At 40.5% G+C, this 209,483-nt stretch overlaps 6 protein-coding genes and 1 long non-coding RNA gene across 13 annotated transcripts; 4 read left to right on the top strand and 3 right to left on the bottom strand.

Moving 5' to 3' along the window:
• Window positions 1-967: 967 nt before the first annotated feature.
• On the top strand, window positions 968-28,104 carry cabp4 (calcium binding protein 4). 2 transcript variants are annotated; one of them, XM_040024222.1, is made up of 8 exons: window positions 968-2,814; window positions 3,178-3,279; window positions 3,634-3,763; window positions 12,551-12,581; window positions 14,979-15,122; window positions 21,818-21,927; window positions 24,343-24,490; window positions 26,734-28,104. In XM_040024222.1, the coding sequence occupies exons 1-8, from the start codon at window positions 2,759-2,761 to the stop codon at window positions 26,760-26,762; spliced, it is 750 nt and encodes a 249-aa protein (XP_039880156.1). In that variant the 5' UTR covers window positions 968-2,758; the 3' UTR covers window positions 26,763-28,104. The 2 variants fall into 2 exon arrangements, with proteins under 2 accessions (XP_039880156.1, XP_039880155.1); XM_040024221.1 differs by having other exon boundaries at window positions 24,343-28,104.
• Window positions 27,363-39,657, bottom strand: lonrf1l (LON peptidase N-terminal domain and ring finger 1, like). The gene is made up of 12 exons (XM_040024220.1): window positions 38,898-39,657; window positions 36,279-36,397; window positions 35,313-35,435; window positions 33,049-33,243; window positions 32,711-32,924; window positions 32,515-32,617; window positions 32,274-32,388; window positions 32,050-32,171; window positions 31,790-31,948; window positions 31,381-31,543; window positions 31,117-31,269; window positions 27,363-29,329 (listed from the first exon to the last, which is right to left on the bottom strand). Exons 1-12 carry the CDS (start codon window positions 39,505-39,507, stop codon window positions 29,171-29,173), a joined length of 2,235 nt encoding a protein of 744 aa, XP_039880154.1. The 5' UTR covers window positions 39,508-39,657; the 3' UTR covers window positions 27,363-29,170.
• Window positions 39,658-47,205: 7,548 nt separating this feature from the next.
• dlc1 (DLC1 Rho GTPase activating protein) lies at window positions 47,206-129,381 on the bottom strand. Of its 4 annotated transcripts, none has more exons than XM_040024215.1 (18): window positions 128,920-129,381; window positions 126,066-127,983; window positions 121,695-121,829; window positions 121,448-121,576; window positions 104,800-104,833; window positions 63,615-63,686; window positions 62,204-62,285; window positions 61,055-61,118; window positions 57,465-59,110; window positions 56,146-56,325; window positions 54,422-54,581; window positions 53,372-53,579; window positions 52,662-52,878; window positions 52,146-52,260; window positions 50,787-51,002; window positions 49,275-49,492; window positions 48,986-49,159; window positions 47,206-48,895 (listed from the first exon to the last, which is right to left on the bottom strand). In XM_040024215.1, exons 2-18 carry the CDS (start codon window positions 127,917-127,919, stop codon window positions 48,796-48,798), a joined length of 5,604 nt encoding a protein of 1,867 aa, XP_039880149.1. In that variant the 5' UTR covers window positions 127,920-127,983; window positions 128,920-129,381; the 3' UTR covers window positions 47,206-48,795. The 4 variants fall into 4 exon arrangements, with proteins under 4 accessions (XP_039880149.1, XP_039880150.1, XP_039880151.1 ...); XM_040024216.1 differs by having other exon boundaries at window positions 129,218-129,381; XM_040024217.1 differs by lacking the exons at window positions 104,800-104,833; window positions 121,448-121,576; window positions 121,695-121,829; window positions 126,066-127,983; window positions 128,920-129,381 and adding an exon at window positions 94,999-96,441.
• A 9,797-nt stretch (window positions 129,382-139,178) lies between these two features.
• On the top strand, window positions 139,179-149,453 carry LOC120728952 (choline transporter-like protein 1). Its single transcript, XM_040024219.1, has 16 exons — window positions 139,179-139,419; window positions 139,675-139,761; window positions 140,515-140,657; window positions 142,614-142,750; window positions 142,872-142,968; window positions 143,176-143,345; window positions 144,924-145,013; window positions 145,131-145,273; window positions 145,450-145,636; window positions 146,845-147,013; window positions 147,115-147,271; window positions 147,383-147,466; window positions 147,555-147,692; window positions 147,869-148,105; window positions 148,799-148,873; window positions 149,006-149,453. Exons 1-16 carry the CDS (start codon window positions 139,396-139,398, stop codon window positions 149,024-149,026), a joined length of 1,959 nt encoding a protein of 652 aa, XP_039880153.1. The 5' UTR covers window positions 139,179-139,395; the 3' UTR covers window positions 149,027-149,453.
• A 5,601-nt stretch (window positions 149,454-155,054) lies between these two features.
• spock3 (SPARC (osteonectin), cwcv and kazal like domains proteoglycan 3) lies at window positions 155,055-171,814 on the bottom strand. 2 transcript variants are annotated; one of them, XM_040024212.1, is made up of 12 exons: window positions 171,679-171,814; window positions 171,386-171,508; window positions 163,125-163,133; window positions 162,983-163,022; window positions 161,161-161,269; window positions 160,324-160,432; window positions 160,075-160,183; window positions 159,726-159,839; window positions 159,414-159,635; window positions 158,531-158,593; window positions 158,309-158,446; window positions 155,055-157,273 (listed from the first exon to the last, which is right to left on the bottom strand). In XM_040024212.1, exons 2-12 carry the CDS (start codon window positions 171,506-171,508, stop codon window positions 157,119-157,121), a joined length of 1,191 nt encoding a protein of 396 aa, XP_039880146.1. In that variant the 5' UTR covers window positions 171,679-171,814; the 3' UTR covers window positions 155,055-157,118. The 2 variants fall into 2 exon arrangements, with proteins under 2 accessions (XP_039880146.1, XP_039880147.1); XM_040024213.1 differs by lacking the exon at window positions 163,125-163,133.
• Window positions 171,815-180,624: 8,810 nt separating this feature from the next.
• LOC120728949 lies at window positions 180,625-181,926 on the top strand. The gene is made up of 2 exons (XR_005694828.1): window positions 180,625-180,672; window positions 181,277-181,926. It is a non-coding gene; the product is annotated as an uncharacterized LOC120728949 (long non-coding RNA).
• A 4,982-nt stretch (window positions 181,927-186,908) lies between these two features.
• Window positions 186,909-209,233, top strand: ugt8 (UDP glycosyltransferase 8). Of its 2 annotated transcripts, XM_040024211.1 has the most exons (6): window positions 186,909-187,047; window positions 191,538-192,370; window positions 196,463-196,605; window positions 202,648-202,724; window positions 203,783-204,002; window positions 205,112-205,490. In XM_040024211.1, the coding sequence occupies exons 2-6, from the start codon at window positions 191,540-191,542 to the stop codon at window positions 205,488-205,490; spliced, it is 1,650 nt and encodes a 549-aa protein (XP_039880145.1). In that variant the 5' UTR covers window positions 186,909-187,047; window positions 191,538-191,539. The 2 variants fall into 2 exon arrangements, with proteins under 2 accessions (XP_039880145.1, XP_039880144.1); XM_040024210.1 differs by lacking the exon at window positions 186,909-187,047 and having other exon boundaries at window positions 191,540-192,370; window positions 205,112-209,233.
• Window positions 209,234-209,483: the final 250 nt, after the last annotated feature.

The raw sequence follows: 209,483 nt of genomic DNA, 5'->3' as shown, positions 1-209,483 counted from the left end.
AAAAAAAAATGTGGTTAATGCCAGCTAGTTAATGTTGTAACAATGGCAATTGGATAGCTTTTCTCCCTGAATAAGTGAAATCATCATTTAAAAACTGCATTTTATATTTAATCGGTTATCTTTCTCAAATATCAGAACTTGTTTGATGATCTGAATCATCTTGGGCTATGTTCACACTGCAGGTCTTAATGCTCAATTCCGATTTTTTGATCAAATCCAATTTTTTTGACTGCTTGTTCACACTACAAATAAAATGCGACAGCAAACGCACTCTAGTGTGAACGCTCAAAGCGGCCCGCATGCGCAAAAGAAGACGTCACACACAGCGCGCTCTGTTTAGACCCAGAGCAAACAGTATTGTTTGACTGATGGCCCTTAATATAAAGACTTCAGACTTTACGTTTCCCAATTTTTGCTTTAAGTTATTTTGTTATTTACATAATAATGTAGATAACCTAATAATGATCCTTATTGCTGTTTTAGAGGAGCGGTGCTTCAAAGGATAGTTGCAGATTTCTGTCAGAATCTGCAGATTATACAGTACAAATAACATGCTCACGTTTCTCCAACGTTGTCTTCCCAACAGTTTCACTGACATCTACACTGGATGGCCAGGAAGCGTTCGCGATGTCTTCTCGGGCACTTCTCCAGCGCTGATAATTGCCGTCTGTCTTGTGTCAGTGACGTAAAAGACGGATTTAATGCGACGTGACCGTTCAAACAGCAGTCGCTTTCTAAAACATCGGATATGTATCGGATTCAGTACCACATACGAAAGTGACCCAGATTGGATTTGAAAATATCGAATTTGTGCCGTTCACACTGTCATAGCATGATCAGATATGGGTCGCATAGGGTCAAAAAAATCGGATTTGATGCACTTTTGCCTGCAGTGTGAACGTAGCCTAAGTGGCATTAATAAGCAAAAAAACTAAGAAATCAGGAAGGGGGCAAATACTTTGTCCTAGCACTGTGTGTAGGTTTCACAGGAGCGCCTAGAGTTCTCTGAAAACCTTCCTTTTCAGTATGTATGCACTCAATGTGGGTCACGTTTGCATGACATATACAATGTGTCTCAGCGTCCTTCACTCCAGTGGCTCTTGTGGAGTATATTTAGAATCCCTATTTAGTGTTTAACTCCCAACACCCCAGGCTGGCCCATTCGTCGTCTTCCACATCATTGCAGAACTCAAGTGCAGCTTGCTTTCCATCGTCAGCTGTGTTTGTTGTGTTGGTTTCGTCTAGTCCACCTGGCCCTCCATTTCATTACTTCAATTAGAATGATTAGGATCTAAAATTGCTTGTGTCGGCTCAGTGATTGACAGCAATTGGCCACTTAGGGAGGAGTGCTGCAGACACAAAGCGCTGCTCAACGGCTTGTGTAGTGAAACGGGTACAGGGTGTGCATGCGAGTGTGGCTGTGTTTGTTTACTCTGATGGGAGTTGTGCTCAAGACGAGAGCAATTCTTTAGGCAAACAATGCGAGGCCATTACTATAGAAAGTCCAGATATCCTGCTTTCCCCACAAGTGCAGCGTGAATGTTTGGGAAAGCGGCAGAGACGCTGTGTATATGTGTGTGCTTGCATTATTGCAAGGTTTTGCAAACACTGCAAACTTTTTTCAGTATGCATGTAAATAAATAAATAAATAAATCAGTGTATAGATAAAATAACTTCTGACCACTTCAATTCCAAAACTGTAATTGTGGGTGGACATTAAAAATTCCTCCCCTCTCCATTCGTACAGTTTAATATGCTTCAAGCGTGTTGCAATCAGGACGTATCATAAGCACACTGATTGTGCGAAAGCATGACAGACAGGCAATCACTACTCAGTCATGGCACGTTTTGTTCCACCCAGCTGGAGCTGGGAATGTGGCTTGTTTTTTGCCGAGGTGCATTAAACGGTCCAACATAATTTAGACGACTGGCTGGTCTTCGTGTCTCTTCTCATTACAGCCCTCGTGGTCCGGGACCGCCTTAAGTAGTGACTGTTGGAGCAGATCTTGAGGGTCTGTCTTTGCAGCAGCTTCGTGGCGTGCGTGCTGGTGGTGTGAGGCGTTGGGTTTACGGCGCATCAGTGTCAAGTACGGCCGTTCATCATCAGGCGCTGATACTCAGAACTGCCGAGGCTCGTGACAGAACATTAATCTGTCTCTCAAATTGAAAGCCATAAGTTTCTCCTCCTCCTCCCTCATGAGTTCTGCACACGCGACTGTCATACACTCCCTTTCCCTTCATTTTTCTGTTCGCCATCTTCTTCTGTTGCTGTACTGACATTTCCATCCACACTGTCCTGTGGTCCATGTTTTTTGTTCTGCTGTTTGGGTATATACGCTGTGATTGCATTCAAACTCAAACCCCTGCAAGTTTTGCTATTACTAACGTTTAAAACTGGGTTTGAGTGACTCCTCTTCCCTCTGGCTCAATAGTTGAATTAAATAGATTTCTATAAATGTGATTAATGCTGTGATGCGGTGTGTAATATCCAGCCCTGTGCTCGTTTTTGTTACAGCAACTTTAGCAGCTAAGACAACCCTTTTGGCTTGTCTCTACCTTGCATTTGAAAAAGCCAGTTCATGAAGACTTTAGTGTTTAATATCAGGTTTTGTTTGGTTGTTTGTTGCTTTGTGTGAGCCCAACAAGCCTTTTCTTCATTATTTTAGAAAGCTCTTTTGGAGCCTTTGCCTTTACATTATGATATTTGTGTCTTTTCCCTCTCTTCCCTTTTGACATTTTCTTTTATCTTCTGGCCAGGATGTCCGTGAAAGGTGCGAAGGGAGGACCGGAAAGTAGACCATCCTCTGCCGCCAGGTCAGTGAAGAAAAAAGTCAAAATTAACAATTCAAGCTCAGTGTGAACCCTAAACCTTTCATTTGGAGCATTCCCATTGTTTTTGTCTCTTATGTAACAGTACATAAGCAAATTCAGTAGGAAAAGTAATTCTTGAGAGATTGTCTAGCTGATTTTAAACGTTTTAATAGCTTTTCAAGACATTTTTTGGGGGGGGGCTTTTAGAAATCCAAAGAGCTGTCATCAGTATCCTCCCAACGTAGCCAGCTTTTTTAATGGGAGAAAGAACTGGCTGTTAGACTCTATCAAAGTCAGTATTTATGTTTCTTTTTCTTTAAATAAATAATGGGACTCTAAGTTGATTAAGGCCTCTCTCTTTCCTAGCACATCTCCACGAGTGGGGAGGGCTGCAGCAGCTGGAAGATCACCCGTTGCAGGCAGATTTAAAAACAAGGCCCTTCAGCTCAGCCTCTCCAAGAAATTCTGGTTATTATCGTTCTCTGTTTCTAATCAACATTGATTAGGACAAGGGGAGTGGGACGTGTAGAGTTGTGCACCCAATTATGTGATACATCACCTGAAAAATAAACTTGTAGAGTTTCCAGGTTTCCAAGTTGCCCTCCTGGGAAACACTGCCTTTCTTCCTTTTTTCTGGTGATTGATGTTACCACTGATGTCACCTGACTAGGCCCAAGCAGCTGATGCTGCACGAACAAGGGATGGAAAATATTACCTCAAAGGCACTTAAGTGTATTTGGTAAACTGCTGGAGGGGAAATTATAGACTTGGCTTTTATGATGATAGCTCTCAACAATTGGCGTGCAAATGCACTCTTCACAGCTCAAAGTCCCCCACACCCCAGGGGAAGGGCCCTGAGGAGCAGGGTAGTCGGCGTGGTAAAAGGAGCCTCAGCAACAGCTCAACAGTGGCCGCTGCCTACGTCGCCTACCTTAATAAACTTTTTGGACAGGTCAGTTCATGCATATACACATTAATTTAAACAGACCCTGACACTCAATAGTGATAAATAACAAGGTTTCATTCTGGAGTATGTTTACATTCAGGGGTAACAGCACATTTATATAAAGGGCAAATATAAAATAAACTGAGCAGGTGGTGTGGATTATTAAAAAAATAATGTACACAGTCCATATCAGCATGTCCTGGTGATGCTTTTATAGTAAAAATGCCTCTTAATTTAACAGTAACTGCACCTGAATACTGTATGTTTGTGTTTGAAGGGGAATCTCGTGGTGCAGACAGGAATCAAAGAGCAGGCACAGAGATGGAGACACAAAAGATCAAAATGGTTAGGACCCCATCACTGAGTGCTTGGCGAGTGATTACTGGAAGTTGCTGCCAGTCACTCGTGAAATTAGTTGCAAAAGAGGGTGCTGCACCAAAGACCTTATGATTGTTTTGATCACCAACTTTTCAAGTAGAGAAACTTGAAAACGTGTGACTCAAACTGGAACTGTTCTCCTTCACTGTAGTGAGGTTGTGTCCGGCCACTGAAATCATGGTCAGACACAACATGTTTCAAAAGATGCAACTTTTACTTTGAAAGTGATTCGTTTGAGTTGCGTGGCACTCTTCACATTTTCACAACTACGTAGGGCACAGTTGGTGAGTGTCTGCATGTTGGTGTCTTCCATGCAAATTACAGGTGGCTCAGCAACTAAACCAATCTCAAAGAGCTTGTAGGTCCAGCATGGTAAACCTCACTGTAACTGCTTACACCTGGCAACAGCCCACAACTATTTGCCAACTGGTGTTGCCCATGGGATCACTCACCAGTCTCTAGATGTAGTGGTCTGTTGTTCAGCAATACATTTCTCACTGGCTATTAGCAACCGGTGTTAGGGTGTTTTATCCAGTTTTTCTGTGCTGTGGATTTTACACAGTACAAAGTGAAGAGCACCAGAACCCAGCTGCATGACTATCAAGTTAGCCTTTATCTCTACATGGGACAGACAGGACAGGTGGACAAATCATAAGTTGTTCAAGTCACGGTTGAATCAAAGCCTAACTTTATTTATGAATTTACTTTATATATACTGAATTATTTACACTTCATTGATTAAAAATAGATACATTTTCTGAAAAGGTGTGAAGTGGTTGTAAGTAATCCAGAAAGGTTGGAACACCTGCAGGAATTAGTAGCAACAGCTTTCAAGGCTTGATCAACCTCCACTGATGCAGAACAGCTTTAAATTGTTAAGCCATTTTGTCCTCACTTAAAAGGACCTTTTTGTATAATTCTGAAATGTACATTATTTTTTCAGTTTTTGGTAACTTTACCTTTATATCAATTCAAGCTATTCATTGGACTTGAACAACTTGAACTGCAATAAATAACTGGAAAAACTGGGGTGTTCTAAAACTTTTAACTGGTAGTATCTGTTGAAAACATGCAGTCATACTGTATGTGCATGTGTATCTCATTTATTCCATGTTTGCTGTCATCATACTTGTCTTTATCTTACTTTAGCAAGGCTAAATCTATTTTGGCATACGCTTAAATGACCTCTGACTGAATTTGTCATTTGTGGTGCTGATCAAACGCTGTAATTGATTAATGTTATATTCTGCAACCTGAAATACATCGAAAGCAAAACTGAGTTTGATTTTAGACACAAATGATGATAACCAGCCAGTAAGAGTTAATATTTTCTTCCACAATCTCCTCCTTTGTCACAGTAACTGCTCAACGTGTACAAGGTGCACCTGCTCCTTTCACTTCAATTGATATGTCCTTGCCTCATCTCCATCAGCCCAGCAGGTCTCAACTTCACAGTTTGAAAACCCCTGGAAACATCCAAAATCTTAAATAGTGGTTGTTTTCTAGCCCTCTAAAAGAGAAAAAATAGCCTTACTAGCATTTATTTATTTTAATAACAATTATGCAATACAAGCATGTGCAGCAAAAATGCAAATGAGTCTCCTTTATGCTACACAAAACACAAACACAGAACCGTGATAAAGTGGAGGTTTGCACAGTGAGTCACAGCTGAATAAAAAAACATTAAATTTAAAGTTATGCAGCCGAGCAGGAAAATTGCCCTATTTATTTAGCTGATTGTGAGCACTAACAATCAGCTGTATGTATAAACACTGCTTGTGGCTGTTTGCAGTGATCCATAGCGATCCAAAAGCAAATGCTCTGTTTGTAAACCGGTAATTGTTAATGTGGAATAGGTCACATAACCATGGAAAATCAGTATCATTACCAACTGCTATTAATTCAAATATGAAATTGGGACTGTGGGCTGTAATCCATGTCCTTTATGCCTTGGAAAAGAAAAAGGGGGGGGAAGCACTCCAATAATTTCACAAATGATTTAATGCCTGGACTCTGTGTCATCTTCCAGTAATGCTCTGCTTGGCTCGGGTTAAGAATTGGCTCTTTTCACGGCTGATACCATGATCCCAGGTCCCTGCAGGATGTTACAGAATATTTCAAAAAATTATAAATGGACATGAGCCAAGAAACGATGCACAAGCATCCTGATTTTTGTTGGAAATATTAGCTGATTTACACATGAAGCACTTAAAATCATAACATACAATGATTTGTTTTGACGTATGCCATGTTCAACCCTCCTGAACAAATAGTAAAGTTCTTCTCATGTATTATATGAGGGAAAAGGCAGGATTTATTTTATATAACTGAATCACTAAAACCTGATAAGCAGAGAGTCTATTATAATGTTGTTTTTACACAAGATTAGAACTGATCAGATGTAACAATACTCAGCTATAGTCATTTTGGAGACACATGGTGGAATTAAAGACCACAATGTACAGCCAATTCAACCCTTTGAAGATTCGATTTGAGTACAATTCTCAGTCATTTCAGGTATGTACAGAGTAATGATGGGAAGAGTCGGTTCATAATGTTCATGAATATAACAGTGGACATTACTAGTCAGTCTTCCTAATGAGCCAATATCCATGATGCATGAATAGATGACATTAGTGATTTGCCCAGGAGAGGATATCTAATTGTTCTGAGTAAAGTAAACGTTCCCTCGGCAGGATTATAGGCTGCATTAAATTTGTCGTGCAGCTGGTAGATCAGATGGGGAATGCTGGTGTTGCACATGTTTTTAAGTGTGAGAACAAAGTTGTCCTTTTCATTAAAAACTGTAACAGAGATGATCCTCCCACAACTGAAACCATAGTCACAGTGAAAATTTGCCACGTCTTGATTTGTTGTATTTTTTGCATATTTGTCACACTTACATGTTTCAGATCATCAAAAACTTTTAATATTAGATAAAGATAAACCAACTAAATACAAAATGCAGTTTTTGTATGATGACACATCATTATATAATACAAGAAACTCAAAAGTCATTGAGATCTGTCAGTGAAGGAAAAGGTTACAAAGTTATTTCTAGTGTATCCCGGTGAGAGCAACAAAAGGAGAAAATTTAAAACAGCTTACCAAAATTACTCCAGGAACACATCCACGACTCATCCAAGAAATCACAGAAGAACCCAGAACAACATCTGAAGAACTGCAGACCACACGTCCAAGAAGACCACTGTTGACCAAAAACAACACAGAGACTCACCTCTGCCCTAAAACAGCTTTATGATCTCCAAGACTTCTGGGAAAATATTTTGTGGACCCACAAAACACAAGTAGATCTTTTTCAAAGGTTTGCATCCCATTACACGTGCATAAAACTAACACAGCATTTGATAAGAAGAAAATCACACCAACGGTCAATCATGGTGGCAGTAGTGTGATGGTCTGGGGCCGCGTTGCTGCTTCAGGACCTGGACGTCTTGTTGTAACTGATGGAACCATGAATTCTGCCCTCTACCAGAAAGTCCTGAAGGAGACCTATCAGTTCCTGCTCTGAAGATTATGCAACAGGACAATGATCGAAAGCAAGTCCACATCTGAGAAAACAAAAGTAGCCTAGTCAAAGTCTGGACTTAGATCATATTGAGATGCTTTAGCATGACCTGAAACAAGCTGTACAATACTGCAGTGTGACTGAAAGAAAACAATTCTGTAAAGAAAAGTGACCCAAGCAGTGATGTTAAAGACTCATGGTTGCATTTCATAAATGTCTGATTGCAGTTCTTGATGCCAAGGGTGGCAAAGCCAGTTATTATGTGTAGGAGGCAAATACATATTCACACAGGATAGTTGCCTTTTTCTAGTAGATGAAATCATCATTTAAAAACTTGTATTTACTCTGGTTATCTTTGTCTAATATTACAATTTCTTGGGTGATCTGAAACATTTAATTGTGACAAATTATGTGACAAATGTGTTTCAGTAAGTGCCCCAAAATTGCACCATAGACGGCTGGGTACTGGGTTTAAAGGTTGGAGTAAATTGCTCTCTGCTGGAGTCTAAACCAAAAAAACAAAGTCATAGGTTTTCCTCTGTGTTATTTTCCCCCCATCTCCCCAACTGTGTGTCATCACCTCTCCCATAAAAAGCAAATCTCACTTTTCTACACTGCTAGAAAGCTAGTTTTCTTTTTTTTTAAGTTGGAAGAATAAAAAACAAAACAAAACCTTGTTTGCAGCTCAGTCCCGACTGTCTGCTGTTTTACAGACTTCCATTTTATAGTCATGGTCAATGGAAAAACTGCTTTCTGTGCCACAGGAGACTCATTTGTGGCAATGCTGAGAGTGGCCACTGAGAAAAATGTTGTGCTAGAGCCGAGCACCAGTTTTTCTCTTTCGCAGTCATAATATTCACTGACTCTGCAGAGGAAAGAGGGCAGAAAGTAAATGCTACAAAATGTACTTTTACTTTACTTATTTTTTGTGAAGCTGGCTTCTGTCACAAGTAATCATATTAAGTTAAAAGGTCATTTAACTGCAAACCACATTGTTTCTCTAACTGCTAGATTAATCTTTAAACACACACATGAGAAGGATTTCCTGAAATTTCCTGAAATGAAACCCGTCCCAAGAGGAGCTGTGCGCCTATGAACATTTACAGATGTTGCATAACTCGATCTCCTAATAACTACCCGGACTGTTTCAGAGTTGCAGCCCATTTATTGGAAAAGGAAGAACATCTCACCATGACCTTGGGCTACCGCGGACAATTTTACACTCCTCTCCGACTCACTACGTCACCTGCCATGACTGATCTAGCTTGTTTTACCGTGGCGGTCTAATGTTTGAATTTACAAGTGATGCTTGGACACTGAGGTAGAGAGACCATATCCTGCAGCCTTCCTAATCTCAACACAAGTAGCAAGATTCCCTGTCAGCCTTCATCAGATCTAATCGAACAAGCGGCTGGCAGAGAGAAGAAGAAAGACAACTGATACATGTGCACATCAGACAGAAGCACAGTTGAATGCAAAGCAAATCGCACTGTACTCTGTACTGTACACTGTAATGTCACTGCTTTGTGGTTTTTTGAGAGCCTTTTCACTTCAATGCTGATTCATGCTAATGTGAAGCTTCTTCTCACATGTGTACACGCGTCATGCTTACAAAGCAGTGTGCTGCTCAGTGGGCCACATGAAGGCAGACAAAATGAAATGAACCATTAATGGGCTTGTTCTGACGGATGAATTCAGAGCCTGAGTTGCATGCGAACTAATCATTTCTGGATGAAAAAAAATCTAATTAATATGTTGACCTTGCTATGTGAACATGCCTTTTTGTGGTTGCAGGATCCTGTGCATGGTAAACAGTGGTGCAGCTCTGCTGGCGCTATTGAGTTTTTGTTTTTTATGCAATGACTATTTTACAACTTAAAAGCGTTGTATAAATCACTAGTGCCTTAATGTTTTAAGTAGCGCCCACATTTAGTAATATAACTGGTGCAATTGCATCTTGACGTTGCATTTATGTTACAAATCTTGCTGGCAGTTTTACACAGTGAATAATCATTTGAACGCCCGCCATACGGCGCAGCTTCCAAATAAACGACAGGCGCCTTTTCCTGATGCTATTGTGCACTTGAACGGGATGACCTTGTGTGATTTATGAATTAGACAGGCTGAGTGCCAACATGCATTAGGAAGAAAAATATTGCACTTCTCTTTGCATTTCATTACCCGTGCTGCTCAGATTTCCCTTTTTATCTCTCACTTTTCGAGCATTTAAAAAAATGAACAACTCGAGGTTGAAGAACGGTTTGCCTTCATAAAAGTAGCAGTAGAGTAATGAAAACAGACACTTGATTAAAAGCAAGGGTGAAACTTTAAACTGTAATAGCTCACAAGCAAGGGTGGCATGGGTTCTGGGGTGAAGTATTTTTTATACTTGTAGGTAGGGCTGTTCGATCGGATGACGATATAAAAACGTCTATGGTTTCATTTTACGCTATCATTTGTTTCGTGGTGTCGCAAAATAAACTGTTTATGGCAATATTTTTTCATCGTTTTGATGGTCACTGTAGTGGCTATATTAATTTCTTAAAGTTCTCTCTTTCTCTTATATTTTATATAACCACACTACACCTGTTTTTATGCGCTGTGGTTAGCAACAATGACGGTAACAGCATCGCGTGTCCGCTTGTTATGTTCCACGTAAACCTTTCACAATAAAGCTCAATATCCTGTTGAGACTTTTCAAAATAAACTGAATCACGTGAAAGAGCAGATTATTTACGGATGAGAATTAAAAAAGAGCCGCCAGGTGCTAAAAAATAAACCTTAGTTTATTTTTAGAACAGGCTTTTCCCCGCAGCAGGCCGTGTAATAAATACTCACAAAGAAAACAGCGGCCTTTACAACTTATGTCTAAAAATGTATAGTTTCATGCATCTGTTAAAACACTCGACTCCAGCTACATGACGCGCAGCTGGAAACACTTCCCGCAAGACGAGCTGCCCGAGATTCACAGAATTTACAGAAAATGTTACATTTTTGTGATTTATATCGTTATCGGGATGATAGAATTCTTGTATCGGGATATGAGATTTTGGTCATATCGCACAGCCCTACTTGTAGAATATGGAACTAATTAGAAGCAACTGAAATTCAACAGTGTCTCTCTTCTGTATGATACGCAGTATTTCTTCTCTACCCCTTAAAAGCTGATGAGGAGTAATGCTTGAAGCTCTTTTTTTCTGAACGGAGCGGTTTCTGTTATAATTCAGGCCTGCTTATAGAACAAAATGACTGTGTGTGCAGCAGAAATTAGTGAGGGTGGTCTGTGCCTGTGTAGCTACGCCTGGAAAGTCTTGAAAAGATAGTGTGTTGTACAGCTCACTCCATGCCCTTTCATTTAATGATGGTTTCTTGAATTTTTTTGTGTCTACTTTGACCTTGAGTACTAACAAGGAAAGCAAGGGTCAAATGCTAAGACATCCAGCCCCTTATGCCCCCCAAGCCCCAGTATATTATTGTTTGAAGTGAAGTTTGAAGATGATCCATAAAAAATTGTGGGAGGCAAGAAATATTCAAGTGAATAGTTATTTCATCATTTTTGTACTGAGCCTTACCAATCCCAAGTCCAAGTATTGAAACACAAGCCCGCAGCAAATCAGCCAACATTTGTTCTGTACGTAATCAAAGTTTTTAGAAGCTGTCATCTCAGTCTTGTTTCTTTGAACTTAGAGATATCCTTGGGCTTCTGGTGTCTTTTTGCTAAGCAGCATTTCCATATGCCAGTCTCCATTGCTCTGTAAGATGACTGACTTAGCATGTTTCTTGCTTCCCCCCCCCCCGTGGACAATGCTTTTGCAGTAGAGTTGCACACTGTTTGCAAGCCCTCGAGTCAAAACACTGTGCCGCAACCATCTCGCTAAGGACACATCATCTCAGTGCATCTACAGGATGATTAATGACATTTCAGTGTGATCTTTTAATATCTAAGCTCTTTTTTATGCAAATTCAAATCAGCACATGTTTGCAAATGTGCTAATTAGAACACTCTCTCAAGGGCTAAAGCATGTGATATGTGACTATTAAGTTGTTTTGTTTTTTTCAAGGGCTTACATATTGTAGTGTGTGATGGATTCTTGCAAAACTGCCAAACCACAAAGCCCATCCTTTTAAGTCTGCATTTCTTGCCTACGGATATGTATTCCAAGTGATTTCCAAGTTATAATGTCTTTTCATTAAAACTGCCTGTTTGTAGCCAAACATATAACATCATATTACTATTTTAAGCCATCACCTAAATTTCACTGTCATCTATTATTCTTAATGACTAGGTGGAGATTTTGTTCCTAGCTTCTAGCTTTGCCTCACTCTGAAAATATGGAAATGTTAGAGGGGAAAAAAGGGAGAAAAAGAGATCACCCTGAGCAATTGTCAAAACAAGGCAGCGAATACTGAATGTTTCACACGCGGCTATATGCAAATTATATATCTTGTGTCAAGTGTGTGTGTGTGTGTGTGTGTGTGTGTGCACATGTGTGTTTTTGCTTAACCGTACCTGTGTTTCTTTGTGACAGTGCAAAGTTTCTGCAGCTCACTGTTATGTTATGGCTGTGCATGGGTGTATATTCACACAATGCTGGGTCTCCCTCAAGATGCTGTGTTTGTGTATGCACGCGCGCGTACACTAGCGTGTCATTTTGCAAATTAGCAAGACATGTCGCTGGGTTAAATCCCATTAGAGTTTACAGTCTGCATGCAGCAACAGTGCTGACATGATATGCATGTTATTCTAATTTAGTAGTCAAAAACAGATGATCACTGGGATGATTCTCAGGAGAATTCACAGTTTTAAAGCCAGCCTGATCTCACATCCCCCATTCTGATACTGTTGTAATCATTTCTACTGTTGTTTTCTTTCCTCTGCTGTGCAGGAGAGGCAGCTGATGCCACTGGAGATAGATGGTAAGATGTTGTTGAAGGTGTAATTGCAACGCAAGCACATGATGAAGTAAAAGATAAATTACTAGTCAATACACACACACCACTCAATATTTAACTCTAGGCAAGATGGCAATACTTCTACGAGAGGCACCACCTTACTATACAAAATTCCGTGAATCTTCAAAGTGTTCACATCCCACGATGTCAAATATTCCCTTTCTAACTGTAGATAATTTATCGGAATTTCAGGGGTGGGACTACATCTCTACCCATGCCCCTTCCGGTTCTCTATCTATATGTGACACCCAAAAATCCCCCAAATATTTTTCTATTAAGGATTTAGACTTAACCTAGCCCACTATTATTCAACTTGTGCATATCTAAACGTCAAAAATTTCTGGCACAAGGATGCCAGTTTCGCTGTTTTCTATCTCTTTTTTGCAAAGTGCAGAAGCAAAATTTTGGCCCCCAGGATGTCAGGTTCTTTCTTCTCTATCCCGCCTTCCCAAAATGCAGCAGGAAGCTTTTCCCCCACTGGGATGCCAGTTTTCTTCTCAAATACTGGTCATTTGCAAACGCAGCAGTAAACATTCCTTACACCAGGATGCCAGTTTCTCGGTTACTGTTTCCTTCTTTGCAGACCTTTATGGCACCAGGTGCTGTTTTCTCTGCCATCTTTCCATCATTCGCAAAATGCAGAAACAATGAACATTACTGGCACCGGGTTGCCAGTTTCTTGCTCCACTATCTCTCCTTTCCAAAAGACAGTGCAAATAGTGCTGAGATTTCTACTCATTTCTACTTCTACATTGTTTCCTCCTTTGCAAAATGGAGCTGCAAACCTCTTGGCACTGGGATGCCAGTTTGTTTCTACACTACCCCTTTTCTGCAAAGTTCAACACCTAACCTTCATAGCATGAGGGTGCCAGGGCAGCTTCCATTAACACGTGACCAGGTTTTACACCTCAAGGCCCTTCTTTACAACCAAATGATGTTCATTCCTCCCTGGACACAGCAATTTTTCCTCCCAATCTACTGGTTCCAAGCATTCCTACCAGTTGTATTTGTGCAACAGTGTTTGACCTTTGAACAGTCATTTTTGCTTCCGGGGGATGCCTTCTTTGGGGATCTGCCCACCGTGGGAAGCACCACCAGTCCCCTCTGAGGCCTTCCCCAAACCGCAGCCTCAATTTACATTCAAGCCATCTGCCATTAAATACTAGACATGCTGTCAAACCTAAAATGAGAATGTTATCCCAGCTAGTAAAAAGATACAGTGTCCGTGTTATGGTGCTGGGGCTGCTGCAGCTTCAGGCACCGAGTCGACCTCTAAAAAATGCACATTTTCGAGATTGAACTGGTGTTGAAGTGTATCACAATTTTGTCAGGTTTAGCAAAAGATCGTGGTTTGGGTTTAAATATTATTTTTCACAAGATTCATGCTGAAAAATGATGGTTTCTCTGTGCTATAAATCTGATGTCATGTGCTTCCTTTTTAAACATCCATATGTGACAACCTGGGAGTGAGAGATGTGTTTCAATATTGCTTAAATTCTGTGTCACCACGCTGACACCAAAGGGGAAGACTATTATTTAACATGTATTCCAAGTTTGGGCTACACCTCAGAATACATTTATTTATTTATGTTTTAGAATTTTTTACTTCAGATGTGCTGCCCTTTGTTCAGTAATCCTGGTGGAAACAGGCAACAAATGATCAGTTCTTTGTACCAAAGTCATACACATTTAACCTACATTAAGAGCTAGTTTCCCAGACAGCGATCTATTCAGCAGGCTCTACATTAAACAGTGCGAAACTAGACCTACCTGCATGTTGGAAAAATTAAGCCAGTGTACAAGTGCCTTAAACCTGCATTCTATCTGAAGGCCAGCAGATGCCGATAGCAAGTGGCAAAAAATCCTATAGAAGCCTACAGGAAAATGACTCTCTGTCCTGACCTCTGTAAACACTTTACAGAATAGTTTCAGTCAATAGACTCAGTCACTCATTCTGGGTCGTACTGTCTATTTTGGCTGGAGGATTCTGTGCCATGAAAGCACACACTCCACAGACTCTCTTTGCTTGATGGAAGATCTGTCTGTGGGATTGAGGAGATCCTCAAAATATCCTTTTCACCATTAGTTCATCAGTGTTACATTCCCACCATATTGCCAGAATCTCCTTGAAAGTGCAATAACTTTGCATTTTGTACAATAACTTATTGTACAAAATGCAACATTTGTCTCCAGAATCATAGACACGTACCTTTAAACACACACCTATCACACACTAAAGCTCAGACTTCTGCTTGTATCTGCACACTGTGTGTGTGGGTGTGTGCATGCACGCTTGACTCTTGGGAAAACCCAACTTTACGGTTTGCTGCAATCGATGGAATTTGTTTATGTGTCTGTCAGAGCTTCAGGAGGCCTTTAAGGAATTTGACTACGATGCGGATGGCTTCATCCATTACAAAGACATCGCAGACTGCATGAGGACCATGGGCTACATGCCTACAGAGATGGAGCTCATTGAGATCATCCAGCAAATCAAGATGAAATGTAAGTATTTATCTGGCAGTGTGCATCTATAAGGACCCATTTCTCCCTAAGAGGCTAAAGCACGCGTGTATAATTGATGGATCTTTCAGTAGAGTGCAGGTGTGAATGTGTGAGTCGTGTGTCTGCACAAACCCACCTGCTTGTGTTCTTTCCTGTGAGTCCTTGAGGACCTCATGTTTGCCTTTGGAGTTGGGGACATTCAAGACGTTTTAGCAAGCTGATTAATGGTCCTCACGCTGCAGGTGCTGGGGGTGTACGAGTGTTAGTCTACATGTAGAAGTGTGTGTTTACACTTAATCTTTCTCCCGCTGCCCTTAATGTTGTTTGCCTCTGCCTTCTTTTCTGAATGATCGAGAAGCAGATATGTGTGTGGTAAGTGTTGAAAGTTTAAGGTGAATCATCTTTGCAGCTAGAATTTTGCCATAGCCTGGAGTGAAGCGAACTGTATCACCTACCCGATGTCAAAACAACTTTGTTCAGAAAATCTAAAGGGTTCTATTAAGACTATACGCAAAATTCAGTGGACGGCCAGGATTTTTCATACAGATCATGCTACTATCTGCAATTATTAGGATTATCATAATATTTACTATTGTATGCTCTGAAGCCCAATATCAGCACACCTGCACATCATGAGAACTCTTGTTTTCATGTTCGTGTATGGCATTATTTGAGCAGATTATATTTCTCCATAAATAAGAAGCATCATAATTATTCTCCTATAAATAGAACATCATATTTATATGCAATAACACAACATAATATGTATAACAATTCAGTTAATTGCATTCACTTTGATGATGTGTGTTTTTCTTGAGTTTTAATTGGCTCCCACTGAATGCATGTGAAAGGCAAGAAAAAAGATGCAGTGAGGAAGGAAACGTTAATCCTCTAAACCATGATCTGAGGTAACATTCATTTCTGATGACAGCAATATAGCAAGTTTAAGTTAGTTTTTAGAGCTGTGGGGGTGACTCCTGGTAGAGTATGCTTCATGTTTTATGCACTGTACAATAATGCCAAGCAGCAAACTGATAAAATGCACAAGAACCACTTACTCTGAACAATAACAACCCACATGAAAGTATCCGTCTTATCTTACCTTCACCTTTGCCTGCACAAGTGACCAAACAAACAGTTCAATCTTTACTAGGAAAAGTGAAGCGCTAATGTCAGATCAGCTACAGATCATTAAAGGACACACATTTACCAGCAAATGTCATTTCGGTCCATTAAAATACCACCATGCTCCTTGCTCTTTCTTTCTTTTTCCCCTGTTGATGTTCACAACTGAAGCTCAGCCTTCCAGCAGCCAAAACAATGAGAAAAAAATGCATTACATATTTCCACGGAGACACAGTTTTCTTGCTTTTATTGTTTAAAAAAAAAACCCATATTATGTAAGTGTTTTTGTTGCAAAATTGGATGACTCAATATCATTACGGCAGAAAACTTTGATATTTCCTTTCATTATTTGTATGTAGCTGCTTTTCAAAATAGTCTTGCCTCTGGAATTATTTTAAAATACTAGTGTGACTCAGCGCAGAGCAACCAGAAAAATATGAATGAAAGAATGAATGAATGAAAGAAAAGATGCACCATATGGACAAATGTATTAGGCCACACCTCTTAATCTTTGAATTCAGGTGTTTCCAGTCCACGCAGTCTGTCTTTACAAACATTTGTGAAAGAATGAGTTTCTTTTACTGAGCAGTAAAGTAACCGGATGTCATCTCTGTAAGCAGGCATTTAGTGAATTTCCTAAATACCCCACAATCAACTGGAAGTGGAAGCTATTTCAAGACCATGTGGCAGTAGCAGACCATGTAAAGTTACACAGCCAGGTCCTTGGATAGTGTGTAAAAGTCAGCAACGCTCTGCTGACTCAATTACTACAGAGCTCCAAACCTCCTCTGTCATTAAGATCAGCACAAAGACTGTGTGCCATGAGCTTCATGACATGGTTTCCATGGCCTAGCAGCTCCTGTAGATGTAATATGTGGGTGGGCCATTACTTTTGTCCTAATAGATAATAAGAATAATACTGGACTGTGAGTCAGTAGCAACTTCACCACACCTGCTCCAATAAAGCTGTGGTTTTTTTTTCAGCTGTGATCTTCGGGGACCAGAGTACAGCTGGCTTCCTCTCCTATACCAGATAGTAAATTAGGTTCAGCCAGTGTCCCCAGTGTAAATAATATCCTGATTAGATTCTTAGAATGACACCAACAAGGATATTGTTGTGGCAACGTTAACCTCGCTCTCATGAATATCTCCATCTAATGTGCACCCCTGCAAAAAGTGAACTAAAACTCATGCAGCAAATACAGCTAAACATGTAAAGGGGAAAAAATGCCTCGCGCTTTAATCACTACTGTCACAAGGTGTAAAACTGCAGCCATGAAAAGGGTGACTCACATGTGAAGCTTTGCACATCCGTATATAACAAGAACCAGAAAATAGATAAAGTGATGCCTCACACAATGTAGAGAAACATTTTCCATCTGTAGCTAAAAGGAAAACCTTAAGAGAAATATTGAGCACACCAGGCCTGTAGAGGTTGCAGCTGTGTATTATATTTTATGCCGTGTCTCATACTCTGTGTTGAGTGTGGCTTTGGTGTGATCACTAAGGTGCTGTCAGCTTTTAGATATTCTAAGCTCATCCTCTGTAGTGTAATCCCTCTAGATTGATTATGAAATTCATCCACTTTTTTTTTTCGAGAACAACTATTACGCTATCAATTAAAAATAATCATAATCTCCTAAGGCTTTTGGTGGAGTTTCCTCAACCCTGTGATCTCACACTGACCCACTTAAGGCTCAGAAATTCTTCAAGGCTGTGTCAGGAATCCCCCAGACAGCTGCTTCACAAGGGTAAAGCCAGTCAGCCAAAAAATATACTTTACCTTGAGGCAAGCATGAAAATCCTTTACCAACCCGAAAATCAGAGAATTAATTGCTAAAAGTAGGTTTTATGTAAAAATCCAGCCCCTGCTATTGTGGTAGGCAGCGGTTTTATCCATTAGCCTCATGATTCAGCATCATTTAGAGCGTTTTCCATCCGGTCAGTTTGTTGTGATTCTCTCTCTCAGCAGACTCAGAGTACTGATTAAATTTTTGAACCACAAAATGACCACGTGGCTTTATTGAAAGAGCCTTTTCCGTCCAACAAGATCCAGATAATGAAAGAAGGCAAAGCCTACTGGTCCACACTATCAAATAAGCCTGTCTTTTGTCGAACTCATAACACGAGCTATCCCACTGTATCAGTCTGTTTTGATAATTACCATGGAGAGCAATCAAACTGGCTGAGGAAGTCAACAGAGTGAGCACACGAGGCTGAACGCACAGCAGCATCCATGCACTGAGGATGTTCGTAAAAATTTTCATAACTTAAATTACGTTAGGCCAGCTATACACTTATGTAAATATTGTGGTGTCTGGGAAAAATACATTGGACAGCTACAGCTTTGTATCCAGGTCTCTTAAAACAGCCATGCTATCAAGTAAAAATGTCTGCGGTTTTGGATTGGTTGATAGTGTGGGTCTCATTTCTCTAAGCTCAACCAGTCTTGCTTCTTTTATCTAAGAAATACTGAAAAAGGTCAAACTAATACTATTGGCTAATAACTTGGAACTCTTGGTAAATTCTATTAGAAAATTTCCTCCTGTCTCTTTTAATGTAATTCAGTCTTTACCTGCATTGCCAAGTCCTTCTTTGTCTGTCTTCAACTGGTCCAAAATGCAGGAGCAAAGCCCCAAACAAAAACTAGCCAGCACTGATCCCTTTCAGTTCAGTATTTTCAACCCAGAATCCTCGCATACAAGGTCTTGATTAATCAGGCACCATCTTATCTTAAAGATCTCGTTATAGTGAGCGCTTTGCTTGTGGTTCCTTGGATATTTAAAAGTAGAATGGGAGGCAGACCCCTCAGGCCCGTTTTCTGTGGAACCAGCTCCCAGTTTGGATATGGGAGACAGAAATGCTTCCTATGTTTAAGATTCGATTTAAAACTTTACTTTTTAATAAAGCATATAGTTAGGGGTGGATCAGGTGACCCTGAACCCTTGTTCTTGTGCCCTGTCTTCCTCCCCTCTTGGCTCTGTTGGAGGTTTCTTTCTGTTAAAAGGGAGTTTTTCCTTCCTACTGTTGCCAAAGCGCTTACTCATAGGGGGTTGTTGGTTATTGTTTGTCTCCAATATTGTCGGGTCTTTACTTAACAGTGCAACAGCTTGAGAAGACTGTTGTTGTGATGTGGCACTTTATGAATAAAACTAAATTGAATTGTGTTCATTTTTAATTTTTATGACATAATTTTCCATATGAAGGGCTCCATGCGCAGGCTCCTGTGTACAAAGCAGACCTGTTCCTGATCGTCTGATCATCTGACTCAGTTCAGCGTTCTTATTTTAAATCCAGAGGCGTCCACGCTTTTGAGGTTGCACCGCCTAAACTGTAACACATGCTCCCTCAGCCTGTCAGGTCAGTTAAATGTTTAATAAAATAAATCTTTTTTCTTTTTCAGACATTTGTGGGAAAACGTTTTTTATAGAACTTATAGCTCTTTTATAGGTTATTTCTCCTCCCATTATTTCTGGCTATAGTTCTTATCTAATGGAAGTGTGGTTGTACAAATGAAGGGAAGACTGAGACAATATATACATGCACAGAGGATATTGAGGTAACAGGCAACAGATGTGGAGATGGCTGAAAATTAACCACAGACTAATGAGAAACGGGGAGCAAAACTGAACATAACGCACACGAGACACAGGCTACCAAAACAAAACAGGACGTAACAGAATATGGGCTGGACTCTGACACAGACACGTAAACAAATACAGAGAGAACAGCATCAGGGACAGGAGACAGGACTGGCACTGAGACCTGGACAAAGACACGCGAGCTTTTTGCAGACAGAAGACAAAAACCCAGACCTCAGACAGATGGCAAAACTGAGACGAGACTGGAACAGACTGAACAAAAAAGGGAACAAACCAGGAAGCGTGACTAGATAGACCAGGGGTGTCGAACTCCAGGCCTCAAGGGCCGGTGTCCTGCAGGTTTTAGATAACATCCTGGGTCAACACACCTGAATCAAATGATAAGTTCATTGACAGGCCTCTGGAGAACTTCATCACACGTTGAGGGCGTAATTTAGCCTTTAAATTAGCTGTGTTGGATCAAGGACACATCTAAAACCTGCAGGACACCGGCCCTCGAGGCCTGGAGTTCGACACCTGTGAGATAGACTATATAGTGCCAAATCACAACAACTGCCAACTTAAGGTAAGGGCACTACAATAATGCAGAGAAAAAAAACCCAAATTAGATAAACCCCTATGAGCAGGAACTTGGTGATAGTCAGAAGACAGGACACTGAAGCATGCTACTGCTGGTAAAGAAGATTAAAATGAGTTTGGCTGAAATGTATGTCTGTAATTGGCTTACAGTGCTAAAGCCAAGTTTCCAGTCTCTGTCTGTGTGGATTTTTTATTCTTTTAAACTGCCATACATGGAGAAGTATCCTGTTGGAGCTTTAGCTTTGTTTGAACAAGTTATTTCCCTTTCACTCAACATCAGACTCCAGTCCATAGACCAGCCATAAGTGAAAATTACAGCAAATGTCCACTTTTCACTAGAAAGTGGGGGTGAACCTAGCACCACGTGGTCATCTAATCAGAGCAGGTGATGAGGACTAATGCTGGTTTTAAATGGGACATGCTTTCCAAATGTGCACCATCTTTGGCAGGCTGGTCAGTCAGGTCAGCCTAAAACAGAGCTAAATGAAGACTGATTTTAAGTTAAAGCCACCGAGTCTCTAGCAGCGGGCCTTAAAGCCAAACACATTGCCCAAAAAATCGACTAAGTATGATATCTAGAAAAAAGTCACCAAAATTCTCACAAGATGTTGATCGATAAATATTTCATGTGCCCGTAACACCTACACTGTTAAAAAAATGAAATGTGCCAAATGGGAGAGGGTCTGGAGAAGCCGGGGAGAACATTATAGTCCCTGTAATGTTGTTCAGCATGACCAGTTTGGTGGTGGGTCAGTGATGGTCTGGTGACACATATGCATCGAGGGACACACAGACCTCTACATGAACCAGCACCCTGACTACCATTAGGTATCAGAATGACATCCTTAGACCAATTTTAGACTGGTGGAGTGGGTCCCATCGTTCCTCCTCCGACAATGCCTGACTTTGTGGCGAGAGTATCCAGACAGTTCCTGGAGCATGAACGAGTTGATACCATTAACTGGTACCCATATTTGGCTAACCTAAATCCATTTGAATACCTCTGGGACTGCTTCAGTCTGTTTTAGTCCATCCAACAATGAAATTTGGTCAAAATGGACTAGCTTGCCACGTCATATTCCTACTTTGATTCTTGGGCTGTCTGGATGTGAGTTGATCATTTTCATTTCCAGAAAACGATGTGGCATCCTTTCATTCCTAACACATCACCCAGTCTGTGTCAGTATAGATATCCAGCATGATTTTCTTCCCCATTGATCTGATGTATTTTCAAAATGTTCCTTCCTCGTTCCCAGCTTTTTTGAACAGTGTATGTGCACCATAGCCTCACAAGGAAAGCACACAAAGTAACTCTTGACAGTCTTTCTGTGCATATCTCCGAATGTGTGTGTCCACGTGAATGTGTGTGTGTCCTCTGTCTTTCTACAGGGGGTGGTCATGTAGACTTTGATGATTTCTGTGAGCTAATGGGGCCGAGGATGGTGGCTGAGACAGCTCATATGGTCGGGCTGAAAGAGCTCCGCTGTGCCTTCAAACAGGTAAAAAGGTCTCCAGCCAGAAAGTGTAAAAAAATGTTCCTTTAAGCAAGTAAATTAGACCCAGTACTGACAGTTTTTTTTGAAGTGTGCGACCTTTCTTTAAAGATTGCCAAGAACTGTGTGGCTCTTACCTGTAATAAAGGCTGAGGGAAGAGGGCTTTCTATGTAAGAATACAGAAGAAAAGGGAGAAAGAAAAGTATTTCTATCGATGAGGTTTTCAGGCAGTCTGGTTTGCGCTGTCCAGAGACCCACAGCTTATACTCTAAATACACTTCTTCATGCCACCTGTAATTGTTCTCAGCAGAGTTGCCTTGAAATGCTGCGGTGCCTCGTTGACATGGGAAATATTTATTGAGTCGTTTCCTTTGACACGAACACAGAAGCAGGTACAACAGCGGCTCAGGGCCCTCGTGTGACGTCGGTTGTGGCCGAGCAAAACAAACGCGATGATGTTGATGATGTTATTTGTAAGCACAGCTTTGCACACCTGGGTTCATCCCATTACCACATTACAGAATGATAGGTTTTTAATGGGTACCACAAAACAGACAGCACTGATAATGTGCTCTTAATGATTTCAACTGAGAACACATCAGAGTGTACATCAGGCCACTGAGATTCATTTATCTGTGTTGTAAATTTAGCCTCCTGGTTTTTTTTTTTTTTCTCGCTCTTTTTTTCTCTGTTATGAAAAGCAAGAGAGAAATTGGATATGAGCTGCCATTTGGAAATTATTTTTGAAGCTTTTTAATAAATACAGTATGCGGATACATTCAAATGCCAAATAACATATAGTTTGCAGCCAAGCCCATAACATTTTGGACAACGATATAATTCTTGTAGTTTTGCCTCCCAAATCTCTTGAATTTACCAAAAGTATTGTATTAATTCTTTATGAGTTAAAGACATTTTTAGTGATAGTTCCCCCATTTTCAGAGGCTTAAAATTTATCGGTCATTTCATGTCATGACAAATTAAGCAGATTAAAGATCTGGAGTTGATTCCAAATGATTCAATTATGCTGAAAAATACAAATGTTCTGCAGCACTATATACATATGGACAGTATTAACAGAAATAAATGTAAAATGTACAAATATACAATCTGGTGTAAAAAAACTAAATATGTAAATAAATAGTGTTGTGTATATACAGTTCGGGTTATTGCACAGTGGTGGTTTTTAGAGGGAAATGGGAAAATGAAGGGGTGGGACTGTGTTATCGGTGCGTGTATGAGTTAAGGTTGGTTATGGCCTTTGGGAAGAAACTGTTCTTGAGTCTACGGAAACTGTTCTTGAGAAACTGTGAGAGAGATGAATGAATGTACTGGGCAGCCCAGTTACAACAAAGACCACAGAAAACAATCAAAGTGGATGATCACAGAATTATTTCAATTATTACAAAAAGCCTTCATGACATTCAACCAAGTCAAAAACCCTCTGGAGAAGGTGGATGTGAATGTAAATACACAAAGGTAAAACCCACTGACTCAAGAAAAGAAGGCAAGACTGACATTAAATAACCATCGCTTCAATTTATTTTTGTGCTGTAGGACTTTTATGCATCAAACTGTCATTAAAATCCACAAAACTGCACTGTTAGGGTTAAAAACTGGTTTAAATTTTGAAGTCTGCACTTTGGACACAGGAGACTCAGGGAGGCTGCGAAGTCAACTTAAACTGGTGATTTGGATGGGCCGGTGGGTCTGTTGTCTCCAGAGGGATGATTTCTAAACGGTTATTGTTATGATTTTGTTAAACTCCCGTGGTTAAACCTCAGACAGATTTTGATGTTTGAATTCAAATTCACTGTCGGTGTATGCAGGGAAAACTGCAAAAATACATATCGTTATCCACTCGTGGGCCCTGGTGTATGTTATGAATGACTCCTCTGTTTCGCCTTTGACTCATTACCATTGCTGCCAGAAACCAGAAATTCCAGCTCTGGTGTTTGAATCAATTTGTGGAGAATAGGACATTAGCTCTCACCTTTTCTGAATAGAGAGCTTCAAAACTCAGGCTGAACAAATGAGAAATCATTTCAGCTCATTCTAACTTAGTCTCTTCAAAAGCCTTTCTCAACTACTAACTTTTCATGAGTCAGCGCTGAACCATCTGCACATTCAAGCTGTTTTCAAACTCCCAGGGAGCTCACGCAGCCAATCTGCATCCACATACTTGATGCAAAACTCAATTTCGACTTTTATTGTTTCTCTTCTGCTTATTATTCCTTGTATTGTTGTTCTGTATCCAGTGCTTGATTTCATCATTATCTAACAAATTTGTAATTTAATTTTTTCTTTTTGTTCTTTGCGTGGCTTTCAGTTCTCTTCACCTATGGTCTAATTATTCGTCTTTCTTCGCTCACTGCATGTTTGTGCCCCGACCCTCTTGTTCTTAACCCTACCTGCTACAGTTTGACTGTGATGGCGATGGAAAGATCACACTTGATGAGTTGAGGGAGGGCATGAAAACCCTCCTCGGGGAGAAGCTGAAGAAAGGCGAGCTGGAGGAGATCCTCAGTGACATTGACCTCAACAAAGATGGCAACATTGACTTTGATGGTGAGCGGTTGGGGACTTGTGTGGGAGAGGACAGACTTCAGGCAAAAATATGAAAGGGAATCATTATTTTAAAACAGAAAAAGTGAGTGCAGGGGATGGGTGCGCAGTATCATTATTAGCCAGGGGTACTTGTATGACTTCCGTAGTCAGTGGATTTTCAGGCAGGCTAATCACTTTGTCAACTTATATCAGCTGATACTCCTCTACGTATCCTGCTGGCAAATCATATGCATTTACATTATTTACATTACCTTATTCTGCTCATAATTGCTGCTTCTGCTGCAACCTCCTTTGCAACCCACCTTCATGTCAGTTTTTAAGATGTGCCAAACTTAATTAATGCCAAATTCGGCTTCCCATCAGGGTCTCATCTACACAGTTTTCACAATAAAGTAACATCTACTCCTTAAGGCTCCCAAAAACCTGCTCGAATTGGTGCATCAGCATGTAAAACATCCTTTCCCTGTTGCCACTAGGTTGGCTATTTCTAAACATTTCCTCCATAGTGTAGTCATTTACATGTTTGCTTGGCGAATGAAAGGTCAGCTGTTTAATTCCAGTTGGAGACACAAATCCCCCTTTGCGGTTGTGTCAGGAAGGGCTTCTGTATGAAACTCTGCCAAACATGTCAAGCAGCCAAATTATTTAAGCCATATTCAACAACGTGCGTGTTAATTACAGCAAATTAGAGTGGCATGGCAAAGTTGATTGAAATTCACCATGGCAGCACAGAGTCACTGTTTAAGAAAAACTGGAAAGCTTTGCAATTTAGCGTGGCCAAGGACTCAAAAATATGAGGTTAATCCAATTAAATCCCTGGAAGGAGTTTGTTGAAGTATAGCGTGTATAACTGTAATGTAATTCTGGGTTCGGGTCGTAGCGTATAGCTACAAGTTACTGAATACCCCAAGAACATTTTGTAAAGGGATGTTACACATGTGTCCCAGATTTTATCCATGAAGTTCAAACTATGTGACTATGTGAGAGGAAGAACTTCATTTAAAATTTATAGGTGGTGCCATGAAGCCATTTTTGCACCACCCAAGACTTATGAAATATGTAAAGTTTTTACCAGACCTGATGTAATGATGTAATTGATATATGGAGGGAATGCTGTCAAACCTGTGGTAAGGAAGGACATGGTGAACCTAGTTGGAATGGGTCAAATTTGAAAGGGACAGAAGAAGAAAAAAATTGTGAGAAATGGGGTACAAAAGGATGAGACAGGACAGGAGGGCTGGTTAAGTCAAGGTGAGCTGGCTGGAGCGATCCAATGTAATCAGAGCTGCATTAAGCCGATCAATATACATGCCTGGACACCTGTCACATGCCACATGCAAAGAGTAGACACTGCTGGGCAGCTCAAGGACTCAGCAGAAATCACATTATGCTGCACTCAGATAAACAATTAACTAACACACACATATAAACACGTCCACGTGTGAGCACGTGCAGCACTATCAATACGACGTTTGTGTGAGTGAAATTAGTATGCGGCACACCACAGGCTTAAAGCAAGCTGTGATCCTGTTCGCCTCGTCTCAGGACTCCAATCAATTATGATTGGGGACATATGAACAGGTGTGTCACTCCGTGGATCAATAAGCAGGTGCTCCTCATTATCATCAATTAGCCCCAAGGGCAGCATATTGAGTGTATCTATCCAGTCCTGACACATGTGCAGTATTACTACCAGGCACATGGCCCACAGAGATCTACGGCGCCCATGAGGACAGTGAAAATGATCGTGTTTAGGCTCAAACTGGAGATCTGATTGACTACAACAGAGCTGCTGTTACTAGTAAAAAAAAAAACAGTGTTACTAGGTTAATTTGGAATTATGCTTTCCTACCCAGTGATCAATAGTTTCACGCCAATAATAATTGTTTGAAAGCACTTCGGAGGGGCAATGGAAACATGGAAGATGTGATCGATCAGCAATCTGCAGCTGGGTTTCATTAACAGGAAACGTCAATAGCTGTCTTCATTGACAAGCTAATTCAGATGAATCAATAAGGTCAGCTAAAGAAGTAGTCATAACTCTAAAGTGGGTTTAAAGCAGTTAAAATTCAAAGTACCAAAGCGTACTATCCTGTAAACACTTCAGTGTTTCATAAACCTGGCGAGCACATAAACGTTTTGTGATTACAGTGTCATACGGGCTGAGAACGGCGTGACTTTTTGTGATATTAGTGTCATTAGTCCTTATCAGTGGATCTGCTGCTGTCTGTCTCCCCCTGCAGAGTTTGTTATGATGCTTTCTGCACGATGACCTCTGATGGAAGAACACGGAGCATTCAGCACCCGGATTCATCAGCTGCGTGCCATTATATCTGTCTACTTACTCCTATTGTCCTTTTTCTTATTTTGTGGAATATTGAATTTCACATGGCTGGCTGTGAAAGTGTGATCCACTTAGAGATCTCTTTATATTTTCATATTAAAAGTTGAGGTTGAATAAGTGCAGTGGGCAGAGGGTGAGTTATGAAACCCTTATTGTATTTGTTAATGCTGCACTGCTGCCCTCTGGTGGCAGAGAAAGAGCTGGTATGATTTCTCATTAAACTGGTTTTACTGTATTTCCTATGGAACTGATACATGAATGGATCATACTCGAGTAGCTGTTTCTGACTGAGTGAAGAAGCAGGTGTAGCTGTGTTGGAAACAGGCAATGCTGCATATGATCTTGTACAATTTAGCAATATTTGCTAAATTAGTTACACAAATCTAAATAAATATTCCTGTAAGAGCAGCTTTTATTTAACAATTTGCATTTTTAGTTATGATGTCAATGTTGCAGAAAAATAATGCTCAGCTGTTCTGTGTGGGAAATTCCCCCCCCCAAAAAAAACACCACCACAGCCAATGTTGGAAAAAAAAGTGCATTTATTATTGAAAATTGATAACTTAAAACATCTGAGCAAAAAAAAGCGAGGTCTGTCCAAAAAGCCTTTGTACAAACGGTTTACATACAACTCTACTCGTCCACCCCCTTGGCCTTTCTTAGATATTGTGAACGCCCGGTAGCTCAAATTAATTCTGAAAAAAAAAAAAGATATACAATTAAAAGTAGTATTCATGCTGTGACCAAAAAATAGGGAATGGTAACCAATGCCAAAACCACAATGCAAAATGGTGTAAGGCATACGCAGTCCTCTGACTGAAGCACTGCAGGTACCATCCTTCCTCTTCCACGCAGACAGAGAGCAGCTTTTAATAAAGAATAATGCTAACCCAATAGCTGTAGGCATGCTGATTTTACTGGTTTCAATTTGCCATAATATCGCAAGACCCCCTTAGGATTTCAAACACAACTTATGGACACAATGTACACATATTACTTTACTCATAAATTAATTCAGTTTTAACTTAACTCAATGGGAAGCTGGATTGTTTTTTTGTTTTAAAGAAGACACTAAAAGCACTTCAAGAACTGAACCACTGGATCCTGCAGACGCACGCTCTAGAGGAATCTTGTGGTCCATGACAAGTATGTGGAAGAAGGAGATTAGGAATTCAAGTTCACTGTGAGCCAACCAGAAAAGAGAAGCCAGGGCCAAACCTGAGGCTGCCAAAGGAAGAAAACATTAGGAACAAAAAAAAAAAACTTTTCAAGGTCACGTGCTCCTCTTAAACTCAGGTTAGGAGCAACAAAATGCACGAGAAGCTGGAAGAAACATGTATTCTTTCAACAGGTCCTTTGCCGCTCCCTAGAGGCAGAAATGGAAGTGTAATGTAAGAAAAGTGTAATACTTGTATCTGTGTTTGGTACACGTGCACCAGCTTTTAGTTGCACTTGGTCCGTGCATACATCACTTCACAGTTATTCCTTTAAGTAATCTTGTTTTTACTTTTTTTGGACTTTCAGCATTTAGGATTTTGTTTCACAGATTCACACCGCCTTTCCTCCAGATAAAAATTTTACAGCTCAGAAACAAATCCAGAGGGGTAAAAAAAAGCCTTTCACTGGTCTTATCAGTGTGGAAGCATTTTTGTTGTTGTTTGTTTTTTGTTTTTTTTGGGGGGGGGGGGTTTGCAATCTACGAGTCAAAATTGGGGGTCATTATCTCAAAATCTACTTAATAATCACAAGTTTTAGTCCGTAATTCAAATTTATGAGATACCAGCTCTGCCTGGTATTTTTTTTTCTTTTGTTTTTCCAGTGGCATAATTAAGCTTCTATACATCAAAGACAAAACAAACAAACAAAAAACACTTTTCCCCTCAGTTCACTTGCATTAATCACAAAAAAAGTGATTATGGGATATCCTACTCTGTCACTCAAGAGCAACAACAAGGAAATATTAACCACGTGCTGCAGTAACTTCTCTTGTTCTTGTTTTTCTGCAATTATTCAGGAAATATTTCTGGAAATTGACAATAAAGCAGATGAGAATAGTTTGTCTTATTTTTTTTTCTAGATCATTTTTCATAATCACAAACATCAAATGTTTCACTCAAAGTATCCCTGAGGTGGTTTGGCCGTATATGTTAGAGTGAATGACAGCTTTGCACTGATCGAGCCATATACTAGTGGTGGTGGTGGTGGTGGTGATGGGGGGGGTCTCTTAGCTGTAACTGATGGGGTGAACTGGCAGTAGGAACGAAAGCAGGTGTTGCTGAAGGGTTCTTCTTAAATGTCACTTCAAAGTCCAAAAGCTGTTTGTTTGTAGGGAAGCTCTAGTTGTTGGGGATGCTCTGCAGATATGTGAGGATGTGCTGGATCTTAACCAAACGTTCTTTGAGGGTGGTCATGGACAGGACAGACAGCTGGTATCGAGGGTCGATAGGCAGAACAGCCAGCAGCCACCAGCAGCAGGCTGGACCATTTGGAGTCGCCTGGAAGAAAGGAGGAGGAGTGTAAGCAGCTTTCAAGAAAGCACAAACCTTTGCCGTGAGACAAACTGAGCCCAACTCAGTTGAGGGTCCTGGTACTATGTTTAACATCAATGAACAAGGCAAATGTGATACTCTCGTCTGGAGCATGTTGAGAAAATCTCTGAAAACTAGTACTGATAAACAGACAAAACCCAAATTATTACACTCTGAATCTCAAGGATCTGAGCAGAACTGGATGTTGTAGTTTAAATTATAGAAATATTCAGTATTTTTTTAAATTATTCTGGCTTTGAGAAAAAGCCTTTCCCTTTCTTCCAACCCCAACAGTGCATGCATATTAAATTAAATCCTAATATTTCATAGAAAGTCTCATAACACAAATGCAGACTATGAGTATTTTGGACTTTTAATGTATTAAGTCAATTATGAGCATGCCAACCCCCCCCCAGTAATCAATAACTCCAAAATCTCCTGATCATCTGCCACTTTTATTTATCTATTCATTTTTTGTTGCTGCAGACATCTCAGAAGTCTAATTAGAAGTGTAATTAAATCCATTCACCCATGAAACTGATTCAAATCAATCTGCTCATAGAGATTTTTAAACTCTGTACCAAGTCAGTGTTTAACTTATTTCTAACTTGGTGCTACATTTATTACTAAACTTCATAGTTTTTCCTTATGTGCCGCTAAATGCAGTACTTAACGTATGACTGTGCCAGAGTCAGGAAGCCTGAGCCAGTTAAAACATTTGCACTTGACACAGTATTAGAAGTGAATGGTCTTTACTATTGTGTGTGCTACAGTTAACTTCAAAGCAAATAATCAGTTTATTTCTCTATAATAATGGAATAAAAGGTCAGTGTCGTGTCTTTGCTAGCATGTGGTAAAGTCTTTTCATGACACTGTTCTGATGCAACAGGGCAGCCAGGATTAGCTATGAAGCACCCTTTAAGCTCTTTAGCCTATATTGTCAATAGACTCCACCCAGTGGGTGTCCAAGAAGTGAGCTGTAATCCCCTTTAACGCTGCAGGCTGCAAGTAAAAGCTACATCTGAGCGCACACAGCACCTACGTTAAGGTATTAAGATCCCTGACGCAAGCGAGTACATGGCAATGCGGGTCTCCCAAAAAGGCAAGTGTGTCGAGTTTCAAATGGTCCAGTTTCATATAATAATTTAAAGTCCAAGTAATGCAAGATTTACTGGCCGTGCGCTGTTTCCAAGAAGACGACCGCTGTTGGCAAATTCAGGAGATACAAGTTCTGATAATAATAAATCAACTCTACTGCCAACTCCCTGCCGTGCAGTATTTTTACAAACTGTTCTGCTGTATAAACAATATAAAGTGACTCACACCATTAATACTTTTTCCCCATATTAACTCCCACTGCAGGGAGGCACACCTCAGCAGAAGTTTAATTATGCAGAAGGTTTCATTTTCCAGCTCACTTATTCTAAATTGACCATGAATTACAAGTCATCCTCTTGTTCATCAAATGCAGTTTTAATTTAAAACACACACACGTGCTTGTGTAATCATTGCTGCACTTCAAGACATCAGTGAAGTGCAATATTTTCTGTGTAATATAACAGTAAACACAAAGGACCCACAGAAAGCTTTGCAGTTAAATGCAAACAGCTTACATCCATCTCAATAAGCTCAAGCATTCGATTACCATTTGTTGGTTTATGTGAGATATTTGTAAGTGTGTCAGATACTATTTAATCTGCACAGAGATATTCAGATCTTCACAGATGGAAGTTTGGATATGCTGTGAGACGTACCTGGATGTCAGCTTCTCGTTCTGGCATTGGTCCAAAGTGCTGCAGGATTTGGTTGTGGAAGTGGATCTTGAGGTTCTGGAACCAAACTCGGGCCTGCTCATACACTGCATCATGCAGCTCTTGTAGTCTTGCTAGTTCTTCACTGTCTTCCACCTGGCAAGCAAAGAATCGTTTGGCCTGGTTAAACTTAAGATACTTGATTTTTCTCCAAGAACAAAAAAACAGGATTCCTTCCACCTAAATGACATTCGCTGTGGTTCTTACTCTGCTATCCTCCAAGTGCTCAATATCTGCAGTACTGTAACCGTCTTTCATTCCTCGGGACAGGACCCGGAAGCGTTTTCCTCCAATAGTGTCCACTACCGAACGCCCATCGGGGAGGAAATGGACACTCCTGATGATCAGCATGCAGCCGTAGTCTGCAAACCTGCAGGAAGGCATATGACTGTTTATTTAGAAAATGTAGCTGAGGTAAATTGTTCTAATGACCCCTGAAGGGCCTTAGGTAATTAATTACATGCAATAACATGTCTACTGACATCTACCAGTCATGAGCAGAAAAATCAATGAAGACTTTGAACAAGTGCTTTCATAACTATCTTCATGTTGCATAAAGACTTTTGTTTAGTGACTTATGCAAACCACAACACAGTGCCTGTGCTTGCATACTTACCCTTTTTCGGGGTCACTGATGCACATCCCAAACTGCCGGGTGCCTGTGTCCATGCAGCGGCGAATCATGAGGCGGTAACGTGGCTCAAACACATGTAGGGGACAAGGCACAGTAGGGTACGCCATGGTACACACAAAGATAGGCACATTCTTTGTCAGGCTGGGGAGAAGGAATTAAAGGGAAACGAGTTTAGGACTTTTCTATGATGTGCATAAAACACTTACTGATAAACATGATGCATGAATGAAAAGGCTGCTCACTCAGAAAGCTCTCTGGTCTCCTCCTGGTGAGTTTTAGTCCTCTCTGCATACTCCCGGCTCAAGTACTGTTTGATCAGCATGTCCAGGAGTATGGTCTCCTTAAATTTCCTAGATGCCAGATACTGAAGAGAGCGGGAGAATGGGTTAATAAAAACAGGAAGCACAGAGCACCTTAAAAAATTAGCAGAACACCAGCACAATTTTGGTAAATTTGTGTCTCTCACCTCTTTGAGACTCTCTTTACAGAGTGGGCACTGGGGCATGTGATCCAAGCAGCGTTCCAGGCAGTTTTTACAGAAGGTGTGGCCACATGGCGTGGTTACAGGCTCATAAAACAATCTACATTGGTCACAAAAATCCAACAATCAGCTTGTTGTTCTAGATGTAAGCAGCCAGACTGTTGAGTCATATCCATGAGCGCTGATGTAAGCCAGCAGTAAATGTGGCACACAAGGCAGTGCTTACCTCATGCATAGAGAACACTCCAGGTCATTGGAGTCCAGCAGATCCTTGGGAATAATTCTCATTTTAGGTTTGGTGGGGGGGGTTTTGGAGCCTTTTGCCACACCTTAAGACAAGAAGAGGTATTTTAATAAAATTTAATTGAATTAAATTTGGGTTAGAAATTAAAAACAAAACAGCAGAAAGCTGTTCAATGCACCTTGCTTTTTATGCTTGCTACTTCCGCTGTCCACTACACAGGGCTCTATGTCTGACACTGACAACTTCCTCTTCAGGAGGCTTCCTTTGTCCTGGTCCCCCAGTTGAGGAGCAGAGCAAACTCTCTTTAGACCCTCCTCACTACAATTAGAGCTATGCGATCGTAGCGAATGAGCTCGGCTCAAACCAGGTCGCTCCACGCTTTCCCAGCGTTTCTACACAATGACACAGGACAGAGGTTAGGAAGATGATGGTGGTTCTTTCACTGGTGTGGCTACAACTGCCATTATTAACAAATTCATTATTAAACTCTGCGATTGAGCTCCATTGTGTTAGTACCTCCTGGTTTTCCAGATGGTGCGCAGAGGCAGCACGGACTTGGTGGAGGTGTTGCCTTTGAACTGGTCTCTGTGGTTGGGCTTGGGTATCTGCCACAAGGGTTTTACTGCGTAAGTGAGTCAGTGCGTTCTGTGTTGTTTCCCTCAGGCCAACCTTCACATTCTCATCACCGGGGGAGAGCAGATCACACAAGATCTGTAAAAGAAATCAGCGTGTTATTGGAATGTCACCTAAAATCATCAATGCCATCCTGGGAAGCTTAAAAAACCTGAAGAAGAAACACTTCTGGGTACTAGAGGACTCAGATAGTGTTAGAGCCGGTGTCCCATATTTGTAAGATTTGCTCATTCAAATTCAAATGAATCATCAAACACTGGCTTTAAACTACATATCGTGCCACACAGGTTGAAGGAATACAGTTAGGTCCATACATTTTTGGATACCGACACACATAACACGGGCCTAAAGAGCAGACTCTAAGCTTTATTTCAAAGGGTTCAACAAAATACTGTCGTCACCACCAAAGAATTACAGCCACTTTTATACACTGTGAATTTTCTTCTCAGGTTCATGTAATACTCTTTTTTTCATACAGTAATAATATAACAGTTTAATTTTCAGGCCTCAAACATACAGTGTGCAGCGAGGGAAACATAGACTTATTTGTCCTCTCTGCACAATGGGCTTACTGAGAAAAGAATAAACTACACACTACCATTTGTTCCTTCATTGAAGTGATTTATGTTATGTTCAAAATAAATAATTAATTCCCAGATGTCAGTAAAACAACACTCACAGTTTTAGATTAATCCCAGACTATAAAAACAAAACATATCAATGAACATCTAAAATTTAAAAGTAGTAGTAGCTTATTGTCTACTACTGACAGAGCCTGAATTATAGATCATTTCACACATGCTTCACTCACTCGTTTTCCTCTACATCGTTTTCTCCAACACTGCATATTTTAAAAAATATTTCATCAGAATATTTCCACAGGAAACTACGTGCAGCAAATAAGGCTTGTGATAAAGCTGGTGAAAGTGATGACCCTGCCAGAAATGTGTATGTATCACAACTTCTGTTCTTCATCTTTACCCTTTTACTCTTATTTTAACAGATGTGTAACCATATGCTGAGCGTCATTTCAGTGTTGTGTGAGCTTAGTCATGAAAACGAGGACAGTGGGTGTCATTTTCATATTCGTTAATTAGTTGATTGGTACATTTTGGTACTGAGGAGGCTGGTACAACTCGTACAACCTTGGTTTATTGGCTCATGCTGCCGAGCTTCCACGCTGTAGCAGAAAGATGCCTAGTTCACTTCTAATTTCCAAATCAGAAGCATGAGAAATTTAGTTAAGATGCCAGCACACCCAGTAACCCAAAATGACCAAACGAATCAATTTTTGAAACGCGATTACAGAAAACGCTTGTGTCGGCAGCTGAACACAGACCAGGTTAGGCACATAATGGCGAACTGTCACGCTATGCAGAGAACGAATGTAGTCCTGCATACATTAGTCAGCTGCATGTCACTTATGTAACTACAATACTGTGCTCTGTCTGATCTTTAAATGGTACTAACGTCATTAGAGGCACAGTCATAAGATCTGACCCACTAACAACTTTTGCAATTCTAAGACAGATGATCCCAGGGAGATCGAAGGAACCAGCAACGTTCATGGTCATGGAAGTACAAACCAAAAGCAATGTCATTTGTGTGCATCCAATGTCCCTCATACAGTCCACAATCATCACCTTGAGTAAAGCACCAACAGTAAATGCTTCATATTTCCATATTTCCAATAGCTTTAATGTCCCATGGCCTATGTAATTAATTTCTTACTTTCTCTTTTCAATTTAAATATATCAACATCAATGACCAGAGTAATAAAACTGTAAAGGACATTTGGCAATATAAATCCTATTAAAAACACAGCAACGCAACAGCTCCTTCCTTTCAGGATGCTTATAAAACCTAATGTCTCTAACATGCTCCCAGTTAAATGAGTAATTCAGTAGTTAAGATTAAGATGTCATGACAAAAGGCGATTACATTAGGGTTGTAATATAATAGCAGATGCTAAATAAACAGACAAATGGCTCTAAAGTAAATAATAAATGAATAAGGAGAAGGAGAGCTTTGTGTTCCCAGCTTAGACACTCGTGCCCTGGACCTAAACTACTTAAAATAGTTAAAACGGTATGAATTCCACTTCATCCCTGGCAGCAGACTCACAGCAGACACCGTAATCCTCTCACCTTTTCCACTTGTCTTTTAGCACAGGGAAAGTCCTCATCAACAGCCAGGCAGCGGAGGAAGACTTGGAGAGACTCGTCCACTTGGCCCATCTCATGCAGCACCAAAGCTTTCCTAAATAAAGCCTGAAAGAAGACGTGCAAATGTGACTCTCAGATAAGCTTCAAAAACACAAGCTAAAGGTGTAGCTTATATATATATGTACACACACAATGCTTTCAATGCCTGTCAATATGACTATGCATGACATAGATAAAAATCACAAAACATGTCGTAGGCATTCGACACAGACGTTTGGTGTCGTGCTTGTGATGTAATAGTCATTAATGTCTGTGACCTTAATCGCTGCATTCTCAGTTGCCATCGAGAAAACCTTGACTGGTCATGACACTCTTTTGTAACATATTTACCCAAAGAGAAGCTCCTTTATGTAACAGTAAAAATAGCAGCCCTGCTGTTAAAAGTACGCCCTATTAGCAAACAGTGAGATCGGCAAAAAGTATAATTCACTGGTCACTAATCCAACATAAACCTTGAAAGGTGTTCTATATCAATGTGGATGAATGAATAAACCTTGCTGCTGTAAACTGGTCTGCAATTTACAGGTCATTAGCATATAACGACACTGATGACACAGTTAATGAGGCCGCTCTCTCTCCATCTGTGGGGCTGTGACGGCAGCAGTCTTAAAATACACCTTTTCTAAGTAAAGGCTGGCTGACCGATATATCACAACAGGTGAATGCACACTAGACTCGACTATGCAAAAGGTAGTTGTGTGAGTTCGTCCACTATCCTTAGGGAGTTCTATGCTAACTTACCCAACACCAGTCATTCAACCACATAAATCCCTCAGACTTTTACAAATTTTACAAAGTCATTCTGTTTCTTTATTATTTATTAGTCATGCTTCATTTCTATTTTTAAAGCAGACTACCATATTGCTGCAGTATCACTGAGTGACCTACTTCAGCAGAACAGCTGGATTGGGGACAAACGTTAGTGTCCTCCAAAGCCTGGCGGTACTGTTTCAGACCCATGTACGCCTCCGCTCGAGACAGTCGCGCCACCACCGTCGTGTCTGGATCTGCAGAGGACAGGATGAAAAGGAGAGGGGAAAGAAAAACTTTTAATGGCCAGAGGAAATTGCTTAAACCTCAACACTTGCACAAATACAAACCATTCAGTTGCTGCATGATTTGACATGCATGTGACATGCAACGCAGGTTAAACCTCAAGTAATAGCACACACATTATGCAATTAATCAGGACCCTGCATTACATATTAACTGTGTCAATGAATTCTGGGCAAACAGTGTAAAAGGAAAACAAGCTGCAGGAGCCTGCAAGACCAGAGAGATTGGTTGACTTTATGGTTCTGTCCACTGTGGTAGTTTAAATTAAAAAGAAAAAGCACTACAAAACATGACATATGCTTTAAACACAATGACAGGCTTTTTTGAAAGGCAGACTGCTTTGTTGTTGGTAGAACAGCTGCCATTAAGGAGGGCCTAAAACAGCTCTAAATATTTCCACCTGTGACAAAGACTAAACATTAAGATGAAGATATATTCCACTGGCTATGTAATCAGCCTGCCTCAGCCTTTTAAAGCAATCTGTCTGCGTGGCAGATGAAGTTTGTTATTTAACTACTGTGTCATCATAAACCACATTGCATACTGTCAGTGCTAATAATGTATTACGTTTCCCTGAGAGAGATTATCTCATTTCTATGGAGCATTTGAGATACTAATTGGAAGGGTAAGGGTAGTTTGTCTTGTCATCGTTACATCAGCGAAGCACCCACTCTGTGTCTGGAACTTTCTATCCTCCCCTCAGGTTGGATGCAGAACTGTGGGTCTGCACTGTCGTAAGCAGGTGCTACGACTGCAATAGCGCCTCAGCGGCATCGGTGTAAAGTCCTCTACCCACTGTTGAGTGACAGAAGGGTATGTGTGAATGTGTGTGTGAATGTGTGGATGACTGGATATGTAAAGCACTTTGGGGTCCTTAGGGACTAGTAAAGCGCTATATAAATACAGGCCATTTACCATTTAATGCTGCTATTATCTTTATGTAACCTTTAATGTGTACAAATCACTGCTTTTGGGACGACCTGAGAGACAATCCAGGAAGAGGGCAGGCTGTAATTTCATATTTTGTCATCCGGCACACAGCCCTTCCTTTTAAAATAATCGAAGCAGCAAACGAGAAACAAAAAAAGGAACACACAAATATATGATGTTAATTTGAAAGCAGGTAACTCCAAGCATCTAATGTAGGGGAAGAAGTGCATTTGGGTTGTATTGATTATATCTTAATTTATCCTCAGCAAGCTCCATGTTACATCCAGAAAAAACAAACCATTTACCATTTTAGGGGGGAAAGGGGGGGGGGGGGGGGGGGGATAAAGTTTTGCTTTAAGTTACTCAAACTATCAAATGCAATTCATTTTTACTGATTAACTAAGACGTACCTTCAAGTCTGAGTCCCTGGGGGTTCCTGGAACAGGGTTAACCCTTTCGCTAAACATCCTGATATTGTGCTGCTAATGTCTGAGTAACAGAGGTCAAAAAGGATGCAGCATGTTACATGAGATATTAAATCACATGAAGGTCCAAAGCAGTTTTCCAGACCTACTGTCAAGCTGCCAGGCTATAGAACTACTATCCTAATTACTATAACAGCACAAGTTTAATGAATAGACTAGATTTCCTTCATTGTGTGATTGAAAGTAATCAGAAATTTAGTAATCCGGAAATAAAAAAAGAAGGAAAAGAAAGCCTGTTCTTCTTGTAAGACAGCAGCATACCCACAATACATCACACTGCTTTACTTTCTATTTTTGTTTTCACGAAGGCAGGGTATGCCATCCTCTGGCCTGTCCTCTTTAACCTGGGAACTCAGTGTACATGCGGGCAGTTTACAGTATGACTAGTTTGTTTTTACCGGACAGAGGAGCATTACTCACTTCAATACACCCACATAGGGGTTTCCTATCGATACTTGCATCTGTACCTGCGAAACTCAATGCCAACAAACCTCCCACATCACTAGCAGGCTAACTACAAATAAATAAACCAGCCTGGTTTAGTTTCTTTCATTGCATAACTTGCTGCCTTTGCTGGGTGTGTACACGGACCCCCGGCACCTTCTAAGACATTTATGAAACCGTGGTTCGCCCAGACATAACAATTACAAAATACAACCGCCCTCCCCCCATAAGAAGTTACAAAACCTGCTCCAATATGTGTCACGACCTGCCTTACGCAACGTGCACAAAGCGCGCATGCCCATCTTGTGCCATTTCGTAAGCTGGGCCCAGCAGATAGGCAGAGCAAGAGGAGACTGGCGTCAGTATAACACATGAAATTAAGTAATTACTACTTAAAAAAAATGTTGGTCACCATGTTGTCGCCTCTGAACCCATTGAGGGCAGGGGCCATACACGTATCCCGCTCCCGTCACTACTACACAAAGCTGCTTAAGTAATAACACATCCGCACTCCAGTCATGCCTGCTCGGTGAGAGTGCGCAGTAGACACACCTCTCCCGAGTGCACGGCTGGCACTGTTAACAACACTGACCTGACTGAATCACGTCGGTTGCTAGGTCCACGGCTTCTTGGTAGCGTTTTCTTCTACAGAGTGCGTCGACTTCCATTACTTTTTTCGATTTTTCCATCTCCTCCGGGAACCATTTACTTAGTAGTCCGCACAAAATCACGTTCACTTTCTCCTCGCCCCTCACGTGTTCACTACACAGTTTACATTTGTCAAGCAGCCGTCGCTGTAAGCATCGTTTACAGTATGAATGTCCACAGGCTAAAGTCACGGGTTCACCTAGAAAGCAGTGACAGTTAGGACACTCCAGCACGTCCTCCTCCGCGGAGCTCTCCGCCGCTTCCCGGCTACTACGGCCCGACAGCGGCTCTGGCCCGGCCGCTTTCCTCTTAAAGTTGCGGAGGATACAGTCCACGAAAGTGCTGAGCTGCTCGGGCTGCACAGGACTGTACCGCATAGCAGCTGAAAACCAGTCAATGGCTTCTCTAAGGCAGTTTTCGGACGCTAGAGCGTTAGCTTTCTGAAGTATAAGTTCATGGTGGTCCTCCTCTTCCGAGACGTTGCCCGAGTCAGCACCGATGAAGAAGGCGCTTCTCTCCTCCAGGGCGTCCGCCGCTTGCGGCTGGAGCGACATATTAGCGTCTAAAAAGATGAGCAATAATACGTTATAGAGACTTAGGCTTTCTTCTGCTGACGTGTTTATACATTTTACGGCTGCCGTGGTCTTCAGCGGTATATTGAACGCACTTTCCCATAGATACCCGATTGTTACATAAAAAAATAATTGTCACGTGAGCAGCAGACTCGTGCCGTGATTGGTCGGGACCTCTCGGTTACAAAACCTGTGCTTGAAAGTTTCATAACTACGGAAGAGACGTAGTAAAGTTGCCAGTGTGCTAAATGTCAACGCTCTAACTGGAACTTCTTAACCCCCCAAGTCCTTTACAGTCAAATGAAACCAAACAGAAGCCACATTACTGCGAAAGTTTGAGCGGGAGGTTTTGAAACCAGGGGAAATAGGAAACCTACTAAAAGGCATTCATAACTGCTTGTGTAATACGATTTTGTAACACTTTCCCAAGTGTCAGTTTTATGTAATTAATTTCATGCACCTTATGTTTTCCTTGTTCTTTCGACTTTCTCGGTGTAGTTTCATACTTTCATTTGCTGCCGGAAATATTTACTGTTTGTTTTTTTAGAAAGTTTTGCACAGAAAAGCAAAGATCACAACACCCGGTCACTGCTAGGATTACGTCACAGCCATATTATTTATGTAAGGGGAAATTACCTTTCTCCAAAGGTAACAGGGCTTGAGGTCCGGTGTCTGGGGAGGTGTGTTTTTCTACCCAGGTATGCTTTTACTGCAGTGGCAGTGTGTTTGGGATCATTGTCATACTGATATATGAAGCTGTTGCCAATCAGATGGTTTCCAGATGGTATTGCACAGTGAATCAAAATCTAGCTGAAATACTATTGGTGTTGTTCCAAACCATGACAGCCTTTTCCCCTGTTTCTCTTCCATACGAATGTCTTCTTGACTATCTATCTATCTATCTATCTATTAGGGGTGCAACGATACACAAAATTCACGGTTCGGTTCGGTTCGATACTTTGGTGTCACGGTTCGATATTTTTTCGATACAAAAAAAATGTTCATGCATTTTTAATTTGTCATTTATTAAAATTATAAATATATATTTTAACTCAAAAGTACAGTTTTTAAATTTAACCCTAACCCTTGTGCGTGTTTTTTATTTTGACAGCGAATGCGCACCTGCGGACCACTTATGTGCAGCCCTGGTTATTTAGCTCGTCATATTGCAGCCACAGAAATTCTTTTGTCCATGAAACCATAAAGCTGCACTTTCTTTTTGCCTTATAGTCTGATTTGTCATAACTTCTCCGTTTTGTGGTAAGCTTTTCTTTGGCTGTCACTTCTTCACCCTGACCTGTCTTATTTGGCTCAGCAGAACTGAAATGCTTTTACACGCTCACTCACATAAGCTCAGCGATTCTCTGCGCGATCAACCTCTCACATGTTTAAGCTGCGGGAGATTTCACTTGTCATGTTTGCATAGTAAGCTAACGATTAATAAGACGATGTCAGAGGAATTGGTGCACAAATTATCATCACTCACAGATCAGTGCTGTCGCTCTCTATACACAGTTCGCACGATTGCAAAGTGAAAGCAAAAAAACAAGCGCAAATTCAAACGCGACTTCAATATGTCACATATTGACAGTGGCTCACCGATGCCAATGACATAATTACCCAGCTACATTTCTGAAAGAATGCAAAAGCATTGACATATATTTTTCCTACAATAGCCCGACGGGCAGGGAAGAGATAGATTTTGGTAGCCCGACTGAAAAAATCGCTAGCTCCGGGACGTCGGGCTAGCGATATTGCAAGCCCTGTATCTGATTGAGGAATCACTCATCTTTGGAAAAGAGAGTTTATTACAGAGAAATGGCTCTTTCCAAAATAAAAGCTATACTATCCGCTTCTTCTGGGCTATATTCTCAGCAGCATAAGGAGAATCATGTGCTAACAGCTGTCTAAATGACTCGGCTAAAGTTAGTAGCATGCTTGCTTTTTTTTTGTCTGCTTCCACTTGTCTTTGCACTAGGATGATGTCGGCGTAAATGTGCAGTCATATTCGTTGTGTTCCCACTAGTGCTTTCAGGTTAATCTCGTTGAAATGACCTTAACGCCACAACACGGCAAATCTCCGTTAACGAGCTACCGCCGATCGCTCCGTGCATGGGGCTAGACGGCAAACACGTTAACGAGCTAACTGCGCTAACACACTAGTTCACACCAATGTAATTGAGCATTGCATGGCACATCCAACATACTGTTTTACTTTAGTCCATGACTCGCTTACCTTCAGGGTCATACGTCACATGAAAACCAAAATAATTCCAAACGCCAGATCTGAATGTTGCAAGTAGAGCTTAACTTCTGTCTCGCTAGCTTGCCCTGCGCTCTTCCTTCTGACTATGCTGTCTGTGTTGAGCGCTCAGTGGATCTGCGCTCGACAGTGCAGCCTAGGCGGAGTAGTCGAACACAGATTCACTAAGCGCTCAACACAGACAGCATCGTCAGAAGGAAAATTGATAAAATAAATTACAAATGTTGTATTGTTCGATACATATGCGTACCGAACCGAAAGCACTGTATCGAACGGTTCAATATCGATACGAATATCGTTGCACCCCTACTATCTATCTATCTATCTATCTATCTATCTATCTATCTATCTATCTATGTCCGAACATAATTTGAAGGAAAAAGACGAAGGGCCACTATATATTTATTTCCTCTGTTTCTTCTCCTCTCCCTCATCCACAAGAAGTAATCAAAATATTCCAAAGCAAAAATAAATCTTTTTTTTCAATTAAACAAATTGTCTACATCTACACAAAATGAGGTTTTGTTTGACATTTTACATTGTTCACACCAAACAGTTACTCTGATTGATCATCTGCCAGTTCCGAATCTGCTTCTTCAAACTGACTGTTGAGTCATTTCACCTCTCGGGATCTGTCAAAATATGTTCTCCTGGCTGTAAGTTTCTGTGGCAATTGTGGTGATACTATGGTTACATTATTATAGCTATCGAACAGGATATCCACTCACGTCCCCTCATGCTTAACCAGTCTTGGCTTTAATGACACACAGATGTTCAGAGCTCATCAGCTCGTGAAAAGTAAAAGAGTGATTTATGAAATTCTGCAATCTTTGGGGAAACGCTGTAAAAACGTTTCACAGTGTAGCTGAGATTTTATGAGGCGGTATGAACCTGATTGAGTTTTGTATAACGTGGAGGACACCTCCCTCTAGTGGTTAAAGAATATTATTGCTTTAATGGACTTGTTTAAAAAAAGTTTTATTTGTAAAAAGTTATTTATTTACAAAATGTCTGCATTGAATAAATACAATAAAATATGTATCTATTTTTAATCGAATGAATTTTAAAGCATGTCAAAGAAATGTTTTATACTGAAAAATAGAAATGTACATAGCATTAATGATCACTTGTCAACGTGCAGTTCATTATATGTAATATTTCGCACGGATCGCATTATTTGGTTCTTAGCACATTCTGATGGTACGCAATACACAGAGAGTGCGATGAAGCAGTTTGCACTGTCATGTGATAGGCTTGTTATAAACACCCACTAGAGGGCAGTGTTGCACTGTGTAAACTGTGAGTCACAGCCTGCTCACTGGAATGATCAGATGCATAAACCAGCATACAGCTCCATGACTAACCTCAGGAGGTTAAACTTTCAGTTGAACTTTTTTTGTGTGTGATTTGTGTGTCCACTACAGAGGATGTGAATGAACAGGCTGGGTCTCACGAGGTTAAAACTGTGCAGACGCACAACTTGAATTTTGCTCATTTGCTACATTAAACACGTTACAGTGCCACTGATGATAACAGAGTCAGCACGCCCTCCTTTCATGAATCTTCCTTTCTCTTTCCTTGTCGCTCTCATATAATTTTAAATCCAATGTCACAAAAGCTAGAAAGGAAGCTATACTTGACTGAGCCTTTTTATTTTTCTTTATTTAAGATCATCCCTCTTTATTTCTAGATCCTTGCAAATGTGCATCCGTATGGTTAGTCTGAAGAGTTACAGACTAACCATAGTTTGCGGATTTGAAGCACAGAAGGAAATAATCGGTCCATATACTGATTTCAAAACCGATCACAAAATTTTACTATAGCAGATGTTACTTTGTATAACGATTATCTGACAGTTGCCCATTTTATGCAAACTATAAGTCTTCCTCACACGTGAATGATAGTTAGAGAGCAAACATGCTGGCCAAGATATGTTCTTTAACTGCCACATTAAACAAATCTCTACAACTGCCTTCTTTCACCTGTGCAACATTGTACAGATTAGGAACATCTGGTGTAACAGTGATTCTGGAAAACTAGTTCTGCGTTTGCCAGTTCAAGCCTGAATTATTGTAATTCTTTATTTTCCTTATTCCTTATTGTCCATCATCTCCTGTGGGGTGTAGTAAAGATGGCAGCCACTCTCTGTGATGATGCAATGCATAGGGCTGGTTCCGGTGCTGCTTTAGGCCCAGGCTGCTGGAGGACTCATAGCGGTGCTTGGCTCTATTCTCCTCTTGCTCACTTATCATCCATTTATATGCCGCTATTGCATGTCAGTAACTTTGTGTGTTCTGTGTCAAATCGCTCCTTGTCTGTCTCTATATGCCCCTGAGTCTGAAGCTGCTCAGTAGTTACTGATTTAAAACAACAACAAAAACTGCTGTTTGTTTGGTTTGCCAGCCAGTGAAGGCAGATGGCTGTTTTTCCTGAGAAAATTCTTTTGGAACTTTCTTCCTGTTAAAGGAAGTTTTTTCTTCCTACTCCCCACAGAGTGTTTGCACAAAGGCAATTTTTTTTAATAACATAACAAAGCCTTCATATGGCATATTTTTAAAAAAAAAAAAAAAGCAAGAAAGATTATTACCACACAAAAATACAGCTATAACAATTTGATCAATGCAAGATGCCCAATGTAACTAACCCCAGTTACAGATCCTAAGATTCAATTATCTCTTTACTTCCACTTACCTAGTTCGAGTGGTTGGGGGTCCTTTTTCACGCCATAAATAAAAAACAAGATAAAATGTATGGTATTTATCCACAAAACTGTGAAATGATTGTGCTACAGCATGCAAAACATTAAGCATACACAAATTAAGTAGATATTAAGTAAATATGACAAAATAACTCAAGAAAGATATAGTAAAGAGACAAAAGCAGAAGTACAATTACATAAAAATGAATTTAAAAAAGTGAAATCAGATAAAAGAGATTGGTGAATTTAGCAAGGAGCTTCTAGAGATCAGTAGAGCGATGGCTGAACAGTACCAAATTTGACAAGTTTCATCAACTCATTAGCATAAAGTCTGTAGCTCAGGCAGTAGAACGGGTCAGCTACTAACTGGGAGGTTGGTGGTTCGATCCCTGGTTCCCGGTTGCTCCAGTCTGCATGTTAAATATCTCTGGGTAAGATATTAACCCCAAGTTGCCCCATATAAATAAGAGCACTTATGTAGAAGAAAGTGCTTCTATGAATGAAGTGCTTCGAGTGCTTGGGTAGAGTAGGAAAGGCCCATTTAAACGAACTGGGAACAAACTTCTTCCTTCTTCCCCTCTTAATTAATAACTTTGTGTGATTCTCAGGATCAAAAGCTTTATAAGCATAAAACACATAAAGAGTGATGAGTTTCCAACTTTATAATTATTTACAGTCTCCCTTAAAGAATAATTACACAAACCAGAGTCACATTTACAGACACACTGGTTCTCAGTAGTTCATAAAACTATTTAATCTATCCAGGGGAATTCTTACAGTTACCAAGACTGCTGACTTTAACATGAAGCGTCCTGAGATATTGGGAACTGGCATTTAGAAAAACATTGTATAAAATGAACGCAGGTCTGCAGACTCAGGCCTGCTTACCCGTGTGTTTATTGTACGTTGCATCATGTTCGTACACTGATGTACACGCTGTACTCGAGTGCTTCGCAGGCTTTGAATTTCTGAAATATAAAGATAATCAAAGGAACTACAGAAACACTGTGTGACTAAACCCTCGCTCTTTTCCCTGTTGACTCTTCAAATACAGTCTTATCACGATGACATACCATTTCTATTGACAAAACAGTGCTACAGTTGATTTGTCAGAACATTCCAGTCCACGCGGAGATATGTGACACACACTTCCTCTCAGTTTGATATGTCTGTGGGACTGATAACGCTGGGAGAAAAAATAAAAAAGTCCGGTGTGTAACATGTGCATCATAATGTGATGCTTAAACTGTAATAAGCAGGCAGCTTGCATGGTGTCGATCGTTTGACTTGTAAAGTAAAATGGAGAAAAGGTGATAACTTCTATGGTCACATAACGAGCCTCGACGTATTTCTATCATTCAATCTGAAGCACAAAGGTTGTCTGTGCTGGTGTTATCTGTTTCAGAGTGGAATAAAATTGCATTATTCACTTAAGGAATAAAAAGAAAAAGACTGTGCAGAGCAACAAAATGCACACTGTTCTGAGCGTAGACGTCTTGAGAAATCTGGAGGAAGAATGCACACGTTCGTATTCATTTATCAATGTGGGAAACCTTCTGTGCCTGATTCTCAAACAGCTGTGCAGGAATGCAGCCCTGGTGGTGACTCTTGGTCAGCCTTATCTGGCCCTGCGTAATCTCCCAGAGGTGTTTGGGTTCTCAGGAGAAACACGTACTCAAGAACATGCAAAAAACACAGCAGCATTTTGAGTGTGCAAGCAAATGCACGTACACACACACACACACACACACACACTAGAACTAGAGGGAGGACGAGGTCACCTGGAGGTTTATGTTATTTGAAAGATTCTGTTAAACATTATGCGACAAATTCAAAGCCAAGCACGTGTGCGCACGTCTCCGGCTACGTGTATGATCTTGTTGGAGTCTCTGGTTTATCTCCAGTTCTGTGTTGCACTCGAGTGTAAGAAGAAGTGTTCTTGATCCAACAGGGGAAAATGTGTGAGTGAGGATGCCAGCGTGAAATGTAAATGCCCCGTCTTAACTGTGGGCTTTTGCAGTCAAGTTAACACTTGTTTATGCTGTCGCTCTGTACGTATATGGAAAGTACTGAGACTTGAGCTATGAGAATACACGGTTCAGGGTTAAGGATCATAACAATTCTTCTGTTTGGTTTACACCAGATCCTGAACAAAACATGTACAGCACGTGCGAAGGATGTTTTCCTGCCGCACATGGACACTTCTCACTTGGCCAAGTGGATAAAAACATAGATGGGTATGTTAGCTCCCCCCTGCTCTCGGCTCTAAACCCTGGAGCCCACCCCACCCTCCCTGCTTTGCCGCATGACTGCTCTCCTCATTGTAGGGTCTGCTGTGTCCAAGCCAGGACAGCTGTGGTACAACAGGCCCCATTGTCTTCTGCTATATGACACTATTATGTAACAAACAGGACAGCGGGTGAGATCACCAAGATCTACCAAGCCTCTCTGGTCCCATCATGCGTTCACTGGTGTGGAGTAAACACAGAGAGCGGGCGATGAGGGGAAGCAAAAATGGAAGTCCAGTATCAGTCTGGAGCTGAGAAGGTGTAATTACTTGGAACAAACTGTTGTGCAAACAGGCGACCGAGCAGATTATGGGGGATCTGAAGAGCAAAGCCAGAACAAAGCCACAATACTTTGGCGTGAAAGTTGGCCGTGCTGTGGCCCTCCCTGTTTCTTTACAACTACATAACTCACAGGACACACACACACACGGTTATTATTTTAATACATTTAATAGTGCACTTTGATTAACCTGTACAGAAATAATATTATTAAAAAAGATAAAACATTTTCATTTACGTAACACAAAGCTTAACATGTACAATAAAATAAAACAGTATGATACAAAACAAACATATATCTGAGGTATAAATATATTGGCTTTAAATTAACTGTCATTGTCATGCATTATTATTTGGCAGAGACACAGTTAAAACACTTGCGATGCGAACAATGGCTTAGTGGATTAATCGGACACGTCAGCGCGAACAACGCACAACCTCAGATTTAAGCACGAGTGTTACGAGTGAAGGTCAGCTGATACAATGTCTTTATTTTTTGAACACAGACGAGACAGCACAGCGAAAGAAGCTCACGCGAAGATATTTTCCTTCCTTCAAATTCACACATTCAGTCTTCCCTCCTCTTTACAGTAAAACCTGTAAAATCACCACCTTTATAAAAGGACCCCTCTTTTTTTTCCCCTCTACTTTTCCTGTCGGACTACCTTTCTGTTCTCGTCTACATCAAAGCGACTGCGAAAGCATTATATGTTTTTAAAAACTTTGATAGCATACAAGCCTAAAATCTCAAAAACTGTGCTGTGCTTTAAACAAATCTAACACTTGTGACGGTGAGGAAAAGCTCACTGTGGGGAATCTACTGTTTTCATCTTGGGTTTTTAAAAAAAATTGGTCCATTAAATCAGTTTGGTCTTGCGTTTCGGTTCCTGACATCCATAAAGTGTGCCTATGCATCTCCGAGAACGCAAACAATGGGCATCACACGCTCGAGAGACATTTGCCGCTTACTCGATTTGAATTCTTCATGATGGAATTTAAGACATCTATCTGTATGTTAGTAAATGAGGCCCTTCCTTTGATCGTTCCTCTCAGTTTGGTGAGCCAGCCACCAGTACTCGTCTGTCTCTACCCTAAAACACTAAAACCCTTTGTGCTACCGGCTACCTGTCATCTCACAACATCCTATCTATTGTCTCCGCTCAGTCTGCGCATTACCGTCTTTCTTCGCCCGTGGATTTATCAATCGGCTGACCATAATAATGTCTGCTGTGCTTTGCTGTAACAGAAAAAAAGGGGACAGAGGTAACGCAGGACATACGCCGACCTTTACTCTGAACAGACTACTTTATGTACACATTTTTCTGCTACTGGAAACCAGTATGACGAATCTGTGTTAACTGCCGTTTTCGCATACACGCTCTCACGCATACATTAAATCCCTCTTTTGCTTCTCAGAAGCAATAGCACCCTTTGGACAAACCATACATCCTGTATCAACATCGCCTCCTCTGGCCCAGATAAATGTTTGTCTGACACAAGTCCTCTTGGCAGCACGCTGGGAGGCCCCAAAAGAACAGTTTAAAAACATAACATCAATCTTGTTTGGACATAGGGGGGGGAAAAAAATCACAAAAAAATTCCTTCAATCCAGGATCCAGAGTTTGTCCTGATGTGAGGATGGAGGCTTGGACTTTGACCTCCCTGGTGGGATGGAGGTCAAAGTCCCACCCCCCAAAAAAAATTCCCCAAAACTGCCACCGTCCAAATTGCACAGCGCTTTCTCATTTGTCCATGGGTGCAGTGAATGAGTCTCGTATCCGTGCCACCTCGGCAGCGCACAAGTGTCCATACAGTTTATTGTACCACTCTGGGAAACGACCCCTGATTAGACAAAGAAAGAGAGGAGGCTGTTAGCCTACTGCGTTGCTCTAAAACTTGATTTGTTTGTGGCTCTGGAAGTAATCCACTCACCTGCAGTCGGTTCGGGAAATGTGCGTGAGTCGGGATTTGCTCGCTCCACAGGGCTCTATGAAGTAGCGTGAAGTAAGAACATTGGCTCGGACGCCCACCGCAGACGCCCCTTCGTGGTCTACAGAGGTACACACCAGTGCGCATGCTCCCTTTGGCAGGTCCGTTACCCACGTTCTGTTAGAAACCAATAAAGACACTTTAGATTAAAAACAGCATTAAATTAGATGTAAGATGAAAGATAAAGACAAAAGCAAAATAAACACAAGAAGAGAAAAAGACAGCGATCTACCTGAGCACGACATGGTCTCTGGTAGGATGAGGCGCCATGGAGTTCCTGACATACTGGTAGACCTCTGTCCTGTCATCGAGGGTCTCCACTACACGGCTCTCGAGCAGGTCCTCATCCCAGTGTCCCTGCTCTCGCAGCACCCGGGTCAAAACCTCTTCGGGAGTTGCGGGAACCTCCACCGTTACTTTCCACAGCCGCAGTGGATACCCGTCATGGACCTAGAGAAACAGACGGCGAGACCCAGTTACTTTACTTGCAGTCCATTGATTTAAAGCACTTTATGTCATTAAAATCACAGAACAAAGACAGGAAATTACAGCAGACAGGAAATGTCATGCACACAGGTTCCTGCAGTTAGTTTTAAGGTCTTGAAAAGAAGGCGACTGGACTTGTTTAAGTATTTTCAAGACATTTCACCTCTCACCCAAGAGGCTTCTTCAGTTCAGTTTCACTCACAACCTCTGGTGGTAATGTCTGACACCTTTTTCACAGTCGTGTAATAATGCACACGATTAATAATCAGTCAACGAGTGAGATGTCCTCAGCAAACTTAAAGAACACCAGTTGCCTGCCCTTCAAGCTCTGATTAAGCATTCCCCCGTCTTTACCTCAGTTCCTACATTTCATGCTGTATCTAACTTAACATCTTGTTCTGTGCTGGGGTCTTGCTGTTGCTGTCTCTGGATCTCCACATGTGTGCTTGGAAGGCCCCCAGAACAGCCCTTCACTGCCAAATATAAATTGCTGCAGATGGAAATAATCTTCTTTCACTGTAGTGCTCCTGACTGAAATGTGGTAAATATAAACTTTCAGTGTCTTATGCAAGTGTTTGGAGGCTTCCTGTAAGATATCTAATTGTACCAGTTACATTAGGGGAAAAATCGGATGTAGTAATTTAACGGTAATCTTATGCACAACAGCTAGGCTGTGTTTCAACATATTTCACTGCGCTCTGGCCAGGTCAGCTGCTTCTTTCTGCCATCATGTGATAAAAAGCACACACTCTGCGCCTTGTGACTTTAAACTGGAGAAAAAGATAACCTCATCCAGGGCCTCGCAAACTGGACACAGGAAATGTAAGCCTGGGATAATGCAGAGGCTCTGTACGGGTTTGTGTTTGTGTGTGTGTGTCTCTATGTCAAGCTGATGTCATTCTGGGATGGAGTCCAGTACTGGGATGGGAATGAGACGCCAAGGGGCCAGGCCACTTTCGCACGGATTTGTTTTTACACAGGAAACCCTAACTGCAGGTTTTCCACTCGATATTTAGAGTTAAAAGAGAGGCAGGGCAAGGACTGAGAGGAAAAGAGAGGAGAGGAAACAGAGATGGTGTGCATGTTTCAGGAGTGACAGCTTGTTTACACTCTATAGAAAGATAATAAATCTTTCCTGTGAGCTGTCTGACAATTTTATCAATGTTTCCAGGCTGAAAGTAGCCGCACAGGCTGAACAGATGACATTTAAGAGGACCTAGAGATAGATTTTTAAAAAAAAGAAAAAAAGAGGACCTACCTTCCTATATGCCAGGTCAGCATGCTCTGGCGTGGAGCAGCTGTCATATCCTTTGAACTTGTCTTTAGCCTCTTTGAGGAGAGTGTCCAGGCTATCTTGTAGGTACGCCCTGTAGCCTCCATGCGCAGCCTCTTCACCTGCAAGCTCCTCCAAGCGCTGCGGCAGCAAAGCCTGCTCCATATACGAGTTTCTGCAGCGATTCATTTCTTCTGGGATCTGTGAGAGAAGAGGAGATGGATGGTTAGAACAATTATTCATCTGCTTAGTCTGTTAGAGTTTAGGATAAAGAAATATCTTTTGGTTTGACAGACTTCTACAATTCCTACTGATGTTAGAGAAAACAAAGCACAGAAAACTTCAGAGAAAAAACTAAAAATTGAATTAAGACCCCCTTCACTAAAAATAGGCAGTGTGAGCTTACTGTGGGAAAAAACTATTATGTAAAACAGGTCTGATTTTAAAGATCTCAAAGCATTTCTGAATACGTGATTAACACTGAAATCATGGTTTTTCTGGCTTTGTCATTATTACATTAATCCCATTAAACAAACTGGAAACACATCCTGTGTTTGCCTAGTGTATCCTCAATATAGTCTCCTTCATATCTTCCATTGTTAATTGCATCCTGACAGTGTTATCGTCCATCTTCCCTTTAAAAAACCTCCATAAGCAAATGCAAATGTAATTAAAGAAATCATTTAAGGAGGTTAATTCGGTTTACTTGTGCAATGTGACCATGACAGGAAAGCAGGAAGCCTTTCCACAGTCTAATAGAATTTTAAACGACCTTAATGACCCACAGTGTGCAGCCTTTTAACATTTACTCTACCATGTCCAGAGAAGATGGCACAAGGCAAAGCACATTTCTGGCTTAATGTCAGTTTTAATTGGATCTGTAATGCTGTAGTTTTGCTGATTATTTCCTGTTGTGCTATCCATGTGGAGATGCCAAATCTCACTGACATGAATTTATGGATTTCTGACCCCTGTGATACTATGCTAGAGTTTGGGGGGCGTTTACTTGAACAGAGCTCTGGACAACATAGGTATTCAGCCCCCCGTAGCATGTTCACTTTCCATAAACCAACCTACTCTTGAACGAATAACTGCATGAATTGGATCAATGCCTTACATAACTGGGACTCTGTTTGTTGACAGGACAAACGCAGGGACACGAGGTATGCGGCAGGAAACCGGAGGTGACATTTATTCTGTCAGCAAACATACCCTCGTTACCTTAAATGGCAGTTTACTGTGAAGGTAGTAGCCAGTAACTCATTCTGCTTTTATTTTTTAAGCTAACTTTAAAAGTGAAGAGTTTGCTGCACAGGTTCTGCTACACGATTTTTAATCACTGACCCTAAAGAGTTTCCTGCACTCCTGGATCATGTGCGCCAGGCCATGAGTGGCAGCAAGGTTTTCATTCAGGTCCCTCTGGTCTGGCTTTCCGAGTGTCTGCTTCCGGTTCATCACCCTTTGGGAAAGAAGGAAAAAGAAGAAGACATAATGAGGCTAATCAGAGCAATCACCACAAAAGAAAAGTAAAAAAAAAAACTGGAGGAAACGGTTTAGCTGTATAAAGCTGATAAACCCTCACCTAGAAGTGCCAAATGTGGAACAATGCATGTGTTTTTTTATTTAGGTCTGGACGTTTATGTAACCTTTCTATTTCCTCTGTCTCTCTCCCTTCCTCTTCTCACCAGCTTTGCTCTCTTCCACACTATTCTGCCCTCGTGCTAGTTTGGAGTGACCCTTTCCTGTTTTCCAAAACTGCACTGGCATATTGCGCCCTTATGCAAGATGCTGCAACAAAAACTATGTTGATTAAAGGCATGAAACTGAACCGATTACAACGGCGCGCGCTCAGACACACACCTCGGCGAGGAGCTCTCCTTCCGTCGAAGCGTGTTGAGGTGGAAAACGGATGGGGCCAGACAAACTGCTAGGTTGGTGGGAGTCATCTGATTCTCAGCCACGCTGGCCGTCACATCGCTGAGCAGACACAGCAGCGTCCGGAGCGCCTCTCGGTTCTCATCCGGCAGGAGCAGCACAGCAGCGCGAGCTGCCTGAAGGCGGAGCTCTTTAGGCATGTCTGGAGAAGAACATGGACTCATCATCATTCCTTTTCAGTTCAATTTAGCACAAATTTATTTAGCTCCACAATAACATTATCATATATAAAATTAAAAGCTCAAGGAGTCAGTCAGTACTAATATCTGTTGTCATACTACATCCTGTCATCGTTCTTTCCAGCTGTTGTTTAATTCAGGAAGTAGACCATATCGGGCCTCCAATTACCTGCCAAAAACGAGTTATGATGGGATCTGTGTTGACCTGTTACATAAGCTATGTTACATAAGCTTGTATGTATGGGTCCACTATATGCTTGACCTCTCATACATCACCTTACGCAAACGGTGTAGCGTCCACAGATGTGTGCTCATCTGTCTCATGTGTTTTTACAGCTCTATGGCTACAACATCTAAAACAAAGTATGTCAGCTGTGCAGTTGCATACGTCAAGCTGCGCGAGGAATGACGTAGACGAGCCTGGAAGAACATTTTCTGTGTTTTGTGTCTTCTTACACTGATAGATCTGCAGGAAGGTCTCTGAAAGTTTGCTGGTAAGCAAGGGCTCTGGTAAATCTCTGAAGTACTGCTTCAGCATGTCGGCAACGTCATAAGCTGACTGGCCCTCGTAGTTGACTCCTCCCCCGTCGGCGCCGCTCGCTTCATTCATCTGACGGAGGGCTTGGATACGAGATTTTACGCCCGATTTCCTGAAAAGACCCACCTGGGCGGGGAAACAAAGAAGAAAAGGGTTACGTCTCACATACCATGCAGAAACCTTTGAACTATAAAGTACCTGATCAAAGAGTATCAAAAATGACTCTCACAAACACACACACACACACACACGTCTTTTATTGCGTTAGGCTGTCGCATTAGGAAAATAACATTCTTGACTTATCCACAAATCCGCAGCTTACAGTCAATATGGTTACATCACAACAGATCCTGTTGACTGTATTTACAAGGAGCTCCAACAACAGCCAGTAGGCATTCTTGTAGTGAATGCTGTGTAGGACCTCATCAATGGCCTTTTAAGGCTGTGTGAAATGGCAATGTTGGGGAGGAGAAAAGAAGAAGACTGCTGGCTTGTTCACTGAATATTTTCCATGAGCTTTCACACTTCCAAACAGAGGCACTTTGTCTGTCCTTGAAAAGAGAGCCATCATTCTCTTTTGCATGATGCCATATTAAAAGCCATTTTTCAATTTGACTGCACCTTTCCTTCCTTTATAAATGCACAGACTGTGACAGACTGGGTATAGATTAAAGCGACACAGGTGACTGAGCACACTGACTCTCCCCTGGCACACAGAAAGTGTTTACACACTGAGTGAGTGGGCATCAGACTTTTCCAATTCCCTGCCTCATGTTATGTAACACCAAGAGAAATATGCACATGTATTTAAATTGATATTTTATGCCGTTTGAGTAGCTTAAAGAAAACAAGTTAGCTAAAATAGTACTTAAAGCTAAAGCTGAGGTGGCCATTACATGTAAACTTGCAATTCCAGTGTATAAAAAGGTTTTGCACACATCTGTGCATATTTCTGTACTATATATTACCTGGTCGAGGCACTGATTTCGTAAGTAGCGCATGGCCTGCTGAATTCCTTGAGGCAGGGGCTGTCCCGTCCGCTGGACGATGACTTGTAGTGGCACACCAAACACATTCCTGTCTTTGTAGTCGCGCACCTTGATGCGCTTCATAAACTTCGGCACAGCCCTGCAGCATACACACAAATTTGGATCTTTAAAATGGGTCAACATTATAATGACATACCTTCAGTCTCTCTTTACTAACTGAGAGCCTAGACTGTAATCAACAAAAACACATCACAGTAATCAGGGCTAACACAGACATTCCACAAACACCTATTCATACACAGAAAATTGAATCACCGCCGCGTCAGAAATGCGTCAAATGGTTTATTTTTAGTTCAGATGCAATGTAAAACTCAAACAAATCAAATTAGGCCTTTTATCACAGAGCGCTTGAGCCTTTTATGTGTGTGCAAGGAGAGTGTGAAAGTGAGCCAGTGCAGAGGTCCATCTGCAGGGTTACGGGGGGCGTGGGTAAAAAGGTAAGGGAAAAATGGGGATCGTGGAAAGGAGATGTACAAACCCGCTTCTTTGTACATCTCCAGTCGACGCCCGTCTCTAGATTTGTCACTCTGGGCGAGCTTGTGTGCAAGCATTTGGTTCCTAGTGAACAGCAAGTCTCCATCCACAAACCCAGAGTTGAAACATGCAACCCTGACCGTTTCACAAGAATGTGCCCGCAGATTTATGGCTGCGTATCTGTCTGCATGGGTGTGAGTGTGTTTTGCACAGAGATGTTATGCGTGACTCAGGACAAGTGCGTCTTTGTAAGTGCTGGGGTTCACAAGACTCGGAGTGCTTCTTAGAAGCACGGTTTAGAAAAAAAAAACAAGAAGAAGAAAAAAAAAAGAGCATGTTATGATCCCGGGCAGAATTCTGACTATGTTGTGGGCCTCCAGTGGCCAACAATTGGACACTGTCTTTCAGTGAGCCTCGACCTGTCATAAGACTGTCATAATGCCTTCTATTCCCGTTTAAAAGAAAGCCTCGAGCAGAAAAATAACACAGAATTAATGTGATTTTTCCACTTCTAGTCATCTTTTTCCTTAACTTTAGCTTCTTCAAAACAGCCAATTCTAGGTAGCACTTTGGCTTATAGCAATTTAGCACAATGACACTTCAGTCTACTGTAATGTGAAGAATGTTCAGTGACATTCAGCTGCTTTCATTTCAGGGAATTTCATGAAATTGTCCATTTCTCAGACCCCCCCCCCCCCCCCCGTGTTCAATTTAACATAAAAAAGCAAGAATGAAGAAATAAACGAGCGCAGACCTTAAGCTTAGAAGTGGTACAGAAGATAGTTTGAAGGACAGTTATTGCGTGCAGCTCTTTTCAGCCTCGAGCTCAACACCTCGCGTGTGAACTGCCATGATTGCCCCGTTGAGAAAAAGACTATGTACGCCCCTTCCCAGCAATTATGGGCCTGGGAAAAGAATGTGAAACCCAACCTCTGTGGACAGCCATCCCCACACTATACAACAACCTGCAGATGGAGAGGATTTGGAGATGGGTAGGATTGAGAGGGTTAATAGCTGGCTGAATGGGTATATTAAAGGGCATTACTTAGAGGAACAATATGGCAGTGGCAGAAGCCATTTCACATGAAGCTTTAAAAAGAAAGAAAAACACTTCTTAATGCTTTCACCCTCCATTTCCCGTCCACAAGCCTTCCCTACAGTCCACTCACCAACTGAAGCCATGTTTGTTTGTAGGAGTGTGTTTCTCCAGTAGAGCAGTGAGCTGCAGAAGGGAGAGTTTCTGCAGCAGATTCATCTGTAGCACAGACTGGCAGCTAATCTGAAGCTGGGCGGAGGCCAAGCTGGGCCGATGGGAGTTCTGGAAGCTGGGCCAGCGGAGTTTCTGTGGTCTGGAGTACATCAGAGAAGAGCAGAGCACAAATTGAGATGTGAGAAGAATACTGGCGATTGAGAAAGAACAAGTTTAACCCTCGGGATCTGCCTCATGCTTTTGTTCATGCATAAACGTTGACAATAAAACCCACGGCCACACACAGTATTTGTAGTTGTTATGTGCCAAGTGATCAGTTTGGGGATTACAAGGACTTATGTACACATCAATCAAGAGATTGTCTTTGAGACTAAAAGCCCGCCGAACGTAAGTCTGCCTGTGAATTCCTGAAAGCACAGGAACGGTCCCCATAGAAACCAAGCAGCATTCCAGAGCACTCGGTAGCATTACATAAGGAGAGAAGTCTCAGCGTGTCCCCCTGTTTATCCTATGCTGTCACTTTTTATGTAAAACTCTTTTTGTTGGTACCTCAGTGCTGCATTCAGGTTTGCTTTGTCCTTTTACAGAAGAAAGACTGGCAGCATGAGACTTTCCGCTTAGTATTAAAACTAAAAGTAGCACATAAAATTTTTCTTATATAAAAATATGCATGAAATTGTATTTTTGAGAATGGCTAACAGTGTGGTCTGGGAATTATTTAGAGTCAAAGTTGCTGTTTAATCTAGGGCAGGAGTACGAAATGGACCTGAGGGCCAGAACTGGCCTGGCAAAGACTTCAATCTGGCTCACACGATATCTTAAGAAAATATGTGGAGGAGAGCATAAATTTTAGACTTTTAACTGTAGTTTTGGCTCCAAATAAAGATTCCCCCCACAGTTATTTATACAGCATTTCTTTATCATGTAGAAAAAGAGACATTGTGTTGAAACTGCACTTCTTTTTCTTACATCTCAGGTATTAAAAGTGTAGTTAAACTTCTTTACATTGATAAAAAAAAAAGAGGGGTTTTACTGCTCGACCCACTTAAAATCAAAGTGGGCTGTATGTGCCCCATAATGTAAAATGAATTAGACATCCCTGATTTAGGGACTATAGATATAAATGACCACATGTACTCTAATCTGGCATGTTTGCACCTTACTATAAAATGTAAGGATTTCAAACCTCTGATTTTTTTAAATTAAAATCTGGATGAACCGACCCTTCATTGATGATCTGCGTTTGTAAAAAGATGGTTTTGAATTTTCTTCCCTCACCTGCTGGTTCGGGTTAGAGATGCTCCGACACCAGAGTCTCTTCTCTCCCTCATTCCTTCCTCCCCCTCGCCCAAGGGGTTTCCTGTGCTGTCTTGGTCGCTTCCGTTCTCGGCCTCCTCCAGGCGGTTCTGCAGAGGAGAGGATGGGCACGGGGAGGCCGAGTCCAGTGCTGAATCCGAGTCGCCTTCTTCCTCCTCATCTTCCTCCTCCTCCTCTTCACCGGCCGCATCCTCAGACCAGGCATTAACGAAACGCTGCAGGCCGCTGACGTGTTGAAGCACTTCCTCTAATTTGTGCTCATCCCCCTCTTCCTCCTCTCCCTCCACTCTCTCCGTGTAAGGGACGTTGTCATAAAAACTCAGACGGCTGTCGACCGAGCCCGATGAGCCACGGCGTTGACGTCTGCTGTGCCGTCCCCTGAGGATCACAGAGTTTCCATTATCATTAGTGCGTGAACTCCCATCCTGGAGGGCCTTGGGAAAGGTTCCAGGCTTATGGCCTTCTGGTAAATAGAAAAAGATCATGCCCTCCTCTTCCTCTTCTTCTTCCACTTGTCTGCTGTTGTCTTGCACGCTGTAGTTGTTCTTGTGGTTCTGCTCATCAACTGTCATCCCATTACTAGCGTGGCAGGGGACGGGTGGGGCAGATTTGGGAGCTTGCTGCTGACCTGAAGCTTGCTGGAGGAGGCTGAAAGGATCAAAACCTTCCAAATACATGCCCCCTCGCTTACTGGAGGTCGCTGCCGCACTGTGGCTGCGAGCTCGAGTCACTGGGCTCGGCGTGCTCACCGCACTCCCGCTGCTAGCTTCCGACTGGCTGCTCCCAGTACTTCCAGTACTTCCGTTGCTGGTCTGAGTGGAGTAGGATACAGAGCGATTGCGGTTAAGTGTCATAGTCTGGGTATTATTGCGATGGTGATTAAGATTCTGGTTGAGGTTGAGACTGGAGATGTCCACGCAGTTGAGCCTCCGCAGTTTGTCATCATCGAGACCCTCTTTGACGACAGGGCCGCTGATTTCTATTTTGCCTCCGCCGGTGCCCCCCTTCTTCTTTCTCTTAGAGGAGCTGCCACTGCGGAGCCGCAGACTCTCCATCCTCTTGAGAAAGCTCTTAGCTCTCGAACGTGTGCTTTTGCTGCTGCCGGATCCTCGGTCCAGACTTCCCCCTCGTCCGGCGACCCCCGTCTTTACATCAAAGGTAAACTGCCTGAGGGTCTCTAGGGGCGATGGAGGCAACCCGTCAGACAGAGAGTCCTCATTAGCACATCCTGACCCACCCGTGCCTGACGATGAACACATGCTAGCTACTGAGCTGGCACGGGTGGCATTAGGGGGCACAGCTTCGTTTACCAGAGCAGCACCGTGGGTCTTCTCTTCTCCTCTCCCTCCACTCCCACTGCTGTGGATGGAGCCGACTTCGGGCTGTTCACTGAGGTCGGTCAGCACACTCTCCGAGCTGTTGCCTTCACGGAGGGTGAGCTTGCCCTTCTGGGATGCTTGGTCCTTGGGAAAAGGGGGTTGGCAGGCATCTGTGGGCAGCGCGGAGAAAACCTCCAGCTCCTCCATCCGAGACCAGCGCTTGCTGTCCCTCTGGAAGGTCCAGCGTCCACTGATGGCACAAGGCTCATCCTCATCTGAGTCCTCACTCTGAATGAATAAGGGGGCCAAGGAAGGGAGAGGGGAGAGAAAGGAATAGCAAGAAGAGAAGGGGAAAAAAGAGAGGGAGGGAGAGAAACAGTTGGTGACATTATTCACTGCCACATTTTCCACTTCTTTTCCAGTATTCCTCACCTTGATCCAGGAAACTTTCTGTAGTTATGGAACTTATTTTAGAATGGATCTAATTTTAACCTACATGAAATATAATTATATACAATGGCTGTCAAAAGCTTCCATAACACAAGGCCTTTTATAAGAAGACATGTATAAATTTTAGCATGAAGCATGAGGTAATTATATTCATGGTCAGCCAGAAAACCTCAGAAAAATAAGTAGAATAAATTGGCCATTGCTGAGTCACATTTAATGTATATGAAACATTACAAAAATGCACACACCTCCCCCAGTTTGGTTAATCTGTCTCAGACCCTGAAGGGCGTTGAGGAAATTCCATTTTGACCCCATAGCTCTCAATGTAGCCGGCCAGACTGGGGTCACCCCCCGCCTACACCCACCTACACAGTCGTTATCTGATTGTGCACAGGCACTCATGGTTGGAGAGTAAAACAAGCGCCGTCACTGATATATTTTAAAATTTCTTATACAACCCACCTACAAAACTGGCGTCTATAGTATACAATCAAAGTCAAACACAGGCCTCAAATCTAAAATCTGAACTCATTAGAACACCAAAAACTTATAAATGAAGTTCCTATATAAAGGATCCTGGAGATAAGCACTTTGATTGAAAAAGGAAAAAAAAAATCATCATTTTCAGAGTTCACAAAGGGCTTTATTATAGGCTTCGTTTCAAATAAAAGTGAATAAAGATTGTGATCTATCCTGGTACAAAGAGGATTCACCTAAAAAGAACAATTTAGTAATTTTGGCGACACTGCTCTATACGACCGTAGCCTGTTTCTCCAGTTATTCTGGTTGTAATGAGAGGTAACCAGCACTCACTAGTGATCATAGCTGGAACCATTTTTTACCGTCCACCCAGCAAATCATACTGATTGGATACGCTGATGGCCGCATCAATGAAGTCGCAGAATGAAAGCTATTCTTATAATCATCAGACAGTACGAGCAAACCACGAAGAACGGGAGACGAGGAGATTTAAGAGAGGGAATGTAAAGACGTGACGAGATCAATGCATTCCTAAGCTGTCTGGGCGTGGGGGTGGGAGGCTGTTGTCCCGCAAGAGCGGAGGAGTCGAGGAGGCAAATAACCTCTTGACTCCTCTGCTCTTCTCTGTTGACTCCTGAAATTAAAGGTGACACAGAAAGGGTCATCCTAATGAATACCACCACGCATAGAACAAGGATCTTCCTATGTAGCCCTTAAGGGCATTAGATTTGGTTGATTTGTAGAAAACAGAGAAATTCTTGTCACAAAGTGACAGTGTCTGTCAGTCTAGACTTTCTGCTTTAATTGAAACATGAGTGGTCTAAAAGTGGGATTTTTACATAATTATCCTAAGGAGGAAAAACACTTTCCACTAGGACGGCTTCCTTAAAAGAGACATTTAAGAGCTGGTGTTGGTGGGGGTTTAATTGGTGCGAAAAACTGCTTGAAAACATGCCTTTATAATACCTCTGAAATCATTGAAAGATGTATAAATATGAGGAAGTATTTTAGAAGAGAGAAGGTGAGCATACTTTAAATGAATGGGGGAGTTTTGGTCAAAGAAACCCCTTCATTTAGACATTAAAGCTCTCCTCCCTTCCCCTACTATCCCACAACCCATTTGGTATAGAAATGAACTCAACAGGTGCCTTCTCATTAAACGAGATGAGAGAAAATGCAGCTTTGCCCTGTGGCCAAGTGCGAACTGTGGGTTGAGGTGAGGCGGTGCAACTGTGGATAAGGAGATGTGCAAAGTGGCTTTTCACAAAGGAGGGTAGTTCAAGTGCTTGCATGTAGACTTACTCTTTTTCTTTGTGGCGAAATCTCCAGTCTCATTAAAGCGCACTTATTGAGGGTGTTCAGTCTCCTGCAAACACAAACACACGCACAGCTGGTTAGATTTGAATTGCGTGGGCTTTAAATATTAAACCTCACCAACTTTCACTAGAACACAAGGAGAGAATGTGTAAATGAAGGAAAGATGAAACAAGGCAAAAAGGAGCTGCGGTGCATCCAGTCTGGCTAATGAGATGCGGAGGGATAATCCCTACGTGGACAGGAAGGAGAAGGAGAGAGGGCAAAGAGAATGAAATCTGCCGGAGTGCCGATGCAACCTCGGGGAGGGGACAGAAAGATTATCCCTTTAGCCACCTGGAGAAGGGGGTCCAACCTCTGAAGAGCTCTTAGAGCAGATCATGTAACAATGGAGAGATGAAGTGATGGGAACTCAAGGATAGCTGCGGATGTGGGGAAGGAATGAATGCTGCCAAAAGAGGAGACACTGAGATGATAGCTTCCAGATGTATGGAGGAACACCTGCTGTGGTTTATTACTTAAGGATCGAGTTCTGATGAAGAGGCTGAGTCCATTAAAGAACCATTAGTTCCCTCCTCATATGTTAAAAAGGACGGCAGGGGGACAAATTGAATGCAAACCCAGTCGTCTTCAATGATAATTGCAACCATTTGGATCACTTCACATATAAAATGAAGGCTCACAAAGCTCAGAGCCTTTTAAATGTTTATGTTTTAGGGAACAATTGCAGTCTAATTTTTTTTGTCCCCTACAACATAAAAAGAAAGATGCAGTGATGTAAGGAGAAAGATATGTGCCTGGGAGGATGGTACAAAAGACTCTAACGGCTAAGATATACCCTATCAGTCCCAGATAAAGAAGAAAATAAAGGAAGAAGAAGGTAAGAACATAGTGAAACCAAACAGGGAGGGGAAGTGCACGGTTGCTTATCGTGCGATTCTTTTATCTCATCGGCAACTTTCCAAAGCATGGCTCTTTTTGAAGTCATGCCCTCATGGTTTCATCAGAGGGAAAAGTAGTGATAGTACAAAAAAGAGAGAGAGAGAGAAGATGATGAGGAACAAGAAGAAAGGAACATACCATCAAAAGAAAGATAAAAGGCGTATGAAGGGTTTTAAGCATGACTTGTAATCTCACCTGCAGAGAGCCTCAATAGCATCCCGATCGAGGAAGTCGTGGTCCTTGGTGACTGAAGAAATGTCAATGGGAAACTGGGCGTCTAAAGAGAGAGAAGTGAGTCAGGTTACGTGAGGGCATCTCCCTGCCACTGATTGGATCAGTATGTTCAGATAAAACTAAAAGATACCACCCTCAGCTCCAAAGACACCCACCTACTCAAACACCCACCTTCCCCCTCTCACTCCCACCCACCCATACAGCCCTGATTAAAAGCTAAAAGAGGAAGTAGCGTCTTAGTCGACCAAACAAACACAGCTGCAGCTTTCAGACCCAGCAGGCAGGGGGGATATGCAGCACAGGGGGAGAGAACAGGGGACTGATTGAAGAATGACAATAGGTACTCCAATGTGGCTCAGAGGTCCCGCTTCCTTTTCTGCTTCTCGCTCTTTCTCTCTGGTCTACCTGAATAACAAGGTCACTTGTTCGCCCAGTTGCTGGGCTGGTAAAAGCAGAGTGAGTATGCCTTGAAATTCTGTCTTGAATGCCAAGAATGACCAACTGGATATTACAAGGTTTTCTGGAATGTCGGACCAACCCAAAATGGGACTGTTGCATCCAAACCCTCAGGGGTCACGTTGATAAGAAAATGCTATCATGGGGCCAGCACCTTTAACCTGTACTGTACTGGAGCAGGCCTATCAGTCTGCCTATCTTTAGTGGGGCAATAGTCTCGACGGCACAGACAATAAAGAATCTCTTATGGAAATAAGGAAGGGAAGTGTGTGTCACGTATCAACAGAGCAATTCCTACTACTACTACAAGTGAGTCAAGCGCAGTTTTCAGCACTTTTGTATTGCTTTTTTTTTTTTTGTCTGAAAGGTCTCAACACCTGTACAGAAACTCAAATAGGAAAGCTTTCACGGTTAAGTGGAAATAAGCAGTGACCTGCTGACAATGGCAGCTCGGTACTGCTGTCATCATTCTGTAATTACATAAAGGGAACTGGTATGCCCCTGGCATGCAGTAGTATAGAAGACCTACAAGGAGTGAAGAATGTTGTATGTACTTTGGTGCTTATTTATATTTCAAGGGTCATGCAAAGTACTCTTTGTCAAGCAGTTGTCATTGCAGGTGTAGCTTTAGATGGAGCAGAAAGCTATAATTATATAGGTTACACTGTATTCAAAGCATAGGCAATGTTTGCAATACAGTACAGCTTGCTGGGGCTTACATGGATTTCTTTACGGATGTAGAGCAAAAAAAAAAAAACCCACACACATCTCATTTGCTCTTCCGTAATGTTAGGCTGTGTGTTTAAATTTTTAAAACTAAATATAAAAATTATTCTTATTGCAAAGTGATAAAACCCAAACCCATCAGTCATGTACCAGTTTTGAGTGGGCTGCAGTGTCTGCTAGTGTTCCTTACCTTCATAAAGTTGTGCGTATTGCGGGAACCCTGCAGCTCGGAGCCACGTGCAGGCCTCTTTGGCTTCGATCTCTATGGAGGAGAACAAGTGAAACACACGTTAAGGGTTACAGAAGAACAGCATCATGTCAAAAAGCATGTAGTAACATGAAAAGACATGAGCGTGGCTTTTGTAATAACATCACGAGTGTAAATGAAACATCATTTAATAAAGTTATCAAGTTTAAACACCAATCCAAGAAAACACTCTGGAACCCTCCAGCATGTTAGCAGCTTATCCAATGTGAACTGGTTGACCTTATTAGCTATCTAACACTCCGTCACGCACGCCTCTCACATGTTTCTAGAGCTAAGAGCAACATACGTGCAAACTTCACACCATCACACTCTCAAGTGTCTTCCACTTAAGCTTCTTAGCTAGGTAATGCAGTGGAGTCACATATCTCTGACAGTAAACGTTGCCTAACCTTTTCCTCACGTGACACGAACAATGGTTGCCGTGGATCTGCATCCATGGAAAACATTTATTCTTTAAAGTATTAACATGTTACATTTTCTTTGCTTGTTGTCTAAGAGCATCTGTTTCCTCCTGTTACCATCACAAGTAAACTCTGAAGATTAGCGTGAGTATAGGAAAGGGAGTTTAACATTCAGATGTGTCATTCTGAGAGCTCGTACAGATTCTCCATAAAAGCCATTATTCCATACTTCTTAAAGGCTGACAAACAAATTGTCCCATAACTCCCTTAGAACACAAGCTGAGGTCTATAGTGTGTCACCGGTGCCACGAGGATGTCTCCCAGCTATCTGTGAAAGCTTTTTAGATGACATGTGCCAAATGGCTGCTCCAATCGCCATAAATGCTTCATTATCCCTGCAGCTACCTGTTTGTAGACAGGAGACCAAAAGAAGAGTTTTACAGTGTCCTAGTTCCTAGAATGATAGCAAGTACACACGCAGATCAACCTTGAGAGAAACAAAGCCTGAGTGACAAAAATGGTAAATGGCCTGTATTTGTATAGCGCTTTACATAGTCCCTAAGGACCCCAAAGCGCTTTACACTACATTCAGTCATTCACACACTGGTGATGGCAAGCTACATTGTAGCCACAGCTGCCCCTATGCGCACTGACAGAGGCGAGGCTGCCAGACACTGGCGCCACCGGGCCCTCTGACCACCAGTAGTGAAGTGTCTTGCCCAAGGACACAACGACTGAGACTGTCGGAGCCGGGGCTCAAACCGGCAACCTTCCGATTACAAGACAAACTGCCAACGTTTGAGCCACGATCGCCCCCAAGGCACAAAGCAAGTAAAAGACTTGGAGGACAGTCAAAAGTTCTTGCTTTTACAAACTGCTACACTGGCAAGTTTAATTGGGTTACTGTGTCTGGCTGAGTGTAATTAGCTAATCATAACCACCCGTAAAGAAACTGGATTTAGTGCATTATATCTTTGGTTCACGCGTTAAGCAGTTACACCCCATTTCAAAGCTAAATCGCTCCACACATTATATATATCTTCCCACAAGAACACAAAAAGAGAACAACCTGAAAGGCAAGAAAAGTAACGAGAAACAGAGAGGTCAAGGAAGACTACAGCTGCAAAGGGTCTGGACTAAGCGATATGCCGACATTTACATACCAACAACAAGCCTAGACGGCAGACAAACCCACTAACAACAAGGTGTGACACGACCAAGACAAGAGTCTCCCCACTGCCACTGCACCGCAGTGTCAAATGGCACATTAACAACTACACTTCGGCGTTATTTGTCAAACGTGCGCTATTTTTCCTTGTGGATGTGAAGCTGTATGCCTGAGAAAAAGTGTGTGTGTGTGTGTGTGTGTGTGTGTGTGTGTGTGTGTGTGTGTGTGTGTGTGTGTGTGTGTGTGTGTGTGTGTGTGTGTGTTTCAGCTGAGTATTTTTGGAGCGTAGTGAACCCAGAGGAAAGTACAAACCAAGCAATAATTATACCAGCATTCTTGAAAGCAAGCAGTGCACAGGGCCAGAGATTCCTGTGCTCGCTCGTGTTTAAATGTGTGTGCACAAGTAAGTCTGTCTGTGTGTGTTTGCATTGACTAACCTCATGTTTAAAGACAAACCACTCAAAAGACAGTAAAGCTATTGAAATGCAAATTAGACATGCAAACACATGGTTGGCCTTCCAACCCCACGCCCCCCTCCAGTCCCCAGAAAAGGAGCTACGCGAGCCAATAAGTGCCTTTTGCTGGGATGCTATCCAGTGACACACCCTACTGGGCTAGAATGTGTGTCAAATCTATTTTACAGTGACATAATGTGAACTTAGTGTGCCGAGGAAATAAAATAAAAACAGCAGCATTCACCCCGCAGATGGATCCGACTGAATAATATTTGTCACTGAGCTACATTGTGTCCATTCATTCACAGAGTAAAAGCAAGAATATTTTTGTCTTTTGTTTGGCCACAGGAAGTGGACAGGGGCATGGGGCATCTGGCACAAACATTCTTAACAATAGAGCAGCACCCACTTGCACTAACATGCATCTGGAAGAATCAAAAGCCGGATCAACAAAGCAACAAAAGGAATTTACAAGAATATCCCAGGAACTCAGGCCATAAAAACATCATCTTTAACCAGACCTCCTAGCCTTTAACATTTATGTTAGCTTCGATAGAAAAAGATTTGAGGGTGTATTTCAAATTTTTTCTTCACTCGCTGTCCACCCTGGTTCCCTAGCCCTGATCAGGGAACTACCTCACTTCCTCTTCCTGCTTCCCTCACAGGAAGAAAGCTTAGCAGCGCGCAATGGCCACCGACCACTTGGCTGTGCAGCCCTGCCTTCATTTGTTCCAGACCAGATAATAGACGGGGAGGCAGCCAAGACAAACACGGGCCCCGGCGATTGTGTGTACTTACCAAACGTCCTCGTGGTTAAAGATGGCTACAAAGCCACTCTAAACAAATATCTTGCGGCACCCACTTAGAGCCTCAACATTGCAGTGAGAAAGCAGAAAAGAGAGTTTTATCACCCTGATAATGACGGCGTTATTCTGCACGTGTGTGCCAAGTCGGCTCAAGAAGGGATAACACATACGGAGTGAGTCAAAGGTTCAAAGCCAGTGGCACTACTCAAAATGCTACATGTCCTGGCAAGCTATTTACATCCAGCTCACTTCACATCCCATCATGTTCAGTCTAATTCCTGGAGGATTCATCTTCTTGCTTTTGAAGGAAACTTATTGTACACCACTCTATGAGAACTTTGTCACTTCGTGCCTTTAACTCGGGGTGTGAATAATGATGCAATTCTCAACTGGAAAAGATAATTATGCCAAACATCTCCCATGTTTGGCTGCTTCTTTTTTTTTAAGCCAGTTGCCACATGGTAGGTTTGGCACACTGTGGCCACTACAAGTGGGACCACTGATGATTAGTGGGAAAAAATAGGCCTGAAGCCAAGTATGATTTTTGTTTGAAAACTAAACAGGACTTTGCTGCTATAATACTTTGCTCCATTTTGAATTGTGGTATTTCAGTGTAGGGTGTGTTGTTTTTTCAGCTTCTAAGAACAAGTTTGAGAACCACTGGCGAGGTGACGGGCGCAGAACTTGGATAATCACAAGTTCAGAACAGACAAGAACGTCTGAAAGGAATGAGGCTTTAAGGTGGCTTCGTCTAGACTTTCCAACAAATAATAAATATTCTGACATAATTAGCCACACTGATTTCTGAATGTGCCATCTTATGACCAAAAAATGAAGACAAGTCAGCTCCACACTAGTCCTGACTGATATGAACAAGCAAAGACAACTCAGTGGGACACACTCCCTCTTGCTTGGAAAGATGAAGATGATTACAGAAGAACAGCAGATAACACAACTAATAAGATCCAAGCTGATGCTAATAGAGATTTCATATGGATCACGAGAATCTTTTCTCCTGTACATTGCCCAAAGTTAATCTGGTGAGCACCCAGTCAAGCTTTACCCACTTTCCCGAAGTATCAACTTCTAAAATTATCCACCACATCTTTTCTTTGCTTTCCTTTTCCCTGCTCTCACCTTCATCTCCTGCGCTGTCTCTACTTATTTCAACTCTGCTCGCCACTTCTCTTCTCTCCCTTCCGGTAACAGGAAATTCTCACAATTGCCGACCACAGTCCCACCCCACCTCCCACCCCCAGTGCAGGAGGCAACGGGGTCTGGCTGGCTGAGTCTGAATGCTCAGCTCCAGCGGGAGTTTGTCAGCAGCAAGCAAACAAAGGATGCTGCTCCCCCACCTATAGCAAACTGGAGGTCAAGAGTCTATACAGTTAACAGTGATGCTGGGGCTTTGAAGCTGGCAGACTGAGAATAATGCTTGACTAACCACTGTTGTGAATTGAGGTGGCTTATCTTGAGTCATCTGATCACTGCTGAGTTTCCAAGTGCCCACTGCATAACAACCCAAAAAGCAGTCGTCAGATCCTAATGAAGTTCATTTCAGAGTGGGTCGTTCCAAAGGGGCCGCAAAGTTGGTTTATATAGGTGATGTGATAAACCAGGCCAGACTGTGTGGCTGGCTCAGACGTAATAAGCAGAGCACCAGAGCCTGAATGCTGCCTTGCTTTTGTCCTTCACATAAGCACTGACAAGGATAAGCCTGTAAAAGACTAAAATTGAAATCACAACACACACATGTGAGAAAACCCAAGAACAACTGGACGTTGCAGATTTTTTAGCGTGACCAATGTAAAATCCCTCCTGTGCTCCACTAGTGGAATGTAAGGATGGACATTTTTTTTTCTTTCTTGATGGGTATCATGTTTTGTGATTCCACTGTGGAGACAGCTGGTGCTCACAGAGAAGGCCTGGCTGTTGGCTAAGTGATACGGTGCCAGGAATATTACCATCTGGCTGTTCTCAAACTATATCCCACTGACACAAACAAAAAAATAATCAAGTTACTAACATGCTCCATTCCAGTTATCAACCACCAGCTGGCGCAGGCACGGATCCACGAACACATCCACACGCAAACACACGGCTGTCCCAGATGGATCATCGCAGTGCTAACCCCAAAGACCCCCTGACGACAGATTTATGCTCACATGGAGGGCCCTAGCCCTGGATCAGGTGACCAGGCATATTCAAAGCTTCTGAGAAGCTTTCAGCAACCAGATGACAGTCTACCTGCCAGCACCCCTCCCCTCCCTCCCTCCCCTGATAGCAATCCATTAACATACAGATCCCAGGACAGTCCAGTACCTTCAGCCAAAGGAAGGTGAGAGCAACAGCGAACATATGACTTTTCTCACAGGACATGAAGAAAACAGCTGGATGTAAATCTTCCAGATAAGGTCACAGCTTCTTCCTGTTTCACAAAGAATCCAGATGAAGCATGTTTCCTTCATTTAGAACAACCCCAGTCTAAGGTGGTTTACCTCATCCCACATAGGCTTGAAAAAAGACAGTTAAAAAGAAAAGAAAATGTGGTCTCTATTACACTTTTGACTGGATAGTCCTTCTATTCCTAGTTTGCATAGTAGAATGATATTAGCAATATACTATTCCTGGATTAGTGGTTACTGTAGATAAAGTTCATTCACCTTGCATCATAATGGCTGGAAATGAGTATATACTGTGTGTGCGTGCGCGCCTTTGAGCACGTTCTTAATGCCTTTATGGCTCAACTGAACCTCAGCGCGCTCATATCTGTTCCAAACCTCAGGCAGCTGATAAGAAGCCATGTGTTGGAACAAACGTTGAAAACGGCTGGGACAAAGGAGAAGCAAACAAATCAAGCTAAGCCTGACAAAACTAAACTGAAAACAGAACTTAAACAGCCACAAAGCACCCCCTCAATATCCCCCCTCCCCAGCTTTTCGCAAAAGGTCGGCCGTCAGGCAAAAGGCAGTTAAGCAAACTGGAGGCGATAGGATGGCACTACTGTCGCGGGCTGGTACTATATCCAGGATAATCTCAAAACCAATTCAATATCAATAAGGCTACTTGAATTAGGCACATTTTGGGGAAGGTTTCATCACCACTATCGATTCTAACAGTGAAGTGTGCGCTGCTCTGCTAGAAACTTCTCTTGGCTGAGCGCGTAAAAGGGTCAGTCTTACAGTAGGTTTTTGGTTATGTGAGAAAACAGTCCCCATTTAGTATTGTGGAGGTCACCGATAAACAAACATACGAACAAAAACAAACAAACAATCAAAGAAACAACAACAAAAAACGGACATATTCAGAGAATTGTGAACAGAGGTCGGGACTCCGTACGCGTCAGGCTGTGAGAATTTCTGACAGTCCGCAGCGCTGCGCCCCAAAGATGGTTTATCCAAAACCTCCACTCAAAGCTAAACCTGCAGTAAAAGTTTTAGATCTTAAATTCCGAAAATAACCTTTAAAAAGTGCACTTTTGGGAACTCTTCACTCCCCGACGAACAGGAAACCGCTTCACTGGACGGACACGTTATTCATACAAACTGAAAACCATCACTTATCTAAACGCAGTTCGGTGGATAAGAATGAAATGAACTTACGTGTCAGTATCATTTTTAAGGTCTCAGTTCCACCATAAAACCAAACTCCCGGCTGCACTCTGGCAGGGTAGACAGTTCAGTCAGATCTACTCCACCGTTAGGACGAAGTCCGCATGATAAATCCACTGTAGATAAAACGCAAACTAGAGAATCGGGTGCAAATGTTCTCCGACCGTTGGGCAAAGCGGTAACTCCATAGTCCTAACTAATCTTGCTGCGGCAAACAGAATTCCACAATCTTCAAATCGTCCCAACACCACACCGGACCTTGAATGAAGCGGTTCCCAGCAGGAATGTGAATGGAGAGAGTAAAGTGTGATTCAAGCTTTAGGAATGGGCAGCTCTGCCGTGGCTCCACCCCGCCCCCCCTCACTCTGCTGCTCCACACCTGATAAGGAGCTGGAGACATGCAGATGCACTCAGAACAACCTCTGCAGTTCATAATGTGCAGAGACTGGAGTTTGTTTGACGATCAGAGACACAACTTTGTGTCCAAACGCACTAACAGTCACAAACTGAGTTCCCCGCTACAAATGGCGACTTCATTCGATGATATCCGTTTCTAATTCATTTGCAAATGTATTTGCTCAGAACCGTAAAATATATTTTACAAATGTTACATGTAGATAAACTAAAGTTATTAACCGAGTTATATATTTTTAAAGACTTGCGTGCTCTTTTCAGCTGCAGGATCTCTCCCGCTTCTACCACTCCCATAAGAAGTATTTGACTTGTAGGTTGGCACCCAGTTTGCATATCATTAGAAACTAATGGAGACAACTGTGATACTCTCTTTTGTGATGCGGAATTTAGTCTGAAAAGCGCAAGTGGTGCCTTGAAAAGAAGTGTTGCAGGTATGGTAATGGCTGTGTCCATGACGCGCCGGGCGCACGTACACCATGCTCAGGCTGACTGCAGTGACAACACATTTAAATTCCTGACCGCAGGGCACATAGGACGAGATACTGAGATAATAAGACTTACAGTTCACTCGTTTATGTTTGGTATACTTAGAAACAGCCAGTTGAGTGTTGCAGATTCTGCCACATGCTCTCATGTGTGGACTTCTCATCTTTTCCTAGATCTCGTCAACTCTGTTATTGCCATGGTAACTCACAGCGCTGAAGTGGTGCAAATAAAAAAAAGGGAGGCGAGTCAGTGGCACGGAAATATGTCTAATCCAGAGTTCGGACTGCCAGAAGGGGGAAAGGATGATGCAGAAAATCCTGGCTCTGTGCGCAGTCTGTCGCTGGCATTTATACCAGAACCAGCTGACGATGGAGTCACAAGTGATTCAGTCAGAACAGAGCCAGCCAACCACTGAAGTGAGCATGTTAGAGGCATATTGTTTTCATTTCTGATGGGTGATGAGAATAATTTGGAATTTTTGCCTTGAGTTTTCAGTTTTAACAAGATGCAGTTTTTTTGTTTGTTTTTATAGCCCACAGAAGATTTCTAAACATTTAGTGTATGACTGGCAAAGACTGTCTATCATACATTTAGCACTGGTAATATGTCTAAAAGTCTCCAACACAAACATATTATTTCATTATATCTGGTCTTTGCAACCCTACCTCTAAAACTATAAAAAAGCGTGTATTTCTTGTGTTCTGCACTACTACTATTTGCTAAGTACTTTAAAGGCCTATCTTGTACTTACACAAATAATCAATAAAACAAGAGCAGTCCTTTATACATCCAACAAGACCTCCTATGTATAAATTGAGTCACTAGCTCCTGAATTATGTATGGATTCAGATCCATTTGTGACATTTTCCTTGAAAACATAAAGACCACATCTCACACTTTTTCCTTTTTAAATTTAGTATGTGTTTGGGAGGCTATATGATATGAAAATATTAGGTAATATGTCCAAAAAATTTCCTGGATCCAGATCCGAATCAGTTTATGCAATCAAACTCCACCTTTGGCAAAATGTTCATGCCAAACTGTCAACAAGTTTTTGCGTAACCCTGTAATAAATACACACACCACACATAACCACCTTGGCAGGTATTAAGCAGAAACAATGGATTTTCTCATATGCCACATGTGTGTGATTGATGCTGCCCATAATGTTTATACAGTACTATCCCTCCAAAAACTCCTGTAAGTACTTGTTCACAAGCTCTACAAGAGAGAGTTACACCTTTTTGGTGAGTGATGGAATCCAGACATTAGTACCTTCAGAATGACTATAGCATACACTCACCTTATCAGGTACACCCATTCAACCGCTCATTAGTGCAAATATCTATAACTGTCAAGATGACCTGCTAAAGTCCAGACTGAGCATTAGACTGGGAAAGAAAGGCGATTTCAAGTGATTTTGAATGTGGCATGGTTGTTGGTGCAAGATGGGCTGGTCTGAGTATTTCAGAAACTGCTGACGTACAGGAATCTTTCTCTCTAGGGTTTAAAGAGAATGGTTGAAAAAGACAAAATATTCAGTGAGCAGAATGAAAGGAGCCAAAGTGCTTTGAGCCAACAGAAAGGCAACGGTATATAACACAATATGAGAAATCTTGAAATCTAGGTAAGAGGTAGAGCACTGCTGAATGCAAAACACGCCTTGAAGAGGATAGGGTATAACAGCAAAAGACCACACCAGGTGCCACTCCAGAAGACTGGAAAAATGTTGCCTGCTCTTTATTGATTCCCAATTTGTGTTTCAACATACATATAAACAACAAGAGAACATTCTACATTGTATCAACAGTTCAGGCTGCTGGTTATAGTTTCATGGAGTGGGGAATATTTTCTTGGCACACTTTGCAGCCGTCAAATCTGCAGTAACTGTGTGATGCTATCATGTCATTATGAACCAAAATCTCAGAGGAATGTTTTCAGCACCTTGTTGGATCTATGCCACAAAGAATTAGGGCAGTCCTGAAGAGAAAAGAGGATTTATCTCTGCTGACTTTTGGGGAGATGAAAATATCACATTTTCCATGTCCATTCACCATAACTATAAAATCTATGGTGATTCACGGTAGGGCAGTTTCGAGTGTTTGGAAAGAGCACAACAAGAAGCTCTTGGCTTCGAATCTGGCCGAGGCCTTTCTGTGTGTCCTCCCCAGGTACTCCGACTTCCTTCCACAGTCCAAGGATGGCAGTTAGTAGGTTAACTGGTAATTCTAAAGTGAATGTGATTGTATATGGTTGTAAGTCTCTCTCTGTTAGTCTTGTGACAGATGTGAAACTTGTCCATGGCAACTGAGATAGATAAGCACCCCTGGTGACCTTGAATTGAATAAGTGGAAGAAAATGGATGGATGAATGGATAAAATTCATGGTGGTGGTGATCTATGTAGTTTTTTTTCTTTAAAAGAAATGTTTTAGCAATTTCTATTTTTAAACATTCCACATCAGATTTGTACAAACCCAAAACAACCCAAAGTAAAGCCAATCTAAGCAAAACATACGGGACGGTACAAGCAGTCATACAAAAACATAACACACTCATATAAAAGTTCCTGATCCTATCTGATTAAAAACTGAAGCTGTTTTCACACATGATATCCGGACAATGTCGGGACAGTCAGGTCAGAACACGGTTTACAGTTGTCAAATCTAGCACAAGGCTGGAGAGACTTAGCATAAGATGCACTCTCACTGCAGGAAACAGTCCAGGTTAGGCGATAAAGCATAAGCATGCAAATTATGCAAAAAAGATCAGCGTGATCACTGATGCATGAACATCAAAATATGCAATTTTATGAGCTCATAATCTGAAGGAACATCTCTTGTGATGACTATCCTAAACCTGTTACCTAAAGGGAGGAAGAAAGCTAATTGGGATTATTAGTCTGTGTGCGAGATAGAGGAAAAAGAGAGAAAGAGAGGGGAAAATGATAGAAGAATAGAGAGAGAAAGCAAAGAAAGGGACAAAAAGATGAAGACAGATTGCCAAACAAGGCCAAATCCCTGAGCCACATAACCCGACCACCCAGAGGCTGCAACCAAAACCCCTAACCCAAAGCTACACTTGCCTGAGATGGGGCAACAACCCTGCAAAAAAAACGAGGGGGTGGGGGTTAACACTCTCAAGTTGGTTTGCGGCGATAAATGCACAATAATGCAAGTTGTTGTTGATGTATGTGTGTGGTAAATTGTCAAGAGATCAGACAAGCAGACTGCCGCTGCTGCCAGTTGCTCAGGGGAAAATGAGTGTGTCTCTCTCAAGTGTCTACAATTTTCATTCATCAAAGCTCGTCAGAGTCAGGCGCTTGTTTGGCTTATGATTCAGATACAGATCAAATACACATAAGTATAATGAGGGCTTTGGACAAAAGAAAGGAAATGGGGAGATGCATCAGTGTTGCACCAGACAGACACAGCGGATTAGAGCCGGCATTATGTGTAACTACCCTTTAGCAAAGGAATTAGAAAATACAAACACTGCATTTAAGGCGGGGCAGTTTTAGTGGATTATCTTGTATAACGTAGTAAATTTTACACATGTCCCCTAGTGGTTCATAGTGATAACTTCCATAAGAAAAATAAGACCATTTTTAAAAACAAAACAGACATCATCCAGCGTTTGTAGCTGGTTGTCTTAGGTGATGCTACTGTTGTAGGTTGTAAACTTTACAGTGTCACCTCTGACCCCGAGACACAGAGGGAGGGCCTGGAAGAAGGAAACGGGGAAAAGGAGGGTTAAAAAAAAATCATAAAAAATGAGTTGAGAAGAAGAAGAACGACTCAAAGCCAAATACATCAAACAGCAAAAAGCTTGAGAAAAATGAATGAAACTATTTCCCCTGCTGTAGAGACATGGGATAGCCTCGGGGTTTACACTCACTCTTTTGCCATTCCTAACCCCGAACAGAAAGGCCAAGTGAGGGTCAGTGCAGGGAGGTGTCAGTCCAACTCACACATACACAAACACCCAAGGCCATGTCAACAAAGACTCGCATAACAGATAACCAAACTGTGGGTTTGCAAAGGTCACTGAGGTCCACTGGAATCGGCAAAAAACTGAAGTTCTGTATTTATGACGACACCACTTTGTCAAATTATTGTGTGCATGTCATCTATTCATAAGCAAGGTAGAGGTAATGCATTTGCTTCTAAATTGGATCTACACAACTGTGAAGTTGAATCCTCTGATGGCAAGCGTTTGTCCTCTGCATTTCACTGATACAAAATGAGTTAAAGACTTTGAGACACAGAGAGATATAGTGCCATGAAAAAGTATTTGGCTTCTTCCTGATTTCTTTCTTTTTCTTTTCTTTTTGCATATTTATCACACCTGTATGTTTCAGATCATGAAACAAATTTTAATATTAGCTCTACCTACCTGGCCCTGTGTGAAGGAGTAATTGCCTCCTAAACTTAATAACAGGTTGTGCCGCCCTTGGCAGCAAGAACTGCAATCAAGCATTTGCAATAACTGGCAATGAGTCTTTCACATGTGCTGGAATTTGGTCGTATTCATTGCAGAATTTTTATAATTCAGCTGCACTGGAGGACTTTGGAGCATGAACAGCCTGTTTAACGTCATATCAAAGCATCTCAATCTGATTGAAGTCCAGACTTTGACTAGGCCATTCCCAAACCATCATTTGGGGATTGTGGGATTTTTTCTTTGTGATTCAGAGGTGGATTTTATGGTGTGTCTCAGATCATTGTCCTGCTGAAAAAAACCCAAGTGTGCTTGAGCATAAGGACATGTACAGATGGCTGAACATTCTCGTGCAGGATTTTCTGGTAGAGCGCAGAATGAATGGTTCCATCAATTATGGTAAGTCATCTGGATCCTGAAGCAGCAAAGCGTCCCCAGATCTTTGCACTATCACCACCAGGTTGGACTGTTGTTATGATGTTCATTTTACAAGATGCTGTGTTAGTTTTAGGCTAAATGTAACAAGATTCATACTTTCAGAAAAGTTACATTTTTGCAGTTCATTGGATGTCGTTTTGGGTTCTTTTGTGACCTCCTGTGATTTTGGTAGGCTGACCACTCCTGGGAATGTTCACCACTGTATCATGTTCCATTTATGGCTCACATCATGGTTCAATAGAGTCCCAAAGCCTTTTGCAACCCTTTCCAGACTGATTGATGTCAGTGACTAAATTATTTCTCTAGATCATGCTTTTTGACATCTTTTAGCCTACTTCACTTTGTCATACAGGTTATATTTCAGTGATTTCTTGTTAGTGAAACTGAACTAAGCTTCCCAAAAAATGTGGTTAATCGTTTGAAAATGACATTCTGTATTTACTTGCATTATCTTTGTCTAATATTAAAATCAGTTTGATGATCTGAAACACGTAAGTGTGTCAAATACACCAAAAACTTAGAAATCGGGAAGGAAGAAAATACTTTTTCATAGCAATGTATACAGAAGAGTTATGGCGCTTAGGTGGGGTGGATGATCTTTTCATAACAGGAATCTCCAGAAATAGCTCATCCAGAGTCTTGGGGATCAACCCAATGAGACACTGATTAGAGAAAGAGAAAGAATGAGAGAGAGAAAGGGAGAGCGAGCATATGCTTCCATACACACAATGGCCGGGAGGAAGTGTGAGGAGACAGAGGCTTGGACCAGCACTCACACAAACACACACACAAACAAAGGAAGTGTGAAGCAGACAGTGGACCAAATGCCTTGCCAATACCTTCTCCGGGCTTTGATGGACTGACCATGATCACAATAGAGGCAGGAGCTAGTCATACACACACACTGACACAAACAATGGATCTCTGCACAGGCGACTAATACTTTGTATTTTCATCCATAGGGTGTGTTTAAAAAAAATATACATACTATGGTGGATCCAGTTATCCCTTTGGTTTTACTTGTACATCACAGCAGAAGGAGTGTATTTAGATTATGGAGGTACAAAAACCTAAAGCAGGAAGAATGAACTATTGAAGGAGGGCTGCTTAAGATCTGTATTGTGCAGAGATAATGGGCTTTTAAGCTCCACAGTCTTGCATGCGGTTTGTTTTGCACGTCCACTTGAGACCATGTACTTACACACATATCGAAGCAGAGAAGGTTTTCAGAACATCTCACATTTGAGATAACAGTTTCAAGACTTTCATTTATACATCACACATTTGCACATTAAGTCACAAAGCTACAGAAGATCCAGTCTTGGCTAGCATCGATGGGTTAACTTGGGATCTGGAAAACAAGTTCAGGCCCAAATTAGAGATGTACCGATCTAAAATCTGCCAGGTTTGCGACTGGTGAAGGATTGGTCAGCCTCACGTATGTCTGATTACGAGCAGCCCTTTTTATTCATGTCCAACATGCATACAACATTGCAGGTAAATTATCACATACATACAGTAACACGCTAACATGTCCTTAGCAAGGAAGCTCTTCACTGTGATCCAGAATGATCTAGTGACGTAACGTAGTAACGATACGTACAGTTAATTTATGAAATTACTGTAAAATTATGCAAATACTTGACATTTGTTTCATTACATAAATCTGTTGCACATGCTTAGGTAAAATATGTCCGGTAAAGGTTGATGTAGAGCAACTCATTTTTTAGTTGCTTTTTTGTTCCTCTTTCCAGTAGCAGAACATTTTGTTTTTGTTATTTAAGTGAGAGGTGATCTTGTAACTTAGATCAGTTTGGTGGAAACTGTAAAGTGTAATAGTTTCATTTATATTTATATTATATTTTATAGATAATATTTTGCATTGGAGAAAAGCTATTTTTGTTGCATAAACTGCTGTAGTCATAGCTCTGAGAAAGAGAACTTCAGCATCGGCAGGGCAGACTTTGGAATTGGGCAAAGAAAATTGCAATAATTGCAACTCTAGTCCAAATTATTTCCAGCCTGATTCGATTTTAATTTGGGGATTTGTCATATTGAGCCCAAGATTCAGGTGCTTGTGTTAAAATACAGATCAAATAACAAAGAGGCTGACTGATGATGATGAATAAGTAGAAATTTAAAACTATACAAAATTTATTGTTAACTTCAATCGTAGCCCAGATCTGTTCAGATTAGCCTGACTTTTTATAAAGCTTAAAAGTGTGTGTATGTGTGTGTGTGCGTGTGTGTGTGTGACTAGAACTATCCGAACCCTTTGAGCAGGTTTTCAGTCTATTTTTAACGTCAGAAATTAAGAGAATCTTGTTCTTCGGTCATCACTGATGTCTTAAAGGAGTTAAATCACTGTTTTCTTGTTAAACGCTACCATATGTGGTTTCTACTCAACCTTGGCTTTCGGACAGTTGCAGAGGGTATTACTGGCAAACACTGATGTGTAAATGCAAATGCAAACTCTGTGTAATGTAGCAAATACACACGTGTACACCAAACGCACACATAAGAACTGGATATTTGCATAGATGTTCATGTAGATATTTTATTCTGCACATTGCTGCACTCTCTTGTGTGTAACGCTTCATTAAGTGTTTGCCTACAAAAAACAAAAAAACCAGTCACTTTGTACAGAGAGTTAAAGACTCTAGACGCTACACCGAAACAGGCACGTACAACAACGCAGACATTTAACAATTTCAGTGATTAGCAAACCACTTTAATGTTCCGATTAACATGAAAAAGGAACACACACATGCACAGAGCTCCAGATTATCTTCCATATTTTTCATATTAGTCATGCTTGAAGAAAGCAGATTAGTGACAGTTTGCTTTTGGGTGAGAGATGGGTGCCAGAGGAAGAGCAGATCCAAAGGTACATTTAAAGATGTTTCCAAAAACACAGATCTCTCATGGAAACAAAAAGCTGGGCGTTGAATTTGAAGGACATGTGAAAACAGTAAAAAGGTTGGAAGTCAGTGTTATAAATGTGCAATGATCATGGAAAAAAAAGAGGAAAAGATTGAGAGAATCTAAAACAAATAATAAAATCTGTTATCACTAAGTGTTATTCCACAATACATGACATTTTAAATAAGAAGAAGCCTTTATTCCAACTTCCAAATTTGGTAAAAAAAATAACTGTGGTGGGCTTTCTGCAAACACTGGTTGATTAATGCCATTAATTTCACTTCAAAAGACTGAAAAACAATGTTTTATTACAAAGTGCAGTTGTTACTGGCCTAAAATGAATGAAGCAATCTGGCTTGATTTATTTCTACAGGCTGTGGGACTGGTAAAATGGCACTTAATCACATAAAGAGTTACTGTGTGCGCAACCACAGTTTCTAAGAATTACAAGAGGTGGAGGTCTGCCTGGGAAACTGAGATGAATTCTTAGGGAGTGGTTAATGATGCCAACCATATGGCTCTGAAATGAACACATATCTGCAGCTCTTCCGTGATGCCTGGAAATCTCCAGAATTCCTATTTCAACTAAGTGACGTACAATAATTACTCTATGGATTAAGGTGTACTCTTACAGGCCAGGCTTTCCAAACTAGAAACACAGAGAGAGCAAAACAATCCAAGTGAGCTCAAGTCTTTCATCCCATATCGCTTCAAGTTTAACAAACTAAAAAAACGACATCTCCAGCTCCACATTACTTATACAGATCACAATATCATCAATGTTTTAGAACAGCGACTTGGATTTGTCATAAAAGCAAAGAAAGACTTACAATAATCCTCCGAGTGCACTACAGAAGCGTAGTGACACACGTCCGTAAGAATGTACGGCCTGCTGATAGCTTCTGACATCATGATGAATTGCCCTGAATGAAGGTGGGGTTGGTATATATGCAGCACTTGGAAGAGTTGCATGCCAACTACCTTTCAGCAACAATGAATTGCAAGGCCTTGGGTGCAAAGTTTAAGTTGCAGTGAGATTGAAATAAGCCCAGCAGCTATTGTGGAAGTTTGAGTGTGACAGAGTGAAGGACAAGGTGAGAACAGATGGACGTTTGATATGCCAGGAAGATGAAGAAATATGACATCTGGGAGAAAAAATGGCTGCATGCCTGTATATGTTTGTGTGCCTGTTTTGTTTTTTTTTGTTTGTGTGAGTGGCATGCTTTTTTTTTTTAAACATATCACCGCATCCTGCACGTGCATGTTCTTGCTGAGGCATCCAAAAGAAGCTCTAACAACTCCCCTCGTCCCCTTTCTATTTTCTTTCCTGTTTTTGACTTTTGTCTTGGAGTTCTAATTGTGTCGTGCAAAGACCGAATTCCAAAGTACCATACATCCATCTCTGTTTCTCTGTGTATAACCTGCCTGTGAGTAACACAGGAAGTTCATGCTTTGGTTCTTCCCTGCCCTGACCTGTGACCTCCTTTGAACCCTGACCTACAGCGAGCCACGTGACAAAGCATGCAGACTCGAAGGCTGTCATGATAAACACAAACCAGGTTCAGCTGGGAGATTATCACTGATCCTGGAGCTTCTTCGGCCAAGCACCAAGCAGGTTTCAATTTCAGAGTGATTTCTGCCAGCTCCCGGCATCCTACTACTCCTGTTTCATGTGACATTTTTCAGAAAATGAGTGAAAGTGCTCCTGCAGATCAAAGACAGCTGGGATAAATGACAAACATACCATGACAAATAATATACCAGAAAAAATGGAATGAAGTGCATGAAATCAATTTTTTCACCTTTCCGTCGTAAAAAACAAAACAAAACATTGTTTTGAACTGAAAGAATTTTAAACTAGAAATTTTGGTCTCACTGGAAATCTACTTGTGAATCTGCATGAAACATAATTTCTTTTTGTAATATTTTATTATACTTCAATCAAGATCACATTGATCAAAAGATGATTATTATTTGCATCTATAGTAACATGCTCCCCCCATCCCGAGAACAGAGGAGGCATCGACGGCAGTGACCTAGTCGGACACAAGGAGGAGCTATAGTGGAGGTGGGTTGCAAAGCAGCTTGCACAGAAAGCAGAAACTACAGGGTTGATACTGTAAATCAAACAGAGCCCTCTATAAAATCTGTCAGTTGGATGTATAGACGGGTATCAGCTACCCGTACCTTCCAGCAGGTTTCTCTTTTTACTAGAGACCCTGCAAACAATCTTAAGTAAGGAAAAGATAAAAAACTTGCGATGCAACTGACCATTGCATTTACTTGATAAAAATGCTGCATTTACTACATCATCTGCACAGTAGTGCAATAAGTGTTAGTGTTTACTATATTCTAGAAGCTAGAAGACTTTGTCTTTTTAAATGTCTCTTTGAGTTGAAGAACTTTGCTGATGAAAATAATAACCTTCTTCCTCTGGGTAAAACCCTGTGATTATTATTATTATTATTATTTTATTTTATTTTTTTATCTCTCATTGCTCACTACTCCATTTCTGTGTGAGTAATTTTCTTCCCTTTGGCTCTGGTCTGTCAAATCACAGCAGGAAGGTCAGCCTGTGGATATTAACTCATTCCTCATGTGACAGCCTGACCTACTAAACTAGCGATGGACATGAGATTCACAAGACAAATGCCTGGCGCACACAGGAACCTAAGGAGATTCAAGTAGAAACAATTTCACGTGTGTGCCTGTGCAAACCTACACGTACATTTATTTGCATGCTTGGCATTTTTTTACGTAGTCTTGTGTAAGCGCTGACCAAAAAAAGAAGCTTTTTGATATGTTTATGAAGGGCTGTAGTTCAATTGGGGAGTCTAAATGCTTGTCTTTATGCATAGCTGACCTGATTCTAGAGCATAGGAATCTAAGGAATCTGGTAAGCTAAATACAAATAAACTGAAAGAAGTAAGTGTATGTGTATAAGGAGAAGAAAGCAGCTCTGCACTTAGGCAGTGAATGGAAACATCTTGTAAATGGACTGCGACCCAGATGCAAATAGGATAAACGGGAATCAGGGTCAAGCACTTAATCAGCCAAATAAAAATGATCACTAATCAATGTGGTCCACTATTCTTACCAATTCTATTAATGAATTCTGTTTGAAATATAGCAGACTGGAGTTACATTAGATATAAAATATAAAAGTCTAATGTAGAAGGCTCTTATTTCTCGAGAGATTCTAAAACACGTTATGTGATTAACACTAATGCCCACATTCACCTAGACTGTCTTTTTGGCCTTCAGAAAGCTGGTTTATTTACTTTGGGAGCTAATGGAAAGCACTGAAACGCTTTAGGGTGGGAAAACTATGTGATGAACAGGAGCCAGAGTTTAGACCTATGACTCCCCCCTCATCCCTCTGCTCCTCATTGGTCCCTGGAGGATGATAGCTCAAGTCTTGAGTACGGAGGGGGACTAATACCATCCAGCTGGAGGCTGGCAGCAGCGACAGAGCCCTCCATATGTCCAGCAGATTGGGTTATGGCTCTCATCACTGACTTTCCCCCATTCCTCCAGTTCTTCACATGTGAAGGAAGAAACGTGAGTGGATGGAAAAATTAAAACAGAGATGCTCTGAGAAAGAACTGTTTGAATGTGAATGAACACATTTCTGGCAACTTTTTGCTGCTGGTTTTGAATCTATCAGTGAGAGAATAACAATCATATAACAATCATACCATCAATATAAGGACCCACAAATATCAGCAGATACCTGGAGGTAGATCGCTGAAACTATAAAAAAAATTGAATGTAGTGGAAACAAATATGGGGAAAAATGTTTAACTTCAAAAAGAAAAAAAAATACCTGTAAAGATGAGTGGTGACCCAGGAGGGAAAAATGTCCCAGCATTTGGCACCACATATGAAACAACAGCTCATGACCTTGCTGTAATTAACACGTAATGCACCAGCATAAACATCAATAGGCAACAGCGTCGGTCACTGCAGAACTCTTAATGAGGCATTAAAAGGTAGTATTTACGTGTAAATGCTGACATCATAAAATTAGTAAATAGGGATATACCGATTGTGAAATCAATAATTTTCAAAATAACAATTTAATTCTTGCTTATTAACCTATATAGGCCAAAAAGTGCGATTTTGGATGAAAAAAACTAGCAATATACTCACAATCATAATGCATAAAGCATATAAGGCATCAGTCATGCATGCATACTTGCCACCTCCAGTTGCTAGGGAACAATGTGTCCTCCATGCATACTATAGACATCCCAGAAATCTGGTAGTGACCACAAGGGTTTTTGTGCAACAGCCTCTTTGCAATCAATTTCATCCACTAACTACAAGGAACGTCCACCAACCACCCATCAAATAAGTTGGGAAATATAATTTTTTAAATCTTGAGTGGTGGTTATATCACATCTGATGTGGCGGACAACACTGAAGCAATGTCTGAATGATGTCACACAATGCGAGAGACCCCTGAAAGAGAAATCTGGCTTTCTTGCATTAAAACTGCAAATACAAGAGTTTATTCAAAGAAAAACACATGATGCTGGCACAAGACACAAACACCTGCCATTTTCTTTTTTCACAAACAATAATGTCCTTGTGACCAGGCAACAACCACACAACAAGAAACAACAAACAAATTCCTCTTTGCGTCTTCAGGTGTTGTGTTAACAGCTTCATTGTGCAGTATTGAGGCATGTGAAGAGAAAAGGTTTCAGGGTTACTGTGCTCTTGGTTTATTCACACATAGTTTTAAATTTGATCTTCAAAAATGACATGCTCGGGAGGCACGAGTCATGTTTCAGTGAGCGCACATTGTTAGAGCCACTCAAGTGGTTCACATGACAGCTACACTGACCCTGAGGAAAGACAGGAGAAGACAATAAAAGACCTAGCATGTTTACCATTCATTAAGTTTCAAGTGAAAGGCATTTCAGAAAGAGACAGATGGTTGCGTTAGAAAGGAATTAAATAAATACTGCAGGTCCAAAATAACCTCCAGAAGACTCAAACAAACCCTTCCTTTCATTATATCCTCAGAGAGATTTGTTCAGAACATTATAAACCTGCTGCTTTTATAACCTCGGGATAAAAAATGACTGTGTTCTTGGAAGCACGGGGCTATTGTGTAATCTGTCAGGGCAGTTAGCCCAAGGAACACTAAGTACACAATGCTCACTGACCCTGACCTCTACCACACAAGAACCAAAGACATTAAGGTGTCAAAATGTCACTTAGCTAACACGCTAACGCTAAGCGCCCCAGTGCTTCTTTTATTAGCAGCTATAAAGAGTTAAATGAAGTTTGGCTTGGATGTGGGGAGTGACAACACTTTGCGAGTAGCCTTGTGTTCACCTATTCAGGGTGGTAAAGAGGGTTAGGATCCCTGTGAAACCGCAAGGTAAAAGGTTGCAGGCAACACTTCCTGATGAAAAGGAGGAAGAAACATTCAAAGAGATTATTTTCAGGCTCCATGGAGGTCTCCATTGAGGCGTCTAGGCAACACAACAGAAATGTACGTTCAGCTGGGGAGACCATCTGAAGATGAGATATTTTAAACAGAACAAAAAGCAAGCACTTGCTTAAAAAACAAGAAAACACTGTAGTAACCTTTTAGCATCCAACGCAACTTGTGATCGATCACACTGTTGCCCTGATAAACCTTTTCCTTTGAGATTCTCAGAAAGCAGTCTTTAAAAGACCAGAAGGAGCCTGAAGGCATCCTGTCTCAGCAGCTTATCAGAGCAGCTGATGCATTTTTATTGGCGCTGTTCATGGGTACAGACTTCTAACCAGTTCCCTGACTGATGACCAGATTGTTCTCAGATTGATCAAAATGGCATTTAGGTAATAGTTTTGTCCAAGCAAATTTAACGAAAACTAATTAGGACATGGAAAATGAAGAACATCCTTGCTCGAGGACCCAGAGTGTCTGCAAGCCATCTCACAGACAGAAAATAGGAGTCACTTTCCAGCTTTATGAAAATGAGTCAGAAACCAGATCTGGCATAAGTCACAGGTGGTTTTTAAGCAGAGCGTCCTTGATTCTATTTCTAGATTTTGGAAATCCATCTGTAATTGACTTCTCTCGCTCCTCATATATCAATGATCTTCTCCCCATTTTCTATTTGGTTAAAAGCAGTATTTTAGCAAGATACCGGAAAGAAATTCAAACCACAACACTGGTACAGTACTTGAAACAAAATATGGGCCGTTCTGTGTTAGCATGGTTTCCCCGTGTCTCGGGGTACTCCGGTTTCCTCCCTTAGTCCAAAGACACGGGCATGGGCTGTACCTTTCTCTTGCACTGTAACTTGATTTAAATTGCACCTTTCCTATTCCCAACAACAAAACTAGATTTAGAGAGAAAGTTTCCAATTAATGGTATTCAAAGGGTCAAAAATACAAACAAGAACAACAAGATTAGCCAAAAAGCTCCCGTCGACGGCTCAGTAAATTAAAGATAGCTAACCCCCTGAGAACTGTTAGAGGGCTGAAATCAGCAGACACACAGGAAATGAAGGCCCACTGGAGAGTAAACAAGCAACATACCATAAGATCAGGCACCCCAAGAGGTAGTTAACTCACGAGAGATGAGACTGTTTTAATGGGGCACTAAAACTTGTTTTAAGTACACATCTGGAGTAGATTCTTCCAGAATGTGGCTGTTTTACAGCTAATGACCGGTGACGAATCGTCACGCCATCATCCTCTTCACATCTCACAAGTCATTTCCAACTATGAACAGTTAAAAAGGCAGGCACTAAAACTTGGAGCTTGTGAGACACAAAGTATTGGACATAAAGTATTAAAAAGATTCTGACAGATGTGTAGATACACCTGTCTTGTGCAATTGCAGTGCAGTTCATAGTGGGATTAATGTGCATTCACTGTGCAAGTAAAAGATGCTCAAATCTTTTTAAATGCACAATCACTCATTCTTACAGCTTCTATCCAGAGTGAATGTATCCTCATGATATTATTGTTTTCTAATTTTCACTAAAGATTATTATCTTATATAAAAGATACGAAGGCCAGATAAGAAAAATCTACGGCAGCAAAAACCTTAATAAAATATGGAGAAAACAATAGTTTGCTCAATCAAAATTAAAATATAAATATGATGCAAAAAGGAGCTCAAATCTACGATGAGGTGTTGTGGTTTGAGTTTTTAGCGATTTTTAGTATCTGTTCTTGAGGCAGCGGTGATGAAAGACATGTTAGTGAAAGTGTTCAGCTGCATGTCCAGTAAGTGCTGGAGAGAATAGTTTGGATCCATTAATTATCCACATCCATTCGCCACAGATGCAGCCATTTGGATGAACTCTGCACCAGCTGATGGAGCGTGTGGATTCAAACAGCACCAGCAACGGTGATTAATATGAATTTGCATTCCAATTGCATGAAGTTCAAAATTCATCCCACAGAAATGTTCCTTTGCATTAGCGTGTCCGCGATTATGCTGCTTTTCAATTACGTGCAACCCCTCTGTATTTCTTCGTTCTACTCAGTTTAACGTTCCTGTACAGCTGAAAAGTCCTTAAGCCAGCTACGGTCACACTGCATTCCAGGAAATGTGAGTGTGGCAATGTCTTGCTGCAACGCTCCATGACATCAAACTACACTCGCTGTGTTCCCTCTGGTCTTAATCATCTCACGAGGCATTCCATATTATTGATATAGCCATTATATAAACACCTCCTTTTATTAGAGCACAAAATCACATGACTGGCTCACTTTGTCCTCCAGTGTATATTACATTTTTATATTGCAAACACAAGCATTCTATTCTCAAGTATTTATCAAGCCATAAATTCTAGCTTCCCTTTCTAGCCATAAAATTTATGGATTAAAGAAATAACTGTGATTATTTATTTATCATTTTCTTCTGCAAAAAAGTCTCACAGTCTGTCTGCAGACGTGAAATACGTGTTTTACTCTGATTTACTCTCTCTCCCTGGTTCAGTAATTGACAGTGCATGACTCCTCTCAGCACGACACAACCTGCTGTATTGATTAAAGCTGGGGAGGCACATATTACACAGTGACTCAAGCTAATGTGAAAAGGTCCATGTCTGCTGACAAAGCAGCACTGCCCCAAAGAGAAATCACACATTTCTGTGACTGCAGGGAGTAAAGACGTAGGAGTGGACGGGCCACAAAAGACTGTGGTATGAAATCAGCAAGTACAATTACCAAGTAAGCAGGAGTGAACCCCACAATGTGTGCAAATATTTGTGCACATTGCTTTAGAATTCCCAAATTTTTGCCAGATCAGGAGTTCTGTGAGTGTCGACTCTGCAAGCATCTATTCAGCGAACAATTTCAGAGGATACTTGAAATGGCAAAGCTTGTTGTTCCAGCTCAGTCGTGCCCAGCCATTTGAGTCTGTGAGGAAGACAAGTGTGGGAGACTCTAGGAGCAGAGCACTGGCAGTGAATGGGACAATGAGAAGTCAAGAGCACGCATAGAGTGGGCCACTTGTGATCCTGCTGAAAAGTGCTAGACATCCCACTTGAGTCATGGCTAGGTCTAGAGAAACAGAAATCAAAGAAAAAGGGTGATTAGGATTCTGCTCACAAAACAGCAGACTGAAGGTGCAGCTCCTCATAACTCTGAAGGCTCTGATATAGTTTAGGGCCAACTCTGCTCAATACTCCCCACTTTAGCTGTAATAAATCTACCAAAAATAATTATTAAGAAAAAAAAGGACCTAATGTTTTTTTGGGCAATACTATATGTCTTTAAGATAAAAGGCATGGTTGACCTAACTTTTATTTCACAAGCTCAAGAGATGCTCCCATGATCAAACATTTTCTCTTTAGAACTGAAGACAGAACTGATTCAATATAGCTGGATCAATGAAACATAATGGGAGAGTCAAAAGAGCTACTGAGTAATTTCATGGCTTTAAAAAAGAAAATGAGAAAAGCCTGAAGGAAGGAGAGGGAGCACGGGAGAACAAGCAAAGTAAACAAGCTTGGCTTGAGCCTACTGGAGTTACTGGGTTTAGCAAAACATTCCAAAGTCTTCGAAACAGGCGGCCTTGTGAGGGAGAAACAAGTGGGCTTTAAATCACTGAACAGGAACAGTGTTCATGGCCTCTAATTCGATCATAATACTAAGAGTGTTCACTCTCACACACCAGCAGTGACACTGAAGTGGCTACCTGTACACTAACGTATAGAACGATGGGACACAATCAGTGACAACAACTGAGCCAAGCCTAATAAACTGGGAGAGGACAAAGTGATTTACTGACATGAAGGCACAGGGGATTTTACATTAAAACATATACATGTAAATATGAAGTCATAATACGAGGGGGAGGTTAATGGATGTAGTGAGGGAGTGAATGAGGGATGGTGCAACAGAAGAGGATACAGAGGAGGCAAATGATCCACTTTGGCGACTCCAAAACTGAGTAGCTGACATAAAAGGAAGAAAGACACTTGCAGCCTCAGAAACCATCCATCCATCCATCCAGCCAGCCAGCAGCCATCCAGCAGCCATCCATCCATCCAGCCAACCAGCCATCCATCCAGCAGCAGCCATCCATCCATCCAGCAGCCATCCATCCATCCAGCCAGCCAGCCAGCCATCCATCCAGCAGCCATCCATCCAGCCAGCCAGCCATCCATCCAGCAGCCATCCATCCCAGCAGCCATCCATCCAGCCAGCCAGCCATCCATCCATCCATCCATCCATCCAGCCAGCCATCCATCCATCCATCCAGCAGCCATCCATCCAGCCAGCCAGCCATCCATCCAGCAGCCATCCATCCAGCAGCCATCCATCCCCAGCAGCCATCATCAGCATGCCATCCATCCATCCATCCATCCAGCCAGCCATCCATCCATCCTTCCATTAAAAAAGGCAAAATATTTGGAATGCATAGACCTAGCATAAGGCTTTAGACACACATAACGCATTAAAGGTGTTACATTTTATAATCCACAGAAAGCTTGTAACAGATTTTTTGAAAACTTGGTAGTACCAAGGTGGAAACTTAAACTTTTACAGCCCACTGCCCACAGAAGCTGGAGAAAAACAGACTTTTCGGCAAATTTAATTCATTTCACTTTTCTCCTTTAATGAGGGAAACACACTGAACTGAAAGTGTGGGGTTTACTACACAAAACAAAAATCATGCAACAATGGGAAAAGGTTGATCACGAGGCTGAAGGAAAATACAGTGTGTCCCTGGCATGTGTCCCATAGTCATGTCTAGTCAGGAATGACTGTAATCTTATATAGCAAACATACTTACGCTAACGCGGTAAAAGGGTCCGTGCATGCTTTTGCGTATTCCCTCAATTACTCACACACTTACACACCCACAAAAACAAACTGTTTTTATGGCTCTTTCAGGAGGTTCAAACATAGCACATATCCCTCAAGAGACACACGTGGGCTTTAATAGAACCTCTTCCACTGAGATCACAGGAAAGGAAAGTAGTGTTGGCCTACTTTTCTTCATCTTCATGAAGGATGCAAAACACGCAGAGAAGTAGACAGCGGAGTGCACTTGATAAAATAATAAAGCCGTGCTATTTATAGTCACAAATGAGCAGCTTGACCTAAATGTCACAGCGAATGCTCAAATGTGACGTCTGAAACTGGTGGGTGCCCAGAAGGAACATCACAAGCCATTCTGCAGAATGCGCGAATGGACGACCACAAGACAAATCACCAGAGGAGCATCTGCTGCGGCAAATTAACGATACAAAGAAAACCTTAGTGGAGAGTTTTGTCCTGAAGCCACTTTGACATCAAGATGGGAGTAGAAAAGGTCAGCTTTAGAAACAAAGACATCTATTAGAGTTGTAGCCAGGCTCGAAACCCTAAAAGATGCACGCAGCTGTGACGTCAGCCATTGGTCTGTTGACTTCTATTTTAAAGCCTTAAGATTAGGCTCAGCATTTGCCTTTCTTTTGGAATCAAAGTGATCATATTCACAAACAGGGTCAAGTGATCCAGTTCAGTGGTGTCAACCACGTGAAGTGAAGCCTAGAAGCTGAGACTGGTTGGAAAACACCTCAAAGAGGCCACACCCCTCAAGCAAAGTAATAAGCCTTAATACAAGCTGAACACACCTACACAGGTATACTTGTAAACATAGCTTTTCTGGGTGTTTTGTCTTTGTCCTAATGCTTGCTTATCCGAGGTCGGGTCGCGGGGGTAGCAGCCTAAGCAAAGAGGTCCAGACCTCCCTCTCCCCAGCCACCTCCTCCAGCTTGTCCGGGGGAATACCAAGGCGTTCCCAGGCCAGCCGAGAGATATAATCTCTCCAGCGTGTCCTGGGTCTGCCCCGGGGCCTCCTCCCGGTGGGACATGCCTGGAACACCTCGCCCAGGAGGCGCCCAGGGGGCATCCTTGCCAGATGCCCGAACCACCTCAGCTGGCTCCTTTCGATGTGGAGCAGCAGCTGCTCTACTCTGAGCCCCTCCCGGATGGCCGAACTTCTCACCCTATCTCTAAGGGAGAGGCCAGCCACCCTTCGGAGGAAGCTCATTTCCGCCGCTTGTATCCGCGATCTCGTTCTTTTCGGTCACTACCCACAGCTCGTGGCCATAGGTGAGGGTAGGGACGTAGATCGACCGGTAAATTGAGAGCTTCGCTTTTACACTCAGCTCCCTCTTCACCACGACTGACCGGTGCAGTGCTTATCACTGAAAATGGAGCTTCTGAAAAATTCCTTGACAATTTTAAGAAACTGTCAAAGCTGTGCAACTTAACCTCCTTTGTTGATGTCAGACTGTGAACTCCTTGATTGTCTGTAGGCTTCTGATTGGCCAAGATGAGATGTGACAACCTGCACAAAACCGTCTGGTACATTTTCATTGCAAATTTGAGTAACAGAAAATGAGTATACTTATACTTAGTATAAAAACCATAACTATGCAACACATCATATGTAGATCCCATATCAAATTAACAACTTTAAAATGAGATGGGACATTAATCATAAGCTTTTCTTTTCCAGTTTATAAAATCTGTGCATTAAACATACTTTTCTTTCTCCGGGAAATACAGAAAACTTACATTTAGCTCACATGTACATATTGTGACAAACTGCAGAGAAACAATTAGTGTGACTGGTTGGTTTGTTGAGCTGTTAGAAAAGTTGCACTTGAAATGACCTGCCACTTAACAAAAAACCTTACTCCATTCATGCTTGCTCATCTTCAGTAGAGCTAGCTAGATGCTGAAAACGCGACTATTTACACGCACAATGAACGCATCACTGACGTGAGAAGACAACGGAGATGTGCTAAAGGTGTAAACAGCCGTGGGATGTCATTATTTTCTCATGACTGATCAAATAACTGGCTATCAGTGCCAGGTTACAGCACATGGCTAAATAAACCAGTGGACAACAGTCTGCCAATCACACTTGATTACTCATTAGTTGAAGGTGCAGGAACGCTGCTCTTGATCGGCTACCATTAGCCATTTGAAACGTGCTATAGACAAGTGTTGCGAAGACAAAAAAGTATAAGCTGCAACCCAACAAATAGTTCAGAATAACAACATGAAAGAAACAGCAAGGTGAACATGGTGAACAAAGTACTGTGTGATACAAGCTTTTTCAGCCCCAGCAGTTAAAATGGACTTTGTCGAGAAAACACACAGAGTGATTTTGTCTTGTTTATCTGCAGCTAAAACAGCCGCTAAATTTTCCATTCTTGCTGTGAATGTATGTTGTTGAAGCTAATTTGTTACACAGTTGCCTTGTCTGTTTTCATTCAAAGAGGTCTATGCTGATGTCACAGTGGTGCACCCATTCTGACTTCCTCTTTGGGCGTCCTTCAGGCGTGAAATGACTCTGTTGGGTCCCTGTAGAGCCACAATAGGTCCAGAACATCTGTGTGGTTTAACAGTAGACAGAGTCTGAGCAGACCGGAACATGTCTATGGGCACCCCACTGACCCACCCTTCAGACCCATACAAAAGCCTGGCTGCCACTTAACAATCACACATGGACAAGCAGGGGCACAAAGACGCTCTCATATTGAAACACTAGCACTTAAATGCACTAATTCCTAACAGATAATTTTCAAAGTAACATGTCATGACCTTGATGTCTCTGTTTTGGCAGTGGTGAAAATTTTTAAAGTCACATTATTCTTAGCAAGTGCTGCAGAGTTATTGGTTTCCCCAGTCTTTCATCACGCCCACACCACTTTGGTCCAGATGGTTATGTGTCAGCACCTCGTCAGCTTCACGTGGCACAAAGCAGGTTTTTGTCTCTGTGTGCTTCTGGTACAAGATGGACCCACTTATATAGTTCAAAATGGATGGAGCGGTAATGCAGATTTGGAAGTGCAATTATTTTTGGTTTGTTCATTTTGGCGTTGAATTATGGCTCCACAAAGACTCGGCACAAGCAAACACAGTCTGTGCTTTTTTATAATTAATAAAGCTGGTGAAGCTGCACACACATAACGGCTGCTGTACTGTCACACACACCACTTCGAGCTGCACGTTCATTTAAAATTTCACTAGTTCGCAAGATCTTAACAAGAGACACTGTAGTCACGCCAAATAACTTATTTACTATGCAAAACCCCCAAACATATATGTAATATTCATGGAAAAATGTGGCTTTTTTGGATAGACTCAAATATGAAATAAAAAGTTAGGAATAGGTTACACTATATTATACGGTTACTGGGACCTTAAAAGTCAAGGCTGGGACAAGAAGTTGAATTCTTTCATGAAGATATAGATAAAAGTTAAGTTAATTTTAACACGGCAACCGATTTAAGAGGTTGCTGTGAATAACAGTGCCTTAGTCTTGTAGTAATATTAAAGAAATTGCTGAAATGCTCTAAAATAACCAACTTAATACGCCTGTTGCCTCCCTTCATAAATAGATTTATTGATCAAGATCTGGTTCTTATGCAACAGTATTACCCTATGAGCATTACAGTAGAGATAAAGTAGTTAGACCTCTATGGTAGCTGTCCAAACATGGTGCAAATGTAGAGCAGAAATAAGCTACACCCTGATGCAATCCATGATTACATCTCAGAAATGGCACAATGTTAAAAATGAGGTTCAACACAAAATGTGAATTTTGTCTAAATACAGCCTTCAGAGAAACTTCAGGTCACATGCATTGTTTTAGTGCACAGTTAGCATAATATGTGTCATCTATACATATTATGTATAGATGACACCTTTGTTAGGCTGATAAGAATTAAATTCAGCAAGATTTGATTTAAAAAGAAAAAAAAGGAATGTCAGACTGGCGACATGTGGGTGTACTGCGCCTCTCGCCTTTGACTGAGAAAACATTCGAATGGCTTTTGTCTGCAGCCTCATTGGTTTACTATCTGCTGACTTTCATGGTTAAATTTCATACCTGTGGCCTAAATGTTGCATTCATTGCTTCTTAAAGAAACACTGTACTGAAAAAGTAGGCAGATTTAAGTTGGTCTTGAGAATAAATAGCTTGAGGAAGCGGTGATCTTTTTGCTTACGTCTCCAGTAGACAGTGTGCACAAAGGCTGGACTAGAAGCTGGGCTTTGTCAGTGGATAAACTCTGCAGTTGAGTACATCTTTCCCCTTTCAGCTGTAAACACACTTAAATATGTGATGTAAGTGTAAGGATGACGAGGGTGGGAAATGTCAACAAGGCTATTGAGTTTCAGGACATGTGATACTGTGCAGAAGTGAGATCCTTGAGGATCATACTGTCGGTGTTTGTTAGAAAATGCACATGCGTCATCAAGGTTTACAGACCAAAATCAAGTCATTGTCATGAGTTAAAGTAAATAAATATCATCTTACCCATCTTTTGCCCTCTAGAGGTCAATTTAGATGAGAAATCATTTTACAAGGGACTAAAAAGAGTCTTGTTGAAATGCTGTCATCTCCCACAGCAAGAGAAAATGTTGGACTCACACATAAAGATTATAGAAAACTTTCATTAAAGCTTCATTAAGGGGCTGAAGACGTGTTAAGCCTGTTTGGTTCCAAACACACTAAGGCACAACTATGAATGTTTTGGTTCAGAACAACATGTTCCTGCACACTAATGTCATGAATGACATCACGCACAGTCAAAAGTTAATTACATACACATTTGCTGTTGAAAGCCTTAAAACTGAGCTTAAATCTTGAGGAAGTGACATGTATTGAAAAAACAAAAGGGAGAAATTAGTGTCACAACAGGAGAGCTGTAATTAGATCCTGTCATAATTCTTTAGCCTACTTCTCTAGTCTTCCCTCTTTCATGTAAGACAGTGATCTATGCTGCAGTGTGAGACATATCTGGAAGTGTTTGTCGATGGATATTTATTACCTGGTGCTCTTTACTTCTACTGAGGTTAGGTCCACAGGGCACTCACCTCTGGATTGATGGGGATTTTGTGTGACCCCCTTTGAAAAGGCACATCCAACAACCGAGCTGAGTTGCAAAGAACACAGATTTTAAACATGACGCAAGGACATAATGTGACCTTAAATAAATATACCTTTTTCTTAAAAGCACTTTGAAAAGACCTGAACTTGTAGTGGATGTCAGCCATCTGGGGCCAGCATTCCTAAAGAGCATCTCTGTAAATGCACTCTCTGTGCTGCTGCTTTTATATGATCAGGGACTATTTGTATTATTTAAAAGTAAGCTTACCAGAGACCTGGAAGTCTATTCTAATGGACTCAGTCCTATGTGTGCATAACCAACTCATTAGTTATACATGGGCCAAACCTGGTCACTAGAGAGACAGAGTAGGTATGAGGAATGACAGCAACACTGCTCTCTTTAAAAAGAAAGCGTCAGCCATGTTCACGAACATCTACCAAAAACGAGAAAGCTCTAAACATGACACAAACCCGTCAAAAGAATCCGAACTGCTTGTTTCCTTCTCTGAGCTTCAGTACCCCACCCATCCATTAAATCCCAGTCAGCTGTTGTTCTATTGATCTGTTTGTCAGAAATACAGCTGACTTTACAGAAGCCTGGCCATAAATCCTGCCTCCTCTCTGAGACAATGACAATGCATTTTTGTCATAATGTCGCGCATCATCTTAGAGATGATAAACTACACGTGTATGTTTTGTATCTAAACATTCATATATGCAAACCGTTAAGAGGAAAGTAACGAGAAGAAAGGATGTGCACACTGAACCAGCAACAACACGAACATGCTTTTGCCACTCACCTGCCAGACGAGCCTCTCGAGCGGGCTTGCTGAGCATATCTAGGGCTTTGGAGGTAGAGGACCTGATGTGGTCACTGAAGGACCTCTGCAGTAGCAGCAGCCTCATGGAGCGAGACATGGTGATCCACCTAAACTTACCAATGTCAGACTCCCACTCTATCTGCACACTTATTCCTGACTAAGTTGGCTTTTGTGCATTTCCCTCTCGTCAGTTAATTGGATAATATCTATCTGGAATAGCTTAAACATCACTATCATCAGTGCTCAAATATCCAAGCGTAATCTGACTAGTTTCTGCATCTACCTGGTTTTGAGCCATCTTCTGCATTGGGCTGCTTCTCCTTCTCCTTCTGTTCTGTTCGAGTCTGGACTGTACACTCCCGTCTGCTGCAGCAGGCATCAGTGCGGTAACTGCTGGGACACATCCAGCCAGTGCTGCAATGCTCTCATATTCTATTCTGCCAGAGTGTGTGTATGTGTGTGTGTGTAGTGCTGTGTGTTAAGGTGAGTAAGTGCTTTCTGACAGAAGCTTCATCCCTCTCTGTGAATAAATGAGTGGGTCACAGTCACGACTTGCATTTTATCCTGTATGTCTCTCTATTTTTGCCTCTTAACTGTTCCACCTTCCTTCACATCCAGTCTATTTACACCTGCCCTTCCCTGTCTAGACACAAGGAGCATCAATGCCTGTTATATAATGTATTTCCAAGCCAGCATGCTTGTTCTGAAGTTCCACCTGCCCTCATCTTAAAGAAATAATACGAAATGGAAGTGACGGCAATGAAGGGGTGCAGGATAACATCTAGATCCACTCAGAGATGACAAAATGTTAGAAGCAATTAAAGAGTGAAAAAAGGTGAGTTTAACTTGCTTTGACCACAAAAACTTCTGTCATCCCCAACAGTCAATAATCACTTTCCTAAGCCAATCCTGTGTTAAACCGTCCGACTCATAGCGTGACTTACTGTAAATATATTATGGACAGACGAGAACATACAGTGAACACATATAAACACACACGTCCATAAACACAAGCTCAAGTAAATTCTATTAGCTATTGAGAAACACACATGCACTGCTGATTCTTACATAACCAAACTTAAGCTTCTGAAATGGCCAAAAACAGCATAATACAATCCGTTACTACTTGTACCGCCGCGGTGTTGATCGGATAATCATGATTTGGCTTCTATTTAGCAAGTACAACTCTCTGAGATCAGCGAGGAAGCTTAAGCATTGGCTGAATTTAAAAAAAGAAGCTGTAGTAACATTTCGAAAACTTTAAACTGATTTTTGTACTCTTTTATTTTTTGGTGTTGATTTGGTGTCACATTGCAAAGGTGGGGCTACACAAGCTATTTTAAGCCTTTGAAAGATAAAATCTAAATAGGAATGTGCCTTTCAGTCAAATAAAAGTTTGTTATTACATTTTAAATGGTTTTAATATTTCATGCAAATTTAATAAAATGCTGTAAAGACAAAGAAAGCACTTGCATGAGAGCTACGCTGTGTTTTTAATGTTAATGTTTAGTACTCTATTTTTACATTAAAAAAGGCTCATATTGTTACCTGTATGTGAAATGGTAACTTCTTTTTAATTGAATGCTTTTAGATTCACCAATTTGCATAAACTGCAATTGTAAATTCACCAATCAATAAACTAAGGGCTGTGGTTCAAAAGGTGGAGGGTCATTCACTAATTAGAAGGTTAGTAGTTTGGTACCTGGCTCCTCTACTCTCTATTTGCCCTTGGGCAAAATACTAAATCCCAAATGACCTCCTATGCATCCATCAGCATGCTTGCTAGGAAACTGGGAAATACTTGCAGTATTTGTTATGACCACCTTTATTCTTCAACCTATATTTCTTGTAATCTTTTCAGGAACAGTTCTCCAGATTTCTTTCTTTCTGAGATCATTGTCATGCTGACAAATCGAGCTGTTGCCAATCAGATGTTTTCCAGACGGTACTGTGTTATAGATCAAAATCATAATGTGGTTTTCTGTGTTCATAATCCCATAACTTTTAAAAAGACTTGCAATAACATTGGCTAAAATGCAGCTCCAAACTACGACAGGCTTCGCCATGTTTTACAGATGGCTGCAGAGGCTCTGTTGTACCTCTCTCCTGACCTCACCTGTTGTTGTGATAAAGATTTGTTTCAAAGACTTGGATGTATCACTACATAAAAACTGTTGCCACTGGTTTTCAGTCCAGTTCTTGTGTCATGTGTCATACCTGAGTCAAAGTTGTGCTTGAATGACTCATAAGTCAGTATTTAGTGAGATAACTGTGTTTTCCAGCTACAACAGGACATTATTTTCAGTACAAAGGCAAGCAACAAGCTAGTGATTGCAATGGAGAATTTAGCAGCTAAAGCGCAACATATTTTCTTCAGAAGATAATGAAAAGACAAGACAAACAGTGATTGTTTGACCAGAAAGAAGACTGCAGAAAAATATATTATAAGGTGATAATAATTTCATTTGCATTCAGTTTGTTATGCTGCCCCCAAGTAATCACCCACCCAGAAAAAAAAGTTAATATCTCACAGTTTACTGAACTTAAAAACACTCTATCGTCTTTTAGGCCCAACAGTCTCATACTCGTGTGTGTGTGTGTGTGTGTGTGACTATTTGTGTTCTGCTAAACTGCATTTTGTTACATTTCACACTAAGCTCACACTTGAGAAAGATCAGCCAGTCATGCTGATTGCTCCAGCAAGTGAAGGTAATGCTTAGGCTAATTGCAGTTTCAAGATAGCATTGTGCTCATCACGGCCAGTTGACTTTATGGTCTCCCGGGGTTTGCTGAGACTCATAACGATGGATTGTTGCATCTTAACCTTTTCACAACCTTTTAGTTCATGCTCCCACAACTGTGGACTGACGTCCTGGACAACCTAATAAATAAGGATTAGGGCGTGATAAAGAAAAAGAAACTATGGAAGTATCAGAGTTTCCGTTCCTCCTTCACACACTGGTTTGACTCACATGACATGAGTTGTTGTTTTCAGGCGAGTGCGCTTGTGTACGTACACCAGGACACAAACAGAAACCATCTGGGTCAGTGTGTGTGTATCACAACATATCGGTGTACTTTCCCTCTCTGTCTCCAGTATACCTGTGGTAGGGGGCAATACGCAGACTGTAACCTGGATATGAGGGTAAATATGCTGAAGCAGAAAACAATGCAAGTCTCACACCTCAGGAAGGAAAGCACTGCCAAATGCCTCCTTTGTCAAACAAGTGTACAGCCTGCCAGGAGTGTGCACGAATACCAGAATCCACAGAATACAGTCTGGAGAGGGTTACATGCCAACATACTGAGACAGGGGTGTTGTGCTTTGGGAAGACTTCAAACAGTGCATAGGAACAGTATGCCAGGGTCTTCCATCAAAATGTCTATGAAAAACAATGCACCCATTGCAGAAAAGCCAAAGATGTGTTATGTGTGTGTGTGTGTGTGTGTGGCACAGTGTGACTGTAATTGTGTGCAAGTTCCTTTGATGTGACCACCCACTTGATTTCTTAAGCTTGATTTAGACTTCTGTGATAAACCTACATCCTAACTTACATAGTAACCGGAAACTTCTTTTGTCCCCACATTGGAAACTTCCACGGCATTCTAGTCATTGTGCTACGCGTTGACCTGACGTGTAGATACAATTTTCAGGAGGTGCTCGTCAGGTTACGCAGAACTTTGCTGCGTAGGGTTAAAATGGAGTTCCAGTTATGGCGTAGGTTATGATGTAGATGCAGAACTATACACTCCCTCACATGCTAGCTACCAGTTAATTCAAGGTATAAAAATGAAGTTTCCGAAATCACGAAAAAAAAACCACCCAGACATCTTAAGATATATAAAGGAAAAAAAATCCACCAACTGAGTGAGAATCTGAGTGAACCTCAGTCTCTCTCCCTGACAACCAAACAAGGGGAATAAACCAGCCAGGGAGTGACAGAGCCTGCTGAGCCAGGACTGATTCATTAGCCTCGGGACAGCATTGGCATGCTACACCATCATCACTGGGGAGATTTACAACCTCCTGGCTATGGATGAAAATTCCTCCAGGATTATTTAAGATAAAGAATATATTTAAGAGGATATACACCTCTTTGAAAATGATAATAAAGAGAATAGGGAGTGACATATCCAGAATGGCATCAATTGGTTACTTAGTTACCTCCCAACTTATCCATGTTTCTTATTTGAAGCAAAAACCAAAAAATATCTATTTCATGTGATGAAAGCCTTTGCAAAAAATATTCTCACATCCGATGTCTAAAACTAACTTTTTGGTTTCCTGACCAAGAGACAGACAAGCCAATCCACTGGCTAAGCATCGCAGAGATCAAATTTACATACATACATACATTTACATAGATATTTAGGTAATAATTATGTATGCAACCTTAAAGACATGGTCATTATTTGAAACAAATTATGAACAAACAGAAGGACCTGTATAATTTATATAAATCTACTTTGCTATTAAATGTATTCAAGAATGAAACCAACTTGATGGTTTTGTTAAACATGTGATGTTTATCGACCTTCTATACACTCTCTGCAGTTACCCTGTTCCATTTACTCACCTTTGTGGTGGACAACCTCAGAGAATTACCCGCCAAATGGAAATTTTTACCCACATTACACCTGTTACCGGCCCTTCACACAGGGAGGTAGAAGGTAAGTGCCAGAAAGGTCAGAGAGTGTTTTTTTAAACCACAACAGAACTTATTACCTCAACCTTAAACTAATGTCATGAGATTGTTTAGTGTAGCTTATTAGCCAAGACTGCATCATACCATAGATGCTATGTGCAAATAGTTTCTATAAATGGTGACATTAAAAATAAAATACAACCAATATCAAAAAGGTTTCTTTATGCAAAAAGACTAAAAAAAGACAATTTTCTTTTACGTCACAACAGCAGGTAGCTCCAAATGTTTGATTTTGCTGATGTTTTTTTCCTGATGCAACCCCAAAGGGATTTGTGTCTCTGACTGGGATCAAGCCTAAACCCATTACCAAAACACTAAAATAAAAAAATCAGTGACAAATAAAAATTTCTCACCATCCATGTAGAACATTTACTCGGCAGCTTCCATGATAGTCTTCTTCTTCTACATACGTTGCATGTACTGCGGGTACTGAATCAATAGCTGTTGAACAGCTATAATAAGACTGATGACGCAAGGCCTCTTTCACCTCTTCTGGCTTATTTCTATAGAACAGGGGAGACTTTTGTTGTTGTAGGTTCGGGAGTTTCAGGAGGAGTTCCTGTTGTAAATTCCCCTTCATGTGTGGTTTCCTTTTCACAGTACAGGAGATGGATGCCCAAAGAAAGAGCTCTCAAAATTCACAGGAGGAACACTTACTGTAATACAATATGATTCAACCAGAAATCTGAAGTAGCAGAACAGTGAAACATCAAATGCTTCCAAACTTTTTTAAAATTCCAAACTATCCCATATATCCTTTGACATCAAGCATGAGGAAACTGGATTATGTACATTCAAAGGGAACAGTTGTGATTTGCATTTGTAAATCTTTCCACCTCAAAAGTTTGAAATATAAACCAACTCAGCTGCAGTATGTTACACTACCAGTCTCCAGACAGGAAGCAAAGGAGAGGGTGTCAAATGGGAGGGGAGAGGAGGGGCTGGTTGGGGGGGGGGGGGGGGGGGGGGTAGGCCATCAGAGACGGATGGGGGAGGCCAGGAATGTGACCTTGCACAAACACATTGACTCCTGTACTTGGTATGAAGTGGGGAGGGCAAAAAGTGGGATAAGGCAGACTCAATTATAGAAGAGGAACAAGCAGCAGAAAACAAACATCAGTCATGAGCTGCTGTTGACTTGGCTCCAAATACGAAGAGCTTGTTTACATCTGTCAGAGCGCTTTCTCAGATGACAGCGCTGCCGTTAAGAGGGCACGCAGCTGCAGGAAAGAGGCAATAGTCGCAAATGAGAAAAGCAAGTTGTTCAACTCTGCTAACTGTGATGTTCTCTGAATTAAGTGGGACGCTGTGTGGGAACGTGGTCTGTTGGAGCCAAAATGATCAGTCACAAGATCTGCAGAGAAAACGTGATCCTTAAGACACCATCTGTGCTCAGAGGACTGATTTACTTGTTTACTCAGATGACTAAGTATGTCACATATTCCTCACAGATACACCATATTTCTAAGACCTTTTACTAAAGGAAAAAAAATAGAGAAATATACTTAAATTTCTTTTTTTTTCCCTGTTTTATTGGATGAGTGGATCAGTTCTGTCTCTTTTACACAATAAGCCTTCTGTCTATTTATTGAGCCTTGTTCTGCTGAAGGTGTATTCCTCTTAAAAGGGAATTTTTCCTTCCCACTGTCACCAAGTGCTTGTTCACAGGGGTCACCTGATTGGTGTGGTGTTTTTCGCTTATTGTAAAGTGTATTCCTTATAATATAATAGACCACTTTGAGGCAACTGCTGTTGTGATTTGGTGTCGTATAAGTCAAACTGATATAACAAATATTAAATATAGTTAAAACATCTTTTTAGCTGCTTCTTTCAGATTCAAATCTTCACATGAATCAAATTGACATTACAGATCAGAAACTATTGACTTTATCCACACGCTGATATCTTTTCACTTGACCAGACGGCTGTGCCTTCAAAAGGGAGTTTTTTTGATGTGAGATTGTCTAATGATTCATTCTGGGTTCCCCACAGTTTAACGCTCAGGTCACTTCTAATAAACAATTATCTTACCATCAGCCGTAAATACCAGTAACATCACTGTAACTGGAAAGAATAGTGACTAACAGGGAAACAGGAAAAAAAAAAACAGCTCCAGACAGACATGATGAGGCAAGTTATTCACAGTCGGAGCATGAAGAATCCCACTGAGGGTATCTAACCCTCCAGTTTCCTTATTCTTCTTATCGCCAACTGCTAGCCAAGACACGTAGGTCCAGGTAAAAAGCCAGGATTTGACCCTGCTATTGGTTGGATGCCCATCATTGTGTTTTATATTTGCACTGGTTTATATTTAGATCAGTTAGGCAGATCATGGTGCGTCTAAACTCAACTACAGCCAAGAAAAAAACACAGAAGACAGACCGACTTTGCTATCAGTAATCTGCAACGTGGATTTCTGACATGTTTACAACATTGCAAGTTTTCACATCAGTGAACATTCAGTTTAAGCTTGTGTGTTATTACCCTCAACAGTGTCTATTATTATCAAACTTAGTTTGGATATCAAGTTCCATTGTGGTTCTGGATCCCATTCAGCAAAGAACCTGGATTCGTTTCATTTTGTAGGCAGCACATATTATCTTGTTTTGGCAAGACCACTGTCACTGGTTCAAATAACAGAAGCTGTTGTTTGAATCATAAACAATAAAAATGCCAACATTTAGCCTTTTTTGTTACTTTGTGCTCTATCTGCTACACTCTGTCTTCTCTGTCTTCAAAAATTAAAACACCATCATTTAGCTGTTAGCTATTTTCTCTTTAGCTTGCAAATTATGAAATATAGGTAATCAAATAATTTAGGATATTGGTAAAAAAGATTTGTTTTCAGTAAGATAATTATCATTACTGTACTGGATATGGATTTAACCAAGTGCTATAATAAACAATTATGTTTTTCTGCTTTCACATTTCAGTTTCTGGTTATGACATGGAGGGCGATGTCTACGACATTTCTAAGTCATAAATTGGCAATAAAGGTTACTCCCAGATGATGCAATAGTACTGTAAGAAAAGCTTCACAGTAGCTAACCCTAGTTGTTAAACCTCACCCAGCCATACCAATTATGTGCTACCTTAACCTGCTCAAATAAAGAGCAGATAAAGGAGTGCTTGTAGTGTTCAGGCCTACAGCAGAAAGCATTAAAAATATTAAATCCTCCAATATAGGCTGTCTTCGCTGTTTTCCTTGTTGTGTTTTTACTCCACGAGGCAAGTCTGTCAGCTTCCTATCTTTTATCCAAGAAAAAGTTGCCTCTGAAGATAAACAGAGGCTTTTTTTGTTTAACAAAAATTGCCTCTTTGTTATAATAATAATACATTTGTGGTAATGAATAAATAAATGAATAAATCTGAGTGTATTCTTAGTTTCAGCAGCATAACATACACATCGCATCTCTCACCTCATCATGACTGTCCTTATCCTCCAATGGTATGCGGTATGTCTTGTGTCTTTTCTTGCTATTACAGTTAACTGGTGCTTTGCAGGCCCTGTAAAATCAGGCAATAACCAGCAGGACAGGAGCTGTAACTCTGCAGAGCAACAGACACATGGTCTTTGTGCGCAGCCAAGCCATAACACTGGCTAAGGTACATCCAGTGCCACAGGCAGGTCATCAGCCGTGCCATTAGGGAGCATGGACTGTGGAAACGTCTTGTTGATCACTAGTGAGCTTCTGTTGTTGCACACATAGTAAAATTAACCATGAATGAGCTGTCTTTCATAGCAGTGCAGCAGGAGCCTTCAGGGCATGGCGTGTGATGTAACACTGTCAGAAATGTGTCATTCCAAGAGGCCTTAAATGCTGGCGATACAGAGAGGGCTTTGAAGTGCCACAATGAACACTGGGCTTTGTGCCCCCCCCCCCAAACTCCCATTGCAACCCCATCCTCCCCCTCCATCCACAGTCCTGGGCCCTATCACACAGACGCAAAGATTGAAGTTACATAACTTGCTTACAGGGAGTCAGAGTGATTTAATTTAAGAAAAAATGAAGAACAGACTTTGACCCCATTGAAGCTGCCAAAGTGCTTTTTTTCCAAGCTTTAACTTAGAATGCAGGTAGCACTCACATATGCACAGCATGCACACACACAGACACACACAAGGACATGTTTGGGACATTTTCCATTCAATAGTGGTATTAATTAGAGAGAGAAAGGGACAGACAGAGCAAGCCTGAGTGAGGACTCTCATCAGGCTTTGAGACAGCAGGGGGCAATATGAAAGCCTCATCTCCTACGTCGAACCACCTCTCCGGTATTGTTTACCAGCATACTGACGACATGGGGGGGTGTTTAATGAACACTGCTCCCCTGCCGTCTGTCTGCAAGTAGGTCTGTACATCCATAGTTTCCTGATGACCCACTCTGTGCACTATGTGATAGAGAGTGGAGGGAGCATTCACTACAGATTTGAGTTTTTTCTTTAGATCGATTCATAATAAAGTGGCCCACTGGGAGAACTGCAATGTAATGATATAACATGTCAATAGAAATAAGTCTTTTCATCAGATTCACTCATTCAGAACAGATTATTTGTATTGCTAAATTATTCGATAAATATTGCTTAGAGAAACTTGTGTGCTGCTGTATGTATTTGATATAAGATCATTATTTCTATTTGCTTTTTTCCCCCATTTTTCTTTTTTATACAGAGTCTGGAAAGTGAGGGCAAAAGGTAAACGAGGGAAAGGTTCAAAGTTTTGGGCACAGACTCGACATCCAGTCTGGCTCTTATCTCGGAAAGGCGACAGGCTTGATGGTTTCGTAGATGAGTCTAGGATCTTATCTACACTCATATCCAGAGCCTCATAGGACCACAGTCTGTCCTTGTTCAGTCAAACACTCCACCTTCTCTCTCAGTACTTTGCAACGGATCCATCGCAAATTGTCAAGAATCTCCTCACATAAACCACTTTAGGCACAGACCAGACACACTGAAGACAACTTTCACAACTTCTACGTGACCAAAAAATGAACAAGGTAAAAAAAAAATTATAATAAGATTCTCATCTAGGCAGGCACAAATGATAATGAAAAAACAGCAAGCACTTACCAGCTTTTTCTTTCTCAGGAACAACGGGGGTGCTCTGGGAAAAAGAGGAGAAAAAAAGATTATAGTCACGATAGCTTGGCTATGATGCATTTCCATGATACTTGATGCCACGGAGTGATTCATACAGGAAACTCGCTTGATTTTTCTTAGCACTTGTAAGCATTCCTAAATAAACCTTGACCTAGAGAGTGTAATTAAAATAAGCATTCATCCTGTGTTATTCCAGTGTTTCAGCAGCTACTTATTTCATTCCTTTACATGTTATCCCTCTTATTTGAGGAGCATCTGCAGTTTTATAAACCAGTGTTTTAACACGAGCTCAGCAAATTGTATGTATTTGCTGAACTGCTTGTTCGTGTCGGTCATCTGGCTAAAGAGAAAAGCATGCCAGTCACTGCATAAAAATAAGTGTTGATCTTCGGTATTAACCATATATTCTTCTAAGAATCTTGCCTAAATGGAGCGTATAATTACACCACATTGTTTCATGACATACCGGGTTTGAGATACCAGGAGTGTGGTTGCCAAAACCCAATATGCATAGTTTTATGATGTGTAAACATTTTAATAAATGGTTACGGTAGATAACAAACCTACCAAAAAAATTCTGAAAAAAACACATCATTAAAAGTGTTCACACAGCACACTTTCCTGTGAGTTAATGTTGATTCAGCTCTCACGTAGGTCGTCTGGGGAGACGTTACTGATAAAATCACAACACATTTTGTAGCTGTAGTAGATTCTTATTATTCTAGTTGCTTAATATGACCTTTTTTGGATTTGTTGCAGGTTTTAGGAAATAATGCTGCATCAACAACCTTTCTGGGTAAAAATAGAACAGTCTGTGTGTCGTTTCAGTGGTAAAGTGCATGTGTGTCTGCACGTGCGTAGAGTGGAGCATTCAGCTGGAATGTAAAGGTCTTTCTTGGTGCTGACTTTTGACCTCAGGGTCTTTTGCTGATCTCCACACCCTGACCTGTTTAATCCAAACTCCCCTGGAAGAGATCAGACAGAGTAAGCGGGATCATTCTTACAATGCTCTCACACTGCCCAGAGAAGAATTCTGTTTTCATAAAGTCTAAACATTGTGATAATATATGCGATATGATATTTGTATTAGGATGAGTTTACAACTCAATGTTTATTTTCCCCTCAGAAATAGCTAAACAGCTTTAATGATGTTTAATTATGCTGTTACAACTTTGACCTCTTTCATTCCATCCTTCTTTTAGGGCGATAATGCCTCAAATGGCACCAAAATTCAAATTAATCACATTGAGTGGAAGCAAAAGAAATGAATCATTCTTGTTTCACCTTCAGGTGATTAAAAAACAGCAGAAGTTAGAAAACGTCAGCCAAGAGACCAAAGGTTGTGTCCTGTCTGAGAGCTTGGTTTCACTTATCACTCACTGATTTGTTTCATTTTCACTTGCTTATTAGTTTAGGTTTAGACACCAAAATCTACTTGGACAGGTTTAGGAAACGCATGTTGAAAAATAACACTTTCCTATTGCATTTAAATGTGATGCCAAGGGTGCACCCATATGCAATGAGTTTGGAGTGAAAGACCCATCCTACTAATGCCTAAACCCACATTGTGGCACAAATACCACAGGACAGCTGGCTGGAAACATGTAGTTTGGGTTAACAGTTGAGGTAATTGCCCACACACTCACTTTGGCTGAAGAACGATCACACTCTGTTCTTCCGAGAGTCCTTACTCAGTGATACTGGCATCAGAGATTGGCATGAGTCCTTTGGTGATGTGCCATAATGGACTCAAAAAAAATGAAGATCCTTTAAAGAGTGACTATTTCCTTAAGGAAAAAACTCCTTTCAAGAAAGAAGATATTTAGTGTTTCCCTAAAAGACCAACTTGTAATTTGTGTTTTATCCTTTCTGTACCATCCGTAAGGTTGGGAAACACGTTACCTTGTAAACATATTTCATTTCAAACATTCTGGACTAACGCTGCATTTCATTTACCTCAGAGATCGGGTTTCAGAGCTGTGAGTGATTTCACTCATGAATTGAGCAAGTTTTAGTAGCAAAGTCAGTTGTTTTACTTCCTAGCAAGGTAGAGCTATTCATGCATCACAAGAAATACAGCGCAATGATGCTTTTTTGCACTTAAAAGATCTCCAGCGTGATCATGGAAAGAGCCTAGTCAGTGCTCTGCGTATGGCTTATTTATCGAGTTAGAAATACACAATAGTGGCTGTACAGTTTTAAATCTTTACTGTTTTACTACTGCATATGTTCACGACTGCCATCATGTCTTGTTAAGTCAGTGTTGGTGGGGCTGCTCTAACTATTCGAGTTGGAAATTTGATTTGATGGGGTGTTCCAGTTGGAAATTCTGACTAGGAATTTTGAAATTGAGCTGGAATGCACTACAATGCAATACAATGCCTCTATCATCATTTATCACATGTAATTTTTGGATGGCGAGATACCGCAATAAGCTTACAGAGAACCGGCGTTACGCTAGTAACCAAACAATTTCCACTGTTTCCTGAAATTTGATGTCAACACTAAACTTTACAAATCTGATTAATACAAACTCCCGGCCTTGTAAATGTTTCTTTTTTCTCTGTTAGTATGAGCACAATATATTTTGCCATAAAGGGAGCATTACTTTGATTATTAATCACTTTTAATTTCATTGGCATCAGGCTGCAGTACGGTCACATTCAAGAAAGAAACATGACTAATCATTACAGAGCAAAAAATATGGCTACAGGCGATTTGCTCCTCCAGTCTCAGAGGCAGCCCCTGTATTTTATGACTGAATAACCACAGGTATGACATGGTCTGGCGAGTATGAACACAATGGCTGCTCTTATGCACGAGTTTGTTTTTGCTAACGTGTTTGCTGATTCACGCTGGATAAATGAATTATCTTGGTCCTAAATCCAGTTTTTAAGAATCCAGCGAGTGAATTATCTGCTCACACATAGTTTAAACTAAAATCCACACAAAATCGTAACTAGATTTTTATCTGGCGATGCATGCGTTTATGATTGTTGAGTATGCATGTGTACGTGTTTATGTCTGCACATGTGTAACATAGCATATGTGTGCTGAAACAGCAGTAAATCATTTGTCGGTCACTTTCAGACGTAACACGGGTGAAGTTTCCTCTGTGGACAAACAGCTTCACAATTTATTGCTAATTAACGGCCTAAAAAAGACACCAGGGAGAAGCTGAAGGCTCCTGTCATTAAATTATCCGGCACAAACAGAACATCAGCAGTGAGGTGATGCCAGACATACATTTATACTCAGTGCTGTTTCAGCTGTTGCACACGGGTAATATTAGCTCTGCTTTTTCAGCCACAATGTTTTGTTACAGGAAAACATTATGAATGGTATGAGACTCAGCTAAGATAACACAAGCCACCTGCTCCATTTTTGCCTTTTCATCAGCTGGATATAGGTTAGAAACAGTATTTATTATTCTTGTTTCGCCACAATATACAATTTTATTTGAAATACTACCAAAATGCCAAAATATATCCTCACACAGCGTTTTATATTTAAACAGCACCACATTAACTCAGATTTTGTACATGTACAAGACATGTTATTCCTTTATATTGTAGCAAAAAGGTTCTTTTTTAAAAAATCTGAATGGCTAATGTTTTGTATTTTCATCTACAACTCTGAAGGATGGAAATATGGGAGGTCTGTGTGGCTTCTCTGTTTAGGTCTAACAAGACATTTCAGTTCACCAGTGCACCCATCTTATTGTGTAAACACGACACCACGGGTTCCTTTCAGTGACCCATGAGATCACTTACACACAGTGTAAACCTCAGCTTTCACGTACTGTTGCGTTTCACTTTATGATAGCAATTACAGATAATGAATACATTTAGAAATATGTTCATATATTTATGAGAACAAGAATGTTAATGAATACACGTAAGTACCAGTGATTTCACTGCACCACACTCACATATTTTCTTAATGCTTTTCTGTTCTCCCCCACTCTGCATGCCACAGTGCAGGTTCTCCCAGTGTGGGGTCGCCCAGGCCGTGTCAAGTGTCCACTGGGGAGCTGCAGGCTGCACAGCACACAGGCATCAGCTGCCTCATTTACTGCCACTAATTTACTGGAAGTGGTTTGTGTTGGGGCACAAGGGGTACGGTATGCGTCTGCCTCACATGAGTATGTAGTGGCCTGCAAGCATGCGTGCCTGCATGATTACACACTGTAGGGTTGTTAATTAGGGTCATTACTCTAAGCAGCAGGCCGGTGAAATTGTTTTTGTCTTGGTTTGGTTTTTTTTTTCTCCAACAAATCACTTTTAGTGAATACATTTCAAAAATCCAGGTATGAAACTTTCTTTGTATTTATCTATGTATTTACTTTACTAAACATTTTGCATATTTTGATTGGAATAGTATGGAGAACTTTGACACTTAATATTACTGCCTTACTCTAAAAGCTGTTCAGTTATTCTAATGTTTGATGGTTTGTTAAGTGCTCCTGGCAAGCAGGAATCAGGTATATATTTTTAAAATATTTATCTAACTATTTGTAGTATATGTCCCCAGAACAGATGCTTGTGACACCCTTTGATATCAAAATTCTGGAAACATGATGAAAACACAACAGAATTTGTTCTTGTAGTAGGAGGAAGCAATAGTGGAGTTCACTGGGAACAGGAGAACTGAGTAAAAAACTCCAAAGATTAAACAAATATAGCATGAGAGCAGAGAAAGATGCAGTGGACACTTTTCATCGCTTTTAACACTTGTTTTCACCTCAGCTTTTTGTAATGTTAGAACTTCACCCTTCATTCTTTCTTCCTGTCCTTTGTGCTGGTGTAACAAGTGAAGTTCCCCAGTGTGGAGTTGTTGGTCAGTCATTTCTGCAACTGACTGACCAACAACAGCACAAGCAAGCATGGCCCAAGGCCGGTTGTAGCACTTACTTTGTACACTCTCTCCATCTGACAACAGAGCTTTGCGAGCTGGAGCAGAGTTACATGCATGTTACCTCTGCTGGACCATCCTTGTATAATGGAAATATGGGAGGTCCTATTCACCAGGGGTTGCTACAACGGATGAATCCCGCAGGTTTGATTTGGCAGATTTTTAACACCAGACGCCATTCCCGAGGCGACCCTCTCTCACTTGAAACGGGGCACTGCACAGCTACAAGCATTTTACCTCATGTCATACTTTGCATGGTTGTGTGTGTGACAAATAAAATTTGAATTTGAACATTCACATGTTATGTGAATATGTTAATTACAAACCTTCAATGTTAAATAAATGTTAAATAAATGGTCTGCTACAAAAATGTTGGTGATAAAAAATTACTTTTTAATACAGGAGTTTACGTATACATGGGTTTGGTGCTGTTACCAACTACTACATTTCTGGTATTGTGACATCAGCCCTGCTTCTGACATTCATCTGGTTTGGGACGTCGGTCCGTACTTGCCCAGATTTTCTGGTAATGAGAGGGGATTACAAAACCACTCTTAACCCTCCTGGAATGCTCGCAGACTCATTGGAGCGTTCTCAATAATATATAGCTTGTCTGATATTTAAGAGTTAGAATTTAGATGATAACAACTGCAGTTGCACTGGGACATCCACAACAGCCAATGTGAGAAAATTTACAACTAGACAAGTGAATGGGAAGAGGTATGAAAGGTAAGATGCCAAGGACATATGAACGAACAACCAGTAATAGGTGTGTTAATCAGCATCAGACACCAACCTGTCAACCTATTTTCAAGGAAAAAAAATGGCTAGATGAGTCAAATAATGTGTTACTTGTGTAACAGACTGACCACTTGAGAAAAATGAATGCTATCTTTAAAGAGGCTTTGAAGCATGGCTGGTGCTTCCTCACAGATGGTCTGCTGCCTGCTGAAGAGACGTTCAAAGCCTGGGTTCAGTAACTGAAAGGTTAATTTATCTTGTACTATGGAAACATGACAGCTTATAGACAAATAAGTAAAGACTTTCAATACCCAGTCCTAGTAACAAATATTATTTTGTCTCTTAGTAATGGCCCCTCATTGTGTGTGGCATGCCTTTCTGTGTGAGTGAGGTAGTCAGAGTTGTTAAGCAAGCCACTGGCATGTGGCTCTTGCACAACAAACCCAAGCAGTCCACCAGGCCTGTTCCAACCCCACCGCCAACCTCTCATCCCCACCCCCCTCCAGCACTGCAGCTGCAGTGTGTGTATGAGTGTTTGTGTGGATGTGCGAGTGTGTGTGACCACCCATGGTTTGTGCTGGCCAAGGATTAGGGGGCTCAGGCAAACCCAAACTTTTTTCTCAGCCACTTAACACGAATGGCTAAATCGGTGCAGATGGCTTATGCCCAGGTAAGCTTGCGTCTCCAGCACTAGATGCTTAAGGTGTGTGTCTGACAGAGGAAAGAGAAATGCATCTGACTGTGTGTGCGTGCTTTCCTAGGAACATTGGAGATGTTATCTGGAACTCACTGTATTTTGACTGGCATTCATGTGCTCTTTTTGCCCTGCATTTACAAAGGAATTTATTCAGAGCCCAAGAGTCCATGTGTGCAGGGAAACGTGGGAAACAATTTCATTTAACCATCTCCTTTCCAGAAAAGCCCCCCTCCCACACACACAGTTATCCACCCCACACATTTTCTCCTTTCTCCCCTGCATCCCCTTCCCTCATTTTAATAGTCTCCATATGTCACACTTAGAATGTGTCAACAGGAAGTGATGCGATGACTTGGTTTAATGATCCACTGGAACATTTCTTGTAGAAAAAGTATAGTAGCGTCCAGATGTTGGATTTAACAGTGACCTCGCAAAACGAGGTGATGCTTGAAAATGTCTCTGTGACGTTTATTGTGATCTTTTAATGCAGTAAAAAGCTCAAGTAAAACCTACAGCACGAATGGGTGCACTTTCAGTCTTTAGCTGTGTGACGAGGTTAATGATTTCACCGTACAACCTGTGCACTTGCTCACATTCACACACATGCACGAGACTGCCAGCTGAGACCTTGTTCCCTCGCCCAACCTTGAGTCACGAGTTATGTTCTGTACGTGCTGATGTCCACTGAAAGGGAGTAAGAGAGGGTGAGATGTGCACAAACGCAGACAGCCCCATACATCTGACTCTGTTTACACACGTAAGCCAAAGCAACGGACTTCTGGTTTCAGGCGCTGTTGTGGAAGGGTTTAGTGGTGGAGCGTAAACTGTGAACTGTTCAGTGGCCCTTGGATTCCATCACCAGACAAGACAATAACTCTTCACTTGTCCGACCAGGACCGTTTTTCTCCCAAAAGGAAAATGTTTTATTTTTCTCTCTTTGAATAATGCCATTGCTTTACCTCATATGAGTAAAGCATTAAGGAAACCACTTTATGCATCTTAAGGGACAATAATCCTTTTCATGCTTGTTGTATGACCAAGTCTAATGAGAGCAGCAGAACCAGAGCAAGCAGGTGCCAAAAAGAATCTGAGCTGAAAATGTGCAAAGTGAGAAATATGATTTTAAGTTTTAATTTTTACGAATAAAGAAACCGATAAGGTGCTACGAAAGCAGGCAGTCTAATGTATATGTTTTGACAAGTAGAACAAATAACCACACCTTAGGCATATGTTTGAACATGCAGAGCATATACTGATGCAGCTCTTTTCCCTCCATTTTTTGGTTCTTTCAAAACAGAATGGTTGGCACCAGATCGAGGCATACGCACAATCATATCTAAAACTAATTAATCACTCTGTAAGCCTAGTTATTGCTTTTTGGATTGTACTCTAAAGTAGCTCCACAAAGGGCAATGTGAAAAAAGTGGGATAAAAAGTTCGGAAACCACTGATTAAGCCACACAAAGTAGTTTTATAATTTTAGTTTTACATCTCTCCAGTTTCACTACGCTCATTAAGGCACTAAATGTGTCACCTGCTTCTTCTCACCAGGTCACATTTGTGGGTTATGGACCAGAGTTAATAGGGATAAGCTAAAATCCCAACTGCAACAACAATGCTGCCCACAGGATTAGGTGCTGACATTTTTAAGGACAGAGCTGAGAGTAGGTTAACAAGGGGGATTAGAATGTCCTCTGCACAAGATTATGGTGGCCCTGTTCTGTGGCAAAAACAGCTACTCGCTCGCGGGGGTCACGGTTTTGTAACATCTACTTTAGGTTTAACCATTCGCTTTTCAGGGCACTACATCCAGTCAAAGAAGGTCACTCAAGTCTCTTCTCTTGCATGACCTAACTGTAAAGCCCTCACCTGTACAACTTCAAATGCCACAAGCACATCTAGCTATAAACACAAAACACCAGTGGGCTGCATTCCTTCCTTAAGATATTAAGGAAAGCTGAAGAATTGAGCAAGAGGCTCAAGTATCTCTTGACTGAGGTAATCTAACTTCAAGGCAAATACGGATGGAAAACAAAAAAATGCAAACACACGCTTGACTTAAACATCCCAATTAAAACCTCAAACCGCACGCCCCAGTGAGTGTATCTTAAATTGCACCTGGTTTTACAGTGGGTTCATGTGTGCGTCTGTGTTCCTGAGACGCTGTTTATTTGTTCTGTGATTTACTGCACTTCATTATCTGCGTATCTGTAGGGGTATTTCCAGATGCCTGCATTTTACAGTCATCCTCATGATTTAGTGTCAACAAGTACCATCATCTTGCAAATATTTGCTACACGTTCTGCAGTGTCCTCTATGAAATCGATTCACGCTTCAATTCACTGACTCAGTGCGTTCCACGATACCAATAGTGAAGCGATTTTTTTAAATGTAATTATGGATGAAAAAGTATGATTCATTTAAGTAAAAAAAAAAAAAAGCAGCGATATCCATATGGAGGCAGTAAATCGCATTGATGATTGGGCTGGTGTGATTTGGGGGCGGTGCCACGACATGTTATTATAAAAACAGAGAGCTGAGGGTGTAAACACTAAGAATCATGTGATATTTGACATTCATGACACTGCTGAAACAGAGCACTCCTTCTGTTAAAGAGTTAAACACATCAAATGCGTCAGGCTCATGCATGTGGACAATACCAATATCTCTAAAATACACCATGTGTTGTGCTTTCTATTAGAGTTTCACTTGTGATTATATTAATATGATATTATGGGGTGGCTGCAGCTCAGGAGATAGAGCAGGTCATCTACTAATTATAAGGTTGGTGGTTTGATGCCTGGCTACTCCAGTCTGCATGCTAAATGTCCTTGGGTAAGATCCTAACCCCAAGTTGCTTTGTGATGGATAGTGAACATTGGATAGAAAGCACTTACGTTTCTGTAAGAATTAATCCTTTAGCTTGTATAATCTCTTTAATCAAAATTATATTTTTAATGCAAAAATATCAATTATTGTTGTTGAATTGGGGGGCGGGGCTGGAGCCTATCCCAGCTACCATAGGGCAAGAGGCAGGGTCCACCCTGGACAGGAGGCCAGTCTCTTTCAGGACTAACACATAGAGACAGACAACCATTCACACTCACATTCACACCTATGGGTAATTTAGAATTACCAATTAACCTAACCCCCGTAATTCCATGTCTTTGGACTGTAGGAGGAAGCCAGAGTGTTTACCCAGAGAGAACCCACGCAAACACGGGGAGAACATGCAGACTCCTCACTGAAAGGCATCTTGCCAGGACCTTCTTGCTGTGAGGCAACAGTGCTAATCGCCGTGCCACCATGCTGCCCCGTTTTACAAAAGAGCAGAAAAAAATAGTTACGCACAGTTAATATATTTTGATTACAATGCCAAATTACAGTTGTTTACTTAAAAATAGAATTTTAGTGGTTGAATGTTATGCACGATTCATTTCTTACTGAGTCCAAGGTGCTGGCTCAAATTTGGATATAAACGAGTTCAGATTGATAAATGATAAATAATGATACATTTTTATGAGTTTTAAATGTTTTCGACAGTTGCTTTCTTGTTTTTGTGACAGGTAGTCTAATACATTTATTGGGAACTGAATCAATTCCCTTGGAGTACTTTATGCACTGCCTTTAGCCTTGATTCAACAGGAATTTCCTTATGGGGCATGAGGAGAAATTCATTTTCCACATCCTGTTCCAAACATAAGCCTTTTCTTTTTTCTTACCCTCTTTTTGGAAACCACAGCAGGTCCCTGTTTGTCTCCTTGTTACAGCTGTGCTCAGCAGAGAAGTGACCTTGAGGACAATGACACTACACAAAGCTGCTAGCATGGCCATGACCAGAGCCACTGCTGGCAGCCCTTGACAGACTGAATGGTGACTGGTTTCATAGCTCCCTGACTCATTATGGCCTACTACAGCCTTTAAGCCAATACGTGGGTGGAATGTAGGCAAACATAATTACGCCTGTTGCCCATTGTGTCGACTATTGACCACAGACAGGAGTGGGAGAGAGTGGGAGTAAATGTAAAGATAAATAAAAGGCAGTGAAAGTAGCAAAATACTCAGACTTTTATCTGCCTGGGACGCGGAGAAGGTGTGGTCTGGATGTAGGATGTTTGGGGACTGCGAGGCTGCCAAACCGGAACATGGAGGAAGGACAGAGCAGAGATCTGCCAGTGACCTTAGCACGCAAACCACAGCACTTCTATTGTCCACCAGACAGATAAAGAGCCATGTTCATACATAACCTACTGACAGGGAGTAGAGTCTTTCCGTCATTCTGAAATAGAAATATCTCTCAATCAATCATCCCTCCCAGAAAAAAACAAAACAATCCCATGAACCCAGATATGGAAACTTTTACTTTCTAAATTCACTGGCAGTGAAACCAGAGGTAAAATTGAATACTGTTGCTATGGAGACAGAATACAGATCCAAACATACGGTCAAAGGTCACCGCTCCATGGAATGTTCACCGAAGACGGATGAGAGGTGGTGCCCGCCAGCACCTTCCCTGTCATCGTGTGCATGACATGTGAAACACCCCTGTGCTAAATTTAATGGGCAGTTATGCGATTTGTTCAGCAGCTTCTGTGTTACATGCCTTGCTCATGGGAACTGTCTCTGCCCAAGGTGACTGATATGTTGTTTCCGACTGTAACATTTAAAGGAAGGTGGATAAGGGTCAACAGGCTCCGCCCGCCTCTGTGACTTGGCACATCCTTTGCAGCGGCAGAGCCCTAAAAATAGTCGCATAACAAATACTTCTTGCACTGCGGATGGTGCAGTAATGTCACTACAGAGTGCTTATCTACTCTAATTTTGGACAAATAAATACTCATTTTTATACTAGGATTGTATTAGTTGAAAATTATTACACCTGTTTACTGGTTTAAGATGGTCAAGCATGAATAATTTTATACTTTTTACTGTTCTAGTCCTTTATAATGTAAAATGAATGCTCTTGTGACTTTTAGAAAACAGTTGATGAAACCAACTTGTAATGTAATCAGTGCATAATCATCAAACCAAAAAACAAAAATAATCATTATTTACAGCCATGACTACAATATACATTTGAATCAGTGTACCCACTAGTCTATAAACCAAATAAAACCCACCTGTTGCAACACAATAATGCAAGCTAACCAACAGTTCAAGACACCTGCCACATTAAGCAAGTAATATAAACCTGCCAACAAAAACACTCAGAGTAAAGAATAGCAGTTCCAGCATAAGAACAAACACCTGCTGCAGCACAACATCCGCTAAGTGTTCGGCTCACATTCTATGCAAGAATAACAGCCACCTGCTGGAGGCTAACAATACCCACCGGCTAAACTTGCAAGGAGCCAAGAATGCATTCACATGAACCCAATACCTTATCCAGAGCAGCAAAGGAATGATACTGCGCGTGCCAAGTGAATGTCCACTCATCACAAACAGATACAACCCCATATCACCTTTAGCGTGGTTACGTAAAGGTCGGGACAGCATGAGACAGTGCTTCAGTAGATGCGGTGTGTTTACACCCGAGTGTTGCACTGTGTTTATGGAGGTGTCATGGGGATAGTGTCAGCACAAACACCAGACACATCTTGCATAATCCAGCTGAAGAAATGGAAGGAATGTTAATGCAAAAATGATAAACACTTTACTTTTAGCACATCCTGCACAAACATACACACGCAGAAACGCATGCATGTCAGCGATGAGAGTGTCACTCTTTTTCACCACAGCTTTCCTGATGCTTTGATGTACATGTGGGAATCACAGAGAATTCAGAAAGAATTAGAACTGCAGTTAAACAGTTATTTCAAATCATACTATGCCCATATTTTACTTTCTCAGACAGTCCAGACTGTGCTCTAATTGCTTCAGCTTGGCTCCTCTCTCTCGTAAATTGCAAAAGCGTGCATGGTAGCGTTTTACCTTCAGTCAGGCTGCGCTCACCCCCCGGTTTGCTAAAGAGATATGTTGTTTGCTCTGTCCTGTGTAAACTTGCAAATACCTTCCTGACTGATGTCAAGAGATGCTCACGGCAACATGTACAAATGTTGGTGAAAAAGCGATGCAGAAAAGGGCGAGAGATTTCCTAATAGGGTTATTTTTTCCCTTTTAATTTTACAGCAGGCCTATCTGAGATTTTGGTTGTTTCAACATTTTTGTAGTGAGACAATACAAGGCTTGTTTTATGGGTATGACCTGATTGTTTGGATATGTCAATTTACTGTGTATGGGGCAACTAAAGTACAGGTACCTCCTAATTGTATATAATTCAGAGGCTTTTCAATAAATCCTATTATTCTATTGTAATGCTTAGATATTGGCGACAGTGTGTCAGAGGGGTGGTAATTAAACCTGATTACGATTTAGATGCCTTTTGTGATGATGCATTTGTACTTCTGGCAATTCAGTCAACACATGTACAATCTATAAAAGCTGTCATTAGTACAGAATAAAAGTTAATACTAGGAATTAGGATTAAGCTATTTCCTATTATAACCTGAGATTACACCCACACAAAAGAAAAATAAATCTTAGACAGTTGCCTCGTACTGCCTTTCCTGTAATCTCTATTTAGAGTTGCATGTGTGTTCATGTCTACAGGTAAGTGACAAGACTGTTGATAGTAGAAGGTTGTTTTGCAGTCTGAATTTATATTAGAGCAAACACTGGTTGCATGTCCTGGTAAAGAGTGGAAAAGTAACATCTCAAGTGCAATCTCAAAACTACCAGTTAACCAAAGTTATTATACGTAACTAAAGATAAAATAACAATTAAAACTATCCATCCATCCATCCATCCATCCATTTTCTTCCACTTATCCTTATTAGGGGCATCGAGAGGCTGGAGCACTATGCTAGCTACAATGGGCCCACCCTGGACGGGTCGCCAGAATATCGCAAGTCTAACACAGAGAGACAGGCAACCATTCGCGCTCACATTCACATCTATGGGCAATTTAGAATCATAAATTTACCTACCCATATTAACTTCATGTCTTTGGACTGTGGGAGGAAGCCAAAGTACTCAGAGAGAACCCACGAAAACATGAGGAGAACATGCAAACTCCACACAGAGAGGCCCCGGCCAGGTGGTGGATTCAAACTTGCAGTGAGGTGACATTGCTAACTACCGTGCCTCCGTGCTGCCCCACAGTTAAAACCAGTTTTTACTAAATAAAATAAAAATAAAATGTTAGCCAAAGTTGTTAGCCAAAGAGTAAGCACTTATAATCCTTCGTTTTAAAAAATATCGTAACCAAGATTTACAAAACAGGCTTTATTTTTTATCTACTATGACTCAAAATGTGTCTAAGGCCATAAACCCAACAGGAAAGTGTTCCCAAAGGTCAAATCAGAAATCTGTTTATCTATACACTTCTTTAATACTTGAAGTCTTTTTGCAGCCACAGCCATCACCATCTGGTGGCCCTGAGATAGAATGCAGGTTTAACCCTTCTTCACTGGCTTCATTTTTCCACCCAGAAGCTTTGTTCATCTTTGATAAAGTCTACAGACCTGACAAATACCAACAACCTGTCAGTGTTAAAAAAAAAAAGAGTCTAAGCTGAACTGAAGCATTTAAAATAAATAAAAATAATCAAACAGTCTTGGCACAGATATCTGCTGGCTATATCAGAACCCCTGTCCTCTCCAGAGGCTGAACCCACCAGAAATAGCCAATAGGTTGCCAGATTGCCTTTCCTGTTTTCTTTTAGGAAAGGCCAGTGGATTTGTATTGTGTAGGTAAAAAGATTAAGTGGGTGTCACAACATTTTATGTCTGAAAGGACCCCTGCAACTATGAACTACTGAGATCCCCTTCACCAAGTCTTCATCTCTTTGGCCTCAATCAATCACTCCACAGGGCCACCACTGTAAAAGGCCTTCTATTAGGCACAGTGAAAGCTGTGTTTACCCAAGCCTAGTGAGTTACCTTGGGTTACTGTAGGAATGGAGGTTGTGGAAACTGCTGGCTACAGACATAATAAATCACACATCACTGAGGATGTTGATATGTACCCTTTAAATGAACCAAGAACTGTTCTTATGTTTTTTGACGGCAGGGAAGATAAACAGCACACAGCAATGTCAACTGTGGCATTGCAACAGATAAATCGTGAAATTAATATATATATATTTTTTTAAAGTAACTCAGACACTTCTGTAAGGTTACAAAGTTATACTCTATGTCATTTTAACCAGTTTTGACATAGAAAGGCTTGCTTGAATGTAGGCAATGGCTATGCAAGGCTGACAAAATCATTAAGTGAGCATGCAAGGGTTTTAGACACACGTCTCACTCGAAGCGTGTCCCCCACTGCTCCCTCTTGCCCTGGCTTTTCACCTCCCAGACCCCCCCTTCTGACCCTTTTGATGGGGTGAAGGGATCTAGATCTTTGGAACCAGCTAATTAGAGAGTTTTAACGTCTGCTTTGCTAAGCCCTGAGAGCTGAGGGACATTCCTACAATTGGAAGATTGAGTATGTGTGTCTGTGTGGTCCAGATATTACTAGTGTTGTGGGGACCTAAATCTGTTTACTCAGTAAGATTATGGACCAATTTGGAGTGGAGGTCATAGTTACATCATTCTGGTGGCAGTAAAGTAAAGGAAAACCAGTGAAAGCCCCAGAATAGGAAAACATGTCTCTTTTTTTGCTGCTGTTCATCAAAAAATATTGAATGTATTTTTCTAGTATAATATGATAGAAGTGGACCTCTGAATGGAGACAGATTGTGACACAGGTCTAGTTTCTGTGCAAGTCTTACCCAGACTAATGCAAACTAAGGTTTTGTTGCACGGCCTATAAATATTAAATGGCATGTATAGAGTCAGAGGAAGAAGTTGTACACTTGGTGTGCGTGTGTGAACTGGGAGCCTAACTGAGTGTCCAACTCAGTGATTCTCAAAGATCAGGTTGCAACACTGTTATGTGTGTGAATGTGTGTGTGAATGGGTGGATGACTGGTTGTGTAAAGCGCTTTGGGGTCCTTAGGGACTAGTAAAGCACTATACAAATACAGGCCATTTACCATGTTTTATCTATAGAGTTGCAACCAATCTCCAGCCACTTGATTGGAAAGACAGTAAGTGCACTCAGTTTGGCAACCTTTACTTTTTTTTTGCTAAATGTTAAAACCTCGAGCCTTCACGGGTGTTCACCGGATGAAGCAGGTGACCAATATACTGTTAGGCTATTCCAGAGGTCCAGGTTCAAATATGCCCAGGGGACATTTACTGTGTGTCCTCCCCTCCTCTCTTTCCAAAGCTTCCTGCCCACTATCAGACCATTATCTCATCATACATCTCAATGGAAGCAAAAAAAAGTCTTCACACCCAAGCAAGAAGATAACCCAAGACCCTTCCTCTTTGCCAAATACTTGCATTGGGTATTTCTCCACCATGCCATTCTGTTTCACACCTGCAGAGGATGTTAACTGCATCAGGTCTTTATGTCTTGAATTACATGCCTGAGATTGGGATTCTTAGTAGTTGTCTCATCTATTCTAGCACCACAGAGTAACTTAACCACTATACCACTTTAGTCATGTGATAGGCATATTTGTGTCCTTGACATTTTACAATGAAACACCCGTGTCAGCTCATGTCTTGCGAAATAGGCCTCAGGACTAAAATCTGGCATCAGGGGCCCAGTTTAACCAGTGTTTCGGAAGTTAAGAGTAGTGCCTGATTTGTAGTGTGCTGTTGTGGCTATAGAGGCACAAGCAGGTTATCGACTTATTGCCCAAGTATCATCGAGCAGATCACCAGACTGTAAGCTGATCGAGATCAGGCGGGCGCCTTCTGTGGCAGCTCCATTACAACTGGCATGTGAACGGGTGACTCACATTGTAAAGTGATTAGTTCGAACACTTAAGCTAAACGCGAAGACTATTTCCTGTTACAGTTTTTTTTTTTTGGGCATACTGTGAAAGAAAAAAACTATTTTATGTTAGAAATGTACCTTTTTATATGCAGGATATTCTTTATATTTCATTAACATTTATTTGATCTTTCACCTTGAAAAATTAGGTGTTTTATTGTCACTGCTTTTTAAGTTTAAATGTTAATGTCAGTTTATTTTTTGCTATTTTTGTCTATTCTATTTTCTGGCTTTTTAGTCCTTTTTTAAAAATATTTTCATATTTTAACTGCCCACGTGTTTTAGTCATGTCAGTGACATTTTGCCAGAAAATGTGATCAGTTAGTTGGAATCTGGAACCTTGTTTTGATTTCTATATACATTCGGGTGCTGACTTACCCCACTCTTAGGCTTTGCTCCAAGGGCTTGTGGAGATCCTGAAGACAAAGCAGCAGCAGCAGCAACAACAGCAGCATGTGGATGCGTGGGTGGTTGTGACGTTGCTGAAGAGGATCCTAAATCAAACTCCTGCACAAGTAAAAAAAACAAACAATATAGTTCACTGAGAACACCGAACTGCTGCACAGTTTCAAATATAGAAAAAACTGCTGTCACATCCAGCTAGATAACTCAGTTGTGCGGGTACCGGGTGATGCCGTCGATGGAAGGTGGCTGTGCTGTCCATGGAGGAAGTAGCACTGAGGGCATTCTCAATTTCCTGATCTAGCTGGTCCAACTTCATCAGCAGCAGCACCATCGAGTCCAAGCGAGCATGCCCACGCTGAGACAGATCAGTGGAGAACAGTCAAACTCACAAAACTATTAAGACCAGCATTAAATGTGCCAAAATCAATTTGTTCCACTTCTCTAAGGAAACTTTTTTCTCCAGTGTCATCTGTGATCTCTGACCAGATGATCAGGAAGAGAACAGAAACGTGAAATATATATGTGAAACGTAATTAGAAATGTGACCGGAAAAGCCAAAAGTCAGTACTATACAGTAAGATCAGAACTATTCACAGAATCAGTGACTTTGTTTTAAAAGGCTTATACCTTATAAGCATGATTTAAAGTACAAAATACATCTAATTGTTCCTTTGTTCTTTGTCCCTCTGTGTTCCCCAGCAACCTTCCACTTCAGCCAATTAAAATAGCTGATTTACACATTGTGGCCATTTAATGGCTATCTCTTTTGTTTCGCCTCTGTCATTACTTTAACACTCCACTTATTTGCCCTTTAATATGCTGTGCTAATTTATCCATCTTAGGGCTGTGATAACAAGTCTCATACTGACCTCAGGTGGTTTGACTTGTGCAAGACAAGCAGACCGACATGCTACAATCCAGCATTGCATCACACTCCACCTACCACTCTGTCCTCTGCTAACCTTAAGCTCTATGTTGCTTTCATGCAATTTGAGCAGGAGTAAAACGTGTAATATCCTTTTCTTCGCTGCTTAAAGCAGTATGTTTTCATTTCCCTCTGCCTGTCTTATCTTGGCACCGGGTGTGGCTCCCTGTCTGAGCTTTACCCTTGAGAAGAACCCGAGGAAATTTCATGGCTGGCCCATTACTCGCAAACAAACCTTGTTACAATCCCCGCTAACAGATGCTGTTAAACTCTTAATGAGAGTGAGCTCATGGCACACACACAGCCACTGTGACTGTATGCTTACGCAAAGCTACAAAAACTAGTGGATGTGAGGCTGGCTTTCATGCCTGGTTAGTCTCTACATGCAGTACCTTGAAGAGGAATCTTTGGGTTATGCACTTTTTACAGATCATAAATGTGTCTGCTGAAATGGTCAGCATGGCTTAATCATAAATGTGCTAATAGAGTCAGGATACTAAAGGTAGCCTCATCCCTGCGTCTGGCTTCCAGCTCCAACCCTAATAATGTCTTATGACTGCTTCTACATTTATTTTCCAGTTAGTGCCCAATTTGGCTGTCAAAGTCAGATCCTATTGGTTTGCTGAGAGCGCAAATAGACATGCCGTGTGTGTCGGGGAAATGCGCTTCACACTGATGCATTCACTGACATTTCTAGCTCGTGGCAGCGCGCAGCTCGTGGCAGAGCGCAGAGCGCAGCGCTACGGTCCCATCTTCTTGGCAAAGTATCACAATGAAACATTGTACCGTTGTAAAACAATGACATCTTTACGAGGCCTCGCTGAATGAACAAAAGCATCTGGCTCGGGATGGCAAAAACAACCACAAAACGGCAGAGTGAAAAACAAGTGCAAGCGTAAACTTCAGTTGCCTCGGAGGCAACGTTTTTAGGGGCATTCTGGTGGTTTGGGTGTTCTCAGAAGGTTTCTTTGCTGTCTTTCCCATTTTTGAGGTTTCTGTCACATTCCACTTAACTTCCTGTTTTTTTGAGATGGGAGATGTTTCCCACACTGTTTGAACTCTTAGATCCCTCCTTCCCCTTAACTTGTTCTTTTTTCAAGACCCCTCAGTCGCCTGTCTTACAGCCAGTCTGCATCCCATTTCTCAGACCTCTGCATTGAGTGGGCTCTCTTAATTAATACAGACAAAGAGGCCAAAAAGGAAAAGAGAGAGCACTGAGGGTGATGCTGCCAAGTTGTCTGCTGACTGTTGAGCCAGTTTGGCCTTGGGGTCAGGATAAGGCCTTGTTGCTAAAACAAATAAACACAGTAACAAAGCCCAATATCAGCTTAATCTCAAGCCGTTATGCAAACCAGATGGGTTCGTTTTACAAGCTGAATCTGTAACAAAAACTTGGTCTACTGGGGGATGCAATCATTAGTCAGTACAATATCTTGTCAGAGATCATTCCAGGCTGCTTCTGTCATTATCCACAAAAGAAACTAACATAAGCTCAGTAATTCTCTTCGTGATATTGAAAACACTCTTCTCCCATTTTTTATGTCCCGTGGGATAAAGCTATATATTTTTAATTTATATTTTATCAGCATGGTCTTCTATACGGCACAATTCCTGCGCTAAACTGGACACACAAATCACGTTGCTGTCAAAGATGAGGCAAGCCATTACCATATGGTAGATGAATTGTTGGCTTCTTCCACTGGCTTAACTGCTCTTTTCAAGTTCCAAAATCCTGCTTTTTTGGTGGGGTATTTAAAGTCATCCTAAGTTTGAAATTAGAGCCAGGGGAAAATGTGGCACTGGTTTTCCATGTCTCCCTGTTGGAGTATGACCTATTGTTTTTGGCAGTTGGTGGACTGACTTCAACATTAGTCATGGCTAAAAGTGGCTCCAAAGTTTCTAAAAAATTTATGTGGAAATAATGCTATGATAATCTTTAGGATTACACAACCCATAGGCTTTTCAGGAACACAGCAATAACCAGAGTGTCAATATATGACACATAAACCACTCAGCACCAGCTGATTTTAGGGTTTCTATTCTAGACTACAAGCCAAATATTTTTTTTATTGTATGCCTGCATTTTATTCTACTATTAGGAAGGGGTTGTGGTATATTATTAGGGTCATGGCAGCACACATCAATAGATTTATATACAAAACAACTGAATATGACCAAACAATAGCACAATAATCAGCACTATTTTCACATTATGTAAACTATAGCCAACAAGCTATAGTTAACCACACACTACACAGTTGCACATGGACTCCTTTTGTTTCAACAAATAATGAATGAGTTGTAATAACATAACTTATGTCATCACATGAGAAATTATAATTGCTAACAATACGGTATATTCAAAAATAGAACCCAACCGATATATCAGCCATGCCAATACCAGCTGATATTGGCTATTTGCCGATACATCCATTTCAACATTTATAACAGGCGATACATGTAAAAAGTAAAGAAGATTCAGGAGAAATACTCTTCAACCATGTTATGGGTAATAATGCAGCAAACTTTGCCCACCACTCTTAACTTCACTTATGGCAACATGTATCTGGGGACATCACAAACACAACAGCCAGTGGATTAGAGCAGAGTCAAGAGTGAACGAATAATCCGCAACTTGTGACGGAAAAAATGTCATATTATCTTAGTAGGGACCCATCAATAACTACACACAACAAGTGTTAGGGAAATCTATTTATGCTTTGTATCTCTCAACGAATAAATATCAGTTGGCATATCAGATATTTAAATCACCAAACACTGGTATGAGCCTTAAAAATCCTATATCAGTGAGTCTCTATCAGGAAATATCTGTGTGGCTCTTTGCAGTTACCTTGGCATTCTTATAAATGGTGTTACTATAAATATCTATACTTCTGATTAATGCAAAATAGGTGAATTAATATGAATATGAAACGTTCCACGAGTTTTTATAATAAAACAAACTCAGACGTGTCACTGTTTACAAGAGTGTGATCAATTTGATCTTGAATGTCACACAAGAATTTAACTTCTCACAATACGTTTCTTGTCCAAACAACATGCCTTCTTAGTGGGCCCTGAGTTGAAATTAATGGGCTTCTTACTGTTATTTTAAAAGGACTGAAACTACAGCAACTTATTAGCAAATACAGTTTCGATTGTCTGATTGTTGCTTTGCTTCACTGATCCCAAATCCACGAACTGCTTCTAAGATTTTTGGTATATTTTTGTACCACATAAGCATGCTGCTAACAGTGTGAAAACAGCACAAGATACAGTATTTGCTAGAGAAAACAGTTTAAGCATTTCACCCTAGAGATTACTTTGAGCTTCCAACCCCTCTGCGTTCATGGTCTCCATGCCCTTATAGGACCTTGTTTTGCAATGAGCGGTTGAGAAAAAGTACAACATTTCACAGACCCCCCCCCCCTCCACACAGCCCCCTCACAGATCTGTAAGCATGTGAGAGTGAAGTCAGTGTTTTCCGAGACACTTGCCAGAGTGTGGGACCAAAATTATGTGTGCCCAGTAAGTGTCTGTTCATTAGAAGCATTCAGGTCGCAGAATTACAAAGACAGAACTTGCAAAACTGATCTAAACTAGTATACATGTAGTACATGTAGTAATTGTACATCCATTACACTTCTGTATCATATTTATTCTTACCTTTCTCAGCCGCACTTTGAACACGTTGTCTTCTTTCTGATCTGCATGCTCATATGTTCCATCTAAAGCCGAACTGCCGTCTTGTGTATCGTTGTATATAACTGAACGTACGTCTTCCCTTGACGCCTCCATTGTGGCTCCTGGCTGGTGGTGTTCTCTGTGACCATCTGCCACCTCAGAGGCAGGTGACTCACTGAAGTGAGGACCTGAGGCTCGGTTACCATGGAGTCCCTCGTTGACCTCTGTAGAGCATGGTGGCAGGTTTTGCGTGTGCTGTTCAACAACCTCGTGTTTATCATCCAAACAGCAGCGCTCAGCAGCTGGATTTGGGGTACTGTTAACATCATTATTCTTTTGAGCATGAAGTAGAGAACTGTCTTTTGCCTCCACAGGGCTGATCTCTGGTATAGTGTCCAGTTTTGAACAACTATATTCTGTCTGATGAGGAATGGCGAGATCCTCACTAACAGGCACTAAACTTTGGTCAGTATTTCCCAGTGACTGACTTACAGAACCTTTCACATCCTTATCTGCACACTGTGTCGTGTTTGTCCCAATGGCATCTCCTGCATGTCCAGAATTCATTTGTTTAGATGACACGTTGCTGTCTGCCATTAAAGAGCAGCGCTGATTTATGACACTAACATCAGATGATTCAATAGGTCTGACGTGTCCTTTTTTCTCGCTGCTTTCTGCTTGTGCACTTTTCTCTCCCTGGGGCCTGCTCTCCGCTAACATTTCAACATTGTGCTGCTCCAACAATGTCTGGTTGGATATTTCCCAACCATGATCCTTATCCAACGGTCCAGCACAGTCTTCATGGTCCCGCTCTTCTCCTATAGTGACTCTTGAGAGACAGCTCAGTCCTGTGTTTTCATTTAGAGTTCCTAGGTCACTCAATCCATCTTGCTTGTCAGCAGAACATGCACTCCGGCTCTCAGATATTCCTTTGTCACATTCTCCATCTGCTACTAATGATTCCACAGTTTTGTTGATTAGCGCCAGTGCTTCACCACCCTCCATATTTGCTGAGCTTAGCAGAGCATTCATACCAGGCTGGTCAGAGATGACAGTCTTGCTTTCCTCAACATCTGGGAGGTCGGTTTGAGGTTCCTGTTCGCCAGCAGAGCAACAGTTTACTGTGGCCCCAGTGATTTCAGGAGGTCTGCTGTAACCCTCTCTATGGCTCCCCTTTGTATCCTGATGGTTTGGAACTTTGCCAGGTTGCTCACCAGCACATTCAGACAATGGAGGCACATTGTTGGAAGAGATAGAGACGTATTGTTGGTGAGAGATATGTGCACTTTTAAAGACACTGTCATCGCACATGCTGTGATTCTGGCAACTTTCTGTGCCCAAATCACTTTTATTATCGATAGTCTTATCACTGCTATCAGTTGCACAAGAAATATTTGCACTAGACATACCACTGTTTGAATTACAAAACTCTCCAAAATTCCCAGGGCTTGCGGTTTGGAGATCCTCTGAGTCAGAGTCAGTCTTTGGGAGTATGCCAGCACCCACCAACTCATAAGACTGATCCACTGACTCCTGCAAATCCTTTCCATTGTTTTCCATTAGTTTTAAGTGTTCCGGTTCAGTATCATCGTTCATCACAGAAGCTCCCCCTTCACAAGTCTGAGCAGGGTCATCTATAGGCAGCTGGTGGCATCCCTCTGGCATAGAGGAACACCTTGCCCGTCTACCTTGTTTTGAACCCGCAGAAGCCATCCATAGCCCATCACCTTCGACCCCATGACAGCAGACGAGATCCAGATCATCATAGCTGTACTGTAATCCTGACGGGTGAGTCACATGCTCCTCCCAGCTTCTTTTACGTATGGCAACTGGCATGATGGGCAGCCAATGCTATCCCATAAAGCTGCTTTTGATGCCAGGTTAAATAGAAGGACCAGATCTGGTGCAACAAGAGGAGAAAAGGAGGTAAGAAATAGCCAGTGTTGCAAAGTTTTCACTTTGCAGGAGCTGAACGTACAAATAATGCTTCAACTTTCAAGTAAGCAATCCAAGTGTATTAATTTAACCCAGGAAACCGATTTCTTTTGAAGCAGAGTTTTTCCATATTTCAGCTTGGCAACTACAAGTAAACTACTCTGATCTCTAACAATTGTTTAATTTTTTAAGACGGAGAAAGCTTAAATCGTTGAGATTAATGTAGACATCCCTCCGATTGTTTATCTTATCACAAACAGGAAACTGTAAACAAAGCAGTTTGTCAGATTTGCACCATTTTAACAGTGAAAAAAAAAACAGTCTGAAAAAGTGCTGGGTGTTGGTTAACAGTCTTTCTGCACCCATTCACCTACAAAAATAAGAGACTGAAGTAGATTGAAGTAAAACTGGAACAGAATCCAACACTATCACAGAACCAAGTGCAAGTCTTATCACAGAATTCAAAGTAAGATATACTGCATTACACTGCTCTGTGTTTTTTCTTCCTTTTGTGGTTGATTTCAATTTATAGATGTGAAGAAACATAGTGTAAGTCATGGAAGATTTACACTACTCCGTAAATCTGCTATGTGTCGAGACAGACAAATAAAATATTTTGATTAAAGAGAACCATTCTGTACTATGTAAATAACACAATTCAAAACAACATAGCATAGCCACCTTAAGTAGTCTGTGACAAAGAATCAGATTTTTTTTAAGTGTATTGAAAGTATTTTAAAAAATGGAAGACCTGCTTGAAGAGTTTCTTTTCCCAAATATTCATTTTAAGTCATAAGGATGATGGTTCTAACTGCCATTTGCACCCTTTGGTACAAACATGTAGCTGATTTGGTTATATGTAAAATAAGGGAAAGATCCAAAAAGCAGTCGCTCCTCTTACTTGCACTCCAACGAACAGCTGACAGCCGAACTCCACATTCTACAGTGGAGGAACACTGATGTTTACTTCTCATAAATACTCCAGTGATGACACATTGTTTAGCAACATAATCTGAAAGCTTTTGTGGAAATCCAGAAGTGGAATATATAATCCAAACCAAAGATTGCAGATCAATTAGTTCCTGAAATGCAGTTTGCCAAGAGATGTTTCTCAAGCTGACTTTTCATTCATCCATCAAAAGAAATCTGTCCACGTTTGGGAAATTTTACTTCACTCTTTCCAAGCAAGAAGTCCTTACTTTAAGCTTCTACGAGCCTTTTTCTAGACTCGAGTCAGTATCTTCGCAGTAAAACTGTTGGACAGGCAGTGAAGCCCCCAGAGGAAGGCAGAAAGCCGGGAAGCAGTGAAAAGTCCATGGACAACTTCCATCTTGATCACATTATGGTTTTTGCTGACGCTGAACGCTCAAGAGTCGGGGTGGTGTAAGAGGGGCTGGGTTTTCTTTTCTCCCGGCCCTCCCTTCTCTCCTCCGCTCTATCCTTTTTTCTCATCAGGTCCCCTCCCCGCTGGTTTTGACAGTGAGTCTGAGTCACATCTCAGGAGCCCCATCCCCCGTCTCACAGCTCTCGAAGCACACCATACACTCCACCCTCCTCTACTGTACACTCACTACTCGCTATTTCAGAAATATTGCTTCTCTTTTCAGGAGACATTTTCTTCATTCTTCTTTAGCTCCCTATTTCACCGAGCTGGGCAGGAGGAGTTGGCTTTGATTAGTAACAGACAGGCTGCTTCGTAAGACTTCGGGCTGCGAGCCAACTGAGATTGCTCTAATGTTTTGGCAGTCATATCTGCAGCAAATTTGTCATCTTGTAACTACAAGTATTCTTAGATAAAAAATACTGGCACTCGTGAAAAAAATACAAGGCAAGATATCTTTATAGTTAATCTGGTTGGGGAGAGGTATTTAAAAATACACTAAAATGGTAAATCATATTTCAGCATTAAAACATACTTTATAATAATGGAGACGGCTTTAAAAGTGCTACGAACCTGACAATTTTCTTTTCAAGGAGATTAAGTGGGAAGAAAAAAAAATATTTAGGACCAAAATACCAGCAATTCATTTCCTAATATAGTAATTTCTCTGTGAAGCACTTTGCAGAAAGAAAGGGCAAAGCTGGCAATGACTGCTCTTCATATCACAAAGACCAACTGACATAATTTGTTTTTAAACCCATAGTGAAATTAGGATCATAGCACAAGCTGAATATTTCATTTGGAAAGCCCGGACCAGTTGAAAACCTCAAAATGTAAGTAATCTCCTAATTTCACTAAAAGTTCAGCTATGATCAGATTTATAATGAGTGTTTTTTGTGTTGGGTTTTTTTTTTTTGTTTCAGTTGGATCAGCTGCATACCAACAGGGACAGTCCAAGCACAAGAGAAAACTGGAATGAAGCCCCCTCCAACTATCTCTCTAACCCCAGCCTCTAACCTCTGGGTCATCCAGATGTGAGTTGAAGCTTTGGATGAGTCTTTTCTTAGGGGCTGCACTGGGAAACTGTGTACTACCATAAATGTTGCCTCTCCGGGGACACAGATGGTCGAACTCAAGGGCAAGCCATCCAAGTACAACAAGACTCTGCATGTCACATGATGCACTCTGCACTCTTACACCAAGTGCCATGTAATGAAATGCAGATTTTTTTTCGGTTACAGAAGCTTCCATGTGGATACGGTTGGTGTTTGAAGTGCGGAGCCCGACACAGAGCATGACTCAGGCTATCCACTCATTATCTCCTGTGGACGTCCAATGCTGCTCTATAATTTAAAAGGCTATGCCTTCCCCTGCCAATCACACCATCTTGCCCGTCCTCAGGGCAACTGGTGTACGTCACAATCTGATACACCAGTGATACTGTGAAAACACATATTTAGGCAACAACATGTGCAAGAGAAGATGCCCATCAGCAATGTTTCTGTGTGTGCAGTTGTGTGTGAACTGGAAGAGCAGCGAAGCACTAAATGTGGGAGGTTAAAGCAAAATGTAGCTTTGATGTGAGTACAGATCTACAACTACTGTGGAAGTTCAGGGAGGGACTAAATACAAGAATGTGAACATACCAACCATGACGTAACAATATGTATGCTGACCTTCAGCTAGGAAACTGTTAGGAATGTTCTCCATTCATGTAGACAAAGCTTGCCAGCATGCCACCAATTAATATTTAACACTGAACACAAAATACAAGTAGGCAGATTTAAATGATGTACTTTGCAAAACATGCATGAAAATACAGTATATAAAAACATTTCTACATTTCTAACACGCTTGAAAGCCAATATTTGGTATGACGACCTTTATTCTTCAAACACAGTTTTTTTAGGCAGGCTTTCTTCTAATTTCTTTGAGAAGTCTTCAGGAGTAATTCTACAGGCTTCTATGAAAGACATTCAAAGCTCTTCTTTGGCTTTTGGCTGCTGTTTGTTCTCTTCCCTATCAAGATGATCCCGTACTTCTTCAATAAATTCTGGGCTCTAGTCAGGCCTGATAATGTCCTTCTATCCAGATATGCTTTTACTGCATTGGCAGTGTGTTTGGGATCATTATTGTGCTGAAAAAATGAAGCCATTGCCAATCAGAAGCTTTCTAGATAATATTGCAGGTGGATCAAAATCTGACAGTGCTTTACTGCATTCACAATTCCATCAAGAACTGTAGCTTCATTTGCTGAAATACAGCCCCAGTATACATGACAGAGCCTCCACTGTGTTTTACACCCAGGCACCCACAGCTGACAGTCTCTCCTGACAGTCTCTCCTGACCAGCTACATATATATTGACGAGAATTTGAAAAAACAAAAATTGATTAATCACTCCATAAGACCCACTGATTTTCAGTCCAGTTCTTATGTGATTTAGCATACCCCAGTCTTTTCTCCCTGTTTGTCTTCCTTAAGAATGGCTTCCTGACATCCAACCTTCCACTGAGACCATTTCTGATGAAGTTTTGGCAAACAGTAGATGAATCAGCTGAAGGGCCAGATGTATCTCTCATGTCCCATGTCTGGTCTTTGCTGGAGTTTTTCCAGTGACTTTTAGATGCTGTTCATCTGCTGCAGACATTTTTGTTTCTTTTTAGGTCTCCCTCTCCCTCCAAGCACTCTGAAATTGGATGATTCTTTTTTGTATCATTGTGTAGATATTTGGTCATAAATCACAAAGCCAGTTTAGCATTCAACTACATAAATAGAGACAAGATTATGACACAAATTTATGGCAATACCAGGACAGATCATTTGTTTTTAACTGATCTTTAGCAGGAAGCACAAAAAGGATATGAGATATTTCAGGGTTTTTTAATTGGACTTTCTTCATTAATATGGGCACAGCGGATTTATCCAAAGGATTCTGCAATATTTCAGTCTGGCTTTACCAACAGATCTGCCATCCATTGAGTCATGCCACAAGTCGTGTTTTTTATGGGAACATGTATTTGCATTAGGAGTCACTGTTGCAAGTCCCACACAAGAAAGGATGAGCATGACCATTTTTATAGGCATGCAATAGTGCGGGTCACAAGTCTGGATCAGTCACATACATGGATAAGAAAGGACCATTCATGATTCACCCTATAATCCCCCACTGTTCAACCCGTCAGATTCTTAAGTGGAGCAGTGAGGGCCCAGAGGAAACAACCCCACATTCCTCACTGATATAGTTTATTATTGGAAAAATAAGTCAGTCTAAATCATGTGCATTGAAGAACACAGTGTTTGCCCATTTAGGAAAATCTAGGTGACGTTTGCAGAGAAGAAAAATACTGTCCCGCCCATAACTGAGTCATTTTCAGTGCTTTCATATACAAAGACGGCTTTGAGTAGATCTTGTTGCTCTTTTTGAGGGTTTCTTTAAATAACTTTTTTTTTTTTAAAAACACTGTACTTGCCTGGTAGTTATGAGAAGTTGTGAAAATTGATCTTAGGTTTATTAACACTAAAAATACAACAAAACAAAGTTTCTCATCAGATGATCTAAATATAACATCTGCAAACCACACCGAGCTCTTTGCAAATCTTTCCTGTCACTTGCTATGCCCTGTGGTTAACAACTCTTTTTGTCTACAGTCATGCTAGTCTAAATAACCGTGTTTGAGGGCTGGGTGGGAACTTGAGCAGTCACAGTATTCTTGAATGAAATATCTCAATGAATATGATGCAACTTAAGAGGTTTGCCTTGATGTTTTGATTTTAAAAACTGCTTTTGTTCATTTGTTGATTTTGACTTGCTTTGTTTATGTGGGTCTAACCTCAAAGACAATGTTGTGGGAGAAACCCAGGGGCCCACTGATCACGGGTCATAGTGTGACTCCAACCGTGGGAACAGGAAGTACAAGTTATTAAGAATACAGACCATAATAGGCTAAAATAATCTAATCTTCCTAGGGAAGGGGCTCTGTGTCTGTGTGTGTAAATGATGCAACTGAAGGACATTATAACTGTGCATGATGGCAGTTATATACGGTGTGGATGTATGCAACTGTAATAGGCTACTTTTGTTTTTCAAATCAAATGATGGGCTTTACATTTGTATGACAACAGTGGAAACAAAATCCTCACACACTCATAAAAGTCCCACCAGTGTTCACAGTGGACCATCCGGCCTTTCTTTTTTTGGTCTCTTGCATGGTTAAAGAGCTTGGACAGCCAGCATTGTATTACCATTTCAGAAGTCTCATTAAGAAGGCACCCCCCCCCCCCCCCACCTTAAAGAGGTCCCAGCAGATGGCTGCCCCTTCCTGAATCTGGTCTTCCTGGATGTTTCTTCCTGTTAAAAGGGAGTTTTTCCCTTCCCACTGTCACCAAGTGCTTGCTCATAGGAGGTCTGATTGTTGAAGTTTTCTCTGTATTGTTGTAGGGGTGGTGAAGAGAAAGCTGAGCGTAAAAGCGTAGCTCTCAATTTACTGTTTAGTCTACTTTCCTACCCTCACCTATGGTCACGATCTTTGGTTAGTGACCAAAAGAACGAGATCACGGATACAAGCAGTGGAAATGAGCTTTCGCCGAAGGGTGGCTAGCCTCTCCCTTAGAGACAGGGTGAAGAGTTCGGCCATCTAGGAGGGGCTCGGAGAAGAGCCGCTGCTCCTCCACATAGAAAGGAACCAGTTGAGATGGTTCAGTCATCTTACCAGGATGCCTCCTGGGCGTCTCCTGGATGAGGTGTTCCGGGTATGTCCCGCTGGGAGGAGGCCCCGGGGCAGACCCAAGACACTCTGGAGAGATTATATCTCGCAGCTGGCCTGGGAACACCTTGGTGTTCCCCGGAAAGGCTGAAGGAGGTGGCTTGGGAAAGGGAGGTCTGCGCTTCTCTGCTTAGGCTGCTGCCCCAAACCTGGCACTGGATAACCAGAAGAAAATGGATGGATGGATGGATGGATGGATGGTATTGTAGGACCTTTACCTTATGATATAAAGCATCTTGATGACTGTTGTTGTGATTTGCTGCTATATGAATAAAATTCAATTGAATTTATCTGAATTTTTCTGAGCTGAATTGAAGTGAATTGCACAGTCACTCACTCAGTCACTCAGTCACTCACTCACTCAGTCACTCATCCAGTCATGCTGGTTATGGTGTGTTGGCTTTGTCTCACTGTGCAAAACCAGGCTGATGGAGAGCAGACACACACTCCTGTGTAAATACATAAATAAATAAATTTGACTCTGACTGTCATTCACTGCATCATTCAAAAGCAGGAACCTGCAATGTGTGTTACTGTACCATAGTGGAATATTTATTTAGCCCCAATTCTTTTAAACAACACATATTTTCAAAATATTAAATATATAATAATATATAAATACTGGAGTTATGGCACATCTGGCCAAATAGGACTACCTGGAAGGGGGATTTGAGTCTTGCATGTATTGCTATGTTTGATTGTATTCTTAAAAAGCTACAGTTATATTTAAGTTCCATCCATCCATTTGCTTCCGCTTCTCCTTTTCAGGGTCGCGGGGGGCGCTGGAGCCAATCCCAGCTGTCATAGGGCGAGAGGCAGGGTACACCCTGGACAGGTCGCCAGTTTGTCACAGGGCCAACACACAGGGACAGACAACCATTCGCACTCTCATTCACTCGCACATTCACACCTAGTGGCAATTTGGATTAATCCAATTAACCTATCCCCACAAGCTGCATGTCTTTGGACGGTGGGAGGAAGCCGGAGTACCCGGAGGGAACCCACGCAAACACGGGGAGAACATGCAAACTCCACACAGAAAGACCCCGGCCTGATGGTGGAATTGAACTCAGGACCTTCTTGCTGTGCGGCAACAGTGCTAACCACCGTGCCACCGTGCTATATTTAAGTTCCTAATTATAATTGTTTACAATTATTCTATAAACCTTACATTGGCAGAAACAATAAATGCTCTATCTAGCTTCAGAGTATATGTAACCACAGCGAATGCTGAATTTCTTTTTTTCTTTACTTTCACAACTCGCAGTCTTTATATGATAAAGCCACTTTCAGCTGCTCCCTGACTCCAAATGACTACAAATGCAAACAACTTATTCAAGACAAAATAGTGACAGCATCACAAACTGGCATCTTCCATTTCCCAGAAAGTCCCCTCCTAAAAAAACAGCAAACTTTTATTGGTGACCTCATTCTGGAGAAGCAGGCATACTGTAAACAAAAACTGCAGCCAAGAAAGCCATTTCAGTTTTTTTATTTTATGAGGGGAAGTCCTAAACTATCCAGATAAAGGACTTAAAGAAGGAATTGTAATCTCCACAGAGACCTTTATGAAACTGTTACTTCTGATTGTGTCCGTATGGGAGTTACTTGACACTCCTTCTAAAAAACAGCCTTTCTCTACTAAAGCTGATGTTGTTTACAGTTAGGAATGTGAATTTCAAACATCCTGTTTAGGCAGTAACTTTTTCATCTAAGGAAGGACAAAAAATAAGATACAACTTTTTATCTTGATGCTTGATGGCCCAGGTAAAGATATCACAGAAAGTTGATTCTGTTCACTTGTGCTCTGCGTTTTCAGTGGGAGAAACGTTTCATCACTCATCCAAGTGAGCTCTTCAGTCACTAAAGAAGACTGAAGAAGAGGCTGTAGAAGTGAATGACTGACAAAATGTTTCTCCCACTGAAAAAACAATGTCCAGATGAAAAGAACCAACTTTCTGGGATACAACTTTTTAAGTAAAGGCAGACTATTCCAGTGGTTCTAAAATTACCCAGAGGTTCCTGAACCACAGCTAGTGGGTCTGCATAGCATCTATTCATCGATCGATTTTCTTGCACTTGTCCATCACTAGGGCGCCATTCATTCCACCTAACACAAGGCACAAAGCAGGGTATACCCTGGACAGGTCGACAACCGTTCATGCTCACAATCATACCTAAGTACAATTTAGAATTGACAATTAATACTGTAAAAGGATCCCAAAACAACTAACGAGAGAAGCCATACAAGCATGGGGTAAACATGCAAAAATCCCCACAGAAAGGTTTCAGCCAGGTAGTGAATCCAAACCCAAGACGTTCTTTCAGTGAGGCGATACAGTTAGGTTCCCCCCTGTCAGGGAGGAATGGATCAGGCCCCGCGCTGCACAGCTCTGTTTTGAAGTCGGAACTTTCAGCCAGATTACCTGTCAAATTGGTGTTAGTATTATGAGGCAGCAGAGAGGTCTTGTAAATTTCTCTCCCCTTAAAAAAGTCACTGGCCCCCAAAATTTTGGATCTCAACTTTATGGATCAAAGCCTGGTAAGGTGGTGATGACAGCTGGATTTGATCTGTACACTCTGGCTCAAACACATGCCTCAGAAGCGTATAAGCGTCTGCACCTCAGCATATTGTAACACCTCTGTAGCCTTAAAGTAGCACAAAGAAAGATGAATTCTTACATATACACAAGCTTATACGGTTTTGCAAACACACGGTCATGAGGACTTGCTAAAGTTTACCAGATTTATAAAATAAAAGTAAATCTGTCTGTTCTTGAATCATATTTATTTAAACAAGATACAGACAAGTGATAGAATTACTTTACTCGTCTTGGAAGACATTTTGAAATGTAAGCAATTTATCAACGCTTAGTAAAATGCACCAACCTTGCAGGATTCCTTACACAATCCCAAACTGGACAGTGTCTGCGAAGTGAGAAACTGAATATTTATCCTGAAGTCTTGTTGTTCATGAGGAATTACTCTGCATGCTGGACCAGACCCCGTGCAGTCCAAGTTAGTGAGGTACTACACCCTCCCACCCAGAATTCTGCTGAACATATGCAGCACTGGCATTAATTCATCCAGCTGAGAACCAGAAAAAACATGTTGTCCTTGGACACTGTTGCCACAGCAGCATCAGCAGGAAATACTTCAGACCAAGAGTCAGAAAATGAGGGGCCAGGAGTCGTTTCATCATATGATGAGCGAGGCCTCTGAGCAGCTATGTTTCCGCTCCGTGTTCGTTTGTGTTTCAGTTCCAAGCGAAACCTCCCTGCATCTGCACCAGTGCTCTTACATGCACTTGAAACTGCTATTCGGGTGTTCTGCAGGATCTGAATTAGCTTGCTTTTATTATATGCTGATTTTTACTGAGAATGAAGATTTGCCCCTGTGTTCATATGGACTTCAGAGTTACTAAAATATCTTTATGTGTGAAATTTTACTTTGCAGGAATGTTGAATTTGTCATTTAAGAAAGACTACTCCTACTCACAGTTACTTTTCCTTACAGTCTCCCACCTAGTGTGTTTATTGCAAAATCAGAAGCAAAGCATTTCTTCATCATGATATTGTGTGCGTTCAGTCCACTTGGAAGTCGTGTCTTCAAACCTTCACATTAAGACAGGAAACCTTTTGGGTAATACATTAAACTATGTTATTGTGAAGTTGGGCATATTGTAAGCTGTTTGGTTATCAGCTTACAAATATGCAAAAAAGTTCAAAGAAAACAAAAATATGACTCACAAAGGGGCAGATTTTCAGGACTACGAAAGTAGTGAAACAAAACACCTCAGACTCTACTGAACTACACCTTGCCCTTACTTGGACTAAATTAGCGTGCCTCTGGGATGCTAATTTAGTCCAAGGGTTAGGGTAAGGGTTTGGCTAACCCAGTACAGTGTACAGTGATTCAATCTGAGTAGTCATGAGCTAGAAGGTCTACAAACACCCTATCCTCACATTTAAGCTGAGGCCAAAATTCAAGCGCTGGAGTACTCAAACAGAAGGACTGCAGGTGTTTGCCTGTAATTAATCAGGTAAATACAAGTTGATGGTCTTAATGGGCTGACCTTTGCATTTTCTCAATATGTTACATACACATGCTACTTGATTCAGATCACAAAAGTGAGCGAAATTACCGAGCCGAGCGAGATTGTGAGGTCCATTCGCCAGCTGCACAGACACTCCCTCCCTTCCCCGTCAGAGTGAGACTGCGCTCACGACGTGCAGTGGGATAAGTAAACGTTTTAAGTGCTATACAAGCTCACTCATTTTTGTACAGTCAAAGAACAGCTTTATCAGTAAATCACTTATTTTTATCACCTGAACATTAACTACCTTTGGAGGCTAAATACCAACCACAGAGGTGGCACACTTACCAGACCGGAAACACACCCGCGTAAGCTTAATTTTATTCTTCATTAAGCCTCAGCACTCATTTCAAAGATATATTTTTGTACCACTAGGAAGCACGCGTTATTTGCTGCTATTAAGCTACTTTCATCCACTATTAATCACGACCACAAACAGTAGTTACGTCTTTACTCCAGCAAACGGCGCCAAATTCCACACAAGCCGCTGGCGTGCAAGCCGATGTGCTGCGTTCAGGCACAATGCGACAAATATAGATATTTTTAAGGATTTTTTGTTAATAAAATACCTATTTAGCATTCGTTAGTTTTACTAGATCAATGTCTTGTGGCTAATATTTTATAAGGTCCGGGTGTTCCCAGCTTAAAGTGTTCCTGGATAAGTAGTCAGTGGTCTTTCAGGAAAGTGTGCTTGGTGGTGATTCATGTTTCATGGCTGTGAATGTTTGGTCAACGGGGCAAAAAAAAGAATAGAAATTGAAAATTCAGGCTTGGACAAGTTCAAGTGTAGTGACTCGTCTACAAAAATGTCGTGCAAAAGCTCAAAAGCGTCAAGGACACCTTTCATTGTTGCTGCATTGCTAGCTCAGTATTTGGAGTATTTACAGTAGCCCCTAAACGTCGCATACAAAAAGTTGTCTTCTTCCGTGTTTACCTGTAAGTGGAAGGGCGTAAGTGGGTGTTAGCCAAAGGAAGGGAAATCGTGCAAACAAATTCGTGAATTTGCTTCATTGAGGTGGTTAGAGTGAATTAGTGTTTAAAGAGAACTGAACATGAGCCGAAGGAGTTAAGAAATTTAATAAAGTTTAGGCACTTAAAAGTTTTTTTGTTGAAGTTGTGTACTCGTAGTTCGACGATGGGGTGTTGCGGGAGCACAGAGGTAAGTTAAGCTAAACCTAAGGGCGCTATGGCCGCTTTTAGTTTGAAAAGCCGAACAGCAAAGCTCGTTTACAGCTCGTGCGCAGCGTTAACGTCACTCTTTGAGCAGCAGAAGCAGCTCTTTGTTTTTGTTACTTCGTCTGGTACCAACGAAGTCGCTAGTTTGCAGATTTTTGGGAGGGCAGTGAGGCAGGTACTTCTGGGCGCTCTCCACAGAAACGGAGTTTAAGGATAACTGTTATTTATGCCTTGGCAGAGTAAACGTGAATGGAAACCGCTGGAGGAGCACAGCTGCACGGATATCCCATGGCTCATCATATTTACACTCTTTTGCATTGGCATGGTAAGTCTTTAGGTGAATGAGAGCATAGGCGTGTGGCTGATTCTGCTGATATTTTAGCCACACGCCAATGCTACCTTTGAGAAAGTTGTGATATCTCCTTGTTTTTTTTTTTATCTAAAACTATTTTATGAGGTGTTGATCACACTTCGCGGTCCTTTATGGAGCCTGCTGTGTAGCTGTGTAATTGTACTTCTCCAATACTTAACAGGTCAGCAGCAACTCATCTAAAAGCAACATCAGTAAGAAACTTAATGAGTGCAGGGTTCATTGCAGGTCTTCTGCATTAACTCATGTCCCTTCTTTGTTGTGCTGGCCAGTTAGTGAGTTAGACAGCAGTGAAGTTGCTGCCTTTCATCAAATAGCTGCTAACCTTTGCAGTAACAGCATTGCTGTACATCCAGTTTGGCAAAAACAGTTTCAGTTTCAGATTCAGTGATACGATGATGGCTTTTGAGGCTGAGGTTTGTGGTGTTGTTGAACTGTGCCGTAAGAGGGATTTTTAACATTTAATAAACACTCACTGGTATAAATTTTGTGGCTATGTTGGTCAGATCTGAATATGTAAAAAAAAACTCTGTTGTAAATTTAGAACATTTTCAAAAAGTTGAATCAGCATTCTTCAATAAAAAACAAAGTTTTGCCATCATTAACATTTATTACAGATTAGATTAGTTTTATTTAATGTGGGCGTACCATTAATAAATTCTATACTAATCTTATGATGATATCATCTTTGATCCGTGTCACCTGCAGGCATGTATTTGTGGCTATCCTATTGCCACCGGAGGTGCCGCCAGACTTGTTTTCGGATATGACAGCTATGGCAATACCTGTGGTAAGAATAACACCAAAATTGAGGGAGTTCCTCTTAGTGGCCGGGACATGACGGAAAACAAGTGAGTCTGATTGGTTACATATGACTTTGCATGCGGCATAGGTTTAGAGTGTTTTTACACTGTACTCATCATTTTCAGCTATGCAGACCCTTTGTTGCAACAGTCTAATTCTTAAGCTCTTTGCATTCCTTGATGAATAGTGTAGTTTATTAGCATACCTTCTTTCTGTATAATTTGCCCAAAGAAAGTCTTAGTTAATGAGATTTTTTTTAAAATCACGATTTGTCTTTGAAGTCTTTGATTATATTTCGCGTTTTGGGGTGTAGTTTTCCATCAGCATGCAGCCTGTGGGCCACATTTTACTGAAACAATGGGTCATGCTTTATTGATGGGCTGATTGCCCATGGAGGCTTTGAATAAAAGGCGTTTCTGCTACAAAGAAGGATCTGTCTGACAGAGTAGCAAATGTCACCATCTTTCATTTTCTCACCAGACAGAGAACTCCCAACTGGCATAGTAATAACCAAACATGATATACAGATGAGGACAAAATTACTAGCCTGCCTCAAGATTTTCCAAGTCGCTGTTTTTTAAACAGACCAAGGGATTTTCAACATAGCGTTTCTAAACATACTAGTTTTATCTAGAATGCATTAATGATCTGTATTTGCACAAAATAACAGAGTTGTGCCAGGAAAAAAAACAAAATGACCATGGTCAATATTTAGTCCTCCATCTATTTATTGACGTATAGCACAAACTATTGCTGTGCAATGATGTGCTTTAACTTTATAAAGCGCAAATTTGTAAAATCAAGTTCTAAGAGAAAATCATGATTTATGCACAGTACACAACCTAACCAAGGATTTGAGCTGGCACTTGAGAAAATATGCTAAAAACAAATAAAATCAATTTAGACTGTAGAAGAAGAATTGATACTAAAGGAGCAGGAGATGGATATACAAAGTTATCACAGTTTTTCCAAGTGTAAAGAACTGGAGTGAAAAGGATCATCAAGAAATTGAGAGAGAGCCACACAGTACTGAAGAAACCTGGCAAAGGTAAGAAAACAAAAGCTTTCAAAGACTCTGGAAAGAAAACCATTGAAAGCTGTGTCTAAAGACCCCAGAACAACTGCCAAGACACTGAATGACTTGGCCAAGTTGGGAATCGTAGCCTCAAAGAAGACAATCTCCAGAACTCTGGCCTGCAAGGCTGCAGACCAAGAAAAATGTCTGCAGAAGAGACGCCTTTAAGCCAGATTGAAGCACATTAAAGACAACCCGGTGAAAGATTAAGCATACTAGAAGTGGGTCCTTTGGTCAGATGAGATGAAACTAGAGCTCTTTGGTTATAAAAACTCTCCTTATGTTTGGAGAAAGGAGGAAGAGGCATTAAACCCAAATGCTGTGGAATGCTTTCAGCACAACAACAACCCAAAACATACGTTGCTCCTGATGAAGAATTACCTCCAGACGAAAGTGAAAGTTATGGACTAGCTGTACAAAGCTCTGACTTTAATCCCATTCCAAATCAGTGGAATGAACTGAAGTCCTACCTCCATCAAATCTGGAGGGATTGAGAGATTTGCCAAAGAAGAATGGGCTGGGATTGCTCAGGAGACGTGTGAGAGTGTCGAAAACTATGACTATGATCTGCAGGAAAGGACACACAACCGACTATTAGCATCTATTAGCATTTTGAATCTTAGTTAGTTACTTTCTTAGTTAGTTAGTTTCATTTTTGTGAAATAATTGTGTTCCTATGTGTAAAGCAAAATCATTTAAACATCTAAAATGAAAGTAGGATGTTCAAAAAAGTAGTTTAAAAATTCCTTGCTCCGTTCAACAGCTCATGGGAAATGTTTTAAAAAGGAAAATTTCATAGTGGGGCTAATATTTCTGTCCTCATCTTAACAGATAGATAGGGTGATATTTTTTTTGTCGTTTTGAAGTAAAGGGCAGGAAGTATTTGGTATCAGATGGGCAATAAATCAAATTGTTCTTCCTTTTTTAGGTTTGTTTTCTTTCTCGATCCTTGCAACATTGACTTAATAAACAGGAAGATCAAGTCCATTGCTTTGTGTGTTTCCAAGTGTCCATCTACTGAGCTGACAACATACTCTGATTTAAAGCAGTTTGCGTTGAATAATGGTGAGAAAATTCAGAAGTGCAAGTATTTTACAGAAAAGATTGCTCACCAACATCCTTATAATTGTATGTTGAAGCATTTTGCCAAGTTGAACATGTGATATATTTTTTTTCTTTCTGTTAGGCTCGAATCTCTGCTCCTATGATCTTACTCCTACAAGATACACAAGCTATTCATCAGAAAAATCAACCAAGTGTCCAAAGCTGCCTGTTCCACCAAGGTTATCTATCTATCTATCTATCTATATAGAGATATAGTTCTTTCATTAGTTTTAAATTAATTCATTAATTCTCCTGTACTCTTATTAGCTTAAATACATTCCAGGACCAACAGAAAAATGGTTTTCCACAATCTATCATTTATTTCTTGGAGACCTAGTCATTAGAAATGAATAAAAATCTGTGTTCTGTCTTTTTGCTCTTTGCAGTAAATCTGTCCTGCTTTTCCGGCGTTGTATTCCTACGGATATCAGCTGCTACACTCAGTTCGCCAAAGCTTTTATGACATTTGTCAGTGACAACACTGTGTTGCAGCGTGTCATCTCTGGGGTGATGGCCAGCAAAGAGATCATCATAGGACTTTGCATTCTGGCTTTAGGTATAACTCCAGCTTGCAGTATGAGATTTGCTTTTATGATTTCTGCTGCCCCTCTTGCACAGCTCGAATTTCTCACGAGGATTCAGTAGGAAGGAAACCATTGGAAGGGATGCTATTTTTGTCCTGAAAAAACAGGAAATGTTTGAGCGGTTACAGTCGTCGTATCCACTCAAGTTCTGCCCGCAAGCTTTAATTTAAGGTCTGCTTTAACTCATCCCCATGAGACAGAGCTGATCTCATGTCAGCTTCAGACGTCTTTCATCTCAGTTATTTGATCTGCCTCGTTCTGGGGTTTTGGTTTTCAGTGCTACAGGACAGACTTTTTCATGTGATTCAGATTCAGAGCGACTTTCTCTACAATAATAATGATAATAATAATAATAATAATAATAATAATAATGATTCCTGACAAATAGCCCTCAAATAGTTTTGTAACAGTTGGACAAATATTTGAAACTTACAGATTTAAAAAAAACAACAGATACAGAAGGAAAAACAGTGATTTGCAATAATATGTAGAGTGGATGTAGCCACATTGCTAAGGCTGTGATTAACATTTGAGTCTTAAGCCTAATTTCTTTATATTTTGCTTCCAGACCTCCTTGTATTTTTTTAAGTGATCTTGAGCAGTGGTTCTCCAGGCTTTCTGGAGGGTTTTTTTTTCAAAGCTTTTCTTTGGACATTGGCTGCTTTTTCCCACATTTTCACTCCAGCTCTTGTACCTGACCATTTTCAGTAATATTTTCTTTTTGGTGAGCTGCTTAAAACTGACCTACAAATCATTCCAGTGCAAAAACAGCACCTAACTCAAGGGCTTTCCATTGTTGTGTCTACACATACAAAACCAATTTTCTAACTGTAGCTTTAAAACCACTGACCTTCTGACTTGTGGATGACCCTGTCTGTCCCATGAGCCACAGGTGCACCGATCAGCTTGTTGCAGAAATACGCAATTTGTTCCTGTTTCTTTAGTTGAATCAAAGAAAAATGCCACATATAACAAAGTCTGACAGATATAAAATAGTATAGAAAGAAAAGGGAGCAAAAAGCAGCCAACATTCAAAGGAACAGCTTTGAATATCCTCTAAGAACCCTGGAGAACTATTCACTTTGGCCTGTGATGCTCCTGATAAACGTGCCTCTGCTGTCTATCACAGTGCTCCTTATTCCTCTATAGCCAATAGCTATGTTTATGTTGTTTTACATTTAGTTTAACTTTCAGTTTGGTTTGTGTTTTAAAATTATAAGTTTTCATTAGTTAGGTTAAATAGCTTTTTTTAAATTATGTCGTGTGTTTTTTCAGAAGAGATAAAATACAAAATGTTTGTTTTTGTTCAACCTAATTTTCTCATGCTTGGTTTATGGTTTATAACATGCAGGGAAAAAATGTTTTTGATATGCCATGTGTCTGAACCGTGACCAGCAATATCCCAAACAACTAAAAAAAAAAGTTTTTTGTATTATAAAACTATACATGCTGCATTTCTGTATTAGTTAGGCTGCAGATATTTAGGCATTTCTCTTGTTAACATTGTTTTCTGTACTCACGTGACGTCGTCTGTTATTTCTCTGATGCAGTTCTCTCTTTGATCATGATGGTCGTCATTCGTTACATCTCCCAATTGCTGGTGTGGATTCTCACAGTTCTGGTGATCATCGGCTCCACAGGTAACATCTTTTAATCCGACGCTCTGAGTCACAGCAACAGAACATTATAGTTTATCTGCTTTTAAAAAAAAAAAAAAAAAAAAGAAGCAACATTTATGTGGGTATGATCTTTTACAGGCGGGACGGGCGTTCTGTGGTGGTTCTACGTAGACCACAGAAAGGCTCTCAACAGTAACACCACATCAGTGTTTGGAAAAGAAGTGGCATCGGATAATGTTAAGGCTTTGCTTTTCTATGCCATTGGTGCTACTATTTTCACGGTATGTACACATACGTGGATGCTTTGCTATATACTTACAGTTTAAGAAATGCAGTGATTCAGAAGAATGAAATATATACATGTAACATTGTAACATGTTTCTGCTGGTATTAGAGAGAAAAAAATCAGAATTATCATCAAACTGAACACCTCCACTGAACTTGTGAAACGCTTCAGGTTGTTCTCCTGCTGGTGATGTTCTTCATGAGGAAGCGTGTGGCTCTCACCATCTCCCTGTTCCATGTGGCGGGTAAGGTGTTCATCCATCTTCCCCTGCTGGTCCTGCAGCCTTTCTGGACTTTCCTTTGCCTCATACTCTTCTGGATCTACTGGATTGGTGTGCTTCTCTTCCTCGGGACAACAGGTTAGAAGAAAGGCCTATCGGAGACCACAGTTTTAGTTTCTTTTTTATGTGTCTGTTTGTCATTATTGAGAATTCTTTGAGTTGCTGTTTGCTTCAGTTTGTGTATTGACATTGCAATGCACCAGTTTTTTTCTAGCGTCAGATGAGTTCAAGCAAGCGGAATATTAATTGTCGCATTGTGACATTTTGTCTTTGTTTTGTGGCATGACTGCACTCCCACATTCGGAGTCTTGTGCAAGTCTCGTGATGTGGGAGAATGGACAAAGAAAGAACCACTTCTTCCTTCTCCTCATTCTCTTTTTCACAGCGGATTTTAAATAGTATTTAAATGAAAGGTCAGCACAAGAGCAGCAATTCAGTTGATTTCAGTTTGCACAATTTAAAAGTACACACACACAAGACAAATAACATACTGTGAAGGAGTAATAAAATAATCCAGTGGATTTATCTGAAAGTCTTTTGTACTCCTAGTAATGTCAAGCTAGGAGTACAAAAGTTTTGTGAATGATCCTCAGTAAGTGTACATTAATAAAGGAGCATTAGTTGGTACACATGGGCTCATAGCTGTCCAGCAGAAATGAGACACATCTCTATGAATGATGTTTTAAAAGTGGTTACAAAGTATTTTAAATACTGCTTGTAACTTTTAAGTGGAATGTGTTTTTAATAAATCAGAGGGAAACAGTTTATAATTTAGGACTCTTAAATCTTCTAGAAAAAAAATCTAGAAAATAGATCTCTGGAAGTAAGGAATTTAGGGAAAGAATGATGTGACACTTGACAAGCAAGTAAGAACGTAGCTGTGCGGTAAAATGGTGAAGTCTTGAATTGTTTATTTGTTTTATTTGGCAATTACCAAAATCATTGCCTATGTTTCCGTTGGGGATAATCCACCAATAGTCTCAAGCTCTTTAATCAAAATGAAATTCTTAATGCTAAAATCTAATTCCTGTGGTTGTAATTGCAGCTGCTCAGTGGCTTTGTGTCTTTTACAGTAAAGTAGGCTGTTACATTCATGACATCACTGTGTGGCTTTCATTTCTGTTGTCGTTACTAGCATTTCATATGCATATCATTGAATCAAACCTGCATCTTATCAGATAAACTCCAGTGATTGGCTGGCAGCAAAATGAATGAAAAAACTGCAACATTCATATTAAAGCAACTGAAAGTCATGCTGGGTTTTTGTTTTTGTTTTCCCCTCATAGGAACACCAGTAAAAAACAACTCTACAGGTCTGGTTGGGTATGAAATGCAAGGGCCTCTCCAGTTCCTGGTGTGGTATCACGTCGTGGGTCTCATCTGGATCAGTGAGTTCATCCTTGCCTTCCAGCAGATGACTATTGCTGGAGCTGTGGTCACCTACTATTTCACAAGGTACAAAAGAAGTAACAGACAGCACTTTGGGTTTAATCTCACTAGATGCTTAATGCTGCATTAGCTGATTGTAAGGTTCTTCTGTATTTGTTTAACTTAAGGAACAAGTCCCAGATGCCAGCAACTCCTATCATTTCCTCTATGGCACGTACTATCCGCTACCACCTGGGTACTTTGGCCAAAGGCTCCTTCATCATCACACTTGTTAAGATCCCTCGTCTAATCCTGACATACATCCACAGTCAGCTCAAAGGAAAGGTGAGCTTTAAAAGTCATGTTTAAAGCTCTTAAATTATATTATAATACATATTCTAAAACTTTTCATCTTTGTACATGGATTGCATTTTGTTTTTGTCTGTTTTTTAATAGGAAAATGCCTGTGCCCGTTGCATGGTAAAAGCCTGTGTCTGCTGTCTGTGGTGCCTTGAGAAGTGTTTAGCATACTTGAATCAAGTAAGAACTCACATTTTAATGAACTGTATGTTGCGTGTAGATTATCCCAAGTATTTACCGTCTGCATTTCAATGTCAAATGATTTCAGAACGCTTACACAGCCACAGCCATCAACAGCACAAGTTTTTGCACCTCAGCTCGTGAAGCTTTCCTTATCCTGGTGGAGAACGCACTCAGAGTAGCCGCCATTAACACTGTCGGCGACTTTGTCCTCTTCTTGGGAAAGGTACCAAATGTATCAAATAACTAAGTTTGAAAGCTGACGTTATCAACACATGTCAACATGTCTGTGTTTTCATAACTTGTTTGCTCTGCCCCCACGTTGCCTAGACGTACATTTTTGGCCCACTTTAATACTTGTTGAGGTGTGTTTTCTAACCAGCTGTGTGTCTTCATTCTCAGATTCTTATCGTCTCCTGCACAGCTTTTGCCGGCGTTCTGGCTCTGAACTACCAGAGGGACTACACGGTGTGGGTGCTGCCTCTTCTCATTGTCTGTGTCTTTGCCTTCCTGGTGGCCCATTGCTTCCTTTCTGTGTTTGAAAATGTGGTCGATGTCCTATTTCTGTGCTTCGCTGTGGACACAAAGTATAATGACGGCAGCCCTGGGCGAGAGTACTACATGGACAAGGCGTTAATGGTGAGATGAGGGATTGTCCTTTATCTGAGGTCCTTTTTTATTTTATTTAAGAATATGAAGTAACAGAAGACTGGAGACATTCTGTGCTCATGTCAAAATAGGCAGGAGGTTAAGGTGTATAGCAAACCTTTGCAATTGTTCTGTCTCTCTAAAATAGACAGGTAGCCAATCATGCTTATATTCACACCTACGACCAATTTAGACCCACCAGTTAAACCAACATGTTTGTCTTTGGACTGTGGGAGGAAGCTGGAGCGTCCAGAGAGAACCAAGGCATGGGGAGAACATGTAATCCACAAAATAACTTTTCTAAAAAAGAAAAAAAGTCTCCTTGTTTGATATTGGCAGTTCAGATACTGTTTACCCAAAACACTTAACAACCCCCCAAACAAAACTGGCCTTCTACTCCTGGACTCCATGGAAAGACATTTCTCCTGCCAGTTAATCCCTCTAACCCTACATGGCGTTTTGTAAAAATTACTATATTGTTTTACTTGAATATGTGAATAAGATTAAAAACTTCTAATTACTAATATTGATTTCTTAGACATTTTCTTTCAAATTTATAACTTTTTGGCTTTGAGTCACAGTGTTTGCTCAAATGTTTTCTCATTTGCTTTTTAACCTTGCAAGAAGATTATTTTGAACTAAGAGTTAGATCATTTTTGTATAACTCTTTGTTCCCCTTTTCAGGAATTTGTTGAAAACAGTAAAAAAATGGGTTGGAAAAAGCCAGATGATGGAGATGGTCGTGAGATGAAGCCCATGGTGAGCTGAAAATTTGTTTACAATCCTGGAACGAAAGATCCAATAAGTAAATAAGCTAACCACTGCTGTAGGTTTGGGTTTTGCATGCCAGATGATGTAAAAGTGGAGTGTTTTTGTTTGCTTTTCTTGCAGGCACGTGGGACTTCAGCTTGATACTGTGTCAAACATCTAAAACCACATCTCCAATTTTTAACTCAGAGGTTGCCAGCGTCACACTGCAGGGACATCCACCAGATAGATAATAACTGACTTTGTACAGAAGTTTTACATAGTTTTGCAGAAGATGTTTCTTAATGTTTATTTTTCAAAAAGATTGTATGAGAATGTAAAGTTTGCCTCTAATGTAACATGTTTATTTGGGTTTATGTTTTTGTTATTAATAATAGGATGGCTTTTTTCCCTCACATATGTGGGTTTCCCTTGTGGAATTTTAAGTAATATGATGGTTTAACGTGTTTGATAAAAAACAGCTACCATTTGGATGTTTGAGTGTACCTTTTTAAACTGGTGTTGCTAACTATGTTACAATGCATAAACTGTTCATGATGTTTGTGACTTATTAAATTTTATACCAAAATAACACAACAGAGTTTTATTTATCTATTTTATGTGTGTATTTATTTAGTTGTTTTTTTGTTGCCCAAATCTGTACAACCACAGGACTAAATCAAATGTTGATCAGCTCTTCAGCCACAATCACTTGCAGGCAACCTTTGTGATTGTCAGCTTAATCAGTCAGTTCAAGTGAAGAGAAGTAACAAATGAAGATGATCAATTTTAAACTTGTCCTTAAGAGTAGAGCTCTTTTGTTGTGGTTGTAAATGAGTGTTATCAATAGATGGAATCATGGGAAACATTTAGGAAATAGCACTTAATAATGCTCATAGATATCGGGAGCTGTCACAGTAAGTCCAAATTCTGTACTGTGGAATAGTTAGCGTCGATCCATGTTTAAAAATTGTGTCAGACCATCACATTCATTTTCCCAAATCTTGAACACTCCTGGTGTTGGCTGTTCATGTACAAGAATGTTCCAGACGGACAAAAAAAAGGTGAAAAGTTCCTTCAAGTGTTAAATAAAAGATTTCTTATTTGTATTAATTTTATATTTGGGCTTTAAAAGAAAACACAATTTATACAGTTTTACTCATTTACCTTCTGTTGTCAACATTTGCAGTTCCAACAATTAAAGAGTATTCTATAGAACAGTAACGAACCGCTAACAAAGGGCCAAACAATCAGCTGTAGTTTCTAACTTTCATCACCAGAGGGCAGCAAATTTCTTAAAATGATTGCATCTCAGTTGTAAATACAGTGTAAGATGCTACCATAACCCTCCTAATATAGGAAAATTACACTACTGAGAAAAAATTCTTGAACTACCCCTTATTTTTTCATATTTTACAAGGAAAATGTAAAGTAGGTGCAGCAGTCTATTGAAGCAATTATACAAATATACACAGAAATACAGTATATGAGGGGAAAATGGTTTGTACAGTTCTAAAAAAATTGAACGTCAGTATTTGTATGACTATTCTGTAACATAGCCTTTAACTCTCAGGCAAGCTTCTTGTCATTTCATCTCATGTCTTCAGGAATAGTTCAATGGATTTTGACAAAATCCCCAACACCCCTGGCTGAAATCCAAACCATGACAGAGCCTCCACCAGGTTTTACAGATAGTACACACTCACTGTTTCACCTCTGTCCTGACTTTGTCTCTGCAGACGGAATCAAATCAGTCATCAATCAAATCAAGTTTGGATTGATCACTCCATAAGACTTGTGTAATTTGGCACACCTGAGTCTTTTCTCCTTGTTTCACTTCGTAAGATCAGCTTCTTGACAGCCATGCTTCCACTGAGACCAACCAAGCAGATGGATCAACTAAAGGGTCAGATACATCTGACCTGATACATCGGGTCCTGTGTCAGGTCTTTGCTGTCAGCCCCCACTTTCTTAAGGACATGACTTTCAGGCACTCTTCGTCTGCTCTATGTATTTGTTTTCAGGCCTGCTGCTTCTTTGGCCTCCACTTGTCCAGTTTCCTCATTTTTTTGACGACACTGCGTACCATACAGAGATATGACACGTTTTCATCACTGGTTGATGCCTTGTGTTAGGGGACCTTGTTTGCTTGAATGATTTATTGGTCAGTGTTAGGTGTCCTCAGATCCACTTAGAGAAAAAAAGATTAATATTTTGATTTCTCATAACCTGATAAAATATTTAGTAACTTTAAATTAAACATATTTAATTTGTTACTAATCTGTAACTAATCATGTGTCACTATTTATTGTATTTTGTATTATAAGTTATGTATTTCTACATGTTCATGTATCAAAATGTAGTTTAAAATGAGTAGCCAATTAGATTTTTTTTTACCTCAGATTTTTAACTTTGCAGGTAAATTATGACACTTTGTTGATTAGAAATATTTGTGATCACCATGGAAGCAGACTATCCTGCCATAAATCTGCTTATTAGTCCTCCTCCTATTGATGTATAGATTACATCTCCTCCAATTGAGTGCTGAACAGCCAAGAATCAAACCACTAAGCAGTTAGAAGTTATTGATGAGAAAGCTCTTTCTGCGCATTGCTGTCCACCTCTATAAAATGCAGGAATCCAGAGGAAAACAGCTCGATGCATGGTGGTGAGTCACACTGAAGTGATTTCTGTATAGAGCCATTCCCAGAAGCTTTTTGTTGCAGGGTAGAAAAAAGCCTGGATAGATTTTCTTCTTATTATTGGTGTTTCTGGTTTGGAATTATCGAATAATTGTCATTCTGTGCATTGATCCAAATCAGTCGCTTTTCACTTGATCTAAGAAGATAGGTTTTACTGATACGATGATATGATGACTGATATGATTTACACACATTATTTTTTGTGTTTTTCACTTTTACTCACCATGAATAAAAAGGTGCTTACTGTAAAGAAACTGCAGTGCTCCCAGTATTGACTGCAGTATTGAGTGCAAGAAATAATTACTTGCCTCTTGATCTTGATTCAAAACCTAAAGTGAATGGTTTATAATCATTAAACTTGTATTGCTCCTCTCTGATGTGGACACTGACTCAGGCACAGTATATATATGTGTGTGTGTGTGTCTTCCAGAGTATGTGATGAACAACAGTGATTTAACCATTAAGCTGAGCTATACTGCCTCCTCAGCAGCTTGCCCTGAAAGCTCAACTCAGGTATTTCCAGTTGATCCCATTTCGTATGCAAACAAAGAAGAGTACCCTACAATACCACTGTAGAAATGAACACAGAGTAGGACTATTAAAAAACATACAGAGAGCAAAAGATCATAACCATCATTGACATATCACACTTAACTACCTTATTATTTATTTGAATTTATTCAGATATGTAGTTTTATGCAGGAGCTTTAAATAATTGCTATGAACCAAAAGCCCTGCTTTCAGACTGCTCTCTCAGTTTCAGAGCATTTTTTCCACTCTTGGCTATGTGTGATGTCAGTGAGAGGCAATGCCTTATATGGTTGCCTAAAATAAACACTTCAAAAATAAACCTTACAAGGTAAGGCTGCGAATCATGCAATATGGAGATGAGCACAATGTCCCCTTCAAAATTAATCCCATTTGAGTTTCCAACTTGGAAAAAGATGTAACTTTAGATCCTGGAGGTGTGATTTCATTCAAGCCACTGAAAGACTGTAAAATAAAGCAAACCCTGCAAATCATTCATTTACAGTAATAAAGAGAAGTCATTCCTTAGTCTAAGAAATTTACAGAATTTTGCAACTTGCTCAACTGATGGGTTAAAAGACCTCCACATAACCTAAAATGGTTATAAAATTGAGATATAACCAATATAACCCTGGTGGGTGATTATAATTTGCACAATAACAATAGCTCATCACAAAAAAAAAATGTTACAGAGTATTACTTATCCAAGAAACCTGATTTCCGAACATCAGAAGTGCTTCCTGCAATTTGAGGCTTTTCCCGTCAGCTCTCAGTCATCCTGTCTCCCCACACACAGGCAGTCCACTTTTTATTGTTGGACCTTCTCCAACCGCAGACTCTAGTGTAAGGAAGTGGACCACAGAGATGGTATCTCGCCGCATTTCTATGGTCAGCACATAAAAGCACGGAGAGTGTGTGAAAATGAACATTTGATATTTACCCAGTGACTTTCCTGTCTGGAGCTGCTGACAGGCCCTGTGCCAACACACACACACACACACGCACACTATTACCCATCGTAAGTTACTCCGGCCTGTGTACACTGAGCTGCATTGAATAAAACATGGACAATTATTCTCAGAGCACAACCAGTGAAACTAACTTTTACAGATCAATAGTTTCAAATTTCAGTTCCATTTATTCTACACACTCCTCTCTACATGTTTATTTGTTTTATGTCCTGCATGTATGCATGTGTGCATAATGTGGGTGTGATGTGACTCATGAAACATTCACCTGTTTCTCTCCTACATAATGCAGTACTGCATTGTGTGTGTCACTCTTGACAGCTGTTGGCTCTCTCTCATGTCCTGGATAAACACTTTATGGCACATGTTGTGTCCTTTTATCGTTTATGACATCATCCAAAAGTAGCTGTGCTGCTTAAAATGTGGAGAAATAATGAACTGGTGAATGAATGAATGCGGTGTGTTTTTTACCACACATACGAGGGAGGATTAAAGCTACTGGGGGGGACAAAAAACAATTTGGTTCAGGCTTTTCTTTTTTTTTATAACTCTGAGAAAAGTCCTAGCTCGCCGTGGTCGTAGCTTACCGAGAAAAAATAATTCTGCGGCACAATTCTGAATTGAATGTCAGAATTCTGAGAAAAAAAACAAATTCTCAAAAAATCCTTGAGCATAATCTCCCCTTTAAAAACATGAACCCTCTCGATCGATCGATCGATAGATAACCATTTCCATGAAAGGGTGAACATAGTCTGCATCAATACTTAGGTAGGCGGTACGTGTCAAAGTAAAGGACCCAAGGTTCCCTTGCAGACCATTGCCCAAGGCATCACACTGCCTCTGCTGACTAGCCTTCTTCCCATAGTGCATCCTGGTACCAAGTGTTCCCCAGGTAAATTATGTTATGATGAACGTCATTCATCAGACCAGGTCACCTTCCATTGATCCGTGGTCCAGTTTTGATACTGACAAGCCCATTGTTGGTGCTTTTAGTGGTAGACACGAGTCAGCATGGGCACCCTGATCAATGTACATATATGTGTGTGTGTGTGTGTGTGTGTGTGAAGCGCAGCCAGTATTTTGTATTAAATGGGTAATGAATCTCTTTTTTTTTTGCTTTTTAATTTTGTTTTCTTTCTAGATCCTTACAACCTTGACTAAATTAACAGGAAGACCAACTCCAGTGTGTTGCGTGTTCCCTAGTGTCCATGTACTGAGCTGAAGTCATACAGTAATTTAAAAGGAGTTTTGCTCTGAATAATGATGAGGAAAAATGCAGAACAGGACATATTTTGCAGAAAAGATTGCTCAACAACTGGGTGTTTCACTTGACTTGCGCTAACGTCACACAATCTTCAGCAACACATTTCTTTTCCTAAATTTAAGAACAGAAATGGGGAAGATATGGTATGTTCTTTCAGTTTGAAAATGCCCTTGTCCAGTTTTTTCAGAATTTTTTAAAACTTTTTTTTGGTTTTGTGTTTTTTTAATCTAAGGAAAAGGTCAAAAAACCTGATGCATGATGGGGAGTCACACCAAAGTAATTTCGGTATAGAGCCATTTCTTTGTCACAGGACAGAAAATATATTCAGACTTTTATTTCATATATTTGAGGTTGATTCAATATATTCCAGGTTTATTCAATATATTCGGGCTTTTCCCGAACCTTATCCTATGGTCTGTTTTCCAGAATTCTGTGAGTGTGCTAGAAAAGCTAAGATGATGTCAGAACTGTAAAAACAAATAAGCAAACAAACAAAACAAAACCCCACCACAACTTCTTTATTCCTGACAATGTTTCTGTTCTCTGTTTCAGTTCTTATGCTACCCTTTTGTTTTTAGTGGCCCCAATCCTCCTGCACACATACAAGCCTCAGCAGTATCGTTCTTTTCCCAAATATGAGAACAGAAATAGAGAACAGAAACGCTCTCACAAAGAAACAAGAGCTTTTCTGCGCAGATTCTTGTCCTGCAACACGTGTGATGATGACAAAATTGGTCAATATAGTTTTTATTTCAGCAAATCATACATAGACTGTAAAAAAATGCATCTGTATCATAACCTTTAAACACTATCAGAGCTGTGATGACAGTGTGTGATTGGTTGAGAGAGTCTACAGTGTCTGAGGTCATCAAAATGATTTGCACGTTGTTACACTCATGAAACGGCACACTTTAAGACCGAAATGCTTTCCAGGTTCATAAAGTGAATTGAAATTCCATGTTAGAGCGAAAGAGGAGAGCAAAAAACAAAAGTTAGAGATGGAGAAAAAAACAAAACAGTTACATGGCACTTTTAATGTGTTAACATGGAATTCCAACAGATATTTGATCCAAAATGAAGCCAAATGGCAGACTAATCAATAAAAATTAACATAGGAGCTTAGGTGATCCCGGGTCTGCATAGACAGTCACGTGACTTATCGACAATACACATCTGGGATCAGATTCAGTTTTCAACCCTGACACACAATAAGTAGTTTAGAGCAGATCAGATACAAATTAAGCTTTTGAAACAAAGTAAAAGCAAACACTGTAAGATGAACATTGTCTTCTCATATAAAGCTGTCTAAACCAAAGCTTCCTCTAGCCAGTGTATAATATATAAAACATTTTCAAATCCAGCAGAATCTAAGTGTTTTTACGCCTTAACTGCTAAGCATCTCTGTGCTTATCTACATTCTAGCTATCCTATGTAACAAATCAGAAAATCTGAAGTATGGCCTAAGTAACACCATCATAAGAGAGACCCAAAACACATGCCAGACCAAAGTCCAAGTAGTATACAGGCTTAACAGTGAAGCCGCTCTTATGCAGTGTAACGGTGCGTTTAAGTCAGTCCAGAAAGCATGCTTCCCCGACTTCGACCACCACTACAAGGCACACCTTTCCCCTTTAACCTTCGCCCAACATATCATGTCATCAGACCTGCATGGATCTATGTTGTTACTGCTGTGCAGGAGACTTGTTCTGTTACTCTGTGTGCTAACACGTTAAGTCAGAGACTCGTATCTGAAAATGCAAAAACATCCACTGCACGCTATCTTTTAAACAATTTTTCAGCGGTTTTCTTTGTGCTCATCAACCCATTAAAGGTCAATAAACATGTTTTAAATCATGGATTTGTGGCTGAACCACTTTACAACTTTTTTTGAATTCCTCAAAGGTTTGGCCTCGGGTTCAATAAAAACAACATCACGCAGTATTGGACATGCTAAGACAAATCTGTTTCATCTTCTGTATTCATCCTAAAGTGGATCAGAAACCAGATAACAGTAATACCCCACCAACACCACCACCGGCCATATAGTAATTTGTCTTTCCTTGTTGCTGAGCATTTGATTTGTGTCTCATCGAAAACAGCTAGCACGTCGCTTCTGATTGTTATCCAACTGGCATTTTTTGTTGGTTTTATTTTTTGCCTTAATTCTCCTAATGAAGCATGTCTAACTCTTATCTTGTTTTTCCACACAGTTACAGTCACAGTTACAAATCAAGATCAAAAGAAACCTAAAGAGTGCAATATTCTCTTATCTACATCATCAACATCCCACCTATACAACAGGAACATTTGATAAGGATTAAAGAGGTGGGTGCGGGGGAGAAGATGGAGGAATGAAGAAGGGGGGGGAAATCTCTTTAACATTGTGCCTTTGGCATCAACACACTCGGGCATCGGAGTGGTGCACAAAGACAGGACACAGACTGGAGGACACGGACTGTCCAATGAAGGGAAAGGTCTTTGCACATGTGACCAAATCCAACGCAGTGGATTGGTTATCGATTAGTCCTTATAATATTCTCTGGTTGGCTGACACACAAGTGAACAAGTGCCATGAACCACTCATATTTTATACTTAAACAGGAACAGAAATCATAAACTTTTTTCCAGGAATACTGATTTTTTTTTCTAACTTATGAACAAACAATACACAGAGAATAGTCCATAGGCTGTTATTACGATTAAGTATCTGCCCGGGGAGTCACCTAGAAACGTGCAGTTTGACCAAACAAACAGTTTTCTCTTTTTTTTTTTCTTTTTTTTCTTGTTTTTTAAATTTATGACAGGTATTCGTCGTCGTCATCATCATCCTCATCTTCAATGTCCTCATCATCCATACCGGTCTGGTCATTGAGGACAAACGAGTCTTCATCGTCATCAGTGAACAGCGAGTCTCCACTGCCAAGGTCTCCGGAAGATTCCAAAATCACACCTGGAAACAGGAAGGAAACCCAGTTTTGTATCTAATAAAGTCTGATACTTTTATAGGAAAAATGTAATCTATACAGTCATGAAAATGAAAGCTTTCCTAGGACTCTACGCACCCCTGAGAAAAACAAAGTACATCCAGTGATTCAGCAGCTTGTAGAACTACCTGTAGCAACAGTAACTTAAAGTAAATGCTTTCTGTATGACTTTGTCTCTCACATCTTTGTTGAAGAATTTTATACCACTATTCTTTGCAATGCTGCATCAGTTCTTAGGCATTTTTTGAGTGAACATCTGCCTATGTTTACTTCCAAGAAACTACGCCTCTTTAAGATCCTCTTTTTATACCCAATTGTGTGACTGACATGTTCACAATTAATCTGATTAGCTGCAGACAGAGCTGCCCTGTGCTCGAGTTGTCTGGCTTCAAAAAGCTATTACTGTGAGAGCAAAAACACTCATTAACCAATGTGTGACCTCACTATGGCTACTTCTGTCTGTTATTTACAGTCACATAGTGAATGTATTCCACTGACTCTGATAGAAATTTGGTTCAATGGACTATCTTTGCCTGCACAATAATGATATGGACCAGAACCTCTCTCCCTGCGTGATGCAGCCACACCTTTGGAGTCAAAGCCAAAGATATCACCATGACTGCCCAAAACAGATTTCATTTGGCCTTACACTTAAAGCAATAGTGTGGAGATAAGCTTAGGTGAGAAAAATCGAGCTTCGGGACAAACAGCATGAGGATTTTGTTGCCTTTGAAAGAGCTGCACTCGCTAGGTTTCCCCTCTTTTCAGTTGCTGTGCTAAGCTAAACTACCTAGCTGGTGGATGTAGCTAAATACTATGGCAGTGGCAACGATCTTCTTATCCAGCCTCCAGCAAATTGATGAACAGAAACAGATGACAGGCTTCATGAGCTTACATTGATATCTGTGATTTATTTCCTCTCCCTTAATTTTTCCCATCATGCTGTGTGTCTCTCATTTTCTTAAACACACACACTTGACACGCTTGGATGTCTTGCCTACCGCAGTCTGCAGGGCCATGAGTGCGTGAGCCAGCCACCTCGTTGCCATAGCGATCCACACACCAGCACTGGCCGCTGCTGCTGTGACACTGGTGGGTCCGATAGTAACCTTCCTCATCACAAGATGGCAAATACTGACCTACAGGAGCGAGCCAAAACACACACCATGAGTTCAGGCCGCACAGCGTTTGTGCGCATATTTGTGATTCTGCGTGCGTCTCACCGAGTAACTTCTTGCCTGCTTGCTTTTTGTTGATAATGGACAGCTCTGCTTTGCATGGGGAATCTGAAAGAGACCGACAAGGGACACACTGTTGACAGACTGCAGAAGTCTGCTTTTCTGGGAATGCATCTGTATGCGTAAATCTTCCTTCCTTTGTCTGCTTTTGTGCTTTCATATCGATGCTTGTTTGTGTACCTCCTGTGACTCGTGGGTAAATAGTCTCCCTTTATTACCCCAAAACAAGTTTTCATCCCTGGTTTCATACAAATGTGTTTTTCATGCATTTTTTTTGTATGACACTGTTTTGCATTTTATTGTGCTGTACAGACTACAATAATATCCAGTGCTGAGAAAAAAAAGGCTGCTGCGACTGAATACAAGGTCTCTCTTATTATTATATCTGTAGAAGTTTGAGATTGAAAACTTAGATCTTGTTTTCAAACCTTTGCACAATTTCAGTTGATTATGCCTTCCTAAAGTGACAGAAGAGACTGAATAGCAAAGTAAAACTGCTACATTAAAGCGATAAAGATGCAGCAGGACAGACATCACAAATCAGTCCATCAGGCTGGTTCATAAGCAAACGGCTAGGTTAAATAATATAAACCACTTTATTTAGGTGGTAAAATTTAAAATGCATTTCAAAGGTTGCTAATAATTTGTCTCTGTAAAGAAAAAGTGAGCATGAGCACCAAATTGAATCTTTACCATGTTTGCAATAGCGGACAGCTGAGGTCATCATTTTACTAATTTAATGTAAATGTCTTTTCCAAATGAAGCTCGGCAAACTAATATGACTGGGTCCTTGTGTTTCTTCCACTAACATCTCAGCACACTATTCAGTGCAAACAGTGTTACCGTAAAAAAACAGTTGTGTCCTTACCTGTGTACCTCTGGAAGCCTGTGCACCACTCAGAGCTGGTTATAAATTTGTCTGCGTTTATATCGCAGGATTTGAAGAAAGCATCTGAGCAGGGCTCATTCCTGTCCAGATAGAGGCTCCTGATCTCTGATTGGTCCAGCTGTAGGTCAAAGTTAGTGTCCAGCCGGGAGAACATCCAACCCAGAGGGTCCTTACAAATAGGTGATGTCCCAACTTCAAACTCTGTGGGTGGGGGGAGATCAAAGAGAGTGGGTGGCTATATTAAGAGTTTTTGTTTATGACTGAGTGTGTCACTAAAGCCACCCTACTCACTGTTCTTCTCTGGCTTCTGGATCTTGACCCTCTTGTGGTTGCCGTTCTCATGCAGCACTCTGAACCAGTCTCTCAGGCGGCTCACCACCTCCTTCAGCTCCGACTCGCTGCACACTGCAGAATAGTGACACTAAAGATTAATGACAGGAAAGTGACACTTTAATGTCCTTCTGCCTCCTCACGGACACCAGGAGTTAAGAGTCAGCTATGGCACAGAAACTTTAAGCAATTTGCTATCACAACGACTCTTCACCAGGGCAGGAGTTTTATAATAAAGATGGGGCTGAACACCGTGGCAAACCCCACCCAGGCTTGCAGCGTGTGCATTCAAGTGTGCAAAACTGTGTACCTTTCTTCTCTGCGGAGCTCTGTTCAAGCTGAGAGGGACAAGGACACATGCCAGGGCACTTCACAGTAATCTTCTTTCCCGTGATGCATGCCTGGTAGTCTAACTTACACTGATTGAGAGCGACAGAGACAGAAGGGACGAGGCAGAAGAGGAAGCAGAATCAGGATGCATGTCTCATCAGGGGGAAATGAAAAAAGTGCGACTTATGGGTGAGAGGTGATTAGATTATGTGTTTGTGTGTGCAGGCACCTTGGTGGAGTAGGTGTGGCCATCACTTCCACATACGGGCGAGGGGTGAACCACGGGGCACGGTGTGCACTTTGACCCTGGACTCTGGTACAGATTGGCATCTTTAAAGCTGGAGAGAAGATTGAAAAGACTTGTTGTTTTTCACAATCACTGAATATCTGAGTGTTAAAACATGTCAAATGAAGTCCCATTTGACAATGATGCCTTCATCACAATGCCTCGTCGGGCCCGCCCTCCCAGTTTCCTTTAAATCTAAATCTTTTCTAAGCATTTTGGATCTGTGCTGGATTGTCTTGTTCAAAAAAATGAGACGAGGATTTAGGATTTGTGTGTGATTATTTTCTGATTTGCTTGCACACTGTAGTGGGAATTGTGTTGTTGCTAAGAATTGGAAATGGGGTCAGTATGGTGTTACTGTCCTCTGCCCAGTCTGCGGTGTCCTAGACAGAAAAACACACACACGTACAAAGCCCATTCATATCACTTGGCAGGACTTTGGGTCCATTGTAAGAAAGCGCCAGTGCTGCGGGTAATTGGACCAAACTGTAATGTCACACAACAGTCACAAGAGAGACTGGAAAACCAGTAAACCAGCTGGAAGAGAAGGAGAACAGCAGCCCCTCTGGTGCTGCTACTTATTATGCCCCATACATTTAAAAAAAAACAAAAAAAAAAAAAAACCCCGCAAAACACAAAACTCTGATTTTATTTTTTTCCAAAATTCTCTCTCATTCATGTTCCACTTCATCACAGAAACATCTGAAAAGAAAAATAAGGGGCAGCTGGACACACAGGCTTGTTAAAATATCAAGCGTGTGTGTGTGTGTGCACTCTTACCTAACTCGCCTCTGGCTGACACAAGTGGCAGTCTTATAATCCTCAGCCACACACACCTTGTGGCGACTGCATTTGATTTTCAGACAAGGGTCTTTGGCTGAATCAAGGCCTAAAAATACAGAAGAGACATACACAAACGTGCTTTTTAACATGTGTATGCAACATTTATAGCCTCTCTATTTACAGTTTCCAATAATTCGTAATACTACGAGCAACGGTTAGCTTTTCCTTTTTGTTGTTTCAAAATCTAGATCAATGGTTCATAGTTAAACGAAGTGCTTCTTTTCACTTTCACATCTCAGTGACGTGAAAAGTTGTTTAAAGCTCAAGTGCATTTGCGTGTGTTTATTTGAGTCGGTATTTATTCACAGAGTACACTGGCCACGTGTCTCCCACACTAAACTCAGAGCCATAATGCCGTTAAGTATCCTTGCAGCTAAAAACAGATGGAAATGGTTTTAGAAGCTACTTCTGATCTTACATCAGCATCCGTTGAGTGTCATTTATATGTGTGCTCTTGTGGAGATCCTCAAACTGATTTACTGTCAGATCACACAGGCAGAGAGGCATATGGCACTAAAGGTGGGGGCTGATTTTGGATCTGAATCTGAAGCAGACGGTATGATCCCTGCCAGTAAAGACAAGCTAGCTGCTTCTGACCCTGTGTCAGCTTTCAGTGAGTCACCTATGAGCAAAACCTAAGGCCCTTAGCTGTTCCCAGAACAGTCTGTGAATGACCTTTGCTCTAAAGAACCTTACTGTAATCCCTGAGCAGCTTTGGAAGATTATCCTGCCTCCACCCACCAACACACTATCTAATGCTATTGTTTGCCTGACATGTCTGTGTGTGTGGATGCGTTTGAGGATACAGCGATAAGTGAGAGTTCATGTCCTGACGTGCCTCGATGTGTGTAAGAGCTTAGCACTGTCAGTAATACAATGGGACATTAGAAGATAAAAGAACAGGAAATCATCCTGTTTTTTTCAGCTGGGTGCTGAGGTTAAAATAATTGGGGATGGCTTACAAGTAAAACCTTCAAAATCTCGTTTTATAAGAAAGAGCCACCATGATGATATTTATACACTGGATATGAGCATGGCTTGTATCAACCTGCACAAATAGCTGGTGGATGCCAAACAGAGTGACAACTTCTATAAGAAGAGGAAACTGTTGAAAGTGTATTAATCTTTTTTTTCCTGCTTTGACCAGTTCATATTACACTACGTCTGCAGATCGATGCATACACCAAGGGTCCGACTTACTAATGCACTTTAAAAAGAAGGTGCAGTGACACGATCGTGTGTGTTAGACGTGCGAACTTTTTGCGACTGTCTGTGTTGCATATGTATTTCTAGAAGTTCTTTTCTCAAGGTGCAAAAATATAGGAAGATATTTTAAATCAAGTACAAAAACTGATTTACTAACTTTTGTGACACACAATTTACTGCTAATTGCATCAACATTTAATGTGGAATGTTTTTATTCTTATGTTATTTTTTGCACTTCATATCGAAGTGAACTGAATGTGCCTGTGTTTAGGAAACAGCACAACTTCTGTATTTGGGATTGCACTCACGTGTTATTTTGATCACATTTAGCAAATCTGACCATATGTCTGCAGACTGATGAAGATGCTAAATGTTCATCAAATGAGTCTCTGCAAGCTTAACCTGCCTGACATTACCTCCTATATTTCCTAATCACAAAGAACACATGGGCCAAGTTGTAAATATATAGCTATGACTATTCCGTGCTTTTATTTTGATTATTTTAGGACTAACACAGCCACTTCAGTTCTGACTCTTTCTCAATCACACCCACCTTGATCAAAGGGCTTGGGTGGAGTCCATGTTCCAGGCTCCTGAAACATATCATGAAAATACTGCTCAGATCACATATTAAGCAAATATTTCACTACACATGATCACCGTACACAGACTACAGATTAAAGAGTCATACAAACCTCAACTTCCTTTATGAGAAAGCATTACAGAAACAGAGAGGCAGGAATTAATTCTGATTAGGTTTAGCACTTGGAGACACACACACACAAGCATACAGTGTCATCCGGTATCATTGAGCATGCTTTGATTTTGTCAAGATAATATCGATGGTATGAAAGTAGCTCTCCGTGGATAAAAGATGTCCTTGTCTCACTGTGTGTCAGTGCATGTGCTTTATACTTCTTCATATCACTGAAAAGAGAAATTTGTTTCATGCAACACATGCTTCTACACGACAGTGCAATAGTGGTGCAGCTGGTGAAGCTTTGCACCATTTAAGGTGTGTAAAATTGCTGTTACTAACTGGATATGATTGAAATAAAAAGGATGATTAACAGATAAGCTAAATTGTGGTATCATAAGAGCACCTCTATAAAAATTTGCAAACTAAGAGATCTTTTTTATGTTCTCTGCATAAGGAGAAGCCTTACAGAGATAAAAATATATAACCCGAAAATAGAAGTTTTTTGTGATTCATTTTTATATTTAACATCCTACAAAATGCTCTGCTCTATTAAAATCTTCCTCGGTGTAGTTGAATGAGTCGGTTCATTGCCTGTGAAAATGTTCCCACAGTCTAAAAAAGGAATCCGCAGAGGTGAGCAATTTGCCAGCTTTTAATAGAAGGCCAAGATGGAGACACACCCAGCGGGCGCTGGCTTATGATGCAAATGTAAAAGGAGCTTAAGAACTTGTGAGCTCTGTGTTGTTTTGCTGAGGTCAAAGATCTCACTGTCTGGTCTCTCCCTCTGTCTCTGGGCATCCATTCAAACCCAACACCGCACCGCGGTCTCTCGGATTCTGTCACAATGGTAACCCGTTGTTGTCGTCTCACCTGCCTGCTTTCTGTTGTGTTTATCATCCACGTTCAGTCACACTCACACACATTACTGGAGATTACATCCGTTACAAGGAATAAACCAAAAATCCAAAAGATTAATGTTTTTTCTCATATGTGTGTACTAGCACTGAACCTTTTAGTCATACATGATGTTTGGATACAGTAATCAAAAAACACAACTCATTTATAAAACTGTCATATTTAGAGTTTTCAGTGCAATCACTACAAACTTTCCAGAAAGAAAAAAAGCAACAAATGAAACTAAATTTACTGTTAGCAGTTAGAGCTAATTTCAGAGTTTTAATGACAAAATACAATTATGACAAGGGATTTGTGTTTTAAACATAATGGCAATGCAGCTGAAAACACAAAGAGACAATTTCAAATACAATTATTCACCCAAGTCCTTTTTTCGAATGACTCTAAAGTCTAAAAAGCAACCACTGACCTCCATGCCACAGATCAGAAAGATATTTTAAAGATCTTATAAGAACGACTCATTTCAGCGCAACTACAATGCACAAAGACCAAAAACTCTCCTTGTGAATTTAATGATATATTGTAGTTGGAAATTCATAAATCATGCACTGATGGTTCAGTTCTGTGGAGTTCCTTTTACTTAGGCTCTTCTTCTTCTCTAAATATGGGATGAGGAATGATTAGGAAGTCGTTCATGTTCTATTTATGACTGGAGTCATTTAAAGCAGAACCACAACACAAGAATGACAAAACCACCTGTGAATACATCAGAAACTGTCCCAGGACCTATGAGAGCGCCTCATACATCAATGTGCTCAACTTGACTTCCAAAGTAGGAAAAACCTCTGCCCCCCAAAACCCCCCATAATGTCAAATTTTTAACTTGGAAAACAGAAGTTGCTTCTGGAAAAAACCCTGACCCTCTGCTGTTGTGGCCACAGCTGGACAAACAGAAAAAAACCATCCCACAGATTTCAAAAGCTGAAGTCTAAAAGCACAAAGTGAAAAACTCCCACAGTACTGATGGAGATGCCATCCTTAATGATGACCTTCCTCTGCGTACTCAAATGCAAAACAGTGAAGCCGTGCTTGCTTTGTGCAGTACTCTTCAGCATGTGACTGTGATTGGAGGCCACTTTGCTGAAATGGGTTTGCTAAGTGTCTCTCTAGAAGAAGTTACAGCATGACGTTTGCAGTATTAGACATTATGAATGTGAACTAGCTCGCGCATCAGTCTGCTGCACATTAATACATGAATGAAAACGAAAATAACAAGCCATGTGTCTTTACTTCTATTACTCATAATTTCACTTAGAATACATAAATAAGTTTAGGTATGAGTGTATGGCTTCAAAGAAACATTTTTTTTGGTGACCTCTGATTTCTATGGACACAGTTTCCTCTCGTTCTCCCTCGTACAGAGCAGATTAATTGTGCTGCTGTGATATATTTTGGCCATACATCACTTTGTACATGGAGAAATGCGATGTGCTGCAGTGGTTTGGACGGGCGAGAGATGAATTGTGAAAAAGCAGTGACAGCGGAAGGCCAGAGTAACTACAGTTATGAAGCAGTTATTGCTTGGCCACAGTGAGAAACTACACAACAGCAAAGACAAATGTGCTCCACCAAACACACGTTAAAAACTTAAATGAAGATGAAAGGAAGTTTAAAAAGAAGAAGAAGAAGAAGAAGAAGAAGAAGAAGAAGAAGAAGACAGCCAAGTTGAGCTTTACAGCTCTGGCATGGCAGGACGTTTGGGAATATGAGTGTACTTTTACAAATATGAAGTACTGCAGTGTGCTATTCCAAATGATCTACTTTGGATGTGCTTGACAAGTTTGCACTGTTTTTCTAACATCTTACTCCAGTTCACTTGTATAGATTCACTTAAGATTATCTTAAGTTTTGTTTAAGATTTTTAGCAATCATAGCACACAGTACTGCAGACGGCTTGTATTTGGACCAATGAAAGAACTGCTCACAGCGACAGAGTTGCTGACCTGCAGTATATGACTAAATGTTGTATCTTGACTTAAACCAATTATACTAAATGTATGAAGGCAAAGCAAATGCTTCTATTTTACTTTTTTTTTGTAGTCTATAAGTGACAATGATGTAAAAGGATTTACACTGTTGAACTGAAGCTGTTTACCCCAACATCCCCATTATGAAAAAAACACGACTTCAACTGTCAAGAGTGTCTCCCTGTGTCTCGCTTCCTTGCCTGCTGTGTGGAGGAATAGGGTCAACTCTTGCTCTTTCTTAGCTCTAATTAATTTCTCCATCTTGTCCTTTATTGTTAATCCTTCTGACCTTCACTACAGACTCTTTGGTACTCTTCACATCGTGTCTCTCTAGCTTCAAATGATACAAAAAATGCTGTGGTAAAGGTGAGCATCTGCTTCTCTTGCTTAGAGTTACACACACAATCTGAGGTCTTCCTTAGCATTAGGAAAACACACAGAGCAGAGATGAAGCCATATAGTGAGGTATTTGTTTCTGTTCAGGATGTGCCCCTTCCAGCAGTGCAAACTGTGGAGACTGAATAATGAGAACATTGCATTATAGGGCCAGGCCCTCTGGACCAGTCAAGACAACAAAAGTGCTTGCGGTCTGATTCCTTAATGGAATCAACAGACGCACGCACACAAGCACGGACTCACATACACGCACACATGAGCGCACGTCCATGCACAGACAGCTCTGCAAACAAACATACTTATCACCACAGCCCTGACTGCAGTGCCAGAATCTGTCAGCACTACAAAACATCAAATAACTGGAAGAATGCACTTCAGTGCACATGCAACCCGCCACCCACTTTCCTAAAAAACACAGAAAACCTAAAATTCAACAATAGACCTAAAGGTCTCCTGAGTGTGCTCGAAAATAGCAACTTTTCAATTTATCTCTCCATTTGTTTCCACCTCTATTCTTCGCTCTCCCTCATGGTTCTAACAGCCTTTTTTTCCTCATGTGCACCAAATCATGCAAACACAACAGTGTGTGGCTAATACCCTAATTTGCTGCTGTGGGTATCGATTTGATGCGGTTTTATCCGGATGCCTGTAGAAACATTTCCTAGTGACTATCTTGCTTCCGACAACCGCTTTTCTCACCTTTACTTCACATTTTCCCAGATCTGATTTCGGTGCTTCTAATTGCATCCTAATGACCTCCTTTCCTGTCCTTGTTACCTTCCTTCTGATGTCCAACAGGAGAAATATGTACATTTTTTTCACTGTGCCAGCTCTGCTCGTCTTGCTCAAGCTTGTCGCATGCATGCACTCGCAAACACATACAAATCTACACTGAGGTGCTTTGAAGCGGAAAACGCCTGAAGCTCTGTACCTTTCCTACATCATTCACACTCCACAACACAAACAGTGTAGGACTCTCACACACACACACACACACACACACATATACAGAGAAAACACAGAGACAGGAGCGACTACAAAAAGGTATAATCTGCTCTTATGAGAGTGGCCTACACAGGATATTATTTTCCTCCTATAATATACCGCACAATAAATTGGCGTGAATGTCATCACGCATCACTCATCGTGTTTTTCCTCCAATTGTTAACAGTCTCTTCGCTCTGTGCCAGTGCTGCAAGCAGGCCAAGGTCCAGCAAGAGAAGCAGAATGTCTAAAAACTGAGATGGCACCAGTGCTGAATAAGACAGCCCCAGGCCTCCACAGCCACCCTAACAGGACTTAACAGTTAACCAGTGGCCAAAATCCCATATAGTGCACTTAACATCAAACCCACTTATGGCTCTTGCTGAAAGATGTAAAAACAATAAAAATAAATAAATAAAAAACACAGGCCTGACATATAAAATGAAAATCACAGGGGGAAAAAAGTTGTGCACAGAATCCCAGTGCACTTGTGGAAGAACTGTGTATGTTTCACTATTTTCTAAAAATCCTTTTTAGCTTTTAATTTGCTTTAAACTATTTTCAACTTTGTTCCATTTGTTTTTATTGCTATTAACTTCAGCCACCTCTTATCACTTTTCATTTTTATGGAAATTGGTGCAGAGATTTACTGAAATAGGTAAACTTACAAGTGAAAAGGAAAATTAATTTGTACAATTCTAACGTGCTTGAAAGTCATTCTGTGGTATGACCAGCTTTATTTTTCAAGATGATCCCACACAGATGGATCAACTGCAGGGCCAGATGTATCTCTCATAACTTTTAGATACTGTTCATCTGCTGTAGATTCTTTTTAAGGCTTGCCACGTCTTCATTTGTCTTCCACAGTTTCCTCAAATTTATTTAAGTACACACTGCACACCTGTTGTGACACACCAAGTTGTCGGCTAGTGTCTCTTTGGAATTCACCTTGTTGGTGCAAAAATACAATTTTATATCTGTCAAATTAAGTTATCTTTGGCATTTTTCATAAATTCAACTAAAGAAACAGGAGCAAATTCTCTGTTTTTACGACAGGCTGCTAGTAACAAAGTGCTTAAACATACAATTGAAAATCGGTTCTTTGCTAAGTCGTCTGCTTTGTAGATACAACTGGCTCAAACCTCGAGTTAGGTGCTTTTTTGTGCTTGATTGACTCATAGGTCAGTGTTAACAAACAAACTAACAAATAAAATATAAACATTTTACAGTTACAGGGACTAGGTTGAAAATGAGTGAAAAAGCAGCCAATGTCCAATGAAAAACTTTGAAAGACCAGAAAGACTGAAGAACTATTAGTCAAGACCATTAAAAAAAACAAAAACAAGAAAGCCTGGATCCTTGGTAGCACAATGTAAAGAAACGAGGGGTGGCTTTTGCATAACTGCAGATGCACACAAGGATTTGTAACACTCACAACATTTAAAGTTAGAGGAAATGTTTAAGATAACTTAGCCTGCTATTTGGTCATTTGACACAGTCTTATGGGAATATTTTTTCATTTGTGGTCCTTTGTGAATCTTTGACAGCTATGGAACAGTTAAAAGACAACTTCATGCATTGCAATCACATGACTTTAATTAAATAGTGTTTGAATCCCTGCAGGGGAAACCCCAACTTTAAAAAAAAGCTGATGTAACCACTTCCTGTATAGAAACATTATGTAGGCCATGTCTCCAAAACAAAGTTCATATGTATTCACAAGTTGTGCTCAATGTCTTGTGACAGTCGGTTGCAGCTTTCCTGTGCTGCTTGCTGGCCCCTCGAGCTCTAACCTCTGTACAGCGAGTGCACACAGTATGTGACAGCAGCGTGACACTGCTGAAGTGATTGTGTTCCTTAATGCATGACTGTATCAGTCAAATTGCCATCACCTCTAACTATAGTGCATCATCATTAGCACAGAAACAGAATCGGAAATTAGACTCCAGAAGCACTGCACAGGTGTTAATGATCTACAAACACAGCAAGCCTAACAACACATGTGTTTCATCTAGTTCCAGATAGGTGCACTGAATATGATTTTATTTCTTTTTTAAAAACTTCGATTTTAATGGACCTATATTTGGATTGTTGGATTTCAACCACAGTGTTGAAATGCATACAAAATATCCGAAAGGAAAGATGAATAGATTGAACATAGCTGCTTTATAAAATGCACAGATACATTACTGCGTGCAACAGTGCAAAAAAGAAAAACAAACAAACAACAAAACCACACAGACAGACAATTTGGGACACAACCTTAAAACGGGAAATGAAAGGCACACATGTATATACAGAGCATTCAGTACTTTTGCACTCCACCTCTAACTCTAATGCCTGCTGAGCCTCAAGGTTAAATCACACAGATGTGAATGCACACGAAGCTTTCAGCTCACCGACAATCATTCTACATGCTTTCATGTTTCCTTTCCACTCTCATTACTCTGCCGCTTCTTCTCACCTGTCTATCTGTCCATCTATCTATCAATTCTTATGCATTAACACAGTAACAAAGCTCTGCTAACTTTCTTTCTACCGCCTTCTTGTAGCTCAGGACGTCAGATCATCCTAAATAGCACACGGTGCGCAGTTAATCACATTTCCTCTCTTCTTGGTTCTGACACTCTATTTGGATAATCCAAATCCTGTTCAATAGTTGGACCTGAATGTATCACATGGCTCCACCTGAGCTGATGGGATCACACACTTAAGTGTGACTGGCAGAGAAAGTGAGACAAATAAGTACAAGTTACATAGAAAGCCGTGTATAAAAAACAGCACTTTCTCTTAGCTTTAAAAAATAAATAAATAAATAAATTTCACTTGCGCTTTTGTTGCTCTGCCTCTCTGTCGGATATCAAACACGTCAAGGACCTTCAGGTAACAATTCCCAGTGCATTTGTTCAGCAGTGTGGTAAAACCACTCAGAGCTGGAGTACATTTTTTCTATCATGTTAAATCTGTTTGTTTTTCAGTCACTGAGGTACAGTACATAAAGACTGTTATGTGCAGACATGCTTATTTTCATATATCCCATCTTGTGTGTGAGAACAAGTTCAAGCCTGCACAAATCAGTCCTGGTGTGGAGCCATTTAATCTGTGCCTAGAGGGAAGACTTGTTTTTTTTAGCAAATACACACCACCTAAACTCTATTGGACTATTTCCAGTTTTTTATCTGTATAATACAGATGTTATGCCTTTAATTACAAGCTAAAAAAAAATCTTTAAGTATTGCTCAAGGTAAAAAAAAAAAAAGTATTTCCATTACTGTAAAGAATGACAGTTGTTTATGGGACATATGCATGCAGCCTGGCAGCAGGACCACATGGTCAGAGGCTACTGGTATGTGCCATGACAATCAGTGGCGGCATTAACTTCACTAAGTGGCCCTAAATACTCACGTCAGGATAATCGTGGCTGACAGCACCTTCTTGAAGTCAGCTAGTTAAGAAGCTGTTAAAAGAGGAGACCAAAAGGCGCACAACACATCGCGTTATATTCCTTTAATATTCCCACAGGGACCCACGGTGTGTGGGTTTAAAGTGGACTCGCTCTACATTGTTCATCTAGGCCTCGCTGCTGCTGACTCTCTCCTCATACCTGCTTATTATAATTAGGCCCCCTTTTGGGGGGACTCTGTGGTGCCTCACAGACTGCTCTGCGCCTTTGTGATTCGCACAGGCCTCGGCTATCTCTGCTAAGCAGGGACTGCTATCGCGGAAACACACTCACAGGCAAGGATCATCCCAGCATCGCTATTAGTGTATTTACTGTCTCAGCGGAGCGGCTGATGAACGTGTGACAAACGGCACAACGGGCCCCGTGACGCGGCGCTTGGACACAACGACAAAACGAGGAGCGCGTGATCACAAACCAATGAGGGTGGCTAGAGGGAGAGAAAAGAGGGGGGCTGGAGCGGGGCGTAAATGAGATAATGTGGAGTTGGGGTGGTGGGGGGCGATAATAATATAAGCCTGAAATGTTACTTACATCTCTGAATTTATCCCATTTCCCCGTGAGCCACTTATCATCCAGAAAATTGCCGCTCTCGGAGCGAGCGGAGACGTGTCCAAAGGCGACGGCGCACACACACAGCAAGGCGACGCTCAGCATCTGCGGACACACAACAGCACACACAGATAGAGAGAGGACACTGAATCCGGCTGTAGGACACCGCAATCGCGCTGAAACAGAAGCAGTTCAATCTGCGTCGCATCTGCGACGAACGCTGAGCGTCAGCTCGGTAAATATCAACACGGAGCTTTCTGGTGGTTTTTTCCTACCTTGTCGCATCAGCTGCTCTCCAGACTGTATGTGCTCGCTGCCGTTCCTGTCACTAGTAATAGCAGCCTCTCCTCCCTCACCGTCTCTCCGCACCGGCTGTCTGTGCGCAGCAGAAAACGGGAACGCGCTCGAATGCGTGCACGAGCTCTGTGTCTTTTTCTGGTTTTTTTGTATCTGCGCGTAGGAGACGCTCCTGATTGTTGGATGTGGTGCTGCTATCAGCTAAAGTGATTTCCAGTGATTACCGCTTACGAAAACTGTAGCGCTGGTCTTCAGTATGTGCAGTTTTGTGCAAGAATCTATTGTAATTCGCACTCCAACAATAAATTACTGTCAGTATCTATGATGTACATTTTCTTGTATACTTTTTCAATTAAATACACAAAAGGAGGTAAAAACAAACACATTTAAAAAAAGATCTCTTGGGAAGAGCAGTTCATGTGCAGTTCTGATTTGGACAGTTCCAGCAGTCAAATAAGGCCTACCGCAAACTTGGCTTTGCATGTTTTTAAAGGGTAACGATGGCTTTTAAAAATATAGATTATAATACCTCATATTCAGTTGTTCCCACAAAGAGTTTTAAAAATGAAATCCCAAACATATCTTTAAAAAACCCCTAATTTAATAAAGTAAAACTGTATTTTTCAGAAAATGTCATGTATGAGCGTAAACTCTAATTAATATTAGGCTAATAGCACGAGATAAAATGAGAATTTAACAACAATCTTTTTTTTTTTTTTTTAAGTGATATATGTGAAATTTTAGTAAAATTGTGACTGTGTTTTTTTGGTTGTAAAAATAAAAAAAAAATTTCTTTTAAAAAATATGCAAAAATCATGTTTATTAGGCACAATTTTTTCATGTTATTTTACATTAGACAAGTTAATTCACAGACTAATTTTGGTAATTATATTGATATTCCATGTATTTAAAATAATGGGAACATTCTGTAAATTTTTTAAAATTAAAATCCTGTTAAAATACAGATTTCATTTACAGTGTGCGTTAAGTAATCTAATCATAAAGGGAGGTTGCAGAGACATTTTATATTTTGTAAAAATGATAATAAAAGTAATTATTCGAATTAAAATATGATCAAAATTGAATTCAAAGAAAAAGAGAAAAGTGTTTTCTCCCAAATAAATCAGTCTCATCAGTGCTGTTTGCCCAGGAGTGATGTGTGAGAGAGTTTCACTCCAAGGTCAGCTGAAAGGTCAGAAATTCCCCCAAATGAACCACTCTGCATAATCTGTGGGTATGGGTGGAGCCACTCTCTGTTAGGTTAACCCCAATTTTGAACATGCAAAGTCCAAGATCTTCCTCACAGTGGCTCTCTGTGTGGGGCAGTACTTTTGGTTTTCAAAGAACATCTCAGGAACCACATTGTGGCTTTATTGTTATGGTTTACAGCTATATGATGGCTCATACCTTGCCTCCATAGTGTAGTGGTTAACACATTAGCTTGACAAGAGAAAGGTTGCTGGTTCACTTCCAGGGATTGTGTGAGGAGGGGCATCCTGCTGTGGTGAACCTTTGTGACACGGGAGCAGCTGAAAGTAGCCTGATGGGTGGCACATTTAAAGGGACAAAAGGAACCAGCAACAAACTATACAGTTGTTGAGTTAACTATCCTCTGCAGGATGGCTCTTTGAGAAATGCTCCATGTGACTGAAATGACTGAAGCAATATTGTTTATAATATATACATTATTTAACTGACAGTTATTCCAGTGTTACCTTTGGCTCATCGCCAGTCCATCATAATGGCATCACAGAGAGACGGGCAACCAAACACTCATATATCTACAAAAGTAGCCAATTTAGAAAACCCAATCAACCTATTTATCTAAACCACAGGACACACACACACACACAAACACCCAAACGTCACGCTGAGAGGCTTCAGCTGACCAGCAGCTTCAAACCCTTCTTGAGGTGAGAAAACCCCGTTAACCACTCCAACACCATGCCCTCCCACATTCTGGAAGATGAAACACAGTTTTTCAAAAGTGATATTCTTAATTTTTCAAAAATTAAGAATATCACTTCATTTTCTTCCTCCATATACCGTCCAGTGACACAGTGAGGATGTGTTTATCCAGATATTACCTTTAATTTGTCAACCTGACGCAAAAGATGATGATTTAAAAAGAAAAAGAGCAAAAGCCTTGTAACCACTTATGGATGACCAAGTTAAAGCCGATTATTACCAGTCTGAGAGGAGAGAGTCCTGGTGGTCAGGTGGGTCATGGCATTATAATGCACAGTTGCTGTAGAAACCAACCTTGACCTCAGCTTCACATCTACAGGAGAGTGTGTGTGGGCATGTGAAAAGGATGACAGAGTACCGACATCTGAAAGTCAAATTAGAACTATGAGGCATGCATGACTGCATCGGGAAGACACACAAGAGTGCACCATGCGGCCGTGCACAACTTGGAAGATAAATGGTCAACCGCATAAGTACAACTAGATGTAGACAACCCAAAGAAAATGTTTGAAGTGCACTCTGTGTTTGTTCCAACAGGAAGTTTGCAACATGTAAACAGGAAGCCGATAGTAGAAAAAACCATGGTGGTTGTAGGAGCAGGAAGTGTTGGTCTACTCTGAACTGTTGATCAACAAAAAGTGATTTAATCTTGGTTATGACATTTTATTTTATTTGTATTTTTCATGGCTTGCCATTCCTTTGTGCTTTATGAAATTTGTGCAAAAGGAAGCTGCAAAAGAGGTGTGTGTGTGTGTGTGTGTTTCAAAGGCCAGGAGGTTCATACATTATTCAGTCTCAGACATTAAAGATGTAGATGTGGTCAGAGACATATGCAGGAGAGACACAGGGAACACTCGCACACAGACAAGCATAGCAATGCACGCAAATATGTTGCTGCCTAATTGAAACTCTGCAAACATTTTTCACTGCTCTGCAGTTTGATTCCTCTTTTTATCCACAGAGTAAAATTAATAAAGATCTCACATTGTTGCCTCAGTCTTTGCGCAGGCAGTGAGAGAAACACGCGAGAGGAGAGACGGAGAAAAGGATGGGCTGGAAAATAGGACAAAAACAACATAATGTGTGAGTGTGCGGGGCTCTGTGTGCATTTGGATGGGAGGGGCATGAAATGTGTCTCAAGGAGCAGAGATTTCACAGCTCAGTGACTCTGTCACTGTGCACCTGCTCGCTGAGGCGGTGGGAGGGAGAAAATGAGAAGGAAAAAAAGTGGCAAGGTGAGGAGGTTTGAGGTAAAAGAGAGTTGAATTTTATTGAGAGAGCCAGGCTAAGCACATCATGGAGTTTAGTGTATACGGTATTATTATTTTTTTTTTAAAAAGTGCACAGAGGCATGCTGTGAAGTACCATGATACTGGTCTTTTATTAAAGAACACTTACATACCCACTCCCCCCAAAAAATACATTATTAATACTGTATTTTTTATGTATATATATAATTTATTTGAAAGACTGGGAACAAAGGGCATTACTATAGCCTCGACTCTCTTGAATATTGTGGAAAACCTTCCCAAATCTACCTGGAGGGATTTTCCCACTTTCAGCCACCAGAGGGTTGAACCATGAAGCCTAGCTCTGAGTCCCAAGTCATCCTCAAAGCACTGACAACGCTCTAAATGCTCCACTTTTTTCTGGTATTTTGCAAGCTTCCTACTGTCACACTGTGTTGTATATAAAAAGCAATTGTAACCATTTCTAATAAAATAATGCTCACATTTAATTTATTAGTAACAATATCAGTAGATCATTAGTTCTCTTAACTGGTCAAAGTCATGGAAAACATCCCCAAACTAGAAATGCACAGAGGTTAATCTGTGTATGCAGTTGCACACATAAGATAGCATCTTTTGCGTGCTACACCAATGCAACTTTATATACTCTATTTTTATATGTGTCACACAATACTTTTAGTAAAGCTGTATATTACAATTATTTATGAGTCCTTTATGCCAAATACCGCATTAGGAAAAGTAAAAGGACTCTGCACAGTGGTACAGTGGTTTGCCCTATTGCCTCACAGCAAGAGGGTCATGAATTGAAATCCACCAGCCAACTAGGGCCTTTCTGTGTGGAGTTTGCCTGTTCTCTCCACGCTTGTGTGGGTTCTTTCCCACTCCCCTTTGACTTATGTGTCAGTGTGAGTCCGAAGAGTTGTCTGTGACAGACTGAATACTTGTCCAGGGTGCACCCTGCCTCTCATCCTATGGCAGCTGGTACAGGATCCAGTTGAAGTGAGTTAAATTTGGAGCCAGCAAAATAAAAAATAAAGTCTAGGCAAGAATGTAACATATAACTGTGTTATGAGGTATCTAATGAGATGACCAGTTAGTGAACCTTAGATACCAAATGCAAAGTTTTTTTTGCTTATTACTGAGTTTCACCTTCTCAGTTTCGGTCCTCCATTGTTACATTATTTGCTCCATAAAATCAATTTGTTTACAATGATTGACAGGACTGGATGCTGCAGACAGACCAGTACTAAAATAGAATATATTGAGAATGGCAGCATGCTCGTATACATTGTTCATCATTAATGATGCATGTGCACTAACGCACACCAATTCTGAATTTTGAACTCTGTGCTCACAACAATCCAGTAGTTCCCTTCATTTTTAATGCTAAAGTTCATGATTTTAAAATGCATGGTAAGATACAGTGGTAAGTGCTTCTGAGCCCAAGAATTGACACTTCAGCACAAAACTGCTTTAGCTTTATTATTGCAGTGTGGGTTAAAGTCATTAATAACAGCATTATTGCACTATTACAAACAAAGATTTCTCTGGATTCTCTGAATCTTTAACATTTGATGTTTTTGCACAAGTTTAACTTAAAAATACAACATAAATATTTAAAACAATAATGTTGTTATTTACATTTTACACAGCATCTCATCTTTTTTGAATGATGATTGAAAAGAATGAAAGCATTATGATTGAAATAATACAATGATATAAAAATAACACTCTCCCTCGGTCTTCTTCCACCATGACAGGACAGGAAAATAAAAAGGTCGTGAGTGAGACTCAGGTGTGCTGAAATCTTTAATTGGATTCCACACAATCTCCTTTCTTGCTTCAGTGTAATAAAACAAATGGGTTTTTAGTTCTGCGACACTCTCATGCCATTTATTCAAAGAGGAAACAGTGATGTCGTGTTTATGAGCAGAGTTTAGAACTGGATCCAAATGAATGTGCATAACTTTGTCTTCGCAAGTATATACAGTGAATTTAAACTGGAACTGTATATGTACGTGTCTCTGTGTGTGTGCGCGTTCATGTATTGAGAGAGAAAGATATAGGGACAACTCTCAGATGTGGGGTGAGGAAAAAGCTATCTTGGAAACCATGTTTTGAGCATAGCAGTGACTTTAAGGTCAATGTTTTAGCCCCAGGATAAAAAACTAATAGCATAATAATGACAGAGAGGGAACTGCAAACAGGAGATAAGGTGGACGAAAACAAAATGCTGATCGCTGAGAAGGCTGATTGCAGAGCTACTGTGCTAGCATTAGAAAGAGGAAGAGAGAAAACTGAGGAGGAGACAGAAAGAACAACGTTAGGGATATTAAAAAAAATTATGGGTGCTTTTTCTGCTGTATTTCTGTGACTCACATTAAAATGATTGAATGACTATCTGACAAGGTAATCGTTTAACATCCATGACTTACAAAGGACAAAATTCAGCATCTATCACTTTGTCGCTTATATTCAGTCGTATGGGACATGAATGACATAATGAAACACACTTTTTTGACTATCCAAATGAATCAAGTGAATCCACCTGCAGTGTTTCCATATACAGTGGGGCAAAAAAGTATTTAGCCAGCCACCGATTGTGCAAGTTCCCCCACTTAAAATGATGACAGAGGTCAGTAATTTGCACCAGAGGTACACTTCAACTGTGAGAGACAGAATGTGAAAAAAAAAAATCCATGAATTCACATGGTAGGATTTGTAAAGAATTTATTCGTAAATTAGGGTGGAAAATAAGTATTTGGTCACCTCAAACATGGAAAATCTCTGGCTCTCACAGACCTGTAACGTCTTCTGTAAGAAGCTTTTCTGTCCCTCACTCGTTACCTGTATGAATGGCACCTGTTTGAACTCATCATCTGTATAAAAGACACCTGTCCACAGCCTCAAACAGTCAGACTCCAAACTCCGCCATGGCCAAGACCAAAGAGCTTTCGAAGGACACCAGGAAAAGTATTGTAGACCTGCACCAGACTGGGAAGAGTGAATCTACAATAGGCAAGCAGCTTGGTGTGAAAAAATCAACTGTGGGAGCAATCATCAGAAAATGGAAGACATACAAGACCACTGATAATCTCCCTCGATCTGGGGCTCCACGCAAGATCTCATCCCGTGGGGTCAAAATGATCATGAGAACGGTGAGCAAAGATCCCAGAACCACACGGGGGGACCTGGTGAATGACCTGCAGAGAGCTGGGACCAAAGTAACAAAGGTCACCATCAGTAACACACTACAACGGCAGGGAATCAAATCCCGCAGTGCCAGACGTGTTCCGCTGCTGAAGCCAGTGCATGTCCAGGCACGTCTGAAGTTTGCCAGAGAGCACATGGATGATACAGCAGAGGATTGGGAGAATGTCATGTGGTCAGATGAAACCAAAGTAGAACTTTTTGGTATAAACTCAACTCGTCGTGTTTGGAGGAAGAAGAATACTGAGTTGCATCCCAAGAACACCATACCTACTGTGAAGCATGGGGGTGGAAACATCATGCTATGGGGCTGTTTTTCTGCCAAGGGGACAGGGCGACTGATCCGTGTTAAGGACAGAATGAATGGGGCCATGTATCGTGAGATTTTGAGCCAAAACCTCCTTCCATCAGTGAGAACTTTGAAGATGAAACGAGGCTGGGTCTTCCAACATGACAATGATCCAAAACACACCGCCCGGGCAACAAAGGAGTGGCTCCGTAAGAAGCATTTGAAAGTCCTGGAGTGGCCTAGCCAGTCTCCAGACCTCAACCCCATAGAAAATCTGTGGCAGGAGGTGAAAGTCCGTGTTGCTCGGCGACAGCCCCAAAACATCACTGCTCTCGAGAAGATCTGCATGGAGGAATGGGCCAAAATACCAGCTACTGTGTGTGCAAACCTGGTAAAGACCTATAGTAAACATTTGACCTCTGTTATTGCCAACAAAGGTTATGTTACAAAGTATTGAGTTGTATTTTTGTTATTGACCAAATACTTATTTTCCACCCTGATTTACGAATAAATCCTTTACAAATCCTACCATGTGGATTCATGGATTTTTTTTTCACATTCTGTCTCTCACAGTTGAAGTGTACCTCTGGTGCAAATTACTGACCTCTGTCATCATTTTAGGTGGGGGAACTTGCACAATCGGTGGCTGACTAAATACTTTTTTGCCCCACTGTACTATTGCATCCCTGTCCCACTATCGGTCCACTCAGTTTTCAAGTTGGGAGATCTGACAGGAGATCACTGATCTAAAAATGACATAAGTCACATGAAACACAGTAAACTTGGATGTATAAAAAAATTGCATTTTTTATAAATACAAAGACCGGTGCGTAGCACACAGTGAATGCCTTGTAAGGTTATTATTTAGTTAAACTGAGCCATCACATGTACAATTATATATGACAGTGTAGTTTGTATAAACTATTTACATAGATGTTGGATTTACAGTACCCTAGGCAATGTTTTTGCAAAATTTCGTCAAGATTGATGCACTTGTCTAGGAGGAAGAACTCTTCCTCTAGGAGGAACATACAAACAGAAGCTACAGTCATTATAGTATGAACATGCAAACATGCCTGAAACTATAGATACATAAAAGGCAAAAACAGAGTTCCTACAAAGCTCTTTTTTGGATCCTGACTGCTGTTTGTTTTATTTTCTGTCAGGATGATCCCGTGCTGTAATAATGTAGCAATCCAGGCTCCGGGGAGGCCATTCCATGACTGATAGTGTTTCATTTTGTGTTTTTCTATCCAAGTATGCGCTTGTGCTGCACTAGCAGTGTGTTTGGGATCATTTGCATGCTGAAAGAAGAAAAAAAAAAAAAAAAAGTGGACGATGTTACCAGTTGGTTGTTTTCTCAATGGTATTGCATGGTGGTTAAAATCTGATGCTGCTTGTCTGCATTTATATTTCCATTCATTTTTACATGATTCCCAACCGCTCCAATTCATGGCAGAGACTCCACCATGTTTCACAGATGGCTGTAAACACTCACTGTTGTATCTCTCTCCTGTACCTCCTTTACCTTCCACTTCTTATTTTGTCCTCCACTTTTGTCCTCCAGGTTCTTCAAATTTACTTGAACACCACACTGCGCATCATGGTGAGATATGCCAGGTTGTCAGTTAACAGCTTGGAAATCATTGTGTTGTTGGAAAAATACCATTTTATACCTGTTAAACTGTCAAATTAAAGAAATTGGAACAAATTATGTAACCTAAGGCAGAGAACTGGTTTTGAATTCGTTCTCTGCTAAACAAGAACAATCTCCCTATGGGCAGAAATCTGTGCCATCAGAAACTGAATTTGAATAAGTTAAATTTGAATTTGAATTCCTCAGATTGAATCTGAATTGTAACTTGAATAAATGCTTTTGAAAACTGAATTTGAATTAGTCTAATTTGAAATTGAATTTATGGTTTGAAAATGATCATCACTAAATTGAAATTGAATTTTATATTTTGAAAATGAATTGATTTGCTTTGAAACTGCATTTTATCCTTTAAAAATTCAGCTCTCAAATAATTTCAGTTTCACTTCTCACCATTCAGTTTCAGTTCTACAATTCAATTTCAGTTCCAAAAGTCAGTTTTTTGGAACTTACATCCGGTTCCGGTTCAAGCGCAGATTAATAGAACTACGTTTTTCTAGCGGACCGAAAGTGTTACTGACGGGAATCTACAGCATCTTGAGCTGAATTAAGACTTCAGAAGTCATTCGTCATGTCGAATGACCAGCGGATAAACTCTCAGGTTGGTAATAAATGTATTACATGTATAAGAACAAGCGTCATGTTAACAAATGATAGCCGTAAGGTAACTTTTATGCTTATTGTAGCTGCTAGCTAAAAACGCTAATTTAGCGTAGTTTGCCCTGAATTCAGCTTTGACAAACAAATATGATCGACTGTTTCTAGTAGAATTCCAAAGTTGTCATCTTGGACCCTCTCAGAGTACCCCCTCTGTATGCTTGCAGAGACCCCTACAGTAGGGAAACATGCAAAACAGTGTCCAAACCTTTGTATTTTAGCTTTATGTCTTACACAGCATCCCAACTCTTTAGCTAACTTAATAACTTTAGCTAAAGTGAATAGTTAGTCTAATTCATTAGTGCAGCATTACTGGATCACCTCTGTTTGAAGTGATATAATATGATATACAACTATCACTGAAACAGCAAACTTTGTAAATAAGCAAACAACACTTCTCATTCTCTAAACGTTTGGCCACAGCTGTAGATTACACTATCAGTGCTTGTTCACTCTTGACAATAATTACATTTCTAAATTTACTTTGTGCATTTACAGGTAAACAATATCTAATATTTTATCTAAATGACTGCTTTGTCTTTGAAAAGGGTGAAGAGCCTGAGGCTGGTGACAGACCAGTTCTACTCTAAGTACATCCTTACAGTGGCTCACAGGACAAGGCCACATTCCTGTCCTGCCAGAAGAGAAGAGAAACTTCAGAGTCTTCATGCAGTTCAACCACACCTGTCATATTCCATATGACAGGGGTCTCAAACTCCAGTCCTCAAGGGCCAGTGTCATGCAACTTTTCCATGCCCTCGAGGACTGGAGTTTGAGACCCCTGCCGTATGGTGTTCATGCTGTTTTCTACCCCACAGTTACAGCATGTCTGACTGCCTGTTCAGCATATGCAAAAATATATGAGTTTAAGCATGTGATGACTAAGGCCTTCCATTATGGTGTTTGTCATCACATGTCACAGACATCTGGATGATCATTTGGAATAAACAAAATACTAAAAACTAGTTACTTCATCTTATCTTTATTATTATTATTATTGTTCTTATTTTACATTGTTAGGCATTAGGTTTATTTGTAGTAGTCCTTTCCAACTTCTTTCCCTCTTCCATGTTACTGTGGCAGCTTGTCAGCATCTATTTGGGGTTGGGAGTGGAACAGAAAGTAAGGAAATCCAAAGTGCCATTAAAACCAGGAGAGGTTCTTATATTTCAGAAGAAGGGATTAATTCAAAAGAAATGACCTCAATGCCATATTTTATTTAGGAACCCTAGAGAGCACTTTGCAAAATAACACATTCTTATAATTTCACCCTCAGATGAGCCAAGCTACGACTGTCAGGGAAGGTGATGTAGGTACAGAGCATATGAGAGTGGTTAAGTTTGTCTCTTGTCTAGATGAAGGCACAAGCGGGATCAATGGCAAGGCGTAGAGATTCAGTATCTTCAGTCTTCAGTGGACACTCCGTTTCTGGCACAAAACACCTGTAAAAGATGGTCGATTTAGGAGGTGACCCGACAACTTCAGCCTGTCAAACATAGTAATGGAGCAGTATGTTTAAAAAAAAAAAAAAAAATCTAATTAAGCATGCACTCAGTACCCTAAGAATTATTATGGTAGTTAAACACAGTGATAGTTGTATATCATATTATATCACTTCAAACAGAGGTGATCCAGTAATGCTGCACTAATGAATTAGACTAACTATTCACTTTAGCTAAAGTTATTAAGTTAGCTAAAGAGTTGGGATGCTGTGTAAGACATAAAGCTAAAATACAAAGGTTTGGACACTGTTTTGCATGTTTCCCTACTGTAGGGGTCTCTGCAAGCATACAGAGCCCTGAGAGGGTCCAAGATAACAACTTTGGAATTCTACTAGAAACAGTCGATCATATTTGTTTGTCAAAGCTGAATTCAGGGCAAACTACGCTAAATTAGCGTTTTTAGCTAGCAGCTACAATAAGCATAAAAGTTACCTTACGGCTATCATTTGTTAACATGACGCTTGTTCTTATACATGTAATACATTTATTACCAACCTGAGAGTTCATCCGCTGGTCATTCGACATGACGAATGACTTCTGAAGTCTTAATTCAGCTCAAGATGCTGTAGATTCCCGTCAGTAACACTTTCGGTCCGCTAGTAAAACGTAGTTCTATTAATCTGCGCTTGAACCAGAACCGGATGTAAGTTCCAAAAAACTGAATTTTGGAACTGAAACTGAATGGTGAGAAGTGAAACTGAAATTATTCGAGAGCTGAATTTTTAAAAGGATAAAATGCAGTTTCAAAGCAAATCAATTCATTTTCAAAATATAAAATTCAATTTCAATTTAGTGATGATCATTTTCAAACCATAAATTCAATTTCAAATTAGACTAATTCAAATTCAGTTTTCAAAAGCATTTATTCAAGTTACAATTCAGATTCAATCTGAGGAATTCAAATTTAACTTATTCAAATTCAGTTTCTGATGGCACAGATTTCTGCCCATACAATCCCCCCTCCCAAAACAACCTTTCTTCTAAAAATAGACTGGACTGAAAATGATTTTTTTTTTTTTTTTTTAAATAGCCAATGTGCAAAGGAAAACTCTCAGAACTATTGCGCAATACCACTTGGTCTTAATCATGGGATAAGAAAGTCTGGTTCCTTGGAAGCAAAATGTAAAGAAAAGACAGGTATATGTGTATGTATTCCTACTTAGCGTGAGAAATAAGCTTTAAAATGTAAAGGAGAAAAGTTAATCAGCCTTTCTGTCAGCAACCTATCACTTAGTGGCCAACTTACAGAGCTTAATACAGGCTTTTTGGTCATGGTATTTGTTCTCCCCCTTGTGGTGATCATTACATATTACATGACATCAAAAAAAGAGGTGTAAGCCAACTAATCAACCGGAATCAGCTAATCAGTTACTGAAATATACTTCGAGCAGAACATAGTGACGGTCTTCATAAGAACAGCCTTTCTGGTCATAATTCTTTTCATTCTTCAAAATATATATGATTGTATTACAGCAGAATCCTGCAAAACATTTAAATTTGACCTATTTGCAACCAATGAACTGGCTGCACCTCTAGTACAATGCAATTTATTGGTTACCCTGCAACAAAAACAACTGTTACCCAGTTTTAATATGCAGCTCTGCTCACATTTAAAGGAGTCTTGTTGAAACGACTTAGAAACATTAGCAGGTTTCTAAAGTTTCTAATGTTTTGCCAGCCACCATTTTCATACCTTACAATTTTCATACATTACAATGAGCTACACTCAAATGTGACATCATTACTTTTAGCTTTGAAAATTGTCACAAAGATTCTGTTGTACCAGATTCAATTATTCCTTGGTTTATTCAGCTTCTTACAAAGCCAGCCTGTCTAATGAAATGAGTAACTGGTCAACATCCCATCCATCCATCTGGGCACCCATAGCTTTGCCGGTCTGACCTGGAGCCACAACACCGTCGCCCTAGTAAAGAAGGCCCAGCAGTGGATGCACTTCCTCCATGTCCTGAGAAGAAATAACCTGGACCAGAAGCTACTGCTGGCCTTCTACCACTCCTCAGTGGAGAACGCACTCTGCCTGGGTGTTTGGTACGCAGGGGCCACAACTGTGAACAGGAAGGCTGTGCAGAGGGTAATTAACGCTGCCCAGAAAAATAATTGGCTGCCCTCTGCCACTCCTAGAGGCCATCGCCTGATCCTCCTGTCTCAGGAAAACCTGGGCCATCACAAATGACCACCTGTTTGACCTGTTGCCCTCTGGGTCAGTTAGGTCCCACACCTCCAGACTCACAAACAGCTTCTTCCCGTGGGCCCATTTGGACTGTTAATAAACACTATCCCCCTACACCCCACTGATGACCACCCACCTCACTAATCTGAACTGAGTATCATGGACTGAGTAACGCTCATCACTCAGGCCACTCACACACAGACTCTGTTCAGACCAAGTCTTTTCTTTGCAGTACTTCCAACCACTTTGCAACTTGTTCTCTAATGTGTTCCTTTCTCTTATTTTTGCACGTTTCACTTGTTTGCTGTTTATTCCTGCTGTCTACTACTTATATTTTATTCCAGCACAGTTGGTGTGGTGCACCCACAATTTCGTTGTACATGTACTATGACAATAAAGGCGATTCTATCCATTTTAATTACAGGAACTGAACTGGGAACTTTCTTTAAAAGGTCATCAGTGCCCTTGTTTCAACAACACACCTTTATATTAAGCATGTTAGCACAGGCAGCTTCACACTAAATTGTAATACTATTGTTTCTCCACTAGGGGATAGCACAGGACATGAAGCACAGTGCCCCATTTAAATTTTTTTTATTTTGGTCCAGTTTACAAGACAAACACAAATGAATCAAACATTTCAGCATTTGTTGTCCTTCAACTACCCCCCAGTCATTTTTTTGATGAGGACTGCTCCCCGACCATGTCAGTTTTATATTCCCTGAAAACACAAAGAAGCGCAAACTAAAATTCCACACAAGCACTTATTTGTCAGATTTGCTAATTTCCGGTACATGCACACATGTGCAGTGTGATTTTTATTACCCCATTCCCTCTGTGTCTACACTTCTTTTACTGATCTCTCTCGCTCTCTTCTATTTTTCTTGTTTCCTTGCCCATTCTCCTTCCCAGCACACACAGCAGCTTCTGTTACAATATAAAAGTCTTTGCAGACTTTCTGTTCTCAAACACAGATGAAGATGCACACCACGAATGCCGCCACTCTCAATGGGAGACCTCGCCAGCGAGCTGTAGATTGAGTGTCCCAGGGTGATTAACTATTGATATGGGGCTCAGGTAACGCACCTGATATCTGGGGGGTGGGGGAGAAAGACAATAGCATCGGAAGAGTGAGGGGGGTGGAAAAGAGAGAGTGAAACAGAGAGAAATAGTGTCCAGGGGTAGAGTAGGATAGAGACATATAATGATGGGAGAGTGAAGGCTGAAGGCCAGCTCACAGACAAATAACAAGTACATGGTTGCATACGCTCTAAATCCACATACAGGCCCCCCTTTGGATTGGCGGACTGAGTGGATGCTCAGGCCCAGCAGCCAGTAGCTGAATTGCATATTGTGATGACTCAGGGCATAGCTGAGGAAATGGGATGGAGAGGGCACTGAATGTGTGTGTGTGGGGGGGGGTGTCTTTGTGTGGAGGGCAGGCTTATAAACAAATGGATCACTGTGAGTTAGAGAAGAACCATCCATTTGTCTTTAGCAACACACATTATGGTCCTGCTCTCCAGTATCCCTCAACCCCACCCTGCCCAACCCCACCATCCAAATTACGTTGCATTCCCACCTATATTTCTGTGCTTGCTGTGTAAACAGACCTGCTTCTTTGTGTAACACCAGTTACAACTTACACCGTCAGCATTTATTGCAATCACCCCCCTTTAAATTCTTTATTCCTACCTCTTTGCTGTCTGATAAGAATCTCTCCCTTATTCATACCTTTTTGTAGGTGGGGAGTTAAGCACGCCCACTTTCCCAAAAGCAATAACAGCAAAGCAGCTAATATCGGGTATAGTGTGCATATAGTGCTGTATTCCTGTAAATGGATGATCTGGGAAAATATATATTTTATTCTCACTGTCATCAGCTGATATCGTTTGATTATCCATTATAATTCTTCTTACTGTTAAAACGAACTTACAAAGCGGTGGAACAGACGGCGTATTGAAGTTGTTCACACCCAACATTTAGAAGCGTTTATGAGTTTCGGTGGGCCGAGTGTTAGAAGCACACCCACATAAAAGGTGAGAGAAATAAAGAAATCTTTTGTAAAGGGTGCCTTATGAAGTGATACTACGAGACCTCATAATATCCGGTCATTACACAAGTCCAAAGTTACTGATTGTGGCTACAAATAACAGTAAATAAAAGTGAATATAATTTAATTTTCTGCTTGATTTAATCGATTTGAATTTAAAAGACTTAACATGGCGCCTCCTTTTCTACCTTACCTTCGATCGCTACGCTCATTAAAAAAAAAATTAAAAAAAATACAAAAACCCAAAACGATTGTGTCAACACAAACTGAGTCACCTAGTATGTAGGCTTACCTGTATGGGCTGTTATACTCCACCGCTCCGTCAAGTTTTTTCCCTTCTTTCTGCCACTCCCTTCACTTCCATCCTGCAACACAGATAGCCCCGCCTTTCGGCCACTCCTGTGTGAGATTCTGAGTTTAATGCTCCCTCCGCTCCTTCTCGGTTGCCGGGGGACGTGCTTTACTGACTACCTTTTGCGTTGTTTCTACACGACGCGTAAAATTCTCTTCAGGAAAATCGAGACTGCTGCAGTTTCACCTTTAATTTCTCCCGAACTACACTGAAGTCCCCAGGTAAGCCCAACCCAGGCGAACTTTTAGTCAACAGGTGCTTTTACCTGGTTCGCCCATAAAACTTGGCAGTTTTATTTTTTCATACAGGTGGCTGATATTGATGAAGAAGACAGGTTACAGGCTACTTTCTTACCTTTTCTTTTAAAGCTCAGCGGCTGTCCCCATCCCCCTCGAGGTGTAGGTGTAGTCAGGTTGCTATCTTATGCTGTGTTCACGTCCCTTGCGAAATATCCACGCCGAAAATGTCTCTCTTTAGCCGAGAATCATTGTTTCGCATTTTTTCCTTAAATTTAAAAGCTGATCCATTTTGCAGAGTTGGATATGTGTGTGTGTGCGTGTGTGTGTGGTGGGCAGCTTTATTCATACATTTTTCCTCATAAAAATATAATTTTTGGTCCCTGGATTTTTGCGCTTCTTGACTTGAAGGATTAACCTTTTCACCCATGACTTAAGCTATGATCGATATATATATAGAGAGCTACAAAACATATAAAGTCCTGTAGAAATAAGCAAACACGACCACTACTACATTGGTGTTTTGTTTTTTTGGTTTTTTTTGAGTTAGCTTACTTATCACACATGATATCAGATCTGTTGGCCGGACTTTGACGTTCCATTACAGATGTTTAGAGTTTACAGTTTAATATCACGTGTCCAGTGGACTGTCTTATATGACCTTAAGCTAAGGTATTTCAATACCAGGCATAAAGACTGCGATTCTCTGTGACTTTTTTTTCCTTGTGGGAGGGCCAACATCAGAGCACCTGTTAAGCCAGTCCTGTTCCTCCGACGCAAAGTGATCACCTGACATTTTTCTTTTTCTTGACTGCTCAGTCTCTGTCAGGCCAGAGGTAGTTATGTCACTCTTGCGTGTGTGACAGTCACTGCTAAACAGACCAAAGTAAGTCCAACTTGAATTTCGATTGGGATGAATTTCGTCCTCAGAAATTCTTTGCGGTATTGATTTAACAGTCAGACTGTTGGTTTGTGTTATGACGTGTGCCTTTGCTCAAATCTTACCCTTATTATAAGGGATAAAAGGATATCCCTCCTAGACTGTGACAGCCTGCCTTACTTAACAAACTGTGTTCCCACTTACTTAGGGCCAATCCTATTTTGTTTCCCCATTGATAATATTTTTAAGCAAATAGGGGAATTTAATACCATCACTATCACATTCATCACTTCTTTCTTATTTCTGGTTCACCTCGGTTGCTGGAACACATTGGCTTTATCCCAGTTTCCTTTTTATTTTATCCTTCTTTATTTCCTGACACAATGTTTATCTCTTGAAAAAGACAGACCATGTCTGACCACATTGATTGGTGCTTCCTTATCTGTAGTTCACATTAATGAGATACAGTCACTGTAAACTCATTCGCTCTGTCTTTGTTTATTTGCTGACATAATGTTTTAAAAGACGGAGCCTGTCCGACCTGTTCTCGTGTAGCAGTGCCATAATCATGATGAAAGGGAGGGAGCAGTAAGGGTAGTCGCGTGTTCAGAATCAAGGTAAAGGTGAGGGGAAAATACCTTATACTGGACAAAAAGCTGTGATTTTTCCCTTTGTCAGTAGAGAACACGTTGTCCCTGAGCAGATCTAAAGGCTCTTGACCTTTACTTATCTGTGAAGTGCTCTTGCATCACCTTCCATCTTAGAGTTAACAGTACAAACTATTGTTTCCAGATATCACAGAATTTCAACTAACCTTTTATATACTCGACCTGTTATAACTTTTCACACATATGTGCACTTGCATTTTTTTTGTTGATGACACTTGTATGCAGCCACTAGGCCCAGATACGTGTTGCTATGTCAAATTTCATTATGAGGGTTTAACCTCAGGCATGATTTAAAAGAAAAGGATTGCATCACACCTTTCAGCAGGTTACGAAGCCGTCTTCCGCCAGTAGTCACCAGCTAGCCGAGCAATAGGACTTCAAAGCTACCATCATCTGGATGTCTGAGCCCATTTAATCTTTTAGATTGTTTTTTCTTTGATTTTTCTAAAATTCAAGCGTTATTACCTCAGGCTAGCCAGTCTTGCCCTTCAAGGTCCTCAGCTGGGTTCTTTTTTTTTGCAGCAAATAAACCTAAGACCAGTTTATCTTGCTTCACTTGAGAGATATGAGCCAAAAATAAATAGCTAAAGGCTGACTTGTGTTTGACTTAATATCAGCTCTTGGACGTCACTTCTCCGCTCTCACCAGGGTGAATTGAACTAATGAACCCCCACTGTGGAAACAGCAAGGGGCCTCCTGCTGTGTTACATCCCGAAAACGTTAGTCTGCATTAGAGAGTGTTAATCACGGTATAATTACCACATTGTGGCACTGATTGGATAAAAGTGCTTCCTGCCAAAACTATACTTGGTTTGATTTTTAGTAATGCATAAGAGATTATGTGTGCAGAAAATGCTACAAAACAGAGAACCTGAATGGAAGACTAATTTTAAGATAATCACATAGTTAAAGTCCCCCCCTCAAACTATTAAATAGTTTCTTTCTCAGTTACTTTTGTGTTGATTTTGAATAAAAAAATACAAATTATTGTGCAGAAGAGTTGTTATGCTTAGTTTTTTTTTGTTTTTTTTTAGAAATATTTTGTATGTCTGAGCTGTCAGATATTGATCATGCATCATATTCAACGACTGAAACCATTTTTTTCTGTTAAATAACTGTAATTTAGCATCTTCATCAAAACAAAAAACGGAGTCTCTATCTTTTGGATTAAAGAGATGGTGCGTTGTGGAAGATTAACTGTTGCAGATACATTAAATTTAGATTTTTCTTTAAATGACCAATACTGTTAATTTAGAGCAGCTGTGGCATAAGCCTTACATTGGGTGGTGGACTAATAAACTTGTTAAACACTGTACAAAGTTTATCTCGTTAAGCTTAATAGTTTATTAATCATTGTTAATTATCATGTAAATCTAAAGGAAATCAGTATCCTGCATGGGCAGACTAAGATGTTAATTGTAGATTTTTGCAGCCATTACTGCCTACATCACATTTGTCTGATTACCTTTGTATATTTTAACAGCGGCTTAGCTCGTAAGATGAATCGCACAATATCAAAAGTATCAACATTACACTGATTTATCTCCCAGCATTCCCCTGCTGACTATTATCTTACAAACTACAATAGCTGTCTTCCCAAGGTTTGCTCTAATCTTCCCCATCTCATTTTGTCTCCATCCATATAATCCCATAATATTATATCCTTCAATTCTCTGAATCCAGATCACTTCCTCAGCTGTCCCTGCACACACGGTAACCAGACTCCATTGTTGGTAACCTAAGTCATGACGCATCTTAGTCCTCAGTAGACATTGGCTGGTTTCTATAGTTACCATCAACAGTCTGTGCTGAGAAGTGTCTGTAACAACATGCTGAGGCTATTTTAATGCAAAATGGTGACACCCTTTAGTCCTCTTCATACCTTGCCTTGAAGAGAGAAACTCCATATTGTGGTTAAACAAGTGTTTTCCTATTATGATTGAATGCTATAAGGCGAGCAGAATCAACAGGTGCAATTGTAATACAATCGGGAGATATTACTTGTGCCACGACAAAACAAAATGTAGGAGATGTATTGTGGGGCAGAGAGGATATCATAAATGGCTCACCCTTGAAAGGCTTCCAGACCAACATACAACTGTCTATATTCATCTATAGGTATTTAAATAGCACCCATACATTTCCCTTGGATGTGATCACCACACAGCTACCTGTAGCAACTTATGGGTTAGGCACTGTAGATAAATGTAACCTGCGTAGTGGACGACCCTCCATAAAAAGGCTTTCACTGTTAATCATTAATCCAAATGAGAGGGGCCGAGAGAGAGAGCAAGAGAATGGGTGTAGGCATATAGGGCACAGGCTATGAAATGGAGGCTCAATAATAGTTCTTTGTGTTTGTATTTGTGAATAGGGCGGCTGGAGGTTCAGAATGACGTTGGTGCTACCCACACCATGTCAGCGACAGTTGCGCACAGGGTGATTAGAAATGGAGCGGTGGAATCGAAGTACGTCAGAAGAAAGAAGAAGTTGATAAGGAAATGTAATGTTTTGATGCCAGAAAAATGAAACGGCACAAAAGCTGAGACCTTGTAATTTCTTCATATGGATTTGTATGTATGAGAGAACTGAAAGAAAATTTATACAGCTGAATTCATTTCCAGGCTTGAAGTTCAATGAACAGGAAATAAGATTTTCAACTCTCTGAATCATGCTCTGCTGATAGAGATAAAGGTTTATCTCGACTAAATAAACTCGTCTAATTAGTAATTTTCCATCAGCCTCCTCCTTGAAGGTGCAAAGCACACAGACAAATAACTCCTAGTAAACATAAAGTTTTATGATGCATTGCTTTTGGATAAACAGTGATCTGTATCTGTATTATAATATTGCATTGGAATGTCTGTACTGTGTATTTTGCAGCTGTAATCCTAATATTGCTCTTTTTATTATTATTATTGTTTCAGCCATGCTACTACCCTCATCACTCCTACTCCTCCTGGGCCTCCTCACATGGAGTCCCAGTACGACAAGAGCCGCTAAAGTGATTGTGGTCCCACCCATCATGTTTGAATCGCACCTCTACATCTTCAAAACGCTGGCAACAGCTCTACACAAGGAGGGCCACGAGACCCATTTTCTAGTTTCAGAGGGTCGTGAGGTCCCGCCCTCTCCTCACTACCATTTACAGCGCTATCAAGGGATCTTTAACAGCACCACAGCTGACAATTTTCTCCAATCCAAAGTCACCAACATCTTCTCAGGCCGCCTGACATTTCTCGAACTGTTTGACATTCTTGACCACTACTCTCAGAACTGCGATGCTGTCGTTGGCAATACTGAAGTAATGAACCGGCTGAAAGAGGCCAAGTTTGACCTGCTGCTAGTGGACCCCAATGAAATGTGCGGTTTTGTGATTGCTCATATCCTGGGTGTGCAATATGCTGTTTTCAGCACCGGCCTGTGGTACCCTGCAGAGGTTGGAGCCCCGGCCCCGTTATCATACGTACCGGAATTCAACTCGCTGCTGACCGACCGCATGTCCTTGATGCAGAGGATTGCAAACACAGCTGTTTACCTCGTACAGCGCTTTGGAGTCCATTACATCGCACTGCCCAAGTATGACCGGATTATGAAGAAACACGGAGTAAAGCCTCAAGTGGCCATGGCTGACTTGGTGCAGGGAAGCCGGCTGTGGATGCTGTGCACTGACATGGCTCTGGAATTCCCCAGACCCACCCTTCCACATGTGGTGTACATAGGTGGCATCCTCACCAAGCCTCCCAGCCCACTGCCACAGGTCAGTACCAAAAGGGACACAAAGCTGACGAGCTTATTATGAGGGTTGTTCTATTTTGTCATGTCCAAGAGAACTTGTGCAGTCTCCTTTTGGCTAATGCAGCATTTAAACAGCTCGCACAGCAAGGTATTTTGATACATTGATACAAATGTGACCATAGTCTTGAATCAGTCCTTATCCTTCATATGAAACACTGCTGACAGTATCATAAGAAAGCAGCAAATGTTAAAAATCCAACAATTATTGCATTCAAATTTTCAGGTGTGTCACCTCATGCCTTTACATGTCCTATTCTCTTGTACTCAGGCCCAATGCTAAACTTGTATTTGAGATAGGCTTATTCATTTCAAGATCTGAACAATGGAGCCTACATTTCATGAATGCATCTGCATCTAGTGCTCACAGAGGCCTCTATAGGAGCCTGAGCATAAAATGAGCGCTCTTATGCACTGGTGACAGAAGCACTGTAGTACAGCTGGCTCATGGGAACAGAGTTGAAACAGGTCATTATGCAAATATGTGGCTTTATTGGTCAGAATGGGAAGCTGCATTGTTTTTCTAAGTATTATATTTATATTAGTATAATTAGATTAATACAGTAAGTTTTGTTATGGGTGTGGTCTGTGTTTGAGAACCCTGAAGAGTTATGAGAGGTATTATAAAGGCATGAGAAAGGACGTACTCCTTATTTTTTTTCCATTCTTTAGCCTAAATCCATTCTGCAAACTGTTTCTCTTTTGTCACTGAATTATTCAGAGTTAATCAAAGACGCAGCCCTTTTTCAGAAAAGGCCTTAATCTGTTAAACTGTAGTATCATTAAGTAGAAAATAATGGCTAATCCATGTTTGTTATAGCCAGTCATAAGATAAAAATGAAATCGTCACACGAGAATTTGGAGCCAATAAAATGTTGGCTTTTTTTTTTTTTTTTCTCCAAAATAGTTGCCGAGTAATTAACCACTTGTTGAAAAACAACCCTTTGGGAACTTGCAAAAGCTTGGCTGCAACGTTCCTCTTGAATTTCAATCAAATTCACACATCTCTAGTTAATGAATTGTTTTTCTGCACTTTTATCTCTTGAAACCACTTCCTCTTTATGTCTTCACAGTTTGCTGTTATTCACACTAGCTTGTTTCCATTATCTATTGTTTTTTATCACTTGTGATATTTTCTAATCACAATGTGCTACAAAGTGACCCTTTCTAGAAAAGTCTGGTGTGATGATTGGTTTAGGTTCAATGTACACGGCAGATTTTGAGCAAAAGGGGGAAGGGTGTTGAGGAGAGGCGGGTAGTGATGGGGGGGTTAGTCCAGCGTTTGGACATTGCGAGCGCGGGCTGTCGGTATCTGCTGCGGAGGGTTTTAGGAATGCCACACCAGCCAATGGGGAGTATTGTGCAGTGTTGTGTGGAGGGTTATAATGGAAGTGGAGGGAGAACGAGGTCATTGTTCTAACCCTAACTCTGGGGACACTGAGACTCTTTTATGGGGTCACTAAGGCCGCGTTGTAGGGACAGTAGGGGGTATGCTGCTGGGACACAGAGCCCAGTGTGCCCGTGAAGCTGCTCTGTGCCAGGGCAGCCTTAGCTCCTGCAGCTGGACCGTTAGCCTCCCTCTCTCCCTACTTGTCCGGCAATCCTGTCTCTCCAACATGGCTGCTCCCTGATCGGTCCCCAACCACTGTTAGTCAGTCCATCCTCACTTTTACAAAAATAGTTTGTCCAATAGTAAAATATAATGGTTTCTTAAGTGCACATCAGGACACGCCCCATGGTTGGGTTAATATCCAACTGCCTGTTGTCCTTTCAACAACCTGTAAGAGCAAATATATTTTTAGAGATGTGTAAATGCCTGTAAATTAATAAAAAGCTGGGCATAACATATGATGCTAAAGTACACAGACTTGTTGACATTTAAGGTCTTCTTGTATGACTTTTCCTTATAATATTGCTAAGAATCTCAATAACTGTCAACTCTCAGCTCTAGCTCAACACAACCTAAAAGGAGACTTCACATCTTTTTAAAATTAATTACCTACCAACTGAAATTCTCAGACAACTAAATTAGCAAAATAAAATGACAACAATCATAGACAAAAAAGCAACTGCAAACAGCCAACATAGATTAGTCCAGTCATCCAACCCTAGCAAACCCAAACTCAAATGAGTGTTTGTCATGATTTCTTCTTTCAAGTGCCTGTTGAGAAGCACTGTAGTCCAAGTAATGGCAGGCTGTTACTAAAAAAAGAAAAAGACCCCCCCCCAAAAAAAAAAAAAAAAAAAAAAAAAACAGCACCACATGGCACCACATGTTGCAGGTTTGCTCATGGAAGACTCCTCGTTTTTTACAGGAAGAGTGCTTTAAAAGCGTATGGTATTGGATTTATATGTAGATTTGTGGTTATAATTTGCTCAGTGTAGTTTGTAGGAACCCGTGAGTTCTGTTATTTCAGTTGTAGTGCTGATAGTTTTACATCTTTTATTTGAATAGAGCGAGCATTTAAGGTATTGGATAGTCTCTAATTAGGATAGCTAGAATCTTAGGTTCAACATATCAATAGTACTCAAAAGTTGTTGTTTTTTTTTTTTTTTTTTTTTTGTTTTTTTGTAAAAAGGCTTTACTTGGAAAATGATACCATAAAAGGTAATGTTTTAACCTTGTTGTAACTCATAGAGATAATACTATACCTTGCCAGCCTCAAACTTGCAAAGACTGTTAAACATTCAATTAGTAATTATAACTTGGAGCACAGAAATACCCAACTTGGCTTTAAATAATACAGAAGTGCTCAAAAACAAACATTCATGGGTTAATGACGTCTGCTCCAGTCCACCATTATGGATAACTATACTCAAATTTATTGTTACCCTGGTGATTTCACTCTCCTACATGGCCAACTGTAGGCACCAGGGTTGCTTCCAGTAAAGGCAATTCAAATGAAGGGATCTCTTGAAAGGGATCTGTGACATTGCTTCTTGATAGAGGCCTCTGCTGAGTTTTCTTCGAGCAACAAGAAGTCCTGTTTTTCTTAGAAACTTTAAATATATCAAACCTTAGAATTTCAAACTAAAATGTAAGCCTGCTTTAGCATCTACTTGCCAACCAGTTGGAGAATCCACTTTTGTTTTTTTTCTCCCACTGACCCGTGGTTGTCAGGTGGTAACTGATTCTGTCTCTTTGGAGCTTTAGCAGTTATCATTTTCACCGTGACAGGCAGCAACCCTCCTGACCATTTAGGAATATACATTTGTTCCTTGCAATTGGTGATTGACTGTGGTTTCTAACTGGCCTTAGGCCTGTGCGACCGGAGCCTTACGTATATTACCATCTATGTGAGTTTATATTTTGAATAGGTGAAAATGTGCTATAAAAGACTTGTGTACATATTGAATGTTATTTAGCGTCAGTTTTTCTGGGCTTGGTTGCTGATGATCAGGAATGACTAATGTTTTTTGATTGCACCTATATCAACAGCTCATACACAGAAAAATCTGACAGTAGTACAAAGTTGATACTAAATGGTTGAGGTTGTCGAGTATTAAGTTTTTTGTTAATTAACATATAATTTCATTCTAAAAATCAAAGGATTTGAGCTTAGATGTATCTCTACAGAGTTTTCAGGCTGGAATATGTTATTGGGTTTTAGAGCCTCTGTACTTATCAGCCTTCAGACATAATTACCGGTTGTTCTAACATTATTAAAAAAGTAGTTTAGTGTACTGCGTTTTCGTATTAAAGTTAGATTGTAGCATTTATTCAGTCTTATACTGTCATCCTACATTTATATGCAAACCTGTCAAAATGGATGTGCACAATAAACTCTGCTATATCAGTACAATAAATGCTATCGTCACATTGGCGTGACTGCAAACCTTCGCAGATAACTAAAACAGTGTTTAAAGTTTATGTGACTTAGTCATGCTTTATTGACGCTGATGTCATGTATTTGTTCTTAAGGCTCTAAAAGAAAATCCTGAGTTAAATTGAAGCACTTTCAAATATGAAATACATGTTGTTGTTTTTTTGTGTTTTTTTTTTTTTTTAAAGCTGTACTTTATCCCTCCCTGGTCTTTTTTTCTCATGTTCCTACAGGATTTTGAAGACTGGGTGAAAGACACAGAAGAGCACGGCTTTGTAGTTGTGTCATTTGGAGCCGGCGTAAAGTACCTTTCCAGTGACATTGCTCACAAACTAGCAGGTGCCCTTGCCAGACTGCCCCAACGTGTTATCTGGAGGTAAAGAATCTACTTTCAATTTAAAAGATGTGAATAGAACTTTCTAAAACCTAAAATTAACAACAGTCTTCCACTAGGCATTTTTTTTTCTTTTCTGTTTCTTTTTTTGGTTGTTTGTTGTGTTTTATGGGGAAACCTGCAGTGGTGGTAAAACGTGTATGCCCTCTTCCTGATTTTCTGTGTTTCTGTATGTTTGTCTCACTTAAATGCTTCAGATCATCAACCAAATTTAAATATTAGACAAAGATAACGCAAGTTAACGTAGTTTCTAAATGAAGGTGTTATGATATAAATTAACTGCTGTGTATCACATGTTCGGAAAGCCACACCTGTTCTCGATAATCTCGAAATGATTTAAATAAAACCTGCCTGATAAAGTGGAGTAGACCAAAACATTCTCAAAGGTTAATTCAGGAACAAATGAGAAACAAAGTAATTGGGATCTCTCAGTCTGGAAAAGGTTATGAAGCCATTTCTAAAGCTGTGGGACTCCAGCAAACCACAGTGAGAGTCATTATCCACAAATGGTGGAAACATGGAACAATGGTGAACCTTCTCAGGCCGACCAAAATTACAAGAACGGAGCAACGACTCATCTAAGAGGTCACAAAAGACCCCAGAACAACATCCAAAGAACTTTAGGCCTCACTTACCTCTGTTAAGGTCAGTGGCCATTACTCCACCATAAGAAAGAGACATAACATTTTTTACTAGAGGTCATCTGGTAGATCAAATAAAATTGCGCCATGAATGCTGAAACTTGTTCGTGCCACAGTAAAGCTTGATCAGTTGACGGTGACTTTATAGTTTAAGGATGGAAGTACCTTTGCATTTTTTTTCCTTTCTAAATTTAGCCACAAGTAATTCAGCCCGAGTACTGCTCTGATAAACACACTTTTGCATATGTGAATGAGGTGCAGACAATATATGACCATGTGACACGACAGGAGCTACTTCACTTTTAGCCGCAGAACTGCATTTGCAGCATATTCAGTTCTGTTTACTGCTTTCAGGATTAATTAATAACGAGAGGTAGTAGTTTAATGTTACTTTAAAACCATCCATCAACCTTTTAATCATTAACAGGTATATTTGAAAAGCTTGCCATTCATTTACCACATTGACCCACATTTCTATGGATATTTTAACTAAATATGGGATAAAGGATAACTATTTGGTTTAAGGAAATTTTATCACATATTTTTTTTTTTTTTTGTGTAATGTGAATCCAGGAGCAAAGTACTGATTTGCAGTAGATACACTTAACATTACACTGATGGGTATATAATGCAGAACAGGCACCCGCATGTAGAGGGTTGGCAGCTAGTCTGTAGAGGCCTGACTACACAGTTTCCAGTGATGTCATGCAAGTGAACTGTTAACCTTCCATTATGTTTTCCTCTGTGTAAATACAGGTATGTCACTGCATGCTGTCTTTATTAGGTTTTAGGTCAGAGATTTAGGTTTTCTTGTCATGTTTTTTTGTGTTCGGACTGCAAGTACAGATATTTCAGTGATTAGTCTTCATTTTATTGTAACACTTAAGTCTTAAAAAAAGATAATACCACATTGTGCCATTCCTTTTCTCTCGAGTTGGCCTTTGTATACTATCATCACACGTTTAGATCCCACACGTGGTGAAAAAGAAAAGGCAAGAAGTGCAAGGATAAATTTCAGAGTCACTAATAAATAAATAAATAATTTAAAAAAAAAAAGACCTCTGTGCTGACTTTACTGATTATCTTATTGGGATTGTTTTCTTTTCTTTTGGAAAATACAGATTAAACAGATCGCTAAAGCTCAAGGCGAAATAGGACTCCTTTGTTCTTGTCGTGTGCCAGTTTATTCGTGTTAGCTTACTGACCTTCTGTGTCTTAGTAAAATGAGGCCATCGTACATATGCGTGACGTCTTTTATTTAGTTTTGGTGAGAGAGGTGGTAAAGAGGAACAAGTGAACTTACCCATGCAATGTTAAACTGCAAGAATTGACTGTTGTAAAAACTGGGTGGAGGGACCTCAGATGATTCCATTGTGGTTGCAATATTACCTTGATGACTATTTTAAAAAAAAAAAAAAAAAAAAAAAAAAAAAAAAGCACTGTTTTTGTTGTAATGCAGGTTGTGTTTATGTGTGCAACATTTTATGATACGGAATAATCTATTTTGTTGCGTATGGTAAAATGAAACAGATTCCCTATTTTCACTTCCCTAATTTTTCATGGTATGATAATCAGGCTTTTTATACAGGAATCTCATCACAGTAGAGAACAAACAAGATCCTCTTTTAAAGGGCAACAGTTATGTGATATTGTATGTTAATGCAGCTTTTAGTGTCCCTTCTAAACTAAGAGGTTAAAAAGGAAGAAGGTTGATGACAGCATCAGGGAGCCAGCCAAATGAATCGTGTCATTGATAATTGGCTCCATGAATGTAGGCTTTGATGGGCAGGACAGTGAATTGGTGCTTTGTTAAAGACAGATGAAAGAGTTTGGGCTGGGGAGGGAAGCAGACAGAGATGGACAGATGGGAGTCATAATGTAGCATGCATATGCTGAATGTGCGGAAATGCCTCCCCACACAAAAAACACACGAGTATTTAGTCAGTGGCATGATCTGCATATTTTTGAGTCGAGTGCATTATTTTCTTTATTGCAGACCAAGAAGAGAATTGAAAATGGTATTTAAGTAATGAATTTTAAATTCAAAATAAAATACAATGGAATTGTTTTATTTTTGATATATTTAAAATGAACCAAGAAATTATAAGTATTATTTTTTTTCTGTCTTGGAGGTCAGGGTGCCCCAGAAATAAACATGAGACCTAAGGTGATTAAGTTAATGAGTTTTGCTTCAGTTTTTAGTTTGTAAACACTACCTTTAAAATGTGCTGTGTACATATAAAGTGGTGGCAAAATTCAGGTAGGCTGGCTCAGTAAACTTTGTATGTCTTGTGGCTCTAGGAAAATGTCAGCTTATTGGAAAGACTTTTGTTATTTAAGTAAACATACTGTTCCAAGCAGTAAGTCACGTGGCACAACCGCAAGGAATTCCACCTGATCAATGATGGTGATGTTCTTTGAAGCTCTATAGGTACTTGCAATGCTTATGTAATTTTGCAACAAAAAATTTATGTATCACTGTTTTATGTCTCGGGCGCTGTAGACAGTCAAAGGGATTCTTGCCAGAAATGTCAGTCAGAAAAAATATGTAATTAATTTTAATGTTTTGCTTCCACCACTTAACATTTTCAATGTCAAAGACCATAAAAAAAAAAGTATATAAAAATTTTTCTATTGACGCTTACATGCAGACATACACAGGCATTTAGAAGAACCTAAACACCTGTGAGTACAAAAGCACTTTTGCTTTTCAGCTTTTGTTGATGCAAATCAAGTTCATTTGTCTAGGTGCTTTCAACCTCAAGGTAATTCTAAATGCTTTGCATAAAACAATAGATCAAGTCACAACTGCAGATTTGGGGGGCACTGATTTAAAACCACTGCGAGCTGGTGTAGTCCATAAAGCTAGTTTTTATCATTGAATCAAGAAATATTGTTTTGCACATGTAACCATTGATTAAGTTTATGTAATGGCTTAAAGTCCCCTGGAGATATGGTTTGCAGATTTGTGTTTAAGTTGCATAATTACAGTAAGAAATTTTTTACAAACTTGTTTCTTTTTCATTTTCCTTTTATTTATTAATTTTTGGTTTCCATGATTTAAGTTTGAAGTAGCATGCTGTGGATCGTAATGTCATTTTTGTCTGTACTGAGTGCAACTGCCAGTTGACACAACTTCTCCCTGTTACTTAGATTCAAACCAGTTCAGTACTGTGCCAGAAAGACACACCCACATTTCCAGTCAGTCTAGAAGTATGTTAAAAATTTTCTGAAGTGTGTGTTTTTTTTTTTGTTTTTTTTTTTTCTGATATACGATAACCAAAGGCATTTATAAAACTCATAATAAACGTATCTACATTTAGAGTTTTTACCATGACGCAAGCAACTGCATCGGCAACACTTGAAATTTTAGATCGAACATTATCAACAAAGTAGTTGATTGAGGCCCAAAGAAGCACGAGTGTGAAAGAGAAGTTCAGAATAAATAAATCACTGGTGTGTTTCATGTCGTTTTGGCATCACCATTTGGTTAAGCAATATGTCTCCCCTGATCAGTTGGCGATATCACAGAGAGCCAGAAACCACTTGACAAGTGTTTTAGTGACCAGTAATTTATTTCTACACTTTGCACACAGAAACTTGCATAGAGGTAAACAATGTAGATTTATTACCTGAGAGTCAGTCCTAGAGTTTTTTCGTGATATTAAGGTGTGTGTTTGTATTCTCTTCTCCATTTTTCAATACAAACATGGACCATAGCTAACAGATAAGCATAATACAAAATACTGAGGAAATACAGGGTATAGAGGAGTGCTGGGCTCAGCTGTGGCTCACAGATCAGACAATTTAACAATTTGATTGAGTGAGTTTCTGTTCATTACAGATATGATACCAAGGAAAAGGACAAAAGACATTCAAAAGAAGCATGATAAAATCATCAGTGGGTTTTATCAACGTGGAGATGACAGAGCTTCCTCAAACATGATAGCCTCTTTTTGTGCACACAGCTTCACAGTTTGCTTCAAAGTTCAGTTTAGAGTCAGTGACTGTTGCGAGATATTTTTGAGAACAAATACATTCCACTATCTGACCCTTAGACAATGTGACCTCTTGTGTATGCGTACTTCTGTCTTAGATATGGTTAACTGACGATAGGACTCGCACCATTTAACAAAATTAACAAAGACTGGGCCGTTTCATTATCCAGGGGAAGTTACACATTAAGCCAAAGAGAAAAAGATTATCAGTAAAAGAATGTAAACCGAGACGAAGTAAACAAAAAGGTTTTTGAGGCTGGACAAAAAGGGGTGGGAAAAAAATTAGAAATAAGGTAATGTTACCATGTGCTGCTAAAGGTGTTGGCAGGAGGATTGTAACAACTAAATTTGTTAATATAGGTCAGTGTAGATTCACTGTTGCCATAGTATTGGTCTCATTTTTCAAAAGATAAGATTTTCTATATTTTGTGCATGATTCATTTTGTGTATACGTTTTCTTACAGTTTCGAAATGACCTTGTCTGGCTGGCATTTACTATTATCCTCATTTACATATATCACAGCTCTTAGCAGCTAAACAAATGCATTGACCAAACTGTCTCTTTAGTCTGTCGGTTATATCGTTTTTAAAGTTAGTCATTGTGATTTGTCTGGCAGACTAATCCTCGCAATAATGTGAGGGATGAACACAACTCGCATAATCTTTATGGATAACTTCTGATCTCTTAGGACTAAACATCCAAATCTTTGTGTTAAAACACTACATTGTTAAAAAAAAGAATTTGACTGAGCACATTATTGTGGAAATTCACACTAATCATTAAGTGTTCATTAGCAATCAAGGTGAAAGCCTGTGCAGTGAGTGTCATTGTACACTCAGTAGTCCCCATTTGTTCTTTTATATTTTCATAATGTCAATTATTCCCCCCCCAGTATCTTAGAAGTGTTAAGAAATTATACATTGTAGCAGAATGAATCGTAATTAGTAGATGTGGCACTAGACTGCTTGAGCTACATCACCGACACTTTGCCACTGCACCACAGTGCGGAGTTAGTCACTGTGGTTGGAAACAGACTATTTCTGGCCCCACGCTCTACCAACCGTGCTCTATATTACTGACCTCATTTAGCATTTGAAAACTGCAATCAAGAGACAGTGTGACATGCAAACACTTGTGTAGTATGAAGAAACTTGGACTTTCTTACTTGATTTTTACTGGTAAACTCTGGGTAGCACTTTAAAATAATGTCACACTTTATTAAGGTGTTAGCAAGTGCGTTATTCAATCTAATAAATTGTTACTTTACTTAAAGCACCTGAAGCTTTTTTTTTTTTTCTCAATTGGCTTAAATTTAAGATTTTCTTCTCAAAACTAAAATAAATTGCTTCAATGTTTGTCCTCTGCATTGTTTCCTCCTCCTCAGATTCTCTGGCGTGCCACCCAGTAACCTTGGCAACAACACCAAGCTTGTTGATTGGATGCCTCAGAATGACTTATTAGGTAAGGACATGAGATCATTTAAAAAAAACGTAGCATCCAGTTCTTTTATCACCATATTTTGTTTGTGAATCAGATCGAGGTGATTCTAGTTAACTAAAACTGCAAATCAAAATACATGTAGTTAAAAAATCATTGTTCATGTTCATCGAGAAATAAATTAAAAATATATAGAACATGTAATTTTGATCTTGTCTTTGCAAGATTAGTCAAATTTAACAAATATGAGCAGACCTCAGTGCATTTCCTAGAAATGGTAACACTAACATGTATGTGAGTTAACCGTTTCCACAAAGTGTCGTTTGTATTATAATACCCGTTCAGACCTTCTTAAATTCTAATCTGATGAAGAGCCCCCATTACAATAATTTACAATATCAAATATAAAACATTAAAATTACAGAAATGAGTCTGAAAGATGTAAACTTACACTGAAAACTAAATGAAACTAAACTCAAAGAAAATAAAACAAGATTTTAAAAAACTGTAGGAACTCTTCTGTTATTATATTTACCTTGAAAAAAGTAAGAACGTTAATTTTTTGTACTACTGCTTGATGACAAGTTTATACACATCCCTCAGGAGTTGTTGGTTTCACCCTGTGGGTGCGGCTCACTAGGTTTTGTGTAGTATGGATCCCTTCTTCACATACTTATTAACCTCACTAGAAAGAATACACACAGGTTCATTGTGCCTGACAGGGATGAGGAATATGCCACATTCAAAGACTGACAGCAAGGACTTTATTATGCGATGATGTAATGCCATTTTACCTGCAGGACACACACTAGGACAGTGCTCACTGTCCTAGAAGCATTATAAAATTAAAAATAACAATGTATGTTTTTCTGTGGTGTTATGGTTACCCACTGCTCTAAGCCATGGTCATAAAATGTTTTCCTTTTTTTTTTTTTTTTTTTTTGGTTTTCTTTTTGATTGATGCCTGATGTGCTGCTGTTTCAGTTTCTCTAAACTGTTTCTAACCTTAGCAAAACAGCCCCGTCAAAAACTTTATGCCTAACATACAAAAAAAAACCCACCTGTTGTTTCTTGTCATCTAGGTCACGCTAACACAAGAGCGTTCCTGAGCCATGGGGGCTTGAATAGCATCTATGAGGCCATGTATCATGGTGTGCCGGTGGTGGGCGTACCTCTTTTTGGAGACCATTATGATACTATGACGCGCGTAGCAGCCAAAGGAATGGGAATCATGTTGCACTGGAAATACATGACAGAGGAAGACCTCTTTACAGCCCTGAGCAGCGTCATCACAGACACCAGGTTAGTTTGTCTTGTACTGCTTTGTGTATTATTGCTTTTATCAGTGAGATCTGATAAAAGGGTTTTAGGTTTTAGCTTACCTAAAACCTAAAACCCAAGTCAGAGATAACGGGTATTATGAAGTTGGTTATCAACTTTCTCTGTTAGGCTGGGCTCTATGCTTGAGACTCCATTCACATAAAAAGGCGTTTTTCACAGATCATGTGACTGCTGTTCTGCACAAAATGATCCCTCTGAGTGAATGTTATCTGATGGTGCCGATGATGATTAAAAAAACCTGACAAAAATCTTTAATTAACATTAAAAAAATAACAGTAAAATGCAATTGTTGCGATTTAAGACAAGAGATTAATGCTGCAGAAAACAGTTAATCTGGTGATTTAACGCACTGTGGTAAAATAAACATTTTAATTCAGTTTAATTACTGTCAACAGCGCTTTGTGCTGCTGTTTATTTTTAAGATGACAGCCACACATTAGAGCTCTGAAACTTTTAATTGGATACGTTTAAACATTAAATGTTACTGTCCCATAGCCTAATATCGGAGGCGTGGAAATCACTTTAGTTAGTTGCCAGTTAACTTTATTGATTGAACAGATATTCTTGGTGTGTATTTTAGTGGCTGCAATTCAAAAATAGCTACAATACAAAAACATTTATATATTTTCTGCACATGCACATTCTGGCATTGCTACCTACAGTTTGTGCTTCATTTAGTGTTTTTCATAAAGTATGTTTTAACAACCTGCACACGCATTCTCCCTGCAGAGAGTTTACATTGCTCTTAAAACATGCAATAAAAGAGAGAATTGGTGATTCTTTCGGTGAACCTAACCTCCTGACTAGGTTATGTGTTCAACAGTAGTTACTATGGTGATTTAGCAAGATAAAGAAAGCCACACAGGAAACTCTGACTTCGAGCTTTTCCTAGCGTCGTAGCACACCCCCTGGTGACCTTTCATGATATCAGGTCATTGTGATTTAGGGTGTCTATAATATTTCATATTTTAAGCTATATGTTGATTTGGTTGTGACTGCAGTGTTTGTTCAACAAATCTCCTTCCTCATTTTTTTATGCCATCTCACTTTTCCTCTACCTACCAACCTAGGTACCGCCAGCAAGCCCGTTATCTCTCCAATATTCACAAAGATCAACCAGGCCACCCTGTGAGCAGGGCTGTTTACTGGATCGGCTATATTCTCCGTCACAACGGTGCGAGCCACCTGCGCTCAGCTGTATACGAGGTGTCCCTCTACCAGTATTTCCTGCTGGATGTGGTCATTACTGTAGGGGCTGCCATGGCTCTTGCGGTCTTTGCCCTACGCCGGTTGGCACGATTGCTGAGGGGCAGGTCCAGGGACCACAGCAGAGGAGATAACGTCAGAGATGATGGCAGCATGGCCAATGGACATTGCCATAATGAGAACATGGCCAATGGGAAACACAAACGCAACGGCTCCTTGAAAAATGAAAAGAAGATCAATTGATGCTTCGAAAGGTTAGGAGGGATGAGGAAGAAGTTGCCCTACAGACTCAGCTCTAGCTTTTGGTTCACTGGTTTTATGAAAGTTTGGAAAGAAGGCTGTTCTTAGGTCTGCGTCTAGTGGCAACTGCTACTCAGAACAAGCAAGAGGCTGTGGAAAGGATACACAATGCGTCGTGTGAGGACAGAGCAAGACATCGGGTGCTCAAAATCTGTGTGTGTGTGTGTGTGTGTGTGTGTGTGTGAGTGTGAATATGGGTGAATGTGTGTCTGTGTGTGTGTAATGAGGTATATTTAACAAAAACTTTAACAACCACAACAGCAGGTGCAGCAATACATCATTAAATTTGTGAATTCTTTGAGGATGAAACACAGGAAAGACATATTTGGGGACATTATTTCTACCCGTGCGTCTTCTTTCCTGCCTGTTCTCTGTCTTCCTGCCTTCCTTACCAGTGGAAGGATGATGAAGAGGGGGAATCTTGAGCGCCAACCCTCTCATCCTCGAAAAATCAAAACAAAACAAATTAAGATGGCTTTTGAAAGATTTAGCATTAAATGTTTTTAACTGCAGAAGTGTTTGGTGAACTGTAAATAGAGGGTAAAACTATTTATTACTGTACAAATGCATTTTAATGATCAGACTTTTTAACGCGTCTTATTTTTAATTTATTTCATATCTCGGTCGGTGTGACAGCACCATGTACACTCCGAATCCTTAGCCCACATCTGCACTCCACCCTTGTCCTTCATACTCGTGAAACAGACAAACAAAGAAACAGCTGATGGCAGCAGTCAGCGTGAGTATGGCCCAGTCTGCGTGTTCTTTAATTGCATTATCCACAGAATGTACTGTTGTCTTCAGGCTGGCCAGTTTGTTCATGCACTGTTTTCCCTTTTCACAAGGTGGTGCCAACTTGTGACTGCACTTAGCTGTGCGGTCTTTGCATTATCTCTTGACTAACTTTTGTTGTGGTAGAGAGCGACTCTGCCGAACTCTATGTGGCTTGTCCTTGTGAAAAGGTGATCATGTTTTTGTTTTGTTTTTTCTGCAGTAACGATATTACAATATTATGAACAGGCAAAGCAAGATCAGAAAGCTACTTAAGCTCATGTAGTGAGGGGAGGAGTCTGGGCATTACTTACACTCATGATTAGTTGCATCATCAGCCCCATATTTTAATTCTTCAGCCCTCATCTCTCTCTCCTATTTTTTGATGTCATTTCCAGTGCTACACTTCACTTTGTACATCATTCAACTATGATTCAGCTGTTAATGATTTGTTAATAAATGTTTTAATTCTAATGTGTTACAGATGTTTTTAAATTATTCCGTTCAGGTAGATTTCCATTCAGCGCTTCACTTCTGTAAATCTTTTAGAAATGCTGTTGAGGTTTATGTGCAAACTTACCTTCTGTAATTATATTAATTCTGAGTGTGAGGTATTCACATTCTGCACACAGTTACACAGATTTATGGGTACGCAGTCTGCTTGAATACGTGTGTGTGGTTGCTCTGGACTAGGACGGGTGCATGAATGAAGCACAACAGATGTGGTTCACGTGTGGTGTTTGAACAGTGGCACTCACAATATCAAAATATCAATATCAGTTCAAGTGGAGGCTTTGTTTTAATTCAGGGGTCCGAACAAAAACGCTGCATTAACTGTCGAAGTACAACAGTTTAAGCCTGTTTTCTAGGGCTCAAATATAATTGGTAAATAAAATAGTCATTCTTTTAATAAAGGGTTAAAAATTACTTGCACTCAGTAACTACTGATGCCTAGAACCCATGGACATGTCTAAGGTTTTTTCAGTTATTGTCTTCAGTCTTTAGGTTTGCTTTGGAAGTGAAATGCAGCTTAATCAGGTTGAGATCAGAGGGCCGCTTCAGTGATTGCACAATATTCCAGGTCATTAACTTCAAAAACTGGGTTCATTTCACAACGTGCTTTCGGTCATTGTCCGTCTGAACAGTTACCCTTGCTGTCCAGTCAGCTTTGCTGCATTTGGCTAAATATGAGCAGAAAGTATCGATCTGTTGACTTTAGACTGTCCCATCATCAGTAAATACTAGTGACCCAGAGCCACTTGAAACCACTCAAGCCCATTCATTATATTGGCCATACAACGTTATGTTATTGGTTGTGAGTTGTCCCAAATATCGTGTATCTTTTTTTTTCTTTCCATCATTCTGGACATGGTCCACTCTAAGTTTCAACCTGTTGAAGAGTGCAATTCCAGAAGTGGTCTGACTTTTCTAATAGCTTTTATGAAGTTTGGTTGGTTTCTTCTGGTTTTGGTGTTTTTATTGTATAAAGGATCCTGGGATCATACACCTGTTGCCTTCATTTAGCATCCAGGCTTATTTTCCTCTTTACCAAATCCCTGGTTTTTCTTTGTGTATCTAATGAATTTCCTTTGTTTTGGGACCTTGAATGAGGTCTGTTTCAGTTTTATTGAGATTCCTTTTGACCTCATTTCACAGCTATGGTTTCCAAATGCAAATTCCATGCTTGAAATCTATTTTACCTGCTAAATTTATGGGAAGAGGAACAAAAAAAACAAACAAAAAACCTCACACCCGTTCTTTTCAATTATATCTGAGATCTTGAAAATAAGAAACTGCAATGAAAAAAAGGTTTTAATTCTTTAGTTGTTCATGCAGTATTTTTGTTTAACCCTTTGATGATTCAATAACTGCACTTGAGCTGAATCTTGAAGAGTCAAGTCAAAACTATCCAAAACTCTGGCCATGACTGTATATGACCTAACTGTTGTCACTATTTCTACTCTTTAAATTTTTGCCACTGTGCCTGCTAATTGTAAATGCAGGTAACAGAGTGGTATTTAAAAGGGACAAAAAGGATTGACATAGTTCAAACTATAGAAATAAACCCCTCATTTACAATGAATAATGATGTGTCAAAGTGATAACTGTCCCTGTGGGGAAATTCTCTTTTGCTGAGTTCAAAGTACAAGGCCAGTCGAAGATCATCTTTAGAGTCTGCAGGGTTTCATTATCCTTCTAATTTGTATTTTAGAAGGTGCTCGTAGGCATAGGAGAAGAAAAAAAATCACGAACGTGGGATCTTTAGTTGATTTATCAAACTACCAAGCTACACATACTGTGCTTCTTCTTGTTCTTCTACCTTTTTTTTTTTTTATGGATGGAATCATAGCAGAGGGACTGTTTACCAACAACAACAACCTTAATGTAATGGCAACGGAACATTTAACCTAGTCAACGTTGTTAAGAACAAAATGTTCACAAATACTTTAAAATATTTCAGAGAAGTTTTATGACCTTCCTTTCTCTGTGAGCTATAACATCACTTGCACAGCCCAACCCAGCCCATGGTGGGTATGGCTGATGGGCCTGCTAGTGCTATGCAAGCTATGAACAGGATCTGAAGAGAAAATGTTTGTAAAGATGGTTGTTTTTTTTAGTTTTTCAGTATTAATAATGTTGTACCCTACATACTTAAATGTCCCAACTTTATGTTTCAGTAAATATAAAGTCGAGTGTATCTGTTCTCGTGATGTCTATATTTTACCTGCTTGAATAACTGATCATTGCTCTGTTTTCTGTAGTGTACTAGCTTGTTCCCTTTGTCCACATCTTTGTCTTTCTCTTTAATTCCTTGTGTATTCTGCCGTCTTTTGCGCCGTCCTTACCTGTCCTCACTTCACTGTAGTTGGTTCGACATTATTTTACTTTCATTTTAAATCTAGGCAAAAAAAAAAGTCCTCACTTGTTCTGTCATGTGTGTCCATGTTGTAAATAGATTGTAAACAAAATGCTAATGCTGAATAAAAAAAGCATATTTTGTTTGCAGAGATGACTGAAACTTTTTTTTCCCGCGCTTCCTACAGTGTCGCATATAATTTCTCGCCAAACTAAAATATAGAAGAATAAGAAAAACAAAATCATATCGTTATAAACTGTTACATGCCCTCGATGCCACTGTGCAGCAGTATTGAACAGAGGAGCGCA

This window comes from Simochromis diagramma, unplaced genomic scaffold (assembly GCF_900408965.1).
Source record: "Simochromis diagramma unplaced genomic scaffold, fSimDia1.1 OVJJ01000302.1, whole genome shotgun sequence".
NCBI lineage: Eukaryota > Metazoa > Chordata > Actinopteri > Cichliformes > Cichlidae > Simochromis > Simochromis diagramma.
The sequence above is the reverse complement of the archived record's forward strand: the minus strand, read 5'-3'. Positions and strand labels throughout refer to the sequence as shown.

Coding starts and splice junctions, on each gene's coding strand:
- cabp4 (XM_040024221.1), top strand. CDS start 2,759: ATGTCCGTGAAAGGTGCGAAGGGAGGACCGGAAAGTAGACCATCCTCT. Junction 2,815..3,177: donor AGACCATCCTCTGCCGCCAG/GTCAGTGAAGAA, acceptor TCTCTTTCCTAG/CACATCTCCACGAGTGGGGA. Junction 21,928..24,342: donor TCCGCTGTGCCTTCAAACAG/GTAAAAAGGTCT, acceptor TACCTGCTACAG/TTTGACTGTGATGGCGATGG.
- lonrf1l (XM_040024220.1), bottom strand. CDS start 39,507: ATGTCGCTCCAGCCGCAAGCGGCGGACGCCCTGGAGGAGAGAAGCGCC. Junction 31,544..31,789: donor ATCAGTGACCCCGAAAAAGG/GTAAGTATGCAA, acceptor GCCTTCCTGCAG/GTTTGCAGACTACGGCTGCA. Junction 31,270..31,380: donor AGCACTTGGAGGATAGCAGA/GTAAGAACCACA, acceptor TTTGCTTGCCAG/GTGGAAGACAGTGAAGAACT.
- dlc1 (XM_040024215.1), bottom strand. CDS start 127,919: ATGCCAGTTGCCATACGTAAAAGAAGCTGGGAGGAGCATGTGACTCAC. Junction 121,830..126,065: donor TCAAAGTGCGGCTGAGAAAG/GTAAGAATAAAT, acceptor GATCTGTCTCAG/CGTGGGCATGCTCGCTTGGA. Junction 49,160..49,274: donor AGAGACCATGTCGTGCTCAG/GTAGATCGCTGT, acceptor GGTTTCTAACAG/AACGTGGGTAACGGACCTGC.
- LOC120728952 (XM_040024219.1), top strand. CDS start 139,396: ATGGGGTGTTGCGGGAGCACAGAG. Junction 139,420..139,674: donor GGTGTTGCGGGAGCACAGAG/GTAAGTTAAGCT, acceptor ATGCCTTGGCAG/AGTAAACGTGAATGGAAACC. Junction 148,874..149,005: donor GTCGTGAGATGAAGCCCATG/GTGAGCTGAAAA, acceptor CTTTTCTTGCAG/GCACGTGGGACTTCAGCTTG.
- spock3 (XM_040024212.1), bottom strand. CDS start 171,508: ATGCTGAGCGTCGCCTTGCTGTGTGTGTGCGCCGTCGCCTTTGGACAC. Junction 160,433..161,160: donor GTCAGCCAGAGGCGAGTTAG/GTAAGAGTGCAC, acceptor TCTTCTCTCCAG/CTTTAAAGATGCCAATCTGT. Junction 159,840..160,074: donor GAGCTCCGCAGAGAAGAAAG/GTACACAGTTTT, acceptor ACTATTCTGCAG/TGTGCAGCGAGTCGGAGCTG.
- ugt8 (XM_040024210.1), top strand. CDS start 191,540: ATGCTACTACCCTCATCACTCCTACTCCTCCTGGGCCTCCTCACATGG. Junction 192,371..196,462: donor CTCCCAGCCCACTGCCACAG/GTCAGTACCAAA, acceptor ATGTTCCTACAG/GATTTTGAAGACTGGGTGAA. Junction 202,725..203,782: donor GCCTCAGAATGACTTATTAG/GTAAGGACATGA, acceptor CTTGTCATCTAG/GTCACGCTAACACAAGAGCG.